The sequence below is a fragment of the Nuphar pumila genome, chromosome 4, assembly GCF_984573655.1.
Source record: "Nuphar pumila chromosome 4, dmNupPumi1.hap1.1, whole genome shotgun sequence".
NCBI lineage: Eukaryota > Viridiplantae > Streptophyta > Magnoliopsida > Nymphaeales > Nymphaeaceae > Nuphar > Nuphar pumila.
The window spans coordinates 127501755-127752626 of record NC_143252.1 but is presented as its reverse complement, the minus strand read 5'-3'; the positions used below and the strand labels follow the sequence as shown (position 1 = coordinate 127752626).

Here is a 250872-nt window from a genome sequence, read left to right as displayed (position 1 = left end):
TCCCCGCCTCAACCCCGCCCCGACCACTTTTCCCCGCAATATCCCCGCCCCGCCTCATCCCCGTTTGAACCGGGAATGGAGGACATGAAACGGGGATGGAGGCGGGGGTGGAGGATAAAATCCATCCCCGCAGGCGGGGCGGGGGTGGAGACCTTGTCCCCCTCCCCGTCCCACTGCCATCCCTACTGCCCACCCATGCGAATATATCCAGCTTTAACCTTGTGGCAAGGGACGCCACTCGTGGATTTTGAACTTGTGACATCGCGTCAAACTTGGTTCAGCTCATCGTAAACTTGTTCCTGATTGGTTCATATAACTTGGGAGCCAACCCATGAATAGATCATTTAGCTTAAGCGAGTTGAGCTCAAATACAAAATATATATATAATGTTTTTGCACGAGTCGGCTCATGTTCTACTCGTCTCATTCAGGGATGAGCTAAGCGAGTCACGATCAATCCATTGGTAAATGAGGCAAGCCCGAAAATTCTCTGTTCAGTTCTTTCAGCTTGTTTACCAGCCCTAATTAAGCATGGACATTGTTTTTCTTTTCTTCAGAGAAACCACCCCAGGATCATAGACCTAGCTAGTCACGCTGGCTCTGCCTGCCATACTTAGGTCTCTGTTAGCTAGCCAATATTAACGACTATTAATGTGGGTTGGGTCTGGATTGTGACTCGTTTCTATGTTGTAATGATTTGGTAAGTTCATATGATTTGGATCAAAGTTTTTTATTTTTGGATAATCATCTCGGACTGATCAGATGGTTTAGGTAGTTGAATCTTCCAATCTCAGCCAAGTTCAAATTAAATGGAGCCTTTGTGGCTTGATTCCAATAAGGGAAGCCTTTTAACTGCCTCACCAATCAATCGATGGCTTGATTGCGGTTTCACTACTACCGAAAATCATCAAGGGCACCGCTTTCTCAAATTTAATTAGCACTCAAATAGAGTACAATGTGGTTTTTTCCATGGCCCTAATTGACTGATTGCTACCACCAGCGACTGATGACTAGAGGGAGGCTTTAATTTCCATAATAAGGCCCTCATTCTACATACGCTGGTACATGGCCTTAACCAGCCTCATTTATCATAAGGTGATCACAATTTTCCCTTAAAAGATGGTGACAATGCCTTCAAAGATACATGACGCTTGAAAGCAATTGACAATGACCACATTAAGTTTAGTGGTGACCAAAAATTAACACTAGTTGCCACACTATCCCTGCTTTCATTATGCGTTTGTTTCAAATAGTAAAATTATTCATCCTCTCTGGTTAGTTACCATGCCACGTCTTGTTGTGCTGAAATGGGTGGTGCAATTATTTTTCCCTCCTTTTTTCTTTATTCTCAAAAGATCCAATGTTGTACACATGTGGCAACACAGGATGCTGTTTTGATTATTTAATTCTATCTGCAGTCACCATATCAGTAATTTTTACAAACTTGGCGTCTAAGTCATGGTGGCACCACGATACCAGAGGTGGGTCAGCTTGGGCGAGTCCATTATGTTGGTTAACATTTCTTCCTCAAGCCAATGTGTTGAGTGCTTCATATTCAATGGATGTAAAGAATCTCATTAAATTCAATCATTTTCTTTACAAATCCTAAACACAAAATGATGATGCCTTCTTGATGCATGTTTCATTGTTTTTAGTAAAGAATGAGCCGAGAAAATAGGAGTTGCCAAGCTAACCCAGTGTTTTCCTCTTCGACGAGGGTTCTTCGTCATAAAAAAAATTTTAAAAAAAAAAAGTTCAAGACATACATGCACTCTGTCCTCACTCGCAAGGAAGGTGTACCCATTAAGTGACCGGGATATCAAACAACTAAACAACATAATTGCAGAAAAAAATAAGTTCGTTGGCAGGAAAAATAAAGCAAAAAGCTACAATTATCATCGGCCAACATGTTCATATCTCCTTAAACAAGTGAGTTGAATCTTTATATATTAATGTTTAAATTTCCATTGAACCCGATTCAAAGCTATGAATCATGAACTATGCACAAAATAATACCCCCCTACACCAATTCTTTCCATAATCATGTACCGAACCGACGACCAAAATCTTTTTTCAATTTGGCAAATGGCGAATATGATCATATCAATAAAGCAGTAATAAAGATCAACAAAAATAGTCAAGATGCCCTTTTGAAAACCAGGAAACTTGCTACCACTTCTAATGCACAACGCAGCCCTTCATGACACATTTGAAATCACAAATTGGCAAGCGACTTTGTTACATCCACAAGCAATTCATATCAATAGCCTGCCACATATTCCTTGAGATAAGCAACTTAATCTGTCATCATTCACAATTCCATATCAAAACCTTACAGTAAAAAAAAAAAAAAGAAACAAAATCCCCCAAATAAATACAAAGAGAAGAGGAAAAGTGGGAAGCATTGCCAAATCTAAAGGCATGTTTTGCAATACCTTGTGATTCTTAGATTTTCTCAAGATCCTGCATTTGTAAAATCACAATCACAACACTCTTAAGGGTACAACGTTCAACCGACCAATATGTGCGGAACTTGATGAGAGAGAGAGAAACCACAGTCAATACATGAGATGGTTTGCTCTAGTTACATGTGAGATCAATGCAGAAAAGCTATCATGCTATAGTTACACGTAAGGTTTAAGTTAATACAAAAGATAGTTTGCTCTATTTAAACCAGCCTAACATTGAATACATAACATTATGATCAGTCATTTTTGTAATAAAAGTTAACATAATTGTTTATTCTCAAATTTTGTAATCCAGTAACTAATGCAATGTACTAATTTTTTAAGTGCCTCCTCCAATTTGGCTGCCTAAAGTTTCACCCTCCCTTCAAGCTTTACATACACCATTAAAATAAGCCACAAAAGTCTGAAATTTTATAAAATAAAAAAGTTAAAAACATAATCTTATTTAAATGTTCAAAATTTCTTATTTATAACAAAAATACACAATTTTCACACCCATAAAATAATTTTCCTGGGTTAGCCTTGCTTTTTGATATACATATAGGTGCTAAAATTCCACAATGGCAATAAAGAGACCTCAAAGAATTTTGGCGCTTTCCATAAATGCTGCACAAATAAAACACATGTTACCAAAGGAAAATATGTTGGCATTGATAAAGCATATAATTTAGATATTAAAAGAAAAATAAAAAAATTATAAAATTTGCTGTTCTTGACGAGTTTGTTGAAAACCCCAAAGTGGTTGGTTCCATTAGCATGCCAAGTAGGTGCTGGGGCTAGGTATTATGCTAAAGAAATAAGTGTTTAACTAACAATCATATTCTTGTAAGTATTATGCTAAAGAAACTGACTATTTTAATAATTTTCGTATACATTTCTCAAATTTAATTTTATTAATTTTTTAATGTTTATTTGTGAGGCTTACTCAGGAAGCCTCACTTCATAGGTGAATTGCAATGCCTTGCTACACCGTAATGCTTTTAATAACAGTGCTAACCCCAAACCAGCCATCTGCATTGTCAGAGCACTAATTTTTATGTCTCAAAAAAAAAAAGCTGATTATAGAGCAAAGAATACAATCGACAAACTATCAAAATGGCACTTCATTAACTCATCCTTTTTAACGAGTGTGATATGATATCCAAAGCAAAAGAACTACCACACCTTTCCAGCATCTATTCAAAGCTTGACAAAAAGGACAGGAGCAACATTTCACAAATCATGCAGGTTGTTGAACACGCTTTATGTTTCTTGAGTATCTTATACATGACAATCAATCATTCTGGTCGCATGCATGATAGTCAATCATGTCTGTATGTTCCTTAGGTGTATTGATTCAGTATCAATATAATGATAATTTCATGTGGAAACATGCTTCCTCTAATGTCGTGATAAACATTTGATTGTTGGATCTGCTAAGTTAGTTGTATGCATTCATTCACATGATTTTCCTAGTTTTACGTGTATTAGTATTAAATTTTCATTATTGTTTATGATGGGGTAAACCTATGAGGTTAGGCTTATGTTATTGTCGTTTCTCGACATCCCCAATAACTAAATGCTCAAGTCATGCCTTTCATTCCGGCTAATGTTGGAATACAAAGGCAGGCTAGTCTAGATTTAGAATTGACAATAGTCTACAATGCAATTATCTGTTCGAGCATCATGCACTTTGATGCCATCACCAATTTAGCATTCACAAGACATACTTCCAGTTTTGGCTGCTTAGCAATCTTAGTGCAGCCTATTAGAAGCCTCTCCCTATATTTAGAACATATCTCATACTCTCACACATGTTCTTAGGTGTCCTTAGAACCCCTGAATAAGTCTTTCAGTTCTGGACCGAAACTACACCCAAAATGCTTATAGAGTTCAAACCGCTCTTACCTGATTTAGCCATTTGTCTTGTTTTTCCTTTACCTCCCAAACCGCTGAGATATATCACGGTATAGATTTTGAGGTTGCGGATAGCAGCCGCAACAAGTGATATCAAAGCAGTCGCCAAAGTACGTTCCAACCCTAAATACATTGGTTGACGTATTGTTTAAATTGTGCATAAACCTAACTATAATTGTGGACCAAATGCACACAGTACATCGTAGGTCGAATTTAAAGATGCATTTGGAGTTGAAATCACTTGTCACAAGATATTTGCGACGTACGAAAGATTGTGATGCAGTAGAAGCCAACATTGTTGATGAACGGTGTGTACGTGACATGCATCAGTCCTTAGAATGCGTGCAGTGAAAATTACGAGAAGAAATCCCTTGGATGGGTTTTGAATCACAGTCGTGTGTGTTCGAATGGTATACATCCAAATGGAGGCGAGTGATAGAAAATCTCCACACTCCTTCCTATAGTACAATACCCTTGTATGAAACGATCGATATAGCGCCTGGGTATATATGCATGAGCGGTGCATACTCAGCACAATGCGTGTCCACATTTCCTTCACACACATCTCCATCGCAAGCTACCTACGACAATGGCCTTTGGATGCCCTTGTCCCTATATCACAATGTTCGAGAGTCGACTAATCCACCAGCACAACATCTACTAGAGATGATTCCTTTCTTGGCATCACCATTTCCAATGCCCCAACAACGTATCATGGATCAGGTGCAGGTCCAACCAGACTAGCAGCTCAACTAACCCGCATCATATGGATTCCATCCTGAGGACAACAACCAAGATTCTCGCAGTTCCATGCTTGTGGAGCAGGACACCCTTGTGCCCAGTGAGGAAGCACTATTGTGCATAGCAGAGGAGTCTAGCTCTCTATCGAGCTAGTGCATCCCTGAACACAACAAGGATATGACCCTAAACTACTAAAGCCCTTTAGAGGGTCTTGTAGATCTTAAGGCACAGGTCGAGCTTCTCTTTATCTGTGCACATCAGTAATCCAGTGAAACAAACAGGGACCAGATACAGCTCGCACCTACAGTCAACAATGCAATGCAATTGGTGAATAACATAATTGAACAAGTGGAAGAATTTTCACCTGAGGCAACGGACTAGCAGGGTCACCATGAGGGATGCAACTATTGCCAATTGGTTGTGGCCGTTCTCATGCAGCCACAACATCCTGACAATTTCCCAAAAGTGCAACTTTGTTGTCGTTATGAACTCAGTTGCATGCTCTTCACCGGCACATGCACTCACAGGTAATATCCCCAACTCCATCAAAACTTAGTTTGGATTGAGAGTTCAGCAATAGGTAGAAAGCTGCAATCACGCAACCATGAAATCGTCCCAATGCATGGGGATGATCAAAACATTGTGTTTGATCCCGAAGGTGCGGCAATTCAGAGGGTCGTGGTCTCCACTTTGGGGGTAAAGTAGTGCAAAGCACGATGGTTTGTTATAACCTGAATTTTAGAAGATGATATCGACCCAGTGCCCAAGATCCAAACATTGCCTTCAAAACCCCAAGTGGGTCCAGCAGTGTATGGGTCTCAGGGTGATGACATGGTAGTTGATATGGCTTCTCCAATTAAGGAAAATGGTAATTGTTTAGAGTCCCAGAAAGGAAGAGGAGAACTCAGACACATGGCATCATTTGGAGGGAATCTAATTAGCAGATGGGCCCCACATGAGAGGGAGCGTGAATCGAGAGAGTCCTAGGGTATGTCCCTTCTTCTAGAAGTTCATTAATTGCTTTTTAATTAAGAGTATCTCTTATTTTTTATTTTTTATTTTTTATTTTAGTCAAATTATCTATAATATGTTTTCTAATTTTTGTATATTTGCTTTTTGTATGTGCATTTTCGAGCATTGTTGGTGCCCTAAACCATCAACCTCACTTTTTTTTAGGACTCACGTATGAGGTACTAGTCACTTACAAGCTAAAGCCCATCCATTAAAGATTCAAAAGTTCTTAGAGTGGCTGATCACTTGTGTCGAAGAGTGAACCCCACATTCTCTTATGTCTTCTAAAGTTTAGATTTAGTTTTTGAATCCAAAACACATTATCAAATTTATCCTCTCTTTTTTTTAATTTATGATCTACTCAACTAGACTCTGTAAGATTCTCCTTAGCATATTGCACCCATATGCATACCTTGCTAGAGTTTAGACTCAAATTTAGATCTAGATCCTTGTCTCACATTCTTTGAAGCATCTACCTAGCCGAAGTTATGCCAGTCAATCATCGCAGTCATCAATGTCATAGAAAGGGCTACCTGAGCTCGAGGTGATACTTGATTCTTGCACTTATTTTGATTTATCTTGCTTATTTTATTTAATTAAATATAGATTTGTCTAATAGTTCACATATTTGTGTCTTTTGGATCTTTTTTGAGTCTTGGTGGTGTTCCTACATCAAGCTCACTTTTATGGGGTTTGTGTATAAGGTATGTGTATTTGCATGCTAAAGCCAAAATCAGTTCTTGGTGAGGTTGATCTCTTCTTACTAAAGAAGGAAAGATGTTCAACTTGTAAGAAGGGATCCCATATCTTCTATAACAAATCTCGATCCAATTCAACCCAACCTTTGTCAAAACCCACCAGATCAAAGTGTTTACAAAACACAACAACCATGATGGGACATCCAGGTCTACATGTTCACAAAATGGCACACCTAGTGGGACCCTGCTTCCTCAACTAAGACACATTGAAATTCCAAAATTAGCATGTAAAGGTCAATATGTGTCAAATTTTTCTCAATTTTTGTGTCATAGGTTTCATATTTGCTTAGAATCTATGATCCAGTTGTCTTGTTTCGATTGTGCATGCTTTGCACAACCATATCTTCGTGACTAGGTGCCTATTTTCACATTCTAGGAGTCATTAGAAAGTTTATTTCTCATATTTTCTCTGTTCATTTTCATGCGAAGCCGGATTCCTTCTCTAAGGTATCCAAATTGCATGAAAATCTAGAAAATTGCATATAAATTGTGTTGTTCTTCATGAAAGTTTATGTTGTCCAAACTATATCTCAGCTTTTATTTATTGTTTAATCATGTTTTATATATCGTTGGAAGGTTGAGAATTGAAACTTTCTCTATTATTTTGGGTGTTTTTCCAAAATCTTCTATTTTACTCCTTTTTTGCACCCAAAGGCATAAAAAATTTGCCCCATATTTTGTTGTGTCAGAACACCCAGGTTTTTCAACCCTCTATTTCAAGATCCCTAGATATAATCCAGTGATTCTAGTCTTCTTGGAAATCTAAGAAATCTATTTTCTTATTTTGGCTATTTTTCTTGATTTGGGATCTAGATAGTCATATTTTTGTTTTTTCTACTGCAAACAGGCATTCACTTGTTTGTATTTTTTAGTTTTTAGGCATGTAAATAGGGAAATATCTCTATCCTTGTTTGTTATTTTTTGAGGTGCCAAGTTGTGGACACCTCCCCAGGTTTTGAAATGCAAAAAGCGAGGTTTTACACTAAAAGATGTTTTGTTTTAGAAATGGACCCAAAATAGTTTCAGGCTTCGAGTGGGTGTGGGGATCATTCTTGATGGTAAAGAGACTTTCTTCCTCCATTGAGTAGGGATCAGGCGAACTAGGAATCCTCGATCTTCATTTTGGAGCACCGACATTGTGGAGTTTTGTACCTTCATATAAGAGACCTAAAAGAAATCAAATTTGGAGGCCGGATCCAGCAAAACTTGAGAAAAAGATAACAACACAAAAGACATATGAATATTAGACAAATCGAAACTTTATAAAAAGCATAAAATGAACACAATATGAATACAAACAAGAACGAAGTCTCGGCTTGGGCTTAGGTAGCTCTTTCTACATTGTTGAAGAGTGTGGGGGAGCACGGGCAGCACTTTGGCTTGATGCAAGCTCCAAAAGGGATGAGACTAAGCTGATTTGAACCCTAGGTTAGTGGTGGGCTAGGTCAGCTAGGCTAGATGGGCTAGGCTAAGTTGGCTAGGCCTTGTAGGAATTTGTGCAGAGTAAGAACGTAGACACAAATGAACTCCAGATGCTAAAATAGGGAAGAATGCCTCCCTATTTATAGTTTTGTAAGCAGATCTGGATACATTTCATGTGTATCTTGGATCCATCTAGATGGATAGTTGTTAAGGAGGTTGTTTTGGATGAAAGGTTGAGATTTGGACAATGGATTGTTTTCTTTGATGCATTTTTGTTTTGAGGAAGGGGATTTTGGATGGGATGGCTTTCCATTTCTGAATTTGGAAGGTTGAGAAGGCAAATATTGTCCCAAAGGTGCGCAAAAATGGAGACTGATAATGAGTTAATTTTGAGATATGTTAACAATAATTGGTGCTAATGATAACTTTAGCATTAATGACAAGTTAGGTTGTCGTTATAGCTAGTTTGTGATGACAACTGATGATGCAGGTCTACCATGGTGACAATTAGTGGGGTCCTGACGATAACTTAAGGTGTTGTGAGGAGCAGATGATGTCATCTTTCTAAAGTGGAAGGTCCTATAACGACAACTCAAGGATGATAACGACAATCCCAAGCCTATGATAACAGCAAGGTGACTGTGACAACAATTCAATGAGGGCTAACAACACTATAACTTGTTAGATGATGAAAAGTTGTTTGGGCATAACTTTTGATTCTAATGTCGGATTAAGGTGATTTTTTATTTCATGAAAAGCTAGGAATCTCTTCTTTTGGTCAAAAGTCTAAAAGTGATTACTTTGAAGTTCAAAAATTAGAATAAAGATCACTTTTGCTTGAGAGAAGATGGAATTTTAGACAAAAAATATCTTGGTCAAAAATTGGGTGTCTACAGAAACCCCTCTTTGTTGTTGAGCATGCGAAACTTGATCGATAACAAAGAACTAAACACACCGGCTTTTGTAAAGAGCAAAAGATTGACTATGACAAAGTATTTTTTAAAAGAGATCTTTGACAAAGACATGGACAGTTGATGCTAGCTAAAGATGCATACATAGCTCAACACTAATGTCTCTCTATGGTACCAGATACTTACAGACAAGAGAGGTGTGGCTAAAATGGTTGAACTACATACTAAGCTAGTACCTTGTTTCACACAAGGGCTTTTCATTGAACTTGGTGTTGTGAGCGGGAAGTCTTACTTAAGCATGATTAGAGGAAAATAAAACAAGTGTCTTGTCACTAAAAATCACATAAAAGATTACTAATATTTTTTTACAAAGATAAAGATTTTTTTTTTAAAAGATGAAGAGAGAGACAAGCTTTTTGGGGCAAAAGCATCGAAAAAGAATAACAGATTATTGACTTTATTGATGGGATGAGATTAATTGGAGTGAAATAGAGAGGAACTGATGTCCAAAATTGTGTCGTTGGGATAAAGACTGAGTTTAGGATGGTCTGTGCGCTCATCAAGAGAGGTATTGGATTTCTCTATCAATCCATGGGACAAACTAAGGAGCTCGTGTTCATCTATCTATAGGATGATCCTAAGATAGGACTGGATAGGCTTTTTCCTAAGCGTTTGACTGAGATTTCTACAAGAAACAAGTTGGAAAATTCAATATGCATGTGATGCATGGCAAAGACATAAGAGATATGCATGACATGCATGAAAATGTGCATAAAAATGATTACTGGGAGGACCTGTCAAGGTGTGAAATCCTGTCATGTCGGGCGACCTTTAATAACAAGTTGACTTGTATAGGTCAATAACAATAACTCATAGTGCAATTGTATTTGAAATCTGGCTTTTTCCTCTTATGACAACTTGATGTGTCATTATAGAAGCTTCCAAATTTGTTAGCGACAGCTAAGGGTGTCATTTAAGACTTTCATTTCTACTTTGATGACAAGTTAAGGTGTTGGGCTTTCTTTTCAAGAACTTTCATCAAAGATTGATGACAACTTCGAAACCTGGTGCATTACTAACGACACCTAGCCCTACTCTAATGACAACCCAAGTTGTCGTTTGAGCTCTTTTGGTATTTTTTTTTAAGTCTAAGAGAGTAGTTCTGTGTCAGGCTATCAGTGAGCTTTTCTTCAGTTTTTCTGCACCTTTTCCTCTTTTGAGTCATGGTGATGATTGAGAAGGACAATGTTTTTCCTTGCTTTGAAGACCTGCACCTGACCCATGAGTACTACAGCATGGAAGAAGGGGATGTGATAATGTTGCATTTTTTTGTCCTTTTCTTGTTCTTCTCTCTAACTTTTCTCTTTCTCTTTCTCGTGGGTGTAGAATTTGAGGGACATTGTGCCATCGATCACTCTTTCTTCTTGGTTTAGGGATTAGGTGCCGGTATTCGAGCTCTTTTATGAAGAATACCTGATCATTTTCAACTTGTTAATGGCTACTCGACTTTGCTCCTTTAAAGTGAAGAGTGCACTCATCTCGGCACTTGCAAAAAGATGAAATTTGTGCACTAACACATTCTAGCTTTCGATGGGGAAGCTCATAATTACTCTGGATGAGTGCATTACTATCTTGGTCTCTTCTCCACCTTGTGATGAAACTCTCTAAAACCAGTTTTTCTTGAACTGCCCTCCCTGTGACGAAAGGACCACTTTAAGGAACTTGATTGGTGAAGGATAATGGTCGCATATGGATCATGATGGAGTCTCGTGCTTAGCTTTACAATCCCTGTGGGAAGCATATCACAGTGTTACAGACATCTAGACTCAGTCTGACCGATTCTTGACAAGGTTGAGAGGTAGTTTTACGTTGTGCCTAATTGCTTTTATTATCTTTGTTCTGACTCAGGAACTCATGGATCCTCGTCATGCTTATCTTTTGAAGAACCAGTTTTATTATGGGAAACACCTTTCACTAGGCATGACGGCCTTGACTTGCTTGTTCAGAGGTTTGAGTTCTTTTGCATACTGCCGTGACAAAGGCTTTATTGGCAGTAAAGTCCTCCTAGAGATTTGGTTCTACAAGCACCTTTTTAATTTGCACCCTTCTCAAGTCCTCTTGATGGAGAATTTGTCGAATAAATACACAGATTTCATGGGATCATCGAGATGATGATCTGTGAAGGTTTATCACAAGTTGCTCAATGACTTGAAGGAAGAATCCATCACTTGAGATATCCTGTCGTTGGCTACTTTTGGTCCTCCTATGTTCATAATATCGACTCCTAGAAAGGTTCTCTAGTTGGCATGCCCTTACTACAGGATTTCATATCTTAATGACCGGTGCTTGCGTAAATTTTCGCAGATTCAAGAAACAATAGGGTTTCTGAGGACAAGCTGGAGGAAACAAAATTGGATTCCAATGAGTGGATCACCTACTTGAATATGGTCACCTCTTCTTGGAATACCGTTGTGCTCACCTTGAAGGCTTCTGGGGTGCGGGCACTACTGCTAACTTTGACCTCTGGTGGGAAGATGTGCGTCTATATTTCGACTTTGCTTACTCTCCCTGAGGTCCTCAGTGATCATTTTGTGCTTGCAAATGATCTTTTTGCTTTTGATGAATAAATATGAATGAATGCAATTTTATGGATTTTTTGATGAATGAATGCAATTTTTATGGATTTTTTATAAAATAAATGCAATTTTTTGGATAAATGCATGTAATGTAATGAACGAATGCACGTAAACATGAAAAATGTGAGTGTAAATGCATGAAATTTTGTAACTGACACATCTAGAAGCAATCTAGAAGTCATAGGATTAAACGGATGCTTACAAGTTACGTTGTCGTTAGTGGTAAGCAATAACAACAATTTTCAAGACGTAGTTATCATTATTGAAAACTGAGTTGGGTACATAAACACAAAATGCAAAATTGGTCTAACGACAACTTGAGTTGTCGTTAGAGGATCGGATCTGGACCCAGGTCAAGTAACCCATGTCTCTGACGACAAACTAAAGGGGTCTAATGACATTTGCGGGATGCTTTAGTTGTCTTTAGAGCTCTGACGGGTCTTAAACATGTCCAGGGCTCTTCTACCATTTTTCAAAATATTTGGCTTTTTCTCCAAGTTTTTTTTGGAAGATCTTTTCAACACATGGCTTTTGCGAGCGGAAGGACATCAGATTCAATGGAACAAACCCTCTCAACGTTCGAAAGTCTCTTAGAAATGAGGTAAGCCAAAAAACTCTTTTTTTTCTAAATTTTTTATTTGGTTTTGGCACCGCATTTGTATAATTGAATTGGTGCAAACGGCTTTTAGGGTAAAAACAGAATCATAGGGTTTCTTTTTTTGAATGAAAATGCTAAAAAATTGATGAAAATTGGAGAGTGACCCATCGGTTTCCAGAAAAGCCCCAAATCCAAATTTTTGCGTCTAAAATGTTTGAAAACACATTTAGAAATATTTTAGGGATGTTTAGAAACCTTAGATTTATGATTTAATGGAGAAAAATTGTCTGAAGTGGGTTCGACTGTCATCAAAAACCGTGAGACACTGGCAACAATTCGTCATCGATGCCATAGGCGATGACGACAATTGACAGAGTTGTGACGACAATTCTTTCAACCGAGGAGTTGTCGTGAGGGATCCTGGTCAAGACTCTGACAACACCAAGACTTGTCATCATGGGGGTCCATCTTGGGTTGATGACTCAAGGCCTTTAATGACAAACGACAACTTGAGTTGCCATTAGAGGCGGCCCAACTACTCAGTTAAAATCTAAAAGGAGAGCTTGATTTTGGTGAGAGACTTACCTAGGCTCTTCTTTCATAGAGAGGCTAGAGGATTCTCAAGCACTAGCGGTTGCGACTGGGGATGGAGAGAGACCTCCATCTTCTTTGAGATTGGGGATCTGGGAGCCTGAGGAGCTCGAGGTTCTTTCGCGTAAGACCGTTCTGACAGAGGGGCACGGGCAGTTCATCCAGGAGTCCTTGGTAGGCGGAGGGGCCTTTTAAACTGTGGAGATTCCATATTCAGTGTCAGGAGGGCACATACGTCTTCTTTCTTTCACTAGTCGTTCTGACATTTCTACTGGACTAGGGGCATCACATTTTCACCCTAGCCCTTGTAGGAGAGGTATGTTTTTTGCCCTTTGCTTTGCTCCTTTGTTGGCTTCCTAGCCTTTTGCTAACTTTGGCTTTTTTCTTTAACCTTTCAAGAGATTCGGGAGAACAGGGTGTGATCGCACCTTGAGCTATTGCGGACCTGACGACTATTGGACAATCCCCAGCTGATGATTTTCGTAGATGAGATCAATTTTGGCTTCCTAGATCCGTGCATGATGACTCTAGCCAACCGTAAGTTGATTCTGGCCTTGATTGAGAGGTGGAGGCGAGAGACCAACATGTTTCATTTTTCTTGGAGCGAGATGACCATTACCCCAATAAGGTACATCACTTGTCGGGGAGAGGGTAGTGTATGTTCTCCTCCGATGGTTCACTGAATCTCACGTCTGTGTTCGGGGGTCTGAATGAGCACCAGGTAAGTACCCTTTCTTGCTATTCTTCTCATAAAGCGATGGTTTGAGAAAATGACAAAAATGCCCTTCATTCAAAAAAGAAAAAACAAACAATTCAAAAAAAGGACAAACATGTCCTCCATCCAAAAAGTCGAGGATGATGTTGACCTGAGCCATCAAAAATGTCCGTTTGAACTTTTCATTGTCATCTTCTTCTTCTTCCTTCTCCGTAAAACACTGTAAAACCCTCTCTCTCTCTCTCTAGAGAAGAAATCAAGAGATGCAAAGAGTTTTCCCTGAAGAAGGTCATGAACATCAACCCTCTCACTCTCTCTCCCTTCTCTTTCTACTTATGTGCACATCCAACAGACGATCCTACATTGCTCCATCAAACACCGACTGACATGCACACTGACTGTAACATCGTTCAACTTGATGAGTTGTGGAGCCTGATTCATAGTTTTTGCCCTTACAGGAGGGGGTTTGGGGGTTCCTCCCAGCGTGGGTAACATCATTCAACTTGATGAGTTGTGGAGCCTGATTTAGAGTTTTTGCCTTTACAGGAGGGAGGGTCCGGGGGCTCCCCCCCCCCCCCCCCCCCCCCGGCGCGGATCCCGCTGCGTGGTCAGCGGGCGGGGGTCCAGGGGGGCCGCCCCTGGCGGGGGGCAGCGACCTCCAGACCAAATTTTTTGGGGGGCTTTCAAAGCGATTTGTAGTATTATCGGGCTTTCTTACAACGATTTGTAGTATTTTCGGGTCTCCAACGAGCCCCACAACGATTTATAGTGTTATCTGGCTTTTCAACAACGATTTTTAGTGTCTTCCACAAATCACTATAGCGATTTATAGTATTTTTGCGTCTCCAACAAGCCCCACAGTGATTTATAGTGTTGTTGGATTTCATTATAGCGCTTTATAGTGTCTTCCGCAAATCACTATAGCGATTTGTAGTGTTGGACAATAGAAATCGCTGTAAATCGCTACCCGAATTAGGACCAACTTTCAGGGTCATATCTCCCTAACCGGAGGTCATATTCCAAATCCGTAAAAAGTGGTGTCTTCGTTATTGAGTCTAGTTTATTCTTGTAAATTTTAAATGATTTCTATTGTCATTTCATTTGTCATTTCATTTCTCATTTTAACTACATACCAGACCCTATTATTCTGTGTTATTTGAATTGCACAACATCATTCTCGCTTGACATCCACATCTTCATTCTCTTTGCCGCTTTGTGTAAGAATGCCTTTGCCAACTCATTTTGCTCGTGTCAGTCGCAAAGAAACTGATAGGCGAAGGATGACCTTCTCTTTTCTTGTGCGGCAAGAGTGTGCGGGGTCAGTGGCTGCAGCCCCGTGGCTATCTCGAGGAGCCCCCAAACCCTTCTTCTATAAGGGCAAAAACTCTAAATCAAGCTCCACAACTCATCAAGTTGAATGATGCTACCCACACTGGGAGGAGCCCTCAGACCCTTTTTCTCTAAGGGTAAAAACTCTGAATCAGACTCCACAACTCTTCAAGTTGAATGATGCTACCCACGCTGAGAGGAGCCCCCAGACCTCTCTCCTGTAAGGGTAAAAACTCTGAATCAGGATCTACAACTCATTTAGTTGAATGATGCTACCCACACTGGGAGGAGCCCCCAAACCCTCCTCCTGTAAGGGTAAAAACTCTGAATCAGGCTCCACAACAGTCAATGTGCAGGTCAGTCGGTGTTTGATGGAGCAATATAGGATCTTATGCTGGATGTGCACAGAAGCAGAAAGAGAAGGGAGAGAGAGAGTGAGAGGGTTGATGTTCATGGCCTCCTCCAGGAGAGATTTCTTTCTCGGATAATCCTGCAATGCAGAGATTGGGTCTTAAATAATCATCTTCGGGACACTTAAGTCTTTACAATCACTCCTTTTCAAGAATCAATATTTTTTTTGGCACCAATGGAGGAGAGGGTACTTAAGTCTTTACAATCGCATCAAACTCCAATGCTAATTAATGTTGACAAACATGGGGATATGAGATGCACAGGCTTAAATACATGGTGCTTTTTGGGACCCCTGAACATGAGATGCCCTGTTCGGGGGGGGGGGGGGGGGGGGGACATATAACCTGCTTCGCTTGTCGGGCCTTCCAATGGGTGAAAATCCGATGGTGACTTCATGTGTGGATCTGACACAACTTTTTTGGGAGACTTTTGGGTGTTCTCCTCCTTCAACTAGTAAAGTCCCGATGAGCTGACCATAGAGAGAGTTTGCGGCTTCAGTGCACGACGTTCGCCATTACCTTTTTGCCCATCATTCTTTATACCTTATGTACTTGATGGGCACCATCTTTTCCCTTCAGAGTTTGCGGATTTTAAACATATTTTTTACTATTGTGATGATTGCTCAAGACTTGTTGTGAAAAAAATGTGCTTGTTAACTTGTATATCTTTTGCCATGTATATGAGAACCGACCACTACCTGGTAAAAATGTTTGTGTCTCTCTCGTTTCTCGTACGTAGGAGTTTTTAAGAACCGTTTGTGGCGTATGAAAGCTGACCAAATTTCACATGTTTTGTAAAAAAAAATTAGTTTCTATTATCTATATGTGTACAAAGCAATGATGGTCATAAATTATAGGCCTAAATGTGTCCTGAACCAGTTATGGATCTATTAATCAATGTATATAATGAATTTCTGATATGAACCTGTGATTTGAAATGTAAATTAACATGCAGATGTGACATGTGATGCTTTGTCTATGTAGGTTTTAAGCTTCTAATGAGCATAACATCGAAAAAGATTATTAATTCATGTTTATGATTGAATGCACACTACTATCGAATTTTATGTGTTGTGTATTATATTGATTCATGTGATTATGTATGAATGCATATAGTTAATCATGAGCAATGCCTATGAACGAATGTATAAATAAATTTAATGTATTACAAATTGCATATATAACATGAAAGCATCATTAGCATTGAATCCTGCATCTATGAGCTTAACAGGAGACTCAAATCTTAAATTAGATTCATTATGTATGTGTATATAATAGAATTAATGTATTAAAAGAGTAATCTTGTAAACGATGATTCTATTAGGCTTACAATGAGAGAGCTAGTGGTACTTCAGGCTTCGTGAAATAAATTTTGAGCATGAAAGGTTGTCACTCACCAACCACAAAGATAGGTCAAAGCCTTCACATTAGCCGCAGGGTGGTAGGTCACGAAACTCATGAGTAAAGTCTGATGCATCAAGATGGTGGTGTTGGGATCTCTCTCTCAACTAGGTCATCTCTTACTTAATAGTGGTGAAAGGTGTCCGAACAAGGTTACAAATTGTTTGAAATTACCCTCCTGAGTTGTGGTCCTGATACAGGTTAAGCATGTGTAGTACCCACAATGTTAAGAAGTGAAAACCATAATTGTTTGTGCATTTATTTAAGCATGACATGCATCACATAAAAAGAAAAGTAAATAAAAGAAATTATAAAACACTCAAGCATGAAATGGTTATTCATTCTGCATCGATGAGTGCATACATTAATTATCTGCTCATGCATAAGATTATAATTGTTTATAAATGATATTCTCGTTATGCACTGCGATGTTATGCATACTTGAAATGGATAATTTCTTGAATAATTATGTGAGTTTATTGAAATATAATCATGTATATTGGTTTTGATTTACCGGTGTTTAATAATATCTCTTATTGGGGACTCGGTGAGTCTGACCCAAATATATCATACAGGTATCGAGTAAAGAAACCTTGCGATGGCAGGACATTACGGTGGGACTAGAGCCAAGTCTTTTTTTTCCTGCAGAGTTTTGGATTTGGATATTTATTTGTCATTTAAACATTTATGACTCTGATGTATTTTCAAACTTATGAGACTAAATTCAAGTACTTATGTGATTGTTAAATTTAATCTAATTTGGTGAATGGTTTGATAGATCTGTAACCTGCCAATCTCTTTATCTGATATTGTCCATAAAGTATTCTCATTGTGATTTTTAAACTATTTAAAATATATATATTTCTCATGATTTTTGGGTTAAAATTTTGGGGTGTTACAATAACTTGCCCCATGATCGATTTATAGAAAATATGCCTCAAATCAAATTCCATCAATAGCACTTATCATCTCACAATCCTCCCGGTCAAGATTCATTTTTCAAAGACATAATTGATTCGTTTAAACCTAGACAAAATTCTAACTTCATATGCTAGCATATAATGTCTCAAAATTTGGGTCACCTAAACAAGAGGTAAGCATGTCTTCTCCAATCTACTATACTTATTTTCGTATTCTATAAAAGTTTTGTTGATATAATATATGACATATGACATTTTTTCATCATCCTCATACTGGACAAGTAAACATCCTAAGTCCACGTCATTAACAGGAGGTCTCAAGACTGGTGGGTTGAGGAGATATTGCTTAAGCCTATCAAAAGACGCCTGACATTCTTCATCCAAAACAAAATCTACATCTTTTCTCAAGAGTCTGTTGAAGGGTTCACACCTAGTAGCTAGGTTGGATATGAAACTTATGGTTTCCTGGATTTTTTCTTAGAGGCCCCTCAATTCCCTAAGAATGGTGGGTGAAGGCATGTCCGTGATGGATTTGATCATGGCAGGATCTATTTTGGTATTGTTCTTGCTGACAATGAAACTAAGGTGCTTCCTCGACTCGGCACCAAAGACACACTTCTGAGGATTCATCCTAAGTTGAAATTTTTTCATATATTCAAAAACTCTCCCGAGTCCAGGTGGTCATCTATAGTCCTATACTTGACCAGGATATTATCAACATAAACTTCTACATAATCAAGGATTTGGTCATGGAAGATCACGATCATGGCTCTCTGGTAGGTTGCCTCTGCGTTCTTGAGACTAAAGAGCATGACAATGTAGCAGAAGGTGCCCCAGGGTATTCTAAATGAGGTTTTCAATTGGTCAGCTACGACTACCATAATTTGGTTGTACCCTGAGAAACCATAAATAAATGAGAACATCTCATGTCTGACTATACTATCAACTATAAGGTCGATGTTGGAGAGAGGAAAGTCATCTTTGGGTGTGTAGCCTTGTTGAGGTCCCTAAAATCTATACAAACTCTTACTTTGTCATTAGATTTAAGGATTGCAATGATGTTGGCTAACCAATTTGGGTAGTCTATGGCTAAGATGAACTCTACTTTAAGCATATGCTCTAGGCTAGATTTGGCTTGGAGTTTTACCCTCTAGTCAATCTTCTTAAGCTTTTTTTGACAGGTTTGACATTTGGGTGTAGGATAAGGTGGTGTCTGACAAGCTTCGGATCTAGACTTGGCATGTCTTGGTATGACCATGTGAACACATCTTTATAATGGGTTAGGAACTCGACTAAGGCTTGACTTTCTTCTAGGCTCAGTAAGGTTCCTATCCTAACAACCTGAGGGTTTTATAAGGTACCTAGGTTGACTTCTACACTTTCTTCTGTGACCATCGGAGAAGAATTTTGCTATCTTTCAAAAATTCTCTTGTACTTAGGAAGTTTTGTGATGTCTTCCATGGGTCCTTCCTCTGTTCCATCGTGCTCATGGCTCAAACCATCCTTGCTCGCGGACTTAGAAGACTCGACAATGTCAGATTTTTAAAAATTTTGATTTTTTTGAGATTTTGAAATATCTTGATTTTTTTGAATTTTTGAATAAGGGAGAGAGACATTGACAAAAAGGAGAGGACTAATGACGACTTCTTGATCCTTGTCCACAAATACAGAAGAATAAGAACAAGGAGGAGGCAGTGGCATCGCCCGACAAAGATGATCATGCATAATATTCGCATTTTATTAATCATTATTTATGCATGATTCTTGTTAAAATCACTGTAAAAACTCAAATTTATCGTTAGTTTTGAGAAACCGCATTTAATTGAATTTTATCAAAAAAATGAGTTTTCCAAAGCTTTCCCTGCATTTTTAGTGTTTTTATTAGATTTAGAATTTCTTAATTATAGTTTAGTTAGCTTAGGTTTGTATTAGCTAATTTTTAATTAGTTTAGTAAGTTTTGATTTAAAAAAAATATGTTTTCATAAGAGACTTTGTTTTGGAAAGTATAAAAAATATTCAGACTCTTTTGAAAACTTTGTTTTAACCTAATTAGGCTTATAAATAGTAGTTTTGAGGGGTGGAAAAAATGTTTTTCCAGCAGCCCTCTTGCTTCCCCTCCTTGCCCCCCTCTTCTCTCTCTCCCTTGTTTTTCCTCTCTTTTGGCAATTTCTTTCTCTACTATTCTCCTCTTCTTCTTCCTCTTCCTCTTCCTCTTTTTCTTCAAGCTTCGAACCTTTTCGTCATCGGCAACTTCTTCTTCTTTGTCGGGGCAGCGTGGATGCAGCTGGATCAACCATCTTCTCTTCTCAACCCTTCCACTACAAAAAAATAGTTGATTAGCGACGGAATTTAGCGACGGAGTTATATCGTCGTTACTTAGCGACAGATTAACGAGAGAAATGAATCCATCGCTATATTTGTAGAATTTTACGAAACTAGCGACAGAAAACATTCCCTCGCAAAATCCGTCGCTAAGTAGCGACGGATTTTGTGAGAGAATGTTTTGTCGCAATAAATACGACAGTTAGCGACGGAATTGCGACGGCTAAGATTCCGTCGCAACATAGCGACGGCCTAGGCGACGAAATATTTTCTGTCGCCTTTTTTGTTTTTTGAATTACGATGGCTTAGCGACGGAATTAATCCGTCGCTAAGCCGTCGCTATATGTCGCATTACCCCTAATCCCAGCCCTCTTTTTCCTTTCTCCTTTCGCTGCTCCCGCCCGCCGCCCTCTCCCTCCTGCCGCCCTCTTCCTTCCGTCAACCTTCCGCTGCCGCCGTCGCTGCCCGGAGCAACCGCAGGTACGTAAATGGATTGGAGGTCGACCCCCTGCTTTTTCCAGCAGGGGGTCGACTCTGCCAGGCGGTCGACCCCCTGCGTTTTCCGGCAGGGGGTCGACTCTGCCAGGCGGTCGACCCCCTGCGTTTTCCGGCAGGGGGTCGACTCTGCCAGGCGGTCGACCCCGGTAGGTGGTCGACCCTCTGCCGTGTCCGGCCGGGGGTCAACCCTGGTAGGGGGTCGACCCCCTGCCGTGTCCGGCCGGGGGGGGGGGGGGGGGTCGACCCCCCGCCATGTCCGGCCGGGGGTCGACCCCCCGCCGTGTCCGGCAGGGGGTCAACCCCTTTTGATGTCCGGCAGGGGGTCAACCCCCTGCCTTGTCCGGCCGGGGTCGACCCCCTTGCCGTCTCCGGCCAGGGGTCAACCCCCTGCCTTGTCCGGCAGGGGGTCAACCCCTTTTGATGTCCGGCCGGGGGTCGACCCCCTGCCGTGTCCGGCCGGGGGTCGACCCCCTGGTTTCTTGCTCTTTTTTTTCTTTTTTCAGAAATTAGGGTTTTTATTTTATTTTTATTGTTTAGTTTTCTTTGATTTTCATTGATTAGGATTTTTTATTTTGATTTTCATTTATTAAGCAATTGAATCAAATTTCTTAAATTAAGGCTATTTGTAGTTAATTTAATTAGGGTTTTTTATTTGATTTTGTTTTATTAGGGCTTTGAATCAAAATTTAAAAATTAGGGCATTTTATAGTTAATTTGATTAGGGTTTTCTTGGATTTGATTAGAGCTTTTATTTTTATTTTCTATGATTAGGGATTTGAATCATAATTTTTTTAATTAAGGATTTTTAGTTAATTTGGTTAGGACTTTAAATCAAAATTTTTTAATTAAGGCTTTTATAGTTAATTTGATTAGGTTTTTTTTATTTATTTAGAGTTTTTATTTTTATTTTCTATAATTAGGGATTTAAATCACATTTTTTTAATTAATACTTTTTAGTTAATTTGATGAAGGATTTTTTTGTATTTGATTTTGGCAGGTTTTTTCCTTGTTTGATTAAGGTTTAAATTGTGGCTTTTTTATTTAATTTTATGGTTTATTTTTCTTATAGTTTATGATGTTTTGGTTTATTTATAATTTATTTTCTTGTATTTTAAGGTTTTATGATTTAATATGGTCGAATAATTTCATGGTGACTTCATTTTAAAACATCATTTTTTTTTGCAGATTTCTCAACAGAACTTGCTTGTGCCCCGCCACCCGTGGTAAGTAAGTGACAAAAACAATGCAAATCGGGTAAATACCCGTGGTGAGTAAGCGATGCAAGCGCATCACATGTTATTTAATTTATTGAATATAACACTTTATTGTTCACACACTCACTTAGTTGTTGATATCTATGACTACTTTGTTGGAGTTCGGAGATCATGCTGAGCATGATTTTAATGTATGAATATGGAAGTGTTCTTATTTTTGGACTACGGAGTCCATGCTATGCATTGTAGTAGTTAGTGGGATATTGAAGTGTGTTTGCTGCAGGTACATGTTTGATATTTGTTTGATATGAATTATTTCGATGTATTGCAATGTTTGATGTGATTGTATCCATGCTTACATGTAGTTACTTTCAATTTGATTATGTCTTCCATGTGAAATTGTATACTGAAAGCATGCTTCAAATGAATGTATCGTGTCATGAATAGTTTGCACATGAAAATATTAAGTTATCAATGCATGCATCATAATTCTTGTGATTGTATGACATCATATATTGCATGATAAATTTGATATTTTCTTCATCATAGTATTCTGATGGTTCTCTTTTAACTGGTTAGGATACTATTCGTAACATCATACGACAGAATGACTGCAAACCGTGAATGGATGTACCGTAGGATAGTAGACAATGAGTTATCGCATGAATATATGGATGGTGTCGACAGTTTTATTGAATTTGCAACGGCAAGTGTCAGTACGGTAGATCCCACAGGTCGGATTAGGTGTCCCTGCAAGATTTGTAAGAATAATCGATTTGTAGAACCTCATGGCGTTAGACATCACCTATACAGGAAGGGTTTTGTGAGTGATTATCAGAACTGGACGTTTCATGGAGAAGAATTTAGAAACGATTTTGATGCACGGGTGAATGTGGTGCACGATAATCCATATACGAATTTGATATTTGATGCTGCAGGAACAGAACTGGGTTCTGCTATGAGTTCTAGTGATGTAAGAACTGTCGTAGATGAAGAATCACCAAACGATGCAGCTAGTAGATTTTATGATTTACTTAGAGATGCTGATGAGCCACTTTGGAACGGTTGTGAGAGTCACACTATCTTGTCTGCAGTTCTTCAACTAATGAATTTGAAGTCCGAGTATAATTTGAGTCAATCATGTTTTGACCGTTTGTGCATGATTGTGAAGAGTATGTTGCCTAAAGATGAGAAATTGCCACAAAATTTCTATCGTGCGAAAGTTATGGTCAACGCTCTAGGTATGGGTTACAAAAAGATTGATGCTTGTCCAAATCACTGCATGTTGTATTTCAAGGAGCAGGAAAACGACATATCATGCCCGTCATGTGGGCATCCTCGGTTCAAGCCAAAGACAAGAGGCAATGGTAGCACGAGATCAAAGGAAGTTTCATACAAGTCGCTCCGCTACTTTCCTATCACTCCTAGATTGCAGCGATTGTATATGTCTTCAAAGACAGCAAAACACATGAGATGGCATGCAAATAAAGTTCGACACGATGAAAACAAGATCACGCATCCTGTTGACGTTGAAGCTTGGAAGCACTTTGATCGTACTCATCAGAACTTCGCAATGGAAGTGCGAAATGTTAGACTCGGTCTATGTACAGATGGATTTAATCCATTTGGGGGTAGATCAACTCCATACTCATGCTGGCCAGTATTTGTAACTCCATACAACCTTCCACCAAGCTTGTGTATGAAACGTCCAAATCTTTTCTTGTCTCTGTTGATCCCTGGTCCGACCTCACCTGGCCAAAATCTTGATGTATATCTAAGGCCATTGATTGATGAATTAAAAGTACTGTGGGATGACGGTGTTACCACGTATGATGCCCACAAAAAACAAAATTTCAACATGAAGGCCGCTGTTCTATGGACAATCAGTGACTTCCCTGCATATGGTATGTTATCTGGTTGGAGCACACATGGGAGGTTGGCTTGTCCGTACTGCATGGAGGATTCCAAAGCTTTTAGATTGAGGCATGGAAGGAAGCCTTGCTGGTTTGATTGCCATCGTCGATTTCTACCCAGCGATCATCCGTTCCGACGTCAAAAGAATGCATTTACAGCAGGCACAACTGAAATGGAAGGTCCATCCTCAAGATTGTCTGGCATAGAGATTTTAAGAAGATTGCGATACTTTCCAAATGTATTAACAGATGCCCGCAGTCCTACACCCTTCCGTGGATTTGGGAAGGAACACAATTGGACGAAAAAATCTATTTTTTGGGAACTACCGTATTGGCCGACCCTATTGATACGACATAATTTGGATGTGATGCATGTAGAGAAAAATGTGTTTGATAATGTGTTCAATACAGTAATGAATATTAAAGGAAAAACGAAGGATAATCCGAAGGCCCGTATGGATTTAAAATTAATATGTAAAAGACCAGAATTGGAACTCAAAGAGTATAATGGCAAAGTACTGAAACCAAAGGCGAAGTACGTGCTCGGACCTGATCAAATAAAACATGTATGTCAATGGTTGAGACAACTGAGATTTCCAGATGGATATGTCTCTAACATTGCTCGGGCTGTGAAGATTGACGATGGACAGTTATATGGGTTGAAGAGCCATGATTGTCATATCTTTATGCAACGATTGATACCCCTAGCATTCCATGATATGTTAGACAAACCTATATGGGGGGTATTGTCTGAGTTGAGCAGATTTTTCAGAACATTGTGCGCATCGGAGGTCATTGTATCAGATGTAAAGAATCTCGAGGACTCTGTCATCACCACTGTTTGTCTGTTAGAAAAGATATTTACGCCAGCATTTTTCGATGTTATGGAACATTTGATCATACATCTGCCATATGAACTAAGGGTTGGTGGCCCTGTGCAATATCGATGGATGTACCCATTTGAAAGGTATATGTTTTTTTATATTTGTCTCTTTAATGACAGATATTTAAAATTTGAAATGTATATTCTTGTCAGATGCATGTTCGACCTAAAAAAAAAGGTTCGTAATAAAGCAAGAGTAGAAGGCTCTATTTGTGAGGCGTACACTTTAGAAGAGATTTCAAATTTCTCATCTATGTACTTCGAACCTCATATTTCAACACGTTACACATGCCCGCCCCGTAACGATGATGGAGAACAAGTAACTGTAGCTGACAAGCTGTCGATATTTCAACGACTTGGGCATGCATTTGGTAGTTGCCGATCAAGGCTATTGACAGATCGAGAGCAAGATGCAGCACACATCTATATTCTTTTTAATTGTTCAGCGATCGACCCATACATCGAGTAAGTATATGTATATGCAACTCAATTATAAATCCTTTTATGTTCTATATGTGGATACATGGCTCGGTAATATAAGTATTTGTGGTTTGCAGACGATTTGATCTGGAGTTGCAAAGCAAAGTTTCACATCTCACTAATGCAGAAGTACAAAAAGAACGTGAAACTAAGTTTGTGGAGTGGTTGAAACAGTTGGTAAAGAAGCTAACATAAATTTTGTACTTATAAACAACACTAAGTTACTTAATTGATCGTGATCACAATAATTGTTTATGTCTGTGCGTAGGTTCGCCATGGTGATGTTAAAGATCAAGGAATATGTGATTTAGAAAATGGTCCGACCAAAGTTGTGCAATGCTACAACGGGTATATCGTAAATGGTTATCGATTCCATACAAAAGACTACGGTATAAACAAATCAACGATAAATAGTGGCGTGTGTGTCAAGGGTAGCAGCTACGGTGAAAATGAACATGATTACTACGGTGTTATAGAGGAAATAATGGAGTTGACTTACTTAGGCATGAATAACAGGGTTACGGTATTCAAGTGTCATTGGTTTGATCCAACTGCAACAAGACTCGACAAAGCTTCAGGCATTGTGGAGGTGAATCATAAATCCAGGTTTGGAACATATGAACCATTCATATTAGCCTCGCAAGCTCAACAAGTTTATTATACTTCATATCCGAGTATAAAAAAGTCAGATAGAAATGAATGGTGGGCAGTTTGCAAGGTGAAATCCAAACTATACCCCGAGTATGATCAGTTACAAGAAGATGAGTTAGCTGAAGACAGTGATTACTATCAATCAGATGATGTCTGTGACTTCGCTTATGGTCACGATGTTGCGCATGATATGCATGTCATATCTCCATTGGCTGATGAAACATTCATAGAGGAATGTGATCCAAATGATGTACCAAGTGGATGGGCAAACAATGAAGAAGAAGAAGAAGAAGAAGAAGAAGAAGAAGAAGAAGAAAGTCAAACTAGTGACGAGGAAGAATTCTCAAGCTAGTGAAAAAAATCTTATACTACAAACCTCTATTTAAATGCATTGTAATACTTGATGTGAGTTGTATTGCAATACTTGGTGTGAATGATTAAAAATTTTATTTCAATGTATTGTAATACTTGATACGAATGATTCGAATGCATTGTAATTTATCTGAATGTATTATAATTTATGCAATTAACGAATGATTTGAATTAGTGCAATACTTGATGTCAATGATTTGAATTATTTGAATGCATTGCAATGCTTGATGTGAATGACTTGAATGCATTGTAATACTTGATGTGAATTATTTGAATGTATTGTATGACATATGTTATTTGTTAGAATATGGTTCGTGGAGGTTATAGTGGTCGCTCATCCAGTAGTAGCCAGGCTCAACCTTCATCTTCACGGGCTCCTGTGATAGGTATATCATATAACTAATTAGATGCTTGATTAGTTCAAATGCACATTCTGAGAACTTGGTGTGTATTTTTTTACAGATGATGTTGCGCCTGTATACGACCCACCTACACCAGTTGATCGCACAAGTCAACAGCCAACACAGGAAACAGGGTCTTCACAGGCTGGCACAAGAAGACTCATTCGAATAGTGTATATCGATAATCGACCGTAAGTATTTTGTTTTCAATTATTGCATATCTTTTAAATATTTTATATTGATATTTACTGTGTAACAATTCATGTGCAGCACGAGGTTTGAGCCACAAGAAGTAGTACGGGAGATTAGGAATTCACTTCTTCAACATCTACCAGGACCAGTTGCTCAATGGAAAGAGTACCCAAAGGAGGTATTAGACAGATTGTGGTCCTCATTCATGGTATACAGTTGTTCCTCATAGTTAATGTGTTTCATATTTAATTTATTTAAGCAATGTCTACTAACTTTCTGAAAATATTTGTAGGCTTCGAATCGCTTTGCAACTACGGTGGAAGAAAATGATGCAAGGAAGGTGTGGCAGAAGGTGGCTGCCAATCGATTTGCAGACATGCTGCACACTATGAAGACTGCAGCAAAAAAAGCATCTGGCGTAGTAGATGATCCATTACTGTGGAAGGGCCATGGTCCTATTACTATCAGGAGAGATTACTGGGATGAAATGTGCGATATGTGGGCGGGAGATGCATTTAAAAATCGCTCTGCGAAGGCTTCACAAAATCGATCGAAGATGCCCGAAGCCCATCTACACACAGGTGGATCTAAGACATTTGGGAGCCACCTAAAGAAAATGGTAACTCATCAATATATAATATTAATTTTATAAGTATAGTTGCAAATTTGTGTACTAAATCTTTTGTCATTTAACTTCGCAGGAAGCAGAAAAAGGAGGCAGTGTACCATATAAGGATGTGTTTGTAGAAACACATAAACGGAAGACCACGGGAGTCTTCGTATCAGAGAAGGCGAGAACGACAACGGTATGTATTAATTCTATTAATAATCATTGCAATATATATGCAAGTCATCATAATGTTATCATTAATTATTAATGAATACTTTAAACATTATTTTGTAGGAGGCATATGAGCAACAAATGGTAGAGCGATATGGTGAAGACGCTACTCAGCATCCATCATTTGATCCTACAGCATGGGTGACTGCAGCAGGTGAACCCAAAAAAGGTCGCGTGTTCGGGTTTGGGAGTAATATGAACACTTCACTAGTTATTGGTTCTTCCAGTTACGGCTCACCAACTTCTTGCGCCGACATAAGCTCCAAGCAGCCGACTATTCTTTCCGGTGATGATGTACGCGAGATCATTAATGAATCACTGAATAACTACTTCCAATACACCGTCGCCCCCTTTTCTCCGAAATGAGATCAAGGCCGCTGTTCAGGATAGGGGATCTTCGATTCCAGGTCCCTCTCAGGTATAATCACATATATAGTTTTTTTGACTATCTTAAAGCACATCTGAGCATGGTAGAATCACATATAGAGTTTTTCTAGATGCCTTAGAACACATATGAACATGCTATAATCACATATTCAATTTTTTTACTGCCTTAGCACACATATGAGCATGATAGAATCACATATATATATATTTAACTTTTTGTCTGTCTTAGAGCACATATGAGCATGATAGAATCACATATAAAGTTTTTTTGATTGCATTAGAACACATAAGCATGCTATAATCACATATTCAGTTTTTTTACTGCCTAAGAACACATATGAGCATATTATAATCACATATTCTGTTTTTTGACTGCCTTAGCACACATATGAACATGCTATAATAACATATAGAGTTTTTTAACTGCCTTAGAACACATATGAACATGTTATATATCATTTATGATAGAATCACATATAAAATTTTTGGCTTTGCCTGCCTTAGAGCACATATGAGCATGCTATATTCACATATTCAATTTTTTTACTGCCTTAGAACACATACGAGCATGATCGAATCACATATATAGTTTTTTGCTTGCCTTAAAGCACATCTGAGCATGGTAGAATCACATATAGAGTTTTTTTATATGCCTTAGAACACATATGAACATGCTATAATCACATATTCAATTTTTTGACTGCCTTAGCACACATATGAGCATGATAGAATCACATATAGAGTTTTTTTATTGCCTTAGATCACACATGAGCACATGATAGAATCACATATAGTGTGTAATTTATTTCATTATATTTTGTTTATCAATACTGACTGTTCTTTTCTTGTGTAGGCTGCTAGCGATAATCAGGGTAGTGGAGCTGAAGGGACAGATAAAGACAATGAACAAGAAGACGCACAAAATCTTGGCGATGATTAGAGGACTGTGTTGAAGAAGTTCTATTTTTTTTATTTTTCTTAATTGTAATTGTTGAATTGTAAATAATTAAACTTTTTAGTTTTAAGGTGGAACGATTAATTATTATAGATACTTGTTATATGAATTTTTTTGTGTGGTTTGTTTTTTATTTACAGGAAATATAAATTGTACAGGAAATATAAATTGTACAGTTCTCCGTAATTAATTTTTAAATAAATTTTTTTTGATTTTTTTTCGTTTTTGCGACGGATTAGCGACGGATGATTCCGTCGCTATTCATATTAATCTAGCGACGGCTTAGCGACGGAATTAAATCCGTCGCCACGCCGTGGTCGCCGTTTAGTACCGGCGGATTGGCGACGGAATATAGCGCTCGTTATTCCGTCGCAATTAGCGACGGACTTGGCGACGGAATAATTCCGTCGCCAGTTAGCGTCGAAATATTCGCGACGTAAGCATACTGTCGCCGCGTTGTCGCTAATCCGTCGCTAACATGGTTAGCGACGGATTAGCGACGGATTAGCGACGAAAGGTGGTCGTCGCTAATCTACTGCTCTGTTGTAGTGTTTCATCGGAGGCGATCCATGACAGGTCGTTTCTTTCTCCCTCTTTTTCACCATAGTTTTAGTTTTTGCATCGCATAAATCATACCATTGCATGTATCAGATCTTATTCCAGCACCATCATCACATGTAGGATAGTTTACTCTCGTATATTTGTTCCATTTGATTTATAGTGTTTGTTTTTCCAACATTGCAAAAAGAAAAAGAAAAGAAACATGCATATACAAGATCTTGCATATCATTGATCAGGTCACCTTCCCATTCAAAATATTTTATGACTAGACTGATTCGTTGAGTGCATCATACCCGTCATGATCAGGTCTGACCGATTGATTGTATAACTTGTTGATCAACGTTTTGCACACCGATTTGCATTAATCGTTGATTGATCCTTCACAACTACTGATCGGCTTAGCGTGTGTTGGTTTGTCAACATTGACGCTGTGATATTCATAAAAAAATTACATCTTTGTGATCATAGCCAAAGTGTCGATAGGCCAGCGTGATCAGCAGGATATGTTGTCGAACCTGGCTATACATGCAAGACGCACTTGTTATTCAGTCGATTTATTCTAATCAGATTAAGCAACCAACGATTGCTAGAACCACTTGTGTGCTTTATTTCAGCAAAGTCGTTTAGGCATGCATGGTAGTTGATTCAGATCATTAAATCACTTAGGTAGCTTAAAGAGTTAGTATTAGTTATAAAGTTTATTTGGTTCAGCCGTTTGTGTTCCTTTGTTTAGTGTTTTATATTAGGTCATGTTAGATAGTTATAGTGGTTAGTAATTTTGGGTAAATTATTTGCCACAACATGCGTATTGATATGTTTTAATGATTCTTGTTTTTTTTTATTATTGTTTGACCTCAAAGTCGTTTAGCTTGGTGATTGGTCTTTGTTATTGCGAGATTTAGTTAACGTCTTTTATATAGGTTAGCATAAATTAGCTGTAGGTAGTAATGTTAATTTATTCTATATACTAGGTATTCATGTTGTGCATTGACTTTAGAAATTAAGTTTTCATGGTGTGTTTTAGTTAAGTAGCGTTGGTTGTCGTGTAGCTTAGGTTAGTATAATATATCATTTATTTGCTAGGTCAAACATTATATTAGGTTAGCTATTATTCTTGTTTCATTTTGTCTATATCGTCCGGCTGAGTTAGTATAGGTTATTTGTTAATCGATATTCTTGTAATCCGTCTCTTCTTATTTGATAATAGATAGTTTAGTTATTTATTGTTATTTGGTTAGTCTAAATTACTTAAATGGTTCTTGATTGTTTAGATTAGATTAGTTTTTGTTTTAAAATTCATATGCATCTTGCATTATGTGTCATTCGGTTGTAGTTAATTTTCCTTCTCGCATTTAGTCTAATAACTAGTTTTTAATTGATTCCAGTTAGACGATTAGCATTAGTTTGTTAGTTAATTTTATTGCTTTAGTGCTAGTTAATCTTTATTACTTATTGATGTTGGATTGATTAGTTAGTTAGTTTATCATATTGGGCTGATTGCTTTCTTGATCTTTAGGTTTAATTAGCTTCTTGATTTCTTCAATTAGTTAATAATTAGGTTGTTACACATTAGTTTCTAGTTTGTTAGGTAGTTTGTTTTACTATTTTGTCTTTTAGCACTTTAGTTTGTTATTAGTTAGTTCATTGTTATATGTTTAGTAGCTTGTTCTAGTTAGTTTAAATCTTGTCGTTTGCTGAATTTTAAGTATTAGATCTTGTTTAGTTTGTTTTGTTCCTGCTTTTGATTTTTTGCAGGGAAGCGTTTGAACTTGCGGTGAGCCCTTTTTTGTGCTCTTGAAGTACCCTCAAGCCCTAAAAAGTGTATTCAGGGAGCTCTCAGAGGACAAAAGAAAACATGCATTATTTGTTCCATTGAGGGAACAAAAAGAGGGAAGGACAAAGTGAAGCAAATCAATTCAATGGGGCTACAAGCCTCAAGCATTGAAGACACTTTTGCTTTTAAAATTATTTTTAGATTAAGCTTTTATTTTTAATTCAATTCAATTCATTCGGGTCTGTAATAAGGCATTTTATTATTTGTTTAAGCCCTCTGGGTAGGGTAGTACTTTTTAGTATTCTCTTATTTAATTCTTTTTTTTTCTTTTTGACAATAAAGTGCAGTGTAGTTATGTGTTTGAATACAAGTATTTTTCGTTCCCTAAGATCAACCCAGACTCCACCACTCGTGCGAGCCGATTTTTATTATTTGGTGTCTGGCTTTCAAACTTATTTTCATTAAAAATATTGTTTTAAAAATCAATTTCATAAAACTCACACCAAAAGACAAAGACACTTTTTTGGGAGACACTAGGGAATTGCAATCTTGACTGCTAGATATTCATAGGGACCAAGGGTAGACCCTATCTTTCGAGGAATCCTCCATAATTTATTGGGTGGGACATGGATCAAATCTTGTTTCACTTGGAAGAGATCTCGTAAACTAAAGCCTGCTCATTCTAAATCAAATGGTCCAGGTAAGTTTCTCCATTGCCTTTAGTGTAACCCGAGACAAACGAATCTACCATACAATGGTTCCTCAAATGGCTTATACTTGTAGGTCCTTCCATTGTGGAAGCTGATGTATTCCCTCTGATTTCATCTGACAACCTATATTGGCTTTTGGAGCTCTTCTTCTATATCAAGATCCATTTCGAGCACATGCTCCCAGCTCCAACCTCGGGTTTCCAAATAAACAAGGTAAGGATCTGCGGGCTTGAAGTTGTTAGACCATGAGCTCATTAAATTCGGAGCAGTAAGCGAGATTTGCTTATTTTCCTTATTTATCCGCTCCAACTCCTTCTCGATATGTCTTTGGGTTTCTTCCTTGGAGGTGAATTATGCCTTACGATCTTCAAGCCATTTCTCATATTCTTTTTGGATTATGGTGGCTATATCAAAGTAGTAGGTCAGCCTGTGGGACTAGTAGTGATTAATGCCCTAGATATTGGCTTCCTAATGATGTAAGTTTTTGAAATAGATTTTTAAAACAATTTTTTCAATAAAAACTGTGTGAAAGATAGACACCAAATACTAAAAACCAGCTCTCACGAGTGGTGGAGTCTGGGTCGATCTCAGGGAATAGAAGAAATACTTTTTATTCCACAGAAAACTAATTTACTCTTTATTGCCTTGAAAATAAAAATAATTAATTAAATAAATGAGTGTGCGGCCCTCTGCGAAGGGCTTAAACAAATAAAAATAATTAAGTGGCCTTATTACAAATCCAATGAATTAAATAAATGTTCATGCATATATTTTGCATTTTATTCATAATATTTTATGCATGATCCATAGAAAAATTGCATTAAAAACTCATTTTTATCGTTAGTTTCGAGAAACCGCATTGAAATGGAAATTATTAGAAAATCATCAATTTCAAAGTTTGACCTGTATTTTTTAGTGTTTTATTTAATTTAGGAGCTTTTAATTTATAATTTAATTAGATTAGGAGTAATTAATTAATTTTAATTAGTTTAGAAAAAACCTCTTTTGAAAAAATATGTTTTTGCGAAAGACTTATTTGGAATTTTTGAAAAAAAAATGGACTTTCATAGAAAAACCGTGTTTTGACCTAATTTTTAATATAACTAGAATTTTTCCAATAGCAGCCCATGTTTTTCCTCTTGAGATCTGTGCCCCCCTTCTCTCTCCTCTCTACTTCTTCTTCACCTTTTTCCCTTTTCTCTTCTCAAGCTGATGAGCTCTTCTTTCTTCTTTTTCTTCCTCGTTCTTTCTTCTAAACCCCATCATTGTCGATGTTTCTTGCCCTCATTGTCAGAGACATTAGAGGTACGTGTGATTGCAATGGAAAAGCTGTTTCTTATTCTCAACCCCTTCGTCGGAAGCGGACCGCGAGGTTCATTTCTTCTCCCCTATCTCGTTAATTGATTTGCTTGTAGATAGATTTAAATAGTTTTATTTGCTCGTTGTTTTTAGCATAGAATAGAGTCTAAAAATTTTGTAGTAGTAGTTCACAGAGTCTCGTTGTCTTGAATTTTATATTGCTGTGTATTTTCGGTTTTTATTGAATCACGCATAGTGTTTAAAAAAAACAAAAATGGTCAAAAGAATAACACACGATCAGGATTTAAATCAGAACATCAGCAATAAAACTCGCTGAATCGTGTTGTTTAGTTACACAGATCGTGCATAAGGGAAGACAAAAAAAAAAAGAAAAATGCAGAACTGTGTTTCCTATAAATCTATATTTTATCATATTCTGCGGTTTACAGTCCTCACCAACAGTCCGTCAAACTCGCAGTCTGTTGAGTCATGCACGTTTTTGTTGAACAGAAAAATAAATTTTTGTGTGATTCAACAGCCTGCAGACCTCTGGAGGAGAAAGCACGGTCTGAACCAAACACTCCACGCTATATCGTTTCTTGAATTGCAAATAACGTCAATCACGATCCAATGTGACTGACTATAGTTGCAAATTTAATTAAGTGCGTGATTCAATTGAGTTTAAGTAGTTAGTTTTTTTTTTAGAAAGTAAGTTAGATATATATTATATGCTGAATTGACTTAGTTAGATTAGAATTATATTATATTGTGTGGTCACCCATTAATACTTTGTCTTACGTTTTCTTTTAGTTAGTCATTATCGTCTATGCTAATTAGTCTATATGTGTTTGACAATTTTCTTAGCATTAATTAAGTTTCATCTTCTGATTATATTTTCTTTTAATTTTTTATTAGGTAACTGAATAAATTCCACATCACTTGATCGAATTAGACAGTCTTATGTTATCGTTTTCAGTAATCCATTTTAAGTATACATTTTTTTTAGTTAGATCGTGTTTAGTTGTTAGATACTAGTACAGAGTAGTAGGGCTGATCAAAATTACATTCCATGTGTTTAGTTAATTTTAGTTAACATGTTTCTTGAATTAATTAGAGCTTTAATTTGTCGTAGTATAGTCCATGCTTCATTAGACCCTTCTAATATAGTGCTGTCTACAATTTTTGTTGTTTTTGTTTTTATGTTACTAGGTTATTAAGTAGTCAAAGTATATTTATGTTTCCCTTGGGTCAAACTAATTACTGGTTCTAGCTTCTTCCTTTTAGTCATTAGGTTATTCCATGTTCCTCTGTTTATTTTGAATTCATTAGTTTCATACTTGTTTCAAGTAGTTAATTGGTTTCATAATTTGTTACATAGTTGTTAGTTTGTTTTGCTATTTTGGCCTTTAGTGAGTTAGTTTGTTACATGGTAGTTAGTTTGTTAGTAGTGGATTAGACACTTGTTTTGCTGATTTTTTATTCAACTAACATTGAGTTTTTGTCTAGTTCTGTTTTTTTTTTGTTTTGTTTCGTCTTTTGATTTTTGCAGGGAAGCATTCGGATGTGCAGTGAGCCCTCAAAAATACCCCCGAAGAGCCCTCAGAGGTCCCGAGAAGGTCCCCTCAAAAGGCCCCTCAGGGAGCCCTCAGAAAATAAGAAAAGCAAAAGTTCAAGAAAACAAGAAAGAGAGACAAAAAGCTCAAAGCAAAGAAGACTTTTTCCTATTTTTTTAGATCAGGCTTTTATTTTATTTAATTCAATTCAATTTGGGTTTGTAATAAGACACTTTATTTTTATTTGTTTAAGCCCTCTGCAGGGGGGCGCACTCTTATTCAGTAATTAATTTTCTTTTCAAGGCAATAAAGAGTAGTTAACAGTTTGCTTGAATACAAAGTATTTTTCCGTTCCCTGAGATCTACACAGACTCTACCACTCATGCAAGTCAGTTTTTATATATTTTGGTGTCTGGCTTTCACACTTGTTTTTACTTAAAATATCTTTTTAAAAATCATTTTTATAAAACTCACACCAATAAATAAAATAAATCCTAAGGTAAAAAGAAAAGAGAAAAAGAGTCTTCAATGCTTGAGCTTCTAGTCCCTTTCTTGAATCGATGTATATTCTTCTTACTTATTTGATTCATAAAGGGCTCCTTGAGGGGCTCAAAAGGCCTTTTGATGAGACATTTTGGGACCTCAGAGGGCTCTATAGGGATACTTTTGAGGGCTCAACGCACATTTAACTGTTTTCCTGCAACACAAAAAGCAAAAATAGAACAAAGAAAAACTACACAGAAAATCAATGTTAATTTAAAGAAAAATCATAAAAACAAATATCTAACTACTAGTAACAAAATAACTACATGTAACAAATATGAACTAATATATAACAAACTAAGCACTAAATGACAAAATAGCAAAACAAACTAACTAACAATCAAGCGACTAATTTATACAACTAATAACAATCTAACTAAGCAATCAAGAATATAAGCTAGCCCGAAATCAAGAAGGGAATTGAAACTAATATGAATGACTAACTAATGTAACATTAATAAATAACAAGAGTAACAAAAATTAACTAACAAGAATGTTAACTAACAAACGATGCTAACCGAATTGCAAGAATCACTAAAAAAAACTAGCTATTAAACGAAATATAAGATTAATAACTAACTAACTAACAAATGACAAATAACAAACCATGTTGTACGAAATTCAAGATTGAACTAATCTAATTAACAAACTTGGAAATAATATAATAACTAACCTAAGCTAATTAATCTAATTAATAACACTGAATAAAAGGGCAAAAAAACAAGAATCGAATATTATTATTTAACGACTAACCTAATTCTAAATTGCAGATTGAAATAAAAACTAAACAAACATAATGTGAATTAAACAAAATTACGGCTGACTAAATAAATTAAAAAGTTGAAATCAACCTACAACTTGATCATTAACATCAACTACACTAATTAAATAAAACTCGGCAATTGAAAGAAAGCATAACTCAGCTAAAAAAATTAATTTTATCTAATCTAAGCAAGAAATTAAAAACTTCTAGAATTAAACAAAATAATTATCTAACTGATAAAAGAAGACAGAAATTAAATCTATGTTCTTCGACTGAATAAAAAAAATTAAAACGCTAACCTACTTTCTATCAATTTTTTCTAATCTAACAAATAACTAACTAAAAACTAATTTAATATTAAGGACGGCTTAAATGCATGCGTTGAACAGTAACTAACTAACCAAGAACTGAGTTTAAACAACAAAAAAAAAGATCTAATTGACGCAATCTAAAAAGATTCAGAAAAACTGCGAAAACCCTAATCGGCTAATAATAAAAAAAAACTAATTGATTGATCTAGTTAATATTGAATATTAAAAATATGATCTGGACTAAATCTAACCTAGATCTAACATAAACTGAATTAAAACTCACGAAAATATCAGAAAACACTATGCTAAATCTATCGATTTGGATACAATACTATTATTCTAAGTGCAAATCAAGTAAATCAGCTAAACTAGATTAAGCTTATATTTTCAAATGATAAAACTAAAACTAATCTATTCTAGCTGCAATGATATTATGAACTACATGCAGAAACTAAAACAACAAAACTATGGAGAAATAGGAGAGAAGAAATGTACCTTCTGATCCGTTTCTGATGGAAGGTTTGCAGAAAAAAAAGTGGTCTTACCTTTGAGCTACATGTACCTTCGACGATGAGGATAAGGAGAAGCCAATGATAGCAAGAATTAGAAGCAAGACAAAACAAGAGGGAAATGAAGAACCGAGGGAGGAATTGGCCAAGAGTGAAACAGGGAAAAAAGAGAAGAGGGGGAGGGAGATAGAGGCCTGCATTTTATCTGAAGGCAAAAACATGTTCTTTTCTTATATTTTATACTCTAAAATTAGGGTGCCTTACGTTTTTTCTAAAAAGCCAATTAATTTTCAAAAATTTCAAATAAGTACTCTTTTAGAAAAACATTTTTTGGAAAAAGACACTTCTAAATAAAGTAAACTACCATTTGAAACTCTTAAACTAATTAATCTATGAATAACAAAAATCCTAAACTAATTAAAACTCTGAAAAACATAAGGAACGGTTTGAAATATGTGATTTTTTCTATATTTTCAATTTCAAAGCAGTTTCTCAAAAAACACTGATAAGAATGAGTTTTTAATTTAATTTTTCACTAGATCATGCATAAAATAGTATGAATAAAATGCAAAATATATGCATGATCGAATTCCCCCATGATTATCGCTTGCTAGTCCTTGAGCAAACTAACCCTTAACAAAAAGCAAAAGATAAACTAAACAAAGCAAAAACCTAACTCACTTTCATAGGAATCACGATTGGATTTAGCATATGCAACAAGCCCTTTAAACCCTTGGGTTACCCCAGTGGACGAGTAAGGTCTCGTGAGGGTTTGCAGTAATCCTACCCACAAACATCTCTATCATGTATGTATAAAAATTTAACTTCAAAAAGCATTACACAGTTAAGAAGTTTGTCTTTACAAATATTTCATGACATTACATTATCAAAACATAATTAGAGTCTTTTACAGGCCACCACATAATAAAACCTTTTCTTTTACTTTTCTAAATATCATAATCATTTATGCTTTATTCTCAAAAAATTAAATATATACATGTCATTATTTACTTGTCCTCACTCATATGTTTTCTGCACAGGTTTTGTCAATACTTATTCCTAAGCAATAAACTTTTTATTTCTTACTCTTAATTTTTTTTTCCTTTTCTTTTTCTAGATTTTCAATTTTTTACAGTTTCACTTTCTTTTTGTTGAGCATTATATTAAATTTCTAATTTTCGTGACCCGTGTAACAAGCTTTGGGTCAGTGACTCACAGGACAGACAACCTTAGGGCACCAAATACAAAGTATCTCTCGAACTTAATTACTTGAGTAACTAGACCTTCAATTTTTATAGTTTTATGTATAGCTTGCTTCTTGTCATGTGCAAGGTCAACATCTATTAAGCTCTCTATAAAGTAAATATAATAGGCTTTCGGGCCGGTGGCTCCCAAGCAAAATGGCTTTAGGGCACCAGATATAAACAGTCCTAAGGCTCTACTTGCTCGAACAAAATAGGCCATAGATATTAACTTAGACAAAGAAGTAACTTCCTGTGTTATCCTTTTCGACATGAGAATCAAACACTTCAACTTGTGTCTGAGCCTAGCTACTAGGGAATATGAAGAGATCAAACAACTAAAGGTATGCGCTTTTTTACTTTTTGAGCTCTTATTTTCAATGTTATTCATTTGCTTAGTTTTTCAAAAATAAACTATGCATATTTATACTTGTGATTCAAAATAAACTCTAACATGCATCTATCATCATTTCTTTAAAATCTATATAAATAACCACATTTTTCTATATTAGTGTCAGAAAAATTTTGTGGGGCTTAAAAATCCTCTAAAAATATTAGATTATGTAAAGCATTTATATAAGGTCCAACTCATTCCTTAAAAACATAATTTTTATGAGTTTTCATCAATGTGCAAGTATAAAGACAGAAAAACTTTGGGTGTGCAAACTAAACCTTCTCCCATGCTTGAATGACATTGTCCTCAGTGGCACTCCCTTATGCTTGTATGAAACTATATGAATACATATGAGAAATAGAAAAAATAGGAAGGAAGTAGTAGAAGTCACCTGATATACACTGTGGAATCTTACCTGATGTTGCCCTGTGTTGGCTCTGCAGAGATTCCACCTGTCTCAATGTTTATAAATCATAAAAATGCAATGGATATATGATCTAACATTTATGCTCATGAACAAGGAAATAAACAAACACGTCCTAAGAAAAGTATGAAAGAACCAAAAATCTAATCCTAAAAAATACTACAAAAATTGTGCATTTCCTCACTCATCAACGAGGTCAATGACCACGATGTCCCGACGAACCACGACATCAGAAATATAGGGCTTCAGTCATTGCCCATTGACCTTGAAGGTCCCGTTTATACGAGGATCAAAAATAACAATTGCACCTTGTGCGAACACCTTCTGTACTATGAACGGGCCATCCCATCTAGACTTCAACTTCCCTGAAAAAAGATGGAGTCATGAATTAAAAAGCCAGACCTTTTGACCAGGCCCGAACTGTTTCCTCAAAATATGCTGATCATGAAAATGTTTAGTTCGAGCCTTCTAGATCTTTCCACTCTCGTAAGCCTTGTTTCGCAACTCCTCAAGCTCACTCATCTGCAGTTTACGCTTTGCGCCAGCTTGGGCCATATCAAAATTGAACTTCTTAATCGCCCAGTATGCTCTATGCTTTAACTCAACAGGAAGATAACATGGCTTCCCAAAAACCAAGTGGTAAGGAGACATGCCAATCAGAATCTTGAAAGCAGTCCTATAAGCTCATAATGCATCATCAAGGCATTGGGACCAGTCCTTTCGATCTGGCCGGATTGTCTTTTCAAGAATCTTTTTGATCTCCTTGTTAGAGACCTTGACCTGGCCACTCATCTACGGATGGTATGGTGTAGCAATCTGATGTTGTATAGAGTACCTCCTGAGTAAGGAAGTCACATGCACATTCTTGAAATACTTACCTCCATCGCTAATCATCACTCTCGAAACTCTGAACTTACTAAAGATATTGTGCTTGTAAATCGAAGCACCTCTTTATGATCATTGGTCCAGGTGGCCATGGCCTCGACCCACTTGGATACATAATCGACTACAACTAAAATATAAACAAAACTGAACGATGGCGGAAAGGGACCCATAAAGTCAATGCCCCAAACATGAAAAATCTCTACGATAAGAATGGGAAGAGGGAGCATCATATCACGCTTGGAAATATTTCTTGTCTACTGGTAGAGTAAGCACCTCCTACAAAACTCATGAGTGTCTCTATGTAGTATCGATCACCAAAATCCAGATTAGAGGACCTTTACAACGGACTTCCGGCTAGAAAAGTGGCCTCCACAGGCCAAGGAATGATAAAACTCCAGAATAGATGTGAACTCCTCCTCGAGGATACACTTTCAAATCATCTGGTCAGGACATAATCGAAACAACTCTAGATCCTCCCAGAAATAATGTTTCACCTATGACATGAAGCGATCTCTCTTGTTCATGTTTCAATGTGCAAGGAACTCTCTGGTCACCAAGAAGTTGATGATATGTGTGAACCAGGGCAGACGCTTGACGTGAAGAAGTTGTTCATCCAAGAAGGAATCATCAATCTGTTCCTGATCAGTTAATGTCTCCACAGTCAGTCTGGACAAATGATCTGCTACAAGATTCTCGCATCCACTCTTATCTCGAATCTTGAGATTAAATTCTTGTAGCAGCAAGATCCACCGGATGAGACATGATTTGGTATCCTTTTTACTCATCAGATATCACAAAGCGGCATGATCAGAGTAAACGATAACCTTGGAGCCCAATAAATATGAACAGAACTTCTCGATGGCAAATACTACAGTTAACAGTTTCTTCTCAATGGTCATATAATTTATTTGAGCATCGAAGAGGGTCCTGCTAGCGTAATAAATGACATAAGACCTTTATTCTATCTTTTGGCTAAGAATGACTCTTACCGCATAATTTGAAGCATCACACATGATTTTGAAAGGTACGGACCAATCGGGAGATCAAAGAATAGGTGCAGTGGTCAGGGCCTCCTTCAGAGACAAAAATGCCTTCAGACATACATCATCAAAACAAAAACGACTGATCTTTAGAGAGCAGGTTGCATAACGGTCTAGAAATCTTGCTAAAATCTTTGATAAATTATCGATAAAAACCTATATGCCCTAAGAATGGACGCACCTACAGCACAGAGGTCGATGAAGATAATTTGACAATCGACTTCACTTTGGTTTTATCGACCTCAATCCTTTTCTCGAACACAATATATCCAAGAACAATCCCCTTTTGTATCATAAAATGACTCTTCTCTCACTTAAGCACGAGATTTGTCTTCATACAACATCTAAGCATGTGCGATAATTTTTGGAGACAATCATCAAATGAAGAGTCATACATTGAAAAATCGTCCATAAATATCTGAAGGACGTCATCAACCATATGGAAGAAAATGACCATCATGCACCTTTAAAAAGTTGTCGAAACATTACAGAGCCCAAACAACATTCTTCTGAACGCGAAGGTGCCATGGGGATAGTTGAAGGTAGTTTTCTCCTAGTCCTCGGGGTGAACGATCACTTGATTATATCTTGAATAACCATCTAAGAAGCAAAAATAATGATGGCTTGCAAGTCTCTCCAAAATCTAGTTGATGAACGAAAATGAGAAATGATCCTTCCGCATTGCACTGTTCCACTTCCTATAATTGATGCACACTCGTCACTCCCATGGTAGTCCTCATGGAGATGCTCTCATCCTTCTCATTCAGCGCAACAGTGAGCCTAGACTTCTTGAGGATAACCTGGGTGGGGCTCACTCACTGACTATCAGAGATGGGATAAATGATCCTTGTGTCCAGCCACTTGACCATCGCCTTCTTTACCTCTTCCTTCGTATGGGGATTCAACCTCCTTTGCATCTCTCTTTAGTGCTTGGCACCCTCATCCATGATGATCTGATGCATGCAAAAGGAGGGGCCTATCCCCATCAGATCCGCCATCGACCATCCAATTGCCTCTTTATGCTCATGCAAGACCTGAAGAAGCTGATACTTCTAAGTATCAGTCAGGTCAGCTGAAATGATGATGGAGAGAGTTCGATCCTTGCCTAAAAAGGCATACTTAAGCGAAGCTGGTAGGGGTTTCAACTCAAGTTTGGGCGGACTCTCAATGGAAGGTTGAACAGACTTCTTTGTCAAATCAGGGAGTAGTTTGAACTATCAGGTCCACTGCACTTCTCCTGACAATCTATCAAGTAGACCATAATCCTCTCCCATGAGTGAAGCATCATCCTCGTTCTGAGGTAGATCACTCAACGTCCATACCGGCATTGCTTCTACCAGGTCCTGAATGAAATCGACCTTAAAAGAAGCATTCACTCCTACAGAGCCTATTACAACATTTAAAATGTTCAACATCATCTTTCAGTTGTCAAACAAAACATTCATTGCACTAGTGCAACAATTGATGCACGCATTGACAGTAGCGAGGAAGGGGCGACCAAGAATAATGGGCGTCTGCCTCACGTCATCCACTCCCTCCATATCCAGAATGATGAAGTCTACAAGAAAATAGAAATCCTTCACCTTGACCAACACGTCCTTAAGAATCCCTCGCGTGACCTTGACAAAGCGATCTGCTAGTTGCAGGGTCATCGGCGCTGGCTTCATCTCATTTAATCCAAACGTGTCATAAAAAAAACCCGGCAAGATATTCAGACTTGCCCCGAGATCGAGCAAAGCACGCTCGACTGTAATGTCTCTTATGATGTAAGAGATAATAGGAGCCCCTAGGTCCTTGAGCTTTGGTAGAGTTTGGTGTTGGAGCATTGCACTCACCTGCTCAGTCAAATAAATCTTGTTCGGCACATTAGATCATAACTTTTGTTTCTGCGTACAAAGCTCCTTCAGGAACTTTGCATATGCAGGACCTGCTAGATGGCGTCAAGCACAGGGAGGTTTATCTGAATGTGCTTGTGTAACAACCCCAACTCATAACCCTTAAAAAGTGCATTTTTTTTTAAACAAGTGAAAAAACAATCTCAGAGACCCGAGGCCTTTACAGTTAAATACAACCACTACCACAAGGGATCTTATACTCATCTTTCATAGCAAAGTAAACTTTATTTATTCAAATATAAGGAGTCTGAGATATAAGTAAATGAAAGTAAAGAAAGCAAAAAGAAAGAGTCACATCATCTCAAGAATCTGTTTTGCAGTCGTGCAGTCCCCTCGTGACTCTTCTCAAAAGCAAGTCCTCCCTACTCGACATCTGAGGCTGTGAAAAACACAAAAAATAGGGTGTCATAATCCAACGAATTCTACATGTGAATCTCTTTAATGAAACAAATAAGCATAAAGAACACATATAAGATTCATGCAATAATTTAGAGGGATGCATTTATGACAAATTCATAATTCAATTAATCATTTGTGCAATAAGGAATAATTGTTAAGTATGAGGGACAATTTAATAATCAATAAAGACCATAAGTTAAGCAATATAGACATTTAGCATGCAGTAGGAAAGAAACATCATGCATTCATCAATATATCATAATTAAAAGAACAAGTAAATATGTATGATCTAATGCATAGCAAGAATATACATGATTTTAATGCACATGTATGAACACATTATTATCTTTAGTCAAGTTTTCTTTTCCATATGAATGCTTCTATTAAAATCATATAATTTAAGTTTCTCTTTTTAATTATTGTTACCCGTGGATACACCGAATGGGTAAAATCTTTGAGGTCAAGTTAGGTTTCTAAGCTAGCTTATCACACAATTTATATTTTATTACTGGGTTCCAAACTTAGCCCTCGACTAAAACAACTTTCAGAACATTAGACCACCCATCTAATGTCGGGGACATCAGAGACCAGCTATCTACAAGTGTCACTTTTCTTGGTATACCAAAACAACATCTGTGTCTACACACCACCCCCAGGCAAAGTGACGAAAACTCCCTAAAATTGTGGTCAGGAGAAGAACCTCAATATCAGGTTTAGGGGCAAAATAATGTATACGGAGTTTTTTTATCCTTTCGATTTTCCCAAAATCGCAACTTTAAGAGTCTTATACTTTCGATGAGACATCTCAAAAAGTATATTATATTATTTTTTTCTTTATCTTATTATTAATAGTTACATCAATTTGCAATTCATCATGCCAAATTAATACCACAAATTCACATTTCCAAATGTGAGGCTCATCATGGAACTCCAACCCATGGAACACATAGAACAGTGCAATATAAAAAATAATATCAATGTGATTTCTGCGATACATTAAAACAAGTAAAGAAAGAGCAACCGAAGCTCAAGGCTTACACAACCCACAATGATCCATTTTTCGATCATTGATGCATCATGTGCAAAAATCATAACAACATGTCATTTATGCAATGATTTTACATGCTTTTCAAATGCACATTCACATAAGCAATCTTAGAGAAGTGCATGAATCAAGACATTCATATGCATGTGTTCACCCCATTATGTCACTTACATGCTTTCATTCACCAAATAAGCATGAGAACACTCTTTCATATAAGCACATATTGTAAACACACAACATTACCAGTTTATGTATGCACATGATAATCAATCTCACGAAAAACCAAATCAAGCATGATATATCAAGCATGTGAAAAATCTCATTCATTTGCATGCAAGTTTAACTATGTGTATGAAACAATAATATTCATAAGCATGCTCATGGTTCATATAATCATGTTAAATGCATGCCTTCATCTAATGCACATATTCATATCAAATGCATGCTTTAATTTAATACACATATTCATGTCTAATGCATGCTTTTATTCTTGAATCTTTTCAATTGAACATGTGAACAATCCATGCATATTTATGTATATGTGAAATACACATTAATTCACATATGCACATGCACTCAAAATAAACTTCATAAAGCATAGTGATTAAGCATGTCACATCAATTTAAGCATACAAAACTTTTTATGTATAACATGTATTAAAATCAACATACACATACATAGCCAAGATCTGAAAATTTTGCATGCATACTAAATATCAAATTCCATATTTACATAACACCCAGTGTTATAATTTTTGAAGTTGGCTTGTCAAGCCTAGCCAACACCGTCGACTGGGGTTCAGCCCGACCCAGCTGAACCCAAATAGGCCACCCATCTTTCTTAAAACCAAGTTTTTATTTTAGAAACTTTTGTCTCAAATAATGTATTTCACTATATATATACATATATTATAAAAACATACCAACATTGGGCTCGGCTTTAGCCCAACTGAGTTGAGTTGGCTGGGTGACTTGGACAGGCCCTCCTACCAGTCCAACATTTTTTCTTTCACAAATACTTCTTTCTTTTCTTTTTTGTTTCAACTCAGTCCAGATTTATTTTTGAATTTGCTCAGCTTAGTCTTTTAATTCTTCCTAGATTCGTTTTCATTTCAAACAATTTCTTATATATATATTTGATGATTCTGCCCAGGCGACAGGGGGCTGCCCAAAAAATTATTACCCAGTCAAACTGCAGTTCGGCTGGGGGTGTATCATGACAGTGCCCAGCCGACAATCGGTGAGGCATTAACAACTTACAACAATGCCCAAATGACCTGTAGTCAGCTGAGATTAAATCAGAAATTTTCTATCTACTATACACACTTTTCTTTTTATTTTGAATCTACCCGAATTAACTTTATTTTTTCTATTTTGACAGAGACCCAGCCCCAACCGAACCATTCAGTTGAGACTAGACAACATGTTGTTCTATCCCAGCCAACTACGTCAGTTGGGACCAGACAACACTGTCTAAAAAATCAGTGACCATTTTCATTATCAGCCTGCTGCACTCTGCTGGATCTGCGACGCAAACCAAACCTGGCAAAACCAGACCAGCCTATGACTATAAATACATATACATATATATATTTTTCATATGCATATAAAAGTGCACTATTGAATTTCAGTTATGCATGCATATATGCGTATGAAACTCAGCTTGCATGCGTCTACAATTTCACCTCTCAAATAGACATGGTTCTACTTGGTTTTGCACGAATGTACTCTCTTATACTTAGCACAAGAACACATGTAACAGAAATCAAAATCAAAATTTCCCAATATGATATGCATGCATAGACAGAATTCTTTTCTCTAATAAAATAACACACATCAACTACTTTTACATGGGGTTAATCATGGGAATCGATTTAGCATGGAACAAACACGTATTGAACAACTTTTAACATCATTAAAATTTCTGTTTTATCGTCTAATTAAATATATACAAAATCTTGCTTGTGAAAAGATGAATAAAACCAAAACACAACCATGGAAATCGTTGTTCATCAAGAGTAAGCTTTAAAAGACCGCTTATACAATAATAAAAATCATGTTTTAACATAGAACAAATATGTACATAAATTTTATTTTTGAAATAATGAAAAGAATAAAAAAATGCATCCATAGAGGAAGATCCATGGATCATCCTCCATGTATTTTTTTAGAAAACATCCATATAAACGCTTTTTCCATGAATTTCATCAAATTATTGCATGAAAATCCAATCTATATCAATTTCTCACTTGATTCAAGAGAAAAAACCCATACCATGAATAAAAACTTGAAGAAAAATAATGGTAGAAGTTGAAAAATGTGGGTAAATGGTTAAAGATGACCTAAACTCCTCTTCTTCCGCACTTTATCTCTCCTTTTTTTCTTTTTCTTTCTCTTTTCTCTCTCTTTTTTGAAGTCTTTTTATAGGCCCTAAAGGAAAGGATCTCCCTCCCGCCTCTCCAACCCATCTAAAAGGGCTGAAGAGAAAGAACTCTCATGAAAATAAAACTCTTTAATATGAGCTTTCCGAAAATTTTAAAATTCTTCAAGTTTGACTTTTTCAAAATTTTGTTAAAAAAGAACTCTTAGTCTCTCAGACCCACTTGAACTCTTCCATAGGAGTTTAAGGGTTCTTTCAAGAGTCCTAAATAAACTTCAAAATAAATTTTTGGAATTGCATTAAATTAATTATTTATTTAGTTATTTATTTAATATTAAATTGCAAATAAATTTTGAAAAGTTTTCAAAAATTACCAAATTAATGTTGGAGACTTCTTAATATAAAAAAACCCCAATTTAAAGGTTTTTGATGAATTTAAAGTTAGAAAAATCATTGGGCATGAATTTGGATCTGAATCTGGTTCCAAGATCCAAATCTGAAATCCAAATGAGTTTTAAACTGGATCAAATTCAGATTAATATGGGTCTAGGATAGGGTCCAAATCCATATTAATTTGGATCAAAACCTCATATCCAGTCTGATACAAGTCTGGATCCAAACTGAAAAACTGCTCAATTTTTAAAAAATGTGATTTTCGGCCCAACTGTAGCCTGAATCGAGAAAATTAAAATATTGTTGCGCTTGTAATTCTGAGATGCATCCTACGACATAATACATGAATATAAAATTCTGAATTTCACCTGAATTTTGCTTGAATTTGAAGGTTGAAAATAAAACTTGTTTTCATGTTTTAAGTGTCTTGTTTAGACCTAGGTGATGAGACCTGAGCCAAGCCCAGACTCAAAAGCATCTATCTAAAGTTGAGGTTCAAACAATTTTTCTCTCAGACTTAGCCAAATTTTTGAAAATCTCAAATTTAACCAAGTGTGAAAATACACAATATTACGGCTTGAATATCTCAAGCATCTCTTGCATCTTCACCCCTTGCTTGTCCAACGACTTTGGCTTCTCTAGTGCCTCAGAAAAGGGGGCTTTGGGTATATAAGACTTGGAAGGCTCAGGTAGGAGAGCCCTCTCACTTTCCTGAGGTATGACAATAGGGATCGACTGCTCAACACTAGATCTCTCACTTTCTTCTGCAACCTCCCTTGATTGGTACTACTTCCCACTCTTGAGGGTTATAACTGCTTGAGCATGTTCTTGATGGATATCTATTTTATGCAGACCATCATCAACTCCTTACACTTAGGGTTAACCTCGGTGAGTTGTCCCATCTACATTTTTAATTTGGCAATAGACTGTGTGTGGGAGCTCAGATTCGCTTTGATATCTTAAAAGGCCTGCAACATGTCCTCGAAGGACTGACTACATGAAGGCTTCTGGGATGGAGGTTGGCTAAACGAAGATTTGGCTGAAGGGAAACTAGACTGCAGGAAACCAGGCACATAACTGCCTTGCCTATGTGGGTTTTGGGAAGGTACATGGGGATGTTGTGGATTTCTTTACGAGAAATTGGGATGGTTTCACCAACTCGAGTTATAAGTACTGGAATATGGGTTGGACACAGGTTTAGCGAAACCTTGCACCATCTGAGCTTTCTTTTGGACAAACTCAGAGTACTATGGCGTCGCTGGGCAGTCAAACACATAGTGTGCTGGGCTAGCACACAACACACACCTGCACGGTTGGTGAGGGATTTGACAACAACTAATCTAATTTTTGGATCAGCATGTCAACCTTGTTTTGCAAGTCAAGGTGTGTCTCTATCTCGTAAATGCCAGCCTTCTTCGCTCCATCTTGTGCAGGTGCAACATGCAACATGATCAAACCACAACAACCCACGAAGCAGGTAAAATAAAATAAGGAAAGAAAGCAGTAAACATACACCACACACTTGAACCCAAACATATATTTTGCGAAAAGCAAACTATGAGCATGGTACTAATTGTGAAGAGTCACCGCCTAGGGGAGCCCTAATAGGTGGGTCATGCAGGAAAAGTAAACTAGTCTCTAGGGATCACAAGCAACGTAGTTCTAAAAATCCTAAATACTAAAATAAGCTAACAATCCTAAGTAATAAGCAGTAAAATAAACTAGTAGCCCTAAATAAGTAACAAAAATGAAACTAGCAATCCTAAGTAAAGCAAAAACACACAATAAGCGATAAAGTGAATACTCGTATTTCTATTATCGTTTCCTGACCACGATGCCAAAAATTTATTGTAAGTTTTTTTTAAATATATTTTTAAAACACCATTTTTAATAAAAATAGTGTAAAAGCCAAACACCAAATACAAAAAAATGGCTCGCACTAGTGGTGGAGTCGGGGTCGATCTCACGGAACGTGAGAAACACTTTATATTTCACAGAAAACTGATATACTCTTTATTGCCTTAAAAATAAAAATAATTAATTAAATAAATGAGAGTGCGGCCCTCTGCAGAGGGCTTAAACTAATAAAAATAATTAAGTGGCCTTATTACAAACCCAATGAATTAAATAAATCCTGTGTTAAAAATAAAAGAGAAAAAAAGTCTTCAATGCTTGAGCTTCTACTCTCTTTCTTGAATTGATGTATGTTTTTCTTGCTTATTGGATTCATAAAGGGCTCCTTGAGGGGCTCAAAGAGCCTTTTGAGGGTACCTCAGAGGGCTCTTCAGGGATACTTTTGAGGGCTCATTGCACGTTTAACAAATTCCCCGCAACACAAAAAGACAAAAATAAAATAAAACAAAGAAAAACTAGACAGAAAATCGATGTTAATTAAAAAAAATCACAAAAACAAAGATCTAACTACTAGTAACAAACTAACTACATGTAACAAATATGAACTCATATGTAACAAACTAAGCACTAAATGACAAAATAGCAAAACAGACTAAGTAACAATTAAGAAACTAATTTATGCAACTAATAACAATCTAACTAAGCAATCAAGAATATAAGCTAGCCGAAAATCAAGAAGGGAATTGAAACTAATATGAATGACTAACTAATTAACTAATGTAACATTAATAAATAACAAGACTAACAAAAACTAACTAACAATAATGTTAACTAACAAACGATGCTAACCGAATTGCAAGAATCGCTAAAAAAAACTAGCTATTAAATGAAATATAAGATTAATAACTAACTAACAAATGACAAATAACAAACCATGTTCTACGAAATTCAAGATTGAACTAATCTAATTCACAAACTTGGAAATAATATAATAACTAACCTAAGCTATTTAATCTAATTAATAACACTCAATAAAAGGGCAAAAAAACAAGAATTGGCTATTATTATTTAACGACTAACCTAATTATAATTTGCAGATTGAAATAAAAACTAAACAAACTTAATGTGAACGGCTGACTAAATAAATTAAAAAGTTGAAATTAGCCTACAACTTGATCATTAACATAAACTACACTAATTAACTAAAACTCGACTATTGAAAGAAAGCATAACTCGACTAAAAAAATATTTTAATATAATCTAAGCAATTAATTAAAAACTTCTGAAATTAAACAAAATAATTATATAACTGATAAAAGAAGGCAAAAATTAAATCTATGTTCTTCGACTGAATAAAAAAAATTAAAACGCTAACCCACTTTCTATCGATTTTTCCTAATCTAACAAATAACTAACTAAAAACTAATTTAATATTAAGGAAGGCTTAAATGCATGCATTAAACAATGACTAACTAACCAAGAACTGAGTTTAAACAAAAAAAAAAGGATCTATTTGACGCAATCTAAAAAGATTCAGAAAAATTGTGAAAACCCTAATCGACTAATAATAAAAAAAAACTAATTGATTGATCTAGTTAGTATTGAATATTAAAAATATGATCTGGACTAAATCTAACCTAGATCTAACATGAACTAAATTAAAACTTACTAAAATACCAAAAAATGCTATGCTAAATCTATCGATTTGGATACAATACTATTATTCTACTATATGCTTAAGGTGTGACTTCTTTAACCATTGTGGACATTTTATCCACCGGGCATATATTTGGATAGCAACTTTGGGATATTGCCCTTTAATGAGTTGGGGTATCCTTTTTTGGATTTTGGCCCATGAAATTGATTGAAGTATCTGTTGATAGCAATGATCCCAAGACTGCTAGGATTCATCTCTTTTAAAGTCGTATTTGACGGAGGCCAACCACAACAAACATGTAGATTTAATCCTCTTATTGTGCCTTGGATCCATGGCCCATTTCCCCAATTTTGCCTTGCTTGCGAAATGATTCATTTATGAGTGAACTCAAACATGAATGGACTGATCAGATACTGCAAAATCTTTTCTTGACTTGCTCTGGTTGAAGGTGGCTACTTCTCTATCATGAAGATTTACATCGAGAAATAGAGATGCTATGGATAGCACCTGGATGTTATTCAGGATTTAAAACTTCTTTTTGAACAAATTAGGGAGGACCCATTTGCTTCCATGCTACCACTTTCTCTTTTCATTTTTTATCACATCCCATGCCTTCTCTTGAGGTGGTCTTGGACACTTAGATGGGAATCTCAATCCCTTGATCATATATTCTTAACCTTTTAAAGGTCTGGTATCCCATATGAAGCATTATTAGCCACCCCTTTATGAATTTGGCAAACTTTAGCATCTTTAGAGATTTGAGTCATCGATTCTCCTTGACAATTTAAAGAATTTGGACCTCTTGGAACAATCGATGGTTACACTGTTGGATGTCTCTCACATACCTGATTTGATGGTTGCTAATGAGCATTCTCCATTTTCCTAAATGCAGGAGATGTCCATTGATATATTCAAATGAGGTAACATAACATCCACAAACACTATCTCTCTTTTTTCTTAACATTCACGTAGATACATACACACCACAATAATGCCTCTACAAAATAAAAAAGAAAAAAGACAGAAGAAGCTCCTACATGTACCAGTGTCAATATAACACCCACAATCAATCTCTGTTTTCTAAGCATCTATGTGGATACATACACATTACATATTACAACACTATAATAAAAGAAGAAAGATAATTACGCCTCCTATGTAAAAAGAAGAAGAAGAAAGAAAACATATATACCTTCGAATACACAATGACAAAAGAAGAAATAGATGTTTTTAAACGACCTAAAAGCTTCACCAAAGCCAGTGAAATTTAGAAAACAAATAATAGGTACCCTTCAAAGACCCAAATTTTGTGCTTGGCGTAACAAGCAAATGACATATGGGAATAGAGCCTATAAACAAAGGTACTTGGCAAAAGGCAACAAACACACATATCACCTAAACCTCAAAAAGCATGAAGCCATTATAGGACAACAAAGCGGGTCTCATCCAACCTTAATTGTATTGTTAGACTTCTAAGCACAACACACAATACTACACCACAACAATAAAGCCTCTACAAAAGAAAAAAGAAAGAAGACAAGAAGATGTTACATGTACCAAGGGAAGCTTTCATGTGTACCAAGTGTTAACATAACACCCACAAACACTCTCTCTTTCTTTTTAGTATTCACGTATTATAAGCCACAGGCAAAAGAAAAATAAAAAAGACAAAAAAAGTTGTCACATATATTAACATATATTTAAATGTCGACATAACACCCATAATCACTCTCTTTTTTTTCAGCATCTCTCTCTATATATATACACCAATTACTACAACACCATAATAAACCTATCTATCATGAGAGAATTACGACCCCTCTATAAAAGAAAAGAAAGAAAACGCGTATACCCTCCAATGCATGACGACGAAAAAAGAAACCAGCATCTTTAAAAAACAAATTTTTTTTATCCAAGAATGTGGACTTCAAGAAAAATAATAGGTACAAATCAAGATCTAACACTTGTGCATGGCGTAACAAGCAAACTGCGAAGCAGGTTATATGTTCCCCCCCGAACAGGGCCGTTAGCTACCTCTCATGTTCGGGGGGTCCCAAAGAGCACCACGTATGTAAGCATGTGCGTCTCGTATCCCCATATTTGTCAGCATTAATTAGCGTTGGAGTTTGATGCGATTGCAAAGACTTAAGTACCCTCTCCTCCATTGGTGCAAAAAAAATGACGATTCTAGAAAATGAGTGGTTGTAAAGACTTAAGTGCCCCGAAGATGATTATTTAAGACCATGTCTCTGCACTACAGGATTATCCGAGAAAGAAATCTCTCCTGGAGGAGGCCATGAACATCAACCCTCAAACTCTCTCTCTCTCTCCTCTTTCTGCTTCTGTGCACATCCAGTAGAAGATCCTACATTGCTCTATTAAGCACCGACTGACCTACACATTGACTGTTGTGGAGCCTGATTCAGAGTTTTTACCCTTACATGAGAAGGGTTTGGGGGCTCCTCTCAGCGTGGGTAGCATCATTCAACTAAATGAGTTGTAGATCCTGATTCAGAGTTTTTACCCTTACATGAGAAGGGTTTGGGGGCTCCTCTCAGCGTGGGTAGCATCATTCAACTAAATGAGTTGTAGATCCTGATTCAGAGTTTTTACCCTTACAGGAGAGGGGTCTGGGGGTTCCTCCCATCGTGGGTAGCATCATTCAACTTGAAGAGTTGTGGAGTCTGATTCAGAGTTTTTACCCTTACAGAAGGGGGGTCTGATGGCTCCTCCCAACGTGGGTAACATCATTCAACTTGATGAGTTGTGGAACTTGATTTAGAGTTTTTGCCCTTATAAAAGGAGGGTTTGGGGGCTCCTTCTGGCGTGGATGGCATCGTTCAACTTGATTCGTTGTGGAGCCAGATTCAAAGTTTTTGCCCTTGTAAGAGGGGGGTTTGGGGGCTCCTCCCAGCGTGGGTAGCATCGCTCAACTTGATTCGTTGTGGAGTCTGATTTAGAGTTTTTGCCCTTACAGGAGGGGGGTCCGGGGGCTCCCCCCCGCACAGGTCCCGGGTGTCGTGGTAAAAAAATGCAAGGGTGTCGTGGTGCGAAAGACATATGTTTTTTCCAAGCAAGATTGAAAGAAATCAATGAAAAATTCAACAAGGAGCATGCCAGAATCAAGATGTGGATGTCAAGCGAGAATGTCAAGCGAGAATGATGTTGTGCAACTCAAATAACTCAGAATAATAGAGGTTTGGTTTTTAGTTAAAATGAGGAATGAAATGACAATAGAAATCGCTGAAAATTTACAGAAATAAACTAGACTCAATAACGAAGACACCACTTTTTATGGATTTGGAATATGACCTCCAGCTAGGGAGTTATGACCCTAACAAGTTGGTCCTAATTCAGGTAGTGATTTACAATGATTTGCTTACTAAATAACACTACAAATCGCTATAGTGATTTGCGGAAGACACTAGAAATCGCTATAGTGAGATCCAACAACACTATAAATCGCTGTGGGACTTGTTGGAGACCCAAAAACATTATAAATCGCTAGAGTGATTTGCGGAAGACACTACAAATCGCTGTTGAAAAGCCGGATAACACTATAAATCGTTGTGTGGCTCGTTGGAGACCCAAAAATACTACAAATCGTTGTAGAAAAGCCCAATAATACTACAAATCATTGTTGAAAGGCCCCAAAAAAATTTGGTCCGGAGGGCGCTGTCCCCCGAACCCCCTAGGGGCGGCCCTCCGCCCGCTGACCGGTCAACAGGATCCGCGCCGGGGGGGGGGGGGAGCTCCTGGACCCCCCTCCTGTAAGGGCAAAAACTCTAAATCAGGCTCCACAACTCATCAAGTTGAATGATGTTACCCACGTTGGGAGGAGCCCCCAAACCCCCTCCTGTAAGGGCAAAAACTACGAATCATGTTCTACAACTCATCAAGTTGAACGATGCTACAATCAGTGTACAGGTCAGTCGGTGTTTGATGGAGCAATGTAGGATCGTCTGCTAGATATGCACAGAAGTAGAGAGATAAGAGAGAGTGAGTGAGAGCGTTGATGTTCATGGTCTTCTCCAGGGGAAACTCTTTGCTTCTCTTGATTTATTCTCTAGAGAAAGAGAAAGGGTTTTACAGTGTTTTACGAAGAACAAAGAAGAAGAAGATGACGATGAAAAGTTCAAACAGATATTTTTGATGCCTCAGGTCAATATCATCCTCGACTTTCTGGATGGAATACATGTTTGTCCTTTTTTTGAACTATTTGTTTTTTTTTTAAATGAAGGGCATTTTTGTTATTTTCTCAAACCATCGCTTTACTTTATGAGAAAAATAGCAAGAAATGATACTTAAGTCTTTGCAACCACACCATACTCCAATGCTAAGTGTTGTCAATATACACGGGAATATGAGCCCCATGTGCTTCTATAAGACAAACGTGGGATTCCATGAATCATGGGGGAGAACATACACCATCCTCTCACCAAACTGCATTTGAGCTGATGATATAGATATAGCCCACATGAATCATATAACAAGGCAACGAGCACACGTATCAGCAAACATAGTCTAATTCGTCTAAACGTAGAAAGGGCGCACTAAACCTCTTCCCGCGCGAAATTCCTCCCTCCCCCACTGTGGACATGTGAAGAAACCCTCATCCCGTCCTCTCTCTCTCTCTCTCTGAGGGCCTACTTTTTGTTGTACCTTTTTCTAGGGTTTTCGCTGTTTCAGTCAGCAAATTTGCGTGGGCTTGTTCATCTCGCGCTTGTACAGACCTCTTCTCGCTGTGTTTTATTGCAGATCTGTCCAACCATATGATCAGACCATGTCGTAGTTACAGTTCAGCGATTCGCTGCACATCTCTGCAACAGTTCCAAACCGACTAGGATAATATGGCGTTCATGGTCCCAAAGGGCACCACCGTGCTCGCTGGGTCGGCTTCTCTTTCTCCGCTTTGATTTCGTCCGTGCTACTGCATCATCCAATAGGCTCACCCTCACCCGTTTGAGAGGCGGTTCCATATGGATTTGGGGATCATGGGAAGCGATCTAGGGGTTTTGGGCAACTTGAACGACGAAGCCATCGATGAGATCTCTATCAATTGGGAGGAATTCTGTGCGTGCACCGACATGCTATTGACCGGTGCGAGGGATCCGTCAGTTGACACTGAGTTCTCTGCTTCCGTGAAGGTTCTCTGCAAGCATGGATTCATGTGGTTCATCCAGGATTACTTTCTTCGGGCAATCGAGGTACAATAGCGTCTTCATTTTCTCTCATTCTCCGATCAAGTTTGTTTCCGACTCATCTTACTTTTACGATACATGGTCTAAGTTTGGAACTGGCATTTCAGAGCATGGTGCAAATTTTGCAGCTTCTCCTAACATTTAAGATAAGTGGGCTCATCGGACGACACATTAGATGGTCCTTGGGAGCACCCTCCTTTTCACAAAAAATAGACTGAATTGGGTTTTCGTCTTTTTGTTTATGTAATTTTCTCCATGATGTAATATCCCAGCTTTTCTCAGTTCTGTGAATACTAGGTGTACATCCAAACACTCCTTTAGTCTCTTGATCTCATTCAAATATTTTCTTACTTGATTCTGGCCGCCTCCAATTGGGATCTTCCGGTGAGTAAAGGGGGTTGGCAGGCAACAACCGTATCTCTCTCTCTCTGACTGCCGATTGCCGATGGGTTTTCTGGCGAAGGAGCGAGCTGCGCGGGCCAACCTGCCGTGTCCAGCATATTTTAAGGGTGAAAAACATATGCTTCCTTTTTTCATCTGATATCTGTACAACCTTGACTGTACTGAACCCCAAAGCCCTTTGAGTTTTCCAAACACAGTCCTTGTTTGGTTGGGAACTGATTCAAATATACTGTCCAAATCGATTAAATCATGAGGTGCCTACTTTTCCCCTTGTTAAATATAGTGTAAGTTTTTGAGTTAAAGATCGGCAAAAGAGATCAGGTGACTGCTTATAGATGCTTTTTCCATGCGCACACACCCACACACATAAAATGAAGATTTGCCCTCCGTTTCGATTTTGATGATCATTGAAAAGCTGAAACTTTGTGGATTTGTAGATGATTATTTTCTTCTATTATGTAGATGTACATTCATGCTTCCAATGGATGGAAGATTCATACTGACTATTTAAACCTTTTGCAAGTTCTGATTCAATTATTTGCTTTCACATTGCTGTAATTTGTGATGGATGGGTGGTTGATTTTCACCATTTTGGATATTGCATTCCCAGTTTAGAGTTTGAAGCAGAGTTGCTAGTCGAGGAAGCGGGAGCGGGAAGCGATACGGAAAGCGGAAGCGGGAAGCGGGAAGCGAGGCACTTCTAAAATTTTAGGAAGCGGGAAGCGCGGGACAACTTAAGAGCGAACCGGGAAGCGTCTTCGAAGCGACTTAGGAAGCGAAGAAGGAAGCGACCTAAGAAGCGAAGAAGGAAGCGACATAGGATTCAAATGAGAAGCGAAAGGGAAGTGAATAAGAATCAAAAGGGGAGCAAAAATGTAATTATATATATTTATTTTATCAAAAAATAAGATTTATATCATTATTGACAAAATAAAACATGTATCTAAGACAAAAAATAATATAAGTTGCAATTATCTAACAAATGCATCATTTGTAATTTTCAAGCATTTAAAAAAAATACATCAAGAGAAGATCATAATTCACATTCCTCTTGCATGCAAGCACTACATAATACATTAAGAAAACTAATAAATTTGATTAAAAAGTGTACATTTTTCAATGAAAGAATTAAATGACTTGATTGTTGTAAATCTTATGATTTCTGCAACATAGAAAATGAGAAATCAATAAACTCAAAGATTACATAGAGATATGGTTAAATTTTTAAGCTATAAAGTTCTGAAGTCTAAACTGTAAACCATAAGCTATAAAGTTCTAAACTATAAACTTAAAATTAACATAATCCACTACTTCACTTTTCAAAATAAAAGTACATATCGAACCAACAAAATATTAAAAAACCATAACAAAAAAAGTAACATAAAAGTTTCTAAGTTGGACTACTCCAAATACATCATCAAAAGAATAATTAAGAATTCAATAGTTCATTAATCTGTCATCTTTCTCTTCCCTTTTAAGTCAGCAATAGATCGAGAACTTTTTGCATCATCACGTGCTTCTGCTCCTTCCTTCATTTCCTATAATGAATATGTTAAAAAATGAAAATGTTCAAAAACCATAATTTTAAATATAAAAAATACATATATAGAAAAAAGTAAAATTAAAAAACAAAAGATCAACATACCTTGCCTAGGTCTCCTGTTAAGGAAACGATCAATTCAGCCTTGAGGAACTGATGGTCGCTCTTGTATATCCGCAGTTCTACTAGCTCTATTGGATTGATTTGTATCCTCTTCAACTTCATTTGTACGTATGATTATTGGAGGTAATGGAACTCTTGGTAGTGCATCTTTGAGTTTGAATTTGGAAATAGTGCTTGATTGTTGTGCACTATCATCCAAATATATGTAATGAAAAGAGGCGGAAGCACCAATAGGGCAAAGAGTCACTCTTTAAGAGTGATTACAAGAGCCAAGAACACAGACACCAAATGTGCACACACAAAAACTCACAAATATAGAAAATGACTTAAAGTCATAAGTTGGATTTATTGAAGAAAGGAAGAGAAGGGTGTAAAAACCCATACATTTACAAGGGGGAACCTCCTCTTTATATAGAGGAGGAGAGCACTTTAGAAGGACCATAAAGGGGGCTCCCTTCTAGTCGTTGGGAGCCCCAACGGTCATAAATATGACTGTTGGGGCCCCAACGACTAGATGGGTGGGGCCCCTTTATGGTTCCAAAAAGCAAAAACAGAAAATAAAAAAGGAAAAAGAAAAAGGGGAAAAAAGAACGAAAAGTAAAAAACAAAAAAGTACATATGGAATTACCAAAACACCCCTATCGGGTTTTTGGTTTATACAAAACAGGAAAAAGCTATATAATTATGTATATATACATATATACGTATATATACTTATATATATATATATGAATGTATATATATATATATAAGTATATGTATATATATATATATATTTATATATACATAATTTAACATGCCCCCTCAAACTTTACGGGGAGAAGACCGAAAGTTTGCCAAGAAGAAACATGAATCGTGGAATTGGGAGCGCCTTGGTGAAGAAGTCAGCTAGTTGATACTCTGAAGTGACATATGGCAATGTGATGGTCCCTTTGAGATATTCGTCTCGAACATAATGGCAATCCATTTCGATATGCATGGTCCGCTTATGAAAGGTGTGATTGCTGGCAATGTATATCGCACTCTTGTTATCACAACAGAGCTTGGTGGGAGTGGAAATGGAAACGCCCATGTCACCAAGAAGACTTCTGAGCCACACAATCTCCATAGTTGTCATCGCCATAGCCCGATATTCAGCTTCAGTAGATGATAAGGAGACCTTCTGCTGCTTCTTGCATCTCCACGAGATGAGAGATTCACCTAAAAAAATGCAAAGACCCGTAATTGAGATCCGATCATTGGGATTTCCTCCCCAGTCAGCATCAGTAAAAGCAGTCAATTCAAGAGATGAGGAAGAGGATAAGAAGAGTCCCTTGGAGATGGTATTTTTGATATATCGCACAATTCTCATTACGGCCGCCATATGAACCGTAGTAGGAGTGTGCTGAAATTGGCTCGCTGCATGAACCGCATGAACTATGTCTTGACGTGTGATGGATAGATAGGTGAGAGATCCAATTAATTGACGGTAGGGGGTTGGATCTTCAAGAAGAACACCATCTTCAAGTCTTAGTTTCACATTGATAACTTCAGGAGTCTCCACTTTCTTTTCATCAGATATTCCTGATTTGGTACAGATTTCTGCAGCTAACTTCATTTGAGATAAGATGTACCCACGCGCTGAATAAGCCACTTCAATTCCTAAAAAATATCTCAAATAACCAAGGTCAGACATATCAAAAGTATCTTTTAGTATAGACTTAACATCATTTACTCCCTTTTTGTCATTCCCAGTGATGATCATATCATCAACATACAGCAGAACATTATAATGGAGTCACTTGTCCTTTTGACAAAAAGAGCAGTGTCAGTATAGCAAGAAGAAAAACCTAAATTGACTAATACATTACTAAACCTGTCATACAAAGCTTTAGGAGCTTGCTTAAGTCCATATAAAGCCTTTTTTAATTTTAAAACTTTTCCATTTAAATTCATACCTGGAGGTGGTTCCATATAAACTTCTTCATTTAAATTACCATTCAAGAAGGCATTTTTAACGTCAAGTTGAAAGATGGGCCATTTTTTAACAGAAGCTATAGCAATAAGGGCTCGAACACTAGTCATTCGAGCAACTGGGGCAAAAGTTTCATCATAGTCTACCCCATACTCTTGGGCATAACCTTTGGCTACCAACCTAGCCTTATATCTTTCTAATGAACCATCACTCTTAGTCTTTACTTTAAACACCCATCTACATCCAATGGGTTTCTTGCCATTGGGAGGATCAACGATTTCTCAACTTTGCGCCTTTTTGAGGGCATTAAGTTCAAGCTCCATAGCTTCATTCCAATGATCATATTGTTTAGCATCATTGTAATGAGATGGTTCATGAAAGGAGTGAAGAGCAAGAAGACATGCTCGATAATTAGGGGAAAAAGAGTCATAAGAAACAAATCTATTTGGAATCTTAGGAATGCGATTTGATCTTCTTTGAGAGGTTTCTTCTATCGATTCACTTTGAGAAAATCTTTCAAGGGCACAAGGAGGATTTCTTTCATTCCTTCTAGAGTAGACTTGTATTTGTCTTGAAGCATTTTCTTCTAAGTTTTGATCATTATTTGGATGTTCAACAAGATCTTCATTAAGAGGTTCATTAAGATCAATATGATCATCTATGATGTTTTCTTGAGGTAACAAGTCAAATAAAAAGGAATAGTCAATATTTTCATTTGGTTGATGCGAAAAACCATTTTCTTCTTCGAGGAATGTGACATCTTTTGAGATATAAAGTTTATTATTAAGTATGTCAAAACATCGATATCCTTTTTGTTTTTCGCCATATCCCAAAAAAATACATTCAATAGCCCTAGGAGAAAGTTTATCATTTTTGCGAGTTAAAACAAAGTATTTGCATCCAAAAATTCTTAATCTTTTATAATCAGGAGACATATTGTAAAGTTTTTCAAATGGAGAAATATTTTTCAAAGACAATGAAGGGATTCTATTGATGAGATATGTTGAAGTTAGAACCGCTTTGGCCCAAAAGGATTTTGGGATATTTTTTGAAATCAATAATGTTCTTGTAGTTTCTATTATGTGCCTATGCTTTCTTTCCGCAAGACCATTTTGTTGCGGAGTGTTGGGACAAGAACGTTGATGACAAATTCCATTTTCTTTTAAGTAATTTTGAAAATCATTAGACATATATTCACCTCCCGAATCGGACCTAAGAATAGATAGATTTCCCAAAAATTGATTTTTAACCAGTGCATGAAATTCTTTAAAGAAAGAGAAGACTTCAGATTTGCGACTTAGGAAGTATGTCCACGTAAATCTAGTGAAGTCATCAATAAAGACCACATAATACGAGAAACCTCCTTTAGATAAAATTGGGGAAGGTCCCCACACATCGGAATGAACAAGTTCAAATGGCCGAGTGGCAAAATAACTTCTTTAAGGAAACGGAGTAGCTTTAGATTTCCCAAAAATGCAATCTTTACAAGTCATGTGATTGTCTTTACAAGTATTGTTCAAAAAAGGGAAAAGAGACATTTTTACAAAATTTGGATGATCAAGTCTCTCATGCCAAATTTCAATACTTTTGTCTTTTACAAGATTGCAAGATGACTTAGATGGAAGCGTCAAAAAGTCCATAAAATAGAGATCACCCCTTCTATGGCCTTGCCCAATCAGCTTCCCTGACTGGAGATCCTGCACGATGCAATCTTTAGGTGAGAAAAGACTTGACATCCATGGTCGGTGATTTGGGAAACGGAAAAGAGATTTAAATTAATTTTTGGAACAACTCTTACTTTAGGAACAAAGAAATTTTGAGAATTTTTGAAGTCAAGTGTTCCAATACATTCAATTTTTAATGACGTTCCATCGGCCGTTGAAACATAGGAGGACATGGGTTCGGAAAAAACATTTGAAAGAGAGTTTTTATGAGATGTCATATGAAAAGAACCACCAGAGTCTAGTATCCACATACCTGGAGGTGATGAAGAGTAGGCGATGGCGGCTCCGGATGTTGAAGGAGAAGACTTGAGAAGGTGTTGGAGAACTTCAGAGATAAGATTAAGAGTTTTTTTGATATCTCCTTTGGTACTTTCTTCCTTTGGAGAATTTTCTCCAACCGCGGCAACCTTTCCTTTAAGCTTTGGACAAACCAGTCTAATGTGCCCCGGTTCATTACAATAGTGGCATATGATTCCCTTTCTAGGCCCATTGATATTTTTGTTAAAGTGGGGAGGTCTATATGCTTTAACATTTGATCCGGGCCTATTAACGGCCAAAACCTCATCATTCCTAATGCTCAAGCCAAGTCGAGTTTCTTCTTGACATACCTCGGCAAGAGCATCTTCAATAGGTAGGGCTTTGCTTCTATGGAGAAGAGATGTCCTCACTTGTTCAAATTCCGGGCGAAGTCCATGAAGGAATTGAAAAAAGTGCTCCTTTTCAATTTGTTCCCTTCTTAGTTCAATATCTTGTGGAGCAACCCATTTGGGCTCAAGAAGGGCAAGCTCATCCCAAAGGGGGGTTAGAGAGCTAAAATAGTCCCGGACACTCATATCCATTTGTTTGGTAGAACGAATTTTTTCTTGACAAAGGAATTGCCGAGCAAGATCCTTTTGGGTATACATACCCTTAAGGAAAAACCAAGCCTCATTGGCCCTTCTAAACTTGGCAATATTAGCACAATTTTTAAGATCTACATTGTTCATAAACCATGCCAAAATTTTGGCATCGTTACTTTCCCAATCCTCGATTTTGGATTGATGTTCATTAATGGCTATGATGCGCTTATCGCCATCTAAAGCCTTTTCAACTTCATTTTCAATTTTGGTAAGAACAAGAGAGGGTTCGGGAGTAGTTCCCATAACAAAGCCCCAAAGTTTCTTACCTCTTAGATGATTTTCCATAGCGGAGGCCCACATGAGATAGTTGGACCCATTTAGCTTGAAAGAAAACTCCACTTTAGAGTCACGTTCCATCGGCACCAAATATTCTTCCTTTCTTCAAAACTTTGAGAGGCATGCTTTCCAAGATGACAAAAGAAAAGCCCAATCACCAACCGTGCTCTGATACCATGTAATGAAAAGAGGCGGAAGCACCAGTAGGGCAAAGAGTCACTCTTTAAGAGTGATTACAAGAGCCAAGAACACAAACACCAAATGTGCACACACAAAAACTCACAAATATAGAAAATGACTTAAAGTCATAAGTTGGATTTATTGAAGAAAGGAAGAGAAGGGTGTAAAAACCCATACATTTACAAGGGGGAACCTCCTCTTTATATAGAGGAGGAGAGCACTTTAGAAGGACCATAAAGGGGGCTCCCTTCTAGTCGTTGGGAGCCCCAACGGTCATAAATATGACTGTTGGGGCCCCAACGACTAGATGGGTGGGGCCCCTTTATGGTTCCAAAAAGCAAAAACAGAAAATAAAAAAGGAAAAAGAAAAAGGGGAAAAAAGAACGAAAAGTAAAAAACAAAAAAGTACATATGGAATTACCAAAACACCCCTATCGGGTTTTTGGTTTATACAAAACAGGAAAAAGCTATATAATTATGTATATATACATATATACGTATATATACTTATATATATACGAATGTATATATATATATATATATATATATATATATATATAAGTATATGTATATATATATTTATATATACATAATTTAACAATATCTCCAACGCATATCCTCCAATCTTAACGTATTTTCTTCTACAATAGGAAGTTTTGGATTGATATCCCATTTTAGATTAGATCCTTCTTTGTAGCGATTGTTGCACCTTTTTATAACAAGAATATAAAATATGATTAGTATAATAAACAATCAATGGTAGAAAAAGAGAAAAAAAATATCAAAACAAAAGTACAACACAGTTTAATTATACCTGTCAATCAATCGAAGATTGGAATGAATATACACCAAGGTATCAGCACGATCTTTATTGAGCCTATTTCTTTTAACATTGTGAATATAACAGTAGGTGCTCCGCACTTTTTCTGCAGAAGATGTGCTAACAGGTTGAGATAAAACCTTAATGACTAATGCTCTCAACTCAGGTGTATCACCACCATAAAAACAACACAAATTAACCACCGACATTGTAGGATTCAATGCATCTATTCTTGTTGCATTTCGGCTAAATCTTCCAATTCTTGATGCAAAAGCCACAAGTTGTGACCTATAAAGTGTAGAGAGCTCTTCATTTCCAGCAGATATGACTTCAAGCGCGAGCATTGCACCGTCTAAGATATCATTATCCTTTTCTGCGAAAAAAATGTTTAATAACTATAAGAAAAAAATGCAAATGAAATAATAAAATAATTAAATTATTAAACTTTAAACTTTATTAAATAGATAAAATAAAAATTTTACCAGGAGAAACTCGTTTGACCTCTCCTGCTGTTGGGATCTTGAGATACTCTAACTCGTAATATTTTGGAGTAAGCATGTGGGCTAGACTATGGAGATGCACATTTATTCTATCCCATCTATTTGAGACAATCTTATGAATCTTTTCATACAAATCTGGTTGTCCTTTTAGATTGTTTTTGATTTTCCCCGACATGTTGTCCATGCTTTCATACACTTCACCAATTATAAGGCCTTTCTGATCACAAAATTTAATCATCTTATATATGGGTTTTGTAATCAATAATATTAAACGTACAGAATCCCAATATTCTTCATCAAGAATACTTGTTTCTGTTGTAACGGTCCATTTTTTCATAATTTCATCCGTGCATGATTGATTCCACTCGCTCCATCTATTTGAAATTCATATGAGCCTCAAGCTTTCCCTCACATTAAGCAAGCGCTTCAAAGTAGTATAATATGAATCAAATCTTGTTTTTGCAATCTTTATTAGCTCTAATTTTTCATTCCTTCTAAAGATTGCTAGTGCTTTTGAATGATTTGTGATATACTTCACAAATTTCTTTACTCTGCAAATATGTTTCTCCCAACCAATGAAACTCATGTGCCAAATCCTTAAAGATCAAATTAAGTATGTGCACAACACAAGGTGCCCAAAAAATATACTTATACGTTTGTTTTTAATTCTTCACCTGCTAACTTGCAATTTGCTGCATTGTCTGTAATCACTTGCACTATATTAGAAGGCCCCACAAGTTTAAATCTCGTATTAAAAAACTCGACAATGTTTGAAGCTGACTGTTGCACATTAGAAAAATCGCTTGCATATAAGAACATCGAGCCAAAACAGTTTGATGCAAGTATATTTATCAAGTGCTTGTTCTTGATATTTGTCCAACCGTCTGAGACAATGGAAACTCCAAACTCCTCAAACTTTTCTCAAAATTTATTTAACTCCCTGTGAATATTCTTTCTCATTGTCAAGCAACGTTGTTTGCGCTTTTTCATATGATGGAGGTTTATATCTAGGCACTTTATTAACCACATATATCATCTCTTCCCAATATGGTGATCGAAGCACATTGAAAGGTATGCCATTTGCACACAAAAATCTGATAATTTTATGCTATACATCATCTCTTTCTACCTTTTTAAAGGTATCACGAATATCAACTGTTTTTCGGCTTCCACTAGATGATGTAGTCATACTAATAGGCTTCTTCGGTTTATCAATTCTTGGTCTCCTCAACTCAAATGCACTTGATGAAACCTCCACTCGTCGAAATTGCCTCTTAATTTTCCTTGCCAATTCTGCATTTTTTGCAACTATAGGACAAAAGGCAATTCCAATACTTTGTCCCTTTGAAGATCCCATGAGATGTGCAAAAACTCAAGTATATGACCCATGATAAATATTTTTTGCAGTGCCTGCACATAAAAACCTGGGTTCCACCTTGCTTTCCTTGCCCACTCTTCTTTTGTTTCAATACATGGCGCCATAGCACTGTTGTTTTATGCATGCTAGGTGGTTCATCATCTTGGTCATCTTCAGAATAGTAGTCATCCAAGTCATATTCTTCTTCATCTTCCTCATCAAAACAATTTTTGTTTCTGTCCTCAAACTGATATGGACAATCAAAAGACCTCTTGCCCTTTCTTGCATTGTCATTCCCAACACCACTAGACGATTCATGCTCCGAATTGCAAAAATAATCATCATCCTCGTCATAATTGTCATGATCGTAGTTTGTGATGGTCATTAGTGAAGCAAAGAACATGCAAATATACTTGTATCATAAAAGTATAAGAATCAATCTAAAACACTTTTAAAAAGCTATTATTAACAACAAAGGATGGAGAGTGAAAACACAAATCATTACTCTCATAATTTACCAATTACTAAAACAAAAAATAAACATCATTTAAGGAGGTTAAAGATCTATGATTCTATAATATACTATGATAAAACAAACAAAATTAAAAAAAAGGGGAAAAAAAGGAATGATAAGCTCAATCATGCTCGATAATACATTTTTGTAAAATTTATAAAGATTTTGGATGATTGATTTTTTGAATTTTTTAAAAACCTGCTCAGGTCTCAGAATTCAACATTTCAAGAGCAGATCCCTATAAAATCAAGAATACATATCACATTTATACTATCAGAATTTTAAAATAAAATAAAATAAACATGAAAAATTCATTGCCGTGTTAAGGCTTTGAAACTGCTTCACAGACTATTGGCCTGATAAGGCTTTGAAACTGCTTCATGAAGTGGTACAGTCTATAGAACCCGAGACACAAACGAAAGACAAATAAAGAGGAATAAAAGCAATAGACATAACTCATTTGACCATAAATAAGAAATAACATGTTTATACATTCATAACATGCATATACTAGTCAACAAAGAACAAAAAAAAATATCATGTTCTCAAATTTCAAAAATTGTATACTAGAACACATGCTCGAAAAGGACCATTTACATGAATATGTTATCATTCCAAAAAGTCATAGATCAATGCTATCCGTGAACCAAGAGCATATTAGGTTAAAAAACAAATACAAGAACAATCTGTCTGTTTCTCTCTCAGACAGTACAAAAATGAAGAGGAAAAAAAGGAGGCGACTTACCAAAATTGCTTTCCATGGTCTACACAAGCCTCCTCCCTCACACTCACTCTGTCTCACCAAGAATGTGGGGAGGACGGCTACTCACCTGCCTGACTCACCCGAATCAGGTGGGCTTAATCCCACCTGACCTACTACTGCTAGCAGGCCAGCATGGCCATTAGCGCAGTGGGAACGAGCTTCACTAGCAGGGCTGCAGGGGGAGGGGTGGAGAGGAAGGAGCTCACGACAAGCTCCGCTAGCAGGGCTGTAGGGGGAGGGGTGGAGATGAAGGAGCTCACGCCGAGCTTCACTAGCAGGGCCGTAGGGGGAGGGGTGGAGTGGAAGGAGCTCACAAGGAGCTCCACTAGCAGGGCTGCATGGGGAGGGGTGGAGAGGAAGGAGCTCACGTCCAGCTCCACTAGCAGGGCTGCAGGGAGAGGGAGCTCACAACGAGCTCCACTAGCAGGGTTGCAGGGGGAGGGGTGGAGAGGAAGGAGCTCACGGCGAGCTCCACTAGCACTAGCAGGGCTGCAGGGGGAGGGTGGAGAGGAAGGAGCTCACGCCGAGCTCCACTAGCAGGGCTGCAGGGGGAGGGGTGGAGAGGAACGAGCTCACGACGAGTTCCACTAGCAGCTGAAGGGTGGAGGAAAAAAATCGATGAATTTGCATCTCGTGGGCGAGATGGAGAGAAGAGAGGAGAGAAGAGACAGAGGGAAAATGGATACGCGTACCTGAATATCCTCATTGTCGGTCGGTGGAGGTCGTCGGACGTTGGAAAAGGTCGCCATAAGTTTTGAAGGTCGCCGGTCGGTGGCCAAAATCCTGAGAGAGAGAGAGAGGGAGGAAGACAAACTCGGAAGAGGCATGAAAAAAACCCTAAAGCCCTCTTTTAAGATTTCTTTTCACGATTTTTTTAAAATTCTCATTTTGCCCTTAATAAAAAACTCTTTCTTTTAAAACAAAAGGGCAAAATAGTAATAGGTTACCCGTACCCCTTTAAAGGGGTACGCGCTTCTTGATATAAAAGTGCGCTTCCCCATACATTTCGGAAGCATCACGTTTCGTGCTTCTGAAACGCGTATTGGGGAAGCGCGCCTCCCCTCAAGCATAGGCGCTTCCGGTAACTCTGGTTTGGATTTCTAAATGTTTTTCTTTTTTTTGGAGATAAATAGGAATGATACTTTGAATTTTTGTTAATCTTAATGAAGGATTTAAGATCCGAATCTATTTAATTTTTATAATATGTACTTATAGTTTATATTTTAATTTAACAAATTAAACAAAAAACCATGACTCTCTCGAGTCACGGAGTTGCATGTGGCTGATCAGATACCAAGTTTCAAGAATGCCAACCATGCCCCCCCCCCCCCTCCCCCCTCCTCCTCCTCCTCTTTCTTTTTCATCATCCTCTTCCTCTCCCTTTTCTTCTTCTTCTCCTCCTCTCGCTTCACTTGTTTTTCTTTTTTTCTTCTTAAGCAAAGGCTAAAGAAGAAGAAGAAATAAGGTGTGTGTGCATGTGTTTGTGTGGCCGTGTGTGTGGTTAAAAGTGATTTGGGAAACTTAAAATTATCAAAATCTATGTTTGTGCTGTGGTTTATTCTTAGAAATTGTTAAAGGAATGCTAGTTGTTTCATTCATGTTATGGTAGCTTTACGTATGCATGGATACACAAAACCCAACCTGATTAAGTGTAAGTATAAGGATTTAAGCTAGTTGGATCTGGATTTAGTTTTATCTAATTCCCTGAAATTGAACCTGATTAGGCCATATCCGATTAAGTCAGACTCGGTAATGCCTAGATCCGACCTGATTACATCCCTAGTTGTAATTGAGAGTTACACCTATGTGAAGTGGGCTAATATCAAGTGTAGCTGGTATAGAGTGAGTCTACATACAACACCTATACTACAAAAGTAAAGTTTTATTTTAAATAAAATGCAACATTTGTATTGTCCAAAATTTTAGCCTATAATTTAGTTTTAGGGCGTTTAGAGCATAGTTGTTAGAAACGGATATGGGTACTGTTACAGGTATGAGGTATTTGTACGGATACGAGAGGGCATAAAAAGTTTCAAGTATGTTTTTATTTGAAAAGCATGTTAATACGATTCCAAGAAAATATGATACGAATTTTTAATAAACATTGCTACGGTATCTAAAAGAATTCGTACGAGTTTCTAACAAGTTGATATGAAATATACATTTTTATCAAGGTTGTAAGTATCGTATCGTTACCCATATCGATCGGACCCAAAGTTATATACGCATCATAAAAAACATATTTTTTAATAATTTTTTTCAAAAAATTAGAAAAAATCAAGGAAAATTATTTGTTAGAAGCATTTATGTCTCTATAATAGCAAAAATTCTAAAAAAATTATAACACTTAAAAAAATGATGAATTGTACAAAATACAACCATAAAATCACATATGAAGCATTTATGTCTCTATAAACTGCATAAGACATCATCAAACATCAACTAATATAGATAATATTGCATGCATATCTCACAAGAACAATGCAAAACATTAAATATGTTAGAATTATGAGCATGCCACAAGACTCATACTTTTATATTACATAAACAAAAACAAAATAACCAAGTTTATGAACACTTAAGCATTAAATAGTCAAGTTTTTGAAACTATAACCTCAATCATTATCATTATCTTCTTTTTCTTCTCTTCCTTATTCGATATCTACATCGTCTTCAATATACATGGGCTCTATATCATCTACCTCCTGTGCTCTTTCCACGTTGATATATTGAATGCTCTCTTCATTCAAAATACCTGTTTCTTTTTTAACCTATGTATCCAATACATACATCAAAATGTTTCAAACGTATGAGATCAAATTGCTCTTTGTGCCTCTCTGATGATAACTTTTTCATTTGCCTAAAAAGATGACATGAAAGAATTAAAACTAGTTGGGTTTTGTATGATATAAAAAAAACTTTAAAACCCAAAATAAAAAAAGTCAAGTTTTAGTCATTGTAAAGTACGCTAGACACGTATTGTACGATACACCCTATATCGTACGATACAACTGATACAAATATGATACACACTCGTATCGCCATACGAGTGTGTATCGTATCGAGTTAGGCCATAGTTACTATACATATCGTACTGTATCATACAATACAGTACAATACTTACAACCAGGGGCTAGGGATGGCAGTGAACCGTGGCGGGTGCGGGGGACAAGTTCTCCACCCCCGACCCATCTCAAAATTTTGCCCTCCATCCTCGCCTCCATTCCCGCACGAGTTTTGATTTTAACCACCATCCCTGGTCCAAACGGGGCGAGGCAGGGCGGGACCCCGTTTCCCCGATCCTTTCGCTGCTGCCACCTTCCGCTGTTACAGGAAAAATAGGAGAAAAATGAGAGCTCACGCGTCTCGTTAGAGGAAAGAGAGGAAGGAGAGAGGAGAAATTCAAGAAAGGATTTTATGTTAGGGTTAAGAATATATATATATATATATGATTTTATAATACGTATAAGGGTATATTAATAATTTCCTTAATGGGGATAAGAGAGGGGGCATGACAGGGCAAGAGTAAGTTCATCCCCGCCTCCATACCTGCACAGGTTTTGATTTTAACCTCTATCCCCGATCCATTCCCCGTTTCATGTCCTCCATCCTGGGTCGAGGCGGGGCGGGGTCTCGTTTCCCCCTGGTCCACTGCCATCCCTACTAGGGGCAGAGCCATGTTGTGGGGAGGTGGGCACGTGCCCAACGATCGACCCTCATCTGCAAGATACGTGGGCACTTGTGCCTGACGGCCCCGATTCAAAGGGGCACAACCTTTTGGCTCCCTCCATACCCTAAACCTCTCTCTCTCTCTCTCTCTTGCGTGCGCCCCCTTCGACGCTCCCTGCGACCCCACAACGCAGGCCCTCCCTCTCTCTCTCCGACCCCACAACATAGCCCCCTCCTCTCAATCTTTCTCCAACCCTCCCTGCGACCCACACCTCAAGGGAATCCACTCTCTCCGGCTCTCCCCGCAACCCCACAACCACCACAACGACCACTCTCTCTCTCTCTCCGATTCTTGTGTGGCCCATCTCTCGTTCGGTGCCATCGGAGGGTTGCGGTGGACCTCTGACGCCCTCTTATTCCTCTTTTACACACACCCCTGTGGCTGGTTATTTTGCCTCTTTTCCTCTTCTTTTTCTTTCCATTTTTTTTCCAAATCATAAATGAGTGCTTGATAGGGTTTTTATTTTAGGGGTTATATTTGTTTTTTTAATTAGCACATTGCATGATGTTTTTTAGGATTTAGGTTATTGATTTAGTTTATTTTTAAACTACATGAATGTTTAATTAAGTTTTTAGGATTTTTTTGTGTTTTTTAATTGACATTAGGCATGTAATGAATGCTTGCTTTTCATTAGAATATCAAGGGGTTTTTAGTTAGCATAAATGTATGATTTTTTTAAGGATTTATGGTATTGATTTGGATTTTTGCAAATAACATGAATGTTTAATTAGGGTTTTAGGTTTTTTTTGTGCATTCTTTTTCTTTTTAATTATCATTAAGTATGATTTTATTAATAAATGTTTGATTTTAGTTATCACTTATCAAACCCCTAAAATTTTCTTTTTTATTAGGACTTAAGTTTTTTATTTTGATTTTTCAAATGACATGAATATTTAAATAGGTATTTTTTTGTGTTTTTTTTCAATCAACATTAAACATGGTTCCATGAATTCACACTTGATTTTAGTTAGAAATTTAGGGGTTTTATTTTTTTTAATTAGTATATCTATGAGTGATGTTTGTTAGGATTTAGGGATTTGATTTTTTAATGACAAATGTTGAGCTATGGTTTTAGTTTTTTTTTGTGTTTTCTCTAATTACTATTAGGCATGAATAGTAAATGCTTGATTTTAGATAGAATATTAGGGGTCTTTTTATCAATTAGCATAAATGCACAATTTATGATGTTTGTAAGAATTAGGTTTTTGATTTGATTTTTTATATTGGCATAAATGTTTAGTTATGGTTTTAAGGTTTTTATGTGTTTTTATTTTTCAATTGGCATTAAGGAAGCTGATTGGTGTCTTGAGGAGGATTCAGAATCAATGTGGAATAAGATAGCGGGTGACATTAGAAAGGTGGCTAAGGAGGTATTGGGTGAGTCTAAAGGCGGTGCACCGCTAGGTAAGGATAAATCGTGGTGGAACGAGGGTGTCAAATTAACTATTAAGGTTAAAAGAGAGTGTTATAGAAATCTAAGTAAGAGTCGTGATAATGAGAATTTGAAGAAGTATATGATAACAAAGAAGGAAGCTAAAAAAGTAGTTCGGAACGCGAGGGATAAGGTATATAAGGAGGTTTATGAAAAGTTGGATACCAAAGAGGGCGAGAAGGATATATATAGGCTTGCAAAGATATCTGGTACTGGGATGCAGGAGTGTAGAGTACCAATGCAACTGTGGTTCAAAGTTAAATTTTACAATATTAGTGTATCAAGAATAGATGCAACGTTTTTGTGTAGTATGCACTAAGGCATGTTATACTCTATTCATATTGCCTCAATTAATTTTATGTTGAATTGGGTGTGTCAATGGGTCAAACCCCTGCTAAAATGGGTGGGTCCAAACTCGGATCCGACTAAGTGATGCAGGTATCAGATTCATTCGGATTTGGTCCGACCAAATTTTTTATAAGATAAACCATACCCATATCTGATAAGAATTACATAAACCAGACACAATCCATACTCGATAAAAAAACATTTTCAAGTTTTTTACATTGAAAAATAACTGATCTTAATTGGAATTCAGGTTGGACCTGGGTCTGGTATAAATTTCATAAACCACACCTGACGGTACAAGGGTGCATTCAGGCTTAATTTTCAAAATTTTAGTAATTCTTTTAGGAACTTGACCCCACAAATGTGATCTACAGTCAGTTTAGTAGGAATAGATTTTTGGATCATGCAATTATGATATGTGAGGAGGTTTTAATAAGGTTTCAAAATGTGTTAATTTTTACAAATTTAAACACTCATAAGAGCATATTTTTATTGAAAAAACATGATCCAATAGTAGATTCCCAGCAAATGGATTATGCTAAATACATGTGGAGAGTCAGACTTGCCAAATATGGCTTGAAACATAAAAAATCAGCACTACCCACATGGTATGGACAATCAGGAGGGACCAATCTCTCTCTCTCTATATATATATGTATATAATATGAAAAATAACCGTAGTCTACTGCAAAAATGACACGTTTCTTGAAATGCCTTAAACTTTTCAAATTCGTTTGTTGTCCAAAATCGCAAATACTATTATTTTTAGGACCATTTTAGCTTTCACACCTATCGTTTTCGGTGCAAATTTCCTCCATATGCAAATTTTCTCCCTCTCCATCGGAAACGCCTTAGCCACACATTTTATGCTAATTTAGTAAATTTTTTATGTGAGGCAACTCAACTATTTGCGAGGTTTTTTGGTTCGAGTTTAAAAGAAATTCCGCAGCTTATTTTTTGCACATTTCTGAACTTTTGTGTGAAATAACATAGGTATTTGCGATATTTGCTATGTTTCTCGGTTCGAGTTTAAAAGAAATTTCGTAGATTTTTTATGCGAATTTAGAAAATTTTTATGCAACCTAACTTAGGTATTTGCGATGTTTGGAGGTTCGAGTTGAAAAGAAACTCCATTCATATTTATTTTATGCGAATTTTATTAACTTTTTATGCGAGGTAACTCAAGTATTTGCAAGGTTTATAGGAAGAGTTTGTAGCATATTCTTTCTTGTCAAAAGAAAATGACATGGGTTTCTTCCCTTAAGTTACCTTGCAAATATGTGTGAGATTTGGAGGTTCGAGTTTTAAAGAAAGTTTGCTCACACATATTTTATGCGAATTTAGTAAATTTTTTATGTGAGGTAACTTAACCATTTGCGAGGTTTGGAGGTTTGAGTTTAAAAGAAAGTTCCCTTGCACTTAGTTTATGCGAATTTCGTAAATCATTTATGCGAGATAACTCAAGTATTTGCGAGGTTTGTCGGTTTGAGTTAAAAAACAAATTCGTAGATTTTTTATGCAACGTTATTATATTTTTTATATGAGGTAACTTAAGGGAAGAAACCCAAGCCATTTCCTTTTAATAAGAAGGAATGCTCTACAAACTCTTCCCTACAAACCTCATACATACTTGAGTTAATTCACATAAAAAATTTACGAATTTCGCATAAAATATGTGTGAACGAACTTTCTTTTAAACTCAAACCTCCAAACATCGCAAATACCTGAGTTACCTTGCATAAAAAGTTTTTAAATTCGCATAAAAAAGCTGCAAAATTTCTTTTAAACTCGAACTGAAAAACATAGAAAATATTGCAAATAACTCAGTTACATCGCATAAAAAATTTCTAAATTTGCATAAAATATCTGCAATTTTTTTTAAAACTCGAATCGAGAGACATAGCAAATATAGGAAATACCTGAGTTACTTCGTATAAAAAGTTTAAAAATACACATAAAAAGCTGTAAAATTTCTTTTAAACTCGAACTGAGAAATCTTGCAAATAGTTGAGTTACTTCACATAAAAAATTTACTAAATTCACATAAAATATGTGCGACTGAGGCGTTTCTGGTGGATACAAAGGAAATTCACATATGGAGGAAATTCACACTGAAAATGATAGGTGCGAAGGATAAAATGGTCCTAAAAATAACAACACTTGCGATTTTGGACAACATACGAATTTGAAAAGTTTTAAGGCATTTCAGGAAGCATGTCATTTTTGCTGTACACTATGGTCACTTTTCGTATAAAATAGCTATCATAGTCACAAATATGGGTCCCAAGTCCCAACTATATATAGGCAAGCCAAATCTCGGGATAATAAAGGTTGCGTTTATAAATGTTGGGAAAAACTTGGAAAAATCTCAACACTAAAAAATATAAAGTGTAAAAAATAACAAAAATAAGTAAGAAAAGAATATGTTTGGATAATAGAGTTAATGTAGAAATATATGCATAAAAAAATTTATAGAATCTTTTGAAATATAAAAATTATAAAATAAAAAAATAAAAAACATATTTAAAGTGTAGAAAAAAATATAAAAGTGACTTAAAATAACATGACATTACCACGATAATATCGTGATCATATTGTGATAATATAAAAAAAAATATGAATTTGAAAATCTTGCTATAATTTACCTTTAATATCATTTACCCATTAAAAATATCTTGCTATAATTTACCTTTAATATCATTTACCCATTAAAAATATAGATATAGGTGATTTTTTTAAAGTATAGCCAATATCTATGACTATGATAGATAGAGAGATATATTTTTTGTTCGAGAATGCATACATATACATACTAATTAAGTTTCTTGGGTGAGAGCATCTTTCATGATTTTTGGACGACGGTTGTGATTTTCTCAAGAGCGCATTTCCACCTGTTTTTCCACTCAAGGAAGTGGGTTAAGGTAAAAAAATCCTATTCTTTGCTTGTTATTGAGTGTTTTTCGGTGAAGTACACAAAGAATAATTCAATCCCATCCATTTAAAACGTTTTGATGAATTGGATACATGGATTGAAGAAGAAGCAGATAGTCTTTTGAATGAAGAGGACATTCAGTGGATTAACATGGAAGGAGCACAAGAGATACATGATGAAGACCCCACGTATCTCGGAGACGATGTGAAGGTGGAATAAGGAGATGAAGAAGAAGTTAATGATGATTAAGATGAATATAATTATTGATGTGTCATGCTTTATTAAAAAACTTGTTCTTGTGAGATGTTTTTGTTTATGTAATATGAAATTATGACTATTGTGGTATGTAATAGACTTAAATGCTTCATATGTGATTTAATGTATGTAGTTTGTCCATTTCATCATTATTTCATGTGATGATTTTTTTAGAATTTTTACTAATTTTTTCTGATTTTTCTTGATTTTTTAGATTTTTTTATAAAAAATTTATGATACGTTTACGATTTGATACAATATGGTGCTACTATTGAGCCGACCAATACGGGTAACAATACACTACTTACAACCTTGGTGCCATGTAACTTCTATTGATATGAAGGATCAAAGATCTTAGTTCTTAAAGTTTATAGGTTTATGCGATTAAGAAATTCTGGTTGCTTTTCTTATGCGAATGTGCCACATCATATTTAAGTCATCTCTACAGTGTTCATCAACATAGATTGACACAAGGCCATTTAACTCATAGGATTCATAATAAAATTCATCAGAATTTAAAAGGATCATGTCTGATCTATCTAATTTATGTATGGTTGTTATAGTACTTTTATGAGCGTTATTTTTTTTGTACTATGTGAAGTTTTAAACCTGGAAGGAAGCTGCATCTGGTTCTTGCTTTTTTCTTTTTGCTGGTTTCTTCCACTTAACTTTTTTTGGAAAGATGGTGCAGGCTGGCTGAATGTTGGTAGGATATTCTGCGCTATTTTTCAGTGTTTTTTGGAAGTAGATCATATGATTTTGGGCGACTGCTGTGATTCTGATTTGTTATGAATTTGGTGTTTCATTATGCTGTTATTCATTGCAACTTATCGAGCTAGGGCTTTCTAATTTTCGTCTGTGCCCAGTTTCATTTATTTGCATCCGTTTGGTGTTATTCGAATTATCGATAAACTTTCTTTTCTTTATGAGTTCTTTGTTCTGTTGAGCTGATCATTCCAATCATGCTTATCATTCCCCTAAGAGCTGGAAAATTCTGAAAGGATACTCTCAATTGTTTTGGGTGGTCTGTGCATCCTTCTCCTTTTAAGTTGTTTTTTAATGCCTGTTGTCCTAACCACTCGTCTTTGGTTGTTTCTTTACACTCTCATATTATGTTTTCAATTTTAGATTGAACCTTTGTAGCTGAACTTTGAATTCTGAAAATCATTTAGCTGAAATTAACACTAAATTTGAAAATTATTTAGCTTATGAGATGAACACTATTATTAATCCTTTTTGTTTCCGTGTTTCCAGCAATCATTCAAGGAAAATGGTGCATTAAAGTTCTGGAGTTTGTTTGATATTAACCACAATCCATCTGCATCACAAGTGTATAATGGCAGTGTATGACAATAAACAATAGCCTTTTCTACTCTATTTTTATGTTCTTTTTCCTCTTTTTTCCTCTCTCATTGGATTAGTTTAATGACATTTGAAAGGCCACATTTTACTATGCTTTAGTCAATCATATCCTGGAAAACTTTCAAATCCACATTGTTTTTCTGCTATCAACTTGTTACTGTGCTATTACTCAATTATGTTTATACATAACCAGTTTAACTGATTCTCGTTTATGTTGAAGATCTGCATATTTGATTTTTGTTTTGGCATCTTCCATATATCTATGTCACATGAATAAGGCTGCAGAGATGGGGATTCATCATTCAACCATTTTTGTGAAGTTTCCAATATGATTTGTATGTAAAAGGATACGGAACGGCAGTCACAGCAGAGTTTCCATGTGACAGCCATATATACAGAAATCACCTTTATTTCATGGGTGGCTATTGTTGGGGCTATAAAAGCGAATCTGCATATTGCATGTATTTAAGGTTACTAATTGCTAAAGAATAGAATGCAATTGGCTTATAGCCTTTTGTATTGTAAATGTTTACTTGAGTTTCAGTTTGACCTCAGGATTCATGTCGACAAAGCTAAGAAGGCTCGACAAGGGCAGTTTTTGACATCTCTTTTTCCCTTTCTTTCCATTAGAATGTGACCTAGACCTGTATCCATGTCCGTAATGTGTGTTGGAAGATATGAGACATGTTAGGACCAAAATGGATCTATAAAATCAAGTATTGATCTGATGGAATGATCGAGCAGTATAAAGCCCGGTTGATGGAAAAAGGTTACACGTAGGAGTATGGACTTGATTGTGATGAAACTTTCAGTTATTTTGTAAAAATAGATACTATGGAGACTGCTCTCTTGCTACTACTTATGGATGGTTTGTGAAGCAACTTGATGTCAAAAATGCTTTTTATATTGGTATTTCAATGAGAAAGTCTATATGGGGCAGTGGGCAGCCTGCCAGTTATCATGAAGGTGATCTCAAGCTAAGGTGTGTAAGTTAAGAAAACTCTTTATGGGCTCAAACAAGCCTCCAGCTCGCATTTTGAGAGCTTTTGCAGCACAGTTCATGAACATGTTTTTTATAGAAGTCAAGTTAATTATTTTTTATTTGTTTTCAAGAAAGATAACTGCATTACTATTATTTTGTTATTATGTTGTTGACATTGTCATGACAAGAAACTCTTAGGTTAACATTTTAGAGGTCAAGGTCCCATATGAAAGATTTCACATGAAAGAGCTCGGTTCATTGTGTTATTCAATGTGGTAATTAGTGTACCAGAACCCGTATTGCATGACCCTGAGATATCAGTGTATTGTAAGATACAAGAAAAAACTTGAATTAAAAATCACAAAAAATTGAAAAATTACAAAAAAGAGAAAAATCTCCAAAAAATTCAGAAAAAAATGTAGAATGCAATAGAAAAAACGAACATGAATATATGCATTATGAGTAACATGCACTAGTAAAACATTCAAAACCAAACTGATAACACTCTTAAACATTTAACAAAAGTTACAACTTACAAGCACAAATGTTTAATATCAAAGTTATATATTACATAACAAAACAAAAGAAGAACCATCCTAATCTATCAATTATAACAAAAATGATATTCAAATGATAGATCTTCTTCTTTTGAATTGTCTTCTCTTCATTCACATTCATCTTTGGGCGAACATAATTATTGCCATCATCCACCTGAGCCTCCATCTCAGCCTCCAATTGCCTCCGATCTTTATTACCATCCAAGACACCAGGTTCTTCTACCCACTCATCAAATATGTCAAGGTTGTCACTACTGATGGGGCCGTAGCTGCTCCTCTGGCTTCGTCTTGATTCTCTTTGTATTTGTCTGCAACATTCACATATACATTAAAATATAAGTACTATTAAAGTAAATTCCTAACATATATGTTGATGTTAACTTTGCTTCAATCTCATGTTACATGAGACAAATACAAGATCATTTAATCGTGAGTGCTCCAATCTATTCCCTTTCTTTGTGTGGATGCACTTAAAAAAATATTCAATTTCTCTCACATCCACTCGAGTTCCATCCTTGGTTCAATATACACTGTGCAAACCTAGATAACGAAGGAGCATCACCACCAAACCTATTCTACCATTGATTTGAACCAACAAAAGAAAAACATATCATGAGAGAAAATCCTTGCAACACAAAAATACATAATTAAATATAATAACATTGAATTTCAAATGCATACCTGGCCACAATGAGCTGTGCAATTGGATTGCGTTCCTTCGCCCAAAGTCCCCTTCATTTTGTTCATACTTGGTTAACTCCAAATGAATGTCTTTGGAGGCTATGATCTACATTAAGTTTCTCAATGGAATTCAGGATGCTTGTTTGTACTTCTCTATTATATAAATGGCCGGAATGAAGTAAGCGACAATATGAATGTCTTGATAGAGCTGGTGAGTCCATCTTCTATTAATCACCTTCCAAACTGGCATATAATACTTTTTCTTGCTGTTGAAATTTTATCTAATCTGTTCTTTTGCCCAGACAATATCATGATACAAGTAGGACATAGCTAGAGCCTCATCACTGTCCACTTTAATACTTTCATGAGTGACACTATCATCTTCAAAAACATACTGCACCTCTTCTAAAAATCTATGGAGAAGAATATCTCCACTATGCCAAGCCTAATAGGTTTCTGCGTAATCTTTATTGCAAACCACTCATTTGAAGCAAACATTTGCTTTAATTCATTTTGATGAATAACAAGGCTTTGTACAGTCAAAACATTCATAGCAAACCTTATCAATGCATGACGTATCAACTCGGCTCCATTGGTAAACCTTCTCAAGTTTATAGTGGTCGAATGATTATAAATGGATTTTGTTACGTTCTTACACATTTCAATGCACTCAGAAATGCCCTCTATCTCACCAATATCTTCAAGCATGAGATAAATGCAGGCATCAAACAAAGTAATTATAATGCTCTTGCACCATTAATCTAACAACTTTGAAGTTTGTTGCATTATCAGTAATGATGGATCTCATTTTCAGGTTTAACATTCAGTACCACATCTTTAAAAATCACAAACAACTCCTCTGCTGTCTTTGGTCTATTAGACATATCAACAGATTTCAAAAATACAACACCATTAGGAAAACAAAAAACATTGCCAGATTTCCTAGTTGCCTGTCCGTCCATCCATCTTCATGATGGTGCAACCTGTAGCCTTCCAAGACTCTCTGAATTCACCACACCACTGCTTCGCTTCTACAACAACTTGCTTCAAAATCCTTCTTAATTCATGATAGGATGACATATTGTAACCAACTCTTATACTGGCTATTGCATTAACTATAGCCTGAAAATAATGCGAGTTTGCAGCATTGAAGGGTGTGCAAGTCTCATAAAAGAACACTCAATTGCTAGGTCCGCCTGCTCAATCATTTGCTTGGAGGCCATGGCAGAACGTATATCTTGTCAGGCTCCAAGAGCATTCATGTGTGGGAAATAGGTACCTCCTGGACTCGTAAATCCCCTCTCCACTCTCTCCTCCCTTCCTTCCCCTACTACTGCTACCACGAGATGGTGCATGCTCAATACCACAACTGCTTGCCCCCACCTCCACGCCTTGCACTTCTACTTCTGTATAATCTCGAACTCTTCCTCAATGGGGCTGGTCACGCTGTTAGTTACTTTCCCATACACCTCAGGTGAAGGTGACACTTCTGGGGTCTTCCCAGGGCTGGGTCATATCGTAGCCCCTAATTTCTCCCGCCTCTTGTTGTTTTATCATTTTTTTCCTTTGGGATTCCTTCAATAGCTCATGCATTTGCCATTTCATAGCATTTGACAAATGCTTAGGATTGCATGCGATCATATTATGCCTTATGTCGGCTAAATGATGCTTCAACCTAGAAATGCTTTCATGAATCTTTCTCTTACAATAGTTGCAACTTGCACCATTTCAACAACCTATTTCCTTTATAAACCGGTGTAGAATGATCTTATGTTAGGTCTCTTGATGCAGCCATGCTTCAAATATGTTGCATCAAACCCTCTATGGTTCATATTTGAGGGTTAGAGGGAAAAGATGTGTTTGTTAGACGAAAATGGGTGGATTTAAGGTAAATCACACCACTATGACTTGGTTTTGAGGGTTGGAAGCCAAAAAAACAAGTGTAGGATAAAAATGAGGGCTTTTAGGGTAAAAGATGAGCTTTAGGGTGCGGTATTGAGGGTTAGTGTAAGGAAATGAGAGCATCAAACAAAGTCCACCAAATCACCAAGGTGGACACACAAAAGAGCCACAACAAGATGCACCAAATCATCAAAATGAACAAACAAAGAGCCACAAAATAGACTCACAAAACCCACAAAGGGGCAAACAAAAGTGGCTCACAAATTATAAAAATAATATTTTATTAATGTCAAACCCATACAAGAAGCATTACATTCAAGAGGAGAATCATCCCTTATTTATATACATCATAGGAGTCTCATAGAGAGCCGTTGGACCAACCCCTACATCTCTTGTTGACTAGTCAACCTTGTGTTGACTAGTTCAAAAGAAACTAAAAAGAAAAAGAAGAAAAAGAAACTATCCTAGTTACAATATATATATACAGAGAGAGAGAGAGAGAGAGAGAGAGAGAGAGAGAGAGAGAGAGAGAGAGAGAGAGTACATATATGTATATATACATAATACTAATACATATATATAATGTGTATATATATACAATTTTAACACTCCCCTTCAAACTTACCGTTGGATAACCAAAAGTTTGTATAAGAGAAAGCGAAATGTATGAGCAGCAAAAGGTTTGGTGAATAAATCCGTCAACAGGTATTCTGAGGTAACATAGGGAAGATCGATAGTGCCCTATAAATACTCCTCTCGTACGTAGTGACAGTCCGTCTCAATATGTTTGGTACGTTCGTGAAAGTCAAAAGTCAAAACAAAGAATGAGAAAGATGTCATCTATGTCCTTATATAATAAAGAATCACAAAATAATTATACAACATCCATATTACACATCATTCTCATAAAGAAAGTAAATTACCATGCTGCCATGCTTGTATCTGAGATAATTAAGGTCAATAAGTAACAGTATATCCCTGGCATGAAAAAAACTATTTTTCTCTTGAAATGTCAACACAGGCTGTAGGCCAGGTACTCGGCCCTAGCCTAGTCTAAGGGGGGCTTAGTCTCCAGTTCAGCCAATTGATGGGCTAGACTTTATGAGGCTTAATCTGGCATGTTGCCAGCCCTAGGTACTGCATCTACGTGAAGTGACAACTAATTTGTTGTCTTGAAATAATGGCATAAAACCTTATATATTAATCTGTTATTTCACCCTCTTGATTTCAAGGATATCATATCATTGTCAAAACATACTGACCTGTTCCGCAAGATTATGCCTTCAGCCTCAGACCTAAATACTGTCATTTTTTAAAGTCATTCTTCAATAAAGCTGGCTAACAAGCAATGTATGAACAAAATCATGAAAACTATAACTGATTTTGCTGAAACATGACTTAAATTGTTGTAACTATAAAAATGTTCTGTAATTTGTCTTAGTTTTATTTGTACGTGGAATGATTTGCTGATTTGTATACGAATATAAGATCGCGGTTTGTTCATATGTTCATCAGATACCGTAGTCTCATTTTTTTTTTCACTCTGGGTTGGTGAACACTTGCTCATGCGGGCTTATTGTAATATTTCTTGATTTTCCATTTGTTATAGGGTGGTATGACACAAGATGTTCTTGCTATATCATTGGAAGAAATATGCTCACTCAAACAATTTCAAGAAAAGTGCCTATCATTGTTAGGGAGTGCATTTCTGTCAATCCAACAGGATTTGCCTAAAGGAAGGGAAAGCTCCGAGCAACTTCCAATCAATCTGCTTTCCAAGTATCAGTTGGTGGTTTCATCAGTTATGTTAAGTACTCTTCCGGGGCAATTTCCAGGTGTGCAACTATTATTTTATTGGTTTTTGCTGGTCGAATGTAGTGCCATTAAACTTGTGGCCATGAGAAGTTTCTCTGTGTTTATGGTGGAAACCTTGGTAAAATTTATGTTGCTGTCCTTCAATGTTTTCTTTCTTGTCTATTGAAAACACACAAACCTGAAATAATGAGAAGCTTTAGGCTTCTACACTCTTAGGTCTAATTGGTGAGTGAATTGCTGGTAAGCGAATCATAAAAGAATTGCATAGCCTGTGATGGTCATGGCTACTCTATGCATGGCCGGTCATGTGCTGGAGAACAAGAAAAAATATCAATGCAGGCAGTTACTGTAATTTACCTTCATAATACAATTGTGTTGCTAAATTGAGTATATGGCTGAATAAAAAACGTGTGGAAAGATGCTTCCTTGGTGAAAAAAATAAAAAAACTCTCTCTCTCTCTCTCAATAAATCACCCACAAGCTCTGTATTGTGTGTATCGAGAATGTATTCTATGATACAGACCACATCATACAATATCATACAATACATAGGTGTACCGTATAATACACCTGATATGCATAACACATATGATACACACTTGAATTAGGATATGGGTGTGTATTGTATTCCTGTATCTTGTAGATACGATAGGTATTGTAGCAATCAATATGCTATGATAATTGCAACCATGCTTGTTGTCCTTCAATTACCTCTTGAGAACATATTCTGATGGATCTTAACCTTGAATATGGTGCCTGACAGAACACAATGGTTTATTTCCAAGAGTCCACATGCAGTAGAGGAAGATGAGAAGATGCAAGGAGGGGCTGCAATCTCATGATTCCCAATGTAGGAAATTGTGTGGTATTCTCCAATATAAAACTGATCAGTTACCATGTTTTACAAAGACAAATACCCCTGTTTAAGTATACAAAATAACAATACATATGGGGGTATAAGTGAAATGAAACAAGGTGTGCACAAACACAAAAAGGGCTACACAAGTGTACAAACACAAAAAGGGCCATTAATGGACCAATTGCAGTCTCACAAAGGAGATAATTACCAAATACAAATCACAAAGAAAACACAATGTAAAAATATTATGTATTGAATCATAAAATGCTTAGAAAAGCATGAAAGAATACAAGGGGAAAACCCGTATTTATAACCACACAAAAGAGTGAGTGGGGTCAGCCCAACTAGTCATTGGGCTAGCTCCAAACGGTCATATTTACGACTGTTGGGAGCAGCCCAACGACTAGTTGGGCTGTTCCCAACAGCCATATTACAAAAAAAAAAAATAGAAAAAGAAAAAAAAACAAAATATAATCAGCCCCTACTAGGCTGACCCTATTACATTGTTAAATGACTGAAATACCCCTTGATGGGTATTTCAGTTTACACACACACACACACACACACACATATATATATATATATATATATATATATATATATATATATATATATATTAACACCCCCCTTCAAACTTACAGTGAGATCACTGAAAGTTTGTTAAGAAGAAAAAGAAAGCGTGATAGAAGAAGAGCCTAAGTGAAGAAGTCCTCAATCTGAAATTCAGACGGAACATATGGTAAATCAATCGTCCCCCTTGAGTGTTCTTCCCCAACACAGTGATAATCCATTTTGATGTGCTTCATTCATTAATGAAATGTATGATTGTGGGCTATATATATGACACTCTTGTTATCACAACATAACTTTAAAGCTATGTCACATAGGTGCGGGTGCATCAATGTGGCATATTAAAAAAACTTGTGTGCGGGGGTGCGGGAAGGGTATATATATATTTATATATATTATCATATCATCAATTCATCATGTATAAGTTCATGGAATAAATCAAATTAACTACGAAGTATACGTCAAGTCAAGCAGATTGCATACCAATCAAATAAGTCAAGTAGAAAAGAAGCAAACAAGTCAAGCAGAAAATAAGCAAATTATACTAACAAAAGAAACAAACAATGCATAATTGCATACCAAAAGTATATCAAACACAATGTATATGATGATGAGGTCATGAACCTAATAAATTTCTTCTTCTTCATCAATTTCATCGTAAAATGGACGAGCAGGCTCAGTTAAGTCTTATTTGTATTTTTAGATATTTTTTTATAGATTTTTTAAAGTTTTCAATTTTTTTTGAGGCTTACGCTTTACGCCTTGAGGCTTACGCCTTGCCTCAGTTTTTGGTGGAGCGCCTCGCTACGCCTCAACGCTTTTCACAACAATGCTTGTCACTATTCAAGAAACCTTATTCTTTTTGAAAGATATTATTTCTTGTAGGAACTTGTTGCTCACTAAATCTTTTCGTGGAACCATAACCCAATCAATTAATCCTATTCCTCATATAGAATATATGTCACACAAACACTTCACCTAGCATCTATATCACATGGGTACATGACCTAGGGGTCAATACCAAACTACTAGTGTTGACACAGGTACAAGCACAAGACACTACCCGGTATGTTCTGGATTGGGTCGGGTTGGAGCTAAGCTTGACTCAGCTCGAAAACTATATATATATATATATATATATGTATGTATATTTTAATGTTCACGAGAACCCCACCCTCTCCATGCTTGGCCCCTTCCTTTTGTCATCGGGCCAACAATAGAAGAAAGAGGGGGAAGAAGAGTTGTAGGAGGAAGAAGGGGAAAGCGTCAGACGTGCAAACTCACACCACATGTTATTAAAAAGTACCTTTAGCGACAGTCAGAACCATCACTAAAGGTCCCAGCAGAAAAAAACACCTTTAGCTGAAGGGTGATTTAACACAGAATTTGCACGTGCCGCTGATCACGCACACGATCAACAGCGTGCGCTCGTCCAACATAATGTCAAATACTTTGAGTGTCTGATGTTACTCCCATCTCTCTCTCTCTCTCTCTCTCTATATATATATATATATATATATATATATATATATATATATATATATATATATATCCTCATACACATTTAAACCCCCCGGTGTTGTACCCTTTTTTCCCACACCCATCGACTTACCTATGTCATATATCCTAGGATGCGTATCCTGTGTCAACACTCCACGATACTTTATGGACATGGTCAAACTTGTGTGCATTCGTCTGTTTATTTGTCTTGTGCAGCCATGTCCCCAAGTCTTAAATTAAAAATCTTATGTGTTGTACCAAGCATGTCAGCATCATTGTCTAGTGTCCCCTTGTCTGAATTTCCAAAACTTAGGTGTTGTACCAAGCATGTCTGCATCATGTCCCATATCCATGCACATATCCGTGTCTATGTGACAGTGTAAAACACTTCGGTTTTAAATAGTTTTTCAGTCATGAAACATTTTGACCTTTTAATTTTTTTCCTCTTGCTATTCCATTTTGCTATGAATAAGTAAATGTCGTGTCAGGCAAGAAATTTTGCTTAAGGTGATATAATCCGTAGTCACTGATATTGCCGATATTTTGCAAATATCGCGATATTATCAGTATTTCAAGGTCCACCAATATTTTCCGAAGATTTTCAAAATATTGCTAGAATAAAAAATATCATGATATTATCCCGAGATTGTTCTTAGATATTCTCAAGATTTCCAAAAATAACTTTTCTTATATGTTTTTTTTTTTATATGTTAAATGCTTTTCTAATTGTTTCTTTATATTTTTGCAAGAAAAATACTATAAAACCTCTTATTTCTTGTCTTTTTATTATTCATAAGTTTTTTTTCGAAAAATAAAACTTTGGATACTTTACCCAGATTTTTCCAATAAAATAACTATTTGAAAAAAACTCCCGAGCAAAACCTTGATCAGAACGGTACTGCTAACTATGATATAAATCTAATATTTTGTTGTGGGCAATTTGTACCTTTTGATTTGAGCGTCTATTGTGGCATTGAGATTTTTCATTTTTTGAAATGCTTTGTGTTGAAGGCTAGATGTATTGAATTGACACCTCTTGTGAATTAGTGGGCATATGATATCATGTCCCTTATGTTTATCTTTGTACATATAAATGTTATCTTCTTTTTTACATTCCTCGCCTATAATTCATATTGTATTGTTGAGGGAGTTTATATTTTTTTGTCTTCTAGAATTTCTCCGTGTGTACTTCAAGAGAAGGTTGCAAGAGTTAAGCACAGTGATGACAGATGGTGATGAAGATGGATCAAAAAAGGATGTTAGATGCAACAATGATATAAGGGTTGGAAATAAGTTGCCTGGAATGGATGAAATGGATGTTGATGAAAGCTATCAAGAGCTAGCTCATTCTGGCAAGAGCAGATTGGTTGGAAATATTGGAAAAGTTGTCAATGACCTTAGAAGCCTTGGATTTGCTTCCATGACTGAAGATGCATATGCTTCTGCTATTTTTTTGCTATTAAAGGTAGCTATAGATTTATCTTCATTTCAATTGCTAGACTGTATATAATATGTTTGCCTAGAACATTTAAGCATATTTTTTAGATTTTGGCCAGGAATTCATTTATAAAATCCCAGAAAATGTTTTAGTTCGCTCTTATCCTGAACCACTGTTGCTTTTTCTATTCATAGGCCAAAGTTGAAGATTTGGCAGGTGACGATTACAGGACTCATGTTCTTGAGTTAATTAAAGAATGGATCCAGGTAACCTTTTGTGTTACCTTTTGGTGTCAGGAGTACCCCTTTGTATTTCAGAATCACCAATTCATGTGTAAATCTGTCCCCATCTTTGCGTAACTTGAAAATTTCATCAATATTCTTGTGTTCTGATTCATTCATCATTTAACTACTAATGTCGATCTATTAAAGTGAAGCATTATGATACAAAACATATGGAATTTTCATTTCTAAAAAAATCCTGCCAAATGTTGAGAAGGGGCTTGGTGGAAGAAACATCTACATATGCAATTTCTTAACTTTAAGTTTAAAGCATCTTGATCTGCATTGAGGCAAATTATTTCCATCATCATCACCATTTTTTTTGGATAGAAAAGCTGGGGTTAGTCTGAGCCCTACCAGTACAAAAGATTACACATTGGTTAACATTGCTAACCACTCAGGTGGTTTGTCCTTCCAAATGTGAGCTCTTCGGGAAGCACCCAGCTTGGCCAGATTACGTGCTGCATAATTGGTTTTTGGGAACCCAGGGGCATTGAAAGTAACGAAAATTGGATATTTGCTTCCCATATGTCTGGTTGTGCAAGTGAGATGAAGCTTTACCTTGTAACAATGTTCTGACGAGATGTCTCAACCATAATCTTTGAGGTGGGGAGGGAGGAGAATCAAAATCTGAGGCCATAAAACCCATTTCCTGGAAATCTGCTCCTTTTCAGCTATAAACCAGCCAATATATAGATTGTGACCTGTATGATTGTGTACTGAAAAGCTCACACTCCACCATTGCTACAAAAACTGTAAATAGAGAGTTTAAGCCAATCTTGAGGGGCAGGTCTCCATCTATCAGCATATAGCCAACCGAGAGCAATCGGATGAGTGGAGCTACCAAACATATTAAGAAGTTGTTGAGAAACTGCATGAATTACAAGTCTGACAATGAATTGGTTAGAAAGATGGGAATCATTTGATATATTAGCAAGTGATCTAAATTATGTGTTGTCTGACTAATTAGATAAGGGTGGGCAATGGGTTGGCCTAATTTGGCCTGGCGAACTCATCAATGAGCTGTGGCGGCCCAATCAAATGGGCTGGGCTGGGGATCAAAACTCCACAGGCAGGTAAGGCCATGGGCCACTCACTCTTGTTTAAGGGTGTAGAAGGAAGATGCGATGCACAACCACCTGTATAGAGAGAGAGAGAGAGAGAGAGAGAGAGAGAGAGAGAGAGAGAGAGAGTCGGCTGCACAATAGAAAACTCGTTAACTTACATTATTAGGGCTTCTCTCTATGTTAAATAGAGAGAGGCTAAAAAGAATAAATTACATCTAAGCCCATTATTAAAACAAAATTTCAAATAACCTCTAATATAAAAAGACTTAAACTTAAAACCACCTATTCTCAACACTCCCCCTCAAGCTGGAGCATAGATATCAATCATGCTCAGCTTGTCACAGCATTTTGAGAAATTTGGTCTAGCAAGAGGCTTTGTAAACATATCTGCAACTTGGTCTTCCGACTTTAGATATTTGGTAGTGATATGACCAGCTTGAACCATATCTCTTACATAGTGGTAATCAACCTCAATGTGCTTTGTTCTCTCATGAAAGACATGATTGTTCGCTATATATGTTGCAACCTTGTTATCACACATCATGGTCATAGGCGAGGAAACCTTCACCTGAAGATCATGAAGAATAGTACGAACCCACATCGATTCAGCAGCTGTTTGGGCCATAGCCCGATATTTTGATTCAACACTCGACCTAGAAACCACATTTTGTTTCTTACTTCTCCAAGAAATCAAGTTGTCTCCCAGAAATACACAGAATCCTGTGGTAGATTTTCTATCCACTACAGATCCTGCATAGTCAGCATCAGAATAGGCCACTATCTCCAGAGTTCCACCTTTCCTGAACAATAACCCCTTTCCAGGAGAAGATTTTAGATATCTGAGAATCATTATAGCTGCATTCCAGTGTATCTCAGTTGGTTTGTCCATGAACTGACTAACTTTGCTTACTGCTAAAGCAATATCCGGCCTGGTCACAGTTACATACAGTACCTTCCCTACTAGGGAGCGATAGCTTTTGCTATCAACACGTTTTGACCCTTCTTCAAACAACTGAACTTTATGGTCCATGAGAATATTAGCTGGTTTAGCTCCCAACATTCCCGTTTCCTTTAATAAGTCAAGAACATACTTCCGTTGAGACAAAACCATCCCTTCACGGCTTCTGGCAACTTCTATACCCAGAAAATATCTAAGTGAACCAAGGTCTTTTGTAACAAAGTGTTTTTGAAGATGAGCCTTTGTGGCTTCAATAGCTTTCACATCATCTCCTATAAGAATGATGTCATCCACATATACCACCATAACAACTATGCCAGAGTTAGTTTTCTTGATAAATAGGGTATGATCTGTTGCTGTCCTATTAAAGCCAAAGCGTGACATCACTTCAAACAACTTTTGAAACCATGCACGAGGACTTTGTTTCAAGCCATAAATCGCCTTTCTCAATTTACACACCTTCTGACACTCCCCCTCAACTTCGAATCCTGGAGGTTGTTGCATGTAAACGGTCTCAGATAGATCCCCATATAGAAATGCATTTTTCACATCTAATTGGTACAAGCTCCAACCATGCTGAACATCTACTGAGAGAACAAGACGAATGGTACCCATCCGTGCAACAGGCGAAAAGGTTTCAAAGAAATCAATACCATATGTCTGAGTATACCCTTTTGCTACTAATCTGGCCTTGTACCTTTCAATAGAACCATCGGATTTGTACTTTATTGTATATACCCATTTACATCCAACAATGTCAGCATCTGCTGGGGAATCAACTAGATCCCATGTATGCTGAGATACTAAAGCATCCGTTTCTTCTTGCATGGCCAACTTCCAGTGGTTATCACGCTCTACCTGTTGATAGTTCAGAGGAATAGTTTCAGCAGATAAGGCTGAAATAAAAGTTTTCATCTGATTTCCAATTCTGGCATCGGAGACAAAATGAGATATGGGATATAAGGTGCATTGTCGTGTCCCCTTGCGTAGAGCAATAGGCCTGTTATCATCATCATGAAGATCACTATTGTGAGTAGAACTTACCTCAGGGGAAGAAGAAGATAAAGGCACTTGTGGGGGTGGAGCTCTACGCACATATACCAATGGAGGATTATTGAATCTGGAAGAGGCTGAAGTTTGGTTCGGTAATGAGGGCACATATTCTAAAGGAAAAGGAGGTATAGGTAATGGAAAAGACTCAGCTGGATCAACCTGCAGCGGGGAACTGGTACTAGAGTAATATGGAGTGGATTCCAAGAAAGATACATCCACATTGACGTACTCTCGGCGAGAAATAGGATCATAACATCGATATCCCTTTTGATTTTTGGGATAACCTATAAACATGCATTTTGTAGCTTGAGCAGCTAATTTATCACGGTCAGGGCCGAGTTTGTGTACAAAACAAACACATCCAAATATTTTTTGTGAGAAAGAAAAGAGTAGGGCATTAGGTTTTAGGATATGTAATGGAATTTGATCACCCACAAAAGACGAAGGCATGCGGTTGATCAGATAGCAAGCAGTGGTAATCGCATAACCCCAGTATAACGCAGGAACATTAGATTGAATCATAATGGTCCGGGCAACATCAAGCAGGTGCCGATGTTTTCACTCAGCCACCCCATTTTGTTGAGATGAATAGGCACATGAAGTTTGGGATTGGATGCCATGATCTTGGTAAAATTGTAACAAAACTTTTGATTTAAACTCAAGAGCATTATCAGTGCGAACAATCTTGACCATAGATTCAAATTGAGTTTTTATTTCAAGAATTAAGGATTTGATAATACTTGGAACTTCGGATCGTTCTTTTATTAAAAACACCCATGACAACTTAGAGAAATCATCAACAATAACAAGATAATATCGACACTGAGTCCTAGTAGGAATCTTACTAGGACCCCATACATCTGCATAAAGAAGTTCAAAGACTTTATGACTAAACTGACTCTGACTCGAAGTGAACGAACTTCGATGATGCTTGCCCAACTGACATGCTTCACATTGAAATGATGTAGTGGAAGGAATTTGAGGAAAGACCGAACGAAGCTTTGACAATGAAGGATGACCAAGACAACGATGCCACTGAACAGGACTGAATGAGTGTTCCACTGCAGCATGAACATTACCCACTGGATGATGTAGGTAGTAGACTCCATTTTCTTCATGGCCTCCACCGATCTTCTTCCCCGTCAGCAAATCCTGAAAATGACAACCCATCGGATCAAATATTACACTACAATTTTGTTCTTTTGTAAGGCAACTAACAGATAGTAAACTTTGAGGAAAGTTTGGAGCATGAAGAACATTTTTCAACTGTAAGGAGGAGGATATAAAAATATTTCCTTGACCAACAACTGGAGAGGAACTCTCATCGGCTAATAAGACTCCTAGATGAACAATAATATCCTTTAGATCTGAAAAAACAAGTGAATTTCCACACAAGTGTCTCGATGCACCAGAGTCAATAATCCACTTACTGTCAGTCGGATGAAGATGATTTCCTGTTGAGTAGGCAACACCAACTACAGGAAGAGTGGAACTCAAAGGACGAAGAGCTATCAACTCATCATATTCAGCACGACTGAGGGTGATACTACGGTCACTTGCAGAGATATTGTCCATTACATTTGTTGCCTCGACAGTAGTAACATTTGCTTTAGGAGCATATGACTTTGATGAAGAAGAGGTTGGCCGACCATGTTTATCCCAGCAACGATCTTCTAAATGTTCAGATTTTCCACAGAATGTACATTGAAGCTTTCCTCTGCCTCCCATACCACGTCCGCGACCTCGTCCTCTGATATTCTGAATATTTCCATGCCCATAACCAGATGAGACAACAAGAGCAGATGACTGAGTCACAGGCTGAGATTGTGGAAGAGAGATCGCAAGTCTACTCAGACGATTGTATGCATCAGCAAGAGTAGGAACATCTGATCCAGTCAACATTTGAACTTTTGCAACAGAAAATTCTGAAGAGAGACCTGTAAGAAAGCGAGCAACCATGGTTTGTTCTCGATGATCCTTTTGCTTCGAGCAACAAAGAGGCCTGTGAGCATTAAGTCTTTCAAACACAGCTTTGGCAGAGGCATAGTACTGGGCCAAGGTCTGATCTACCTGCTGCAAATTATATATCTCCTGTTCGACTTGCAGGATACGACTCACATTAGTTTCTTGTGAGTATGTATCACGAAGATTGTCCCACATCAGTTTGACTGTATTATAGTAGATCAATCCATCTGCAATATGGGGTTTGACACTATTCATGACCCATTACATAACTATGTCATTATCTTCATCCCAAGTAACATATTTTCCGAATTTTTCAGTGGGTTTGTCTTCCAACAAAATATGTTTTCGACGATGTCCAGATACCGACAACATAAAAGTTCTGGACCACCTGGCATAGTTGGTTTCATTCAACCTTACGGAAGAGCAGTACGAGAAGGGATTGGCAAAAGCCTTATACTCCCCAATATGTTCCATTTTGGAATCACATTTCGAAGTTTCAGCCATACTGAAGATGTAATTCAATTAAAAAAAATCAGATTACCTCACTTGAACAGCTAGTGCTCAAGAAGAATTTTGCAACACAACAGGGAATCATACTTGCTGTTTCCACGACAGAAAAAAAACAGCAGCCCACAAACTGAGAAATTTTCCAACACAGCAGGGAATCACGCCTGCTGTTTCCACGACAGAAGGATAACTTAAACTAACATGCTTCTTTCACAGCATGCATAAAAAAAACACGGCACAACAGGGAATCACGATTGCTGAAATCCATATTCTGAAATAAACCAACCAACTAAAGTCTAGGAATCACGACCATTGCTGCTCCCAAACACATCACGACCAATGATAATATGCAGACGCAGAAAAGAAATCACGACAACTGCTGTTCTCCAAACATATAAGGCTCGACAGCCAATAAGTCTTCAGGGCACGGTTAAACAGATAAATCATATCTCGATCACACGCAACAATACACTAAATGAATCTTGATCACACCCAACAACACAAGAAAGAAAATTTCTGCTGCTCCCAAACAGCAGGAAATCATGGCAGGCACGCAACAACACAGGAAATGAAAATTTCTGCTGCTCCCAAACAGCAGGAACAAAACTCGGCAACAAACAAAAATCACGTCACGGCAGGAACAAAACTCGGCAACAAAAGATCACGGCAGGAAATCCAGGAAATCACGGCAGAGAGAAAAAAAACTCCAAACTGAGGAGCTCAAGGGTTACGGCTCCACATCTGCTCCCTTAGATCTGATGACAGATCTGGGTAAAATCCCAGATCTGTTATCAGATCTTCCACGGCAGAAAAAACAACAAACCTGATTTCAAGAAAAGTTTTTTTTTCCGTTGGTGAAGATCAGTCCCTATTGATCACGCTCCCGAGATCGAGGGCTTTGATACCATGTAGAAGGAAGATGCGATGCACAACCACCTGTAGAGAGAGAGAGAGAGAGAGAGAGAGAGAGAGAGAGAGAGAGAGAGAGAGAGAGAGAGAGAGAGAGAGAGAGAGAGAGAGTCGACTGCATAATAGAAAACTCGTTAACTTACATTATTAGGGCTTCTCTCTATGTTAAATAGAGAGAGGCTAAAAGGAATAAATTACATCTAAGCCCATTATTAAAACAAAATTTCAAATAACCTCTAATATAAAAAGACTTAAACTTAAAACCACCTATTCTCAACAAAGGGCAAACTGCTTAGCCAGCCGGGCTCAAATCCATTTGGACTGGAATTGATTGGCCTGTTCTCAAAAGTCTATTTTGGACTTGGCTAACTGGACCATTTACCAGCTTGGCTAGGTCCAAAATACTGACCCAGGATTGCCCGATTCAAGCTAGGCCATGGGCTGCTTGCAAGTTGCTCATTTGATGCCAGTTCTGGTGATAAATATTGACTAATTTCTCAAAACATCACAAAAAATGATATTTTCGAAACTGATATTCCAAAAGAATCACATTATTGCTGTTTATATTATGAATATGATGTTATGAACATGTTGCAGTATTATTGACTAGTTAATTTTTGTTAAGTCTACTAAGGAGACGAAGGGAAGAGAGAATATATAGGAATACACTGTGTTTGGCCTCCTATTATTTCCAATTGAGGGTTAACTTTATGAAAGTTCTTGACATATGAATGCCCTAATTCACCTTGGATACAAACTGTCACAGGCTTAGAAGCGAAGGCCCCCGCGACATAGCTTCGGGTAATCACAAACACCGTAAGCAAGCCTTTTAAACGTACAAGCAACTCACAACATACACGTAGGAGCGGAATCAAGAGTACACACATGCACAAATACAAAAAGAGCAAGGAGGCGATGATGCATAAAACTTCTTTTATAACAACTTGTAAGTAGAGCACATAAAGAGGGGGAGAGAGGGGCTCACTACACTGGGTTCTTAAGCCAAAATGCCATATTTGGAACTAAAGAGTGCCAAAGAGGTATATACATCAGAAACAAAAAGGTGAAAACATGGCGGTCTGGAACACGCTCCCGTGCTTAAGTTGGCATCGTCCTCGATGCCAATTGTTCATGTAGTCCTCCACAAGTTGACAATGCTGAAACATGTGGGTAGGTTTCTCTTAGGTGGTTTCACATTCTGGTAGACCTTTTCATTGCACTAGGTACTTTTTGACTTCGCCGAGATAGTTGGAGTGGTTGAGGATGACTTTCGATTCTCTACTTGGGATGCAAACTGTTGATGGTGTGCGCTGCAGATTGGGCGCACATTGAGGCATGCTCCGTTGAGAGTCTCCTTCATCTTCATGGAACGACTTCAGGTTGCATATATGGAAGACCAAATGCACTTAGAAGTTTGGCAAGTCCAACTGATACGCCAAGCTTCCAATGCGCTTGGTGATGGTGAATGAGCCGTCATACTTGCGAAATGAGGCATCAGTGGTGGCCTCGAAAGATAGCTGTGCGATTGAAAAAGAGCTTTTCCAACACCTTATCTCCAACACGAAATTCTGCTGGTCGACGTTTCTCGTCTACCCATTTCTTCATGCGTTTGATCACCTTGTTCAAATATGCCTTTGCTAACTCTGTCTGATCCTGCTAGTTCCTAACGAACTGGTATGCATAAGGTGCTTTGCCACGTCTTCGCGCGACAAATGAGTGCGGAATATGTGGCTGTTGTCCAGTTGCAACTTTGAACGGACTATGGCCAGACGACTCACTCTTTTGGAGGTTGTAGTAGAATTGGTCAGCATCAAGTAAATCAACCCAATTTCTTTGATTGATACTGATAAAGTGCCGCAGATATTCCTCCAACATGCCATCGGTTTGAGGGTGAAAACTTGTGCTGAATTACAAGTTTGTCCCAATCAAGCGAAATACTTCTCGCCAAAATTTGCCAATGAAGCGGACATCACGATCATTGACGATGCTCTCAGAGATTCCTCAATATTTGATCAGCACAATCACATAGATAGAACTGCAACCCTAAGCTTTTGGCAAGCTCACTATGAAGTCCATGGTTATGCACTCTCACAGACGGCTTGGCACTGGTAGGGGCTCCAATAGTCCACCAGGTCTTTGGTTTATGGCTTATCTTGTTGGCAGATCAAGCAAGTCTGCACATAAGCGTCCACATCGTCGCACATCTGTGACTAATAGAATACACGTTCTAATAACGCCAAAGTTTTCTATTATCCTGGGTGACCCGCCCAGGTGGTATCATGACACTCGTGCATCAAGCACCTTCATAGAGTATCCTGTCGCGGAATATATAGACGATCGCCCGTGAAGCAGAGCAAATCATCCTCCAACTAAAATCTCCGCACCTTTCATTCTTTTACCAACGCGATCAATTGTTGTGTCGTTGGATCATTCTTTAAAGCTTTTCGAACCTGCTCCAGAAGATCACTCGTTGGTTGGCTAACATTGCCGTCCTAAGCGAGCAAAGCGTTGATGACATAATTATGACAATGAGCTTTGAAGAACATATTGAAGAAATCAAAGGTCTGTTGGGAGAAAGATTCAAGATAAAAGATCTTGAGAAGCTAAAATATTTTCTTGGAGTAGTTGATAGAAAGGAAGATAAGATGATTTTATCACAACAAAAATATACCCTTGTTCTTTTGAAGAAACCATGTATGGTTGATTGCAAACCTCTCTTAACTCCAACTCCAATTCACCAGAAGCTAATAATGGAAGAAGGTGAAATATGTGAAAATCCGATAGAATATCGTAGCATTGTAGGAATGTTACAATATTTGACCTTCACCTGGGAATCAAGTATCTCAATTTATGCACCAACTATGTGTAACGCCGCAAAAATTCTAACCTTAATTATAGTTCCAATATTGAAATTTTGAGACCATTTTTTTTGATAAGTATAAGTAAATCAGATCTTATAATGCAGAAACGATTTTTAAAAACGGTTAACACTTTGGGCGCGGTTACACTAAAGATAACAATCAAATCAAAATGTACGGAATATACACATTTCAAATCACGTATAATATAAGACTGAAATATGAAGAGTTTTAATTTCATTTCAAATCAGAGTATAAAAAAATACTTCAGTCTCTACACGATCAAATACTTAAAATGAAAAGATCATGAATACCAAGATCACAAGGTAAGAGTGGACCCTCGAGGATGCAGCTCGCTCAGCCCATCGCTCCAATCCAACTACTCATCATACTTTACCTGCATTACCTGTTCCCCATAAAACGGGGTCAGACTCGCTAAAGTCTAGTAAAGCAACCCAAACTCAAACTTAAAGAAAACATATTAAGCATTTAAAGGTAAAGATATATTATTCATCAATCGTCAATTGATAGACAAGGAAACAATGTCCTATGAGTCATTCATTTCAAGCATTCGAATATAAGCATTTAAACACATTTCATCACTTAATATTCTATTCAACCTTAACTCACGTAATAAAGCATAATCTATATGCATTCAAGTTATACAAGTCATCACACACACTCACACTCACACTCACACACACACACACATATATATATATATACACACACACACACACACACATATAAGACATTCAGATCATTGCATCATTTTCATATGCATTCATAATTCTTATAAACAATAAGGCAAATCACATTTGACCATTCCAACGTGAAACACACGCACATGCCTTATAAGTAATTTAGTTAGATATTCATGATACGCATCAATCATGATACATAGGTGTGATATATTTACTCAGACAATCATAATGCAATCATTTGCAATGAAACTATGTAGGCGTGATGTATCATTCACCTAATAAGTCAAAACTAGTCATTTGTAGGCGTGATGTGTCATTCACCTATACGCTTACACAAGCGTCACAATCATAACCTCATATCAAGATTTAAAATCAATAAGGATTTGATTATCATATCTGAGTTCAATATATAATCATGCTATAATAGAAAAGCCAAATCTATAGATTCATAACTAGCTATCTCAATCAACTGAGAAGATCATCATAATTCATCATAACATTTCATTTATTTATAATAAAGATTTACAAAATTCACGTCGGATCACCTGGTGTGAGAAATGTACAACCTCACAAGGAGTTACCATCCTAGACTGATGGTCTATCTGGTCTTGGACAATGCACTTCCTCACAGGAATATACCGTCCTCGCGGGCTACCCGCTCTTGGACAATGCACTTTCTCACAGAGACTTACCGCTCTAGTCGGATTACCTGATCTGGTCATGCACACCCTCAGAGAGAATCCATTGGGAATAATTCCTCAATGGGTACCATATCCAGTGAAAACTATTGTGATACATGCATCAATACAATTGACCACTCTCAGGGTCGATAGCCATCAACACGGGCATACGCATGTATACAATCAAAGCATCACATCATACATCACTTCATATAACATTAAAATTATAAAATCACACATTTAACCAATAAGACTTCATGAACCAAAGTTTACTATTAAACTTAAACATTTATCACATGTATTCATAATTTTATTTCACGTGGCATTTAAATCATATTATACAGAAGCATATTATCCTACGCATCATATCATCGCCACAAAGAACATTGCACTTCGTAAATTGAACCTTGAAGAATGCGTAAACAAAACATGAGTTCTATGCATGCATACGTGAACATGTACATTTTATAATATGAAGCAACTAAACCTCAACATACATAACTCCTACGTAGTTCGAAATTTGCACACACGATAAAAGTTATATGCATTTTTTACCACATGAATCGATATATCACCTTAGATATAATTGTGTAAGCTTTGAAGAGTATCCTGAGATATCTTAAAGGCATATTTGGAGATGGCTTATATTATAAGAGACGAAGGCAAGGGGTAAATATGCTTACAATTATGGCATTTTCTGATGCAGATTGGGCATGAGATCTAGATGAGAGAAGATCGATTTCAGGATATTGTGTTCATATTGGCAGAAATTTAGTCTCTTGGTCCAGTAGAAAATAAAAGACAGTGACAAGGTTAAGCACTGAAGCAAAATACAAAGCCATAACTGCAACATCTTCGGAATTGGCTTGGCTTAGATTTTTGTTGAACGACTTAAATGAAATGATTCCTAAATCTGTATTGTTCTGCGACAATCAAAGTGCCATCAAGATATCCTTTAATCCTGTCTATCACGGAAGGACAAGGCATACAAAGATAGATCAACATTTCATTAGAAGCAAGATTGAAAATACAGAATTAGAAGTTAAATTTGTTGTGACAAAAATCAAATTGCCGATTTGTTTACAAAAGGATTGACAAATCTAAGATTTTGGTATCTTAAGTGCCTCATACAACTTAAGGGAGGCTGTTGGAACGTGATATGTGATCTGGATAGTGTTGGGTCTGTGATCCAGATACAATATAGGGTTATGTTGTTTTACGTTATTGCGCTTTTAATGTATATGGATGTTGTAATTTAGTAAGGGCAAATATGTAACATCAATTATTGTAACTGTTTTTTTATATGAAGGAGAATTGACTCATGATTTTCCTGGTTAAGGAAGCGTGAGATTGCAGTCTCATTTTTGTCTTCTTTGTTTTATGCTAAAATCACTTTATCGAAATAAGCTGAAGATAGATACATGCCAACTAAGGGCATACAAAAGCATAATTCAGTGTGCACAATCACAAGTCCACTAGGGACAAGACAAAAAGCCAACAAGGGCTTGCAACAAATTAAAAATAAAGGATTTTATTGATAATATGCTTAGCTAGAAGCTTAACTTGAATGGGAACAATGTGTCCCTATTTATATAAAAAAATACAAGTGGTAAGGAGCCTTGTGAGCTCCCATAGAGTCATTGGGAGCTTTTAACGACTATATTTATAGTCCTTGAGAGCAATCCCAATGACTATAAATATTTTCCATAGAGCCACTCAAGGCAAACCTAATTACATTATTTAAGAAAAAACAAAAATATAACTAACTAACCTATCCCTATTGGACCGACCTAGTTACATGAGTTGAAATGCCTAAAATGCCCCTATTGGGCATTATATATATTATTTATATTTAAGAATATATATAAATACATACTTTAACAATAACACGATTCACATAGATATAATGATTAAGGCATAAATGTAGATTCATGGGATGTGCAAATGGGTACAAAGGTTGGATGCTGGAATCCAATCCAAAAGGTGTGTAACAACGTCTCGTCATGTCATATTTGATGAAAGGAATTTCAACATTACAGAAAACATTAGTCACGAAGAGCCTCAAAAGAATAGTCATGTAGTGGCTGCTGGATGGTTTAGATCATTGGATGAGTTTATCGATGCGAGGGATAGCTAGATCGTGTGTGATTCATGGGGATGGACCAAAACATGTGAAATACAAATTTTGAACCAATGTATCATATTATGAGAACTTGTTGAGAGGTATTTTTTGTGGATTGCATTTTCTTACATGGTACCAGAGCCGTTGGTGGATGTGCATTGGGAAGCGTGCCATTCAAGTATTTCTTCGAGAAAGTGAAGGCTTTTTGAAGAATTGATTGTGTGTAGCCGTGAAAAGCTTGGAAGGCTACCCATTCTTGTGTTCGTGGTAAAAATACTCTTTTTTTTCTTATTTGTTCCTCTCTTCCCCTTTCCTTCTCAAGATTGTAAAATGGATGACCATGATAATGTCACCATTAAGCCCATAAAATTAAATGATTCAAATTATGTAACATGGGCTTCTATCATGAAGCACCTCATTTGGGGAAAAGGTCTATGGGGCTTAGTTGATGGAACCGACGAGGAACCTCAACTAACTCTCACCAAAGAAGAATGAGGTAAAGAAGTACCTCTTTCGGAAGTTGAAAAAAACAAGGCTATCTCCACGTATGAGAAAAATTGGAAAGAATGGAGAATGGGTCCCGCCAAGATCATGTCTTGGCTAATCTCTAGTGTGGATATAAAGAAGTGTTCAAGTCTCGCAAAATTTGAACACACTAATGATGCATGGGAGTATCTTAAGAGAATGTATTCTCTTAAAGACATTGCTCACATTTGTAACTTGCAAGAAAAAGTTCGGAATATGGTTCAAGGGAAGAAGAGTATTAAGGAGTACTATAATAGCCTATCCGAGCTATGGGAAGAGTTGGCTCTTCTTGAACCAAAGTGGCATTGCCCACAAGATATTGAGCTTCGCAAAAATCAAGTAAATGCAGAGCATTTTTTTCAATTTATCAATGGGTTGAGACCCGAATTTGAAACAACCAAGCCCGCTCTTCTACATCGGGGAAAGGTTCCCTCTATTGAAGATACAATTAAAGAGTTAAGTATGAAAGAAAATAGACTCAAGAAGCGAGTCGCCAAGAGTGATGATGATACAGTTCTAGCTATATCAAGACCAAGCAATCACATTCACACTTATAAAGCGCCACATATTGGAAGGACAAATAATGAAAGACAAGGAGGCGATTTGAAAGAAGAAAAGTTATTTGTTATTACTGTCATGAACCAGGACACGTTAAAACTTACTGTCCAAAGTTGAAAAAACCTTATGAGAAGAAGGTAGCTACTGTGGAATCAACGAAAGAATCAAATGAGACGTCCATTGAAAGCATGTCTCTAACTCAGCTGGTAGAGGCACTACAACCTCTTCTCAAAGGAGCTTCTTCCTCTGTCGGAGTCGTCATTTCTTCTGTTGGCATCTCCGATCCAGGTAAACCTCTATGTCTTCTTGACTCTGGTGCTTCGTTTCACATGACACCAAATATAAAATTGCTTTCTCAGTGTAATAACTCAAGTGGATCTAATGTTTTTACTGCGGATGGAACAACTCTTGAAATTAAAGGAATAGGAAATTTCGAAAATAGTTCTCAAAACTCAAAAGGATTTTGTGTTCCGAAAATTGGATATATTCCTAAACTGAATTTAAATCTCTTATTTGTATCTTAGCTAATTGACCATGGGTGTAATGTTTCCTTCTCTTCTCATGCTTGTCGGGTACATGATCACCAGTCAGGGAAGCTGATTGGGGAAGGCCATAGAGAAGGAGGATTGTACTATATGGATTTTTTTGAAATACCCAAGAATACATTATGCTGCAATGTTCAAAAATTAGGCTTGGATCTTTTGCACCAAAGATTTGGTTATCCTTGTATGTCCAAGCTTCAGTTCTTTCCAAACATGGAAAAATTTTGTAATCTTGAAAATTTTAAATGTGAAAAATGTATTCTTGGAAAAATGAAAAAATTATCTTTTCATGAAAGAACCTTTGTCTCTACTCGACCACTTGAATTAATACATTCTGATGTTTGGGGTCTTGCACTAGTTGTGTTAAAAGATGGTTTTTTGTATTATGTAATTTTTGTAGATGACTTTACACGATATACTTGGATTTATTTTCTTAAGCATAAGTCTGAAGTGTTTTCATTTTTTCAAATATTTCACAATATGGTCAAAAACCAATTTAAAAACGATATTTCAATATTTCGTACTGATTCAGGGGGAGAATTCTTGTCGACTGAATTTAAAGAATATTTGAACTCATATGGGATTTCACATCAAAAATCTTGTCTCTATACTCCTCAACAAGACGGGTTAGCGAAAAGAAAGCACAAACACATTATAGAAACATCTAGAACTCTTCTCTTTACACATCAAGTCCCTAAAGTCTTTTGGGCCGAAGCTATTTTAACTGCAGTTTATCTTATTAATAGAATGCCCTATCTTCAATAAATAATATCTCTCCCACTGAAAAAATTTATAAACAAACTCTAGATTATTCTAGACTAAGGGTATTTGGGTGCAAATGTTTTGTTTTTACAGATAAGAATGACAAATTTTCTCCCCGTGCTATTCCCTGTGCCTTTTTAGGATATGCTAGTCATCAAAAGGGCTACAAGCGTTTCGATTTTAAAAACAACAAATTATATATTTCAAGGAATGGGTCTTTTCTAGAAAATGAAAGCCTTTTTGAAAATATAAAGTCTACTGAAATAGATGAGTATTCATTCTTGTTGGATTTAGTTCCAAAGAATAGTGAAAGAGAAATTGATCTGGATGATCAGACGAGTATGATTGATTCTGATCCAATTAACGACGGTCAGGATTGTATTCAATACTCTAGGCGAGGAAACTTAGAAAGACAGTGTGCCCTGGATAAATACACAAGGGAACAAGAAGTTGCTTCTTCTAGAAAATCCACTAGGATCTCGAAAGTTCTTAAAAGTTTGTGTCTTACGAGTCTTTTTCACCAAAACATCAAGCCTTTATTGCCCTAATTCATTCCTATGTAGAACCCCCCAGTTATGATATAGCCAAGGATCAACCAGAATGGGTCGAAGCTATGAAAGTCGAATTAGAAGCCTTAGAAAAGGCAAACACTTGGACCATTCAAGATCATCCTCCAAACAACAAGAAACCTATTGGTTGTCGCTGGGTATACAAGGTGAAAACTAAGAGTGATGGCACTCTTGAAAGATTCAATGCCATATTAGTGGCAAAGGGTTATTTCCAAGAATATGAAATAGATTACGAAGAAACCTTTGCCCTAGTAGCTAGAATGACTACTGTTAGAATCCTAATAGCTCCAACATCAATAAAAGGGTGGCATATTTTTTCAAATGGATGTTAAAAATGCTTTTCTAAATGAAAATTTAACTGAAGAAGTACACATGAATCCACCACCAAGTTTGAATGTTCCCAAAGGGAAAACTCTTCTCCTAAACAAGGCTTTGTATGGTCTCAAACAAGCTCCAAAAGCTTGATATGACAAGTTTAGTAAGGTTATGCTTAATTTTGGTTTTCGTTTTTGTCTTACTGACACAACTCTGTTTGTTAAGAATTCGAATGCAGGTATTATCATCCTTCTACTCTATGTTGACGACATGATCATCACCAGAAGTGATAAACAGGGAGTTTATGATATTAAAAAATTTCTCAAAACACACTTTGAAATGAGTGATTTGGGTTTCTTGAAATACTTTCTTGGTATAGAAGTTGCATACTCACCTAGGGGATACTTGCTAACTCAATCTAAGTTTGCATTGGATATTGTTGCCAGGTCAGGTATTTCAGTTGAAACCTGAAATTGTGAATGTCAAGATGAAGATTGATGATGGAGAACCACTTGAGAATCCAACTCCATATAGACAACTTGTCGGGGCTCTATCGTGTCTGTCCATCACAAGACCTGACATTGCATATGCCGTGCATACAGCCAGTCAATTTCAGCATGCCCCAACTTCTGTTCATATGTGCGCAGTTTTGCGCATTATTAGATACATTAAAAATTCTATTTCTCGAGGTTTATTTTTATCTGCTTCTTCTAATTTAGAATTGCTTGCTTATACTGATGCAGATTGGGGTGGTGATCCAAATGACCGCCACTCAACTACAGGTTTTTGTGTCTTCTTGGGAGAATCCTTGGTGTCATGGCGATGCAAGAAGCAACAAGAGGTCTCCCTCTCATCAACAGAAGCTGAATATAGGGCAGTGGCCACAACCACTATGGAATTAGGCTGGCTTCGACGTTTCCTTTATGATATGGGAGTTGAAAGTTCAAAAGCATCAAATCTGTGTTGTGACAACAAGAGTTTTATCTACATTGCAAGCAATCAGACATTTCACGAACACACCAAGCATATAGAAATAGACTGTCATTATGTTCGAGAGAAATTTTTGTGCGGCACCATCAATCTTCCCTATGTTGCTTCAGAATATCAGTTGGCCGATTTCTTCACCAAGCCTCTCGCTGCTCCTAGATTTCACTTTCTCTTAGGCAAACTTTCGGTTATCCAACCGTAAGTTTAATGGGGAGTGTTAAAATATGTAATCTCATATCTCATATGTAATCTCATAAGTAGCTCATGTAATCCCTTGCAATATTTTTCTTTTTTTCCAGTTAGTTTTTAGTTTGATTAGTTCTAGTTAAAACCCAACTAGAACTAACTTAAATCCCCATTTTAGGACTCTCAAAGGCTTTAACTTTTTGACTAGTCAAAAAGGCCTTTCTGACCAAGTCAAAAAGGTGCAGCTCCAAGGGAGCCGTTGGACTCCCAACAGCTCTAATAGAGCCGTTGGGAGTCCAACTACTCCCTTGAGACTCCTCTTATTCCCTCTATAAATATGGGGTTATTCCCCTTGTACAGATCATGCTCTTGAGTGTGGGATTTTATCCCAAGTTTAATAAAAGTTTATTTTTTCTATTTTTGTTGTGAATACCCTCTTTCGGGTATGGTGTATGTTTGGTGTTGATGCTCTCTTTGTGAACCATTGCGGTTCTTGTAATCTCATTGTGAGAACTTGTTGAGAGGTATTTTTTGTGGATTGCATTTTCTTACCGTTTCAAGGGGCGACACACAGGGGGCGCCCATCCCCTGTGTTTCTTTTATAAAATGCAAAGGGGGGGGGGAAAGGGAGAGGCATTCAAAACCCCTCCCCCGAACTCCCGCTTTCTCCCCTCTCTCTCGGCTTCGACCCTCCCCAGCGCCTCCCTCCTCTCCGATGAGCTCCTATTCCGGTGACCCTCACCCGTCAACTCTCTCTCCCCCTCTGCCATCTCTCATCTCCCCTCTCCCTCTGTGTCTCTCGCTCGGCTCCCCCTCTCCGGCGAGCTCCCATCTCGGCAACCACCGCCCGACGACCTCCCACTTCCCCGACGACCTCCCTCCTCTCCGGCAGCCTCAGGTGAGTCCCCTCCCTCTCGCTGCCTCCTTTCCCGTTAGCTGCAGGCAGGTGCCAAAGGGTCCCTACTTTGTTTTTCCAAAGCATCGACAGGGGCCACTGACCCCTGCCCCGATGACTCTGGAGGTCGACAGGGGCCATTGGCTCCTGCCTCCTCTCCTGAAAGCCGCAGGGGCCTTTGGCCCCTGCGCTCCCTCTCTTCCTTTTCCTATGTCCAGCAGGGGGCCATCGGCCCCTGCCCCTGCCCCTCTCTTTGGTTTCGGTAGGGATAGACACCCCTGCCCCTCTTTTTATTTCGGCAAGGGCAAGCCCCTGCCCTTCCTCTTTTACGAGCTAGTAGGAGCCATAAGCTCTTGCCCCATTCAGTTTCAAGTCAACAGGGACTGTTGGCCCTGCCTTGTATTTCATAGAAGCCGAGTCTTCTCCCTGTCCTTACTTATTCGTTTAAGTGCATGCTAACAACGTACTTTTGCAGTCTGCGTAACGGAGCCCGTTCGCGCCCCGCGAACCGAACCAACGATCACCTACGCTCGAAGACAACTTCTTCCTCGTAATACCCCAAGGTAGGGGAAGTTGCACAAGGACTTAAATAATTGAATCGAGCTTAAATAATTAAAGATCGAAAGGACTTAGTTACATCTTTATATACATATACGTATATAAGTACACTTTTAATTTAAGGATGCAATTTCACGATCCTTGTCCTTTGCTTTCGCATTTTCTGTTTCTGTTTGCCGCCACGGTTTGCGACTAGGTTTTGCTTTCGTATTTACTACTTACTGTCTTTTGCTCAAGGATGCGGTTTCGCGATCCTTGTCCTTTGCTTTTGCATTTTCTGTTTCTGTTTGCTGCCGCGCTTTGCGCCCAGGCTTTTGCTTTCGTATTTACTACTTTCTGTCTTTTGTTCAAGGATGCGGTTTTACGATCTTTGTCCTTTGCTTTTCACTTCCTATTTCTGTCATTTTGCTTTGCCGTCGCGCTTCGCACCCAGGTTTTTGCTTTTCGCATTATTGTCTTTCATTTTTGCCTTGCCATCGCACATGCTTTTCCCTGTTGCATTCTTCACATATAATTCCATGGTTTTGACCTCACGGAATGTGCTTCGGCCTCCACCACTCTCGCTTTCACAACTGTGGTAGATTTGAGGCTTAAACAACGCAACCTCGAAGTTAATTGGGTCCTTTGCGAGGTTCCCAGTTCTTCGATTGCGCAATTCTGTCGGTAAAGTTTGAGCCCCCCCCCCCCCCCCTTTTTTTTTTTGGTGATGCGCTATTGCATCTAAGCCTCTCTGACTCAGCATATTCGGGAGGAGTATCCTTTCTACTATTTTCGTATACCCGATATGTTTCGGGAAAATCCTTGATCTGGGGAAAGATCAAGTTGTTGGGAGATGGGTTCTTTTGCGAAGCCCATTTATCGAGAACAGTGTCGAGACTTGCGTAACATCCAGACACTGTGTTATCGGATGTGAGATTCGAGAAAATCGCATGCCATATGTAGGCAAGTTGTTGATCGTTTCAAAAGATTTAGAATGTTAAAATAACTTTCTAAAACATTATATCTTTGCGAAACACACTGCTGAGACTCCTATTGAGGACCTATATCCCTTTCCTCGTAGTGTACTCTTGAACATGCGAGGCATGTTAGTACTACGACGATTGGATGAGATGATCTTATGACCTCGATTAGTGCTTTGTACACGTTGCTGAAAACACATAAAAATGGGATCGCCTTCACAGACAAGATGCTCGTTTGGTCTAATGGACCAGAGCATGAAGAATGAGACGATGACTAAGAAACCCCGTCGCGCTCGATTCAACCTGGCTTCGCCAAGAGAGAGGACGAAGGGTACCAACTCCGATAGACAGTCCATTAATAGCTATTTACGGGCAAAAGACGCGGCTTCCCCAGTCATCGGAGGTTAGGGGATAGGGGCTACCAAAAGATAGCTCTATGGATGCATTCCTATCAGGCCTTGGGGGCTTATTCTCTCGACCACCGGTCGTCCCCTTAGGAATAAGATTCAGTCAGACAACCGAGGTATCTTAAAAAACATAGCATAATGAACTCTCGGCTTGGTCTCGGCTGTTTCGACTCACGTGCCATGTATGTACCCGCATGACCGGTTAACAAGAAATAACTAAATTGAGTATGCTCACATTTCAGTTTGTTACACACTCAACTTTCTAGCTTTTAGCTCGCGTGCAGTTCAACTTATCTGTTAGCTTTCATGCTTGACTTAGTTGCTTAGCTTGCTTTTTCAGTTTATCTGCTTAGCTTGCTTGTGCAAATTGCTTGTTTAAGCTTTCTTGATCAGCATATTTGCTTGACTTACTTGCTTAAGTAGGATTACTTAGCTTATTTGCTTAGTTTGCTTGTTCCGCTTAGTGTTCAATTACTACTTGCTGCATTAATTATTTATGCCTTATTTAGTTCTTTCTGTTCTTGTGCTCACCTATTAGTTTTTCGTGAAACTAACCCATTTCATGGGTACAGGTGATGAATAGGTGCACAACAGGCGATGACGCGACTGCGAGATGGCCTCAGGATCCACTGTTTCTGCTCGTAGTTCTTCCCCTGGACATTTTGGGTTTTTGTTACGGTTTCCTTAGAGGAATCCGGATTTTGTACAAACTTGACATTTTCTTTTTATAGAAAGAATGGTTTCCTAAGTAAATTGCAGATCGTCCATGGTAAATCCTTGTTCTCTCGCTAACGTGCCCAAAGTCAAACTTGTCCTTTTTCTTTTAAAGAAATCATTTTTGCTGATTTTAGAAAATAAATTCTTTAAAGAAAATAAATTTTTTTCAACTATTTCAAAGGTTTTATAAAGTTCAAAATTTTGGGGCGTTACAATGATACAGTACAATACATATCTTTACTATGGGCAAAAGTGACACAATACACACTCGTATCGCGATACGAGTGTGTATCACATGTATCGTACGATGCGACCCTTTATCATGCTGCATTGTACGATACATAGTGCATCGTATGATACACCTTCTACGCACTTTAAAAAGGTTGAAATTTGTTTTTTATTTTTTGGGTTTTGAAGACCTCTTGAGGGTTGACTTTCTCATTTGTGTGGAGGCCATTAGAGTGATATGCATGCACCTTAGGAGTCGTGAGAGCAATTTGGGGGCCAATCCGTGCACAAGGGAGAGAGCTTTTGCGGTTTGCTCAAGTAAGAGTGCATTTTCACCATTTTCCACTCATTGAAGTGGGTTAAGGTAAAAAAATCTCTATTATGAGTAAAATTATAAAACTACCTTCCAAAAAATTTATACTTTAAGGGACCGTGCCCCTGAACCCCCACTTTACGGGAGGAGGGGCTAGCCCCTTGCAACCCGCCGCCAACTTACCGTGAAGTTGGATCCAAAAAAATTCAGGATTTATATCAAGAAAGAAATCAGGCTCCACACTCCAACAAAGATGACATCAGATGATCCAGCATGGCAATGGGGCACTCAAGTAATGAGTGAAAACCGATTGAAAATCGAGTGCGACTATTGCCATAATATTTTTGTTTATGTAATATGAAAGTATGAGTCTTGTGGCATGTTCTTAATTACAAGATATTTAATATTTTGCATTGTTCTTGTGAGATAGTTGATGTTTGGTGATGTCTTATGCAGTGCTTTATATGTGATTTTATGGTTGCATTTTGTGCAATTCATCATTGTTTCATGTGTTATGATTTTTATAGATTTTTCTTGATTTTTTTTGAACTTTTTATTAAAAAATTATGATTTTTACGATATGATACATATCTTATTTTGGGCCCGACTGATACTGGCAACAATACGATACTTACAACCTTGTGTAGAACAACGACTTAAAGTTCCAGTTGCAAGAAGCCCTACTCAACAATGTGATACTTTTGCTAGTGTGTCACAAAATAGCGGCACACAACATTTCATGGGTGAAGAAAGGGAAATTCAGGACAAGTTTTATGGCCAGGTATATCATAGAAGAACTGAGTATGTCCTTGTTAAGCAGAATGATTCTACTTTTGATAATCCACATGTGGCACATGATGCAGTTCAACCATTGTATGCTCTGCATAGAGAAGAAGAACTATTGCATGGTAACACCACCAGTTATAAAATTATACAGCCAGTTCTTTGAAGATCTACCATAGAGAAGCATCCCATTGATAGATGGGTTTCATATAATACCTCTAATGTTGAGTATAAAGTATTCTTTAATGCTATCCAGCAAGATCAAGAACTAGTCAACTATTTTCAAGCAAGTAGAGATTACATATGGATAGAAATGATGAAGGAAGAGATAAATGCACTGCATGTCTGTCATACTTGGGATATAGTGGATAGACCTCAAACTAAAAATGTTGTGAAAAGTAAATATGTCTGGAAACAAGACGAGCAGCTCACTACGTGGCTCAGCTCAGCTTGTGAATTGAGCTCGCCGAGCCGAACTGTAAGCCAGCTCATTTTGGTAAATGAGCCGAGCATAAACTTTGCAAGTTTGGCTTGGCTCGGCTTGTATAGACTCATTTTACATATTATATATTTATAAATTATGCATGTTATACATATATTATATATAATATACATATTATGTATGTTTTATAAATCTGTCATACATACATTATATATGTTCTGTACATTATCAAGCTTTAAAAACACTTAAAAATATATATTAAAAAAAACAAGCCAGCTTGTGGCCGGCTCGTAAAGCTCGACTCGTAACAAGCTTGAGCTGGAGCAGGGGTATACCCAGAGTTACCAGAAGTGCCTAGGTAAGTGGGGAAGCGCGAAACGTCGCTTTTCCGAAATGCGCGGGGAAGCACACTTCCCTTTTATGGGAAGCATGCTTCCCTGCCCTTCTCCCTTGCTTCCCCCATTTTTTCAATTTTTTTTTGTATTTTTATTTTTTATTTTTTAATTTTTTTGCTTCCCCCTCGCTTCTTAGGTCGCTTCCGAGACGATTCCTGATTCGCTCTTAAGTGGTCCCACACTTCCCGCTTTCTAAAATTTTGAAAGTGCCTCGCTTCCCGCTCCTGCTTCCTGCTCCCACTTCCTCAACTGGCAACCATGGGTATACCCTTAACAAGTTGAGCCTGAACAACCCCAGCTTGACTCGCTTTGGTCATTTACCAATCCTAAATGTAAGACTCGTGCCTTTTGAATTTTTTTTTTTGTTTTGGATCTAGGTTGGATCCGACCTGATCCGGGTCTATAACCCCACGAGCGAGCCTGCCCCGATTCTCTTTGCTAACCCGACGTGACCCCTCTCTGAGTAAGGCGCAACCCGACGGGAAGCTATTGAGGACACTTATTTTCTTCTTTTCGCACATGAACTATTTTTTGGAAAAAAATTATGATTTGATTTAATTCACATCTTCTGCGAAGGATTTTTTTTTGTTTCCATTTATTTTGCAATACGAGTAAATGAAATGCGTGTACATGCCTGCATATGTGAGTATGCATGTGTGTGTGGGATGTTGTCTTGTTTTTGCAGGTGCGTATGTGTGTTTGTATATCATCTGGTGAACTGTAGTGATCATTCTCTAAATGCATGCACCTTTTTCTTCTAAAGTATTTCATTAATCTTTGAATTTGTTGTTATTTTGTGTGCATGGTTCTTTATGCATGTACCTATTCATCTGTGCATTGCATGCATCTACCTGCATGTACATATTATGTAGGCTTATGTACTTTTTACATAAAACTTGCATTAAGCATGTCATACTGAAACTATTAGTTGAATATCATATGCATTCCTTTATAATTATTCTGCACCTTATGACTTTCCATTTCCATCATCTTGTAAATTGGAGGACTAAGTGACATGGGTACGTCCCTGGACGTTGTACTCATGTTGACATGGATAGGAGTGTGGGGTTTGGCTCAGGTATGGGTCAGGTTGAACCTGACCCACATAGTTTTTTTTCTTGACTAAGGTCAAAAGGGCAGGACCATTTTGGTCTCACCCCAGACCCAAATTTTCATGGCTTTTTCCCACCCTCCTCTTGATCCCCGACCACCATTTTCTTCGTAGGTTGTTGAGAGAGAGAGAGAGAGAGAGAGAGAGAGAGAGAGAGAGAGAGAGAGAGAGAGAGATCCACTGCACTTCTTTTTCTTCTTCTTCCTTCTCCTTCTCTTTCTTCTTCGTCCTTCTTAGGCACGAGCAAGGGAGAGAGAGAGCGGGAGGGAAAAGGGTGGAGGATATTGGTCTCTCCATATGTTTATTTGTCGATCAGTGATCACTTCTAAGATCCACTTGTTTGCTCACTTTATTCATGCAGGATGTTATCCTCCCATTTCTTTCTGCTCTTCTTTCTTATTTGGGAGATACATTTGATTGTGTTGTGGGATTATCTAGTCAGAAGTCACCTTTGGCTTTTTCTCCTTCATTCCACGGTCACTCTGAGGGACTTATCAGATGGAAACTGCGTCTTGAGTACTTTGCATATGAAACGTTGCAAGATTTGAGGATCGCCAAGCTGTTTGATATAATTGTTGATTACCCTGACAGGTTTGGCTTCCTTTGGCATGGCTATTTGTCCTTCTTGTGCTGTTGCTTTTTGTTTGCTATTTCATTTTTAAATATATTCTGCTCTTTTGCGTTTCACTTCCTAAGTACAGAGTACTGACCCTCAGCATATACCAATTTCATTTATAAGAGGGGTTGGTTCCTTCTTTATTTTCATTACATTTAAAATCATCTAGAAGAGTCATCTCGCCTAACCTTGGTCCCTCTGTCTGAGTTAATGGAGGGTCGCTTTGTGGCATCAGCTATAAGATATTGGACTTGGGAATATTTTGCTTCTTTTCATGTCATCTATATAGATCCTATGCATGACTGTCATTTTCAGAAGGAATTGGCATGCATCTGTTAACTATTGTTCTTTACTCTCCTATTGCAAATACTTGTATATGTATTGAAAAGCATCTCAGTCATAGTGTAGAATTTTTTAATATGTATTTGGATTTAAAACCTATTTCTACATGCACATATGAATGGTGAAAATCTGAATAAGATAGGAATGTATAAATGGATTGTGCTACTTAACTAGTCAGAAACTCAAAATTGTGTTTTTTTTGACCTAGCTAACAGGGTTATTTTCATAAGTATTACAGATATGGTACTATGTACAATAGAGGAGGGAGATTTGAGAAGAAAGAATCATCATTTTAGTGTTGTCAACAACCAGCTTTGGAGTTCGTGCTTGGCTTGACTGACGTCAACATTGAGGAGATGGCTGGTGCAGTTGGAACAATTGAGTTAGGGCTTTTCTAGCTGCTGATTTTAGAGGCTCGTTGAATCAAGAATCATTGCAATCACCATTTTGAGAAATCATAGTTGGGGTTTGGCAAGGAATGGAGAAGAAAGACTCTATTCACATCATTCCCATGAAGATGGATGGGACCAACTATTCCTATTGGGCTGAATATGTAAAAACTGTTGTGAAGAGTCTTGGATATGGTGGATACTTGGTTGGATTTAAATGAAATCTGAGAATTATAAAGTTTACTTTAAAGAATAGGATAGGGATAATGTCAAGGTTAAATCCTGGCTATTGAGTCCACTTAAGCAAAATATTGCTCAAAACATTGTGAAGTTTGAGGAAGTGAAAGAGGCATGGGATTACTTGAAGCAAATCTATGAGCAGTCTAATTGGGTCTCAGATATCAGTTGTCTCAAGATCTTAAAAACTTGAGACAAGAAGGGGAGTCAATTCAATCCTTCACAAAGTTCCAACAGTTATGGGATGCTCTTACCCCCATGCTTCTGAATGTGAAGTGTTCAAAATGTAAGAATGTAAGAAGCTAGAGGTTGAAGCTAAGGACCAACATCGGGTCATAGACCCGCTCATGGCTTTGCACTCTGAATTTGATAGTGTGCACAATGGGATTCTCCATAGAGCATCTCCCTACTCTTGTGCAAGCATTGGTTGAGCTTATGGTGGAAGAAACCAAGAATAAGGCTTTTGGTATAAAATCATCTGAAGAGATGGCTTTGGTTATATCTAGGCCACAAGGAGGTAGAGGAGGTGGCGAATCTGAAGTCTTCAGGTTTGATATGAGCTCAGTCATGCGCATTTACTGTAAATAACTTGGGCATATGAAAAATAATTACCTAGTTCTCAAGAAGAAGATAGGAGCTTTTGTGGTCTTATCCAGTGAAGGCATTGTGAAGCCCAAGGAGATGCAGGCTCAGTGGTGTCCAGCCATCCTTGCCTACTATGAGTAGCAGTTCAAATGTGACTATGAGTAGCACTTCAAATGTCTTGTCAGCTGGCTAGACTCAGGTTCTTGAGTGCATTCAGCAGGAGATCCGACAACTTTTGACTCAGTCAGCTGTTGTTTCTCACTTCTCTGCTCCTTCTGATTCTGCCTTTGCAGGTATCTTTGATAGTTCTATTGATTGACTAATAGATTTAGGGTATGTTTGATGGCTTGTCCAGGGTTGGACGAAATGAACAAAAAGAACGTAACAGAACTTTGGTTCTGTTCATTCCGTAACAACTGTTCCAAGTCCAACGTTTGTTTGGACCGTACTCAAATGCTATGTTCCAAATGTCCATTTGATGATGATGTGCGGACAACTTGGACAATCATGGATAATGGATCAAATTACTTCGTTTTGGATCATATGACCCGATCCGTCTGTAATGAAGTGCCAAATGAATGAAGCGAAATCTCCAAGAGCAAAACACATATACACAAGTAGCCACTAATGGGCAAAAATACAACAAACCACAAAAGTGGTAAAAACACACAAAATAAAGTGAAAAAATATATTCCACTCAAGAGGGCTTCAAAGAAGCATATATACAATGGGGGAGAACCCGTTTATTTATAGGCACAAGAAGAGGCCCCTTGGAAGGGCTCCTAAGGGACGTTCGAGCCCTTCCAACGGTCACAAATGTGACCGTTGGAGGCTCCAACGTCCCAAGGGGGGCTTTTCCAAGGAAAAAGGAAAAAGAAAAGAAAAAGAAAAGAAAAAAAATAAAAGAGAAAAAAGAAAGGAGAAAAATATACATGGCGTGAAATGGTAAAAAGACTATTTTGCCCTTAGTGGGTATTACAAAGAAAATATATATATATATATATATTTATACATGTAGATAGACACATAAACATATATATATATATATGTAATATATATATATATATGTGTATGTGGTATAAAACTCAAGAGTCATACTATGAAACTTTGGGAGAGGGTGATTGAGTATAGGTTGAGGAAGGTTGTCATGATATCGGAGAATCAATTTGGTTTTATGCCTCGAAGATCAACTATTGAAGCTATACATCTTCTTAGACAACTTATTGTGAGATATAGAGAGAGTAACAAAGATTTGCATATGTTTTTTATTGATTTGGAGAAGGCATACAATAGAGTACCTAGGGATGTTCTCTGATGGACAATGATGAAGAAAGGTGTTTCTCTAAAGTACATTAGTATAATTAACGATATGTACGAAGGAGTAGTAACCAATGTCCGCACTTGTGGAGGGGTGACAACCAATTTTCCTATAACGGTTGGGTTACATCAAGGATCTGCATTAAGCCCTTTCCTATTTGCTACAGTGATAGATGAGCTTACGAGATCAATTCAAGAAAATGTGCCATGGTGTATGTTGTTTGCTGATGATATTGTTTTGATTGATGAGTCTAGAGCTGGGGTTAATGCTAAGTTAGAATTATGAAGACAAACATTGGAAGCAAGAGGTTTTAAGTTGAGTAAGAGTAAGACAAAATATATGGAATGTCGGTTTAGTAAGCAACGAAGTAGTGATGGGAGTGTAGTGAAGCTTGGTGAGCAAGAAATACCAGTGGATGACTGTTTCAAATATTTGGGATCTATCATTCAAAAGTATGGAGAAATTGATGGAGATGTAAATCATAGGATAAAGGTTGGGTGGATGAAATGGAAAAGTGCAACTGGAGTGTTGTGCGATCGTAGAATGCCATTGCGGTTGAAGGAAAAGTTTTATAGGATGACAATTAAGCTCGCTTTACTATATGGTACGGAATGTTGGGCTACCAAGAGACATCATATTCAAAAAATGAGTGTAGCTGAGATGCGTATGCTTAGATGGATGTGTGGAAATACAATAAAAGATAAGATTCGAAACGAGGAGATACGTAAGAAGGTAGGCGTTGCATCCATTGAAAATAAGATGAGAGAGAATCGTTTACGGTGGTTTGGACATATTCGGCGAAGGCCTAATGATGCTCCAGTTAGAAGGATGGAGAAATGAAAAAATATATTAGTTAAAAGAGGTCGGGGTAGGCCTAAGAAGACTTGGATGGAGATGATAGGAAAGGATATGAATGCTTTGAACCTCACCGAGGACATGGCATTGGATATAAATGATTGGAGGAGAAGGATTCATGTGGAAGACCCAGAATGATTTTCTTTTTTGGTTCATATTGCCGACCCCAATTGTTTTGGGATGAAGGCGTAGTTGTTGTTGTTGTTGTATGTGTATGTGTCGTGATCTCTCTCTCTCTCTCTATATATATATATGTACAATCATATTTTAACACCCCCCTCAAACACACGAGGAGATCACCAAGAGTTTGCTGAAAAGAAAGTAAAAGCGAGGCGATGGCAAAACTTTGGTGAAGAAGTCCGCCAACTGGTATTCGGTAGGAACATATGGCAAGTGAATAGTGCCCCAGAGGAACTCATCACGAACATAATGGCAGTCCATCTCAATGTGCTTGGTTCGTTTATGGAAGGTATGATTGCATGCAATGTAGATAGAAGTCTTGTTGTCGCAACATAACTTCGAAGGAGTTGAGAATGAAATGCCCATATCTTTAAGGAGACTTCTTATCCATACAATCTCAGTGGTGGTAGTGGCCATCACACGATATTCGGCCTCTCTAGAAGAGAGGGATACTTTCTGCTGCTTCTTACACCTCCATGAAATAAGTCTCTCTAAGAAACACACAATAACCTGTGGTGGAAATACGATCATCAGGGTTACCACCCCAATCAGAGTCAGTATAAGCAAGTAAAGTAAGAGGTGAAGAAGATGGTAAGAATAATCCTTTAGTTATGGTGTTCTTCAAATATTTGATAATTCTCATGACTGCAGCCATGTGAATGGTAGAAGGAGCAGTTTGAAATTGGCTTGCACTATGAACCACATGAGAAATGTCTGGCCTGGTGATAGATAAATATGTTAGTGACCCAATCAACTGACGAAAAGGCGTGGGATCTGTTAAAATGTACACTCAAAATCAATATTGTAAGTATAAATATATATACTTATATACATAGAGATACGTATACATATATTATATGTATACGTATCTCTATATATAAGTATATATATTTATACATTTTTCTCCTTTTTTACCCGAAAGGGTATTTTTGTCATTTTACATTTTGCGCATATTCCATTTGGAATATGCTGTAATTTTTCCCATTATTTTTGTAATTCTTTTACTGTTTTATTTTTCTTTTTTGCACTCTCAAAAAAGTGCATTGGGGGTCTCCCCAATAGAGTCGTTGGGGAGCTCCCAACGGTCACAATTGTGACCGTTGGGAGCTCCCCAACGACTCCTTTGGGGAGCCCCCTCTTGCACTCCTTCTTTCTTGTATAAATAGGGGTGTTCCCCCTTTGTATTTCGTAAGCTTGAGAGACTCAAGCATTTGCTTTTTATGAAATACATGCATTATTGCATGTTTATTATTTATACGCTTTTTGCGTATTTTGTTCAAGTGTTGTGAGAATGCTTTTGTGCACTTCTTTTTCTAAAGTATTTGTGCGTATATGCGTATTGTCTCTTCGTAGACAATTTCACATGGTATCAGAGCTCGATTGGTGATCAAGGATCGTGGGATTCTTCTTTTTTCAAGTGCCTCGAAAACCGTGCCTTCGGATTCTTAGAAGTAGAAGTGGTGGATCTCGCTTCTCAAATATTTTAGAAGGATCTTATGCAAGCTAGAAGTTGAAGCATTGTGTTGGTACGCCTCCCTCTCCTTTTCTTTACTCCATAATGGGTGTAAAAGAGTCTCACTTCGCGCTTGGCTTCAAGTTGAATGGGTCCAACTACCATATTTGGGCCGGGAACATGGAGGCTCACATAAAAGGTAAAGGATTATGGGGTTATGTGCAAGGTTCAATTCCGGAACCGGAACCCAAAATAACCATGATGGACAGAAATGAAATCAAGATTCTTGAGGGAGAAGAAAGGATCAAAGCTCTTGAAGAATACTCCAAGAAGCACGACGAATGGGAAATGAAGAACTTCAAGATTCTTTCTTGGTTCTTCGCATCCGTCGAAACAAAGATTAATGCCAACATTATCAAATTCAAGAAAGCATCGGAAGCTTGGCATTATCTCGAGAAAATGTATACATCAAGAGATCTTTCCCATAAGTATTACCTTCAAAAGAAGGCTCTCTCCCTTACTCAAGGTGAAATGTCCATTAGGGAATATTATGCCGACCTCTCCTCCATTTGGGATGAGCTTTCCATGCTTGAACCAAAATAGAGTGGAGAGGCAATTGAACTCCGCCACAAGCAACTTGAAGAAGATCGGTTCTTCAACTTTTTGAATGGGTTAAGACCGGAATTTGAGCAAATAAGGTCATCACTTCTATCCTCATTTACCCCTCCATCTCTTGAAGATGTTCTCACCAAATTAAGTGGTGAGGAAACTCGTATGAGTTTATGTAAACAAGGACCAAATGTTCTTGTGGTTCCTTGTAATCATGAAGAAAACAATGAGGTTAATGTCGTATCAAGACCCGGAAATAATGTAAAGACCTATCGTCCTCTTCATTTTAAATTCCAAAATCAAGGAGGAGATAGTGGACAAAGAGGAAAGAGGGACTATAGCAAGACTATTTGTCACTTTTGTAAGGAACCGGGGCATATCAAGCCCGTATGTTCCAAATGGAAGAGACTTCTAGCCATGGCCACCACCGGTGTACCACAAAAGGAAGATGCCTCATCAAGTGGGTCACTCTCGTTGAATCAAATAGTGGAGGCCCTTCAACCTCTTCTCAAGGGAGCTACATCCGGCGCCGCCGTGTCTACCTCTTCCATTCCAGGTAAAGTCTCTTGGCTTTTGGACTCAGGTGCATCTTTTCATATGTCCCCAAACATGTTTTCACTTTCCGTTTTTTCAAAACATGCTTCTCCATCCTTTGTTTCCACTGCGGATGGAACCGCTCTTGAAATTAAAGGAATAGGTAATTTTGAAACTCAAGATTTTTTCATTCCAAAAATTAGATTTATACCTAAACTTAACTTAAACCTTCTCTCTGTTTCTCAACTCTCGGACCATGGCTGCGATATTAAATTTTCATATGACAAATGTTTAATACAGGATCGCCGGTCCGGGAAATTGATTGGGGAAGGCTTTAGAAAAGGAGACTTATACTATATGGAATCTCTCCGAGTTCCAAAATCTTTTTGTAATGTTGCCCGGAACAAAGATATAAACATATGGCACAAAAGACTTGGTCATCCTAATGTCACCAAGTTGTCTTATCTACATTTTGCAAAGGATCTATGTAAAAGTTCTTTTTCCTGTAATGATTGTATTCTCAGAAAAATGAAAAGTTTACCTTTTGAGCAAAGAACTATGTTCTCATCTAAAACCTTCGAAATTGTTCATTCCGATGTTTGGGGACCCGCACCTGTTGTTTCAAAAGGAGGCTTCTCTTACTATGTTATTTTTGTAGATGATTTCTCCAGGTATTCATGGATATATTTCCTAAAGTACAAACATGAAGTTTTTACATGTTTTAAAACCTTCCACTCAATGATCAAGAATCAATTCAATAGTAATATAAAGATTTTTAGAAGTGATTCTGGAGGAGAATATCTATCCAACCAATTTAAAACATATCTTGAGGATCACAGAATTATTCACCAAAGATCTTGTCCTAAAACCCCTCAACAGAATGGATTGGCCGAAAGAAAACATAGGCACATCATTGAAACCACTAGGACCTTGCTTATTTCTCAAAACATTCCTAAGAACTTTTGGGCTGAAGCAGCCCTCGCTTCTGTTTATCTGATAAATCGCTTACCATCTAGGATATTAGGAAAAATATCCCCTTTTGAGATCTTATATAAGCTTGAACCTGATTATAATAGGTTACGTGTTTTTGGGTGTAAATGTTTTATACTTACGGATAAAAACGACAAGCTCTCTCCCAAAGCTATCCCCTGCTCCTTTCTTGGGTATTCCGAAACTCAAAAAGGGTTTCGTTGCTATGATCTTCGAGATGATAAGTTATATGTTTCTAGAAATGTAACGTTTTTAGAAAATGAGAGTGGATTTGAAAAAAATGTTTCTTAACAAGAAAATTTTGATTACTCATTCCTTTTTGATTTATTGGCTAGTAACGATGATATATCTAGTGATGATGATGTATCATCAAACCACGATGAGGATGGTGATGTTGAAGAACATAACCCTCTCAATGATCAAGAAAACAGGATTTCAAGTGATCCGATAACCTACTCCTGTAGAAACCAAAGCAACTTTAGAAGTGCCATTGACCAATATAGTGAGCTTGTACCTACTCTCGATCACCGAAGATCTGAGAGAAATAGGAGACCGCCAACTCGGTTTGTCTCTTTTGATTCCTTTTCACCCCGGTATAGGGCTTGTCTTAGTGCCATTCATTCTTATTTTGAGCCAAGGAATTTTGAAGAAGCCAAAAAATGTATAGAATGGCAAGAAGCCATGCAGAATGAACTTATTGCTCTAAAAAGGGCTGAAACTTGGGATTTCCAAACTCTACCCATGGGAAAGAAAACTATAGGTTGTCGATGGGTTTTTAAAGTTAAAACTAAAAGCGACGGATCCCTGGAAAGGTATAAAGCTCGCTTAGTTGCTAAAGGGTATGAGCAAGAGTATGAAATTGATTATGAAGAAACTTTTGCTCCTGTAGCCCGAATGGTTACAGTTAGATGTCTCATTACTATTGCATCTATTAAAAATTGGAACATTTTTCAAATGGATGTGAAAAATGCTTTTTTAAATGGTGATCTTAACGAAGAAGTATATATGGATGCCCCACCAGGCATGAAGATTCCTGAAAATAAAGTTCTTCGTCTTCGAAAGGCTCTCTATGGATTGAAACAGGCTCCCAAAGCCTGGTATGATAGATTTACCAGTGTAATGTTGGAAAATGGTTTCTCCTCATGCTATACTGACACTGCTCTATTTACTAAGAAATCTAAAGCAGGGATTGTCATATTATTGCTCTATGTTGATGATATGTTAATTACCGGTGATGATGTTCAAGGAGTCAAGGGTATTAAGTCCGTCTTGACTTCAAAATTTGAGATGTCAGACTTGGGTTTTCTGACATATTTTCTTGGAATTGAGGTTGCTTATTCGCAACGTGGTTATTTTTTATCTCATTCTAAACTTGCTTGTGAGATTATTGACAGATCCGGGATTTCAGATGACAAAGTATGCGAAACTCCTGAAGTTGTGGGAGCAAAAATGAAAATTGACGATGGTGTTCCCTTAACCGATCCTGCCCCTTACAGGCAGCTGGTAGGTTCGTTAATGTATCTTAGTATTACTCGACCTGACTTATCAAATGCTATACACATCGCCAGTCAGTTTCAACACGCTCCCACAACCGTTCATATGAGTGCTGTTCTTCGCATCGTCAGATACTTGAAGGGCACTGTAAATAAGGGAGTATTTCTATCTTCCTCTTCTGATTTAAAATTACTTGCTTATACTGACTCAGATTGGGGAGGTGATCGTAGTAACCGTCACTCCACCACTGGTTTTTGTGTTTTCCTAGGTGAATCTTTGATTTCATGGCGGTGTAAAAAGCAACAGAAAATCTCTTTGTCATCCACTGAAGCCGAATACAGAGCCATGGCATCCACTACCATGGAAATTGTATGGATTCGACAACTTTTGGAAGATATGGGAGTACCTATCCGAGAACCAACAAAGCTGTGCTGTGACAATAAAAGTGCAATCTATATTGCCAAAAACCACACCTTTCACGAGCGAACAAAGCATATAGAGATGGACTGCCATTATGTCAGAGAAGAATACTTGAAGAAGGTCATTGATCTACCATACGTGACGTCTGAGTATCAACTTGCGGACTTCTTCACAAAAGCTCTTTGTTCGCCTAGATTTCATTTCCTTCTGGACAAACTTGCGGTTATCACACCGTAAGTTTGAGGGAGGGTGTTAAAATGTACACTCAAAATCAATATTGTAAGTATAAATATATATACTTATATACATAGAGAGACATATACATATATTATATGTATACGTATCTCTATATATAAGTATATATATTTATACATTTTTCTCCTTTTTTACCCGAAAGGGTATTTTTGTCATTTTACATTTTGCGCATATTCCATTTGGAATATGCTGTAATTTTTCCCATTATTTTTGTAATTCTTTTACTGTTTTATTTTTCTTTTTTGCACTCTCAAAAAAGTGCATTGGGGGTCTCCCTAATAGAGTCGTTGGGGAGCCCCCAACGGTCACAATTGTGACCGTTGGGAGCTCCCCAACGACTCCTTTGGGGAGCCCCCTCTTGCACTCCTTCTTTCTTGTATAAATAGGGGTGTTCCCCCTTTGTATTTCCTAAGCTTGAGAGACTCAAGCATTTGCTTTTTATGAAATACATGCATTATTGCATGTTTATTATTTATACGCTTTTTGCGTATTTTGTTCAAGTGTTGTGAGAGTGCTTTTGTGCACTTCTTTTTCTAAAGTATTTGTGCGTATATGCGTATTGTCTCTTCGTAGACAATTTCACAGGATCTTCTAAAGGAGTGCCATCACTGGCTCTCATCTTGGCGTTGATCATTTCTGGAGTCTGTCACTTTTTTGTCATCCGTGAGCCCAGACCGGGCAATGATATTAGAGGCAAGCTTCATTTGGGAGAGGACATACCCTTTAGGGGAATATGAAACTTCAATACTTAAAAAATACCTTAGAAAACCAGGGTACCTGTGATAATCATGTCATCAACATAAAGCAACAAGATTGTTATCTTTTCGTTAAAAGTTTTAACAAACAAAACAGTATCGGTATAACAAGAAGAAAAGCTATTATCAAGAACTACTTTGCTAAAAAGATCATACCAAGCTTTTGGTGTTTGTTTGATACCATAGAGAACTTTGTTTAACTTTAGAATATTTCCTTTACCAATTTCAAGACCTGGCGGAGGATCCATAAGGACTTCTTCACATAAAGTTCCATTTAAAAAGACATTTTTAACATCAAGTTGATAAATCGGCCATTGTTTAATAGAGGCTAAGGCAATTAACGTTCGTACAATAGTCATTCTAGCAACTGGAGCAAATGTTTGTTTATAATCTATCCCATATTCTTGGGCGTAACATTTTGCAACCAAACGAGCTTTGTATCTTTCAAGGGATCCGTCACATTTGGTTTTGACTTTATATACCCATCTACACCCAATAGCCTTTTTTCCTAATGGTTGACGAATAATGCTCCAAGTTTGGGCTTTGTTAAGAGCCTCTAATTCAATTCTCATTGCTTCAATCCAATGAGGATGATCCTTAGCTTATTTATAAGAGGTAGGCTCATGATACAAATGTATCATCATGAGGCAAGTTCTATAATTGGGTGAAAAAGATTCATAAGATACAAATTTTTGTGGTGGCCTACTATTACGAGAAGACCTTCTAGGTTGGTTGTCATCAATATATTCTTCTAAGTTTTGAGAATATCTTTCAAGGGCCGATTAATGTTCATTTCCTAACCGCCGGGTATATACATTTAAATCATTAGGGTTTTCATTTTGAAAAACCTCATCATGTTGGGGGTATGCCATCATGATGTAAAATCCCATCACAAGTATTATCACAAATAGTTGTATCTAGGGACTCAATTCTAGGAGCTAAATCAAATAGGAATGAATAATCAATGTCTTCTTTAGATGTGTGAACATCAAAACCATTTTGATCCTCAAGAAAGTTTACATTTCTTGACACATAGAGTTTATTGTTTTGAAGATCATAGCATCTATACCCTTTTTGATTTTCACCATAGCCAATGAATACACATTCAAGGGCCTTTGGTGATAATTTGTCTTGTCCTAGAACAAGCACAAAACATTTACATCCAAAGATCCTTAGTCTATTAAAATCGGGAATAATTTTGAACAATTTTTCAAAAGGAGATAGATTCTTTAATGAAGAGGAGGGCATACGATTGATAAGATATGTTGCGGTAAGAAGAGCTTCGGCCCAAAAATTTTTAGGAACATTTTTAGAGACAAAAAGTGTTCTTGTGGTTTCAATTAAGTGTCTATGTTTCCTTTCCGCAAGACCATTTTGTTGCGGAGTTTTAGGACAAGAACGTTGATGTAAATTTTATTTGTTTTAAAATAATTTTGAAAATCTCTAGACATGTACTCCCCTCCATTATCGGATCTAAATATAGCTATATTGTGTTGAAATTGATTTTGAATAAGAACATGGAATTCTTTAAAAATATTGAAGACATTGGATTTATTTTTAATAATGTATACCCATGTATATCTAGAAAAGTCATCAATAAAGGTAACATAGTAGGAATATCCTCCTTTGGACATAACGAGTGCCGACCCTCATACATTGGAATGCACAAGTTCAAAAGATCTTTTTGACACAAAATTACTATGTGAATACGGAAACGAATGAATCTTTCCAAGAATACAATCATTGCATGTAAATGTATTTGTATTACAAAATTTTTCCAAGAAAGGAAAGAAGTACAACTCGGACATACTAGGATGTCCATGCCTCTTATGCCAAGTCTCAATATCTTTAGATTGAACATGATTACAAAATGATTTAGATGGCAAAGACAAAAAATCCATCTAGTAAAGATCCCCTCTTCTATGGCCTTGCCCAATCCGCTTCCCGGACCGGAGATCCTGCACATAGCAATGGGTTGGTGAAAAAGAGACATTACATTCAAAATCGGTAATTTGAGAAACGGAAAAAAGATTCAAATTAAGTTTTGGAATAATTCGGATTTTAGGAACACAAAATTCTTTGTTTTGGTCAAAAGTTTTCTCAAGGTTTCCAATGCCTTCAACATCCAAGGATGTTCCATCGGCGATTGAAACATGATTTAAATTTGTTAAGACTTGGTTTTGATAAAAGTGATGCATTTGGAGTCATATGAAAGGAGACACCCAAGTCAAAGATCCAATAAGTCATACCCGGAAAAGAGGAAATGGCAGCACCCGAAGTAGAAGGCAAAGAAGATGATGTAGAGGAGTTCATCTTTATGAATTGTTGAAGAATTTGGGTAAGATGCGCAATGGACTCCTTTATGTCTCCATCCTTCTTTGAATCTTCATTAGTATTTGGAGGAATTTCACCAACGGAAGCAACCTTCCTTTTGAATTTAGGGCAATCCGGGCGAATATCACCCGTTTCATTACAATTATGAGAAATAACCTTTCTTCCTCCACCACCATTATTCTTCCAAAAGTGGGGTGGTTTATATGACCTAACATTATTGCCGGGTCTAGATACGGCATGAACTTCATCAACATCTCTTTTCAAGGCCAAACGAGTTTCTTCTTGACATAAGTCAGCCAAAATATCACTTAGAGGAGTAGAAACCCTATGAAGTAGGGATCCTCTAAGTTGCTCAAATTCGAGACGAAGCCCATGAATAAATGGAAAGAATCTTTCTTTCTCCATTTGCTCTTGCCTCATGGCAATAGCACTACCTTCCCATTGAGGTTCAAGGAGAATAAGTTTATCCCACAAAGAAGATAGGGCATTATAATAGTCCCTAATACTCATGTCACCTTGCTTGGTTTCTCTTACCTTTTCTTGTAAAAAGAAATGCCTAGCAAGGTCTCTTTGCGTGTACATTTCTTTCATAAAGAACCAAGCTTCATTGGCCTTATTAAACTTAGTAAGATTTGCGCAAATCTTTAAATCCACATTGTTCATGAACCATGCTAGAATTTTAGCATGTTCACTTTCCCAATCCTCTATTTTTGAAGAGAAGTCAAGAATAACCTTCTCTTTTTCTTCTTCATTCAAAGGTAAAAAAGGTAAAAAAGGTAAAGAATACTTTGGGGGTACGTGCGCTTCCTGTTGGCAGGGGAGGGTCTGAGCCCCCTCCCCGTGCCCTCTTTGTGCAGGGGAGGGGTCGAAGAGGAGAGGAGGAGAGCAGAGGGAGTCAGAGAGGAGCGAGCCTACCTGAGGAGGAGAGCAGAGGCGGGGCGGCGGCGTCGGGGTCTGACAGAGGCTTCAAGAGGAGAGGAAGGGAGGATTAGGGCAAAATTTTTTTTTCCCTAATCCTCCCTCAGCAGCATATTTCATTGGGCGTAATTTTTTTTAAAGTCTAAAAATTAGACACAAATGACCCTCGGTGCGTTGACCACACCCAGGGTCGGGTTGACTGCACTGGGTGCCGCACTCGCAAGCGCACCCGCATTGCGTCGCATCGCGTCGACGCGGGTGCAACACCCGGTTTGCTGAGTCCCTATGACATAGTTACTCATTAAACAATAACCACACTAAGCAAAGTACATATGACAAGAGAATCAATATTTCTAAGCAATGTGGGCAATTACATGATCACATCCGAAAATCATCCGAAAACAGACAATCAAGAAACAAAAAAAGTAAAGAGACATACGATACAATATGAGACGTTAGTAGTATAATATACAAAGAAATTAGGGGGATCCATACATAGAGTATATTTCTCTTTTCTCAATCTCATGAATCAGATAAGGTCCAAGAAGAAGATTATTTGATGGAACAGGGAGATAGGATCTGTGCAGCAACTGATAGAGAGAGGAAGGGATCGCCGGTTTCTGATCAACATCGAGAATTCTGTGCGAAAATAACACAGCCAAATTTTCCATCTAGAGAACAAAATGTCATCCTAATCCATCCATAAACCTAACAAAGAAACCAAGAGAGCAACTCAAGTCTCCTCCTTTGATTTTGGCACTATAATAAGGTCAGAATGTTTCATTGATCCTAAAAACTAGTGTATATCAAACACAAGTATTACCATTTCTATCAAATGTGACTGGAACAAAAAAAACATCAAATTTTATGATTTACTTAACAATCTCAAAAATTCACTCAAAAATAAGTAACAAAGAGGAATTTCCGACTCCACGTTCCAAAAACTTGAATTCACTCAAAATCCCCCGGTTCTGGATAGCATTGTGAAAATGTCTTCAAAGAGACTATATGCACAAAAGCACTAAGTTCTCAACGTGTGATGTGTGCACAAAGGCACAAGAACACTTAGAACAAGTGTGCACAAAGGCACAACACATACAAAAGATTACAAATAAACAAAGGCATAAAAATAAAATAGAATCTTTATTGAAATGGAGAGAGCTTTAGCTAAAAGCTTCATGAAATACAAAGGGGGTGAACCCCTATATATACAAGTTGTGAGGCATTGGAGGGGCTCCATATATAGACGTTGGAGCCCCTCCAACGATCACAATTGACTGTTGGAGGGGCCCAACGTCTATAATGTGCCCCCCCAATGTCTAAAATAAAGAAAAACAAAAAAGAAAAAAAAAATAGAAAAACAAAAAAGAGATAAAATAAATACACTCATATTCAAAAGAGAATATGCGTAAAATAGAAATGACAGTTTTACCCTTATCGGGTATTACAAAAATATATAGTTTATATTTTAACATCCCCCCTCAAACTTACAGTGTGATGACCGAAAGTTTGCAAAAAAAAAAAAAAATTAATATAGGGGAACAAAGTGCCTTTGTAAAGAAGTCAGTCAGTTGATATTCTGATGTTACATAAGAGAGATCAATGACTTTCTTGAGGTATTCTTCTCTAACATAGTGACAGTCCATCTCGATATGCTTCGTTCACTCATGAAATGTGTGATTAGTGGCAATATATATTGCACTTTTGTTGTCACAACACAACTTTGTAGGCTCTTGAATACGAACCCCTATATCTTCCAGCAATCGCTGAATCCAAACAATTTCCATGGTTGTAGTTGCCATTGGCTCGATACTTAGCCTTAGTAGAAGAGAGAGACACTTTCTGTTGTTTCTTGCATCTCCAAGAAACCAATGATTCGCCTAGAAAGACACAAAAACCAGTGGTAGAGTGACGGTTATTTAGGTCACCTCCCTAATCAGAGTCAATATACGCAATTAAATTTAAATCAGAAGATAAAGATAAAAATACTCCCTTATTTATGGACCCCTTTACATATATGATAATTTGAAGAATGACACTCATATGACCTGATGTAGGGGCATGCTGAAATTGACTTGCAACATGTACTGCATGAGAGATATCTGACTTGGTAATGCTAAGATTCATCAATGATCCAACGAGTTGCTTGTAAGGTGTAGGATATTCTAGAGGAATTCTATCATCAATCTTAATTCTTGTTCCTACTACTTCAGGAGTTTCACAGATTTTATCATCTGTAATGCCTGACGTGTCAATGATCTCACAAGCAAGTTTAGTTTGAGACAAAAAATAGCCCCGGTGAGAATAAACAACTTCAATGTCTAAAAAATATGTCAGAAAACCCAAGTCAGACATTTCAAATTTTTCTGTTAAGGCAGACTTAATACTCTTTATTCCTTTGGCATCATCACATGTGATCAACATATCGTCAACATATAATAACAAAATCACAATTCCTGCATCAGATTTCTTGACAAATAAAGTAGTGTTAGTATAACATAAAATAAAACCATTTTCTACCATGAAATTGTTAAATCTATCATACTAAGCCATGAGAACTTGTTTCAAACCATAGAGAGCTTTTTGTAGAAGAAGAACTTTACCCTTAGGCACATTTATACCTGGAGGAGCATTCATATAGACTTCTTTATTTAAATCTTTATTTAAAAATGCATTTTTAACATCCATTTGGTATATGTTCTATTTTTTAATAGAGACAATTATAATTAGGCACCTAACAATAACCATCCGCGCAACGGGGGCAAATGTTTCATCGTAATCTATACCATATTCTTGACTATATCCCTTGGCGACTAGACGGGCTTTATATCTTTCAAGTGACCCATCACTCTTAGTTTTGACTTTGAAAACCCATCTATATCCTATTGTTTTCTTTCCTTTACGTAAATTTTGGAATTCTCAAGTTTTAGCTTTCCTAGGTTTCACATGAATGAATAGCACTAAGACATGCTCTATGTTTAGGTGAGAATGATTCATAGGATATAAATCTAGAAGGATTTCTCCTAGTTCTCTCGGTTCTACGAGGATTGTTTATTGAGGAAGGTTCACTAGATTCACTATATTTTTCAATTGCACTTCTAAAAGTGTTTCTATTTCTATGTGTATATGTAATTGGTTCACTAGATATTCTTTCTTTGATAGTTTCCTCAAGAAGTGAAGAACGTTCACTCTCTTGTGTATCATTATTAGAAGCGTCAAATATCATTTCATCATCACTAGAAATATCCTCATTTGTAGACAATAATTCAAACAAGAAGGAATAATTGACATTATCCTCATGGATTTTATATTATTCAAAACCATTTAAATTTTCTAAGAAGGTTACATTTCTAGAAACATATAGTTTATCATTTTTGACATCATAACACCTAAATCCCTTTTATGTTTTCGAATATCCAAGAAATGCACGAGGAATGACTTTGGGTGAAAGTTTATCATTTTTGTCGGTAAGAAAAAAACATTTACATCAAAAATTCTTACTGTATTATAATCGGGTTTCTTTTGATACAAGATTTCAAAAGGTGATATTTTATTCAAGTTCTTTGAAGAAAGACAATTTATAAGATAGACGGATGTAAGAGCCGCTTCAGCCCAAAATCTTTTAGGGATTTTTTGAGAGATAAGCAAAGTCCTAGTGGTTTCAACTATATGTGTATGTTTTCTTTTGGCTAAGCTATTTTGTTGGGGTGTTTTGGGACATGATTTTTGATGAATAATTTTATTAATTTCAAGATAATTTTTAAAATCATTTGAGATATATTCTCCTCTAGAATCAATCCTAAGAATTTTTAATTTACCATTGAATTGATTTTTTATCATCATGTGATATGTCTTAAAAGTGAAAAAAACCTCATGTTTATGCTTAAGAAAGTATATTCAACAAAATCTAGTATAATCATCAACAAAAATGACATAGTAAGAAAATCCTTCTTTAGATACAACGGCGGTCCCCATACATCTGAATGCACAATTTCAAAAGGCTTGTTTGTAAACATAGTTCTTTGTCCAAAAAGTAAGCTTCTCATTTTTCCAAGAATGCAATCATTACAAGTAAAGTTGTCTTTACATAAATCTTTAACAAAATGCAAATAATAAAGCTTGACAATATTGGGATGCCCAAGACGCTTATGCTAAACATTTATATCTTTACGTTGGGCAATGATATAAAAAGAGTGTTTTGAAATTTGGAGAAATTTCATGTAATATAGATCTCTTTTCCTAGAGCCTTCCCCAATCAACTACCCGAACCTATGATCCTGTATCCAACATTTATTTGATGAGAATTTGATATCACACCCATGGTCTGATAGTTGAGGGACTGAAAGCAAATTTAAGTTTAACTTAGGAATAAATCTAATTTTAGTAATAAAAAATTCTTGATTTTTAAAATTTTCAATTATTTTAATTTCAAGAGAAGCACCATCCGCGGTTAAGACAAAAGAAGGAGATATGTTTTTTATGTATTCGGAAAGGACAAAAATATTTGGAGTCATATGAAAGGAGGCAACTGAATCTAAAAGCCAAGAAGTCTTACCGGGAGGAGAGAAGGTTGACATGGCGGCCTCAGAAATGGATCCTTTGAGAAGAGGTTGAAGATCTTCCATGATTTAACTTAGAGACAACACTCCATTATTGGAAGTAGATGGTCCCTCCTCCTTATGTTGTTGAAATGTAGTAGACATGACCATCATCTTCTTCCATTTTGGGTACACTGGTTTAATATGTCTCGGTTCTTTGTAAAAATGACATAATTTTACTATAATCTCTTCCTTAATACCTTCCATTTTGGCCACCATTCTCTCTTGCTCCTTGATTTTGATTTTGAAATTTATTAAAATGAGGGGGTTTGTATGTTTTCATGTTATTCCTTGGTCTAGAGACGACATATGCTCCTTCATTTTCATCTTTAGAAGGAACAACCAACACACTTTGATTGGTTTTGTTCATTTCCAATCTAGTTTATTCTCCACTTAGTTTAGTAAGAACCTATGTCACAGGGACTCGACAAAGCAGGTGTCGCACCCGCGTCGATGCGACGCGGGTGCGCGTGCGGCACAGAGTGCGGTCAACACGACCCTGGGTGTGGTCAACGCACCCAAGGTCGTTTTCGTCCACATTTCGAACGTTAACCCCCGATGAAAAGGAGTGATTAGGGCAATTTTTTTTTTGCCCAAATCACTCCTTTCCTCCCGACGCCCCGACGCCACCTCCGAAGCTCCTCCTCTCCCTCGTCGCAGGTACGTCCCTCTCGCTCTCTGCTTGTGTCGACAGGGGAGGGGTCGAGCCCCCCCTGCGCCCTCTCTTGCTCTTGTTGGGTCGGCAGGGGAGGGTCCGAACCCCCCCTGCGCCCTCTCTTTCTCTCGTTGGGTCGGCAGGGGAGGGGCCGAGCCCCCCCCCCCCCCCCCCCCCCTGATTTCGGCAGGGGAGGGGCCAGTTCGATTTTGTGCTATTTTTCGGATGGAATCCAAGGGAGAGGCATTTTCATGGGGGATTCCTTCGCGAAGCATGGGGGATGACCCATGGATCGTCCCCACCCTTGGCTGTTTTTCCATTTTTTTTTCTTCATCCTTAAAAAAAAAAGGGAAAACCTTGTTTTGGATGCTGTTAGGCTCCAGCCGACCCACGGTCGGCTGAGCCTGGTGGGCAATCAAGCCCAACTGACTGGGCCGACTGGGCTGCATATTTAACCTAGCCGACTGGGTCGGCTGGGGGGCGGGGGGAAGACAGGCTGGATCGGTTTCACGGTAGACTCAGCCGACTGAGTCGGTTGGGTCATGCCCTATAAAAAAAATATGGTGTTAGGTGTTTGGGCCTAGCTGACTCGACGTCGGCTGAGCCTTTAGGTGATCAGCCCCAGCCGACCCAATCGGCTGGGTTGCGTGATGGACCCAGCCGACTGGGTCGGCTGGGAGGGTGTTGCTGTAAACCAGACCCAGCTGTCTGGTCGGCTGGGTCACGTTTCTTGTTTTCAAAAGAAAAAAAAAGAGGTAAAGTTTTAAATAAAACTTTTCAAACTTAGTGGTGGGTGTGGCTGGCAGCCAGCCGAGTGGGTCTCGGCTGACTGCCAGACCCCGACAGCCTGTGACAGGCGGTGCCCAGGCTCAGTCGGGGCCGTGTGGCACGCTGTCAGCTCCAGTCGACCTTCGGCTGGGTGTTGGCTTGTCTATTTTGCAAGATTTTTTTTTAATCTATTATATTTTTGCTCCAAATCTGAAAGTTTAAATAGTATATAGATATGACATTTCAGAATTTGCATTATATGCATGTCTTATGCTTTTTATACATGCTAAGGGTGGAATTTTTCACATATTTTGTTGTGGTATGACATGCTTAAGTTATGTGCCATTACAACTTGCATTTAAGAGCATGTTTAAACATGATATTGATTTGTTTTCGGCATGTGGACATATGCTCTAGTTGAGATGATGCATAGTTAAAAATATGAATGTGGATGGTTACATTGAATGTATGTTAAATCTTTAGATCTTGACTATGTACATGGATGTTGGTTTTAATGCATGTTATGAATGAAAAGTTTCATGTGCTTAAATTGATGTGGCATGCTTAATCATATTGTTGTATGAAGCTTATTTCGAGTGCATGTGCATACATGAATTAATGTGTGTTGCACATGTACCCAAATGCATGAATGTTCACTTTTTCAAATTGAGGTGATTCGTGAATGAAAGCATGTTTAGGGAATGGTTTTCTAAAAGCACATGTACTTAAATGGTGAACGCATGCATATGAATGTTATATTTCATGCATATTGTTAAATGGGCAGATATACATTTGGAGAATGTTGACATCATTTCATATATTGCCTGTGTTATGGTTTTTGCATATGGTGCATCGATGATCGAAATGAATCATCGTGGGCTTGGTGGGCCTTGAGCTATGGTTTGTTATCTTTTTATGTATTTTTTTTTGAATTGCATCGCAAAAATCACCTTTATTTTGATTGCACTATATTGCACTTTTCTATGTGTTTTCACGGGCGCGAGTCCCGTGATGACTCTTGCAGGGGTAGATGCGAGTTTTTGCTTTTGCTTTTGCATGCTGAATTGCAAAACTTAATAATTGACATTTAAATAAAAGATAACGAAAAAGGAACAATGTAATGTATAAGCTGAGATCTCCCATATGGAGAATGTGCATCTTAGAGGTTCGGTTTTGGGGGACCACGAGGATACAAAAACTCTGTGTGTTTTACTTTGACCCCTGAACCCGATATTGATGTTATTTCTCCTGACCACGGTTTTAGGGAGAGTCCGCCACTTTACCTGGGGGTGGTGTGTTTGATACAATTGTTGTTTTGGTATATCAAGGAAGTGGTACTTGTGGGCGTGGAGTGTCCCTGGTGTCCCCGACATTAGATGTGGAGGTTTGTTGTTCCGAAGGTGATTCGGTTGAGGGCTAAGTTTGGAACCCAGTAATAAAATACAAATTATGTGTTAAGCTATCCTAGGAACCTAACTTGACATTGGGGAAATTGTACTCGCTTAGTGTATACACGAACAACAAAAATTAAAAAGAGGAACTTAAATTGTATGCATTTAATAGGGCATGCATATGGAAAGGTAAACTTTAATAAAAGACAAAAAGATGTTCATACATTGCACATAAATCATGCATAATCCTGTTATGCATTAGGACATGCATATTTTTCTTGTTCTCTTAATTGTTACATGTTGGATGCATGATGGTTAATTTCTAATGCATGTTGAATGCCTTGCTTACTTAAATTGTAATTCCTGTTGTTGATTTATGTTCTTCCATGCTTAATAAAAGTTTCATGTTTCCTAAATGCTTAATTTAGATTATGTAATTGTCATAATTGCATTCCTTTGAATTATTGCATGAAATTGTATCTTTGTTCTTTATGCTCATTTATTTTCATTAGATGGATTTGTACGCAGAATTCTTTGGATTTCTGACCTCCGGCTTCTGTAGTTTTTCGCAGTCGCAGGTGATCAGTGAAGCGAATGGCTTCTGGGAGAGTCACGAGTGTCACACACTTGCTAGACAGATCACAGAGGGACATCGTGGCTCAATCTTTTTCCTTATTTACTTTTACGTCATTAAAATAACTCTGCTTGCAATTATTGTTAGATACTCTTTCTTTCATGATTAATAAATAATAAGTTGCTATGGTTTGAGATGATAAATATAAACTCTACTAAGGTTGATTGCATTGTCCAATTGGGAGTAGAACTGTAAGGGCCCCGGGTTTTTGGAAAGATTTCTGCAATAGTTTAAAAAAAAATCTGCATTTTCAAAGGGTATGAGTTGGGGTCGTTACCCGCATCTGCATCTGCATCCGCACCTACACCCACGTGACATAGCATGCCACTTAAGTAAGCTTAGAACAAATAAGAAACACAAACTAATGAATATTGCATGATTAATTCAATTAGTGAAGAGACAAAAGACGATAAAAATAGGGGACCTTGAGAAAAGATGATAGTGCCCCTAGTGCTAATGGTGTTCATGCCTTAATAAGCTAAATCCTGCAAAGGTGGGCATCACACAACCTCTCTAATACCATCTCAAGCAGTAGGGATATTTTGTACAAGAAGGAAAAAACTATATGACCATGAAAATACCTTTATATATGTGTGTGATACAACAGTCATCCAAAAACTAAACGACAGGATGAAAACACCGCTAAAAAAGAATATAACGAGAAAGATAAAAGGAAAATTCTGACCTAACAAATAAATGAAAAATTTGTCAGAGGAAAAACTGAATGGGAAAGCTACCCCTTATGCACAAATATATAATTTAGCAGTTATATCAACACCTAAGAATCATAGATATGAGCTAAGCCTACATAAGAAATTGTACACACATTTTCATTGCCAGTAACCATTTTTTCTTCATAGTTAAAGAGTCAATCATGACAATTTTTTCTTGCATTTTCTATTACATGATTGGCAGCACCAGAACAACATACCATAAGTCGTATCCAACTTTCTCCGTGTCAAGATTTGGAAAAGAATGCATGAGGGCAGCACAGTTTGATGCATTGCTATTGGTAGACGCAATACAATTGGAATATGTAGAAGGCATGTAATCGACCTTTTCTTCAATTTAGAGCGACTAATGTTGTTGTTAGGGTAGTAATTCTACTCTTAAACTGTTCATTTATACAGTGGTTGTAACGACCCCAACTCATTCCCGTTGAAAAGTGGTTTTTTTTAAAACAATTGCAGAAACAAACCCAGAGACCTGGAGCTTTACAGTCATAACCACAAACCACGCCACAAGGGATCTTACACCACCATCATCCAAACCAAAATAACTTTATTCATCAATCAATAAAGTTTGAGAACAATAAGTAAATGATTGTCAAATAAAGCAAAATCTAGAGCCACTCTGTCGTAAAGTAAATCGTCAAATAGTCACGCAGTTCTCGTAGCTCCCTATAACAACTGGTTTCATCACTGGTCTTCAGAGGCTGTGAAAAACATAATGTATACGGTATCAGAATCATAGATCCTGCGTACGAATTCCTCTAATAAATCAAATAATCAAGAAGAACACAAATCAAATTCATGCAACATTTTAGAGAAATATAACTACAACAAATTCTGGTATTCAAATAACTATTTATGCATTAGTGCACAATTATCATGTAACAACAATATACCACAATTAATAGAACATGTAAAGATGCATGATCTAATGCATAACAGAAATATGCATGGTGTCAATGCACATGCATGAGTAGCATATTATCTTTTATCAGAGTTTTCTTTTGTATGCATGTCCCTATTATATGCATACAATTTTAATTTAACTTTCCGTTAAAACCCGTAGATGCTAAAAAATAGGCACAACAAATTTCTGAGTTCAAGTTAGGTTCTCAATTGTAGCTTAATATACAAATTTTATTTTATTATTGGGTTTCACGCTTGTCCATCGACAGACATCAGGAATCAACACCATTCATCGAAACATTAGAATTCAGTATATAATATCGGGACATTAGGGAAATCAACATTCACTAATGCCACTTTCTTGGTATACCATTAACAACAGCTGTGTCTACACACTATCCCCAGGCAAAGTGGTGGATTCTCCTTAAAACTGTGGCCGGGAGGTGAACCACCAAGTTGGGTTCAGGAGTACAATCACACATGAAGTTTTAATATCCTCATGATTCCCCCAAATTGAAATCCAGGATTTTCACATTAAAGAAGGAATATCTAGGAAAAGCATTAATTACACTATTTTTCTCTTTATATCTTTTTATCAAAGAAAAATTTATTTCTCAACATTCGTTTTGCAATTCAGCATGTAAAACACCACCAAATTTCGTTTTGCAAATCAGCATGCAAAACACAAATGCGGGATCACAACCTGTTACAATATAAAACAATGCAATTAATTTAGAAATTCAATAAACATTAATTTGATTTTTGCGATGCATATAACTAAACATAGAACAACACTTGCTTGCGGCCCACACGACCTACAACGGTTCACTTTTGACCATTGATGCACCTTATGCAAAAACCACAATGACCATGCAAATACGACATCATTTATCATTTTTACAAATGCACATTCATGCAACCATAATGAGAATATACATGTATAACCATTTCACTAATGCATATGACCTCATGATTGCAAAATACATCATTCTTTTCACGATTCACCTAATGCACGATATGCAAACGTGCACATGATCTCATTTTCCTTGCATGCATATGTATGTAAACAATGTATTAAATGTCATAAGCAGACATAACTAACAATTCTTTTTACCATTTCGGGTAAGCTCGAGGTATAACACATACCCACCGAGTCCAAGCCATGCTGCTCGCACTCGGGACAACACTGGTAGCCATATGAATACATTCCAATGCTCATATGCAAACATGTATACCAGTCCAATTATAAATATGCAAAAGCTGAACCTAAACATGTACAAACATGCAAATCTGCATTTTACACATGTATACATCTAACACTTAGCATATATAAAGTCTGTACTTTTACCATTTGTAATTCTAGATACAAACATGAGCATTTGGCATATCAAATCTGAACATAACCAAGAACATTTAACATACTAAATTCTGAACATAAGCATGAGTATTTAACATATTAAATTCTGAACACATATGTAATATCTAAACATATATGTGAATCTGAATATATATGTGATTCTGGTCATATTCCAAAGCATGCAAGTCTGGACATTAGCTTATATATATATATATTTGAAACTTTCCAAAGCTGTACCAATTTTATTCTTTTTAAAACAGTCCGGATTCTACCCAGTTTTATGTGTTCAAAACAGTCCAAAGCTGGGGGTTCTAACAGCATGTATGCTGCCCAGATTTTATTTTTATTCTGTTTCTGAATCTGCCCAGCCGACAGTCGACTGGGCCTTGCCAGTCAAGTGACTGCCTAGAAAATCATTTGCCCAGCCGAACTGCAGGTCGGTTGGGGCTTTGTCCTCATTAAACAGTGCCCAGAAATTTTCTGTTTGATGTATATTATTTATTTTTTAATCAGTTTTAAATCTGCCCGGACAGTAGTCTGTTTTTTTTTTGCCTATTGGCTTCTGTTTGATCCTGCTCAGCCGACAGTCGGCTGGGCTTGGCCAGTCAAGTGGTTTCCCAACCGACTTGGCCCACTTTTTTATTTGTGTTGGTGACTTGGCCCAGCCAAACCAGTCGGTTGGGGCTGAGCAACATGCTGCTCTGCCCAGCCGACTGTTTCAGCTGGGACATAGCCACAACCAATCAGTCCATTTTTTTTCTGTGTGCTTATGCCCAGCCGACTGTGGCCGGGCTTTAATAATCAAGTGACTGCCCAACAGACACACGGCTGGGCTCACTGTCTCCTCTTTTCTTTTGAACTAGCCCATACATATAATTTTTTTTTCTTATTTCCATCTATACAACGGAACATGAGAATGAAAACAAAACATAAACAATCCTTCATTTGTCTACATGTATCAAACTGTCTCGTCAGATCTGTCAACCATTGCAGTGGGCAGATCTATCCAGATCTGACAGCACACATGATGGGACAGATCTGTCCATTGTTGCAATGGTCAGATCTGACCGTACATCTCATGGGACAGATCTGACCGGGTGTACGTCTCATATATATATATATATATATATATATATATACACACACACAAAAATGTGTATAAATATATATACATGACATGTATATACATATGCATATAGGTATGTATATATATGAATATATAACCAATATTTCGTTATGTACATATGTATGTATACACCACCTAATAAAAATCGGATTTCACCTTCTTTTCCTTTTCTTTTTCCTCTAAAAACATTACATAAATCTCATCTATACTATTCCTACCCATTCAAATCAAGAGAGAAAACCCGTACCTTGTTTTGAGTTCGAAAAAGACCGGAAAACTGTCGGACCACTGGTGAAAAGGGTGGATTCTCATTTTTTTTCTTCTCCTTTTCTCCTCTCTCTCTCGTTTCCTCTTCCTTTCTTTCTTTCTCTGTTTTTTGAATTTATATATTTAGACCCCCTAGAAGGTGATGCCCCCCCCCCCTTCTAGGGCTTTCTAATAGGGGCTCGAGATAGAGCTTCCCATATGAGAGCCTATCTCCAACTCCCTTTCCTAATCTCTTAAAATTTTCCATGTTGACTTTTTCAACACTTTCCTTATTCCTTAATACTTCTTCATTTTAATTTTATTTTACTTCTTTCTAATTAGCCATTGGGTCCTTCTAGAAACCCTAATCAGCTCACTATCTCATCTAATAAATTTCAGAATATACTAATTTTAATATTAAAATAATTAAATAATAATTATTTATTAAATTTCCAAAAAATTTCAGAGGGTACCTTATCCCTTTGGGAGTCTTTTAAACCTTTCATTTTCTTAATTTAAGCCTGTATTTTAAATTTAAAGCTTTATTTTTGTTGGATTTGGATCCGGATCCAAGATTCAAATCCATATCCAAAATCCATTTGGATCCTAAGATGGACCAAATCGTAATTAATATAGGTTTTGAACTGCGTCCAAATCCATATTAATTTGGATTATATGAATCAGCTTTGGTCCGATCTAATCTAGACCCTGTCCCATCGAGACAAACCTTTTTTGAAAAATGTGATTTTCGGGCCAGCCGCAGCCCAAACTCGGAAAAGTAAAATACTGTTGAACTCAAAATTTCGAGCCGCACCTAACGGTATATAATTCGAATTTCGTCTCCGAAATTCGCCTGAATTTAATCTGAATTTCGCTCGATTTTAAAGGTTAAAAATAAAACTTTTTATCACACATCAATTGGCTCGTTTAGTCTTGTCAATGAGACCTGGGCCAAGCCGAGACTCAATTATCACACCCTAACTTCGAGGGTTCTACCTATATTTCTACAACACTTAGCCAAGTATAAAAACACATGATATTACAGTGGTGATATTCTTTGTTTTGCTCTTCATCTTCAAATTCCTATCTAATGATCCGGGACATAATCTTGGATTCAAGGAATTCTCCTTTACTTTTTTGGCTTCTACATTCTTCTTAACTTAAAATTTAATCTATTCCATACATCTCATTTAGATAAATGAAATCATCAATCCAACCCGGCCAAAGGGACTCACTATTTATAGGGCTAGAAAGATAAATATCGAGCATAGGGAATGGAGAGAGAGGAATTCAAGCCCTTAGTGCAAATAACTCGTACAACAGGTTAGCAATCTGCCACTTTAGTCCACTTAATCATCTCTCCAAGTTGCAAAAAATGAATATTTCATATGTGATGCGACATGTTAAGTAAACATCGATATTCCTTTTCCTTTATTTTTCTTTATTCTAAAGCATAGTCACAAATATCGGTCTCGACTATATCTCAGAGAGGCAAAATCTGGATATTATAGGATTTTCAATAAATCTCAGGAAAATCTCGGTATTGAAAAATAAAATGAAAAAAAAACAGGAAAAAAAAACAGAAAATTTGGATGATCTTCCTTCTTTTGTTCCTTCATCTTTCTTTCCTTTCCTTTACTTCTTCTTTCCTTCCTTCTTTCCTTCTTTCTTTTTTTCCTTTTTTCTTCTCTGCTGCCTTTTCACCTGATACATGGTCAGAAGATTTGAGATCTGACTTATTTATGCGATATTTTCCCTATAAAAAAGTTTTTGAATTTACAGTGACAATATGACAATATTAAAAATTTATTTTCCCTTTGATTCATCTTTATTTTTTATGTACTAGAATGGAAAAAATGTATGTATGTTCCCTCAAGTCCTCAAGCGATAAGCTTTATAAACGCTTCAGCAACAAACAAAAGGAACTATAACTTAACTATATAAATTATTGCACAATAATTTGTTTTTCTATTTCAAAAAGTGTGCACAATGAACATGCCTTCTAAAGAAGGTGTATCAAAGTTTTGTGCCATGAATTAGTCTTTCCTATTCTGCCTTATGTGAGACTATGATATTTGTGTAGTCTGTCACTTCAATATCTTTCATGTTGATGTCTTTATTTTCTTGAATGTATGTGCACCACCACCGGCACTCGTTTGGCAGAGTGTGGCATTGCTCACAAGATGCATCTGTCAGCTCTTTGGTTGATTTTTCTTGATTTGTTCTCCTAAGTTCTTCTGAACAATATTATATTAATGTTGTGTTATATAGCTCTCCTGCGATTGAAGATTTAAAGCAATGTCTGGAAAATACTGGGCAGCATTCAAAGCTCATTGATTCATTTATATCTGCTCTTCGGTACCGGTTGCTTACTGCTGGTGCATCAACAAATGACATATTGCATCAGTATCTTTCTACAATAAAAGCTCTTCGTAGAATAGATCCAACTGGTGTTTTCCTTGAAGCAGTTGGTGAACCAATAAGGGACTATCTAAGAGGCAGAAAGGATACTATAAAATGCATTGTGACTATGCTCACTGCTGGAACTGGGAATGCCAGTGGTTTGGGGGGTGCTGGGGACAGCCTTCTTGAAGAATTGAACAGAAATGCTGATAATTTAGAAATATCTGACCATGACGATACTTTCAATTCAGACGAAAAACAAGCATGGATCAAAGCTCAAAGGTATGGCTCTATCATACTGTTTGTTCTGTCAAACATAGGCTCAAATATCTGTAGGTTCCTGAGCTCTTGTCTCACCCCCATCGCCATTTGATTCAATACAAGCCTTACAGCCTGAAAAGCACTTTTTCTTGCAATTGTTTTTATGCTTTCACTCAGTTGGGAGCCTGATCCCATAGAGGCGGATCCATTGAAGGGTAGCAGAAGTGGAAGGAAGCTTGATATTCTTGGAATGATGGTGAGCATTATTGGTTCAAAAGAGCAGCTTGTGAACCAGTATCGCATCATGCTAGCTGAGAAGCTTCTAAATAAATCTGACTATGACATAGATTCAGAAATTCGCACACTGGAACTCCTGAAGGTTCAAATTTTCATTTGTTGTATCTTTGATAACATTGTTTATGCTGATACCATGTGAAAGCAAAGCATGTTATGTTCTGCACCAAATTTTTAAATTTCGGTTGCTTTGTTGCACGACATATATGAATTTTAAAATACTTGCAGATTTTGTTTATAATGTGATTTTATCAATCATTTTTATTTTACCTTTCTAGATACATTTTGGAGAGAGCAGCATGCAGAGATGCGAGATTATGCTCAATGATCTAATACATTCTAAGAGAACAAATGCCAATATAAAGGCGACCTTAGCACAGTCATCTCAAAAAGGTACTTGTTAAGTCATTCTTCAACATGATAATGGAAAATTATGTTATCATTTAATAATGCTTGCTTCTAAAGCTGTTTTTAGTGGTTCTGTAGGAGAAAATGAACTAGAAACCAAAGTATCAATGGATTTGTTTGATGCAACAATTATATCATCAAATTTTTGGCCTCCTTTCCAGGTAAATATGGATGATTATGACTTTGGAGGAATGGCAGGAGTTGTCTCTATACACCTCTGTCTTCTATATTTGACCGCTTTCTATGATTAATCATGTCAGAGTGCTGTTTATTCCTTTCTTCTGTTAAATCGTATTAAAGATATATTAGTCCATCACTCATTTAATCTACTTGGCCTCCCAAAGGGGATATGTAAGAAGGAATCAGGAACTATTGTTAGGCCCAAATCCACATTATCAAAAACTTTCCCCACCACTAGATCTTTTTTCATGTCACCTGAGGTAGTTCTAGATCCTTATTTGTGATAACGCCAAATCAAAGAATTGCTAATTAAGTGGAATTATATAATCCAAAGCTGGTTGCAGCTGTGTCTGTAAAGTTTACCATAGAAGGGCAATTTGATATCCGTGGCTTCCTAGAACAAAGATGCAAGCTATGTTATTTGAGTTGGCCATGATTTCTATGAAGAGGTTGCCACTATCACTGCTCTTAATCTTTCTTTATGAAGGATTTAAATGAGATATTAATATCAATGATTACGAAGTGCACATTTGCTATCACTAAAGAAAATAGGAAACTAATTGGTCCTAGCCTAATTATGAGGAAATCTTTTTGATACCTACCTTCTATGAGAGAATGTGAACAAGGCTTCTCATAGGATTGGGTGATCGAGGTTCTGATGTGATTTAGTTGACAAGTAGGAGCTACTTGACAAATGAAAGAAAATTAACAGTGGTTCACTATTTTAGCTTTTTCTAATGCTAGGGTCTCTCTCTCTCTCACACTCCATTAGCTGGTGATTAATTCTTTCTCTTCATACTTCAATTGAAAGATACTTTGATTTTTGCTTTTCATTCTGCCATTTTAGATGAATCATTTTCACGTACTGAACTTTTAGTTTTCCATATTAAAATAAATTTAAACCTATTTTGTTTTTACTGGAGATTTCCAGTAAAAACATGAGAAATCTGGAATGTTTGAAAATATCATGAGAAATTCATGTCTGATAAATTGCCATTGAAACGAGAGAGAGAGAGAGAGAGAGAGAGAGAGAGAGAGAGAGAGAGAGAGAGAGAGAGAGAGAGAGAGAGAGTCTCCAGTGCTCCTGGTTCACCTGCTCTCTCATCTCTCTTAACCATTTGATCTAAGTAGATCTGTTAGTTGTGGAGGTCTCAGTTTTTCTAACAGTATATTAAATGGCATCACTTTAAGAAGTAACTTAAAATCTGGGAAACCACTAAAAACTTAAAAGTTGCTTTTGTGCCACATTAATTACTGTTACATGCTCAAATGTAGTTGATCTAACATGGTAACTTCTTTGGACTTAGTAAAAAGACAATGAAAAAGCATTCCAAAATGGCACCACTGATCTCCCCTTCATGATCAGTCACTTTTATATGCCAATCCAACAACTTAAAATAGAGAGTAGGTGCTCAACAAGCACACACACATGCATGCACGCATCGTGCACACACACATGTACTCAAATGTATATGTGTATTGTAATGAAACAAGATAAAGTGCACGGATAGATGCCTCTAAGGGCTACAAGAATACACAAGTGTGCACAAGTACAATAAGCCACTTATGGGCAAGACACAAACTCACAAAGAGTAACACAAGCACAAGCCACCAAAGGGCTAAACAATATAAAAAATAAATATCTTTATTTATCTCTAAATGCTTGAGAAAAACATAAATAACACTATGGGAGAGATCCCATATTTATAGAAGAAAAGGATAGCAAGAGGCTAGTGCAACATGGTTAGAAGTACAAAAATAAAATAAAAAAAAACAAAAAAAGATTTACAAAATTGCACCTAATGGGCAGGTCCTATTACACAATAAAAAAGACAAAATGCCCCTAAAGGACATAATCTATGTCACAGGGATTCGGCCAGACAGGTGCCGCACTCGCGTTGACGCGATGCGACGCGGGTGTGGGTGCGGCACCCGGTGCGGTCAACCCAACCCTGGGTGCGGTCAACTCACCCAGGGTCATTTTGGTTCATTTTTTCCCATTTTTTGAAAGCTGAGCAAAGAAATTCAAAACCCTAAATTGCGGAACCAAATCGCAGAAAAACCCTCAATCTCATAAACCCGAGTAAAGGGAAATCTCAAAAAGCGAAATGAAACAGGAATGGGGTCGGACGAAAACACGCCAAAGAAAAGGAGAAGGATCGAAAACAAAAAAATACCTCGAGTGAGCCTATCGATGCTCATAGACAGCTGATCCTGGCTTCGCCCCACCCTCTATGACCGATCTTCGAAAACCCTAATTAGGGTTTCCAGCATCGACAAGATTCCTCTCCCCAACACCTTGGCACTTTCTCCGACCGCCTCCGTACCCGGGACGTTGCCGGGGATGACCGTATTTTCGGATTCCGTCGACGATTTTTCGGCATCGTCGGTGTGTAGGGTTTCTGAGGAAGGATTTGCGTCCATGGTGGGCAGAGTTTTCCATGGCAGAATCCCTTGGAATATTTGAATTTGCAAGGAAATAAAAAAAAAAATAAAAAAAAAGTGAAAACACCATATTTTTTCGGAAGCACATCAGGTCATGCTGAACATGAGCGTTTTTGCTCATGCTGGCCATCCGATTTGCATTTTAAAAAGCTCAAAAGTTAACAAAACCACGTGGCATTCATCCAAAATGCAAACAGACTGCCACGATCTGCTTCCTATTTTTTCTACGATCAGGGTGAAAATGGGTCGGGTCAGACAAGACAAAAAACCCAAATGATAAAAACGGCTTTAGTTTTCGGTTCTGGATATGAAAATAATTTCAGACTCGTATTGTGTGTCAGGTCGGGGTTTAGTGGGTTGGGTCTTTACCGGTTTCGGTATGAATTGAGTTAGGAAATAAATGCTCAGGTCCGTATCGGTTGGGTAGCAATTGGTTAAGATCTACACTAGTTTCGAATTTGGGTTGGGGTTCATATCTTGGCCTCCACCAACCCATGGGTCTATAACAATTAGGTAAGATCTAACCAGTTCAATTTGTCGCTTTAGATTGGATATACTTGAGTTTTGAGTCCAAACTTCAAAGTGATGTCTGGACCATAAGATTGGGTCTCAGTTCTTGAATTCGAATTTGGCTTGAGGATATCTGGTTGTCTCCAAGGCTTTGGGGATATAAGTGGACCGGAATCAGTTATGCGTGGTGATTACCAAACATAAATTGGATAAAATATAACCAAAATTTCAGAACCAGTTAGGGAGAGGTTCAAATCCAGATCCAGTTAACTTTTTAGAGGGGACGTGAACAGGTCTGATCAGATTAGGGGCGCAAACATATTGGCTTTGATTGGAACTCCAATCCGAATCACACTTTATTTCCAGAGACGGGTTTTTAAAATAAGATCCGAAGGGGTGTCCCGGGACTCGCACCGGGGGACCCCCCGGACCCCCCTTATATATATATATATATATATATATATATATATATATATATATATATATTTTGCCGCAACCCCACACCCATGTGACATAGACGGGGACCCACGTGGCCCTCTTGTTCACCCACGCAGGGGAACCCCCCCCCCCCCCCCCCCCTTCTCTCTCTCTCTATATATATATATTTACATTTTTGCCCTTGCCGCACCCCCGCACCCGAGTTTTTTGGAAGTGCCACATCCCCGCACCCGCACCCATGTGACATAGGGCACAACCTATTACATGCATGACATAAGAATAAAAAATACATATATACATATACATATACATATACATATACATATACATATACATATACATATACATATACATATACATATCATATACATATACATATACATATACACATAATGTATATATATGTACATATCTATCATACAAATTAACACTCTCTCAAACTTACATAACTGAAAGCTTGTCTAGTAGGAAGTGAAACCGTGGTGACAGAAGTGCCTTGGTGAAGAAATCAATCAACTGATATTCTGAAGTGACATAAGGCAGAGTAAGTCTTCTTAAACAATCCTTCACTTCTATAGTGACAATCCATTTTGAATGTTTAGTCTTTTCGTGAAATGTACGGTTGCCAGCTATGTATATTGCACACTTGTTGTCACAACATAGTCTTTAGGGTATTTGCAAGTAAACCCCCATGTCTTTAAGTAACCTTCTCAGCCTGACAATCTTTGATATTGTGGTAACCATAGCACAATATTCAACTTCAGTAGATGACAAGGATACTTTTTGTTGCCTTTTGCACTTTCAAGATACTAGAAAATCACCTAAAAAAACACAAAAACTGATAGTTGAGCATGTGTCATTAGGATCTCCTCTCAAATCTGAATCAGAGTAAGTAATTAATTCAAGTGAGGAGGAAGATAACAAAAGACCCTTAGAAACATAATTTTGTAAATATTTAATGATTTTCATCACAATACTCATGTGAACTGTGGTAAGTGAGTGCAGTATGAATTGCATTAGCTATATCAGGTCGGGTGATTGTCAAATAAGTCAATGATCTAATCATCTGGCAATATGGAGTGGGATCTTCCAGAGGTGATCTGTCATCTTTCTTCATCTTGGCATTGATTACTTTTGGAGTATCCTCCCTCATCTCATTAGTAATCCTGGACCTGTCAATAATTTCAATAACAAACTTGGTTTGGATTAGCAAATATCCTCGTGGAGAATGAGTCATCTCAATTCCTAGGAAGAATCTAAGAAATCCAAGGTCAATTATCTCAACATGTTTCTTAAGAATATTTTTAATATGGTTAACTCCCTGTTTGTCTCCACCAGTAATGATCATGTCATCAACACAACGAAGCAAAATAATGATACCTGTATCATATTTCTTAATAAACATAACAGTGTCAGTATAACAAGAATTAAATCCAAGTGTAATTATTACAGAGCTAAATCTATCATACTAGACCTTAGGAGCCTGTTTTAACCCATATAAGACTTAAATGAAGTACCTTTCTAGATGAAATCTCATATCTAGGAGGTGAATCCATATAAACTTCTTCTTTTAGTTCCCAATTTAAAAAAGCATTCTTTACATCAATTTGATAATTGACCCAACCCTTGATAGCAGCTACAACTATAAGAGTTCTAACGGAGGTCATCGTGGCTTCAAGTGCAATAGTTTAATCATAATCTATACCATACTCTTGGGAATAGCCTTTAGCTACTAATCTTGTTTTATATCTTTCTAAAGTCTGGTGACTTTTGGTTTTGACTTTGTAGACCCATCTATAGCCTATGGTTTTCTTTCATTTGGGTAAATCTTTTATCTCACAGGTCTTAGATTTCCCAAATACCTCTAATTCGTCATTCATAGCTCCTATCTATTCACAATACTTTTTGGCTTGGTTATAGGTGGTTGGTTCAAAATATGACAAGATCTTAGCTAGATAAGCTGTATATTGGGGAGAGAATGATTCATATGATACAAATCTATTAGGAAGTCTAGAGATTCTTTTAGATCTTCTTAGGTCATTTGATTGTTGTCTTTCTAGGTTGGAGTATTGTGTAGGGCAGTAGGCTGCCTATCATTTTCACACTTACTATATTGAACTACTGGGTTCAGTTAGGTCAATATTTTTACCATCCTGGATAAGGAGTTGTGGTTCTTTATTAACAATGTCATCAAACACACATTCATCGCTACTCTTAGGCAACAATTCTAACAAGAATGAGTATTCGGTAGCTTTCTTAGGCACATTTTTATCAAAAAAAACTTTTCTTTTGTATAAAATAAACGTTTCTTGAGGCATAAAGTTTCTTATTTTTGAAATCATAACATCTAAATCCTTTCTGATTTTCACCGTACCCAAGAAATACATATGATATGGCTTTTGGTGAAAGTTTGTCATTTTTGTTGGTAAGAATTGTTAAGTTGTGCTATATATATGTGTATATGATCATATATGTATATACAGTGTATGATATTCATATCATTGTAATAGGTAATACCTAATAGGGGTATTTCAGTCTTTTCATGTATAGGTTGTTCTCACTAGGGGCACTAGTGTCTATATTTTTTGTTTTCTTTATTTTTTCCTGTTTTGTAAATTCCTGTTTTTGTAATGGGCAATATTGTCATTGCCCAAATATAGCTGTTGGGATGCTCCCAGCTGCTATATTGGCTCTCCTTTGTGTATATATAGGGGTGCTTCCTTTTAGACGGGTATTGCTTTCTCAGGCAACCAGTCTCTCAATAATATTCATTATTTTTTCTTGTGATTCAAGCCCATAAGTGGCTTATGTGTATGAGTTTTATATTGACCCATAAGTGGTCATCATGTTCTTGTAAGCCCATAAGAGGCATCTATTTGAATTTTTTGCTCTTTCATTACATGGTATCTGAACCTTGGTGCTCCTAGATTACTCTTTGTATTTGAAGATAGTTTGGTGGGTTGTGAAGATTGTAGGAGCATCGGTTCGTTGGCTCGGAAAGCGTGCCATCAACCATCTCCATCTCTTTCTCTTCTCCTACAACGTACGGGCGTTCGCGGTGAAAATAATATTATTAGGGAAAAAATTGTAGCATTTGGTTGATGGTTCCACTTCGGAACCTCAACCTACTCTTACCAAAGTTGTTGTGGGAGAAGTTGGAACATCGAAAGAAGAGACCTTAAAAGGAAATGATTGAGATAAAGTTCTCTTGGATTACAAAAGTAGCTATAAAGCATGGAAATAAGCTATGCTAAAGTGCTCTCGCTCTTCATGGGAAGCATGTGTGAGGAGCCATGTGAGAACATCTTGGAATTTGCTGATAATATCTGGTTGCCATATGATGCAGTACCCGATTCCAATAGATTGAGAACGAATGCCGTGATCATCGTTGTCTCCATCTTAGTTCCATTAGCCTTAGTTTTTTGTGCCTGCTGCATATTTTGCTCAAAGAGGAAAAACGTGAGGCATAATAGAAGTCAAGATCGAGGCAGTGAGTGCGCGCATCCTGACAAACACAAAAACCTTCAATCTTTTCCTTCTTTTTCCTTTTCCCCACAACTTTTGCAATGATTGATGATAAATATTTCTCCAGGTCATCAAGGTATTGATAGCAATGAGTCACTGGTTTTTGAATTTAGCAGCATTAGAGCTGCCACCAGAAACTTTTCAGAGCTAAATATGATAGGGAAAGTGTAAAGAATCTCACAAATAATCAAGTTTATAAAAACTTGACAAGAACATTTACTCATCAAATGCACTAAGGCGTAAATATCACAAAGTGCACCAAGGCACAAAACACATGAAATACCGAATATTATTGAGAGAAAAACCTCACTTGAAAGATGCTTTACAATGGTAAAATAGTCCCTTATTTATAGACTTGAAAGAGGGCTATAGCCTTGGGAACGGCCCAACGGCTGGTCAAACAGTCAAATGTTGACTATTGACTTTGACTAAAAAACAAAAAAGACAAAAATAAAATAAGAAATATAAAAATACATATTACAAAATTGTATTTCATACGTATATACTTTAAATACATATATATATATATATATTCATACATATATATACTCTTGTATTACGAAGAGTATATATATACATATATATTCAAGTATATACATATATATGTGACTTTCTAACCGTCTCCCTCAAACTTATGGTACAATCACCAGAAGTTTGTCAAGTAGAAAATTGAATCTTGGTGAGCACAGTGCCTTGGTGAAGAAATCAACAAGTTGATATTCCGATGTCACACAAGGAAGGTCAATAGTCTTCTTTAAGTATTCTTCACGAACGAATTGGCAGTCAATTTCTATATGCTTAGTCCTTTCATGAAACGTATGATTTCAAGCAATGTATATAGAGCTCTTGTTGTCACAACATAATCTTGTAGGATTCCGAAGATGAACTCCCATATTTGAAATTAGTTGTTTGAGTCAGACAATTTTCATGGTAGTAGTCGCCATTGCTCTATACTCAGCTTTCGTAGATGATAGTGACACTTTTTGTTGTTTCTTGCACTTCTATGAAATCAAAGAATCACCTAAAAACACACAAAAACCAGTTGTTGAGCGCCTGTGATTTGGATTACCTCTCCAATCAGCATCTGAGTATGTAATAAGTTCTAATGAGAAAGAAGAGGATAAAAATACTTCCTTATTTATTGTGCCTCTGATGCATTTGATAATTCTCATGACTGCACCCATATGAGCTGATGTTGAAGCATGCTGAAATTGACTAGCTATATGTACAACATGAGCTATGTCAGGTCTTGTAATACTTAGATACATAAGAGATCCCACGAGTTGTTTGAAGGGAGTTGGGTTTGTTAGAACTTGAGTTCTCACCTGTGCTGATCTGCAATGGAGAAAAAATAGCAGAAGAAGAAGATGCTGAAGTAGAGGAAGGAGATGCTGAGAGGTTTTGGGCTGCACAGGTTCACGCTTTCATCAATCGTGCGTGACCTGATGATACTTCATATTTATATATTAGGTTACAAAACAATTTGATTATGGACATATCTGTCCTACAACAAAACATAAAATTACACGTGTGTCCCAGTAAACACGTCAATCACGCAAATCCCAGTTTGGGTCTGGATCAGACCCAAACTAAATTCACGACACTTAATAGGGTTGTCCAAAGGAACTCCATCATCAGCCCGCATCTTCATTCTGACAATCTCTGGAGTGTCAACAACTTTGTCATCTGATAATCCTCACCTGTCAATGATATCTAAAGCAAATTTTGTTTGTGACAATATATATCCTTTGTTAGAATAAGGTACTTCTATCCCATGAAAGTATGTTAGGAACCCAAGATCAATCATTTCAAAAGAGTTTTTCAAAAACTATTTTACTTTTTTAATTCCTTCATTGTCACTTCCTGTAATCAACATGTCATCAACATATAAAAGTAAAATTATAATACCCGGGGAAGAGTTCTTAATAAATAAAGCTGTCGGTATAACATGGTTTAAAACCATATTTTGTAATAACATTGTTGAATATGTCAAACCAAGCTTTAGGTGCTTCTTTGAGTCTATACAATGCCTTTTTTTAATTTAAGATCTTTACCTGTAGGAACTATCAATCCAGGTGAAACATCCATGTATACTTTTTCATTGAGTTTGCCATTTAAAAAGGCATTTTTAACATCCATTTGGAATATATTCTAATTTTTAATAGCTGCAATAGCTACAAGAATTAAAACAGTTGTCATCGTGGCAACAAGAGCAAATGTTTCTTCGTAATCTACTCCATATTCTTGAGAATAACCTTTGGCAACTAACCTGACTTTATGTTTTTCCAAAGATCCATCGCTTTTTGTCTTGACTTTGAAAACCCATCTACAACCTATGGTTTTATTTCTGATTGGTAGACTTAGAATTTCCCAAGTGTTGGCTTCTTCAAGAGCATCTAATTCTATATGCATGGCTTTTACCCATTCAGGTGGGTTTTTGGCTTCATTATAAGAGGAGGGTTCAAAATATGAATGAATAGCTATAAGACATGCTCTATATTTAGGAGAGAATGAATCATAAGAAACAAATCTATTTGGAATCCTTGAGGTTCATTCAGATATGCGAATGATGATTTGTTCAGAGGAAATTTTTAATGCTTCATGATTATGTTGATTTACACTTTCATCAGATATATTTCTATTTATTCTAGTGTATACTATTGGTTCAACTGTTGTTCTATTTTCAATAGAGGGTTCTACATAAGTATCTTCATCATTAGACAATAGTTTAAATAAGAAAGAATAGTCAGAATTTGTCTCGAGACATATTTCCTTCAAATCCACATTCATTTTCAACAAAGTTAACATTTTTTGAGACAAGGAGTTTATCATTTTTTATATTATAACATTTAAACCCTTTTTGTGTTTCGGAGTAACCAATGAAAGCACAGGAGATAGCCTTACTCTTTTATCATTTAAGGCATAACATTTGCAACCAAAGATTCTCAATTTTTGATAGTCAGGTTGGTATTTGAATAAATTTTCAAAGGGAATTTCATTGGTTAAAGTTTTTGAAGGCATCCTATTTATGAGATATACCAAGGTTAATGCAGCTTTAGCCCAAAGATTTTTAGGAACATTCTTAGCAAATTGTAGTTTCCATAATATGTCTATGTTTTCTTTTAGAAATCTCGTTTTGTTGTGGAGTTCTAGGACACGATCTTTGATGCAAAATTCCTTCATTTTCTAAGAATTGTTTAAAATCATTTGACAAATATTCTCCCCCAAAGTCTGTTCTTAAGATTTTGATATTGCTTTCAAATTGATTTTTAATCATGTTATGGGAAATTTTGAAGGTTCTAAATACATCAGATTTAAACTTAAGAAAATAAATCCAACAATATCTAGTTAAATCATCTACAAACACACCATAGTAGAATAATCCTCCTTTAGAAATCACAAGGGTAGGACCCCACACATTCGAATGAACCAACTCAAAATGCATGGAGGAGTAAAAAGTTCTTTGTCCATAAGGCAAATATGTCATTTTTTCAAGTAAGCATTCTTTACATTCAAAATTATCTTTGCAAAGATCCTTAGTAATAGGTGCAAAATTCAATTTCCTTATATTTGGATGCCCAAGTCTATGGTGCAAAACTTTTATATCTTTTGTTTGGGCAATATTACAAAATGATTCCTTTGAAATACAAAGTTCATATAATAAAGATGTCCTTGCCTATATCCTTCCCCAATCAATTTCCCTTATATGTGACTTTCTAACAGAAAGGTGGGTATGGTCTTGTCTACAAGATAAGCAAATGCTCCTTTACCTCTAATGATACAAATCTTCTCTAACCAAGTTTTTCATATTTCAAAAATTCCAAGCATATGCGTTTCTGCAGGGCATGTTGCAAGATGGCCAAGAAATAGCAGTAAAAAGGCTGTCAAGCGATTCAGGGCAGGGAGTGACCGAGTTAATGACCGAGCTAGAATTTGGTTGCAAAGCTTCAACACAAACTCCTTGTTAGGCTTCTTGGTTGTTGCCTACAAGAAAATATACTCGTCTATGAATACGTGCCCAACAAAAGCCTTGACAAATTTTTATTTGGTCAGTTGACTTGCACCATTACCTCTACTCTTACCCCTTTTTTGTTTCTAGAAATAAAAAAAAACTAGAGATTTGAAGTATAAATTGAATATAATTATAAATTCAAAATAAACTGAATATAATATAAATATATATGCTATATCTAAAATATATATTATATACTAAAAATATGAAGTTATAAACTGAAAATATAATTATAAATTATAAATTATAAATTATAAATTATAAATTATAAATTATAAATTATAAATTATAAATTATAAATTATAAATTATAAATTGAATACAAGCTTGTATGTACGGAGGGTAAAATGGCGTGTTCGGGTTTCGACGCGTGTTGACACGGGGATACACGTGTGGACACGGGTACAAAGGGAAAAATAGATTGTTCGGGTACCATAGACTGTGTCCCTATCCCCGTGTCATCACGGGTACGAAGAGCAAAGTGGAGTGTCCGGGTACCATAGATTGTGCCCGTTAGGGCCACAACAGTAAATTGTTTAGGTATTTTAGATATTTGTAGGCTTTTGTATACAAATGTCCTTTCACTAATAGCTAAAGGGCTTTTAAGCCTTTGTGATAAGAGTCATTGGGACATCCCCCAATAGCTCTATTTCTAGCTGTTGGGGAGGGTCCCAAGGCCCCAACAACTCTATTTCTAGCGGTTGGGGAGGGTCCCAAGGCTCTCTCTCATGTCTTTGTGTATATCAAGGGGTAGAACCCCTCTTGTATTTTAAGCTTGTTCTCAAGCATTCTTCCGGTAAGATCCTTATATTTTTTATGTTGTTTCTCATACCCATAAGTGGCATTGTGTTTATGACTGTATCTTGACTCATAAGTGGTCTCCATTTGTGTATGTTGTTCTTACTCATAAGAGACACTTGTTTATGTTGATTCTATTTCATTACACGGTATCATAGCCTTAGTGTTCTTGGGTTGTAACTTGTACGTGTAGATCAAGAGGAGGATTGTGAGATTGGTGGAGTATTGGTTTGTTGTCTTGGGAAGCGCGCCATCAAATTTCTTCAACACATTTCTTGCAATCTTCTTTTCTCTCTATCTTTTCTCTTCTCTTACTCTTTTATTTATTGGTACGATGGCCGAAAAAGATTCCTTCTTTTCTGCCATGGTCGCTAATGACCCTAAATCATTGAAAATCGACGCTCATTCGCCCATCCGCTATTACATGCTTCTCTCTCTATATATATACATGTCTATCATGCAAATTAACATCTATGTGTTATAGCTGTTTCCAATGGTGTGATGCTGGAAACTGGTATTGTCAACACCATCTTGAGATGTCATCTCTGTTAAAGAAGAGGTGATATGGTTATGGATTTAAGTCTGGTCCAGATCCATACTTTATATTTAGTATTTTTAATTTGCACATGTGCACATATCTGTATTTTGTTTTTATAATCAGGGACATTACCGTCCACAGTATTTTGTAAATCACTGTATATAAACACAACCTTTCTAGGTCACGATAATGACCTTTTCTGTGTTCAGCAATCCCTTGTCCTTCTCTATCTTTTTCTCTGCTGAAAGTTGACGTGGGCTAGAAATACAAATTCCAACATGGTATCAGAGCAAGTTGAACCGATCCATGCTCACTAAGGTTGGCTTCATCTTTCTTCCCTCTCTTCTTCTGTCCATCTCGTTCTTTTTTATTCTTTTCTCTTCGGTTTTACCTCTGAATTCCAGATCTGGGTTTTCTCTATATTCTATCGTTTTCTTCATTCAATTTAAGATAGATCTGATCATATCAGATCTGGTATTGTTTTTTTTTTCCAGATCTATATCTGAAGATCTGTGATTTCTTATTTCTTTTTGTTTAAAACAGATCATGTTGAAATTATCTGTTCTCTCCTCTGATCATTTTTCCTTATTCTCAAAACCAGATCACGTTAAGACTGATCTATTCTCACAAACCTAGATCACGTCAAAACTGATATGTTTTCTCTTCTATTGCCTCAATCATCCTTTCCTTCTAAAATCGTTTCGGTTAAATATTCTTTTCTTCTAAAATCTTTTCATTATTCTCCCCTAATCTCTTTCTTCTTTAACAGTGGTATCAAACTGCTGTATTACATCTTGGTTTTCTACAACAGAAGTTCTATTTTCTCCATCTCATTGCTGTTGGGTTGATTGTTTTATTTTTCTCACAAAAGATATCTTTTTTCTTTGGAATCACGTAATCCATTGTTCTGAAATACTGGGCGTCATAGGGACTTGTGCTGTGGTTCTGGTACATAACCAGAACTAATATTTAAAAAAAAGAGGGTACACAGCACGAGATCCATAATCCAAATGCATCAAAAAGTTTTTAATCCATATTTGAAAAATATGGATTCGTCCTCTACTCATTCTGGTCTTTCCTCTAGCTTTCTGAGTCAACTTGTTTATGAAAAACTCAATCATTCAAATTTCTTGACCTGGAAAAGACAAATAATTCCCTTCATACGAAGCCAAGATCTTTCTGGGCATCTAGATGGATCAACTCCAGCCCCACTTCAATTTATCACGCAGGAAATACAGGATGATAAAGGGGTTGTCTCATCTCGGATTATTCAAAATCTTGACTTCACAGCTTGGATGAGAAGAGACCAAGCACTAGTCGCGTACATTACTTCTACTTTATCACGAAAAATACTGATTGCAATTCCAGATGATTGTTCAACCGCTAAACTATGGAATATATTGGCTCAAACCTATTCTCAAATGTCGGCAGAAAAAGATTTGTATTTCAAGCGAGAATTTCAATCATTAAAGAAGGGAATTATTGAAATTCCACTAGAGGGGGGGTGAATAGCGAAATACTAAATAGATCGATAAATTAAAAATAGAATGCAATAAGGCACAACACATAAAACACATAATTTATACTGGTTCGGTCAAGACCCTGACCTACATCCAGTCCCCAAGCAAACCACTTGAGCTTTCCACTATAACATCCGAGTTACCGGATAAATAGTACAACACCCTCTTCCTCAGAGGTCTTCTTCTCTCAACAGAGAAGGGACACACCCTCTTCCACAGAGGTCTTCTTCTCTCAAGAGAGAAGGGGAACACCTTATTTCACAGAGGTCTTCTTCTCTCAACAGAGAAGGGGCACACCCTCTTTCACAGAGGTCTTCTTCTTTCAACAAAGAAGGAATACAGTGAATAACAGAAAGTTACAATACTTCCTATAGAACCTTCAGAATGATATGAATGCACTAATGAAGAATTTCTCAGAATATTCTGTTATTTTCACTCAGAAGATACTCTTTGTCAAAGAGCTATTCTTGACTTTTTCTCTTTCTTTTTCTAGGCTCTTTTTCAAATATCGAATAAGAATTTTTCTCGTTGTAAGCTCACATGTCCATACTGAATAAATTGTTTTGATTGTGTTTATATAGCCTTAGAAAAATAGTCGTTGCCTTTTTGAAATGATGGTCTTTTTGGGATGTGAGATGTCAAGTCATTTCAAAAACACTTTATGGTTTTTCGAAAAAGTCTTCTTTCTATAAGTGTAGTATTTGGGGTACACTATTCGTTGTAGTATTTTAGGTATGATATATTTTATGTAAAAAGTCTATTTCTCATAATAGTACATTGAACGTTGGATTGTAAGTCATTATGTAGTTTTGTCTTTATTCAATTTAATGATTTGTAGTACTTTAATATTTTATTTAGAAATCGTTACTTCTTGACTTAAATGTGTATAAGTACAATAAATACTTTTGAATTCTTTATTTTGTAAATGGTCAAATCTCAAAATACTTTATGATGAGTTATTTAATGTCTACAAAGAGAATGAAGACTTTAAGTAAGTCGACATTCTTGAGTGGGATTAAGATAGTCATTTATAAAAAGTTTTTGAGGAGGTATTTAATGTTTTACAGAAAGAATGATGACTTTAAGTAAGTCGACATTCTTGAGTTGTAAAAACTGACTAAAGTCTTTTGTAAACATATAATAATATTTGTTTTTCTTTGTTTAGTTCAACTAGCCGATTTCTATGTTTGTCTTTTTCTTACATACTTGAAATCATTACTTTTTTTATTTCTTTTCAAGTTGTCTTATACATGATAGAAGGTACAATTAATGCTTTTGAAATCATGAGCTAAAATACATTTCTCATAAAAGTTTGTAAGAAGGTACAATGATTGGTTTTAAAAAAAAAGGTGCTTTTTGAAAATATCGTATACTTTTATGAATGAGTGACTTGTATGATAAAATATGTAATATGCAATATGCATGCTTCTGAAGGTTCTGTTACATATGACTCTAAAGAAGAAAAAATCTTCATCTTGAAGTAGCCGATCCCTTTAGATGATCTTTAAGAATGAATGGCCCATCAAGCTTTTTCTTCAAGGAGTATGATTGCACTAAGGTTGTACTTGAACAGGAGGTCTCCATCCTTTTGGGTGAGATATCCTTGCATCAAATACTCGTTAGATACATGACAAAGCATATCCAGTCATAATATAACATTTTTCATAAAGACATTATCATATCATATTAAATCAAATATGACAGTGTATCATATTGTGTGTCATCAAAATATAGTTTCTCAACAATTATGTCTGTTATGGAATATCTGAACAAGGTAAAAAGCATCACAGATCAGTTGGCTCTTGTTGGATGTGCGATCTCAGAGAGAGATAAGGTGCAACAAGTTTTAAGCGGACTTGGAGCAGACTATCATGTTCTTGTCACGTCTCTCACATGTTTGCCTGTTTTACCCAGTTTTGAAGACTTACGGGCTAAACTTTTACATTATGAGATCAGTTTGAAGAACCTTTCTGATGGTGATGGTGGGCAACTTGACTCACAAAATGTTTTGGCTACTGGGCTGGTTTATGGACAAGGTCGTGGTCGAAGAAATAATCATCGCGGAGGTAGAGCTCGAGGACGATATGGTGGACAAGGGGGACGTGGGTTGCTTCCTACCCCAAACATGCCTCCTAATGCTCATGCAGGAAATCCAAGAAATATTCTCACATGCTTCCTCTGTAATAAAAGGGGACACATTAATGTTGACTGTTGGTTCAACCCTCAGAACAAAGGCAAAAATTTTATTATTCAGTCAAAAAGGCAGACTGATGGGAGTAAATCTAGTGGAGATGTGCAACAACTTTTATTGACAGCTCTTTCAAAGATGACAATAGCACAAGATTATCAGGGAGTATGGTATATAGACTCTGGGGCAACCATCCATGTCACGGGGGTTTCAGGTAAACTCTCGAACTTATCTCCTTATTTCGATAACGGCAGTATTGTCACTGGAGATGGAACTCATCGTTCCATTTCTCACACTGTGAATGCCATAATACCCTTCTTAAATTCATCCATAAAACTATCCATTGTTTTACTTGCTCCTAATATAAAAAAGAACATTTCTGTCTCGAAACTTGTTGATGATACACATTCTTATGTCGAATTTACTCTCTCTTCTGTGTATGTCAAGGACCTTCAAACGAGGGAGACGTTCGTTAAAGGGGAGCGACGAAGAAATATGTATATCTTCAAGGAAGATCCTTTTGTTCGTGTTTCTGCTCCTGTCGTCTTGAAGCCTTCGTTGGAGTTCGATGAATCCTCTTCTAAATGTCTTCTTAGTTTGTCTAAATGTAACAAGTCAAATATTTGGCATAGTCGACTTGGTCACTGTAGTTCCTCTTTTGTTGAAAAGCTTGTAAGAGATAATCTTATCTCCTCATCTAGTTTGAGTCCTACTTTTGGTAATAAGCAATGTACAAGTTGTCAATTGTGCAAGAATCATGTTCTTCCCTTCAATTCAATTAATAAAAGAGCTTCAAGACCTTTTGAGATTATCTACTCTGATGTATGGGGTCCTGTACCTACTTGTTCTCCTTCGGGTAGTCGATACTACGTTGTTTTCATTGATAGTTATTCTCGTTATACTTGGATATATTTCATGAAACATAAATCTGAAGTTCCTCAATTGTTCAGAACGTTTCATGCCTTTGTCAAAACTCAATTTTTGTCAAATATTATGAATTTTCAGTGTGATGGGGGAGGTGAGTACACTTCAAATGACTTTATTGCTTTTCTTCGAAACAATGGTATAAGTCGCAGAGTTTCCTGCTCGCACACACCGCAACAGAATGGTGTGGCTGAACGGAAACACCACCACATTGTTGAGAGTGCGATGAGCATGTTGCATGACAGTCATATTCCTATTAAGTTATGGACAAAAGCTTTTCACTCTGCGGTTTATATTATAAATCGTTTGTCGATGGCCATTTTAGCCAATAAATCACCTTATTATACTCTTTTTGGACAACACCCAGATTATGATAATTTACGAGTTTTTGGCTGTGTTTGTTATGTGCATATTGACAAATCATTAAGAAATAAGTTTCAGAATAAAGCTTCTAAGTGCAGATTTGTGGGATATGCGGATGATTATAAGGGATATCGTTGCTATGAGCCTCTGTTCAAGCGTGTTAAGATCTCCAGAAATGTGTTTTTTGATGAGCAGAACTTTGAAGATGGGCATTCTTTACAAAATACACGTTATAGTGTTGGAGTTTATTCTCCATGGTTGAATGTCGAGTTGTTTGCTAACATCAATGGAGAGTGTTCATCTGATTGCAGTGTTGCTCCCATGCCTATTCTTGTACCAGATGAAACCTCTTGCACAACTCAAATTGAGATTGACAATTTGCCGCCCAAGGAGATTGAGAAGTTTTCAGAACCAATCTATACGAGAAGAGCAGCAAAAAATATTCCCACCATTACTGATGTGATTGTTAATGAACCTGAAAATCATTCCTTTGTCAGGAGATCTGAAAGAATTCGACACCCAATTCAGAGATGGGTTAGTTATGATAATTTCACTCTGGATTTTTCAGTTATTTCTGTCACAGGTTGAAAAGTAAGATGAACCTACTACCTTCTATCAAGCAGTCAAGTCACACAAGTGGATAGAGGCAATGAATGAAGAAATAAAAGCATTACATGAATGTCAAACATGGAAAATTGTTCCCAGACCCAATGATAGAAATATCATAGGATTTAAGTGGGTTTATAAGATCAAGTATAAACCTAATGGGAGCATTGAACGACACAAAGCAAGACTTGTTGCACGTGGTTTCACTTAAGAATATGGCCAGGATTATGATGAGACTTTTAGTTCTGTGGTCAAGATGGGAACAATTCGTATCATATTATCTCTAGTCGTCCATCACAAATGGACATTGAGCCAGATTGATGTGAAGAATGCTTTCCTTTATGGGGCCCTTAAAGAAGAAGTTTATATGGAACAACCACCTGGATATGCGGAAGAAGATCCTAAGGTGTATGTCTGCAAATTGAAGAGAACTCTTTATGGTTTAAAACAAGCATCACAGACCTGGTTTGATAGTTTTTCTCTTAAAGTTGAAAATCTTGGTTTCCGCAGATGCACTCTTGATCACTCACTCTTTATCTTCAGGGACAAGCATACAATCACATTCTTATTGATTTATGTAGATGACATAATTATCACGGGCAACTCTTGCAGTCATATCCAGGAAGTCAATGTATTCTTAAGTCAGAATTTTAAAATGAAGGACATTGGAGAACTGAAGTACTTTCTTAGAATAGAAGTTGACAGGAAAGACAATGTATTGACCCTAACACAACATAAATATACTATTGACTTGTTAAGTAGAGCGGGAATGAAAGATTGCAAGCCTTTAGCTACTCCGAGCGTTTTACAACAGAAATTGAGTTTCCACGATGGAAACTTATATGATGATCCCACCAGATACCGAAGTATAGTCGGAATGCTCCAGTATCTTACCTTCATTAGACCCGACATTGTCTATTGTGTAAATCAAGTGTCTCAATTTATGCATGAACCTCGAACTGGGCACATGGATGCAGTTAAACGGATATTGAGATACTTAAAGGGTACGGTAGGAGTTGAACTTGTTTACAAGAGGAATCTTATAGATAATGGGGCTCATAAAATTTTTATCTATACAGATGCGGACTAGGCAGGAGATCCAGATGAGAAAAGGCCAGTTTCAGGCTATTGCATATTTCTTTGCAGCAACATTGTGTCCTGGAGTAGTAGAAAACAGAAGGCTGTTGCCAGATCTAGTACTGAGGCTGAATATCTTTCCATAGCAGCGGCCACAACAAAAGCTACGTGGGTTAGACACATGCTAACAGAATTGGGAGAATCTATCTCAAGATCATTATTATTGTGTGACAATCAAAGTGTGATAAATATTTCTTTTAATCCCATTTATCATAGTCACACTAAACATATTGAGATAGATCGACATTTTGTCAGGCAAAAGGTTGAAGAGAGAAATTGAGCCATACTATGTTCGCACTGAAGATCAAGTGGCTGATATGTTTACAAAGGGGCTGACCAAATATAATTTTTGGTTCTTAAAAAGCAAGTTGTCCATGATTCGAGATCATGCACAACTTGAGGGAGGCTGTTAAAGAAGAGGTGATATGGTTATGGATTTACGTCTGGTCCAGATCCATACTTTATGTTTAGTATTTCTAATTTGCACATGTGCACATATCTGTATTTTGTTTTTATAATCAGGGACATTACCATCCACAGTATTTTGTAAATCACTGTATATAAACACAGCCTTTCTAGGTCACGATAATGACCTTTTCTGTGTGCAGCAATCCCTTGTCCTTCTCTATCTTTTTCTCTGCTGAAAGTTGACGTGGGCTGGAAATACGAATTCCAACAATCTCCTCTTCCAATATCTGCCCTTGCTTTGATTGAAAACCTAACATCATTACGAGGTGCTTTTTTTAAGGAACAACCAATAAGTCTATCTTTAAATCACTATAATTTATAAAGTTATTAGCTATGTAACATGGATACTTCAAAAAGGGTGTAGTATCCATGAGAATGCATGCCTGTGTTGACACTGTTACTGGTACTTCATTGGGTAAGGGTCGGACCAGTTTTGAATATGACCGATCCACTACCTGCTTTCATCCATTTTAAGATGCATGAAAGGTCATCTCTATCCGTTTCTGTATAGTGTTTATCTATATCTATCTATCTATATATATATATATATATGGATATTTAGGTTTATATTTAATATAGTCGATTGTAGGTTCAATCTAGTTGGAATCTCACGATGCAAGTTGTTTTGACTCAATCTAACCTTTTGGATGTGTTCAGCATGCTCTAATTAGTGGAAATCAACCCTTGGATCATGTTTTTTCGATGAAAAAACATGTTTTTCTTTTTTTCTAAAAAGTTGGTGCATTTACAGCCATTGATTTTTGCATCTCTGGAAAATCGTGTACACAAGTCAGATTCCAGCGATTCACATACAGGTTCCCACTAAAAACATGTAGATCACATCCATGGGGTCACTTGGACCTAAAATTATAAAAGATAAAAAAATAGAAGTTGCTAAGTCGTTTGCATATACAGACGATTGTGGCTACTCTTGAAGGTAAGATGAAAGGCGCAGAAACCGAGGTAGAGAGAGAGAGAAAGAGGAAGAGAGAGAGAGAGAGAGAGAGAGAGAGAGAGAGAGAGAGAGAGAGAGAGAGAGAGAGAGAGAGACGGCTGGAGAATAATGGAACTTCTTAATCTCAATTAGGGCTAATCTCTATGTTAAATAGAGATAGTCCAAGGAACAAAATTACACCTAGGTCCCTCATTAAAGAATAAGATGCAAATAACCTCTAGTTTAGAAAAACTTATTTACTAAAAACATCTTAGTCTCAACACTCCCCCTCAAGCTGGAGCATAGATATCAATCATGCTCAGCTTGTCACAACACTTTGAGAAATTTGGTCTCGCTAGGGCTTTGGTAAAAACATCAGCTACTTGATCTTCGGAAGATACATGATCGGTGCAGATATACCCAGCCTGAACCAAGTCGCGAACATAGTGACAGTCAACTTTAATGTGTTTAGTCCTTTCATGAAACACTGGATTGTTGGCAATATATGTAGCAGCCCTATTGTCACACATCATCAATATAGGTAGGGATACTTTCTCCTGAAGCTCGGTTAAGACTGGTTTTACCCACATAATCTCAGCTGCAGTCTGGGCCATTGCTCGGTATTCAGATTCAGCACTCGACCTGGCTACAACGGTTTGTTTCTTACTCCTCCAGGTAACAAGATTTCCTCCCACAAACACACAAAATCCAGATGTTGACTTCCTATCTTCAACTGATCCTGCATAATCCGCGTCAGTGTAAGCAACAACGTCCAAAGATGGATTTCGTTTAAACAACATACCTTTACCAGGAGATGTCTTTAAGTACCGAATAACCATCATAGCTGCATCCCAGTGAACTTTTGTAGGTTTGTCCATGAACTGACTGATTTTACTCACAGCTAATGAAATGTCAGGTCTAGTAACTGTCACATATAGTAACTTACCCACCAAGGATCTAAAGCTGACACTGTCTACATACTCAGACTTCTCATCGAACATGTGAGTTTTAGGATCCATTGGAATATTAGCTGGCTTGGCTCCTAGCATTCCAGTCTTTTAATAAGTCCAACACATACTTTCTTTGAGACAACACTAAGCCCTCTTTGTTTCTTGCAACTTCGATACCCAGAAAATATCGAAGGTGACCAAGATCTTTAGTAACAAAGTGTTTCTGAAGATGATCTTTTGTGGCAGAAATATCTTGGGCACTGCTGCCTGTTAATATGATGTCATCGACATATACCACCATAACAACAATTCCAACACTGGTTTTCTTGATGAACAAGGAGTGATCTGAAGCTGACCTGACAAAGCCAAAACTAGACATGACCTCAAATAATTTGTGAAACCATGCCCTTGGACTCTGCTTCAGGCCATAAATAGCCTTCTTCAACTTGCACACCTTCTTACACTCCCCCTTAACCTCAAAGCCTGAGGGTTGTTGCATGTAGACCGTTTCCTGCAAATCCCCATACAAAAAGGCATTCTTGACATCCAACTGAAACAAGGGCCATCCATGGTGCACAACAACAGAAAGAACATGACGAATAGTGCCAAGTCGAGCAACTGGGGAGAAAGTTTCAAAAAAGTCAACACCATAAGTCTGAGTATAACCTTTTGCCACCAACCGGGCTTTGTACCGTTTAATTGACCCATCCGAGTTATATTTAATGGTATATACCCATTTGCAGCCAACAATATCTGCATCAGTCGGAGGAGCCACCAAATCCCAAGTGCCCCTAGAACATAGGGCATCCATCTCATCCTTCATAGCCTGCATCCATTTGGGGTCGAATAGAGCCTGACTGTGATGAAGCGGAACAGAGGAGGCAGACAAAGCCGAGATAAACTTCTTCATAGAAGCCCCAAGATTAACTTCAGAAACAAACTGAGAAATGGGATGAAGGGTGCACTGTCTTTTCCCTTTTCGCAGAGCAATAGGAAGATCCTCATCAATAGCAGAAACTTCAGTATGCTCAGTGATACTTGCCTCAGGAGAAGAAGATAATGGGGGCATGGAGGTAGGGGGTAACCTGTGAGTATACACTATAGGAGGGTTTCTGTATCGAGACTCCCCAGAGGATGGAGGCACATGCTTTGGAGTGAACGACTCTAAAGGAAAAGGGGGAATTGGCAGAGGAAAAACATCACCTTGACTCTCTTGTAACCTTGGAGTAGTACTCGAAAAATAAGGAATAAACTCAAAGAAGGTAACGTCCGCACTGACATACTCTTTATGAGATATAGGGTCATAGCAACGATATCCTTTTTGGTTCTTAGGATACCCAAGGAAAACACATTTAATAGACTGCGCAGCAAGTTTATCTCGATCAGGACCTAGCTTATGCACAAAACACACGCATCCAAAAACTTTAGGGGGGATAGGAAAGAGAGGAGCCTCTGGATGGAGAATTTGAATTGGGATCTGGTCTTCTATAGAACTGGACGGCATGCGATTTATAAGAAACCCCGCTGTCAAAACCGCATCGCCCCAGTATGTAGCAGGCATATTGGATTGAATCATAAGGCACCGAGCAACATTAAGGATTTGTCTATGTTTCCTCTCAGCCACCCCATTTTGCTGGGAGGTATGGGGACATGTAAATTGAGGTTGAATCCCATTTCCAGAGTAGAATTGAAGTAAGTCTTTGGATTTGAACTCAAGAGCATTATCAGTGCGAACAATTTTAACACATATGTCAAATTGAGTTTTTATCTCTGCAATTAAAGATTTAAGAATGCCAGGACCTTGAGACCGATCTTTTAACAGGAACACCCACGATAGTCTTGAGAAGTCATCAACAATAACTAGATAATAACGACATTGAGACCTATTAGGAATCCGACTCGGACCCCACACATCTACATGAAGAAGATTAAACAATCCTTGACTTGATGGACTCTGACTGGAGGGAAAAGAGCTTCGACAATGTTTTCCCAATTGACATGTTTCACACTGAAAAGAGACTGAGGAAGGTATATGAGGAATGACACGACAAAGTTTTGTCACTGGAAGGTGACCCAAACGATGATGCCACAATAAAGGACTTGAGGATGATGTAACAGCAGAGTGGGCCGAAACCTCTGGTTGGTGAAGGTAATACAAACCACCTTCCTCATAGCCACCGCCAATCCTTCTCCCCGTCAGCAAGTCCTGAAAGGTGCATCCCATAGGATCAAAAATCACTCTACAATTCAACTCTTTTGTCATTCGACTGACTGATAATAAATTCTGTGGAAACGAAGGAGCATGAAGAACATGTGACAATTGAAGAGTAGGGGTAATAGACTTGTTTCCCTGCCCTACAATTGGGGAAGAGCTACCATCAGCAAGACGTACCCCTTTCTGACCTGTCACAGGTTTTAAACTCAAAAAATTGCTCGAGTTTCCGCACAAGTGACCAGAGGCTCCAGAATCAATAACCCACCTACCACCTTGAGCAGATAGGCCATCACTTGCCGAGCACACAACCTCCGTAACCTCCGCAACAGAAGACTTTGAATTGGATGATCGTAAAGCAAGGAGCTCGTCATATTCAGCCCTGCTAAGAGTTACACAATCATTGGAGGAATCTGCATCTGATTTAACCACTTGAGCCATAATATAAACTAATGGGCTTGATTCACAAAATGCAAGAGCAACCACACGCGCATACCCACAATCAACAGCAAGCCTGAGTATATCAAGTTTTGACTTCACCAATGAAATCTGAGAAACACGACCTTCGACTGTTCAGATCCAAACTACAAATATAATTTTAAAGAAACTTGACCAAAACCTTTCACCTCAACCAAGGATGACTATAGGCTGTAAATCAAGATCACACATCCAACACGACTTAGAGTGTGTTATCATCAGACATTCGCCACTACGACAACCAGTAGCAACACCCAACACACGACTTAGAGTGTGATACCACAGTGCCCAACACAGAATCCCACTTCAAGGGACACGGTTCCCACAAACAGAATAAATTTTTTTTTGCACAGCAGGGAATCACGCCTGCTGATTAAAAAAAAACTTATTAACATGCAGTTTTCAAAAGTCAGCTGTGTCAAAAGGGTCACGACACAGCACCCAGCTTCTTGCTAAGTCAAAAAGATCACTACACAGCACCCAGCTGCTTGCTAAATACTTTTAACTCACAACATCTGCTCTCAGCCATATACCTCATGACAGCCAAAAAAAAATTCAATTCCACGACTTCTGCACAACACTTGTACTTATCAACATAGATAAGGATATTCACGACAGCTGCATATTTATCAACATAAATAAAGGAACTCACGACAGCAACTCTCAGCAATATAAATCACGACAGCCAAAATAAAATCAGTTTCACGATACCATGTTAGAGCTTTAATGGAGTAAAAACTATTGAGACGCTTACACTCCAGCAAATTAATATTTGATAGGCGCAAGCACACCAAGTTGGGAACCAAGGTGCAGATCTGCAGTAGACAACTTCAACTACACCAAAACGAATATCAGATCTGAATATGATCTGATTTAACATTACCACGTCAACCCACAAGAACAGCAACCCACGTCACCACAAAGACCGCTGATCACCAGCACCACAACGATATTAACAGCAGCAACTCACGACCACAACAGATCAGATCTGATCACAACATCTTTAACACGCCTGCAATGGAGACAGATCTGGTCCACACCGTGCGACAGGCTCTAAATCACCACCAACTGCAACATCGTCAATGCCAAGACTTCAATACCTAGATTTGGCTTCAGATCTGAGTCACGACCTCTAGTCAATAGTCGTGACTAGGTCTGACTGCAGATCTGTAGCCAGGTCTGATCTTCACACAGAAGGACCGACTATCCGATGAGATGTTGCTCGAAGGAAGATGATGCTGGAACTTAGGCACCCATGGTCGCACGCTGCTCTGATACCATGTTGAAGGTAAGATGAAAGGCGCAGAAACCGAGGTAGAGAGAGAGAGAGAGAGAGAGAGAGAGAAAGAGGAAGAGAGAGAGAGAGAGAGAGAGAGAGAGAGAGAGAGAGAGAGAGAGAGAGAGAGAGAGAGAGAGAGAGACGGCTGGAGAATAATAGAACTTCTTAATCTCAATTAGGGCTAATCTCTATGTTAAATAGAGATAGTCCAAGGAACAAAATTACACCTAGTCCCTCATTAAAGAATAAGATGCAAATAACCTCTAGTTTAGAAAAACTTATTTACTAAAAACATCTTAGTCTCAACAGCTACTATTAACCCTATATGTATAATATATATAGCTGGACTCCCATAGCCATACTTTTAGACATTCCCGTGTTGTATCCCAAGTATTCGCACCCACACCCAAACTCGTATCCTTACCTATATGACATAGGTTATTTGGATATTTTCAAATTTGAGGGGCAAAAGATTGTATGAACTTGTCAACTTGTTATGATCAATGGAAAGTTTTAAAGGGGTACTGATGGCCTGAAATAGATAACAGGAAAAAAACAATTAAAGAGATTTGGCAAAGCTACCATGTGGGCTAAAGTTATTTCAACACCTAGGTGTTGGTTTCATTTCTTGTAAAGTAGCATGTCCCAACCCACTGCCTTACATTTTTGAAGTATAGTTGCCAGAGTGGGAAGTGAAAGAGGAAATTAATATGGGAATTAGAATTGGGAAACACCCATTTCAAATCATTGGAGTATTCTGGAAGCAGGTGGCACATAAAAAGTGGTACGAGGAACCATTTAGGAAGTGGTATGTGAAACTGTGAAATACTGATAACTGACAGGTAATAGGGAAAATTTTAAGAAATGAAGATCGCAGTGAATAACTATATTAGCCTATTAGAAAAATCTCTACACTACTTTAGAGAATGATACACAAATATACATTCAGCAAGAGTGCAAAATATTCAATAATTTGTTGCAGCAATGTATACATACTTCATCACATACATTACAAATCTAAGAAACTTCAGGCAAGCTCGTTACAAATCTAAGAAACTTCCACAGCCTAACAACATAAATTGACAACTAAATACTATGTAATACTTTTGAACCAAGTGTTTTATAGATCCATACCTATGCCAAAATCCAGTGCCAATCTAAAATAGAAAATCATTGATTCCTTTTGCTTAAAAGACAAACTTATGAAGTAATAACAAAAAATGTTCATGTTATCTCAGAATTTACAAAAAAAAAAGGAAATATCATCCATATAGTGTTATATCACTGTCATTTTGCAAAAAGTATAGCCATACTTCTCAATATTTGTCAATGGAAAAAATATAAACTATATAGTCAAAATACCAAAAGTACAAAAAGCAACCGCCCACAGTTATATGCATCCTGCTATTACTTACATGTTCCGACAAATTCTTTTGCATTCTGCTATTACTTGGCGTTAGTGATATCGTGATTTTTTTGCTTGACATTGAATGCAAATGACAGGTGGAGTTAGAAGCTCTCCGTTTGCCTGATTCAATAGATCAATTGCTTATGGATTATGCACAGAGATTTCATGAAATCAAAACCCCACGAAAGCTAAATTGGAAGAAAAATCTTGGCATTGTCAAGGTTTGAACAGTTATGAACAAAATATTCAAAATTTGTAATATTTGATTGATAAATAGGAAATAAGTGATTCATGATCCTTTTCTTTTTTAATTCTTCGTCTCTTTTTCTACTTTTTCTTTATTATGCTCTTTCAGTTAGAGTTGGAATTTGAAGATCGATCTGTTGAGTTTAGAGTATCTCCATTGTGTGCAATTATTATCTTGAAATTTCAAGAACAATCAAGGTAAAAATAAAACCGATGGTGTATATAGGGTTGTTTAATGACCAGAATACATTAAAAGATGGCTTTCTATTTTCATGAATTCCTCCATTCTTTTTATCTTCTTCCTTTTGATATGATGCGTATTTTGTCAAATTTCAGCTGGACTTCAAGAAAACTTTCCGCTTCAATTGGAGTGCCTGTAGATGCTCTGAACAGAGCAATAAGCTTTTGGATAAGCAAGGTATGATAAGTATTATCATTTCTGTTGGTTATTAATTGTACGCGTGAATAATTGCTTTTTGGTCTTTGACATAAAAATTATGTAGAGCTCCATCTTGAGCAAGTGGCTATTGGCTATTTTATGTAAAGTAGGCAAAACTGCTTTCTGAAAGAGAGTCCTGAGGTAACTGAGCCTTGATGTATTAAAGTTAATTTTATTGGTTTCCTTAAAAGTAAATCATAAAATAATATAGAGGAAGAATTCAACTTATTTTTTATTAAATTGCGGATAAAATTGTTGGATTATCTCTAGCTATATCTATATTGTGCATTACATTCCTAACAAGTGTGGCAAATGCCCTAAAAAACAAACCTAAAATTGAATGGTGCCATAATAAAAGTGGTTTCATTGTCATTTTGAAATCTTTATAAAGGAAAATAAATATGTTCCAGGCTACTTCTGAACTAAAAAGTGCTAGATTGTATATGTATATGTGTGTATATATATATATATATTATAACATCTTTAAAGGTAACTAAAAACTAAAAAATCAAATAAAACATTGAAGTAAATCAGCTATATACGAACAGTAAAAATGCTTAGGAATGCAAATATGAAATATAGTCAAATGAAAATATAAAACCTATCAATAATACATACAATAAATAAAATGAAGGAAATGAAGGAAAAAAAAAGAAAACAACGGTAAAAAACTTAAAAGAAATTTGGGTTGGGTAAGGACCCCACCTCGTACCTGGTGCGCAGGTGGTACCAGCACCCACACCAGACACGGGTGCATTTGGATTTAGATGTAATGTGCAAGTCACATTTATTTATTTTATTTGTGTTCATGTCTAGCCTATGATATTGATCTATAAAAGTGGACTAGGTTAGAGTATGTTTCTAAGTCTGTTTATGTAGTATAGGATAGGATTCATATTGTTCTTGGTTGCCTTGATTATTACTCTGTCACAAGGACTCACCAAAGAGGCCGCCGTACCCGTGTCGACACTGGTGCTGGTGCGGTCAACCCTCACCCAGGATCTTTGTCCAAAATGGACTCGGTTAACTTTGACTGAGTCCATTTTGGTATACTTTTTTTTTTGTTTAAAAAGACATTTTTGTGATGGGTGGGGGTGTTTAGGGAACGACTTCTCCCCTCCCCCAACCCCTCCTCTCCTCTTCTGATGCCGGCGACAGTAAGTCTCTCTTTGTTCCTCCTCTTATTCCTTCTTCAACTCCTCCTCCTCTCTTTCTTGTTCTTCTTCTTTCTTCCTCCTCCTCTCTTTCTTGTTCTTCTTCCTTCTCTTCCTCCCGTCTTTCTTCTTCTTCCTTCTCCTCTTTTTCTTCTTGCTTCTCCCCTCTTTTCCTTCCCTTATTGGTGCAAGGGCATAACCCAGGCCCACTGGGTTCAGTTAATATATATATATATATATATATATATATATATATATATATATATATATATATATATCAAAGTCACTAAGATCGTCGATATATTGAAATATTGCGATATTAGCAGCTATTTCAGGGTAGTCGATAATATTGAAAATATATCACGATAAATATTGCTACAGAAAACTGCACTTGTTTTCAGATTTGCTTTTTTAAAAAAGCCCTAAATTTATTAAATATAAAAATTTAGAAAAATCACTGTAATTTAAAAAAAGCAATCTTGGCCTCAAAATTTGGTTTAAATCGATGAGTTTTGTACATTTCGTTAATTTTTTTCAAAAGATCTTGTTTTAAAAAAATATGAAAAATGTACTTAAGGGCTTGAAAAATATGATATTTTTGCGGCACGCATTGGTGGTCGTCTTTCTTTGTGAAGACCATGAAGGGCTTGGAATTGCCTTTGCTGGGGTTGGAAGGCACTCCAGCTATGAGCATAAAGACGACAAGTTTTGAAAGTTTTTCACCTGTATAGAGAAGAGAGAGAGAGAAAAACGAAGAAGAAACCCAAGGCTTTTGGCTGTTACGATTTCTATTTTCACCACTTAGAATCGTGACCTAAACAGTGTTTTATAATGTTACAACACAGAGATATGGATCCGGGTTTGGTGTATCCAGACCCGACAGTCTAAGTGTGTTACAATACATAAGTATGGATATGTTACATGGCTGTACACAATCCATAGATCAACGTGGATCGGGTCGGATCCTTTTTCACCTTTTTCACCCCCCCTCAAGTTGATCATGGTTTTGGACCATGAACAACTTGCCTTTAAGCATCCAAAAACGATCCTTTGTTAACCCTTTGGTAAATAGATCTGCAACTTGTCTTTCAGTATTGACGAACTCAGGCTCAATCTCTTTTTCTTCAACCTTCTGTCTCACAAAGTGTTGGTCGATCTCAATGTGATTGGCACGACTGTGATGTACTGGATTGAATGACATGTTGATAGCACTTTGGTTGTCACATAGCAAAGTAGTGTGGGAAATCTTTTCTCCTACTTCAGCTAGTAGATGCTTGATCCATGTGACTTCGGCAGTAGCAACAACCATAGATCTATACTCAGCCTCAGTGCTTGATCTAGCAATGGCCTTTTGTTTTCTACTGCTCTAAGAGACTAAATTTTTTCCAATGAAGATGCAATATCCGGATGTAGATCTTCGTTCTTCAGGATCTACTGCCCAGTCTGCATCACAATATACAGTGAGTCCGTGCTCATCTTTGCCATATGACTGTGGTGAATATATCAATTCATCCCCAATAGTCCCTTTCAGATATCTAAGGATCCTCTTGACCGCTTCCATATCTCCAGTACGTGGCGCATGCATAAATTGAGACACTTGATTGACTGCATAAACAATATCAGGTCTGGTGAATGTGAGGTACTGTAACATTCCTATTATGCTTCGATACCTGGTGGGGTCATCACACAGATCTCCATCCTGAGCGCTAAGTTTTTGATGAAGCACACTCAGAGTTCCCAGAGGTTTGCAGTCTTGCATGCCTGCCTTGCTGAGAACATCTACGGTGTACTTGTGCTGAGTGAGTGTCAAGCCATGAACCTGGTTATCAACTTCTACGCCAAGGAAATAACGTAGAACTCCAAGATTTTTCATTTTGAACCTCTGACCTAGTTAGTCTTTTACTTCTTGGATGTGGGTCGCAGAGTTTCCTGTGATGACAATATTATCGATATAAATTAATAACAGAGTGCTCACAGTCTGACTTCTAAAGATAAATAATGAGTGGTCTAGCATGGAACGTGAAAATCCATGTTTCTGAATCTCTAGCGAGAAGCTATCAAACCATGAGCGAGATGCTTGCTTCAGACCATAGATAGCTCTTTTTAACCTGCACACATGAGTTTTACAATTTTGTTCTTGATACCCAGGGGGTTGCTCCATGTATACTTCTTCCTTTAAGTCTCCATGCAAGAATGCATTTTTCACATCAAGCTGACTCAACTTCCATCCATGTTCAACAGCCAGGGAAATAATAATTCGGATTGTTCCCATTCTTACAACCGGACTGAATGTCTGATCATAGTCTTGCTCTGCTTCTTGAGTGAATCCTTTTGCCACAAGCCTTGCCTTGTATCGTTCAATGGTTCCATCTGGCTTGCACTTTATTTTGTAGACCCATTTACATCCGACAAGTTTTTTGTCAGGTGGTCTGGGAACAACTTCCCAGGTTCCACATTCATGCAAGGCTTGCATTTCATCATTCATGGCTTCTACCCACTTGGTAGAAGTGGTTGCCTGGTAGTACATGGTGGGCTCATCTTCCTTATTGAGAGCAGTTAAGAAGAGTTGAAGATCCAATGAGAAGTTATAACTAACCCACCTGTCAATGGGATGTCGTATGCGGTTTGATTTTCTGACCTCAAGAGTATGAGAAGGAGTCAGATTGCCGTCTGAAACATGATCTGAATGACTTGATGTTGTTGGTCTCTGTCTAGAATAGATAATGCCTTTGTATCTGCCTGGTACTTCTTCTGTATTCTGTGATCCCGACGTCCCAGTGTCTTCAAAACTCTCTTCTTCTTGCTACACGCAATCTGAGGAGCATGCTTCATTGGAGTCAACAAAAAGTTCTGAACTCAACCAAGGATAGTAAACTTCAGTTGGCATATTCGTTGCATCAACTTCGTCATCAAAATTTTGTTCATTAAAGACAACATTTCTTGAGATTCTGATACGTTTGTTGGTGGGATTATAACACCTATATCCTTTGTAGTCATCTGCATATCCCACAAACCTACATTTTTGGGCTTTGTCCTGAAACTTGTTTCTCAGAGACTGATCAATATGCACATAACAAACACAACCAAAGACACGCAAATCATGATAACTAGGATGCGCTCCAAAAAGACAGTGATAAGGAGACTTATTTTTCAGAACAACCATGGGCAGTCTATTTATCACATGCACGACAGAATGAAAGGCTTCTGTCCATAGGTTGATAGGTAGATTACTGTCATGAAGCATACTCATGGCACTTTCAACAATATGTTTATATTTTCGTTCAACAATCCCATTTTGTTGAGGGGTGTGGGGGCAGGACACCCTTCTTCCTATTCCATTATTTTGAAGAAAAGAAACAAAATCACGGGATGAGAATTCTCCACCTCCATCACATTGAAAAAATTGAATGGACTCAGAAAATTGATTTTTGACCAAGGAAAGAAAATTTTGAAACAAAGAGAAGACTTCCGACTTATTCTTTATGAAATATATTTAGGTGTATCGAGAATAACTATCAACAAAGATTAGATAGTATCTGCTCCCAGATCCAGAGACAATTGGGGCGGGTCCCCATACATCAGAACAAATAATCTCAAAAGGTTTTGAAGCTCTTTTATTAATGGAATGGAAAGGCAATACATGACTCTTACATGAAGGACAACTGAAACACTTATGACTGCTCTCATTCCCATTGAGACTTTCTTTTGAAATGAGATTATTAGAGACAAGTTTCTCAATGAAATGACTCCCACAATGTCCTAACCGACTATGCCATAAGAACGACTTATTACATTCAGAAATACTAAAAACACTGACAGAAGAAGATGAACACGACTCTAACGAAGGCTTCAAATTCAGATGAGCAGGGCGGACAACATGACATGGAGCTTCTTCAAAGACATACATATTGCCTCGTCTTTTTTCTTCAACGAATGTTTCCCTCGTGCGTAGGTCCTTAACCTGCACAGAGAAGGGAGTAAATTCAACTGAAGCATTATTATCATCAATAAGCTTGGAGACAGAGACGATGTTTTTCTTAATGTTAGGAGCATGAAGAACATCAGAAAGAGTAAGAGTGAAATGTGACATGGGAATGACAGTTTTTCCAACATGAGAAACAGGATGGTGTGATATCTCCAGTAACAATCTTACTTTTTCCAAAATAAGGAATAGGATTAGAAATCTTACCTGCATCACCTGTCATATGAGTCGCTGCTCCTGAGTCGACAAACCAAGTGCCTTCATCACTTTGCTTCAATTTCAACTCTGACAAGGCAGATATTAGTAGATCTTTGATCTCTCCACTATCTCTGGTATTTGTGAACTTTCTTTTCGTTTATGTCTGTGGGCCCTTTCCTTTATTCTCTGGATTGTGCCAACAATTCGCCTTGATATGCCCCTTTTTGTTACAAAAGAAGCAAGTGGGGATGGATCTTGATCCCTGCGCATGAACAAACATATTTGGAGTGGGGAGCAGACCACGCCCTCCGTATCCACTTCGCCCTTGTCCTCCTCGTCCTTGTCCTCTACCATAAGTCACTCTTGTGGCAAAAACTTTTTGAGAATTTGTGTGGATGTGAGTTTCTTCAGAGAATCCCTTTAGAGTCATTTCATACTAAATCAATTTCGCTCATAACGCATCGAAGGAAGGAAGAGCAGGAAGGCACAGTAGTGAAGTGACTATCATATTGTAGTCAGATCCCAATCCACTCAGAGTTTGTTGCACCATGTCATTGTTGCTTACAACACATCCTATAACTGCAAGCCGATATGTGATGGTCTTTATCTTGTTCAAATATTCCATGATGGTCATTGATTCTTTTCTTAACATCTGAAATTCCCTTTTTAGGAAAACCATCCTTGCTTGAGAAACCTGCGAATACGTCTGAACCAGTCGCTCCCAGAGTTGTAGCGCTGTACAATTGTCAGGAATGACAACTAGAACTTCTTGAGACAGGGTTGAGGTGATGTATGCGACAATTGATTGATCTTTCCTTTCCCAATTGAGAAATTCTACATTTTTGACATACACGATCGAACTCACTCCTTGATCATCTTTCTCTTCTCTCGGGACAAATTCTGGTGGAACAAGAGTGGTTCCATCCAGGTGACCTAAGAGACCTTGACTCCTTATAAAAGGAATAATTTGTTTCTTCCAAATCAAGAAATTTAATGTATTCAACTTTTCAGAAACGAGTTGGTTGAGAAAGCTTGAAGAAAGATTTGATTGAGAGAGATAAGGGTCCATTTGAGAATGAAAATCAACGAGAATGTCAACCAGAGTGTTCACAAAAAATTCAGCCCGCTTTCCTCTTCTTTTTTTTTTAGGATAGAGAATTGCATGCTGTCGGATTTAGGGAACTCAGTTTCTGAACCTTTTCTATGCAGTCCAGAAACTGAGATTGACGTGATGAAGAATGCCTTCACACATTAAAAGAACTTTTTTTTTTGACAAGAATAGAAATAGATAATCAAGGAATAAGTTTCACAGCATAGCAGTAAAGAATCATAAAAAAAAATATTCGAATATGCAAAAGCAGACTTAGAGGAGATTACATAAAGGAAGATCAAGAAAAAAAAATAAGGAAAGATTCAGTGTTTCACGTGAATCAATTCACGTGAAACACAGTCACCCACAGTTTGTGTTCACGTAAATAGGATGCACGTGAATCGCAGATTCACCAAATATGAAACCCACGTGAATAGAGGTCACGTGGATCACAGTTTCACAAAGAAAAGAAACCCACGTGAGGTGTGGGTACACAGGAGATTTCAGAAAGAGGGGACGAGTGAGCAAAGAGGGGAGGAAATGGGGGAGGAATAAAAGAAAATGGAGAAGAAAAAAAAAAACTCGATTTTCCGATCTTCGCTCTTACCGGAATCCTTTTCAGCCTTAGGCGAACCTGGCTCTGATACCATGAAAGTTTTTCACCTGTATAGAGAAAAGAGAGAGAGGAAGAGAGAGAGAGATGAAGAAGAAACCCAAGGCTTTTGGCTGTTACGATTTCTATTTTCACCACTTAGAATCGTGACCTAAACAATGTTTTATAATGTTACAACACAAAGATATGGATCCGGGTCTGGTGTATCCAGACCCGACAGTCTAAGTGTGTTACAATACATAAGTATGGATATGTTACATGGCTGTACACAATCCATGGATCGACGTGGATCGTGTCGGATCCTTTTTCACCTTTTTCAAGTTTGTCGTGCGGGCGAGGATGACTTGCTTGTGTATGAGACTGTATTGGGGTCTCACGAGTAGAGAATGCTCGATGTTGATAAATCAGAAGACCACTATCTAATTGATCGGAGATTCGTTAAGGAATGAGACTTGGCGTGTTAAAGGTTGCGGCGATGGTGGATGTAAACCAGAACAAGTTGAGTAGGTTGAAGAAAAAGAGTAAACTAAAGATAAGTACAAAGAAAAAATGGCATATAAGTGAAGACTGTATTCTTACTTGCATCGGCATTGTCGAGGATGATAATGGTTTTGGGTAGAGGAGAATGTCCCAGACCGATCTTTCGGAATGGGGCAGTTGCAGTTCAAAGCTCTACTGAGTGAAAAATGCATCTAGTGTAAGAACGCGCGGTGTGCGTTGGCTTGATCGATGACGTGCGGTGGTAGCATGGCACATGATAGACATCGATATCGTCTTTTGGGCAAGGGCACACATTGGTGCAAGGGCAGAACCCAGGCGCACTGGGTTCAATTAAAAATTATATATATATATATTAAAGTCACCAATATCGCTGATATATGGAAATATTGCGATATTGGCAGCTATTTCAAGGTAGTCGATAATATTGAAAATATATCGCGATAATTATCGCTATAGAAAACTGCGCTTGTTTTCAGATTTTCTTTTTTAAAAAAACCCTAAATTTATTAAATATAAAAATTTAGAAAAATCACTATAATTTAAAAAAAGCGACCTTGGCCTCAAAATTTGGTTTGATTCGATGAGTTTTGCACATTTCGCTAATTTTTTTAAAAGATCTTGTTTTTAAAAAATATGAAAAATGGAGGATTTTAAAAACAAAAAAAAATTAGTTGTTAGCCTCTAAGTTAGTTGCTCATTTATCAATTTATCTTGTTGATTTTAAGGTCTTTATCTTAGTTTTCTTTTATTTTTCTATTTTCTGTATTTTTACTTATTTTTTAGATATTTTATTCAATTTTTTATATATTGCCAAGATATTCTCGAGATTTATCAACTTTTGAAAATCTCTTCCAGAAATACCATCACCGATAAATTACCTTTAACAATACAAGTGTCACGGGCTTACTTTTTCAATAAGCCAGTGCGACACGACGGTCCTTTATTACCGCCGCAAGGCTTCTTATTGCTCTGTCACGGGCATAGAATGCTTCACAAACCTGCAACATGCCAAGCTGCCCAATCTGGCCAGCCTAACGGCCAAAGACCGTGTACTAACACCTTTCCATGTGCTGAATCATTTTCATTGGCCCTACACACCACCTCGTGCGCAACTGCCTAGCGAAAGCTGATCAAGCAAATTTTCAAATGCGAATTTCATCTAATCCATGCCGCTTAGTGCATAGCTGTAAAACCCGTAATTTTTACGGATTATTAATAAATAAAGAACTCATTTTTTTATCTCCAAATTAGAAATGTGTTTCTAGCTTTTGAATTTCATTTATTTATTTATTACATATTCATTTGTTCATTCAAGCCAATCAGGGTATAATTTGCATTTACAGAACTATTTTGGGCTATAAATCACTATTTATATATATTATATTTAAATATATTTTTGATGGAGTTTGTAAATTATTGGAGTGTATTTGTGTGTTTTTTGATTCTTGGTAATGATTTATAGGGTAATTTGCTATTTTTGGCTAATCTTGTTATAATTGGCATTTTTTGAGTTTTTGGCATTTGCGATCGCACACGAAGGGTTCGTTGTATTGCTTGGGTAGCAGTCTTTGCGGACTTCGAAACTCCTCGGTCTTTTGAGTTTTGATTCATTGTTCTTTACATTATTAAGGTAAGATACCTTAACTGAACTTATAGAGAGCCTGTTTAGGCACTAATTGTGTAAGCACGATGTTGCACTGAATATCTAAATGAATTGCAAATACAAGTTATGCTCACACACTTCACTTAGTTGTGAATATCTAGGACTCTTGTGATTGTAGTTCGGAGATCATGCTTGTCATGATTGTAGTTAGCGGAATATGAAGTGTGTTTGTTGCAGGTACACCTGTGTGTGGATTTGAATGCATGTGCACTTATGAATCTTTCTAGACATACCTGTTTGTTGCAGGTCCAGACCCATGATCATGTATACTTTCATTAATGGCACACATGTATTTTCTTCTCTTTGAAAAAGGGTATTTTAGTACCCTAAGTTTGTATTAGTAACATATATAATGAAAGCATTAGTAGCAGCCGATTCTTGAATTGAGGAATCAGGTTTTCTCTGCAGCTCGTTCCCTCTCTCTTTGTTCTTCACCCTTCATGAAGGATAAACTCTGTTTTATGAAATCTAACATGGTATCAGAGCCACGCTAGAGCTGGATTCGGGACTGCTTCCAAAATGGTATGTCTAGAAAGATTCTTCTTCTTCCAAGTCAGAAAATCGAATTCCAACATTTTTCTTCTGATTTTTAATCTTGATCAGACCTGATCAAAATTAGATCTGAGCACAAGAACCCGAGTTCTCTTTTTTGTCTCTCCCTTAATCCCAAACCTTTCTGTGTTATCTTATCGATCAGATCTGATCAGAATCAGATCTGATTACGCTTTTTTGAATACCCAGATCTGAGCACGAGAACCCGAGTTCTCTTTTCGATCTCCCTCGTAAACCCAAAACTTTCTGCATTGTCTCCTTGATCAGACCTGATCAGAATCAGATCGGATCATGTTTCTCTGATTAGAAATCAACTTCAGCAATTCTGTCTTGACTCTTAAACCCTAATTATTTCTTCTACGTCATCCTCTTGATCAGATCTGATTAGAATCAGATCTGATTAGAATCAGATCTGATCACGTTTCTCTGTTATTAATACACTTCATGCCTTCCTCTCAACCTTGTTCTATATTCTCTTGTTGATCAGAATTAGGTCTGATCACGTAATCAGTTTCCCTTCTTGATCAGATTTCCTTAGATCTGATCAGAATCAGATCTAGCCTCACTTGCGCAATCAATTGTCTTCTTGACTCTTTCTTTTAAATCTTCACATAGCCTGATATTGTCTCTCCGCAAAAAAAAAAAAATCTAAAGAAGGGGATTACAGGAATTTCCTTGGAATTGACAGTTGCCTTTCGTCATCCTTATTCTTTAGCTGCTATCGGGCTGTGTGTTGGACATATTATTCTTATTGTGAAACATGGATTCATTTTCTTCTTCGGGTCTCTCATCAAGCTTTCTGAATAAACTCGTGTCTGAAAAATTAAACAATTCTAATTTCCTAACTTGGAAGAGGCAGATCATTCCTTTTATTAGGAGTCAGGATTTTTCTGGACACCTGGATGGATCTGTTACAATCCCTCCAGAGTTTATATCACGTAAAGAAGAGGACAGTAAAGGCGCATCTACCACAGTATATGTTAGAAATTCAGAATTCGTAACCTGGATGAAAAGAGACCAGGCGCTGGTGGCTTATATTATTTCTACGTTGTCACAAGAGGTGCTTGTGGCAATTCCTGATGACTGTACATCCATGCAATTTTGGGACAAATTAGTTCAGACATATTCACAAGTTTCTCAAGCCAGGGTTATGTTTCTTAAAAGAGAATTTCAGATGATAAGAAAAGAATCAATGGCTATCATGGAATACTTGAACAAATTAAAGATCATCACAGATCAACTAGCAGTTGTTGGGTGTGCAGTGAGTGATAAGGATATGGTACAACTGACTCTGAGTGGATTGGGGTCTGAATATCATATGATTGTCACTTCTTTATTGTGTTTACCTGATCTGCCCAGATTTGAAGACTTGCGTGCAAAATTACTCAAATATGAGATGACCTTAAAAGGGTTCTTTGAAGAACCATATATGAGTACAAGCACGAAAGATGTTCTTGCCACTGGGGTAGTTTATGGGCGAGGACAAGGAAGTTATGATGTTAAGAAAAGAGGAGGACAAGGAGGCTGTGGAATATTACCTACACCCAACATAGCTCCCAACTCACAGCGACAGAGGCCAATTCCTACTTGGTTTCTGTGTAATAAAAAGGGGCACATCAAAGCTAACTGTTGGTTTAATCCCCTGAATAAAGTAAAATCAACACAGACTGAAGCAAAAAGAGGAACTGATAGCTCAAAGGTCAGTGGAGAAGTAAAAGAGTTGCTATTGTCAGCCTTAGCAGGATTAAATCTGAAACAGAATGAGCAGGGTACTTGGTATGTGGACTCTGGAGCAACAACTCATGTTACTGGTGATGCTGGTGAGCTCTTAAACCTTGTTCCTTACATTGATAAAAATAGTATAGTCACTGGGGATGGATCCCACCACTCTATCTCTCATATTGGTAATTTCGTCATACCTTTTCAAAGGTTTTTTATGCTCCTAACATCAAGAAAAACATTGTCTCCGTTTCCAAGCTTGTCGATGATATCAATGCTTCAGTTGAATGTACTCCCTCTTCTGTCCTTGTCAAGGATCTTTGCACGAGGGAGACGTTTGCTAAAGGGAAACGACAAGGCAATATGTATGTTTTTCAAGAAGATCCTGCTACTCGTGTTCGTCCTGTTGATTCCAACTTGAAGCTCTCCTCATCGTCATCTTCAGAGATTCCTTCATGTGTTTTTAGTGTCTCTGAGTCCAATAAGTCAAATCTTCGGCATGGTCGTTTAGGTCACTGCAGTAGTAGTTTCATTCAGATGCTTGTTTCAAATAATCTCATTCCCAAGTCTAGTTTAGGAATGAATGTCAATGACAACAAATGTTCTAGTTGTTCCTTGTGCAAGTCATGTTTTACCTTTTCATTCTATCAATAAAAGAGCTTCAAAACCTTTTGAGATTATATGTTCTGATGTTTGGGGGCCGGCCCCAGTTGCCTCTAGGTCTGAAACTAGATATTATCTTATATTTGTTGATAGTTATTCTCGTTATACTTGGATTTTCTTTATGAAACACAAGTTTGAGACCTTCAAGTTGTTCCAAAATTTTCACTCATTTGTCAAGAATCAATTTTCTGAAAATATTCTTTGCTTCCAATGTGATGGAGAAGATGAATTCTCTTCAAGTGACTTTATTAATTTTCTTTAAAGTAATGGAATAAGGAGAAGGGTATCTTGTCCTCATACGCCTCAACAGAATGGAATTGCCGAAAGGAAGCATCGCCATATTGTTGAGAGTGCAATGAGCATGATGCATAATAGCAATCTTCCGATTACTCTATGGACAGAAGCCTTTCATTCAACAGTCCATGTGATAAATCGACTGCCCATGGATATTTTGGAAAACAAGTCTCCTTACTTTTCTCTATTTGGAGTTCATCCCAACTATCATGATTTGCACGTGTTTGGTTGTGTATGTTATGTTCATATTGACAATTCAATGAGACATAAGTTTCAGGACAAGGCCTTGAAGTGAAGGTTTGTGGGTTATGAAGATAACTATAAAGGATACATGTGCTATGATCCCATGAGCAAACACATCAAAATATCAAGAAATGTTATCTTCGACGAATTGAACTTTGATCATCGTCACATCAATTATTCTGAATCAAATTCCAAAGTCGAGGTCTATTATCCTTGGTTGAACTCTGAACTTTTCTCCAGTACTAACAATATTTGTTCTTCAGATTGTGATCAGAAGGATAAGGAAACTATGCCTGCTGATAAGTTGATTGCACAGGAGAGCACAGAGCCACCTTTGAATACAAAAAGGTATAAAGGTTTTGTCTATACCCGACGAGGAAGCGAGGCGCCCACTATTTTTTATCAGGAAATGGATACCCCCTCTACATCTACTTCCACTTTAGATGTTAGAAGATCCACCCGATCTCGTCCCCGATTGAAAGATGTGTCAGCTATGAGAATTTTTCGCTAGACTTTCAACTTTTTCTAACTCCTTTGGGCAAGGAAGATGAACCCACAACATTTTCCCAAGCAGCAAATTCTAAAAGATAGATTGAAGCAATGAATGAAGAGATGGAGGCTCTACATGAGTGTGGTACCTGGGATGTTCCCAGACCACTTGACAGAAATGTAGTTGGGTCGAAATGGGTGTACAAAATAAAGTACAAACCGGATGACACTATAGAAAGGTACAAGGCGAGACTTGTCGCCAAAGGATTTACACAAGAGCAGGGACAGGGTTATGATGGAACTTTTAGTCCAGTTGTGAAAATGGGAACAATCATAATCATATTATCTTTGGCTATTGAACATTAGTGGACAATCAGTCAACTTGATGTCAAAAACGCCTTTTTACATGAAAATTTGAAGGAGAAAGTATATATGGAACAACCCACTGGATATGCAGAAGGCAATCCTACAAAATATGTTTGCAAATTAAAAAGGGCAATATATGGGTTGAAGCAGGCTTCTCGTTCTTGATTTGATAGTTTCTCTCTGGAAATACAAAAATATGGTTTCAGGCGCTCTCTCCTTGACCATTCTTTGTTTATATTCAAGAACCAAGACACATTTACCCTCCTATTGATATACGTAGACGATATTATCATCACAGGGAACTTCAAAGTTGATATTGAGGAGGTTAAACATCTCTTGAATCAAAGATTCAAAATGAATGATCTTGGTAAACTACGATACTTCCTTGGGGTTGAAGTTGATAGTACTTCTGAAGGAATGACTCTCACCCAACATAAGTACACTATTGATGTTCTCAACAAGGCAAGTATGAAGGATTGCAAACCTTTGGGAACTCCTAGTGTCCTTCGTCAGAAACTCAGCTCTCAAGATGGAGATTTGTATAAGGATCCTACAAGATATCGTAGCATAATCGACATGTTGCAATATCTTACTTTCACTCGACCTGATATCATTTACTCAGTAAATCAAGTATCTCAGTTTATGCATGAGCTGCGTGAAGGGCATATGGAGGCGGTTAAGAGGATACTTCGGTACTTGAAAGGAACTGTTGGGGATGAACTTTTGTACAAAAAAAGGACAAATGGACAAAATGCACATGAAATTACTGTCTATACTGATGCAGATTGGGCGGGAGTTCCAGACGAACGTAGATCTGTATCAGGCCATTGTATATTTGTTGGGATGAATTTGGTATCTTGGAGCAGTAAGAAACAAAAGGCTGTTGTTAGATCTAGTACAAAAGCCGAATATAGGTCAATGGCAGCTGCTACTGCTGAAGCTATATGGATTAGGCACTTACTGACAGAAGTGGGAGAATCAATCTCTCGATCCCTTCTTTTATGTGATAATCAAAGTACCATAAATATGTCCTTTAATCCTATTTATCATAGTCGTGCCAAACACATCGAAATAGATCAACATTTCGTGAGACAAAAGGTAGAAGAGAAGGAGATTGAGCCTGAATTTGTACGAACCACCGATCAAGTGGCTGATATATTCACAAAAGGTTTGACTAAAGACAGGTTTTGGATGTTAAAAGGCAAGTTCATGGTTCAAAGCCATGCACAACTTGAGGGAGGGTGAAAAGACGTGTTGGATCATGGGTCCGGGTCCAGACCCATGATCATGTATACTTTAATTAATGGCACACATGTATTTTCTTCTCTTTGAAAAAGGGTATTTTAGTACCCTAAGTTTGTATTAGTAACATATATAATGAAAGCATTAGTAGCAACCGATTCCTGAAACGAGGAATCAGGTTTTCTCTGCAACTCCTTCCCTCTCTCTCTGTTCTTCACCCTTCACGCAGGATAAACTCTGTTTTATGAAATCTAACATGCAATGTGTGCCATCATACTTTGGTTTGCACATACTATGTTGCTTTGTGTGTTTGTATGAATTTGATACATGGTGCACATATAACTACTATGGATATGTATAAGTCGTGTTCGATGCATACTGTGAATGTTATATATATTGTCTTGTCATATGATGGACTCATTTATTCTTGTATAGAAGAAAGCATGCGAATGTTATAAATTGTTTTGAACTTGTATGTTTTGTTTGCTTGAGAAATATATGTGTAAGATGTACGGTAGGATGGTCAATGGGATTTTGACCAACCCTTACACAATTATATCTAAGGTGATATATCGATTCATGTGGTGAAAAATGCATGACTTTTATCGTGTGTGCAAATCTCGAACTACGTAGGAGTTATGTATATTGAGGTTTAATTGCTTCATATTATAAAATGTGCATATTCACGTATGCATGCACATAACTCATGTTTTGTTTACGCATGTTTCGAAGTTCAATTTACGAAGTGCAATGTTCTTTGTGACGATGATACGATGCGTAGGATAATATGCTTATGTATGATATGATTTAAATGTCATGCGAAATAAAATTATGAATGCATGCGATAAATGTTTAAGTTCAATAGTGAACTTTGGTTCATGAAGCCTTATTGGTTAAATGTGTGATTTTATAATTTTAATGCCATATGAAGTGATGTATGATGTGATGCTTTGATTGTATACATGCTTATGCCCGTGTTGATGGCTATCTTACCACAATTGATGCATGTATCACAATAGTTTTCACTGGATATGGTACCCGTTGATGAACTGTTCTCAAAGGATTCTCTGTGAGGGTGTGCATGACCAGATCAGGTAATCCGGCTAGAGCGGTAAGTCTCTGTGAGGAAGTGCATTGTCCAAGAGCGGGTAGCCCGTGAAGACGGTATATTCCTGTGAGGAAATGCATTGTCCAAGACCAGGCAAACCACCCATCTAGGGCGGTAACTCCTTGTGAGGTTGTACATTTCCCAGACCAGGTGATCCGGCGTGGATTTTGTAAATCTTTATTATAAATAAATGAAATGTTATGATGAATTATGATGATCTTTTGAGTTGATTGAGATAGCCAATTATGAATCTATAGATTTGACTTTTTTATTATAGCATGATTATATATTGAAATCAGATATGATAATCAGATCCTTATTGATTTTAGATCTTGATATGAGGTTATGATTGTGACACTTATGTTAGCGTATAGATGAATGACACATCACGCCTACAAATGACTAGTCTTGACTTATTAGGTGAATGATACATCACGTCTACATATTAATTGATACTCTCTTTGTAATAACCGGAAAAAAAAATTAAGCTTGGATTCGGGTCGGATCCGAACCCGGACCCGACCCGGACCCAATAGAGGCACTGCCGCCCATGTCTTTTGAAGACAGCGAGGCAGGGGTTTCAAAGAGAACCCCCGCCCCCTTCTTCCTCTCTCGTTCTCTCTCCCCGATACCCCCGACCCTCTCTCGTCTTCTGTGATTTGCCAAAAAATCCTGTCAGGCCGCCGCCACCGGCGACAGCACCACCGGAGCCCACCCTCGCCGGCGGCAGCCTCCCCTCTGCGACCTCGCCGGCGACGCCTCTCTACCCGACGACCCCCCCAGACTCGCTGTCGGCTACGCCTCGCCAACCTTTGCCGCCCCGTCTCGAGGGATCGTCGATGGCCTCTCGGCCGACACCCTCAGTCTCGCCCTGTTGCCGGCCACCTCCTTCCTTCTCTCTGCTGCGAAGGTGCCGGCGACCCACCACCACCACCACCACCTTCCGCTCCGATGACCCCCAGGTACGCACCCACCTCCCCTCTTCTTTTCTTTTCCTTCCGCCTCCTCTTCTTCTTCTCCGTGAAGGGTCGACTGACAGGGGGGCAGAGCCCCCTGCCGTCGCCTCTCATCGGTAGGGGGTTACCCCCTGCCTTTCTCGGGATCGACCGACAGGGGGGCTGAGTCCCCTGTCGTCGGCAGGGGGACTTCCCCCCTGCTTCTCTCTTTGAGATCGATCGACATGGGGGCTGAGCCCCCTGTCGTCGGCAGGGGGACTTCCCCCCTGCTTCTCTCTTTGGGATCGACAGGGGGGCAGAGCCCCCTGTCGTCGCCTCTCGTCGGCAGGGGGACTCCCCCCTTGCCTCTCTCTGGGTCTACTAGGAGGGTGGTGCCGAGCACCCCTCCTCGCCTGTCTCCCTCTCTTTTTCTCGATTGGGTGGGCAGGGGTCGAGCCCCTGCCACCTCCTTGCACCCCTGTTGTTCAGGGGAGGGGCCAAACCCCTCCCTGGTCCCTCTTTTCGGGCGTCAGGCAGGGGCTTTGCCCCCTGCATGTTGCCCCTGCCTCTTTGCGTATTCGGCAGGCAGGGGCAAAGCCTCCTGCCTCCCCCTTTGTGGTAACGGGTAGGAGCTTGGTCCCCTGTCTCTTTGCTCTTCTGGCCCGCAAGGCGACACCTCGACCTCCCTCGTTGTCTTCTTCAGGTAGGGGTGCACCCCCCTGCCTCCTTATAGTTTGCTGACAGCAGGTCAGCAGGGGCTCGCAGCCCCTGCCCCTACTTCTTGGGCTATAACAAGTGCGCAAGGGTGCGATGCCCTTGCCTCTGCTTCCTTCACGTTAGGTCAGTGGCAGTACCCCCGACCTTAGGTTTTTGGCATTAGCTTGCTAAGATTGTCGCTTTTGCAGCTCGTGCGATGGATCCTGCTCGCGCTCCGCGACCCGAGCCATCCATCGCTTACACTCACAGACGCCAGCAAGCTTGCAACTCCCAAAGGTAGGGGAAGATTGCACGAAAGACTTGGACAATTGAATTAAGTTTAATTAACTAAAAAGGGACCATTAAATAAATATATATATTTATACGAGTACACATTTAACTCAAGGACGCGTTTTCGCGATTCTTGTCCTTTACTTTGCCGTCGCGCATCGCACAAAGGTTTTGCGTTGCACTCTTGCTTACAGTCCTTTACTTTGCCGTCGCGCATCGCGCAAAGGTTTTGCATTGCACTCCTGCTTATAACCTTTACTTTGCCGTCGCGCATTGCACAAAGGTTTTGCGTTGCACTCCTGCGTACAGTCCTTTACTTTGCCATCGCGTAAAGGTTTTGCGTTGCACTCTTGCTTACAGTCTTTACTTTGCCATCGCGCATTGCGCAAAGGTTTTGCGTTGCACCCCTGCTCACCGTCTTTACTTTGTCATCGCGCTTTGCGCCCAGGCTCTTGCTTTTGCATGTGTTGTTACTGCCTTGCTATTGCAGATGACGCTCAGGTTCTCGCTCATTGCATACGCTTTTGAGGCATCTTCGTGGCGGATGTAAGAGACATCTACCACTCTCTGTAACGCCCATTGAAAAAAAAAAACCCCGTGTCGGATACGTGTCAGACACGTGCCTTGCACGTGTCAGACACATGTCAAAGTCGTTCCGTCGTGTCGGACCCAGATCTGAGCTGGCCCCGGACCCGAGCCCAAACTCGGACCCGGCTTCTCGATCGTTCGAGAAGCCTGTGACTTTAAAAAGTCACAGGCGTCTCGGGCGAGGGGCAGAACCCCTCGCCCCTTCTCTCTCCTCGCCCGATCTCCTCTGCTCCGTCTCCCTCTCACTGCCGCCGCCGACTGGAGACGCCGGCGAGCAGTTCCGTCCGGTCGCCTCTTCCTTCAATCCGGCAGGCTTCCCGACGAGGCAAGCACCAGCAAAACCCCTCGTTGCCTCCTGTGTCGCAGGACGCCGGCGACTCGCCGCCGGCCACCACCCTTGTCTCGGCTACTGCAGGCATCAACGACAGCCGTCGGCGATCTTCGGTTGCTGGCGATCGACGCAGACGGTAGCCGTCGACGATCTTCTGCAGCCGGCATCCTCGACCATCGACGGCCTCTTAGCTCTGACTTCCCTTCTCGCCACTCTTCGCCTCTCACCCTTCGAGCGAGGGTTCGTCGCCATCAACCTTTCCCCTCTTCGAGCCGACGCCGCCGACTCGCCGCCGACCATTGCCTTCCTCCTGGGTGTTGCAGCCGCCGACCAGCGTCGCCACCACCTCTCTGCCTCCTGTCTGGCTGTCGACTGAGCCAAAACCTTGACGCTGGCGAACCCGAGAACCCCTTCGACGACCCCATTGCTGCGATCTTCAGAGGTAAACCCTCCCCTCTCCTTCTCCTTTGTGTAGGGTAGGTCAACAGGGGGGCTGAGCCCCCTGTCACCTCTTGTCGGCAGGGGGTTACCCCCCTGCCTTTTTGCAGTAGGTCGACAGGGGGGCTGAGCCCCCTGTCGCCTCTTGTCGGCAGGGGGTTAACCCCCCCTCCCCTGCCTTTTTGCAGCTGGTCGACAGGGGGGCTGATCCCCCTGTCGCCTCTTGTCGGCAGGGGGTTACCCCCCCTGCCTTTTTGCAGTGGGTCGACAGGGGGACTGAGCCCTCTGTTGTTTTTCGGTAGGGGTTTCACCCCTGCCTCTTGGGGTCCTCTGTCAGGGGGATTTGCCTCCCTACCCCATTATGTGTTCGGTAGGGGACAAGCCCCCTACCTTCTTTTGTTTCCCGGCAGGGGGCGAGCCCCCCCCCTGTCGTTGCTCTTGTTTTTCGGCAGGGGGTTTCGCCCTTTGCCTTATGTTGTTGTCTCAGCAGGGGGCAAAGCCCCCCTGCTCTCTTGTTGTTTCTCGGTAGGGGGAGGGGTCCCCTTGCCTTTGTGTTGCTTCTCGGCAGGGGGCTTCGCCCCCTGCCTTCTTTTGTTTGTCGGCAGGGGGCGAGCCCCCCTGCCTTCAGTTGTTTTCCCTGCAGGGGGCGGAGCCCCCCCTGCACCCTCTGTTGCTCCTCGGGTTCTGTCCCCTGCCTCCTGCGTTGTGCCAGCAGGGGGGCGAAGCCCCCCCTGCTTTCCTTTTTTCGAGCAGGGGCTTGCCCCCTGCATTTCATTGTTTTCCGGCAAGGGGCTTTGCCCCCTTGCCTTGTTCTTGCTGCTGCCTGTTTCGTTCCCAGCAGGGGGCTGCGCCCCTGTCTCGTGTTCTGACAGGGGGTGTTTCCCCTCTGCCTCGTTGCGGCAATTGTGGCGGGGAGCCTATGCTCCCTCCCCTGCCTTTCTTTGTTCTGGCAGACAGGGAGCTTCTGCTCCTTGCCTCTGCTGTTGTTGCCAAGCAGGGCTGAGGCCCCTGCCTCTGGCACCCTTGTCTGCGGGATGCAGAGTTCCTGCATCTGCCTCCTGCAGGCAGGGGCCTTGTTGTGTTTGTTGCTTCTCGTTTATATCACGACATATACTAACGTTCTAAGCTCTCTAGGTTGAACGGTGGATCCAGCTCGCCCTCTGTGGCTTAAGCTCTTGCTTGCCTACGCTGCATGCGTACGAGGACCCGCAACCCTTTAAGGTAGGGGATTCTTGAGTGAAAGGACAATGAATGAATAAATGCTAAAATAAGAAAAGATAACTAAAAGAGGATGATATATGTATACGTATAATGTATATACATATGTCTTTACCTTCAAGGACGCAGTTTCGCGATCCTTGTCCTCTTTACTTTCTCGCACTTTCCTTTCTGTCGTTGCCGCGCTATGTATGCCTAGGCTTTTCATTCATGTCTTTACATTTCATGTCTTTTAACTCAAGGACGCGGTTTCACGATCCTTGTCCTCTTTACTTTCTCGCACTTTACTTTTCTGCTGCCCCGCGCTTTGCGCCTTGGCTTTTACTTGCTTATGTTTGCCTTGTTCTCCAGGATGCAATCTTGGTCCTCTTTTACGTTCTTGCACTTTACCTTCTTGCATTTACTTGTTGCCCTGCGCTTTATGCGCCATGGCCTTGCTTCTTGCTTTACTCTTCGTACTTTACTTTCCTGTGTTGTCGTGCTTGCTTTTGCACTTATCTTTTTGCATGTGTTCGTTCTTACCATGCTGTTGCCCTTCGTGTATGTATTCTTATCTCTGTCGTATGCTTCTTTACTTGCTTACGCTTATCGTTTAATCGAGGTGCAACCTCATGCCTCGTGAGTCGTCCTCTACACTTGCATAGGCAGTATAGGATCTCATACCTCGCGAGTTGCTTACGTAGTTGTCTGCTTGTGTGTTTCGATGGTCGAGGTATGATTCCATACCTCGTGTGTAGCTCTAACGTTCTACCTTTGTGGTGTAGCTTCACCCATCGAGTTTTGCCCCTCGATGTGCCATTGTATTAGTACGTGCACGGGTTTGCCCCTTGTCAGCTTGCACTCCCTGAGTGCAGCTTCGAGTGTATAATGTATATCGTTTCACTTGTCTTAAAGGTCACGACACACACTTACACACTTCGGCTCTTCAAAGATGATGGTCTTAAGTGCAAACCTATTTTCAAGAATGTATAGCTTGTAAAGCAGAGATAGCGGCCAAATCTCCTAAATCGATGTATTTGGGAGATGTGTATTACAACCTCAGTTCGCTTATCCGATACAACTCAGATAACCTTGTTTAGGAGCCTGTGCATGAGTAGGGTGGGGATCCTAGCGAGGTACTTGCGCCATCGCTAGATCGACGTTACCTCGCCTCTGATACGAGACCTAGTTTCTAGGCTTTCTGGTTCAACCAAGATTGTAGCGCCTTCCTTCGTAGAGGTATTGTTGGATCTCTTACGAGGGATCCATGTTCCTTCTCTTGTAGTTGTACCTTTAGTCACGTATGATATGTTTGGACTACAGAGAGCAGGACGAGAGGTCTATAGTAACCTCTAAACGTGTATTGACACATTAAGCTAAATCCTGTTATGTTGATTTCGCCTGATAGGCAGAATGATGCGATTGTCTAAAGGACCCGAGCACGATAAGTTGGAACTCAAATGAGTTCACTATGGACTTCTGTAAAGCATAAGTGTTGGGATTTCCTGCGAGAGATCCATGCCCCTCTCATCGTGGTTGTACTTTTGAACAGGTACGTTGCGTACTACGATGAGTAGGATGAGAGGTCTATGTCTACCTCGAACATGCATTGACATGTGTTTGAGATCACAAGAGTGATGTTTCTACCCTCACTACGGATTGACCCTTTTCATCGTAGTTGTATATTTGAATAGGTACGTTGCGTACTGCAGTGAGTAGGATGAGAAGTGTGTTGTTGCCTCGAACGTGCAATGGCGCGTATAATTCGCCTAAATAACGGTCATGCGCCTTCATTTGGTTGAAAGACCAGAGCATGTAGAATGGGACGGCGGTTAAGAAAACCCTCCGTCGTGCTCATTCGAACTGGTTCATCAAGAGAGATGATGGATGGTACAAAACTCCGATGGACAGTCATTAATGGCAATCTTGGGCAAAGATTCGACCTTCCCCAGTCATCGGAGGTTAGGGGAAATCCTTCAGGCTACTTCTGCAGAAGTTCGGATGTGCATCCATTGGGCCTTTGTTTTGCCTTTGTGGATTTACTCTCGTGGTCATTGGCCGTCCCCTTAGGAGCGGACCCAGCCAGTCATTCGGGGTATAATAAAATACATAGCATAATAGACCCCCGAATCGATCTCGGCTGTTTCTACGTTTTGCCTTGTGCGTACCCACAATGACTTGCTCATAATGAGACAAGATATAACTTATACACATGATCATGAGATATGCGTGTTGTGACGTGCATTGCTTGCTTGCTTGTTAGCTCGGTAGTTCGGTATGCTACTCGTTGAGCTATGTACGCCTGTCGAGGTGTTACCCTTGTTGGTTAAACTCCTTACGCAGTTCCTTGCTTAGTAATAACTAGCTTCTTATGCTAGTTAAACGCTTATCCTGTGTAGCTTATGAATTGCTTGTGATGCAATAGCTTGTGCCTTACAATTAAGGTAGCTACTTGTCGATGGACTGAGCCATCTAATGATACTTGTATATGTATTACGAGCGTTGTTACGAATGCTTGTCTTATGCAATTGCTTTGCTTGACTGTGGAATAGTGTTAGTTACTCTTCACCTATAGTATCTGTTGGAGTGCTATAATCACTTGTTTAGTACTATGGTTCTCACTGCTCTTGTATGTAGTTGTTTGCTTTACTAGAGCTTTGCTCACTTCAGAGTACTTTTGTTAGATCTGCTAGTCTTGCTTTTCCTGCTTGATCTAGCGTTTATCTTGCTTATTGCAACCTTTGTTCTTTCTTGTCTTTTGCACTCCTACTAGTCTGTTGTGAGACTGACCCATTTCATGGGCAGGTGGTGAATAGGTTGAGACAACTTGCGATGACACGATGCATTCAAGGCAATGCTCTTTCCTAACATTGCGCTCCTGGGGATACTTTTGACAGATGTGGTATAAAGTTTCTTGAAAGCATCTCTTCTGATTAGAACTCTGGATTTCTAAAACTGTATTACCAAAACGTGGTTCTTCTTTTCATTTCAATAAAATATGTACTTGAATTACAAATCGGTTTATAAGGGGAAGTCTGCTTTTGTGTTGTAATGCGCCCAAGGTCTAGGGACTTGCTGTTTTGAACCTGATCTTCCGTTGAACTTCTGTTTTAAACATGGTTTTAAAACTCGCCGAGTCAACTCGGTGACTCGGCTCGGCTCGGCCCTCCAACGAGTCAACTCGGCAAGCTAAACTCGTTCTGCGAAAACTCGGCCTGACTCGGGCGAGTTTTGGGCACTTTTTTCTTTTTTCATTTTTCTGAGGCTATGGGCATTTTTTCATATGTAAGTGTTCATTTTTCAAAGAACAAATTAGCATAATAACAATAGGCTTACCAACTTAATATAAAATCACAAAATTAGTAAAAGTCAATCAAATTTCACATGTCCATCGTTCATTCCTTTTGGTAGCTCCAGGTAAGGAATCAAACCCAGTACCCCTTAATGAACATAGAGTGAATCCACTAATCCAGCTAACATAACTGATCCCTCATGCAACCATCTCTGAGACCTACACAATAGTTGGCAGCCAGCCTGTTCAAAACCAACAGCATAAAATGCCCACATTTATCATTATAATATATATACATCACAACATTCTCATTATCCAAAGCTTATTTGCATTTATGTGCAGATATATAAGGCATGGTCCAATCAACCCTACATCAGAAACACACTTACAAATATCAATATAAAGTTCAATGTTCCCAAAATTTTGCAAGGATTTTTTGAGACCCTGCAACACAACAGCTATGTCCATATATTCAGGATGTAAACCATGATCGAGCATGGCTATTAAAGTTCTTGAAGCTAGTAATTAAGTCATTCTTTATATATTGTCTTGAAAGACTTGCTCCTGCTTGTGTAGTTTCTTTAGTAAATGTGAGATTTGAATTAAGAGCAGTTTTACTTGATGTTATTTTACTTATTAATCAATTAAACTAGTAATTAAGTCATTCTACAAACCTTTATATGTTTAAATGACAATTTATATATTGTCTTTGTTTTAAAATCAAAAGTTAACAAAACCCGGTCCGAGTCACCGAGTTGACCTGCCGAGTCACGAGTCAATAAAGAACGAGTCGAGTTCCGAGTCACGGGTTTTAAAACCTTGGTTTTAAACTCTGATAAATGATTGATTTCAAGTCCACGATTTTGGGGCGTTACACTCTCCCTCTTGCTACAAGAGTTCAGTCGGGAGCGAGCGATACATCCTCGTCTAAGGAGAGGGATACCTCGCAAGGATTTTGCCTCTTCGTGTGTGCAATCCTACAGAGTCGACTTGAGATTTTAGGGAACTGCGCAAAAGCATCAAAGACTGCCCAAATGAAAGCATTTGGAAGGAGGTGATTGGCTGGTTCTGTTCAGAAACTCGTATCCTGTCTATCGAGGTCGGTATCGAGTCATGCGAGGCATGTAGATACCCTGATAGAGGATGCGATTCGAGATAATCACATGCCAAATGTGTTAAAACTGGTAGCTTTGTCGTGAATACCAAGAGGAAGGTAGTAGAAGAGAGGAAAGAGGAGAGAGGAGAGAGGAGAGAAAATTTTCCTTGGAATCGGCAGCCACACTGTTCTTGTGTTACTGCACTAAACATCATTAAGATAAATAGGTTTACAAAGTCTTTTACAATGGCAAGATTGCCCTTACTTAGTAATGTATAATGCATTATAACATACAGGTGGTCTATATGGATATGGATCCTCTACTGGATCCATATCCGATCCGATTTGTATTCTAATACCCTCCCTCAAGTTGTGCATGTGATTAAACCATGTGCAACTTGTTCTTGAGATACCAAAAGCGGTTACTTGTGAGACCTTTTGTGAACATATCAACAACTTGGTCTTCTGAAGACACATAAACCGGTTCAATCTCTTTGTCTGCTACCTTTTGTTTGATGAAATGTTGGTCAATCTCAATATGTTTGGTCCGACCGTGTTGAACATGATTGAACGCAATTTGTATAACACTTCTATTATCACACATGAGGGTTGAACTTGAGATACTCTCTCCCATCTCTGTAAGGAGATGCCTAATCCAGGTTACTTCTACTGTGGTAGCTGCCATAGATCTATATTCTGCCTCCGTGCTAGATCTTGCCACAACTTTCTGTTTTCTGCTACTCCATGAGATAAGATTATTTCCAATGAAAACACAGTATCCTGAAACAGACCTCCTTTCATCTGGGTCCCCTGCCCAGTCTGCATCTGTATAGGCCAATATGTCATGTTTCGGTGTTACCTATGAAGATTGAGCATATTTGAGTCCATCACCCACTGTGCCTTTTAGATATCGGAGAATACGTTTGACGACATCCATATGACCAGTCTTTGGTTCATGCATAAAATGAGATACTTGATTTACAGAATATACAATGTCTGGTCTAGTAAAAGTAAGATACTGTAACATGCCCACTAAACTGCGATACTTGCTTGCATCATGATACAACTCGCCATCACAAATGCTGAGCTTTTGATTGACAATACTGGGTGTAGGGATAGGTTTGCAATCTGTCATTTCTGCTTTGGCCAAAAGATCAAGAGTGTATTTGTGTTGAGTTAATGACATTTCTCCATCCTGTCTGTCCACCTCTACACCAAGAAAATATCTTAGCTTTCCAAGATCTTTCATCTTGAATCGCATACTCAGCAGAACTTTAATTTGCTGAATATGTTCTGGAGCATTACCAGTGACCACTATATCATCAACATATATAAGTAAGAAAACCACAACGGTTCCATCCCTGTATATGAATAAAGAATGATCTAGTTGGGAACGAATAAAGCCGTGGTTCTGAATCTCTGAGGAGAAGCTTTCAAACCATGACCTGGAGGCTTGTTTTAAACCATACAATGCTCTGGTTAATTTGCATACATATTCTTTTGGGTCTCCCTCTGCATAACCTTGAGGTTGCTCCATATAGACCTCTTCTTTTAAATCCCCATGAAGAAACACATTTTTGACATCAAGCTGACTAAGGCTCCATCCATGTTCAATAGCCAGGCCAAAAATAATTCGAATGGTTCCCATTTTCACTACTGGACTGAAGGTCTCATCATAATCTTCACCATATTCTTGGGTGAAGCCTTTGGCAACAAGACGTGCCTTGTATCGTTCAATGCTCCCATCCGGTTTATATTTAATCTTATACACCCATTTTGAGCCAACACCATTTTTATCTGGGGGACAACCAACTATCTCCCATGTTTAACACTCATGAAGTGCCTCTATCTCCTCATTCATCGCCTCAATCCATTTGTGAGATTGAACAACTTGACAAAACCCAAGTGGTTCTTCATGTTTTTCAATCTTGGATAGAAAGATCTGAAAATCCATAGAGAAATTATCGTAACTTACCATTTTTCAATTGGATGCCTTATCCTGCTTGATCTTCTTGGTGCCTCTCTGTTACTGGGTAATATCATGTGTTCTCCAACAGGGGCATCTGTTTGCTCTCTGGGTCTTCTGGTGTAGACATTCCCTTTGTATCTCTGACATTCTATTTCCGATACCTTATCTGAAATCGTCTCATCATGTATGCTTTCAGGAGCCAAAGTGGTACACTCAGCGGCATGTGAAATAAGTTCAGCACTGAGCCATAGATCATACCAATTATCAGCCATATCACCATGTTCACGATCATTGTTGGCATTATTTTCCAGAAAGCTATTTTCATCAAAGACAATATTTCTGGAAATTCTGATCTTCATATTGATAGGGTCATAACACCTGTACCCCTTGTGTTCATCTCCATAACCTACAAATTGGCATATAGAGGCTTTGTCTTGGAATTTGTTTCTCATGGATTTGTCAACATGTACATAACATGTGCATCAAAAAACTCGTAACTCATCATAATTAGGTTGTATACCAAAGAGAACATAATAGAGAGACTGATTTTCAAGGACAAGCATAGGCAGACGATTTATCACATGAGTATCACATGAGTGGCAGTGTGAAAGGCTTCTGTCCAAAGGTTGATGGGCAAATTACAACCATGCATCATACTCATTGCACTTTCCACAATATGTCTGAGTTTACGTTCAACAATTCCATTTTGTTGTGGAGTATACGGGCAAAAAACTCTACGATGTATCCCATTATCTTGGAGGAAATCTAAAAATTCTTTGGAGGAATACTCACCACCTCCATCACATTGGAGAATTTGAATATTTTGGGAGAATTGATTTTTAACATAGGCATGAAAGTGACGAAAAATAAGAAAGACCTCTGATTTGTGTTTCATGAAGAATATCTAGGTAAAACGAGAGAAACTGTTAATAAAAGATACATAATATTTACTTCCAGAAGAAGAAGGATTGGGAGCTGGACCCCAAACATCAGAACATATTATCTTTTATTTATTTGATGAAAAGGAAGTACATGACTCTTGCAGACTTGACAACTGTAACACATTTTATTCTTTAATGAAAGTGAAACAGACTCTGGAAGAAAACCATTGGACACTAACTTTTCAATAAAGTCTTGACTACAATGACCAAGACGAGAATGTCAGAGATCTGGCTTATTACATTTGGATAAACTTAGGACGTTTTCAAAGACATGATCAGATTTGGGCTTCAAGACACTGGAGGTTGGATCTTCATTAAAGACATACATGTTTCCACGTCGCTCTCCTTTAGCGAACATCTCCTTCGTTTGAAGATCCTTGACAAAGACAGAAGTAGGAGTAAATTCCACAGATGAATTGGTAGAGTCAACAAGTTTAGATACAGAGACAATGTTTTTCTTTATATTTGGTGCATGAACAACATCAGATAAAGAAATAGATGACTCCAGCAAAGGAATAAGGACATTGTCTATGTTTGAAATAGGGTGGTGAGTCTCATCTCCCGTTACAATATTAGATTTTCCAAAATAGGGAACCAAAGGAGAGAATTTACCTGTATTGCCAGTGACATGAGCCGCTGCCCCAAAGTCAACATACCATATTCCATCATCATTCTGTTTCAGGTTCAAGTTGGCCATCGTAGATAGAAGAATATCCTTAGCATCATCACTGACCCGAAAAGTACCTGCAGTTCCTGGTGTAGCAATATTTATATTATTTTGCGCTCTGTTTCGATTCTGCGGGTTGAACCAACAGTTGGCTTTGATGTGACCCTGTTTATTACACTGATAGCATGTGGGAACATTCCTTGAAAAATTGACCGTGGAATTTGGTGTAGGTAGTAATCCACGTCCACCCTGGATGGCAGATCCCCTGCCTCTGCCACGTCCTCCTCGTGCACGATCAACTATCATCCCTGTGGCAAGAACCTCATGTGTAGATGATTGTCCATCTGAAGCATCAGACATGCTCTTCAGAGTCATTTCATACTGAAGGAGTTTGGCACGGAATTCCTCAAAACTGAGTAATGTAGGTAAGCATAATAAAGAGGTCACAAGGACATGATATTCTGATCCCAGGGCATTCAATGTCTGTTGCACCTTTTCTTTATCTGATACTGGATATCCAACCATGGCTAACTGGTCTATAATGCTTTTAACTTGATTTAAGAATTCAATAATGCTCATTGCCCCCTTTCTTAACATCTGAAATTCGCGTTTGAGAAACAACACTTTAGCCTCTGATATCTGAGAATATGCCTGAACTAAGACCTCCCACAAAACTTTGGATGTGCAATCATCAGGAATGGAAATCAATATCTCTTGTGATAATGTGGAAGTGATGTATGCGACAAGAGCTTGATCGCGCTTCATCCAAGAGACGAATGCAGGATTGCGGATAATACTCGGCAATCCTCCATCTTCTTTGGCTTCGGTTATGATAAATTCTGAGGGTATTGGAGTAGAGCCATCCAAGTGGCCTGAAAGGTCTTGACTTCGAATAAAAGGAGCAATTTGCCTTTTCCAAGTCAGATAGTTGTTGGTAGTCAACTTTTCCGAAACTAGCTGTCCAAGGAAGTTGGAAGAAAGACCCGAATTGCCTGAAGTATCCATTGGTAGTAGCAGTAACGTGAGGGTTTTGAACTGATTAGAGAAGAAAATCAGAAAACAACAACTGCGTGGAAAGGAAGGAACGATAACAGGTCTGAAACTACTTCAGATCTATGACAGAGAAACTCAGCGAAAGGTTATGGAAAGGAGTATTTCAGCAAAAGGGAGAAAGGAAATAAGTATTTCAGCAAAAAGGGAGAAAGGAATAAAGGCAGAAGAAAATAAGTATTTCAGCAAAAAGGGAGAAAGAACAGAAGACTCGGCTGAAGGGGAGAAAGGAACAAAAGCAAAAGAAAATAAGTATTTCAGCAAACAGAAGACTCGACTGAAGGGGAGAAAGAATAAAAACAGACGTGACCTGTCCGTAAACTCAACTGAAGAGGAGAAAGAGCAGGCTCGACTCGTCTGATTGGAAAAGGAGCAGACGTGACAGAAGATGGAGCAGGCACGGTAGGTTGTGATGCACGGTAGGTCGTGGCTAATGAAAGACTCGACTCTTTCACGTTCCCTGATAAAGAGACAGGCTCGGTTGAAGGTGGAGCAGGTTCGGCAGATCGTGAAACAGGTCCCTTCATGTTCCCTGATGAAGAAACAGGCTCGGCTGAAGGTGGAGCAGGCTCGACAGATTGTGGAACAGGCCCTGTCACGTTCTCTAATGAAGGAACAGGCTCGACTATGGGTGGAGCAGGCTCGGCAGGCCCTTTCACGTTCTTTGATGAAGGCACTTTTACGCCCAGATCAATCGTCGCTCTGATACCATGTTAAAACTGGTAGCTTTGTCGTGAATACCAAGAGGAAGGTAGTAGAAGAGAGGAGAGAGGAGAGAGGAGAGAGGAGAGAAAATTTTCCTTGGAATCGACAGCCACACTTTTCTTCTGTGTTACTGCACTAAACATCATTAAGATAAATAGGTTTACAAAGTCTTTTACAATGGCAAGATTGCCCTTAGTAATGTATATTACATTATAACATACAGGTGGTCTATATGGATATGGATCCTCTATTGGATCCATATCCGATCCGATTTGTATTCTAATAAATGTTGGCACAAGTTGCTGGCTGTTTCAAAAGATAAAGAATATCAAAAGTAAAGCTTGAGAAACATTACATCTTTGTGAAACACTCCTGTTGAGGTTCCTATTGAGGAACTATACCCCTTTCATTCTAGAGTACTTGTAGTCGTGCACTACACGCTACTACTGCGATGATCGGATGAGTCGGTCGTGCGACCTCGAATAGTGCTAAATGCACAATACTGTAATCACATAAAATGGCCTCACATTCGCCTTCACAGGCAAGCTGCACGAGTGATTTAAAGACCACAACATAAGATGAGTCGTTAGTTAAGCAACCCCTAACACACCCATTCGCTTCTTGTTGTCTGTCAAGAGAGAAGACAGATCTGTACAAAACTCCAATGGACAAGTTGTTAACAACCACCCCACGGGCAATGATCCGACCTCCCCAGTCATTGGAGTTAGGGGAAAGAGGCTACAATAGTTAGCTCAACACTTCTGCAGAAGTTGGATGCATCCGTGACACTGCTTATCAGCCTTTGGGGAATTCTCTCTCCGCTAAAGTCGTCCCTTTAGGAGCGGACTCAACTAGCTATTCGGGTTATTGAAAATATATAGAATAACATACGCCCAAACTAGTCTCAGTTGTTTCTACGTTTTGCTTGCGCGTTCCCGCATACCAGTAATATCGAAACATAAAGTCTGTTCACACTGGTCGATTGCTTGCTTGCTCGGTAGTTCAGTATGCTACTCGTTGAGCTGTACCCGCCTGTTGAGGCATTACTCTAGTTTGTTAAACTGCTTACACAGTTCTTTGCTGAGTAATAACTAGCTTCTCATACTAGTTAAGTGCTCATAATAATAGCATTATGCCAGTTGCTACATATTAGCATGTGACTTGCTTTACCCCTTGGTCGAACTGCTTGGTGCTTGTTGTAACATAGTACTTGTTGGCTTGTATCTCTTATGATTGATGTGATTGCATACAGCTCGTAATCTACGAACTGGTGGCAACTAGGATTGATGTGGCCGTTTGTCTTATAAGCTGCTTAATATTGTGATATAACTGCTGCCATATGATTGCTTATCATGTATAGCTTATGAATGGATTGCGACGCAATGGTTTATGCTTTACGATTAATTTAATTACTTGTTGATGGACTGAGCCATTTAATGGTAATTGTATGTATCGCGAGCATTGTTATGAGTGCTTGTCTTATTCAATTGTTTTGTTTGGTTGACAGATAGAGTTAGTTACTCTTCGCCTATAGAATCAGCTGGATTGCCATATCTGCGTGTTCTCATGTGTCATTTACGCATGCTTTGAGGTCCTATTTGAGGATTGCAATGTTCCTTGTGGCAATAACACGATGCGTAGTATTATATGCTTCTGTGTGATGTGATTGATATGCCACGTGATAAGAAATGTTGGAAGTATGCGATAATATGTTCATGGTTCATGAAACCTTATTAGAGGAATGGGTGATCATGTGTTTTGTTTTACCATGTTGAGTGATACGATGCATACTGCTGATATACATGCTTGTGCTCATATTGGTGGCTACTGACCCCAAAGGCGGTCAATTGTTCAGAGTTGTTGATTGTATTGATGCACGTATCACTGAGTGGGGTGTCTGTTGAGGACCTGATCTTCAATGGATTATCTGCGAGGGCGTGTATGTTCAAGACCAGGTGACCCGGCTAGAGTGGTAGAATCTCTGTGAGGATGTACACTGTCCACGAACGGGTAGCTGCAAAGACGGTGAACTTCTGTGAGGAGGTGTATGGTCCAAGACCAGGTATATCATCTAGGGCAGAATTCCTTATGAGGTTATACATTTCCCAGACCAGGTGATCCAGCGTTGATTTTGTTGATTATTATAGTGGCTATCGACTCTGAAAGCGGTCATTTGTGTTGATGAGTGTATTACAATGATTTTCATTGTATATGACATTTGTTGGGGACCGACTTCCTAAAGGTTTCGTTGTGAGGGTATGTATGATCAAGACCAGGTGACCCGGCTAGAGTGGTAGAATCTCTGTGAGGATGTACACTGTCCACGAACGGGTAGCCGCAAAGACGGTGAACTCCTGTGAGGAAGTGTATGGTCCAAGACCAGGTATACCATCTAGGGCGGAATTCCTTGTGAGGTACATTTTCCAGATTGGGTAATCCGGCTAGAGCGGTAGAATCTCTGTGAGGATGTACACTGTCCACGAACGGGTAGCCGCAAAGACGGTGAACTCCTGTGAGGAAGTGTATGGTCCAAGACCAGGTATACCCTTTAGGGCGGTAATTCCTTGTCAGGTCGTATATCTTCCGGACCGAGTGATTCAACGTGGATATTGTGTTTTTGCTTACCATAAAAAGTTATGGTGAGCTGTGATGATCTTCTGAGATTGTTTGAGATAGCTACTTATGAATTTATAGTTTCAGCTTTCTGTTTTAGCATGATTACATGCATGACTCAGATGTAAGAGTCAGATGGTTAGCGATTTGAGATAGTGATCATGTTTTGGACCTTCTACGGAAGGGTGGGCTTTTCTGAGAAAGTATGACGCCTTAGTGAGTCATAACCGGTGACAGGTGGCCACGTAAGGCCTTGAGAGATGTGAATAGTTTAAGGTTGTTCAGGACAAAGAGTTTGTTAGAAATAGTGAGAGCGACAAACGATGTCCTGATACTGATTAAATGTAGAGACCCCGTTCTAGGAACGAGAACAAGCTAGTTGCGTGGTGGTTCACAACCTACGATCAAATGAATTGTCTTGCTACGTTTTGCCATTTGCACTGCTTACTTACCCGCTTGCATTGCTTGCTTGCTTTGAACCACTTACCTTGTTGCACTGCTTACCTTGTTGCACTGCTTCCCTGTTTAACTGCATATCTGCTTTAAACTGCTTAGCATACTAAGTTAAATGTACTTAATTCAGTTTCCTGTTGTTTCTCTTGTGCACCTACTAGTTTTTCGCGAAACTAACCCATTTTATGGGTACAAGTGATGATTAGGTACACTACGGGCGATGACGCGATTGCAAGATGGCTTCAAGACTTCTTCTTCCTGCTCTTAGCTCGCGTCCTGGACGTTTTGGGTTTGTAACGGATTTTCCTTGGGATATCCGAATTTTGTGAGTTTTGGTTCTTTTAGCTAACGTGCCCAAAGTTGTCAGCTTGCCTTCTGAATTAACAAAAGAATAGTCTTCCGCTGATTTTATGAACAAACTCTGGAGGAAAGATTTTTTCTAGTCTCTTGCCTGTTTTCTGAAAGGTTTGCAAGTTTGAAATTTTGGGGCGTTACTCTCTTAGGGGCTAATTGGAGAGAGATAGCGGTAGAGGAGTCTCTACTTGAGGGCAAGGTAGTGACTTGTAACGCCCCAAAATTTTGACTTGTGATTTCGAAAACCTTATCGAAAAACCTTTCAAAGATTTAAAGTTTTAACTTTTAAAAAATGACAGCGGAAGACATTTAGAAAGGAACACAAGTCAACAATCCTGGGTACGTTAGCTGAAAACCATCATTCACATGTACAACGACTTAAAGGAATTTAAGAAATAAGGCAATAGATTAAAAATCTACAGTTTATTACAAAATGAGCATTTTATTCCAAAGTTCAATAAATCTAAAGAAAACTCCAAAAAGACCCAGAGCCAAGCCGCCAGCAGAAAGAAAATGAATCTTGATCCATGCTGCACCACGCCATCGGCCGCCAGTGAAGTCCTACTCCTCACCTGCCCATGAAATGGGTCAGTTTCATAATAAACCAGTAGGTGCACGAACAAATCAATAGAACGAAAATAAAACAGGACATTCATGAGATAAGCAGTTATGATATTTAAGCAATTAAAGCAATTGTAGTCTATTCTAACAAATGTAATAAGTGCAAAGAGCTGTTAGTTGAAGCAGTGTAAGTCTCAGTCATCTACAACTATTCATGAAGATATTCTTTAAGTTCTGATATTAACTGGCCTGTGGGTACGCACAGACGCGAAACGTAGAAACAACCGAGACCGATCCGGGGGTTTATTATGTCAGGTGTTTTCATTAACCCGGATGGCTGACTGAGTCCGCTCCTAAGGGGACGGTCAGTGATCAAGAGAGTAAATCCCTAAAGGCATCCGTGGCCCATGGATGCATCCAACTTCTGCAAAAGTGCCTAGGAGTTACCACCTAGGATAATTTATGGTAATCCCAATTCCCCTAACTCCGATGACTGGGGAAACCGAGTCTTTTGCCCGTGGGGTGGTTGTTAACAACCTGTCCATCGGAGTCTTTGTACCATCCATCCTCTCCCTTGATGAACCGTGAAGATCGGATGGGTACGACGGGGGTTTCTTAACCGCCGCCCCATCCTGCATGCTCTGGTCTATTAGACCCACTCGAGCATCTTGCCTGTGAAGGCGAATGGTCACCATTTATGTGATCTCAGCATTGTGCTAATTGCACTCATTGAGGTTGCTACAACCTCATCCTCCAACCATCGTAACCCACATGGGACGTACTTGTCCAAAAGTACAGTTGTACCTTCCTAGAGGTACGACTACGATGATAGGGCAACATATAATGTTTTATGATTCTTTTGGTTCATACATGACATGTATTGCTTTTCTGAGCAATTGGCCTGTGGAGGCCGATAATATCACATCAAAATCAATAAAGTGTTGATTTCCCACTTCAGGATCCTCCATGACCTCAACTAAAATTCATACCGTACATGACTTAAGGTTCGGTTACAATAGCAATTGCAGTGGTGTTCTCTCCAGAATTGAGTCTATTCACAAAGTCTACCTTAAGTATGCAGTTTCAAAATAATAAGCATGCAGAACAGACAATCACGAGTTAAGTAATCCGACACGTAAAAAAGTATGCCAATTAAACTACTTGATTCTTTCTAGAATGAGTCTAACCACAGAATTTACATCGAGCATGCAATTTCAAAAGAATCAAAATGAGTAAAACTCTGACCAGCCAATACTTCTTCAGATAAGCAGGTATGTAAAATAACTATTCTATCTCAAAAGTCTTATTTTATTTTGTTCATACAAACTTTTCGTGCGACTTTCCCCTACCTCGGGATGTCGTGCAGCTGCGTGCGTCTACGCGTGTAGATGATACGAGGCTCGAGCCGCGGAGCCAGAGCGGGGGTCCGATGCGAGGTCTGCAACAGTGCTACGTTAATTATTATGCGGAGAAATAGAAAAACAAGCCTGCCTATAGGAAAAAAAAGAGGCAGCAGGGGTGTGCCCCTGCTGATCGAAATCAGAAAGACGACAAGGGGTGAGCCCTTGCCTGCAGACCATCGCGGGGTGACAGGGGCTGAGCCCTCTGTCGAAAATAATACCGAGGCGGCAGGGGGGGTCAGCCCCTGCCAATCGCAAAGAAGCGGCAGGGGCTGAGCCCCTGCCGGCAAAATAAATGGGGCACCAGAATGCTAAAGTGGCAAGGCTGAGCCTCTGCCAGAACAATCAAGTGGCAGGGGCTGAGCCCCTGCCAGCAACAGCCAAGTGGCAGGGGCTGAGCCCCTGCCAGAAACGGTTAGGTGGCAGGGGCTGAGCCCCTGCCTGCAATAAAAAGGTGGCAGGGGCTGGGCCCCTGTCGGCAAAAATGAATGTGGCAGGGGCTGAGCCCCTGCCAGAACAACCAAAGTGGCAGGGCTGAGCCTCTGCCAAAACAATCGAGTGGCAGGGGCTGAGCCCCTGCCGGCAACAGCCAAGTGGCAGGGCTTCGACCCCCTGCACAACGAATAAGAAATGGCAGGGGTCTCGGCCCCTGCCTGCCACAAAAAGAATGGTAAGGGCCTTGGCCCTTACCTGACGAGAATGGGGAAATGGCAGGGGCCCCCAGCCCCTGCCTGTCGAAAAATGGGGAATGGCAGGGGCCCCAGCCCCTGCCTGACGAATTAAGGGACGGCAGAGGCCTCGGCCCTTGCCAGAAACACCTACGAATGGCAGGGGCCTCGACCCCTGCCTGGCAAAAATCATAGAGTCGCAGGGGTGTCCGGCCCCCTGCGTGCCGAGGGTCAAGAGCAGTAGGGGGGGGGGGTATTCCCTGCCCTCCCAGAGGCCAAGAGGCGGCAGGGGCAAGCCCCTGCCTGCCGGAAAATAGGAAACGACAGGGGCATTACCCCTGCCTACCGGAGATCGAGAGGCGGCAGGGGCTAACCCCTGCCAGAGAGAGAGAATTCAGGATGGGGGTGACAGGGGGCAGCCGACCTCCTGTCGGATTCCCTATCACCCCCAGAGGTGAGGGAGTGTCGTAGGGCCATTGGTGCCCTGCCGGCACTCCGGTGCACCCCCAGAGGGAAGAGGGGACGACAGGGGCCTTGCAGGCCACCTGTCGGCCCTCCGATGAGTACTAGAGAGGCGGGAGGGCGCGACAGGGGCCGTGCGCCGCCTGTCGGCCTCCCGGCGAGGTGACAGAGAGGGGGGGGGGTGGGGGTGAGGAAGAGAAGAGGGAGGAGAAGAGGGCGGCGTACCTGGGAGGCGGTGGCCGGCGTCGGCGGCAGGGCGCAGTGACAGCAGGTCGGCACGAGGAAGCTCGAGAGGGGAGGCGTGCCTCCCCTCACCCTCCTGCAATGCTCTTAAAGAGCTCGGGGGTGCGATGAAAGGGGAAACCTCGGTGGGTTTCCCCAATCTACCTGAAAACGAAGGGGGAGAAGAGGGGGGGGGGTGCGGCGCTCGGGATCCTGCGTCGGGTTACTTAAAACCCTAAAGAAAATGGGTCCGGACCCGACCCGGCCCGGGTCCAAAACAACAAATTTTTTTTTTGTGGTTTTTACATGACCAATGAAGAAGTGATGAGAAAGAAGTTAAAATGCACACATTGTGGAAATCAGGGTACACTGAAGGGCAATGTTGTGACATTATTGGAAAACCCAATTTCTTGAAAAACAAAGCCTTTCATTTTACAAGCATAAATACTTCATTAGATAAGGCCAAGGTTGAAGAGAATGATACAATAGCTATTTTGAAAAAGGAGTTAGAAAAACTGAAAATGAATGTTGGAGAAGGATCGTGTAACACCCAAAACCTTAACTCGAAAATCGCTAGATTTTTTTTATGCGGGATTCAATGCAGAGTCTCCTCTAGGGTAATTGCCTTAATTGAATGAAGCTCTAAGGAGTCAACCTGCCCATGCATCGACATTTAATAGCTCTTTTGAACCAAATCCAAGAAAAAGACCACCCTTGGGAAAAGATTCTGTTTTTAAACATTTTAAAATAAGAACAATGAAAATTGTTTTACGTACAAAATCGGCTAAAGGAATTGTTCGGACTACAGATCTAACAAACCATTCATTGAATTAAATTGAATTCGTCATTCACAAAGTTGACTTAAATCAGTCTCACAAGTTTTAAAATAAATATTAGAGTCCAATGACAAAATCAAATCCATAACTAAATGTTCAGGACAAGGAAAGACTTGGCTCTTGTCCCGCCATCACAAGGCCTTTTTACTCAATACTTTCATGATATATTGGGGTCAGACTTATTGAGTGCCAGTAGGAGATGCTAATCCAACCCAGGTAAATCAAAATCAATATACATGAATATATTTCAATAAATTCACATATTAATTTAGACAAGTATCCATTTCAAGTATTCATGATATTACATTTGCATGATAAGAATAATGTTAAAAAATAAATAACAATCTCAAGCATGAACAGGTAAATAATGCATGCACTTACCGATGAAGAACTGATAGCCTTTTCATGCATGAGTCACTTTTAATTGTTTTTATTTAACTTTTCTTTTTACGTGATGCATGCCATGCTTAAATAAAGCACAAACATTTAGTGTTTCACTTCTTAGCCATGTGGGTACTACACATGCTTAACTTTGATCATAACTACAACTTAGGAGGGGTATTTTCAAACAAGTTGTAGCTTAACCCTGACCCGACACCTTTCATGAGTCCTGGGTGACGACTTAGACGAGAGAGAGCTCCCAACACCTCCATCCTGATGCATCAGGCTTCACTCATGAGTTCCTTACCTACCATCCACGGCTAATGTGGAGGCTTTTCCTATCTGTGTGGTTGGGGATGAATAACTTTTCGTGCTAAAGAAATTGGTTTCATGGAGTATCACTTACCCTTTCATTGTAAGCCTTAATAGAATTAATGTTCACATCACATTCTTTTAATTACATTAACTCTATTGTGTTTCCGTGCAAACACATGATAAATCTATCACTAAGATTCGTGCCTTCAGTTTGGGCACTTTGATGCATGATTCAATGCCAATACTGGTTTCATGCCATGCATGCAAATTGTAACACATTGACTTTCACTTATGCATTCATTCAAAGGTACTATTGAAAAAACAGGAAAAATACAAAAGGATGTACATGAGCCAAAAGGTAAAAGGTGTACCTCTACAAATAGGATATGACGTTGGTGCACCTTAACAGATAGGTCTCCACAGAACATATCCAAACCATCTTAAATGACATTTCTAATTTTCACTTATTGGCAATACTCCTAAACAGTATCTGATATATTCATTGGTAATTGAGTTGGCTTTCGGAATCATAATAATGACGGCGAAACAATGTTATACAAATTTTCTTTGCAATGAGACCATCCAATAATGCATCCAAAACATAAAAAACAGTACATTTGTGTATAATTATTTAATGTTAAAAACAACCCTAATGAAGTGGAACCACCGTCTAGTGTTGGTCCTTAAATTTTAGAACTATCCTGAAAGGTGCCTTAGGTGGGCAACAAAATTATCCAAATAGAGGAGTTATTGGCTTTCAAATGAATTTTCCCTTTATGAATGAATAATCGTTTTAACTAATATTGTATAGCAGTTACTAGTTGACACTATTAATTTTGTGATATATGTTGAACATTTGCTTCCTTGCTTCTGCACAGGGAATAATTGCAGAATCACTGGAAACAGACAGCAATGATCATATCTTGACAATTATTGAAGAAATGGGTGATGCAAACAAGAACAATATCAACAACGGGAGATTTGGTGGACTTCTAGCAGCTGAGGACGAAGGGGAAAGTTCCATGTCCTCAGTGGAAGATCAAGTAAAAAAGGAAATGACAGTTTATGAGGTAAGAATGTTCATCCTTGTTGATTGAGCAATTTCTTGCTTATCTTCATAATCTTGCGGAGAGAAATTTCATTCCAGATTCTATCCTTTTGTATTTTTGGTCTATAATTAAAGTCTTATGTGGAATATTGACATTTTCATATGTTATAGCTGTTGAAATGTGATACTTGTTCCAGATCTGATCCAGATTTGTGACTGTTTTCGTGTTTTTATTATTAATGTCCATGTATTCCAGTTTTACCCTTATTATGTTGTTATGTGTATATTAATGACGGGTATTTTTGTAATCTAAATTATATTAGAAAGTGTTAGAATTAGGTTTTTTGAAGTTCTTGCAAAGAGAAAGAAGACAAGAGAAAGCTTTGGGCTGAACTCTCACGATTCCCAATATGGGAAAATCATGCCTCATTATGACTATTTATATCCACTTTACCCTAAAATACATCTTTACTAAAACACTCTTATTAACACAAAATATAAGAAGACTAATAAAGGGTATTTTAAGAATACAATAGGGAACTAGGAGATGTGAACAATAACGTCGTGAACAATGACATGAGTGGTGTAGATTCAGATCAAGATCCAGGTCCGACCACCTCAAACCTCACTCTCTAATAGCCTCCCTCAAGTTGTACATGGTTAACAACCATGGACAACTTGCTTCTTAAGTACCAAAACCTGTTCTTTGTGAGGCCTTTAGTGAACAAGTCAGCCACTTGGTCTTTAATTCAAACATAGCTGGTCTCAATCGCCTGATCCTGCACTTTCTGGCAAATAAAATGTTGATGACTTGGGGATGACTTCTCCCAAATCATACGTGTCTAATCTATGTCATCTCAACTGCAACTGCAGTCATTGAACGATATTCAACCTTTGTACTGGACCTCGCAACAACCTTTTATTTCTTACTACTCCATGAGACCAAATTTTTTTTTCAAGAAAAACAGTATCCAGAAAGAGACCTTCTCTCATCAGGATCTCCTATCAAGTCCGCATCATAATAAGTCGTAACCATTAACATATCATCATGTGGTGCCCTATTTCTTTAGAGAAAGCCATCTCCAATAGTGCCCTTTAAATGTCTCACAATTCTTTTCATACCCTTCATATGTGATGTTCTAGGTTGATGCATGAATTGTGATACCAAATTAATAGCAAAAACACTATTTGGACGAGTGAAAGTAAGATATTGCAGCATTCCAACTATGCTTCTGAATTGTGTTGGGTCATGAAACAATTCTCCATCATTTGCGGCCAATCTCTGATGAATGGGAACTGGGGTTGCGACAGGTTTACAATCTTTCATGCCCGTTTTTTTAGGAGATCCATCGTGTATTTGTGTTGAGTTAAAATAAAGGAATTAGCTTGCCGATCTACCTCTATCCCAAGAAAATATTGTAATAGACTAAGATCTTCACTTCTTCAATATGTTCACTACAGTTGCGAGTAACAATTATATCATCAACATAAATTAGTAACACCATGATAAAATTGTTACCTTTGTAAATGAAAAGTGAATGATCTAACCGGGACAGACTAAAACCATAGCCTTGAATTGCAACTGAAAACCTCTCAAACCAAGACCTTGAAGCTTTCTTCAGTCCACAAATAACTCTTTTTAACTTGCAAACATGAGTTTTTAGATTCTTTTCACTATACCCGGGTGGCTGCTCCATATAAACTTCCTTCTTAGGATGCCCTACTAAAAACACATTCTTTATATCCAACTACTTAGTTGCCACCCATAATCAACAACTAGAGAAATGATGATCCGTATAGTGTCTATTTTGACAATAGGACTGAAGGTCTTATCATAATCATGACCATACTCCTGAGTGAATTCTTTTGCTACTAGGCGAGCTTTTATATCTCTCAATAGTTCTATCGGGTTTATATTTTATTTTATACACTCATTTTTAACCACCTTCATTTTTATCAGGCGATCTTTTCACTATCTCCCATGTTTGGCATTGATGCAAGGCCTGCATTTCTTCATTCATAACTTCTATCCACCTATTTGACTGCATTGCATGCGGAAATGTTTTGTGTTCTTGCTGTTGTCCGATTTGAGTAAGGAAATACTGAAAATCTATGTTGAAATTTTCATAACTCACCCATCTTTCAATTGAATGTCTCACTCTGTTTGATGTTCTTATTGATTGAAGTTGTCTCTCTTGATCTGACGATTGTTGTTGCTCTTGCAGAACCGGCTGGCTTTGATTATGCCTTGTATAAACACATCCCTCTTTGAATCTTCCTGATGTTCTTTCTACATTGCCTGAATCAGTTTCCGTGTCACAATCTAATTCAGTTGATGGATCTTCTAAGACATTTTGACTTTGATCAAGAAAAAGATCCGGCTGTTGTACCCTATCATTCATGGCTGAAAATAGGCTATTATTCAGCTAAGGCTGATATATTTCAATATTATTCTTGTCCAGCAAAACATAATGGCTGCACTGATAATTAGAAAAGTTGCACTCATCAAACACAACATTTCTAGATATTTTAATTATGCCTGACTTGGAATCATAGCACCTGTAACCTTTGTAATCATGAGCATATCCAACAAAATGACAAACATGGGTTTTATCCTTAAATTTGTTTCTCAGCTGGCTATTTACATGAACATAACACACACATCCAAATGCCTTTAACTCATTATAATTTGGGTTCTTCGTGTATAACATAAAATAGAGAGAATTATTCTGCAAAAGTTTAATGGGCAATCTGTTTATGACATATACAACTGTATGAAATGTTTCAGTTCATAACTTTATGAGAACTTTACTCTCATGAATCATGGACATCACATTCTCTACAATATGACAATGTTTTCTTTCAGCAATGTCATTTTGTTGAGGTGTCCACGGGAATGAAACTCTTCGACCAATTCCATTATTCTGTAAAATTCAACAAATTCCTTTGACGAGTATTCACTGCCACCATCATGTTGGAGATTTAGAATATTTGATGAAAATTAGGTATGAACATAGGCCCAAAAGGTTTTAAACACACCAAAAGTACTTGTGCTTTAAGAAAAATATCTAAGAGTAACGAGAATAGTCATCAATAAATGATACATAATATTTGCTACCAGAAGAGAAAGTAGATATGGGTCCTAGACATCGGAATGAATAATATCAAAAGGTCTCGAAGCTTTTTATTATATAAATTAAATGGCAATACATGACTTACAAACTTGACAACTAGAACATAGGCTATCATAAGACTCTTCATGCAAGACATATTTGGGTAATAATTTATTTGAAATTAGTCCTTCAAGAAAAACTCCACCTTAATGACCTAACCTACTATGCCAAACATTTGACTGACTGGACTTTGAAATACTGAAAACACACGTAGAGGACTCAGGCTTCGAGTGATTATCCAATGTAGCTCGAGTAGTCAAGGGATCTTCTTTGAAGACGTACATGTTGCCATATTTTTCTCCCTCAACGAATGTCTTCCTCGTTTAAAGGTCCTTGACATACACAGAAGATTGAATAAATTCAACATACAAATTGATATCATCAACAATCTTAGAAACAAAGATTATATTCTTTTTTATATTAGGGGAACACAATACATCAGACAATTGTTCATAATGTGATTTAGACAAAGGAAGGACAATATCTCCTGAGTGTGTAATGGAGTGGCGTCTACCATCTCCAGTAACAATGTTGTTTTTACCAGAATAAAGAATCAATTTAGAGAATTTACCTATATCACCTGTAACATGGCTGGCAGCTCATGAAACAACGTATCAAACACCCTGATTGTTTTGCTTGAAACTGAGTTCGGAAAGGGCAGCCAACAAAAGCTCCTTGTCAGTGCCAATTTGCCCCTTGTTTTGTGTAGAATACCGAGAGAGAGAGAGAGAGAGAGAGAGAGAGAGAGAGAGAGAGAAGTTGATCTTTCATTTAGGGCTAATCTCTTGTTTAAATAGAGATTAACCAAAAAAAGGAATAATTGCATTTAGGTCCCTTAATATTACTAAAATATCAAAAGCACCCTTAAGCATGAATAAAACATTAATTAGTCGACTTATCTCAACACTCCCCCTCAAGCTGGAGCATAGATATTAATCATGCTCAGCTTGCCGCTACATTTTGAGAAACTGGGTCTGGCAAGAAGCTTTGTAAAAATATCTGCAACTTGATCCTCAGAGATTACATGCTTAGTAGAGATATGTCCAGCTTGAACCATATCTCGTATGTAGTGAGAGTCAACTTCAATATGTTTTGTCCTCATGAAATACCAGATTATTAGCTATATATGTAGCTGCTTTGTTATCACACATCATTACCATAGGAGATAAAACCTTCACTTGAAGATCAGTCAGTACTGTTCGAACCCACATTAATTCAGCTGCGGTTTGGGCCATAGCTCTATATTCTGATTCCGCACTTGACATAGCAACAACAGTTTGCTTCTTGCTTCTCCAAGAGATTAAGTTACCTCCCACAAATACACATAATCCTAAGGTAGATTTTCTATCCTCTACAGACCCAGCATAATCATCATCAGAATAAGCAACTACCTCTAGAGTGTCTCTTTTCTTAAATAACAACCCCTTTCCAAGAGAGGATTTTAAGTACCTAAGTATCATCATTATAGCGTTCCAGTGTACCTCAGTCGGTTTGTCCATGAATTGGCTAACCTTACAGCCAGAGCAATATCAGGTCTAGTCACTGTCACATATAGTAACTTTCCTACCAATGAGCGGTAGCGTTTGCTATTAACAAGTTTTGACCCCTCATCAAACAAATGAACTTTGTTGTCCATGGGAATATTTGCGGGTTTGGCTCCCAACATTTCTGTCTCTTTTAGTAAATCAAGAACATACTTCCGTTGTAACAAAACCATACCCTCACTGCCTTTGTCTACTTCTATTCCTAGAAAATATCTGAGGGAACCACGGTCTTTTGTGACAAAATGTTTTTGAAGATGAGTCTTTGTAGCTGCAATATCATTCATGTTATCTCCTGTGAGAATGATGTCATCCACATATACCACCATTACAACTATACCTGAGTTGGTTTTCTTAATGAATAATGTGTGATCTGAAGCTGATCTATTAAAACCAAACTTTGACATCACCTCAAACAACTTTTGAAACCATGCCCGAGGACTCTGCTTTAGACCATATATCGCCTTTCTTAATCTACACACCTTTTGACACACCTCCTCAACCTCAAACACAAGAGGTTGCTGCATGTAGACTGTCTCAGACAGATCTCCATATAAAAATGCATTTTTCACATCCAGCTGACACAAACGCCATCCACGGTGAACATCTACAGAAGGAACAAGACGAATGGTGCCCATTTGTGCTATAGGAGAAAATGTCTCGAAGAAATCAACACCATATGTCGGAGTGTAGCCTTTTGCCACTAACCTGGCCTTATACCTTTCAATTGAGCCATCTGAGTTGTACTTGATGGTATATACCCATTTACATCCAACAGTGTCCACATCCCTTGGAGGGTCAACGAGGTCCCATGTCTGTTGAGACAGTAAAACATCCATTTTCTCTTGCATAGCTTGCTTCCATTGGCTCTTGAGAACTGCCTTTTGATGACTCATAGGAATAGTTTCAGCAGTTAAGGCTGAAATAAAAGCTTTCATCTGATTTTCGAATCTAGCTTCAAACACAAACTTAGATATAGGGTATAATGTACATTGTCGTGTCCCCTTTCGCGCAACGATTGACTTGTCATCATCAACATGAATGTCATTGCTCTCACGAGTACTTACCTCAGGAGAAGAAGTGGATGGAGGCACCAGAGGAGTTGAAGCTCTACGCACATACACCAATGGAGGATTGTGGAACCGTGAGGTAGGAGGAGTTGGATTCGATACTAAAGGCACTGATTCCAAAGGAAAAGAAGGAATAGGAAGTGGAAAAGAGCCATCTTGATCAGCTTGCAGCCGAGTACCAGTACTAGAATAGTATGGAAGGGACTCCAAAAAAGATACATCTGCACTGACATACTCCCGACGAGAGATTTGATCATAACATCGATACTTTTGGTTTTTTGGATAGCCTATAAATATACACTTGGTGGCTTGAGATTCTAACTTATTACGGTCAGGACCAAGTCTGTGCACAAAGCAATGACACCCAAATACCTTGGGTGAAAGAGGAAAAAAAGGTGCACTCGGATACAAGATTTGTAAAGGAATTTGGTCTTCCACAGATGATGAAGGCATGCGGTTGATCAAATAGCAGGCAGTGGTAACTGCATCACCCAAATATGAAGCAGGAACATTAGATTGAATTATAAGGGTGCGGGTTACGTCAAGGAGATGCCTGTGTTTTCGTTCAACCACCCCATTTTGTTGAAAAGTATAGGCACAGGAGGTTTGAGGTTGAATTCCATGATCCCGATAAAATTGCAATAGTGCAGTTGTTTTAAACTCAAGAGCATTATCAGTGCGAATAATCTTGATAACTGACTCAAACTGGGTTTTTATTTCTGTGACCAAAGATTTTAGAATATTAGGAACTTCAGATCTTTCTTTTATTAAAAATACCCAAGACAACTTAGAAAAATCATCGACAAAAATCATCGACAATAACAAGATAATAATGGTATTGGGTCTTGGTAGGAATCTTACTAGGACCCCATACATCTGCATGAAGAAGTTCAAAGACCTTATGACTGGACTGACTCTAACTAGAGGGAAACAAACTTTGATGATGTTTGCCTAACTGACATACTTCACACTGGAATGATGTAGTAGACGGAATTTGAGGAATGACACGACGAAGCTTTGACAATGAAGGATGACCGAGACGACTATGCCACTGAACAGGACTTGATGAAGAATCAACTGCAGCATAAACGTTCTCCACAGGATGATGTAGATAGTAGACTCCATTTTCTTCATAGCCTCCACCAATCTTCTTCCCCGTCAGCAAATCCTGAAAATGATAGCACACAGGATCAAATATCACCCTACAATTTAGATCTTTTGTAAGGCAACTCACTGAGAGTAAACTTTGAGGAAATGAAAGAGCATGGAGAACATTTTTCAATTGCAAGGAAGAAGTTATAGACATTTCCCTGACCGATAACTGGGGAGGAACTCCCATCAGCTAAATAGACTCCCCGATGTGTAGTAATAGCCTTTAAATCTTAAAAGTCTTGAGAGTTTCCACATAGATGTCTAAAAGCACCAGAGTCAATAATCCACTTACTATCATGGGAAGAAAGATGGTCTCCGATAGAGTAGGCCACACCAGCTACAGGAGAAGACGAACTTGAAGGACGATGAGAGATCAACTCCTCATATTCTGCACGGTTAAGACTGATAGGCTCACTAGGGGAATTAGATTCATGCTCCATCTCTAGTTTTATAGTATTAGCTTTTGGAACGTTTGGCTTCAATGGAGAAAATGCAGGCTGTCCATGTTTATCCCAGTAACGATCTTCTAAATGTCCAGATTTTCCACAATAGGTACATTGCAGTTTATCTCTACCTCCCATAACTCTTCCACGACCTCTGCCTCTGACATTAGAAGTATTTCCTCGTCCATAACTCGATGGGACAACTAAAGCAGATGACTGAGATGCAAGTTGAAATTGTAGAAGAGAGATGGTCAGTCTGTTCAATCGATTATATACATCAACAAGAGTAAGAACATCAGACCCGGTCAACATTTGGACTTTAGCAACAGTGAACTCAGATGATAGGCCTGTGAGGAACCGAGCAACCTTAATTTTCTCTTGATGGTCCTTTTGTTTTGAGCAACACAAAGGTCTGTGAGCATTAAGTCTCTCAAAGGCAGCCTTAACAGAAGCATAATACTGGGCCAAGGTCTGATCACCCTGCTGCAGGTTATATATCTTTTGTTCAACTTGGAGAATGCGGCTCACATTCGTCTCTTGAGAATATGTATCTCGAAGATTATCCCACATCTGTTTAGGTGTGTTATAATAAATAAGGCCATCTGCAATATGAGGTTCAATGCTATTCATGATCCATGACACAACAATGTCATTATCTTCTTCCCAAGTATTATATTTTCCAGTTTTGTCAGTTGGCTCAGATTCTAGTAGAATATGCTTCCTACGATGTCCAGACACCGACATCATAAACATCCTGGACCACCTTGCATAGTTTGTTTCATTCAATTTAACGGAAAAACCATACGAGAAAGGATTGGCAAAGGCTTTGTATTCTCCAATAGCCTCATTTTTGTAATCATATTTTGAAGCGTCACCCATAGTAAAAAAAAACTTGAACAACTGTTACCAAACAAAAGAAACTCAACAGCTATTACTGCAACACAATAAGCAAATCGATGACAGTAATCTGTCTCCACCACGACGTCCAAAAAAAAAACTCCACACTATGCAAGTCCACACCAAAAAAAAAATCTACTTCATGCTGCCAATCAACAAAAAAAAAGTTGATACCAGTGTCTGCTCCACGCAGTCATTCCACCAAAACATAAACCCAGATAACGTCTGTTTCACGCTGCCAACGAAAAACTTATGATCAGTCTGCTCCACACTGTCATTCCACCAAAGCATAAACACAGATAACAGCGTCTGTTTCACGCTGCCAATAAACTTTGAGATCTGTATCAGATCTAACAAAAAAAAATATTTGCTTCACGCTGCCAACAAAACCCTTAAGTTCAGCGTCTGCTTCACGACATCTGCGCAACATCCATACCACTCACCAGATCGGGAACCCATGGAGTCACGACGACTTGTAGATCTGATTACAGATCTGAGTCATGACATTTGTCATGCTACAGATCTGTTATCAGATCTGTACCAAAAGGAAAAGACTTACCCGATCTTCTGCAGACGATCTGCCTTCCCGTGAAAAAAGGATCAAACAATCACCTTCACGCCTGATCTTCTACATGCGAACAACCTTCACGGTTCTGCCTTCATGCAATCACCTTCACGCCCGATCTTCTATACGTGATCTGCCTTCACGTAATCACACGATCCACCTTCACACGTTCCCAAGAATGTACTGCTCTGATACCATGTAGAATACCGAGAGAGAGAGAGAGAGAGGAGTCAATCTTTCATTTAGGGCTAATCTCGTTTATATAGAGATTAACAAAAAAAAAGAATAATTATATTTAGGTCCCTTAATATTACTAAAATATCAAAAGCACCCTTAAGCATGGATAAAACATTAATTAGTCGACTTATCTCAACATTTTTCTCTTGATCTTTAGGTAAATATTTGTCTTTAGCTTCAGGATTGTACCTCAAACTATTTTTGAACCAACACTTTGCTTTTAGATGTCTATGAATATAACATGTAGGAATGTTATTATTGAATGCACTTCTTCCTCTTGGAGGGATGTTGGGAATAGGAAGAATTCATCGGCTTTCCTGATTGTAACCTCTGTCTTTACCATGTCCTCCTCTACATCCATGGCTTGGAAAGGATCCCGTAAACAATACAACATGAGAATCTGCCTCAGTCTTTTCTGTATTTGACATTCCCTTCAATGACATCTCATAACTGAGGAGTTTGGCTTTCAGGTCATCAAAAGTACCAACGGTCCCAGTATACTGTAAAGTAGTGGACAATACGTGAAATTCAGGTCCCAAGCCAACTAGAGCTTGTTGAGTTTTGTCATTCTCTGACACTTGACATCCAATTAACGCTAGCTGATCTGTAATGGACTTGATCTTGTTGAAATATTCCATAATAAACATGGATGCCTCCTTTAGCATTTGAAATTCTCTTTTCAAATAAATGATCTTGGCCTTTGAAATTTGTGAGTAGGTCTGCTTTAATGTATTCCATGATGTCATCGTAATGCAATCATCTGGAATTCCCACCAATACCTCCTGAGATAAGGTCAAAGTGATGTAGGCCACTAAGGCTTGATCCTTCTTCATCCGGTTGACAAAATTTGGATTCCTAAGTGTCCTCATTGCAGTTACAACCTCTTTGTCATCTTTATCTTCCTACATAAGAAACTCAGGTGGAGCAACAACTGGTGCATCGAGGTGACTAACGAGATCCTGACTCCTAATAAAAGGAATATTATGTCTTTTCCAAGTAAGGTAGTTGGAGTTATTCAGTTTTTAAGAAAGTAATTGGCCAAGAAAGCTAGCAAAGATATCTTGAAGAGGAACTTGAATCCATGACAGATGAATAAAGAATCAATGCAAAAGGAACACAGCAGGACAATAATTAATTAAAGAAGAAAATGAGATAATCAATAACCAAGATGCAAAAAATTATTGGCAGTAATTGGCAGCAATAATAGTCACGTCTTCTTTTTTTTTTGCAGAAAGGAACGTGAACAATAAATCAGATATGCCGCTGCAAATAGAATATCTTAATGAAATCACGCATCAAGGTCAACTTGGAATCCTTTTTTTTTTCAATGACGCAAAACAGGAATCGTTGGCCATAAGTGACATCAATTTGTTTTTTTAAATCTAACATATTTTTCAGATCTGATAAATTTGGTTTGGACAAAAAGATGATACGCACCCACGGGATGGACCGCATGGCTCACGACATCAGCCCAACAGACCATGCACAAAATTCCAAAGCAGTTCACCTTTTGCGCCTTGTCCCCTGCCAGGGCTGTGTTTCGAAAATTGCAGAGGGATGTGGCAGTCGATGCAGTGCAGTGGTGGTCAGGCTTGCGCAACAGCCTTGGACCGAAAAGGAAGGGCACGCCTCTACAGAATGTGCATTGCAGGGGGGCAGTTTTGGCAACAGACACCCAAGCCTAGGCACCCCTGTTCTGACCCTCTGCACCGTGTCAGTAGAGTGTCCTTTTTGTCTGGCAACCCATTAGGGTTGCACATTTTGTAAGAGGCTATAAAGCCATCTTGTAAGGGGCGGCAGGGGGCATCATGAATGGGAAAAATGGAATAGCCTTCGGGCAGACGCACAACGTCATTTCTTCTGCAATTCATCTCTCTCCCTCTTTCTTCTATCGTCTTCCCCCTCCCGCCGGACATATCGGTCTCGTCCCCTTCTCCGTCCTCCTCTCTTGGGTTGGCACCCCTTCACAGCAAACTTGCTGTGTGGGCCTTGGGCGTGGTTCTCCCAGTCTCTCATGGCACTCTTGCTGTCCCTGCCACACCCTTAACACGAGTCTCGCATCCCTTGCCGCAATCGTGGCTGCTGGTTGTTCTGTGCAAGTCACTACAACCTAGCATCAGCCTTGGGGGTCTCTTCTCCATCCATCGTGCACGACTGTGTGCGCGCTCGGAGCTCACACCACCGCACCATCCTTACCTGTCTTCATCTTGCTCGTCTGCATCGCTCGCCATCGCGCCCTCGCTACGCAACCAAACGCCCATCCCTACACGCATCTGTGTGCCTGCACATCCTCCGCCACTGTCGTTGCCTTCACTCGGATGCGCTACGTTGGAGACGCCGCACAACAGAGGCCATCCCCTACCTTCGATCACCATCCGTCCATTCTGTTGCTCCAACCTCCCCTGCAGTCCTCCGCAGTCGTCAAGGCGAAGGAGTTTTCAAAGGGCTCGAAGAACTGGGTCTATCAAAGATGCGACCTAAAACACAAAGGAGTCAAAATTTATAAAAGAGATTTCAAATCCAAGATCTTAGGGATAAAAAAAGAGTCACCCTTGAACTGCTCTGTATCTGTATCTGCCCCTTGTTGCCTGCAAGTGGGTTCTTCCTCGTGCCACCGCTGTTGCTCCCGTTGCCTCTCTTCTTTTGCGATCCACCCTTGAACCGCTCTCATTCCTCGTTTAGGATGGATGCAAACTCGATCACATCGCTGAATGTCGTAGGACGACTCGTCATCACACGAACCCGAAAACCGCCCTTCAAACTACGAACGTACTTCGCTGCTCTCTCTATATCGTCAACGAATAAGTTTGGGCAGTAGCGCTCTAAAGTCCACCAATTTCATGTTCCCCTGAACCAACTCGAGGAACTGCTGTTGCATGCGCTCCCAGGCATAAGCAGGAAAATAGGCATCCAAGAACTCCTCTCTGAACGTCTTCCAGGGGATGTCCTCCACACCTGCGTACTTCACCCATCGCAGGGGTGTCCCACCACTTCATCCAGGAACTCCTCTCTGAACGTCTCTCAGGCGATGCCCTTTAGCCATGACAAATTCAGTCTCTCTGTCCTCGGGCACAGGCAGGACGCAAAAAGCTCATTCAATCTCTTTGACCTAACTCTCAGCTGCCTCTGGGTCGACCTTCCCTGAGAAGGTTGGCTGGTCCAACCTTACGAACTTCATGTGTTGATCAAACCAAGGGGCCTGACTGATGCACATTTATTGTGGGAAGAGAAGGCATACTTGAGACCAATTTTAGAATATGGTAGCAATGCCAAATACAAGACAATCTTCTTAGTTTTGTGCCTATAGTGTGTTACACAGAGATGGTGAGAAGAGAAAAAAAACAGAAAGGAGAAGAGATGACCCCCACAAGGGTAAATCTCAACACATTGATCTCATTATAAACAAAGTCTTGGGATTTATAAGGTAAAAGAGAAATACCACTTATTAATTATTACAAAAATGTCACACAAGTAAATACATGACAAAACTTGTCTGTTTGATCCTTTTATAAGGGACTATTCCCTTCTTTGCTGCCAAGGAAACATTACTAAGGAGATGTATAAGTTGAGTGGATGGATGTGAGGAACTTGTATGGTGAATTATCTATATGATTCACATAATATATAAAGTGAGAATATTGTAATATGTATGAAGCATATTATAAGTTTACTCAAACTAAACTTGTTTACCAACATTATAATCACTAGTAAGAATCAATACATTATTTTTCTTCAAAAAATATGTGAATACATTGATTAAAATTATAAAACAATCACTCAAGTTGTTTATACTTCATGTAAACGGGTGTACCATTGGCCTGCTTTTAGTAAGATAACATCACAAGTATTTAAATGCGACATAGAGCTTTAGGGTGTAGATAGAATAGTTTCACGAACGTCTCAACTTATTTTACAGAAACAAAGGATTTCTTATCAAAGGAAAATGCATGGGGAACACATGGAAAACCATGATCTACATGTAAATTAAATATTGTTTTCCATGTGATGGGAAATGAGTTTTCAATGGGAAACACTTTTCCTATGCATTTCTCACAAGTTTCAGAGATGTTAGGTTTCAGTTTTGGAAATGGTTTCCCACATGCAATTAGAGTTTTGGCTAACCCCGGTATCCACTTATTTAAAGAATTTGGAATAAGTTTGTAAGGTAGTTGTAAATCTGCCATGTCATCTAGGCTTAGTAAGAGTTGAAGTGCATTGCTTCACTACTTTAAACAATGCTTGTGATATCTCATTTCATTCTATGTTCCTTGATCTATCATGTATATAACATCATGCTTTTGGAACAATTTTCCCAAGTTAATCGGTCAAAATTAAAACAAATCTGTTTCCATTTTCTCTGTTCAAGAGCTATTGACAGAATGACTAATTTCTCTTGGTTTAGTCTTGTTTACTCACTCAGGCCATGATATATTCAGAAAATTCATGCATAGTATAAAACATGACTATTGAGTAATCTTTTTCCTGTTGCAGAAATTTATATTTGGAATGCTGACCAACTTTGGCAGTATGACCCTTGATCGAATTCATAATACTTTGAAGGTAAATGAGTGGCTAGTTTGTATTGCTGCAATGTTATCAATTATTCTGGAAGATGTCTTAGTAAAGCTTCACGTTTACTGCAGATGTTCTGTATAGCTGATCATCCTTATGACAAATCTATCCATCAGCTACAGAACTTTTTATCTGGCCTTGTATCTGAAGAGAAGCTGGAGCTGCGAGATGGAATGTACTTGTTGAGAAAGTAGCCTTTCTAGAATATAGAATATAGTATATACCCAGTTCATAATGCACAAGCAGGGTTCATGTTCATTATAAAGGTGAATTGTCCTTGGACTTCAAGTTATTGAGTTTAAATCTCTTTGCTGTTCCATGGTTTCTGTTTGTATTTATTGTTATTTATGTGTAAGCTTTTGTTTTTTTTCCTTTTTCTTCTCTGGAAATAGTTGCTTGATTTTGGGGGTTATTTGCCTAGGTGCTGTTTTAACGTGATTTCACTATGCGAGATTGAAAATCAATTGCCAGACTAAAGCCATCAGCTGAATTCAGATAAAATATTCAGCTTCAGTTACCTATTTGCATTTTTGCTGGTGCCAAGTGCGTTTCAGTTGCTATTCAGCAGTTTAACTAAAGTCTTTCTGTTGTTAATCGACAGTTAACTATTCTTAAGGTTTGAGTGAGATGGCTGGATGGTTCAGTTGCACTTTCATAACCAAGGTCTAGTTGGAATCCCAAGCTTGCCTGTCCACATAAAGAAAAAAAGGAAAAAGCCTGTTCTTATTTATAGATATTCCTTCACTGTAATGTTTTACCTTGTCTTCTCTGCTTGTAACATATGTACGCCTATCTGTATATTTATGGGTTTTTTACCTTGGTTAATCCTAGCTGTTTTGATTTCAGAAGGTTGACATTCATCACCATCTAAGGCAAAATCACTGTGCTAGCTAACCAAATCAGCTAGGCTTCGGCTGTTATTTGCTTGCATATTAATGGAGATAAAACGTGCAATTCTGTAGTAAGTTTTTTGCGAGACAAAATATACAATTCTATAGTAAGTTTTTTGCATCCCTCAAATGATACTGCCATTACGGCCTGGCCTGTCTGCCCTGGTTTTGCGCAGGCATTTTGAGCCTTGATCCAGCCTGTGGTCCATCAAATAGGAGGGTTGCAATTTGGATATGGGTGAGCTCAAGGTTGACCTGACATGCGATCCAACTTCCAATGAGTGAGTCTGGTTTTGGATCCAGATCCAGTGTAAATAGTAGAATTTTGGATCCAGATATGATGTGATTCCGTTATGATACTGGATCCACATAAAGCAAGATAACTATATTGATTTTCATGTGAAAAAGACACAACAGGGAGTCGGACCGGTTTTGAACCTCTTTATTTGTTTGATTTTGACCTGAACTCGGCTGAACCTTACATTATTTGTTTGAATTTCACTGGGAGTTGGGTTGATTATCTGGATATGTCTTTATGGTTCAGACTTAGTTCAGAACCGAATCAAACTTTGACTAGTTTACATCCCCACAGCCATTATCGACCACCCACTCAATTCTGTTGGTTCATTGCCTCTTTGGGGTGGATTGGGACTGAGTTTTAGGTTAAGGAACCTAGATAGACCTGTCAAAAATTCGAGCCCACTGCTGAATGTCATAGCTTCTCATGACACGGAAATGACAAATTGGAATTTGGATACGGAGGGATGTATTGTATTGAATCGTATGGCCAAAACACTCGATGAAGTCGTTCACGAAGGCATTTGAACTTTTTGTTGATGCAAAAGCTTATCCCGGGTTGTGGCCATCAAATCTTGTCATGCATAATTCCCACCAATCATCTCTAATCAATGGTTGGGCTGCCATGTAATTGCCAAATGCTTGTATATTCATGCCAAATGCTTGTATATTCATAAAGGCCGTCCTAGTTCAGTCGACCGGGCTTTTTGTGAGAGTTTACTTCTTTTAACTCCTAATCCCTAAATTTTCCTCAATGCTTAGTTCAGTTAGGCCTCCAACATTAACTCTACATTTTTTGTTGGACTTGGAACTTAAAAGATGGCTCTGAATATAAATATGCATTTCGATCAGATTTGAACTTAGATGATCAGTTTTTATTTTTGGAATCGTTTTTTAATTCAATTCTTATATTTCTGTTGGATCTATTGGTAGTTCTAAATCAAATCTCTTATGTTTAAGCTTATTATATAAAACTTTGTTTTGACCCTTTTTTTACAGTATCCAGTATTGTCATTTAAAATTTAGATCAAGATTCAACTCTACTTCATCAAATTTAGTTTGAATCAAGATTTTGATTCGAATTTATCATGGTCTGACCTGTTCGATAAATAGAACAGGAAAAAGTGCATATTGAATGACATTCAGAGCACTATTTGTTTGATCATGTCAACATGCATGACCATCCTATCCAGATGGAAGTTACAGGTGCAAGTTGTATTGACCCAATCTGACCTTGTAGACGTGTTCTGCATGGTCTTGAAAGGATCCAGACATCCACACCGATATCCATTTCAAAAGAAGATGAACCGAACGAGGTGATAAGGATTCAAGGAAAGGAAATTTCTACTGAAGGCAAGATTGGTGGTGGACAAACTTGGCAGGAAAAGCCACAAGATAAGCTTGCTGATTCTAATGACCCTAATGAGGAGCAAGGATAAATCCTTCCTGGTGTAATCCTGATTTATAGGAGATCGTTTTGGGAATGGTTGATATGATCTCCTCACTCTTGTATTATCATATATAGTGGATATACTTCACGCATTTTTTCTGTGTGAGTGTACCTGTCGTGGACACATGTATATCACCAAACCACAAAAATTTGGTTGTCTCCATCTTTCACTGCTTGATTTATGTGTTACTACAGTATCATAGCAGTGATGTCTGATAGTCTGTAGGTTGCTTCTTGAGTGTTGTTCCTTTTCTTCTTTATAATTGGTGCTTGTTATCAATGACTTCAAATCACTTCCATGCAATCAAAGTAGGGGAAATGATAGTACTATACGACAAAATTATGTGTTTCATGAAAAATCCTACAATTTTCAAAAAATTGCCAGGTGTTTAAAACTGCAAATGTTTGTCATTAAAAAGACCATTTTAAACTTCACACAATTCGTGTGATACGGTACACTCACCAGATAGCACACCTTCTTAAAGGTATATTTACAAAAATTTTTTGCGGACCTCACGAAGTTCACATAAATATATTTGCGAACTTTCTATTGAACATGAACCTCGAAACATTGCAAATATCGTACTAAATTTGCATATATAACATGAAATTCAAGAGATAGTATGAACCTCATATTAATATATTGTAACTTTGCAAATATTGTACTAAATTCGTAGGACATAGTACGAACTTCCTATGATCTTCAAGAAGTTCACCAATTAGGTATTAATTTCGCAAATTATGTCATTACAACTATGCTTATTTGCAGATTTTCATACAAGCATTAAATTTGAATTTCATTTATTTATATAAAAACTGATTGTCACACCCAAGGCCATTTTTGCATAAACTAGGGTTGTTTGTGGTCTTCAACCAGTGGTATCCAATGTGTTTTCCTCCAATAAAATTTTTATGACTATTTTTGGCAACTATTTACAATGATTCATCAGCGGCACTTCATCAGTGAGAAATAAAAATGAAAAATGACTATATTATACGACAAATATGATGCATTTCTACAAATGCCCTAAAAATTTTAAAATTCGCCCACTGCCCAAAACTGTAAATAAATTTTTTTTAGGACCTTTTTACCCTTCGCATAAGGGAACCTCACAAAGTTTGCACAATATATTGTTCCGCCCATTGGCTAAGGCAAAACCTCACTTAAATCTTATATTCACACATATTTTTTTGTGGTCCTTAAGAAGCATGCAAAAAATTATGTTATTTATGCAGTATTGTCTGTTAATCGTAAAATCACAAATACCTTAGTAAAACCATATATTTTATACCAAAGTCATGAAAAACCGTTCAAACCTCGCTTCTACTTTCTTTAACTGTCACTTAATGTAAGTTCTCACATATTTTTTTATAGTCGACATGAAGCACGCAAAAACAAGTTTTGTGAACCTCCTTATGATTGTAACTTTGTAAGTACCCTAGTAAAATCACATATTTTATACCAAAGTCATCGGATAACGTGCAAACCTCCTTTCTGTAACCCTCACTTAAATGTCTATACGCATATTGTTTTTTGCAGTCCTCATGAAACATACAAATATAACTTATGTGAACCTCCTTTAATTGTAACTTCACAAATAATAGAGTAAAATCACATATTTTATAAGAAGATCACATATCTAATTATGCGGAGATACGCAAATATGTTACTAACGACATAAATACCACATATCTAAATGTGTGATGTTCTTTCATGTTTGTGGTTTTTCTACTAGAATAAATGTGACTCTTTAGGGGGTATAAAAGGCGATTGTTCTCACCCTAGGGCAAGTTTCACATATTCTAGGGTTTCTTTGTAGTCTCCAACTTTCTTGATCTTCTGCAAAAAATTCAGCGACTTTTTCGACAACTATTTTCAGTCACTTTTTTTTGGTGATTCATCAGCGGCACTTCATCACTGAGTTTTTCATATTCATCGATGGCGATTTTTTTGGTAAGTACATTCTTAACGATGAGTTTTCTGGAGGTAAGCAAAGTATTTATGACAAGTTTTTTGGTAACCCTTTTTCTTAATGTTTTATAAAATATCGAGAACACTGAAAAATTAGTTTACCATTTTGTATATTGTTGCATCTTCTCTCTTGTACCTCTCTTTATCTTTCATATAGAAAATGTGCCTACAATCAGTACATCGAAAAATATAAGAAACTATATCAGTATTAGTTTACCTTCCTAAATATTGGGTGATGGCTATGAGCACTTTCATCTTCTAATGCTTAGAGGCATTTCAAATTTAGTTAACTTTTCTGGAATGCTTAATTTTCTTTAAATTGTTTTGTATGTAGTGGTATTGTTGCTAGTGTAGTAATGAAAATGACTAATAATTTATTCTCATTGATGAATCAATTTTGTGTTGTGTTGTATATACTTTAATGTCAAAGGTAGTAATTTTGTATCTATTGCAAGATATCTTTTTAAGGTAGAAAAAGTTTTATGAGTTACTTGGCTTCTGTTAGACTTTCGCCACTTACAATTTCAAGAGGATGTTCAATTTGCGGGCTTGGGCACCTCCTTTACTGAGAGATATATGTAATATATAATATAATATATATGCATATCATATACTCTAACCTAAGCTAAGTAAAGATATAAAAAAAAGGAAAATAAAAGAGAGAAAAGAAAGTTAGAAAATAATAGAGAAAAGGAAAGAAAAAATTGGGATAGATCAAGGGTTGAGATTAACCCAACCCTTGACCTCACCTTAAGCCCTATATAATCATGGGAGGGGATCTCCCCCCCCCCCCCCCCCCTATTTTGCCTCTTTGGAGATTTGCTCTCTTTTCCCCCTTGTTCCCTCTCATTCACTCTTTCTTTATCCTCTCTTTTTCCTAAATAAGTTTACTACTGGAATGCCCACAAAATTAACCAACTTTGGCACAGAAGACCGCAAGTTTGAATCACCAATACTCTGACTAACACGTTTTGAGGGCATTGACAACTCTTGCACCCCCAGTCGTCGGTGTAGGGAGCTTGGGCTATCAATTTATTCTAGGTAGACAGTCAGGCTCTACAAAGTATGAATTGATTCCCTGGACCACTGTTAAGTTTCTCTCTTCGTTAAAAACCGCTTCAGTGGATGTTTGGTCTGACTCTTTAATGTGGAGTCAACCCCACGAGGGTCGGCCTAGCGAACACGGGTACACTCTACGTGTATGATGCAGAAGCGATAAGACTCTAAACTAAAAATAAACTATAATTACTACTAATAATTTTTTTTTCTTTTAGAAAATAAAAGGAACTAATATACAAGCTCAACTAAAGATGATATACCTATGCAAACGAATGCCCACTCTGATACCAAAATGATGTACCGGTGTACCCCCTACCCTCTCTAAGGTAAGCCACTGAAATAAATAAGCCATTAGGTGTTATTTATAATAGGTTTAACTACACATTAGGTACACTCTGCACCAGACACAACAACACCAAGCTCCACTATGGGCAGCTTAAACCACGACCTCACAAGACAAGAACCAACACCCCCTACAGTCACTGAAGTATCCTAACATAGTTAATCTGAACTCAACTCAAGGCACATGCTCTCTAATAAGGAACAACCAAGAGTCAAGTTAAAGTGTCTGTGTATATGGGCATATTTAACATAGCCAAACCAGGTACTCACAAGCACCCATATATGCATGCTTCACATGACTTATAACATATCATATGCCACATACCACACTCCATGATGCATAAAACTCATTTCAATTTAGCTTGAACCATGAATTTCAAAGAATAACACATGCATGATTATGCATACCATTTGGTCTAATTATCATACTTAATTCTCATGTTTAACATACAGTTGCATATGTCATCATGCCCAAATAATCCACATGTATACATACAACATATTTTATGTTGCTATTTTATAAAAGTATTTAAAAAAAATTTGATTTTTGGGATACAAAATTTGAGGTGTTACACTATCTCTCCCGTATTAGTTACCAAGAAAGCTACCATTTTTACCCCTAGATAACCCTAGATCCTTATCAGTTAGACCCAACCAAACTCATTTTAAGCTTAGAAGAGTTAGAATATCAATTATTTCTAGGTCCCCTGAACTCATAATGAGTAAACCATGTTTATTTTAGCTAAATTTGGTTCATTTCATGTAAAATGAGCTCATTTCTAGCTCAAATTCAATCCAATTGTCTCAAAATTAGTCAATTCCAGCTGATTTTATTCCCTTGTGTTTAGCTTGAGCTCATCAGAAGTTCAAGTGGTCCAGCTTCAGTTCAAACTTGTTTTTCCACATTGTTGGAGTTCATTTTTAGCTCAATTAAGCTCATTTTAGCTAAAATTGAACTAACCCTAGTCAGCCTAGCTAGGATTTAGTTTGTTTAAGCTCCAAATTAGTTCATTTAAGTTTAGTTGATTGTGATTTTAGTTCAAACCCAGTGTCTTATTCACTACATCTAGAACATTCCCATTGCTTACTTCACTCCATAGTGAATTTCTCACCATTTCACTTAGAATTGTGTATGTTTTCGATCATTCGGTCTGGGAGTCTAGTTGAGTCAATGTCTTTTTAGTTCATCTGAGTTTCAAAACCTTAGAACTCAGTTCAAACCTTGTGTCATTCTTCATTCCACTTTACGCCCCTGTCGATGAGGGCAAAATTGTCCAAACTTGTGCTCATTTCTATTCAGAGGGGAAATTCAGTCAATTTCTGAGCCAAGATGATTTCCCGTACAGACTCAAATCCATTCTTTTTCTGATTATATCTATATTCGAGAACCAACTCATATTTTAATTTGGATATTTGATATCTGATCTAATCCAGTATTGAATACTGATATCCAGTATCCATTTTCTATTTCAGACCTGGATCTTTTTATCTGATTTGCTTTATTATCTATATCTAGAGTCCAATTTGTTTTTTGAACCTAGATTATCTCATCAAATATTCAGGGTCTAGTCATTCACTATTCAGGATCCGTTCTCCAATTCCTATATATTCAGGATCTATTTCCACCATTTTATCTTGATTTTGGACCTGCTTTTGCAAGCTCATCATTGATCCAGGATCCAACTCACTACTTTATCTTATCCAGAATTTGTTTAAAATGTCTCATCATTGATCCAGAATCCACTTTTCAATTTTGTCTGAGATCTAGATCCACTTGTCATTTGGAATTTCGGATCCAGATTCAAATTCAAATCTTTTCATCTAATTTCAAAAAACTATGTTCAAAATTGATCTTTACATTTTAATCTAAATCTAGTGTTTTACATTTGATATTTTGAAATGCCTTTTTCAGAAAAACAATGTGTGTCAGATCCAGATCTAGATTGGATTTTGATTTGGATTTTTGTTAGGCTCAAATTTTAAAATGGATCTTAGATCCAATTCACCTTAGATAAGACCCACCTAGGTGGCATCACTTTTTGATTTTTTGCCCCACTTTACTTTCTTATTTTTGTTATTTCATAAATCTAGTTGATTAGGACTTCATTTTCGCTTTATATATTTTTAATTTTATCCTTTTGTTTTTAACTTTGTATTTAACCTTTTATTTTGTTTTAAAATCAAATGTGGACCCCACTCAAATGGCGCCACATTTGGATTTCTTTATTTAGAGTTTCAGTTAGTTTGAAAAAAGAAAAGTCAAAAGTAAATCAAATGTGGACCCCACTTAGGTGGCGCCACATTTAGAGAGTCCTAATCCATTTTTAAGTGTTTTAATTAGGTTAAAAGGCAATCAAATGTGGGCCCCACTTAAGTGGCGCCACATCTAGAACCCTTTTTTTTTTAGAGTTTTAATTAGAGTGAAAAAGGAAAAGTCAAAGAAAAGATGATTCAAATGTGAAAATTGACCCCTCTAATATTCCTAATTAGTTAGCAAATCTAGAACCCCTTGGAATCCCTATCTTCTTCCAAAGTTTTATTATAAAAAAGCCCAAGGGGGGGGACGTTCAGGCCATGCTTTCTCTTTTAACCTCTTCTTGATTTCCCTTATTCTTCCTCTCCTTCTTCCCTAAGTGTCGCCCTTCTCCTTCCTTTCTTTTTTTCCTTTTTGTTGCAGCAAAAGGAGGACGAATCAGAGCTTGGTAACTCCTCTCCCTCTCTTTTTATTTTATTTCTTTTATTTTTATTATTACTTGCTGCATTTTTCCTTTCAACAGCCACCATGAAAAAGAGATTCGACCTCTCATAGGCTGAATCTCACTCAAAATGACTACAACAAATGAATCCCATGCAGTTCTCATTTTTTTTAATTTTTAGTTTATTCATAAGCATCATAGATTTAGGTTTGTATTTTTGTTTTCATCCATACATAATCAAGAATATTTTCTTTTATTTTCTTTTTCATTTTATGCATGGTAGATTAGGTTTTAAATCGTGTTTAACAATCATGTTTAAAACTTGATTCTGGCCTCTCATTAGCATCGTTATTTTATGTGCTTATTTTCATCGTTTCGAGTTGAATTTTTTATGAGAGATATATTCATATGATTTTGTGAATCTAGCCAAATTTCATGATTTTTGGGCATCATTTGTCTCTTTTCAAAAATAAAACTCATAACTTATTTTCTCCACCATCAAAACGCTATACAGAATCAGGGCCAACTTTCCAGAATCATATCTCCCTAACCAGAGATGATTTTTCTGATCTATAAAAAGTGACTTTTTCATCCGCATTTCTAGTTTATTTCTGTCAAATTTGGTAATTTAAAAAAAAATTGATATTTTATTTTAGCCAAAAACCAGAACCTATTTTTCTACATCGTCAGACATTGTTTATAATCAAAGTTAACTTGCCGGAGTCGTATCTCCGTAACCAGAGATGATTTTTTTGATCCGTAAAAAGGGATTTCTTTATTATCGTGTCTAGTTTATCTCTGTTAAACTTTATACTTTTTCACGACTGTCTGCTATTTTATTTTAATCTGAAACCATGACAGATACAAAATAACCTGTTCTGCAGCCTGTTTTTACTTTTAATTAAATATCTTTTTTCCTGCGTGCTTATTAAATATCTTTTTCGATTGCATGCTATCTTTAGGGTTGTTAAAAGTCTTTATTTTCAATTTTCATGATTTTATAAGGTCGTTTAATATTTTATTTTATTGTTTTCTAAGAACTGGTTTTCTGCAAAAATCCAGTTCTGCAGAAATACGGGCAGATTCAATCTTTTCTTAGTTATTTTATAGTTTTCATAAATAGTTTTTATGGTTTTAAAATCTGATTACTTTCTTGATCATGTCAAGGTGCTCTTCATCCGATTTGGTGTCGATTTGAACTCATTTGGCTTTCGAATTAGGCATATTTCAAAACCGTTTTCCAAAACTCTGGTTTTTAACACTATTTTGTAATTAATATCAATTTTTAAGAGTATTTTAGACTTTTTGCCTCAATTATGAATTTCTAATTTTATAATAAGTTTGGTTTATAGTTTATTAAATCATGCATTTTTATTTAGTTTATTTAAAATTTTTATTTTATGAATGTATGGAAAAGGCTTATTTTAGGGTAATATCCCTTAATATCCAGATATTATTGGATAAATTCTGAAAAGCCTACATATTTCTACTAACATGTTTGTTGATTTTGCCAGAATGTTCAAGACTTTATTTCTTCTTTTCTTTCTTTATTTTATTATTCAATTTCTCAATGTATGTTGTAATCAAATACCAGAAATAATAAAAATTTACTTTTCTACATAGTTTAGGATTGCATAAGCATATAGTTTATTTCTTAATATTAATTGCTATGGTTTGTTATGCATATGGACTTTTCAAATTCCACAATAGTGAAACATGAATGGCACATGCACCTTCTTTTAAGAAATTAATAAACTTAGTGAAATTCGTATTTGTGACCATAGTTAGAATACGAATCAAATTCGGGTTTTATTAATTTCTTTTAAATTACAAAAGTCTAAACACTTAGTTTATTTTCAAAATCATTACAAATTTTCAAAATATTTTCTTAAACCTTCCTCTTAGGATTTAAATGAAGCATATTTAAAACATATTTGTGGCTATAGTCATAAATATGTGGCAAATCTATTTTATCTGAATTTTTATAAAACCCCCTTTTTATCAAAGGAGTTTTTATAAAACGAGGGGATTTAGCAATGATTTTCTTAAATTTTCTTTTTTAAAAAAAAATGCATCCATGAATCATTTAGACTTAGGTTGCATCATGCATGAGCCCACTAGGCTACACGCCCAATCATTTGAGCCTTTTAGAAATTCGATTTTAGAATATCTCAAAATATTTCTTCAAAAAGTATTTTTCAATAATTTCAAACATGCATCATGTTTTCAATAAACTTCTTTTTAAAATCATGTCATGCGTGTTTGATTCTTTTTGCATTCTAGGATTTAGAATAATCTCTTAAGCATTTGAATAAAACAAGGCATATCGTTCAATCATTGGGTCAATTACCCCTAGTATAGCGCTAGGAGCAGTTGAACCTCGTACCGACAGGCGAGTCCCCTCTCTCAAGTTTTCCCATAATTTTCAAAACGGAGGCAAGTTTTCTAAAAACTTTTTCAAAAGGTCAGTTGAATTGCAAAAGTAAAATTTTGCATGATAACACACGCCAAGTTTTTGTCCCGTTTGAATTTTCGCTGTAGTTTGTATAAAACCATTTAAAAAAAATCATGATTTTCGGGATACAAAATTTGGGGTGTTACACCCAGGGTGGATAGTATATTTACTATCGTGTACTTCCTGAAGTATCTCTTCTCGTAGCTTAGGGTTATTTGGGACCTATAGCCTTTTTTCCATCCATATACGTAAGACCCAAAAAGTTTCAGCAAAAATTATGAATAAATCGAGGCATTTTATGTAAAAATAGCATATGAACTCAAAATATGAAATGAATAGATTTCAATGAACCAATTATACTTATGACGTACGTATCATCGCAAATATATGCTCAATCAGTCAGGGAGCCATGACTTCCTCTTGAGTAAAATTATAAGATTTCAACGAGCCAACTTTCTTAGTTTCATCAATACAAAAAAAATGATGTACTCAATTTTTTTTGCAAAAAATATCAATGAAACCCCAAAAATATGTGGGACCCACAAAAATATCTCACAAAAAATATCCTGTGGGCCCCACAAAAATATCTCATAAAATTATTTATGTGGACCCCACAAGGATATAGAAGTCATTTTATTACTTTATCCCCAAGTTTGGGTTTTAAATCAAGTAAGGGGTATGGATCGGATCCACACCACATGTGGATCCAAGATCTATTTAAAAAACTATAAATAGGGGTGATCCCCCTTTAGAAAAATCGCCCCCTCTCCTCTCTCCTCTTTCTCACTCTAGCTCCTCTCTTCTCTCTACTCTCTCTTGGTTCTAGTTTAGACCAAACACACTTGCAAAGAGCTTGGACCTGTTTAGCTCATGCTCAGCCCAGTTGGTTAAGACTCACTTGACCTACCAGGTTAACTTTTCTCTCTCCTCTTTTGTTTTCGTCTTAGCCTAGGTCAAACCCACTTGACCTAGACTTAGCCTAGTTAGGGTGGGCTTGGACTCACTTAACCCAGTTCGAACCTAGTTGGGGCATGAACCCTTGGTCCTGACGGCTTGATCTTCTCTGCCCTTTCCTTGCCTAAACCCAACCCATCTGACTAAACCTAACTTAGTTGAGGTAGGTTCGAACCTAGTTGAACCTAAGCTAGGTCTAAACCGGTTCTTGGTTTAAATTTTGTCAGATCGCCGTTTCGTTGAAGGTTGCAAGAGAAACTCTTAGTTATGATTGTACCAGACGTAAAGGACGTGCCGACTATGACTTAGGAGTGCCTCAACCACCTTGTTGGAGCACTGACACATATCTTGGTAGGTTTGCACACTAAATAGTGCCAAAGTTCATTTTTTCTTGATATATATGTATTTACTTATGCTTTTAAGATTGTCATCGTGTCGAACGATGCTAAGGTTTCTGCTTTTTGCATATTACATATATATGTATTTGCTCATGCTTTTAAGATTGACATCACATTGAATGATGCTAAGGCTCTTGCTTTCTGCATTTTGCTTCTGCATTTAAGATTGTGGTTGCATCGAATGATCCCAAGGGTCCTACTTTATGCATATTACATATATATGTATTTGCTTATATATTTTAGATTGCCATCATGTCGAAGGGTGCTAAGGCTCCTGCTTTTTACAAATATATATGTATTTGCTTTCTGTAAGTTATTCAGTTTATTTTCTCTTATCGAACATTAAATATGCTTTCATTTACATCGCCGCACTATATTGCATAGGTTTCTGCTTATGTTACATATAGCTGCACATAAATGAGCATTTAAATGAAGATCAACTCCTATCGCCAATGCAATTCCATATGCCACTCCTCGATCAAGATTTTGATTTACAAAATAAGCCCCTATTGAAAAGGCTTCACTTTTATGCAAAATTGTTTTTTCGTAAAAACCTAAGTCACTTGTGTATGACCTAGCTAAGGCTTAAGGTTCCAACGAACCATGATAGATATGAAGTATGCACAATGATGTGCATCTATTCTCGAGTTAAGTGTAGTGTTTCCTCCATCAAAGAGAGAAAGTGCTGCTGAAGTTTTTAAAAAGATGCGCATTGAGCTTAAAAGAACACACCACTTTCTTCGTCAAAGAGAGGAAGTGATGACAAAATTTCTGAAAGAAGCTCAACAAATTTTAAAAAGAGCGTAGCACGTACTCCATCACAAAGAAGAGGTGCTGCCAAAATTCTGATAAGTACCTTCTACGAGTAGAAAGGGTCATCACGCTTTCTCGGTCAAGTAGAGGAAGTGCTGTCAAAATATTTGGCAAAAGACTTGTCTGAACTAGTTTGAATGGCACGATGATGTCCCTATTGTAAGAACATTGTCGGAATAGCTTATTCCATGTTTGCCTGTAAGGGCACCCTACTCATAAGGTCCGGTGCACCAAAGTAGTTGTTGCACCTTGACTAGGTCAAGTGCTCGTTGCGACTACATACATCGAGTAGTTGATCCGATGTGATCATGGTACAAGCATGCTCATGTGAAATATTATTGTACAACTAGACTCATAAGGGCTGGAGTGTCGCGGTTTGTTGTCTACATGAAAGAGGTGAAGTGCTCATTTAGGTCATAGATGCCGAGAGCAGAGTTATGCATATATATGAATAAAACTTAATGGTAGTCCCTTGACCACATGGTTAGACCATGCTTCAGAATACTGAATGAGGTTGGGATACATATTTTTCTTAGTGCAGAATGCACTGGTTTTCCCTAGTGGTCTATAAAGAACGGTTATGCCATCAAACCCCTTCAGGACTATTGCTCATCGTGAAATACGGTAATGGTACGACCCGCGAGTGACACGTATTTATCATGAACTATACTCATTTTTTTTCGTAAAAAATATCAGCAAAACCTCAAAAATGTGCGGGCTCCACACAAAAATATCTTGTGAACCCTACATAAATATCTCATAAAAACATCATGTGGGCCCCACATAAATATATTATAGAAATATCTAGTGGGCCCCATAGGAATACAATGTCATGTAAAACCTGTAGAATTTTAGTATTTATTTAAATAAATAAAAGTAATTTTTTTCATATTGATTATTTTATTAAATAGAAGAAAGTGATCCAAATGGGTCTTGGATCTGAATAAAGTTATATGAATCTAGTATATAGATTTGGATATGGTAATTAGATCTAGATCTCGGATAGAACCAAAATCCAGTTGAAAATTGGAGCTTGATTCTTAGAGATCCAAAATATTATGTGATCCAAATAGGAACTGAGATTTATTAGGAAACCATAGTTGATACAAAAAAAATATATGAATATAAAGTATAATAAAAGAATAAATTATTATATAAAATTGTAGATAGGGTGACACACCCCTAGTGGGACCCACCTAACTAGATAAATAATAATAATAATCAACCTTCTCTTTCTTTGGTGTTGTGAAAGATGAAAAGGATGCAATTAAAAAATAAGTATGGTGAGTTTGAAATAGCCTACATCGTTTTATATGGTGTTTGAAATGACTATAGTTAGAAAAGAGAATATTTAAGAGAAAAGAATAGGAGAATAAAACTTTTAATTAGGCAACATGGTCTTCTAGCAATAGCCCACACGTTTTCTTTTCCTTGTTGACCTTAAATGAAAGGGAATAAGGAGGGAAAGAAGGAATGAGGACCTCGTTAAGGTAAGCATTGACTCACTTTATGATATTCACATTTTTTTCAAAGTTGTACTGGGAAATAATGTAATATGAAAAGGTTTAAAAGCTAAGCAATGGAAAAGGCAATAAAAAAAATCTTTGGTATGAGAGGCCAACACACACAATTGGAGAGGGGCGGTTTCAATAAAACAATTTTGGCAACTAATATAAATAAATAAAAAGATTTTTTTTGGTTTTCTATACCCTCTTACACTCCCATTCATTTCTTCTCTAATCTTTCCATAGCTCTCTCTCTCTCACCTCACTCATATCTCAAGCTCTCATTTTTGTTAATTTCTATTCCCTTCTCCTTTCTTCTCTAATCATCTCCCTCCCACACGATTTCTGGGTAGAAGCCTTCGTTGAAGGAGGTACGACTGGTTGAGGAGGACACTGAGCCATAGTGAACCAGCAATCAAACCTGAAGTAGGCATTGACCCAAGCGATCCTTCTTTTTCGGTGTCTTGATCCTTTGAAAGGTAGGTACACACAAGCTCGATGTGTATACATCGTGCTGAGTTTTTCATGAACACATTCAACTCTGTGATATATGTATTACGATACATATAAGCAGTCATTGATGCAAATCGTGACTGGTTACGGGTCATCTCAACCCCAATAAAAGAAACAAAAATACTACAGTAAATAAAAATGATCAAAAATATGTGGTTCACTTTGTTGAGATCATGTATTGATTTGGGGACTATCCCAGGTGTCGCACCAGCTCTCATAAATGCTAAACCAGCATGTATGACGGTTGGAACTCTTGTCATAGTGTGTTGATCTGCCCTAAATGGAGAGATCACAAGCATTACACAGGTAACCAGATCTAGCTAATATACATGTATCATTTATGAATAAAAAAAAAATACATATACGCCATGATGTTAGATCTGCATTTTTTTGCTGTTATGCATGGAATTCAATTAACGGCATTACGTGCTTACATAAAACCATGCATGATTTTACTGGTGTTCCTTGGTGTTTACATTCGAAAATAGATGCATATATAGTCTGCTATATGATGTGCATTTTTAATACATTAAGAGGTTTATGCCTTCACATTTGCATTCTTTTGCATGCCATGACAGACGTTAAATGCTAAAATTTTGTTGGTTTCCATCATGTAATGTTGTTATATCTTAGTTATTGTTTTCATAAGCATGCTATGATGCATCGGGTAGATCGAAACCTTAAATAAGTCATGGAGTGCAACCTGATTAGATGTTGAGCATGATTTTATAAGAATGACATGTCATAGAGGTGGGCGTCATGTACATGGAATCCATATGTTTTCGCTTGTTAAGTTAGAGTATTTATTATTAAAAATATTATGAGTTGTTTTGTGAAATCTGAAGGTTAAGCATATTTTCTTTTGAGACCCATTATTTTTGTGTGCTCTGAATGTTTAACATGTCATTTTCTGATAAATCCAATTTGTTTTTTTTTTTGGGTTTGTCCGACCCAAACCTATTCGGTCATGACCCTAGCCTATTGGTTTTTATGGTTTTCGTCGTGGCAACATTACATTGTCTGGATCATCTCTGCAACGCATAGTCAGTATACTTTCCACAGGCTGGCTGCTGCAGGGGGCAGACCAGACCTTGATGCATAGCTAGTGCACATTGCACTGGTTGTACGCTGTAAACAATTGACGCACGGCTAGTGCAGGTCACCTTAGCTGGACGCTGCAGGCCCCGACTAGTACCATGTTACGCAAATTGAAGTGGGTTCTGCTGCAGCTCCAGCTTGCTCCTTTTAAATAAAAAAAATAGAAAAAATAATACATATACATAGTAGACTGGCCTGTTGTCCAACAACCTCAGCTAGGTTGTTCAGGGTGTCCATTATGTCATTACACCTATTCGCTTAGGCCATCTATTTCAACAAAAGAACAAAATCAATTTTTTTTTTAAGTTCGCCTATCCAATAAATAAATAAATAGTATTCCTAATACATGTTTTGTTCCACCTTTTTATATATACATTAAATTTTCTTGTCTTCGCAACACTACAAACTTAACTACAATATACTTACAAAGCCATTGCAGGGTCGCCGGGAGGGCCATGAATCAAAATTCTTGCCCTACTCTAATACCAAAGTTGTAACATTCAAAAAGATTTAACTCAAAATTTTATGAATTTTTTATTTTTTTTAAATCACAGCAAAAATACTTATTAAAACTTTGGTTAAATAGATCGGGTGAGTTATAGGTGATAATACTAAATTCCATTCCATTAAACAAAATAAAGAATCATTGTCTGCCATTATTATATGAGAGTCATAAATAAAATAGAAACAAAATTTCTTTAGAATTTCGCAGGACATTCTGAGAATTATAATCTCATGGCTCCACCCGCAATGATGCCCGCAATTGCTTCATGGTTTTTTATTCACTACCTGAAAAAATAAAAATTTAGAGGGGTCAGACTATAACCCGACTAAGTAAGAAATACACAAGCAATATGTATATTCATCATGTCAAATGTACACAACATATTCATCATTCTAACATGCATTAAAGGCATTCAATCATAGATGTATGCAATTCTTATACCATACATGAAATTCATATATACAAGACATGCAATTAGAACCATTAATTCATTTATCAAAGCATTTCTCATATTTGTATTTCAGAAATAAAATACATCACCCACATTATCTAATCACACATCTAATTTTATAAAAGAAATTATTTAGTTATCCTTTGTTAACCTTTCCTATGGGTATACACATGATGAGATATCATAGTAAATCGAGATCACACAGGGGTTCATTGTGATACTATTTATCTTTTTATATCCCGTGTGACTAGTTGTACATTGAGGGGATGGTTCAACAGTACTCCCCAAAGGCATAATTAGAATAGGATGCATCCCAAGACTTTTTCAGAAGACATGGATCTACCACCTAGGACACATTGGTAGTCTTTGCCCCCTAACTCTGAGGACTGAGTAAGATGCCTATCTCTTACTAAAACAAAGATGTCCCATGGAGTTTGTACCAACCACCCTCTCCAAGGTAGACCACGAGTTCGGTAATATATATTATCTTTCAGATATACACAAAACCTAGGGAAAGTTGGTAATATATATTGTCTTTCAGGTATGCCCATAATCTAAAATCTTAAGTTATGTGATCATGTATTAATTTGTTTATTTTCTTGGTGCAAGTCACAACACCTCAAGGGATTACCATAATCCCAAACCCATACCCAGGGTGATTTGAGTGTATTTATATTTTCCAATATTTCATCACTTATGTTTATCATGTGACGTAAGTAATCCCAGTGCACATAAGGCATCAACACAATTTTTTTCAAACTCATAGGCCCATACACGAGCAAAACATTTGTGCAAGCATACGGGTAGTGACAACAAGCTTATCTTAGCAAGCAGTTTCATAGAATACAGGTTAAATCACCACTTACATACATTGTATCTCATCCTTGATTAGGATACCAAACCTTTTTTTTTTAACAGTAAGACCCCAATTAAAGCCTCATGTCCTTATGTATCTAAATATTCATTTGTAAATGAGATTCACATAGAGGTTTTGATTCAGCAGCCCATAAGTATAAATGCTTATGCCCAACCGACTATCAGGTATGAAACCATTCTATTATATATTTTATTTTTCTTTTGAAAGGCAAGCTGGGGTTAGGGAGACCCCAACATACCATTGGGTTTTGAACTGGCAACATCCCAACACATGGTTATGTGAACTAGCTGCTCCTACTAGACAAGCGGAGTCCCTGTTGATTGTCTAGGTATTAGACATGGTGAAACTGGGGATGGTTTAACCCCAGCCCACTGCACCCATGTAGGGTGCAACAGTTGTTGTCCCTATTTAACACAACAAAACAAATCTGTTGTGATCCACAGGGCATGATAGCAAGTTGCATGGTGATATAGGCAGTAGGCTGGGTATTGACAGGCCTAGCCGCTCTGCTATGCATATGTATTTTTTTCCTTTTAGAAGGAACAAGCTGGGGCTGCGGCAGAACCCTCTTCAATTTACGTAGCATGGTACTGGTCAGGGCTTGCAGTGTTATAACTCTGATTTTGTTTTTTAATTTTAAAAGGAGCAAGCTGGGGCTGCGGCAGAACCCCCTTCAATTTACGTAACATGTAGGGTGAATATATATATATATATATATATATATATATATATATATATATATATATATATATATATATATATATATATATATATATATATATATATATATATATATATATATATACACTCAAAATTACGAAGGAAAAAAGGGTTAAGTGAAAATTTATAATTTTACTGATCGACTTTTAGAGCTTTAAATATTGAGTTGCATTTGTATCAAAATTCTAAGAAGAACAGTCCTAATTTCATAAATATTAGAGTTATAACACATTCAGAACACTCCCGACAAGTTCTGAGGGCATAGTCATAATTTTTACTGAATTTAAGGGATAAATATGATGTGAGGATCATAGTTGTCCAACCCTCATTGACTAGGCTGGGTAAACTATAAACCAACTTTATTAATAATCCTACTCTTAACTAAAATTAACTATACAAAATTAAATTAATAAAGGTAACTAAACCAAACCAAAAAAGTAATTAAACTAGTCTAAGCAACTAAATTAAAACCTAACCAAACTAGAAACTAACCTAATTAGGTACTAGATGAACATTAGAGGACTGGACCTGGGTTTTTATCCAAGGGCTAGACCAATATAAGCACCACCATGGGCCAGGCCTATGGTATTCCAAAAGGGAAGGGCACCCCCCTCCCCCCTTGGTCTCTCCACTTGGCCAAGGCCAAGTGCCAAGTGGTCCTTGACACTTGGCTACCCCTCCTCCCTCTCTACCCCGTATAAATACCCCTCACCCTCTCTCCTCCCATTTCTCTTATTCTCACTTTTTCCAAGTTGTCTCTCCTCTCTTCCCTCTCTCCCCTAACCCCCTTAGAAGCCACCCTTGTGGTGGTTCTCTCCCTCTTAGCCCACTTCCTCACCACTCAAGCCACTAGGCTAGACCCAGCCCTCTTAGGTTCAGACCTACCTAACATACCTAAGCTCTTGGTCTGAACCCAGCCTCTTAGCTAACCTAGCTTTGTCTCTCTTCTCTAAGACCTAGCCCAGTTTTGGTTAAGCCTAGGGTTGACCAAACCCACTACTAGATTCGGACCTAGCTCACTCGACTCCACATTCCTCCACCAAAGCTAGGTTTTGCCCTATCCCAATTTTGGTTAAGACTAGGGTTGACCAAACCCACTATTAGATTCGGACCTAGCTCACTCGACTCCACCTTCCTCCACCAAAGCTAGGTTCTGCCCAACTTTGCTTAGCTCAGCAAAGTTCGATTCCGCAAACCTTCCTCAACGAAGTTACACACTCGAAAGAATCGCCAAAGCTATCGTATTTTTAGAGGAAAATTACCTTGGGTTATCAGAGAAAAATAAACGAGTGGTGTGAAATTGTGAACAAAGAGCAGATCAAATCAAGGCCGTTGGCTCTTGACGATTATATAACGAGGCCGAAAATATCACACATGTTTCGGTGGTCCTTTTAGCCAAGCATGTCCAAGTCATTGTTGTACAATTGGTCTTGTGAGTGTTCTACCCGATGATAGGTGGAACTGTGGGTCTAGCCAACCTATATTAATTGAGGGCAATGCGATGGTGAAACAACTTGTCATAAAACAAAGGTGGCATTACGCCAAGTTCCTCGTGATCATTTATAACTGTGATAAAGGAAGGAAAGTGATCTGCATACTTTTCAAGGTTGAGAAAATGATTAGTGCCTTGGGCACTCTGATGCAGTAATCTTTCCAAGAGGTCCACAATCTTCACCTTGGTTTTGATTCTGTAGCATTACTGTACCCTAACTCCAGCATGTGACCAAAATATTAGACTGGAATGCAATGGTCACTCATATTGACTGAGCCCAGACTCGGAAAATGGTCATTACCGGTGCAGTCCCATGGTACCTGAGACAGCGGCCTGGAGATTTTCCTGACCATCTGTCTTTGCAGGAAGCGGCTGCTACCAGGACTCGAACACCTCTAACTTGCATTTCCGCAAACAATGACAGCCTGTGCACTTTACCATTGCACCAAGCAAGAGAACTCAACTTTGGCTTTTCCGCATGCCTGTTTCCTCCACAACTCAACCCATGTGGAGGTTGGGCCCATGGAAACGACCGGCATCTACTTCCATTTATTGAGTTGTTGTCAAAGTTTCTGCATTCTAAAAATACTCAAACCAAACTCTAAGGTTCAAAGGATAAGTTTAGCACTTTTTCGAGAAAAAGCTAATATCCCACTCGATTTTGTTTCCTTTCTTCTTAACAATTACAAGCAGTTGGTTTCAACTTTCAATCCAAAAAAAGAAAAAAAAAAGTTGCAAACAGTAAAGCACCAATTGGTTTTTGGTTGGTGAAGTGCCGAATGTATAGATTATGATCAAACCCACTTCTGACCTATTTGACTGGGTTTCGAGCTAAGCATCGAAACGCAAATAGGCTGCAAGATGCAAATGAAAGCCTGGCTTGTTCTGACTTATTATAGCCACTGATTCCACTCTTTTGGCATTTTGGTCCTTGACTTGCATGTGAAATCTTGGATCATACTAAACATGCATCAGCTTCTGGGTAACCCATCATGCTAGTAAGATCTACACATGGATCCACTTAGGTTGGACCCATATCTGCCCCATTGACAGCCGAGAGAGAGAGAGAGAGAGAGAGAGAGAGATGAAATCATGGGAAACGCAAGTAATTCAAAATGGTGATTGTGTTGCAGGCATGCATTAATCGACACCAGAGAGAGAGAGAGAGAGAGAGATGAAGAAACGTCAACCAGTGATAACAAGAAAGGCCGTCGAGGAAAACGGCACAGCTGGTGTGAAAAAGAAGGGTGTGAGATATGGGGAGTGTCAAAGGAATCATGCTGCTAGAGTTGGTGGGTATGCTGTCGATGGGTGCAGAGAATTCATTCCCAGCGGTGAAGATGGAACCAGGGCTGCTCTTGAATGTGCTGCCTGCCTTTGCCACAGAAGCTTCCATAAGAGACACGAGGAGGCTGAGGATTGGTATGAATGCTCAAGCTCTTCCAATAAATAGCAGTTTTTTTCATTTCTAAATGAAAAAATGACCCTTGAGTCATTGTTATATACAGTGTTATTTTCTTTTTCTCTTTCCAATTGTTAGGTTTTCTGAGAGTTTGTTCTGTATCTGTCTATTGGGTTGGAAATTTGGAATTGCTTAGACCTTCTAGTTTTCAGAATGAAAGAGTTCTTCAATTGGGACATGTAATTAAAAAGCTGTACCACCAATTATGATGTGAAATACTACGCAGGTTTGTTGAATCTATCCAATTTCAGCTAGCCTTTGTTTTTTCTTTTACTATTCTTGCGATATCTCTTATTTATCCCCTTTTTTTTCTCCAAATCATTATGATGCTGAGGTGAACTGCACGTATTTGCAAGTGCGCTTGATCCCTCCAACATAAAGCGTCACTAAACCACTATTTTCTTTTTTCTTTTTGCACACCCCTCAACACAGTTTCATTTTTCTTCTTCAATCTCTACTCTATTCACCACTTCTCTTTTTCTTTTTATAAATTGAAACCATCAAATCACATATATAGGTCTTTTCGTTTTATTCTCGTTGATGATCAAACACAGTATTTCTAAGTTTTTTTTAAATTAAAATCAGGCATGTTTGGAACTTAAATCCATGCGGTAACCTTGCTTGGGAAAACCAAGTATAGATTTTTCTTTGTTGGCTTTTTTTGGAAATTTTTCTCCTTCCAAAAAAGCGCTTTTAGTAACTCAATTTTTCTCTATACTGAAACCAAATAATTTAAATATATGCTCTCTCTCTCTCTCTGTGCATGAATGCACATACGCTTTTTACGCGGTCATCTCTCTCATCATGGCATGTAGATATTTATCTAATGTTGATTTGAGTAAAAAACATTCGTCTCCTTCAAAAAGAAAAAAGTATGAATGAAACATTCGTCATCGTCATTGTAATCAACATTTATTTATGCATTCAAGAGTATTAGCTGTCGTTCTTCAACTTTGGATACCAAACACTATCATAATCACTATGTTATTACGTCCACATCATCTTTTTTTTCTAATGGAAAAATCCTGATGAATTTTGATTTTAGGTGAAATTTATTTGTTTGTTATTAAATGAAATTGTTCACCATATATATGTACATCCTCTTAGTAATCAAGCATCAACTCCTAAACATATTCGAAAGGGCAATACATTTTACTTGTCCATTTGGATTGTCAACTGACATTCTATAAATAATCTCCTTATGTCTTATGTGGATTTGCTGCTTTCCTCTCGCTTTTTCTTGTGAGCATGCAGTATCTTTGGACATGCTTATGTTACCAAGATAACATGTGGACAACATCATTAAAGTTGATGATGACGATGAAAACAAAGATGACAACTTTTACACTCTTTACTTTTACTGAAGACATTCACGAATTTTCTTTTGTAAGCTACTTCTCTCTCTCCAAAAAAAACAAACTTTTGTAAGCTACAATTAATTACGGCTACGGCCACCATTTAGACGCCAACATTACTTGAATTCAACGAAAGAGAACCCTTTTTTTTTTAAAGAACTTACAACCAAGAGGGTGGTGTATGTTCTCCCCTGATGATTCACTGAATCCCACGTCTGTGTTCGGGGGTCTGAATGAGCGCCACATATGTAAGCACATGGGGCGCGTATTCTCATATATGTTGACATCACTTAGCATCAGAATCTGGTGCGGTTGCAAAGTCTTAAGTACCCTTTTTTGCTATTCTTGCCACAAAACGACGGTTTGAGAAAATGACAAAAATGTCTTTCATTCAAAAAAAAAGGAAACAAACGGTTCAAAAAAAGGACAAACATATCCTTCATCCAGAAAGTCGAGGATGATATTGACTCTTCAAAGTCTACACAGCAAAACGAACCTTAGTCGGTGATCCGACGAAACGATGGTTAGCCAGTGATCCAGCGAAACGAACCTGAGCCATCAAAAATGTCTGTTTGAATTTTTCGTCGTCATCTTCTTCTTCTTCCTTCTCCGAAAAATACTGTAAAACCCTCTCTCTCTAGAGAAGAAATCAAGGAAGGCAAAGAGTCGGCAATCTGATGGTGATCGTCATCCTCTTTCTACTAGTAGTGGCTGGAATGCTGCTCTTGTCCAATGAGCAACCGACTGTGGTGACTCCTCCTCCGCTTTCGAGGGACACCTACAACGAAATCCTTCTCCAGTACACCTACAATGGAGTACAGCATCTGGCTTCCCCATCATGAACCCCAAGACTGTCATCGGGATGGCTGGCGACTACAGCCTGATCACGGTGAAGATCATGCTCAAGGGGGCAGTGTTCGGCATCGCGATTTATGAAAATCGCATCGCGCAAAAAAAATGGCAAATCGCAAAATCGAGTAGCGATTTATGAAAATTGCGTAGCAAAAAAATAAATAAATGGCAAATCGCTATGTGATTTTCGTAAATCGCTATATCGAGTAGCAATTTACAAAAATCACGTAGCAAAAAAAAATGCAAATTACTATGTAATTTTCGTAAATCGCTATATCGAGTAGCGATTGCGTAGCAAAAAAATAAATAAATGGTAAATCGCTATATGATTTTCGTAAATCACTATATCGAGTAGCGATTTATGAAAATCACGTAGCAAAAAAAAATAAATGGCAAATCACTATGTGATTTTTGTAAATTGCTATATCGAGTAGCGATTTACGAAAATCACGTAGCGAAAAAAATGGCAAATCGCTAAATCGAGTAGCGAATTATGAAAATTGTGCAGTGAAAAAAATGGCAAATTGAGTAGCGATTTATAAAAATCGCAAAGCAGAAAAAAAATAGAAAAATCATGGAAAAGGGTATTACGAAAACCTCGAGCAAGAAACAATCGAAGGAAACATGAGCACCACGATTAAACAAAACACTTTATTGCTCTTTTTCGATAGTTACAAGAGGGAAAGAAAAGAAAAAATTTATACAAGGCCCCAAAAAATTTTATACAAGGCCCCAAAAAAAATTATACAAGGCCCTCACCCGCTGATCGCGTAGCGGAACCCGCGCCGTGGGGAGCCCCTTGACCCCCCTCTTGTAAGGGCAAAAACTCTGAATGAGGCTCCACAACTCATCAAGTTGAATGATGCTACCCACATCGGAGGGAGCCCCCAGACCCCCCTCCTGTAAGGGCAAAAACTCTGAATCAGGCTCCACAACTCATCAAGTTGAACGATGCAGGCCAGTCGGTGGTTGATGGAGCACTGTAGGATCGTCTGTTGGATGTGCACAGAAGCAGAAAGAGAAGGGAGGGAGAGTGAGAGGGTTGATGTTCATGGCCTTCTCCAGGGGGGATTCCTTTCTTGGATAAACCTGCAGTGCAGGGACTGGGTCTTAAATAACCATCTTTGGGGTACTTAAGTCTTTACAACCACTCCTTTTCTAGAATCGTCATTTTTTTTGCACCAATGGAGGAAAGGGTACTTAAGTCTTTGCAATCGCATCAAACTCCAACGCTAAGTGATGCTAACAAACATGGGGATACGAGCCACACATGCTTACATACGTGGTGCTCTTTGGGACCCCCGAACATGAGATGTAGCTACCTGCCCTGTTCGGGGGGGGGGGGGGAACATATAACCTGCTTCGCAAATTTTGTGTTAATGTTTACAAGAAAAGATACACAATTGACCATTGATGTCGTTGGCGGCCTATGAAAAGGCCTCACTATTGTAAACCAAACATTTGTTAGGTTGTTCGATCCTTTGACTAGTGGAAATCATAAATGACGCCTGTGTTATTCTATGGAATCAACGATGGTGGCGGTAAGTGAAGAACAAAACATTGCAAGAGAGCAAAAATATATACAAAAAATGACTGAGAAAAATGTTATTTCAAATAATAGCTGCAAGATATCTCAATATTTTTGGCATATCCTCTCGCTCAATTTTCATTGAATTTGGGGATATTTCTGACTATTTTACCCTTCCACTAGAACGTAAAAAAGAAACTTTCGCTTCCAAATATTTTAGCAACACTCGCAACTTTACTGTTCCAGACAAATTCGACCTTAAGATTTGACTAGGGGACTAAAAAGTGGAAGTAACATCCTTTGTCACGAGAGTCTCCTATAATAGAAAAATGAAACTAATTGTGATACAGTAGCGAAACTTGGTTTAACATGTACCTGTGGAACTCTTCATAGAAAAATGAAACTTATTTTTATGAAAAAAAAAACTTCATGTAACATGTATAGACAAAACTAAAACCTACAGGACTCATTCACAGAATAGAGAAACTGTTTTGCGCTAAAAAAACTTCATGTAATATCTATAAACAAAATTAAAACCTATGAAACTCACTCATGTAATAGCGAAACTCCACATCACATGTAAGACTAGAATAACGAAATCAAACTATAGTTTACATTTAAATAAATCAACTACTAGTCTCAAACAGAGTTAATAGGACTTAATCAAATAATTGAATAATAGAATATCAAGTCCTCTCAAAACCGTAAATAACTGTTATCCTCTTCGCGCTACTCTGAGCCTACGGTCATCACCCATCAGCCTATTCATTACTTGAGATATTATAAATAGAAGCATAAGTCTACAACCTCATTTGGTAATCACCAAACACGTGAACATAAATATTCCAACCACATAAATAAACAGTGGCACATTTTCAGATAACATCTAAATCATGCAACATCACAATATCAGAATTAAGCACAACTCACATTTACATAACTAATCATGCTCACATTCATATTACAAAAATAAACATGCTACACTGCATCATGCCAATGAAATAACAATTTATACACAACTGAAATATTATACTGATTTCATTCTGATTTTTTATGTGTCACTTTTCCTCATGTCCAAAGGTATACTCTCGGGTTTCTAACTTCGATTCAACCATTCCAATGAGGGGTATATTATGCCATGTATTTTATTAACCTCATTGAAGTGAAAGAACCTGTAACCTCTCACTGAGGTCCCATTAAAGTGATATGTAACAGAGAGAAACTCTCAGTGGTCCCGCATAAAATTGATTCCTACTCTAAAGAAATTTTAGACCTACCACCTATGACACATGGTAGTCTGGGCCCCCTACGATTGAAAACATGGGACTAGGAGACGTCGCTCTCTAAAACAAAATAACGGTCACTCGATCGTATATATCTCCACTCTCTCCAAAGTGGGCACCAATCTAAAGGGCTTGTTTCGAATGAGTCATGTATCTTATTTAATTATTAAGCTCATAAATTAAATTACATGTGCTCACCACACACACTCGGGCCTACCATCACAATCTTCCTACTAGAGATTACATAAGCAAGTCTATTTTTGACTCATCCAGATTCCACAGTTAACACTGTGAGTTTGGTCTCCACGAAGCAATTATGTAATTATGTGCATAGATATTTTTTCTATCTTTGATACATCACAGACACCCATAGGTTTCACTGAACCCTAACTCGCACCCGATCCATACATATACTCATATCACACATCATTATCACCATATCATATATCCATATGCATACATTAAGGTTGCAACCATATGTAATTCATTATTATATTTAAACAAGCAACAACATGTGTAACAATTCACTTTACACTAATCATGTCTTATGATATTCAATGATCATTAACAATGCATATTATATGAATAGTTATAAATCAAGAATAACATGGAATACATTCAGTTTTTGTGCATATCAGCTCAAATATCAAAATAAGCATCCATAATCATGCTGCATAATGTAAAATACACTTAAGCATCTATATAGGTCATAATGTGTAAATTTAGATCCATGTTAACCTATTTTTGGAAAACCCACCGAAAATCACAGAAATTGAATTATACCTTCCCAATTTTACTGACAATGCCCTTATGTCTCATACAAACAGTCCAAGAAACATAATTAAAAAACTTGTAATTAAATCATGAAAATTCTTGGACTAAACTCTATTAAAAAAAATATAAGCCAGATGCTGTCATCTGTAGAAATTTATTTCAAATTGGGAAATTTCTCCAGGCCCACAAACACATATTTTTACAAAACCCTTTTTACATAAACTTCTTATACCTATTACCTTTTACCCAGATTTTTTCCAATTTATTTTGATCATTCTTGGTTGGGTTTTTAGAACCAACAAAATTATGGGTTGGAACAATCCTATAAATAGAGCAGAAAAAAGTATTCTATTGCAAAGGACGTTTTGACTTCAGTACTACTCCAAATGAAGTGATTCAAGATTCTAAATTCAAGCCCGGGACGTATAGAACATTTCATTATTTTTATTTTTATTTATTAATTTTTTTCATGAAGATATTGATTTTTTTCTAAAATAGGTCGGGACAAAAATGAGAACAGAAAAGACAAGATTCACATTCATGCAAGATCCATCAAGTAAGAACAAAATTCAAGGTAAAGATCCATACAATCATGATTTTTGATGCTCTAAACATGTTTACATCATCATACAATAAATATTTTCTTAGATTCATGCTAATCTTGCTAAAATAAACAACATACATCATTCAAGAATCACAAAACCATAAAAAAATACCTCAAATAAGTTTACATCTATGTAAGAATCATAATAAACCCTAAATAATCATGAAAATATGAATTTTTTATATATTAACATGGTGTTTAATCATGCTAAATGTGAAATAATCTATTATACATGCTCAAGTCAACTTTCTTTATCAAAAATATCAAAACCCTAAAGACGTTTTGGCCAAAACCTTCTTTAAAATGATCTTTCAC

At 37.9% G+C, this 250872-nt stretch overlaps 2 protein-coding genes, 1 long non-coding RNA gene and 1 pseudogene across 6 annotated transcripts; 3 read left to right on the top strand and 1 right to left on the bottom strand.

The window, feature by feature from the left end:
- Nucleotides 1–27754: 27754 nt before the first annotated feature.
- On the top strand, nucleotides 27755–29074 carry LOC149840988 (uncharacterized). The gene is made up of 2 exons (XR_016431623.1): nucleotides 27755–27992; nucleotides 28815–29074. It is a non-coding gene; the product is annotated as an uncharacterized LOC149840988 (long non-coding RNA).
- A 10173-nt stretch (nucleotides 29075–39247) lies between these two features.
- On the bottom strand, nucleotides 39248–39882 carry LOC149840987 (uncharacterized). Its single transcript, XM_090005169.1, has 3 exons — nucleotides 39877–39882; nucleotides 39481–39661; nucleotides 39248–39363 (listed from the first exon to the last, which is right to left on the bottom strand). The coding sequence occupies exons 1-3, from the start codon at nucleotides 39880–39882 to the stop codon at nucleotides 39248–39250; spliced, it is 303 nt and encodes a 100-aa protein (XP_089861295.1).
- Nucleotides 39883–55045: 15163 nt separating this feature from the next.
- Nucleotides 55046–223617, top strand: APC2 (anaphase-promoting complex/cyclosome 2). Of its 3 annotated transcripts, XR_016431421.1 has the most exons (18): nucleotides 55046–55753; nucleotides 76751–76840; nucleotides 82590–82815; nucleotides 86897–87189; nucleotides 87357–87428; nucleotides 111880–112109; nucleotides 140486–140899; nucleotides 141056–141257; nucleotides 141451–141565; nucleotides 141659–141741; nucleotides 168587–168712; nucleotides 168847–168935; nucleotides 169074–169155; nucleotides 208393–208584; nucleotides 222132–222200; nucleotides 222284–222478; nucleotides 222634–223173; nucleotides 223279–223617. XR_016431421.1 is itself a non-coding variant. In XM_090003524.1 (16 exons), exons 1-16 carry the CDS (start codon nucleotides 55526–55528, stop codon nucleotides 222404–222406), a joined length of 2634 nt encoding a protein of 877 aa, XP_089859650.1. In that variant the 5' UTR covers nucleotides 55046–55525; the 3' UTR covers nucleotides 222407–222581. The 3 variants fall into 3 exon arrangements, 2 of the variants coding, with proteins under 2 accessions (XP_089859650.1, XP_089859652.1); XM_090003524.1 differs by lacking the exons at nucleotides 222634–223173; nucleotides 223279–223617 and having other exon boundaries at nucleotides 222284–222581; XM_090003526.1 differs by lacking the exons at nucleotides 55046–55753; nucleotides 76751–76840; nucleotides 222634–223173; nucleotides 223279–223617 and adding an exon at nucleotides 77720–77840 and having other exon boundaries at nucleotides 222284–222581.
- Nucleotides 223618–243800: 20183 nt separating this feature from the next.
- On the top strand, nucleotides 243801–244401 carry LOC149840985 (mini zinc finger protein 2 pseudogene; annotated as a pseudogene). The gene has a single exon (XR_016431622.1). The product of XR_016431622.1 is annotated as a mini zinc finger protein 2 pseudogene (transcript).
- Nucleotides 244402–250872: the final 6471 nt, after the last annotated feature.

Excerpts from the sequence above, each read along its gene's own strand:
- LOC149840987 (XM_090005169.1), bottom strand. Across the intron at positions 39,364-39,480 it reads GCGAAACAAGGCTTACGAGA|GGAAGTTGAAGTCTAGATGG; the intron begins GTGGAAAGATCT and ends ATCTTTTTTCAG.
- APC2 (XM_090003524.1), top strand. The coding sequence starts at position 55,526 with ATGGATTTGGGGATCATGGGAAGCGATCTAGGGGTTTTGGGCAACTTG. Across the intron at positions 141,566-141,658 it reads AGCACAGTCATCTCAAAAAG|GAGAAAATGAACTAGAAACC; the intron begins GTACTTGTTAAG and ends GTGGTTCTGTAG. Across the intron at positions 222,201-222,283 it reads GAATTCATAATACTTTGAAG|ATGTTCTGTATAGCTGATCA; the intron begins GTAAATGAGTGG and ends CGTTTACTGCAG.